This window comes from Megascapheus bottae, chromosome 2 (genome assembly GCF_031878675.1).
Source record: "Megascapheus bottae isolate mThoBot1 chromosome 2, mThoBot2.hap1, whole genome shotgun sequence".
Taxonomy (NCBI): Eukaryota; Metazoa; Chordata; class Mammalia; order Rodentia; family Geomyidae; genus Megascapheus; species Megascapheus bottae.
The window spans coordinates 90096071-90374462 of record NC_143510.1 but is presented as its reverse complement, the minus strand read 5'-3'; the positions used below and the strand labels follow the sequence as shown (position 1 = coordinate 90374462).

At 48.9% G+C, this 278392-nt stretch overlaps 12 protein-coding genes across 18 annotated transcripts in view; 8 read left to right on the top strand and 4 right to left on the bottom strand.

Annotated features, from left to right (window-relative positions):
• Nptxr (neuronal pentraxin receptor) overlaps positions 1–11353 on the top strand; it is a 16510-nt gene extending 5157 nt beyond the window's left edge. Inside the window, exons 2-5 of the mRNA XM_090328714.1 lie at positions 6993–7218; positions 8010–8257; positions 9939–10118; positions 10417–11353. Coding sequence (XP_090184840.1) covers positions 6993–7218; positions 8010–8257; positions 9939–10118; positions 10417–10641 — 879 coding nt within the window. The 3' untranslated portion in view covers positions 10642–11353. The remainder of the gene's footprint in view (positions 1–6992; positions 7219–8009; positions 8258–9938; positions 10119–10416) is intronic.
• Positions 11354–24310: 12957 nt separating this feature from the next.
• Dnal4 (dynein axonemal light chain 4) lies at positions 24311–34335 on the top strand. 3 transcript variants are annotated; one of them, XM_090328708.1, is made up of 4 exons: positions 24311–24409; positions 31322–31525; positions 33028–33111; positions 34038–34335. In XM_090328708.1, the coding sequence occupies exons 2-4, from the start codon at positions 31457–31459 to the stop codon at positions 34200–34202; spliced, it is 318 nt and encodes a 105-aa protein (XP_090184834.1). In that variant the 5' UTR covers positions 24311–24409; positions 31322–31456; the 3' UTR covers positions 34203–34335. The 3 variants fall into 3 exon arrangements, with proteins under 3 accessions (XP_090184834.1, XP_090184835.1, XP_090184836.1); XM_090328709.1 differs by lacking the exon at positions 24311–24409 and adding an exon at positions 24570–24658; XM_090328710.1 differs by lacking the exon at positions 24311–24409 and adding an exon at positions 29516–29684.
• A 14855-nt stretch (positions 34336–49190) lies between these two features.
• Positions 49191–70908, top strand: Sun2 (Sad1 and UNC84 domain containing 2). Of its 3 annotated transcripts, none has more exons than XM_090328717.1 (18): positions 49191–49292; positions 57054–57212; positions 57930–58120; positions 58282–58413; positions 58774–58869; positions 59017–59110; positions 60311–60381; positions 62070–62194; positions 64874–65128; positions 65613–65690; positions 65884–65927; positions 66190–66343; positions 66603–66824; positions 67101–67185; positions 67481–67596; positions 67718–67885; positions 68059–68151; positions 69463–70908. In XM_090328717.1, exons 2-18 carry the CDS (start codon positions 57091–57093, stop codon positions 69577–69579), a joined length of 2163 nt encoding a protein of 720 aa, XP_090184843.1. In that variant the 5' UTR covers positions 49191–49292; positions 57054–57090; the 3' UTR covers positions 69580–70908. The 3 variants fall into 3 exon arrangements, with proteins under 3 accessions (XP_090184843.1, XP_090184841.1, XP_090184842.1); XM_090328715.1 differs by lacking the exon at positions 49191–49292 and adding an exon at positions 53541–53765; XM_090328716.1 differs by lacking the exon at positions 49191–49292 and adding an exon at positions 54183–54298.
• Positions 70909–72195: 1287 nt separating this feature from the next.
• Gtpbp1 (GTP binding protein 1) lies at positions 72196–96523 on the bottom strand. Its single transcript, XM_090328706.1, has 12 exons — positions 96291–96523; positions 93272–93383; positions 83310–83490; positions 82510–82858; positions 79736–79859; positions 79077–79191; positions 77989–78133; positions 77722–77904; positions 77105–77240; positions 76438–76616; positions 75312–75512; positions 72196–73504 (listed from the first exon to the last, which is right to left on the bottom strand). Exons 1-12 carry the CDS (start codon positions 96480–96482, stop codon positions 73412–73414), a joined length of 2010 nt encoding a protein of 669 aa, XP_090184832.1. The 5' UTR covers positions 96483–96523; the 3' UTR covers positions 72196–73411.
• Positions 96524–104060: 7537 nt separating this feature from the next.
• On the top strand, positions 104061–115904 carry Josd1 (Josephin domain containing 1). The gene is made up of 4 exons (XM_090328705.1): positions 104061–104572; positions 112881–113009; positions 113144–113338; positions 113904–115904. The coding sequence occupies exons 1-4, from the start codon at positions 104388–104390 to the stop codon at positions 114001–114003; spliced, it is 609 nt and encodes a 202-aa protein (XP_090184831.1). The 5' UTR covers positions 104061–104387; the 3' UTR covers positions 114004–115904.
• A 2270-nt stretch (positions 115905–118174) lies between these two features.
• On the bottom strand, positions 118175–120089 carry Tomm22 (translocase of outer mitochondrial membrane 22). The gene is made up of 4 exons (XM_090328726.1): positions 119956–120089; positions 119612–119730; positions 119137–119254; positions 118175–118889 (listed from the first exon to the last, which is right to left on the bottom strand). Exons 1-4 carry the CDS (start codon positions 120067–120069, stop codon positions 118815–118817), a joined length of 426 nt encoding a protein of 141 aa, XP_090184852.1. The 5' UTR covers positions 120070–120089; the 3' UTR covers positions 118175–118814.
• A 4914-nt stretch (positions 120090–125003) lies between these two features.
• Positions 125004–129166, bottom strand: Cby1 (chibby 1, beta catenin antagonist). 2 transcript variants are annotated; one of them, XM_090328724.1, is made up of 5 exons: positions 129038–129166; positions 126259–126374; positions 126014–126119; positions 125805–125923; positions 125004–125706 (listed from the first exon to the last, which is right to left on the bottom strand). In XM_090328724.1, the coding sequence occupies exons 1-5, from the start codon at positions 129162–129164 to the stop codon at positions 125626–125628; spliced, it is 549 nt and encodes a 182-aa protein (XP_090184850.1). In that variant the 5' UTR covers positions 129165–129166; the 3' UTR covers positions 125004–125625. The 2 variants fall into 2 exon arrangements, with proteins under 2 accessions (XP_090184850.1, XP_090184851.1); XM_090328725.1 differs by lacking the exon at positions 129038–129166 and adding an exon at positions 128951–129011.
• Positions 129167–129847: 681 nt separating this feature from the next.
• Fam227a (family with sequence similarity 227 member A) lies at positions 129848–177174 on the top strand. Its single transcript, XM_090328727.1, has 18 exons — positions 129848–129934; positions 134621–134849; positions 147660–147742; positions 151243–151321; positions 152198–152271; positions 152924–153070; positions 154218–154319; positions 156061–156165; positions 157756–157879; positions 159353–159460; positions 160698–160771; positions 164048–164126; positions 168086–168180; positions 169247–169403; positions 172390–172543; positions 173626–173805; positions 175438–175566; positions 176553–177174. The coding sequence occupies exons 2-18, from the start codon at positions 134708–134710 to the stop codon at positions 176638–176640; spliced, it is 1920 nt and encodes a 639-aa protein (XP_090184853.1). The 5' UTR covers positions 129848–129934; positions 134621–134707; the 3' UTR covers positions 176641–177174.
• A 13284-nt stretch (positions 177175–190458) lies between these two features.
• Positions 190459–224076, top strand: Dmc1 (DNA meiotic recombinase 1). The gene is made up of 14 exons (XM_090328728.1): positions 190459–190652; positions 192724–192807; positions 193649–193693; positions 196685–196831; positions 198772–198854; positions 203441–203493; positions 206374–206415; positions 207955–208027; positions 213994–214085; positions 215259–215332; positions 215443–215557; positions 216173–216233; positions 221596–221712; positions 223206–224076. The coding sequence occupies exons 2-14, from the start codon at positions 192757–192759 to the stop codon at positions 223273–223275; spliced, it is 1023 nt and encodes a 340-aa protein (XP_090184854.1). The 5' UTR covers positions 190459–190652; positions 192724–192756; the 3' UTR covers positions 223276–224076.
• A 6405-nt stretch (positions 224077–230481) lies between these two features.
• On the top strand, positions 230482–250426 carry Ddx17 (DEAD-box helicase 17). The gene is made up of 13 exons (XM_090328704.1): positions 230482–230888; positions 235837–235987; positions 236716–236815; positions 238342–238475; positions 238621–238686; positions 239566–239707; positions 240326–240486; positions 240576–240748; positions 241986–242096; positions 242998–243059; positions 243854–243913; positions 247819–248055; positions 249685–250426. The coding sequence occupies exons 1-13, from the start codon at positions 230839–230841 to the stop codon at positions 250188–250190; spliced, it is 1953 nt and encodes a 650-aa protein (XP_090184830.1). The 5' UTR covers positions 230482–230838; the 3' UTR covers positions 250191–250426.
• Positions 250427–252490: 2064 nt separating this feature from the next.
• Positions 252491–262272, bottom strand: Kdelr3 (KDEL endoplasmic reticulum protein retention receptor 3). Its single transcript, XM_090328703.1, has 5 exons — positions 262016–262272; positions 257583–257683; positions 256205–256363; positions 254882–255134; positions 252491–253030 (listed from the first exon to the last, which is right to left on the bottom strand). Exons 1-5 carry the CDS (start codon positions 262104–262106, stop codon positions 252990–252992), a joined length of 645 nt encoding a protein of 214 aa, XP_090184829.1. The 5' UTR covers positions 262107–262272; the 3' UTR covers positions 252491–252989.
• Positions 262273–268316: 6044 nt separating this feature from the next.
• Positions 268317–278392, top strand: part of Kcnj4 (potassium inwardly rectifying channel subfamily J member 4) — a 24710-nt gene continuing 14634 nt past the window's right edge. The window contains exon 1 of one of the 2 annotated variants that reach the window (XM_090358055.1): positions 268317–268791. The gene's annotated coding sequence lies outside the window, so the exon portion shown is untranslated. Of the gene's footprint in view, positions 268792–273422; positions 273848–278392 lie in introns of those variants that run through there. The other variant, XM_090358046.1, reaches the window with a different exon arrangement.

The window sequence follows — 278392 nt, the reverse complement described above, 5'->3', positions numbered from 1 at the left end:
ATGCTAGGCAAGCTTCAGCTTCACTCCCAGGAGTGGTATTGCTTGGGGCAGATGATATTGACTTTTGAGGGCTGAAGCCAAGAATCACTTTCCAAGAGTGCTGGACCACTTCCAGGGCTGCCAGCCGTGGGTGTGGGACTCCATGCTCTGTTTGTGTGCTAAGTTATGTGTATGGATGAAGCTTCAAGTTAGATTGAAATAGCATTTCTTTGACGTAAACCCACCCTTAACCTAACCTGCTAACCTGGCCACCAGCCCCATCCTAGAGCCCAAGCCACAGCCAGGAACTTCTGGTAGTAAGACCTGGGGACCAAGGAAGCCATGTCCTTGCTCTAACAGCAATCAGTGCATTCTTCCTGAGCACTTAGGCACTAAGCTCTATCTCACTTCGTCTAGACGCACCCTTGACACTCTGTCGACCTTTACAAAGAAACCAAGGTTCAGAGAGGGTAAGAAGCAGAGCCCAATGCCGGGTGTCAGTGGCTATATAATCCTAGCTACGAAGGAGGCTGAGATCTGAAGATCGCAATTTGAAGCTAGCTCAAGGAAGGAAAGTCTGTGAGACTCTTATCTCCAATTAGTTACCAAGAGGGGGAAAAAGTGGGGCTGTGGGGCTTTGACTCAACTGGTAGAGTACTAGCCTGGAGAAAAACAAAATCAGGGACAGTACCCAGATTCTGAGTTCAAGCCCCATGGTAGGAGAGAGAGAAGGAGGGAGGGAGGAAGGAAGGGAGGGAGACAGACAGAGAGAGAAAGAGAAAGAGAGAGACAGAGAGACAGAGAGAGAGAGAGAGAGAGAGAGAGAGAGAGAGAGAGAGAGAGAGAGAGACACCCCGGGTCACATAGTGGAGTCTAGATTTGACCTGCACCACTCACCACTCATTCCAGGGGCATCTGCAGGGACAACTTGATCCACCTGCAAGAAAACACGTAAGACAGGTGAGGATGAGGGTGCACTGCTGGACCCTTCCCTGGACCGCTTTGGTGAGAGCTGGTCCTCAGGGGCTCATCCTGGAGGCTGAGACCCCCAGAGGCTCCTGCAGGACCTGTTAGGAGTTGTGCACACTTAGTAGGCACTTTCCGGGTACCTGTTAGTTTATTCAGTCTTCTGACCCATGAAACAAACCAGACTTTCTGTCTTCCAGGTATGGAACCGGGGCTTGAGTGGATTTGAAAGGAGCAAAACCAGGCCAGTCCCATTCTCCTTTCATGCCCGCCCCCCCACCCCACCGCCGCCCCAAGTAAACCTCACAGCAAGCCCCATGCTCCTGAGCAGTCTTCTTTCTTGGAACTGTGATCATCTTACTCTTTGCCTCCCTTCTCTAGCTGGGATCACAGGTGTGAACTGCTTTGCCCAGCCTTCTGTCCCCAGCAGACCTTCTGGGAGGGGAGGCCCTGTCCTACTGGCCCAGCCGAACAGGAGCTGCTGCATCTTCCTCTTCCTCCTCTTCTTCTTTCTTCTTCTTTTTTTTTTTTTGCCAGTCCTGGGCTTGAGCTCAGGGCCTGAGCACTGTCCTTGGACTTTCTCAAGGCTAGAGCTCTACCACCTGAGCCTCAGCACCACTTCCGGCTTTTTCTAAGTATGTGGTACCAAGGAATTGAACCCGGGTCTTCGTGCATGCTAGGCAAGCACTTTAACCACTAGGCCAAACTCCCGGCCGCGCTGCCTCCCCATCCTCGTCCTCGTCCTCCTTCTTCTTCTTCTTGTCAGTCCTGGGCTTGAGCTCAGGGCCTGAGCACTGTCCTTGGATTTTCTCAAGGTTAGAGCTCTACCACCTGAGCCTCAGCACCACTTCCAGCTTTTTTCTATGTATGTGGTACCGAGGAATTGAACCTGGGTCTTCATACATGCTAGGCAAGTACGCTTACCACTAGGCCAAACTCCCTGCCCAACAGGAGCCAGGGCCTTCTCTGTGGATAATAATAATAGTAGCAATAATAAATTAAGTTTTTTTTTTACTTGTAACATCTGAGCGCTCACATATGTTATAATGGATCCAAATCCAACATGGACAGCTTTGTGCAGACAGGGTTGTATGCATGTGTGTGCACCCCATGTGTGCCTCCCTCCCCAGAAACCTCCCCGTGCCCCACACTCATGCTTCCTGGAAGGGCATCATGGTCTGGCATCTGTCCCCAAGTCTGTATGGCTATCCTGCTTTGTGTTTGCTATTTTCGTTTAACACTGTGTCTGTGGTATGGAGTCACCTGGCCTGAATCCATATCATTTGTTCTCATTGCCATTCATCCATTGTTCTGAGAATAGACATTCACACCCTTTCTTTGGTGCCAGCTCAGTGTTAGGGCTTGAACTCACGCTCTCCCTTAGCTTTTCCACTCAAGGCTGGCTCTCTACCACTTGAACCACATCTCTACTTCTGGCTTTTTGCTGGTTAATTGGAGATTAGAGTGATTTGAACTTGTCTGTTCCAGGCTGGTTTCAAACCACAATCTTCAGATCTCAGCCTCCTGAGTAGCTAGGATTACAGGTATGAGCCATCAGCTCTGGCTGGTTATAAATGGCACTGCTATGATACTCTGGTGGTATGTTGGGGGGCCGCCAGCCCTCATTTCTGCTGGCTCTGTCCCCAGGAGTGGGATGTCTGGGTGGTAGGCAGGGCATATATTTAGCATTGGTAGGTACTGTTACACGCTTTCCCAAAGTGGCTGTAAGCATTTACCCACCTACCTGTGTGCCAGCCTTGCCAGCTCACTCCCGGTCACTCTTCTTGTCCTGGTTGGTGTCATGATCTTGCTGTGGTTTGATTTTGTGTCATCCTGTGTCAGGAGACCAAATGCCTTCCCTTCGTGTGCACTAGCCAGAGTGAATTCTTTGTCCATGGGAGGTGGGGTGAGGTCAGGGCTTCTGGCTGAGGGGAGGACATAGCCCCCCAGTCAGCCTGGGGCACATGACCCCCAGGGAACTGTAGGGGCAGGGTCTGAGGCATCTAAGCCCTCATTTGGCTCCAGGGAAGACAGACGTTCAGAGAGGCTGTAGTTCTTGTCAAAGGCCACACAGCATGGCAGAGGTTGAGCCTGGACTTAGCAGGCCAGGATAGGAGTCCAGTTTTTGTTGTGGTTGGTCATGGGCCTTGAACCCCCTGAGCTTTTTCTCTCAAAGCTGGTACTGTACCACTTTGAGCCATAGAAATACTACTTCTGATTTTCTGGTGATTGAGTTGGCCTTGAACCTTGATCTTCAGATCTCAGCCTCCCAAGATGGGAGGATTACAGCATGAGCCACCGGTACCTGGCGAGGATACTCTTGATTCCACAGCCCCACCAAGCAGGGAAGAACTCCCTAGCACCCTCCTGGGATCCCATCCCCCATGAGTGCTGAGAACCCGAACTTGCAGTAAGTCCCCAAAGCCTCAAGGATCACTTCAGGGCACAGTCCTCAGGTGAGGACACTCGGGGAGGCTCAGAGACATCACAAACTCACCCGAGTTGCTCCACAGGCGTTTGCATCAAGTGGTCCAGCCCCGCACTTCAGCTTTGCAGAACAGCGGAATGCTCGGGGTTGCGGCCATGAATTAGCCAGATGAGGAAGCCAAGGACCAGAGTGGTTGGGCAACTTGCCCAAGGCCACTAGTCTAGGGAGCAACAAGTCCAGGTGGGGCAGGCAGGCTGCTCTGAGGTGAGGGTCCCCAGCCACAACTGTGGATGCTGTGTTGCCATGGCAATGCTGAGGTGTCAGGGAAGCTGCTGTGGAGAGGTGGGGGAAGGCATTGGGCAGGGGAAGAGGAGGAGGAGGGGGAGGAAGAGTGGGGAGTGTTCTTGGTGGAACTATTAATGGAGTCTGGGGGGTGAGAGCTTGGAGTAGTGTGAGAGCTGGTGGTGGCTGCAGTGGTGCTGAATGGTGAGGCTAGATCTCACCTGGGACTCGGTGAACAGAGCTGCTGGAGGACCATACGCTTGGAGTTGGGGGCAGCCTGTGGCCATCAGAGGCAGGGCAGGGCCGAGGGACTGGTGGCTGCATGGGGCAAATGCAGCCGAGGGAGCTGCAGGTTAGATTTGGCTGCGGACATTGTGTCGAGATTTTTCTTTCTGATTTTAAATCACTGTGAAAGAGTCCAGGTGAGCAAAATGGAACAAAGGTGCCTCCAGCTGGGCTCAAGGACCCGCTAGACTTCCCCCCTCCCCCCGGAGCCCCGCCAGCTCCCATGGGCACTGCCGTCCTTCTGCTCCCCAGCCAGCCTTTCTCCCGACGTCACCCTAATCTCACACCCAGGGGCATCATGGAAGCCACGGCTGCTGCCCTTGCTGCGTGTCAGCAGAAAGCGCTGCACTGGAGATGGAGGATGACAGGCCACACGGGGTCCCAGAAGCTGTGTCCCCTTCAGGAGCTCCAGAGCTGCATTGTGCCCATCTTCCTGGCCTTACATCCCTGAGCTCACTGCGCCTCACAGCCACCGGGCTCAAAGATCATTGTGCCAATGGGGAAACGGAGGCACAGTAACCTTCTATTACACGGTCACCCAGCCAGGAGCGTTGTGACCCCGCTGCTGTCCCCAAAGCCTCCTCAGTTCCCCAGGGATCCCAGGCTGAGTAGACAGGGTGACCCTCTCCCCTCCCTGCCCTCCATAGCAAGGACTCCGTCACCCCAGCTGGCTGGCCCTTCTGACTGGGCTCACCTCATGCTCCCTGGTCTCTAAACTGGACCCTGAGGGTGGAGCCCAGGTGAGCCGTGTTCATCCAGTGCCTCCCCAGTGCAGGGAAGCACTCTGGAGAGCCACGGTGGCATTCGTTCTTGATGATTAGTGTAGAAAAGCCCCTCTCCCTAGACCCCAGCCGCTGAGCTGGGCCCAGAGCTCCATCCTGACTCGTGGTGAGGCAGGTGTGGGTTCTGGCTCCTGCTTTCTTGCCCCACCAGGAGCTGAGTAGGGGGATGGTGTGGCGGTCACCTCCACTCTCCCCCCTCCCCCCCGGGGCCCACTTGGCACCAGGCCTAGAGCCCACGCGGTGCAGCCTGCGCCCGTAGCAGATGGGAAGCGGGTGGGGGCGTCGAGTTCTGATTCAGACGCTGGGGGTGCGGCTGAGCCCCTTCCTCCCTGTGTGAGGACAAAGGGACAGCTTGTGTGCCTCCCCCGGCCCTCACGCTCGCGCCCCCCCCCCGGAAGGCAGCAGGGAGCCCACACGCACGCACGCACGCACACAAGCCTCAGTTTCCCAGCCGTGGGGGCAGGGGATTCTGAGAAAATCAACTTCATGGAATGTTCCCAGGACGGGCCTGGCCCCATGTCCTGTACAGGGTGTGTGTGAGTGTGCCCCTCATTCCAGGCGTGGCACAGAGATGGGACTGAAGACAAAGTACTGGAGGGAGGATTGTGGGACCCCACCACAGCCCTTTACAGCCCGCCTGGTGAGCAGCACTCTGCAACACCCAGAAAGTTCTGCCACTCAATGCAGAGGGCTGCAGGGTCACCATCCCATCCACAGCCTGCTTCTCCAGGCCCCAAGGACCTGTCAGTCCCACCCCTTCCTTTCTCCTGTCCTGGCGACCCACAGAGGGAGGCCTGGGGTCCCATTTTATGAGGGGAACAGAGGCTTTGCACCCAGTCTGCCTCAGAGCTGGGCGGGTGGGGCCAGGAGGCCTCAGGACAGTGAGGACTACTGAGCTGAGGTGGGCCAGCCTCCCGTCCTCGCCATGCCCACCCCCTGGCCTGCACCCCACAGAGAGGGCTGTGCCCTTCTGCAGGGGTTGTGGAAGAGGGCGTGGAGGCAGTCCCTGTCTCTTCCCACCCTGCTCTTGGAGGTCTCCCAGGCCAGGCCCAGCCACCCGTGTCCAGTGGACAGCCCACTGGGCAGCCGGGATAAACAGGTTGGCCCTTGGTCCCATTTACTGCTACCAGGTAGAGGCGAGCACAAGGGCAGAGGGCGGAGTGAGCTGTACACTGGTGCCAGGCCAGCAGGACTCAGTCTGCAGCTGAGCATGGCCCCCACCCCTTCCTGTAGCCTGTATGCCTGAAGCCATGCTCTGAACACCAGTCCTGGCCAGGCTAAGGGCCGGGGCCCTGCACACCCAGGGTACAGGGGGGCCTGACTGACCTCTGGGTAGAACAGAGTCATTGGGCCCATCTCTGGGGACTGTGCAGGAGGTAGCAAGGCCTAATTTGGCTCCTTGGAGATCAGTGAATCATTCATCTGTCACCGCAGTTTGTCTTCTCCAGGACTCTGAGCCTTGGCCTTGCTTGTTTCTTTCTACCCAGGAAGGAGCCGGGGATGGTGAGGCCCCTGGCTCGGCCCTCGATTCTCCTGTCATGTGGCTCTTAGGCCAGGACAAGTAGGGTCCCCGAGCACTTTGGATCTCGCCTCCTTGTCAGGAGCTGCATCAGGCAGCCTCTGGTTCACTTGTGTCCTCCCTGTAATCCTTTCAGATAGGTGCATACGTTCAGAGAAGTCAAGGGAACCAGCAGGGCAGTTCCTAAGCCAAGCATGGGCTCTGGGCTCCAAACTCTAGGATCTCATCCACTTGGTGCCCTGGTAAGGCCAGAGCATGATCCTGATCCAGGGGACCTGGCTTGGGGCCTTCAGGTCTGCCAGGGACCAACTGCAGGCAGTGAGAGCATCCTGGGTGGCCACAAATGCATGCCAGCAGGCCCGGGGCCGGCACTGGGGCTCTGGAGAGTTTGAATGGCAAACAGAGCTGACTCTGTTCTCAAGGATGTCTATTATCAGGCCACGTCCCCTCCCTGCCTTGGGACACCAGCCAGCAGGGCATGGCAGGGGCATAGCCTGGTAATGGACAGCTGGAGGAAAAGGCTCCATGGAGCTCTACTAAGCACCACTGCGCTGGGCCTTCCTAGCGGAAGGCTCGGCAGGCAGAACTCTCTTCGCTCCTTCACTGCACTGGCTGGATGTGGATGTGGAGGAAGCTGCCATTGCTTCACCATCCCTGCTTTGCACACAGGCTCACCTGGGGTGGCTTATCAGGGCGTGACTTGTCTGTGGCTTCCACATGGCCTCACTTGTCCCTTCTCTCTTGAGAGCAGCAGGAGCTCCCAGCCCGAGTAAACCTCTCCACTGCACCAGCCTCGGCTCCTGTCATGCCCACAGCCCTGAATTCCAAGATGGATGAGCTTGAAGGCCAGCTGCTGGCCAAGGTGCTGGCCCTAGAGAAGGAGCGTGCGGCACTCAGTCACGGCAGCCAGCGGCAGCGGCAGGAGGTGGAGAAGGAGCTGGATGTCCTTCAGGGCCGTGTGGCCGAGCTGGAGCACGGTGAGTCTCCCTCGGAGGCTGACACTGGGCAGGGTACTGTGGGGCAGGGCAGTGAAACACAGGCGCAGGCTAGTTGGGGGAATTCGTGTGTGTGTCAGTCCTAGACCTTGAACTCAGGGCCTGGGTGCTGTCCCTGAGCTTTCTCACTAAGACTAGTGCTGTACTCCTTGAGGCACAGCTCCACTTCGGGCTTTTTGGTGGTTAATGGGTGCCCCTGCCTATCATGGCCCCTCTTGGAGCTCAGCTTCTTCATCTGTGCTCAGAGCTACAGAGCAGACCCAGCCTGGTCACCTGACCCTTATCCAACGCCCAGGCAGATGGCAAGATGTGTGTGGCAGGGCTTCCTCACCTATTGGAGGCAGCGACTCCTCACTTTACTTCCTACACAAAGTCACCTGCTGCTTGCAAACAGAGAACCCCAGAAATTCTGGGATGAAAGATTCTCCAAAGATGGGACCAGGGGTTTGGCCTGGTGGTCGAGTGCTTGCCTCACATGCATGAAGCCCTGGGTTCGATTCCTCAGTGCCACATACACAGAAAAAGCTGGAAATGGTGCTGTGGCCCAAGTGGTAGAGTGCTAAACTTGAGAACACTCAAGGTCAGTGGCCAGGTCCTGAGTTCAAGCCCTTGGACTGGCAAACCAACAAACAAAGATTCTCCAGAGATCATGGCGTTTTAAGAACATTTTGTTGACGTCTCACCTCTGCTTTGTGGCCTTAAGGAAATAGTTTCACTTCCCTGGGCCAAAAGCTGGGCCTTCATTCCAGTGTCCACTGACCGTCTGTCTGCAGGCTCCTCGGCCTACAGCCCCCCAGACGCCTTCAAGGTGAGCATCCCGATCCGCAACAACTACATGTATGCGCGCGTGCGCAAGGCGCTGCCCGAGCTCTACGCCTTCACCGTGTGCATGTGGCTGCGGTCCAGGTCGGGCGGAACCGGCCAGGGCACTCCCTTCTCCTACTCCGTGCCTGGGCAGGCTAACGAGATCGTCCTGCTGGAGGCTGGCCATGAGCCCTTGGAGCTGCTGATCAATGACAAGGTGAGTCTGGGTGGGCAGGGCACAGTCAGCACACATGAAGTACCTACTATGTGCCAGGCTAGGTTGCAGGAATTTGAAGTCAGGTGCCAGGCTGGCTGAAGGGGGCACCCATAGAGGCTCCAGGTAGGGGCTTAGGGACCTGGATGTGAGCAGATGGAGTCTGTCCCCTGAACCCACCCACTCTCCTGAACCCAGGAGAGGGGACAGGGACTCCAGGCCTGGCTGTCCCCTTTCCACTGGGAAAGCCAGCCTCTGCTGCTGCCCATCCCTGCCCAGGTCAAGCTCAGAGACCCAGTATGAGTTCCGGCTGGTGCACCATGTTCTCTGTGACCTCATTAATTATCCCCCTTGTGCCTCAGTGTCCTCATCCTGTACAGCCTGAATGGCAATAGCTCCTACCTGTGAAACTGCTTTCCTCCTTTTACTTCTACACACTTCCCACAGTCCTCATTTCAACCATGGAGAGGTGAAGCTCTGAGAGGGAAAGCTATGCCCCCAGCCACACAGCTGGCCAAGGGATGAGGGTGGGATTTGGGGCTTTGGCCTCCAGAAACTACTTCTCGCCCTTCCTCTAGTGGGCGGGTACCTCTAGGTGCCTATCGTTCTCCCCGACTTGGCAGGGGGTGGGCAGAATGTGGACATACCTGTGTGTAGGAATGCTGGTGGGGTGGGGGAGGTAGGAGAAGGGGCCATGTGATCACGACATTCCCCTCCCCCTGTCCACCACATTGCTTTGGCCTGGGACCCGTTGATCTTTTCACCCCGTAAGTTATAAATCCTCCAGGCACATAGGGCAGCACTTCATGTTCTGGAAGAGGAGGAGAGGGAGGTGGGGGCAGGGGTGGAAATTTCCTAATGGTCTCCAAGCTCCAAGACCATGGTTCTCTCCATGCCTCCCGCCACCATTCCCATCCCCGCAGAGAACAGGACTCGCTCTTCCCATTGGAGAGTTCAGCACCTCGGACAGCGCCTCGAGGCGCTGAGCTCATCTCCTTCCAGCCCCAAGCCTGAGCTCAAGCTGTATCTAGCAAGAGGCCAGCCTGGCACCACGCAGCCTTAGGGAGGACTGCATAAATCGCACTCTCAGAGAACCTCCAGGATGAGGAGCTCCAAGGAGCATCCAATCCAGGCAACAAGACCTGTCATGGCACAGGCTCCCCCCATCCCCCTACCAGAGCACAGCAGAGGCTTCTAGAGTTGCATGAAGGCTCAGGATTGATTAGTCCTGTCTGCCTAAGATGGAGGAAAAGGTAGATTGACTGCAAATCTACCCTCCTTTGTTGGACTAATGCGGCCCAGTGAGAAAAGAATGGTACCTCAAGGTCACACAGGGGCATAGGGGGTTGGTGGTAGAACCCAGGCCAGACACCAGCTCCTAGCTGAATCCCAGGCTCATTCTGCCATTTCTGGGGCTTCAGGCTGGAGAGACACTGCTCTCCCTCCACATGACCTTTTAGGCCCAGAAACAATTGAAAACCAAGGCTGGATGGCTCCTGTGACCCATGGGAAACCTCCTGCTGCATTGTGAGGGATGAGGAGAGGGGCTGGGAATGGGTTCTGGAGAAGGGGAGGATCAGGCCCTGGGAGAGCAGGCTCAGGCCTTCATCCCTCCCCTCTGCCCCACTGTGGGCCTCCAGCCACCTCTGAACTGGGGCTCTTGGGGGGGGATGTCTGTGTCCAGGTGGCCCAGCTGCCCCTGAGCCTGAAGGAGAGCAACTGGCACCACATCTGCATCTCCTGGACCACAAGGGACGGCCTGTGGTCTGCATACCAGGATGGGGAGCTGCGGGGTTCCGGCGAGAACCTGGCGGCCTGGCACCCCATCAAACCTCATGGGGTCCTCATTCTGGGCCAGGAGCAGGTATGGCTCAGGCTGGAAGCTCACCCTGGGGCGCAAGGAGGGGCACTGGGCAGAGGGCAGTGGAATGTGCAGTTGAGAATGACCATGCTAGCTTGTCATCTTGAGAGGTAGCCAGGGGGGGTGAGGGAAGCTAAGATTTGCCTAAGGCCCTGCCATGGGAAACTGGAGTCTTGGGTGGGGGTGGGGCCTTGAGGGAACTAGAGCCTTAGGGGACTGAACTTTGTGGGCAAGGTGGCTGGCCTGTTCTATTCCACTGCTCACTCATATCTCCTCTTTCTGCTGCTCTCTCTCGGCCTAGGATACCCTGGGGGGCCGGTTTGATGCCACCCAAGCCTTCGTTGGTGACATTGCCCAGTTTAACCTGTGGGACCACGCTCTAACACCTGCCCAGGTCCTAGGCATTGCCAACTGCACCGGGCCTTTACTGGGCAATGTGCTCCCCTGGGAAGACAAGCTGGTGGAGGCCTTCGGCGGTGCCACCAAAGACCCCTTTGACGTGTGCAAGGCGAGGGCCAAGGCATGAGGGTGCCCCGGCCCTGCCCCACCCCACCTGGCTGCCATTTCAGGAACCTGGTGGGGGGGTCTTCCCTCCTCAGCCTGTCCACGTGCCGGCCTTCCTTCCCACCCCACTCCTGGCCACCCCTGGATGGGGACACGCGCCTCAGCAGGTTGAACCCGAGGGAGCCAGGTCTGCCCAGCTCCTGGCATTTCCTTGGAGCCCCTCACCCCTCCTACTCTGTCCCCTAGTCACATGACCCCATCCCAACAGTGCCCCCATAGCTCCCCTCCCCGGGCCCGGCCCTTCCCCTCGCGTCCCATAACGGCTGAACGGGAGATGGTGGAGATGCTAGGAGGGGGCGGTGTCCGCCTGCCTCCTCCGTCTTCCTGCCAGGGGCAGCAGGGTCCCTGCCCACGCCCTGCCTCTTCCTTTCCTTGTTGGTGTGCAATGGTTTGATCGTCTGTTCCATGCTTGGTCTAGTCTGCCTGTTTTCAGAACATTCCCTTCCCCATTCCAGCCTGGAGGTTCTAGGGACCAAGACCCTCAGAGGCCAAAGGGCTGGAGTCTCCCCCTTGTTCCCCCGGGTAGTTGTGCTCAGTGGCATGGTCACCCTTCCCCCTCTGCCCAGGGAAGGCCTGGGCCACTTCAGCCTTGCCTGGGAGCAGGTAATGTGTGGTTCAAAAGATCCGGCTGCCGGCAGAGCCGTGTTACCATCTCTTCTGCATGGCCCTGGGGAGGGAGGGAGGGAGAGGTGAGAGGGCTGTGAGCAGGGAACCCTTGGCTCCGAGCCAGGCCCCTGCTGTGTGGCCTCATGTAAGTGCTTGCCCTCTCTGGGCCTGGCTTTCCTCCTGGTGACATTGGGTTGGTCCTGAGAGCTCTCTATGTGGAAGGTAAGATGATTGATGATCTGAGGCATGGAGCAGGGACACCTAAGGACCAAGAGCAGTGCAGGAGCAGGTCTGAGAGCTGCACGATGAGATCAGCCTGGGCAAGGGCAGGGTTCAAGGCAGGCCAGACTCACAAACGCAGTATGCACGTCCGTTCCCAATGGCTCCCTCTAACCTGACAACTTGCCTAGCTGAGAGTGTCCAAAAGGACTCAGGTGGCTTCCTGAGTCTTGACCATGTCTCCCACGAGAGTGGAAGAGTGTCAGAGCTGAAATTGCCAGCCTGTGTGAGAGATGTGCAAGAGTTCAGAGAGGGCAGGTAGCACACACCTGATCACACAGCACAGCCGGGTAGGCTGGGACTCTAACCCAGGGCTTGACTCCTTTTTCAGCATCCTTTCCTCCATGCTATACTATTACTGCCCTCACTGCCTGCCCTTATGGGTCTTGGAGTCCAGCCTTCACCTGCCAGGTTAAACACTGAAGAGAACAGGATGGTTTCCGAACCACACAAAGCTGCTCTCCTTCCTGAATCACCTAGGCATTGTGAGGTGGGATGCTGACAGGAGACGCAGATGAGAGCACAGTGTCTCTCCCCAGCCAGACGACAGGGCAGCAGCAGGCGGCCTGACTCAGGTGGACACTGCTGCTTCTTTTTGTTCTGTGTCCATTCCCCACTGCTGCTCAGCCTGGGACTTGACGCAAGAGTTGCAGGCCTCAGGCCAGGGAGCATATCCAGAACTTGCTGCCTCGGCCCCCAGATCTCAGTTTCCATTTCAAGCACCTCAGCTTCAACACCCCTAGAACACAGGGCCATGGCGGCCTCAGCTGGTCCTGACGAGAGATCTGGGTTGCCTGGTAACAGCCAATCACGTCAGCCCAGTGCTGGGTCAAGCATCTCCTCATGATGACAGGCGCTGTTGCTGGGTGACAGCAGAATCTGGAACTGGCACTTCAGGGACCCTGGCTTCTTCAGGTCTCTGCTATTGTGTTGGAAGAGGCAGCTAGGGTCTGAGGAGGGAGGTCACCTGAGTACACCCAGACGTGGTATCCCAAGTGCTTTTTGCATTCATTTTAGTGATCTGATGTCTGAACCTTGCAAATGGAGACACTGAGGTGTGGCTCTGAGTGGGGCTTTCTATGAAGGGCTTCTGCCCTCATCTCCAGAGTCCTCAGCCCTCCCTCCTCTCTTTACTGTTCTGTACTGAGCACCTGCTGTTTGGACACCAGTTTTAGTTTGCTTTTGTGTATGTGTCTGCCAGTACTGGGGCTTGAACTCAGGGCCCCAGCATTCTCCCTGAGCTTTTTTTTTTTTTTTAGCTCAAGGCTGGCCACTTGAGCCACAGCTCTACTTCCAGTTTTTTTGATGATTAATTGGAGATGAGAGTTTCATGGACTTTCTTGCCTGAGCTGGCTTAGAATCATGATCCTCAAATCTCAGCCTCCTGAGTAGTTGGGTTTACAGGCGTGAGGCACGTGGCTGCACTCCAGTTTGGATAGCTTTGGCTGCTCTGGGGTATGGCCAAGAGCACAGGGAAAGGGGAGACAGGCATGGTCCTTAGCTGCCCCCTGGGCTTCCCCCAGCAACCGAGGAGGACGGAGCCCCGCTTGTTAGAGCCCTTTCGGGCCTCACTGCCTGTGTGATCTGTGGGTACCATCTGGCTCATTCTCATGTGATGATGCATTCGGACTCTTCTTGGTCCTGTGATATGTGGGAGGAAGCTGGGGCTCCAAGGCAAAGCGACCTGCCCAGTGATGGGGTTCAGTGCAAAGCAGGTTATGTCCATGGCCTATGGCAGCAAGGAAAGAATACTCCAGCTCTACAGAGCAAGATTGGGGTGCATTGCTTCCCAGTGTGCTTTGCTCTGAAGGGATGGAGACACCTGCTGTCACTCAGAATGGTAGAAGAACCAGAGGTGCAGCCAGCTGAGCCCTTTGGTGAGGCTCTCAGAGGGGACTCAAAGCTGGGCCCCAGATAGTTTGTGGGTAAGCAGGAAAAGGAGGGTGGAAGTTCCCAGGAGTCCTAGCAGGCCAGGGGGAGAGCTGCTATCCCTCATCCCTGCCCAGCCCTGTCACAGGTGCTTCCCAGCTGTTCTCTGCCAGATTCCCCCCACACAGGGCATGTGGTGCCCCTCCCCTATGTCTGGGGACCCCCCCTCCTCATGGCTGTGCATGACCTGGGGCCTCAGACTCAGGCAGCATAAGCTCTTAGAGGAAGCCAAAGCCCTCACTTTATGGATAGGGAAGTTGAAGCCCAGATGGGACCCTCCAGGTTACCCTGCAGAGACACGGGGGCCACCTGTGACCCCATTTGGTTTTCTCCATGACACAGCCACCCCTCTCCCAGAACTGGGTCCCAGTACCCTCACCCTGAGCAAACGGGAAGGGGCCCATCCTACAGATGGGCTGACTTTCCTTATCCTTTTAGTCCAGTTGCCTGCAACCCCCCAAACCCTTATGTACCCCTTGCCCCTGCTGAGTGAGGCCTGTGAGCATGTCCTGTCACCCAACTCTGTGAAATTAGTGCTCCCCACCCTCAACCCCATCTCAGCCCCTCTCCCTCTTTTGTACAGAAAGTGACATGAGATGCAGTGTGTGTGTGTGTGTGTGTGTGTGTGTGTGTGTGTGTGTGTGTGTGTGTGTGTGTGGTGTCTGTGTCATGATTTTTGTTATCTTTTGGTTTTTGTAAATTTGAATGTTTAAAATAAACATGTGGTTTACTTGGATGCTTTTCTTCCTTGCAGGGGGTGGCTAAGGGGGGTTCCTGGGGCATCAAGCAGACCTGCATCTGCCAGAGGACTGCTCCGAGGCTTCACCCACCTAAATGTGCCCCCAGCTCACTGACTCTGCCAGGACCAGATACTCCAGTCCCAGGATTTGCAAGGCAGCCATGAGGCGACACATACAATGTGCCCCAGTTCCCTGACTCGGCTTTGGCCTCATTCTGAGCACCCCTTCCCCACCTGTGCCCCAGTTCTGCAGCCCCAGAGACCTAGAGAGATGGGGTAGGGAGGAGGAAGGACCCTGTCGTGTGGCCCTTTCCCTCTCCATGGTCTGCGAGGCTCCTCTCCCTCATCTCGGTTCTAGGCTGGACCCTCAGACCTGCATAGTGGTCTGTGGCTGCACACCCCACCTCATAGGCCATCCATCTGGTCCTCAGGCCCCCCTGACCATGCAACCTTAGGGTTATTTGATCCTTATTGTCACTGTTCCTGGATGAATTTTGTCCTTGAGTGGCGTGTGGGAAAAGCCTATGTGTATCAAAGCTCCAGTGACTCACGCCTGTCATCCTAGCGATTCAGGAGGCTGAGATCTGAAGATCACAGTTCAAAGCCAATCCAGGCAGGAAAGTTACCCACCAAAATGCTGGAAGTGGAGCTGTGCAACAGTGCTAGCACTTGAGCAAAAAAGTTAAGGGAGAAGCCAGGTACTGGTAGCTTATACCTATACCCAGGAGGCTGAGATCTGAGGATCGTGGTATGGGGCTAGCCCAGGCACGAAAGTCCCCATGAGCGTTTATTTCCAATTAACCACTCAAAAACCAAACATGGAGCTGTGGCTCAAATTACTAGAGCACTAGCCTGGAGCAAAAGAGCTCAGGGGGGCTGGGATCATGGCCTAGTGGTAGAGTGCTTGTCTAGCATACATGAAGCCTTGGGTTCAATTCCTCAGTACCACATACACAGAAAAAGCCAGAAGTGGTGCTGTGGCTCAAGTGATAAAGTGCTAGCCTTGATCACAGAGAGGCTCAGAGACAGAGCCCAGGCCCTGAGTTCAAGCCCCATAAGTGGCAGGGGGGAAGCTAAGGAAGAATACCAACACTCTGAATTCAAGCCCCAAGACTTGTGTGCACATGCACATACAAAATGTGTCTGTATTTTAAAAAAAATGTGTATCCATGGGGGGGTTGCCAGGCTGGGGTTGGGACACAGCTCTAATACTTTCCCAGTTTCCCCAGTTCCCAAGGCAAATCAAGCAGGAAAGGCACACTGAGGTCTGCTAAGGTGTCTGAGGAATTCTCGTGCTTTCCATACCCTATGCCAGAACAGACCCAGATTTGTTTTAAAATAAAAATGCCTTTATTGACTCCCCCGCTGAGCTGCAAGCAGATACACCTTGAAAGCTGTGCTGTAGGCCAGGTGCCTGGTGCCTCTTTGCTGGCACTTCTGTTCGCAAACACACTCCCTCCCTCTGCCCCACCTACCCTGGCACACCCTACTTCTACCCGCTGTGAGCCTGCACCTCTGCCACCCAGTGCCAAAGCACAGGATGGCCACATACTCACTCACTCTGGCCATCAGAGCTGGAGACTCTAAGACACCGTTCAGCTCCCCTGCCCTGCTGTCTTAGCACACTTTCTCTGCAGTCTTGTTTCCCCAAATGGCTACATCACAGCCTCACTGTCCAACAAACGCACAGCTCCCCAGCGTTGCACACTGTAGGGGGACCTCACTTCCCAGTTCATGGAAGGAACAGGCCAGTCAGGACACAGCACCCCATCACCATGAACCTGCCCATGTGGTTGGCTTCCTCCTGTCACTCTGAGCCATCCCTACTTCTCTCAGAGACCCTGTGTCCTGTGTCCTCCAATATTCCCACTTGACCCTGACTCCCCAGTTAGCAATGGGGGCGGCTGGCCATTCTCCCGGGTCTGACCATGTCTCCCTCCTTAAACAAAATTCTTTTTGTGTTATTCCACCTTTCATTGCTGTGACAAAGTCCTGAGAGAAACAACTTCAAAGGACTTACTCAAAGATTTATTTTGGCTCACCACTTAGGAGGCGTCAGGCCACTCTATGGTTTCTGGGCATTACCAGGGAGGAGAGCTGCTCACCTCATGGCAGCCAGGAAGCAGAGCATAGAAGAGGCCAGGCTAAGACACAACGCTGCTGCAGACCCACTTCCTAATAGTGTGGCACGAACTCCTCAACAATTAATCCACTGAGGAAGTCAGTACCCTCAGGATCCAATCAGTCACCTCCCAACCTCTCCACTGTCTGGGGACCAAGCCTCCAACATGTAGGGGTGACACTCCATATAAAACTGCAACCATGGCAGGGAGTTTGGCCCAGTGGTAGAGGGCTTGCCTAGCATGCACGAAGACCTGGGTTCGATTCCTCCGTACCACATACCTAGAAAAAAGCCGGAAGTGGTGCTAAGGCTCAAGTGGTAGAGCTCTAGCCTTGAGAAAGTCCAAAGACAGTGCTCAGGCCCTGAGCCCAAGTCCAGGACTGGCAAAACAAACAAACAAACAACAAAAAAACCCTGCAACCTTACCTTGTGCTAGTATTGTCTTCCGGAGATCAGCCATGCCTCTGCTCCTTCATCACAAAACTCCAAGGATAGTGTCACCTTCTTGTAGAAGGCCTGGGGCATGTCTGCAGAAAGCTGCCAACCTGGGTGGCTCCCCTGCAACTTGGAATGCAGGATTTGTACTGGGGAAGAATGCCAGTCATACGACCAAAGGCAGGACAAACCAAGGGTTAGGCGTCTCCCAGGAGCTGACCACAGCCCTGTCCTCTCTGATCCTATGAAGTCTGAGCAGCATGAACTTGTTGCCACCTTGTCTTCCTCACTCACCCCAGCAGGTTCCCTTCAAGCCTCTGGCCCCAGTACTACACGCAAACGCAACCTCTCTTGAAATGGCCAGCAAAGACACCCGTGTTACAAATTCCATGGCTCAGCCCCTGTTGTCACCTGTGAGGAACTCTCAGGGGCATCTGTATTAGCCAGCTCTCTTGAAGGATTTCTTACTTCTCTCTTGGCTCTCAAACTGTGTCCCTTGTCCCCATTCTGCAGAAGGCTTGTCAAACCACTGACCTCTAGGTAGGAAAGATGATGTATACCTGAGACTCCCCCATACACACCCAGAAGGCAGAGAGAGGAAGATCGCAGGTTCTAGGCCAGCCTTGGCTACATAAAAAGACCTTGTGTTACAAAATCAAAAAAATTAGGCATCAGTGGCTCATGCCTGCAATCCTAGCTAGTCAGGAGGCTGGGATCTGAGAATCATTGTTCAAATCCAGCCTGGCAAAAGTGTCTGTGAGACTCTTATCTCCAATTAACCAGCAAAAAGTGGAACAGGAGCTGTGTTCAAGTAGTAGAATGCCAGCTTAGGTGAGAAAGCTAAACGAGAACACAAGGCCCTGATTTCAAGTGAGGGAACAAGAGAGGGAAAGGGAGACAGAGACAGAAAAAAGGGAAGGGAAGGGCCAGAAGTTTAGCCTAGTGGTAGAGTGCCTGCCTAGCATGCACAAAGACCCAGTTCAATTCCTTGGTACCACATACACAGAAAAATCTGGAAGTGGTGCTGTGGCTCAAGTGGCAGAGTGGTAGCCTTGAGAAAGCCCAAGGACAGTGTCCAGGCGCTGAACTCAAGCCTCAGAACTGGAAAGGAAGCTAGGAAGGAAGGAAGGAAGGAAGGAGAAGGGAAATGAAGGGAAGGGAAGGGAAGGGAAGGGAAAGGAAGGGAAAGGAGCTAGAGTTTAAGCCCCAGGATTGGCATAAAAAAATCCAATAAATAATTTCCCAAGCAGCTGGGTACCAGTGTCTCTCATCTGTTATTTTAGTTACTCAGGTGGCTGAAATCTAAGGATCAAAGTTTGAAGCCAGCCCAGGTAGGAAAAGTCTGTGATATTCTTATCTCCAACTAACCAGCAAAAGGCTAGAAGGAGAGGTGTAGCTCAAGTAGCAGAAAGATAGCCTTGAACTAAGCTAAGGGACAGTATCCAGACCCTGAATTCAAGCCTCATATAAACATACAAACCACCTCTCCCAAACTAGCCAAGCATGACAGCATATACCTATAAACCCAGCACTTGGTACATTGAGATAGAAAGATTCTGAGTTCCAGAAAAAGACCCTAGCTCAAAACGGAACAAATGAAATAACCCTCTAAAGCTCCTCCGTGCACTTAGAATGAACTCTAACAGCTTGCTAGAAACAGAAGTAAGTTCTTTCTGGAGGACAAGATTTTATCAAACCCTCACAAAAAGGGTATTTCGTATGCCTAGGCATTCAATTCAAATTGATCAACTGTATCACAGCCAGGCACCGGTTGGGAGGCCGAGATTGAAAAAGACCAAGGTTCCAATTACACAGGACAAACTTACTGATTATGGTAGATCAAAAAAAATCCCAAAATACCTTCCCTCGGTGATGTCTGTATCCTGCTCACCAGAAGCTGTCAGCACACTGTCCTGTCGTGAGGGGCAAATGGAACCAAACTGCTAATCATCAGATGACTCATGAAATGAAAGGAATCTTCCAGAATGACCCAAAGGAATTATAGGTGCTTCGATGTGGAAGAAGGAGACCCAGCTGGACGTGGTGGCTCACATCTGTGATCCTAGCTACTCAGGAGGCTGAGATCTGAGGCCGATGGTTCAAAGCCAGCTGTGAGACTGGCACAAAAGTCTGTGAGATTCTTATCTCCAATTAACTATCTGGAAACCAGAAGTGGCACCATGACTCAATGTGGTAGAGTGATAGCCTTGAGCTGAAGAGCTCAGGGACAGCACCCAGGCCCAGAGTTCAAGCCCTGGACTGACAAAAAAAAAAAAAAAAAAAAGGAAAGAAAGAAAAGAAGGAGACTGAGTAAAGCTCAGCCGCTATTGGCTGTGAAGATGGAAGGGAACATGAAAGCTGAGAAAGAAAAAGAAACGGACTCTCATGGAGGAAGGAACCTGAGCATGTGATGCTTTGATGCTTAGCTCAGTGAGTATCACTGCGAACATCTAACCTCCAGGACTATAACACATGATACCAGATAGTATATACTTGAATAAAAGGAAATCTCAACCAATTCTAGAAAATAAAAGCATACTACTCACAATATAAGAAGAAAATAGATTACATCCAGATGTTTAGATATTAAACAATACATTTCTAAGTAATTTGTTTATTTGTAACAGAATCTTATTTTCACCTCAGGCAGGCCCAGAATTTGCTATGTATGTCGTGCAAGCAGCCTCTAACTCAGATTTTCTTGCCTCTGCTTCCTCAAATTGCAGGTTCGGAACACCACATCCAGTTAAGGATGACACCCTTGACTGGACAGCAATTTGAATCAAATGATAATGAAAATAGTGATCACCAAAATGTGCGAAATGCAATAGAAACTTTGCTGAGAGATGCTAGAAAACAAAAACAACAAATCAAGCCAGGGGTGGTGGCTCACACCTGTAATCTTAGCTACTCAGGAGGCTGAGATCTGAGGATCAAGGTTCAAAGCCAGCCTGGGCACAAAAGGACCCGAGACTCTTATCTCCAATGAACCTCTAGAAAACAGGAAGTGGAGCTTGGCTCAAGAGTAGGGTGGTAGCCTTGAGCTGAAGAGCTCTGGGACAGCGCTCAGGCCGAGTTAAAGCCCCTTGACCCACCCAAAAAAAAAAAAAATCAAAGATGGGGATTGGGGGGGAACAATCCCTTTTGTCAAGCCAAAATGTCTCCACCTTGTAAGTAGTCACTATTGGGTAGGGATTATTTCCTAGAATGATTTGCTTCTTGACTTCACCTGGACCTAAGATCTCTGTGGTTTGTAGCCCAGGCATGTCAAGGATATGAATCCTTACAATGGGAGATAAAGAGTAGATGCCCTTGTGTGGATATGGACAGGAGTGTTGTGGGGAATTTGCACGCTGCCCCTCACCATTGTGGCGGAGTCTGCACTGTGAAGAGCGGCCCCACAGCCAGCAGATGGGAGGGGCTCCCTAATTAAAGACTGAGGGAGGTCACCGGTAACCAGGAAAGAGGGAGTTTTGGTGGGGGTGTGGGAGTGGAAGCCAGATTGCAGTGGGTGGTGAGAAAGAGAAGATAGAGAATACGGACGCTGTTTGGGGAGGAGTCTGGATGAGGCAGGAGCGCCAGCATCCTCCTCCTTCCACCTCCCGGAGAAAGCTGGCACAGAGAACTAAGGAAATCTGGAGGCCGAGTGAGACATTCCATGGACCCTCAGAACAGGCCAGGGAGGCAAGCTGGCAATTGCGAAGGGCCATGCGTACAATAGCACGCTGCCAAGTCTCAAAGCATACCCATTGTGCCCACCTTCTGTCTATCCACTCCAAATCCAGCCCACTGTCTCCACCACGGGGGTGAGATTTTCCTAACCAAGCATGACGGTGTTTCAGCTTTACTGGAAAGAAACCCTTCAGCTGCTACTCTCCTCCATTCTCACCTCACCTGACATTCAAAATCCCTCTGGTTCCCCCATACTGTGTGTGTGTGTGTGTGTGTGTGTGTGTGTGTGTGTGCGCGCGCGCGCGCACGCTCACTGCTCCAGAGACTTGAACTCAGGGCCTGGGCACCTTCCTTACCTTTTTTTGCCTCTACCCCTTAGGCCACAGCTCCAATTCTGGGTTTTTGGTTTTGCTGGTTAAATGGAGATAAGAGTCTCATAAACTTTCCTGTCTGGACTGGCTTTGAACCATAATCCTCATATCTCAGCTATTTGAGTAGGTAGGTTTATAGACATAAGCCACCAATACCCAGCCCCATACTTTCTTTCGGTGTCTTTACCCCCATCACCACCCAGCTTTCACTGCATTCACCCTACAGTAAAATGGAGGGTGCATGGAGACACCAGCCACTCCCAGGCCATGAGCAGTCTCCACCCAGCCTGCTGGAGATCTATGGCCTTACTCGCTCAGGGCCACACTGAGTTCACTTCTTGGGGAGAAGCAGTACCTGGCCAGCCTTGGTAGGAAGTATTATTCTGATTGTTCATCTGTCTCTCCCTGCACTGAGCTGACCTCCATGTAATCAGCTCCTCTATTCCTCTTAGAACCACTAGCACCTGGGAAGGGCTGCCTGTATGCTCTTTGGATGCCAGTAAATGGGCAGTGGGTTTCACCTCTGGGGGAAAGAAAGGGGGCTGATAGGCAGACGGAGTTAAAAAGAGGCAGCTATAACATATGACAGGTAACATGTGGCCCATTATAGGGTTTCTCGTTCCCATAGCACCTTGTGTTCCTGCTCAAATGCTTCTTCCCATAATGCTGTGAGCTCCAGTCAAACACTTCATCTCAAGTGCCTTAGGTTCCTGCTCACCCAGTGAAAAGAGCCAGGGTGGCATACGCATAGGTCATCAAACAATCAGTGTCAAGCTCAAGAAGACATGGAAGGAGCCCCATACTAAACAACTCTCTTAGAGAACCCCAGTGGTCTCCTCTGCGGGCCCGTGTACAAAAAGAGAGTCTTAGCTAGGAGTTTGGCCTAGTGGTAGAGTGCTTGCCTAGCATGCACAAAGACCCGGGTTTGATTCCTCGGTGCCACATACATAGAAAAAGCCAGAAGTGGTGCTGTGGCTCAAGGACTGGCACAAAAGAGAGAGAGAGAGAGAGAGAGAGCGCTTTATTTTCCTCTCTCAACTTTCAAAAATCTGTACTCCTACATGACATCATGTCAGAGTAATTGTTAAACACACAGTAATTACAGAAGTACCTCAATGATCTCTGACCCACCCATCAGTATTGAGCCTCATGGTTCTTTCGCTCTCAGAAAATTAACACAGCCATCCACCTCCATTCTTAACATCTGGAGAGAAGTCGGGTAAGACAAATGTACTAAAAGTGACAGGAAAGTCAATTGCAGCTCACACACCTGTCATCCTAGCTAATCAGAAGACTAAGACCTGAGAATCATGGTTTGAAACCACCCTGGGCAGACAAATCCAAGAGAGTCTTATCTCCAAATAATTAGCAAGAATTTAGAGATATAGGTGTGGCTCAAGTGGGAGACATCAGTCCTGGGCCAAAAAAAAAAAAAGCCTAGGCCCCAAATTCAAGCCTTATTTCCACAGGGTGGCAATATTAGGAAAGAGACCTGGCAGATATTTTTTCTGTTGTTGAGCTTGAACTCAGAGCTAGGCATTTGTCCTTCCTTTGCTCTAGGCTAGAGCTCTACACTTTGAGCCACAGTGTCACTGGACGTAAGAGTCCTGTGGATTTTCCTTCGCAGGCTGACTTTGAACTGTGATGCACAGATCTCAGCTTCCTGAGTAGCTAGGATTACAGGCATGAGCCACCCAGCCGCCAGTAAGGAGATTTTTTTACATGGCAAGATGCCCCAGGAAGACAGCACTTCATTTCATCTTTAGGATGCAGACAGTAGAGGAAACATTAGAGGCAGGGAGGCAAAGGCATGCATAGTTTCAAGTGTCTTGCCTACAGGTGTGGCCTGGCTGGTCACCATATGGTTCTGGTTCTCTGGGGGTACTGGAGACGTTGCTATAGCTATTATTACCTGAAGGGAGCAGTCTGGTTCCCAAGAGACGATTCCTCGGGCTGCAGGAGACAGCCTGATCATTATAGGTAATTATCTTCATTTGGGGGTGTCTATCCTGCAAAGCTCTGCTGTTTCTTAGAGTGGTAGGTGAAGATGTTACCAAGCTGTCTGGTCCTACCTGGAAACCCAGGTAATTACAAAGTGACCATGGACAGACCAAATGAGAGTGAGAATGCTAGGTCCTTCTCCTGCTTTTAATTCCTTTGTGGCAGTGAAAACACTTGAAGTACCAGCTACAGATGCATCTTCAGGAGACAGAAAGTGAGTCGTCTCTAGGGTGAGAACAAGAGGATTGGCCTTTGGGTTGGAGTATTTATTGAGGTGAGGTCATCTGAGAGAAATAACTATCCGGCCCTCAGGGCTGAGGTTAACCGTGAAGCAGGAAGTTTAATTACATTTTGTTCTCAGAGATCTTGTGATCCCATCTCTCACAGGCGGCTACCACCTATCACCCAGCTTCACTAATATGTTTAGCTTATTGTCATCCCAAGAGGAAACAGAGGCAGGTTCTAGACAACCAGGTCTTAAGTTGCTTGGTGCACGTGTCTCCTAGCAACTCCAGCAAGGTGACCTTGGAAGGAGTGGCAAAGCACCAGGGTCCCTTCTCCAGGGCATTGTCTTGACTTTTCCTTTACTTACCCTCTCTGTACTTTGGTTCAAACAGGATCACAGATATTACTACTCAAAAGTATTGTGAGATGGGGTTAGGATTTTGGCCTAGCGGTAGAGTGCTTGCCTAGCATGCATGAAGACGTGGGTTCGATTCCTCAGCACCACACATACACAGAAAAAGCCCGAAGTGGTGCTGTGGCTCAAGTGGTAGAGGGCTAGAGTGCTAGCCTTGAGAAAACCCTTGTGGCTCAGAACTTGAGCGCAACCCTCAGGCCTGGCAAAAAAAGTATTGTGAGAATCTGGGAGATACTAAAATAAAGCTCTATATTAATGCTAGGCTTTTGAGGTACTGTTACAAGAGCAACTCAATATCATAACAAGTGCACCTGCTATTTTAAAGATCAAAAACTCCCCAAATAATACTTTTTTTTTTTTTAACTTTGTGTCTCTCAAAAGCCAACTTTAGCCAGGGACAGGTGCCTCAAGCCTGGAACGCTAACTACACAGAAGGCTGGGATCTGAGGATGGCTCCAAGGCAGGGCAGGCAGGAAAGTCTGTGAGACTCTGTTCTACAATTAATCACACACACACACACACACACACACACACACCAAAAAACCCACCATCACAACAACAACAGAAAACGTAAGTGTCGCTAAGGCTCAAGTGGTAGAACGCTGCTCTTGAGCAAAACATGGTTAGTTCAAAAGCCTAAGTTCAAGTCCAGCCAACTTTAGGCTGTCTGCTTCTCAGGCACACTGAAGACAACTATAAGAAAAGCCCCGCCTTCCCCGCTCCTAGGCCACGCCCCTCTCCCGCTGAACCTGTGTGTCGTAGGACCCTTCAGTATGACTGACACTTTCGCTCACCAATAACAAATGAAACGTGGATCAACGTCCGGCGAGGGGGCGGGACTTCCAGGCTGGTTGCTAAGACACTCTTGTGTGCTCCTTGACAACCCTGGCGGGGTGCGCTGGCTGCAGCCCGGGCTCTGGGCCCCCGCGGGAGCAGGTGAGGCCCCGGGGCGCCGCGGGCCGTCGGTCGGGCGGGGAGGGCTGGCCAGGAGGGAGGGCGGGCAGCGACAAGGGCGGGCGAGGCCTCGCCCACCGCCGAGGCCCCACCCCGGTCTCCAGCCCGCGGGGCCCCAGGACCCCCCCGCCCCACCCCGCCTGGGGCCCCGCGGGCTCCGCGCTCGCAGATTCTCGTTGCGACTCGGCCGGCCGCCCTCCGTCCCGCCTGGGCCCCGTCCGGCGCCGCGCGGTAATTCGCACCTCGACCCCCTCCCCACGGTGGCGGAGTCACCCCCGTCCCCCGACTCCTGCGGTGGAGAGCTGGGGGCCTTTTGGAGTGGGGGCCCCATTCTCCGGCCCTGTCGGTGCAGCTGGGGTGGTCTCATCAGGCCCGCGGGGGTTTAGGCTGGGAGCCGACGCTGGCGGTGTGGGTGGAGGCCGTCCGTGAGGGAGGAGGCGACTCGGCAAACCTAGTCCGATTCCCAGTGGACCTCCCGGCCCGGGCACCGCCCCGCGCCCACACCAGGCTCCTCCGGGAACTTGGGGGAGAATGTGAGGGAAGAGGGCGCCTTCCCTTTGTCCCTTCCTTTCCCGCCTCATCAGCGGCTTTAGCCTGTCACGTTGACGCTCAGAGCTGCTCTCTGGCTTTTGTCTTCTCGTGGTTTTGTCCTTAGGGAGACCTGGGGTGAGGTCAGGAGACGGGAAGAGGTTCGGATGGTGGTGTCAGTGCCTTTGCTTCTAGAGCCCCCATCACCCATGGTTTTCTGTTTTTGTTTTTGTTTTTTTACTTCCTACTCCCAACAAGACATTGCCATTTGTCCTTTCACCCCCCCATGCCTGCTCAGTAGTTCTAAAACCTAACTTGCCCTGCTGCGGGGTGTCCCGTCATGCTCTGCTCAGCCCATTCCTCTGCAGTTCTCAAGTTTTCCAGTTGTCCAGAATCATCTCCAGGAGGATCTCACACCCCTTCCATTCCTGAAGCCACCACCCTGGTTCCCATCTTTTTTTGTGTGTATGTGCCTGTACGTATTGAGGCTTGACCTCACAGCCTGAGCACTGCCCCCTTTTCTCTCAAGGTTGAGGCTCTACCAGTTGAGCCACAGCTCTACGTCTGACTTTCTGGTGGTTAATTGGAGAGAGAGTCTTGGGGACTTTGCTGCCTGGACTGGCTTTGAGCCTCAATCCTCAGATCCCAGTCTTGTAGGTAGCTAGACCCAGCCTGATTCTAGTCTTTAAGGCTGCCACCTAGGCTATTATCCAACACAGGACAACAATGCCTCCAGCCACCAAGAAAGCTGCAAAGTGCTTCCCATTCCCCACATTCATTACACCTGGATTTTAGAGCCCTTTACATTTCCATTCCTCACACCAGCACTGCCCCAGCCTGCAGGGTAGTCAACTAGAGCTCGAGGAGGAGTAGACCTGAATGGGAGACAAACCAGACATGAGAAAGGAGACCAAGACAGTATTTTGATCAAGGTCTCAATCTTTATTTTTGCACAGCAGAATATATATGTTTTGCAGAAAGGTGACTGACGCAAGCAGGTTGCCTAGAGATATTGCTTAGTAACTATCTCTATACAACATGTACCTGAAACAAACCTGGGGAGGGGATCAGGAGGTGGTCAAACTGTTCTGCCAAACAGAATACATAAATCAAGTTCTTTTTGCTTAACAGAATATTGCAGTTGGGTCGTCATGGAAGGGGGAGTAGAAACAATAAGCGATTCTTTCAATTTACAGAGAGTCTTACAATTACTAGGTTCTTTCAGCTTACAGAAACTTGTAGTTTCAGGATGTCATAGTAACAGCTGTTTGGTTCCCAGTACAGCACTCCCTCCCTTTTCTCTCTCTTGGCCATATTTTGTCCTCTAGCCAAATTGGGCTGCTAGACTTTCCCAAAAGATGCCTTGATCCTTCTATCTTAAATCACTGGGTTGCTTTTCTCTGCTCGAAGCTCTCATCATGTCACCTTTCCAAGCCTGACTCCAGTGCTGCCCCTGCCGCCAAGCTTTCCTTGCTGTCTTCCTCTACCTTCCTCCCTTCAAGAGTTTTCCTCTTGCATCTGTCTTTGCATCTGTGTGCTTTCTGCCTTCTGTATGAACTGTAGCTCCTTGTATATGTGTTTAGTCCTTATACTACATCATATGAAAACTTTTTTTTTTTTTTTTTTTTTGGCCAGTCCTGGGCTTGAGCTCAGGGCCTGAGCACTGTCCTTGGATTTTCTCAAGGCTAGAGCTCTACCACTTGAGCCTCAGCACCACTTCCAGCTTTTTTCTATGTATGTGGTACCAAGGAATCAAACCCGGGCCTTCATGCATGCTAGGCAAGCACTTTAACCACTAGGCCAAAGTCCTGGCCCTGGAAACTCCTCTTTTGAAGGTGGAAACTTTCGTGTGTGTGTGTGTTTGTGTGTGTGTGTTTGTGTTTTCATTCATGTTCGTTTATGTGTTCTGATTGCAGGGGCTTGAACTTAGGCTTGCTCTGTTCCTTAGCATTTTCCCTTAAAGCTAGTGCTTTACCACTTGAGGTTTTTGCTGGTTAATTGGAGATATGTGGGATTTGTCTGGGCTAGCTTTGAATTGTGCGTGGTCAATACACTACTCTCTTTGTCCCTACCTTTCTCATCGGCCCTTTCTTCTCTTCCTCCTCCTTCCCCATGGTTTAAAGCACAAATTCACAGGGAAATTCATAGGGGAAAGTAAGGCTCTATTAACAAAACAAAAGAACCTTGGTGTGTTTGTATAAAATGTGGGTTTTCTTTTTGTTGTTATTTGTGCCAGTTACAAAGGCTTCAACTCAGAGCCTCATGCTATCTTGGACTTTTTCCTCAAGGTTAGCACTCTGCCACTTAAGCACCATTTCTGGCATTTTCTATGTATGTGTTACCAAGGAATTGAACCCAGGTCTTTGTGCATGCTAGGCAAGCACTCTACCACTAGGCCAAACTCCCAACCCCGTGTCACTTATTTTTTTTCCATGCTCAAGGCTAGTGCTCTGCTTCTTGAGCTACAACTCTATGTCCAGTTTTTTGCTGATTAATTGTAGATGAGAGTCTCGGGCACTTTACTTCCTAGACTGCCTTCCAGCTATGATCCTCAGATCTCAGTTTCCTTTGTAGCTAGGGTTACAGGCATGAGCCACCCAGCTGCAGGTGTGTTTTCTTGAAAAGACCCTTTATTCTGAGCTGTACCCTTACTGTGTAATGTCCCTCATTTGCAGTAGATAGTGGGTTTCTAATGCTCTTATTTGAAGAAAGTGGAGATGCTGAAGTTTCCTTCCACACACAATTGGTCTGGGGACCTGATACCTCTAGAAACTGGGATTTCTACCTTACTTCCTAACCTTATTAACAGTGTCCTGCTCCGTCATCCTTTGCACCCACTCCCTTGCTAGCTTATTTGTTTGCTAGTAGGGTGTGTGTGTGTGTGTGTAAGTAAGGCAGCGAGGACCAGGTGCATACTGTCTCTGACATGCTGGGATGCAGGGCTGGACTGGTGGGTGCTGATGCCAAAGGCCTTATTTCTCCTTTATTCCAAGGGAGAAAGTACAGAAAGTATTCTTCTCCTTTATTCCAAGGGAGAAAGCACAGAAGTATTCTTCTATTTAGGAGAATGGATCTGGATTCAGATCCTGGGTCTGCAGGTCCTGGCTGTGTACCCTGTAGGCCAGCCATTAAACCTCTCTGATCCCCAGATAAGAGTCTGAGAACTGTAGGTTGATACTTCTGCCACACATCCTCATGAGGCTGACAGTAAATATGGATTGTAGCCCCACCCAAGCCCAGATGATCCCCCAGTGTCTGGCAACCCCCTCTCCAGCTTGTCACCTGAGTTTCCACGCAGGAAGTGAGTGTTTGGCTTAGGCGTGGCTGGGAAGAGGGGCTGGGCAAAGCATGCGGAAGTCCTCCTTCCTGGTCCCTGTGTGGTAGAACGTATTCATTCTTAATTTCCATGTAGAAAATCAAGGCTTAGAGAAGTGGAAAACAGTGAGAGGCATGAACTGGGAAGCAGACCTGCAGTGGTGCACACTGAAGGGATCCTGCAGTTTCTGAAACATCGTAGGTGGTAGGGGACAGAGGGTGGGTCAGTACTGGGTGGGCCTTCCCTCCTCTGGTGGCTGCCAGATACTTTGGGCCTTATTTTCCAGAATTCATGCATGTTCCCATTCCTCCTATTTTCTATCCCTAGAGAATACGAGCAGTGGGAGGGGCAGGGATGCCCTGGCTTTGTGCCCCACTGTGGGCCTAATGGCCTGGCGTGACCTTCAGTAGTGACAGATTCAGACACCCTGGCCGTGGCACACTTACATTATTCAAAGCTCTCCAGCCCAGCACAGCCTCTCAGGCCTGTGCATGTTCATGTGGGAGACGGATGTTATTAAGACCCGAGGTCTGCCTATTTGGGGCAACATCCCTTCAGTGGAGTTTGCTAATTGTGGACAAATGACTGTCACTGTACTGTAATGACACAGCATCATACAAACATTCTCCTTTCTGTTTTGGGAAGCACACAGCTGTGACTGCCTTCTCGTCTGTAAGCCTCGTCTGTTTTGGATCGGCAGAAGTTAGTCACGTGCTTGTGGCTCACACTTGTAATCCTAGTTACTTGGGAGACAGATCTGAGGTTCGAGGCCAGCCTGAACAAAGGAAGTCCATGAGACTCATCTCCAGCTAACTATCAAGAAGCTGGAAGTAGGAGGGGTGTGGCTATGGTAAAGTTTCATCCTTGAATGAAAACGCTAAGGGACAGTGCCCCTTCCCTGAGCAAAGAAGCCAAGCAAGAGTAGCAAGGCCCTGAGTTCAAGTCCCAGAACTGGTAGGTGTGCACACGTGAACATACACAGAGAATCTCTGTGGTAGTTTAGGAAGGCTATTTGTGGTCATGAATCCTGGTCCTTGGTGAACATTCCTGAGTACAGCCCACCAGGTGCTGGCAGTCGGATGAGGATCGCGTGTGGTGGGTCTCGGCATTTGCTCTCCTTCTGCGTGTGTGGACAGGCATGCGTGGTGCAGACATCGGCCTGCCAGATGACAGCAGCAGGAGTCCAGATCCTCTTTTTTGGAGGCATCGTAGGTCTGGGTTAAGTGATTGACCATGAGGCCCTGCCGTTCTCAGGGCAGCTGCACCCTGCCGTACTTCATAAGACTGGAGGGGGAGGCAGTAGAGGAGCCATTACTAAACCTAGGAGCACAGGATGGAAATGAAGATGGGCCTTCACATCGATGAACAGAGAAATAAGAAACCTGGGCAGAAAGTACAGTGCAGTTGTGCTTGGTAAGCTGCCAGCTCATATAGGCAGAGACTAACAAAAACTGCTAATGATCCGAGGAGTATTAGGAGATAAGAGGAGCCATCTGTCCCCTGGGAAATCAACATGCCAGTGTCGTAAAGCAGCAGAGTCTGTGCCAAGCTTCCAGCCTTACTCAAGGAAGCTGGCCAGATGGGCAGAACTGAGGACTTCGAAAGCCTCAGAGAGGGGCTGAAATCAAGAGCATAGCACAACCTGCTGAGCACAGAAAGCTTGGGTCCTGGGTCACCCCCAAGCAGCAGGTGCAGGAAGGGAGAGCAAAGGTTCACATTCTCACGGTCTGCTCCAGCTACCCTGGCAGTCAGATCTGTAGCCGTGAGCTGAGGAGACACCAAGGGCAGAGCTTAGATGTGCCCACACTATGGCAGGGCTCAAATCTAAACCTTGGCTCCATCACACCCACGATGAGTGACCTCAGGTCACTGATCTTGCCCCCCCTGTCTCCAGCCATACTGGTGATCATTTCCAGAGTAGGTACAGTGACACCCTGCACACATGAAGATACCACCCATCACTGTCTATCTTGTTAGCCTAGTACAGTAGACTGCGCCTGTTGTCTCAGCTTCTCGGGGAGTCCTTGAGCCCAGAAGTTCAAGGGCAACCTGGGCAGCATTAACAAGACCCCATCTGAGAGACAGTGTATGTGTGTACTTTATCGCACACACACGTATCAGCTGCTCTGAGAGGTATCTTGGGGTTCCATGGGTGTGCATGGCATTAAGTTTATTTGGAGGTGACATAACATTGAGCTTGCTTGTCAAGCATAGATTGTCTAAAAAGCTCATCAGTGCAGTGATTTGCATTCTTCCATGTCATGCTTCTGAGATAAAAAGCCCTTGGAACTATGGGCCACGTTACATTGTGGGAGTGAAGGATAAACACCTGACCATCCCCATCACCTAGAATCCAGGCCCATCTCTTGGTGCTACAGATAACTAGATTGAGGGATGCTTGTGTGTGTCTGAGGTGCTGTGAATTCCTTTCATACCTGTGTGCAGTCTCTCATTGCTTCTCCCAGGAACCACTTAGTGTCCTCATGTCCCCATCCTGTGTACAGCATGTCACTGAGTTCTCAGGAATGTGACTGGCCCGTTGTCAATGAGGACTCAAAGACCCCGCAGGCCACACAGCCTATCAGTGGCTCACCCAGCACCCAGCACCTGTGTCAAGCTGCCCACACTCCTGGCCCAGCAAGCCAGGGTCTGGTGGCCTGACAGGGAGTAAGCTGGCACCTCTAGGGAGCCTGGCATGTCAGGGTGGGTGCCAAATGCCATTCCTGGTCCCCTAGAGGGACCCAGACTGCCTGGTCACTTGAATGTCTAACTTGGAGTCCACGTCCCTGGAAAGTGGGGCTGATTTTCTAATTGCCGGCTCCAGCTCCATCCCGGGCCTGGCCCACAGTCAGCATCCGCCTTGACAATGACAGTGTGTTCTCACAGCATCTCGCGTTGACTCACCCTCAGTCTGCAGATTTGCTGGCCATTTGGAAAGGATGCGGAGGAGTTAAGATGGGGAGGTGTCAACTTGTTACTGAGACATTTCTAATTTGCGATGTGTGGTTTTAAAGCCAGCTCCTCTCTCCTGGTTTTCCTGTTTTCTCCAGCACCCATCAGGGAAAGGCATCTTTGCTCCCACCAAGTTGGCAGGCCGCTTCCTGAGACTCCAGGGTGCCTAAACCACCAGCGCCAGCATCTCCTGAAAGCCCACTCTCTCCTGCAAAGGCCACAGTGGAAGGAACATGGGAGAGACAGAGGGAAAGAAAGATGAAGCCGATTACAAGCGCCTGCAGACCTTCCCTCTGGTCAGGGTAAGCCAGGAGGAGACAGGTGGCCTCCACCGCCTGCAGGATGGCAGTGTGAAGAAGAGAAGGCCTCTGCTGGATCAGATGACACACTTAGGAGTCGATAGTGATTCATTTTTTCATTCATTCATTCACTCACCAAGTCTATATTTAGGCCACCTGCTCTGTGCCAGGCACGGTTCTGTCACGGTGAGGGTGGCAGCATGAGACAGTAGCCTGACCCACACATGAGGAATGCCTAAGTGTTACCATTGCAGGCAGTAAATTGAAGGAGCAGGGGAGCGGAGGATGGCCCCTGGGCAAGATCAGAGATCTTGGTCCAGTTCAGCTGCAGGCCTTGCAGCAACCCAGGGAAGATGATGCCCAGCAGGAATGTGGGATGCTGGGGCAGGGTGATCTTGGCACTTTAGAGGAGCAGAGTGAAGCAGTGTGGCTGGCGTGAGCTGCCAAGAAGGTGGCAGGATATGAGGTCCAGAATGATAGGAGCAGCCTGTGCAGACCCAGTTGGGATGTGGGATGTGGAGTCTGCTGAGGCCGGAGGAGTAACAGGGTCTGCCCTGAGCTTTTAGACCTGAGGAGGCTGAGATCTGAGGATCGTGGTTTAAAGCCAGCCCAGGCAGGGAAGTCCATGAGACTGATCTCCTATGAACTTCCACGAAGTTGAAGTGGACCTCAACAGAAAGCTTAGGGACAGTGCGTAGTCCTGAGTTCAAGCCTTAGAACTGGTGTGGACATGCGCGCGCACGCGCGCACGCGCACACACACACACACACAGATGATGCTAGCTGTTGTGAGAACAGATGGCGGGACACACAGGCGAGAGAGATGAGGTGATTGGGACCTGGTGTGCAGTTGTGACTCTGGGCAGAGGCAGTGGAACTCTGTGAAGGCAGGATCTGAGGGGAAGAAGGTCAAAGATGGTCCCCAGAGTATGTCTTCCCTGAATACTGGGGAGGAAAGAAAGGGAAGGTGTAGGTAGATCAAAATTGTGGGGAAAGTTTTTCCACATAGAAGTAGTGTTTTCAGATGGACATGGGAACAGGAGAGTCCGGAGTCTCGGGAAGAAGTTGAGCTGGGGATGATATAAGAAGCGCAGAAGCATGGGAGATGCAGCTGGTGGAGGGAGGAAGGAGACACAGGTGCAGAAAGAGAGGGTGGAGCCAGGGCCACCGGTCAGGAGGAGGATGGACATGGCAGCTGACAGAGCAGCCACGGCTAGGAGAAAGCCAGAACCCCGAGGGAGGCCAGGCCAGGGGGATCTGTGCTATGCCTCTGGTCCTTGAGCAGGTCCTGCTGTAAACCAGGTGCTCCTCCACCCTGTCCTTGGCTTGCAGAGGGGCTCAGACCCTTAGACCAACCCTTAGACCTAGTCAGATGAGTCATCTGCCCAGGGCTGTGCCAGGGAAGGCACCTAGTACCCATGCTTTAAGCATGGGACTAAGAGGCTGGCCAGGAAAGCCAGTCACGGGCTAAGCCTCTCTCTGTTTGTCACTCTGCCCTGTCTCTAGCACTCGGACATGCCAGAGGAAATGCGAGTGGAAACCATGGAGCTATGTGTCACAGCCTGTGAGAAATACTCCAACAACAATGAGGTACTGCCATCAGAGCAGGTGGGCCTTGTGCCCTTGCTGATTCTGTGTGTGACCCTGGCCTCGGGGCCACAGTCCCCAGCCAGTGAGGACAGAGGCTGGTGCTGATCTGGGCACCACAGGTCATGCGCAGCCCTAGAGGGCGGGAAGATAGAGGGGCTCCAAGCCGCTCCACTCTGGGCCTAACCGGTGGGCTGCTAGCAGGGCTTCCCTATCCCCCGCTCCCCAGGCTCTGTCCCAGTGGTGGGCAAGGCTGCCAGGCATTCATCCATGTCTTCATCCATCCATCTCACAGTTAAAAGCCTGTCTCTAGCCTGGGCACCACTCTAGGGCTGGGGAAGGGGCTCGAGGTGTGAGCCCAGCAGTGCCCCTCAGCAAGCTGGTGATAGAGCTCTGGCTCTGGGTCTCTCCAGTTCACATTCAGACAGTCTCCAGCCCTTCCTGGCTCTGGGCTCACAGGAGCCATTCTCAGCTTGGGGCCAGCATCATTCGCTGAGACAGTGGGAACACAGCTTTCATGTGGCGCCTGGCAAGGTGGGAGGCACGCCAGGTATCTGGATGTGGCCATCCACTGCTCAGCCTGTACCCAGTCCCTCCCTGGATCTCATCCTCCCCCTGGGACAGCTCCTGGAGGTGTGGGCTTTCACACACTGGGTCTCCAAGCCTCAGGTTTCACATGGGCCCTCACAGGTGCCACCCCTTGCCAGTGCCACCTGTTGTCTCTTTTGGTCCCTGTCCTCTGGTGGCCAGGGCTCAAGCCTATCTGTGGCTCACTCCCCCGCGTTGACCGGTGAAGGACTGTCTAGTTCCTGTCCCTGTGTACCAGTCCTGGCAGGACGTGGCCTGGTGGAACTCTACCCAGAAGCGTCCACGAGCAGGACAGCAGGCTCCTTCCAGCCACCCCTGACCCCGCACCCTCTCCCTTCCAGAGTGCCGCCAAGATGATCAAAGAGTCCATGGACAAGAAGTTTGGCTCCTCCTGGCACGTAGTGATTGGCGAGGGCTTCGGGTTTGAGATCACCCACGAGGTGAAGAACCTGCTCTACCTGTACTTCGGAGGCACCCTGGCCGTGTGCGTGTGGAAGTGCTCCTGACACCGCCCCCACGGCCTTCGCCTGCCCCTCTTCTGGGACCGGACCCAGCTCCAGCACGTCCCGGCTCTTTCCAATCCAAGAGTGCGTGGGCTCTTTTCTTTTGTCCTGTGTCGTATCAGTGTCCTGAGCCATGCCCCATGTGTGCGTTGTCCACATCTCTCCGCTTCGTCCCAGTCTGGCTGTGGACAGGCAGAGGCATGCATCTCTCGGTAGGGGCGGGTGGGGAGATAGGACAAGCTGAAGGATTTTTCTCATTAGGACATGGTAGTCCCCCCTTTCTCTGGGCCAGGAGCCCCCTACCCTGCTGTCCCCAGCCCTTCTGGGAAGTGTCCACTGTCCTTGTCTTTAGTGGCCACGTGGAAGTGGCCCCCTGAAGGAGTCTCTCCTTGTCCTCTGGGGAAGTGGTGACCCCCCAGGCCTGCCCTCAGCGTGACCCCAGGCTGAACAACCAATGGCATCCACCAAAACCAATGGCTCCCCAGTCCCGACTTGTCCTCCCTGCCCAGTCCTTTCTCACTGCAGCCCAGCCCAGCTGTCCGAGAGCCTTGCTGGGGTTCAAACCTTCCTGCCCTCCAGGAGGGGGCTCTGAGGTATCACTGAGCTCCAGGGAGACAGAGATGCGGCCCCTTCAGCAGGAACCCGGCCTGCAGTGGCCTATCAGGGACCGCATGCTAATTTGTACTTCTATCTCTGCTGGCTTTTCTATATTCTTTTTGAGTATAGGGAGAAGGGTTTTAGTAGAAGGGTGAATCGTATTTTACACAGTGGTCTTATTTATATACATGTCTTGGTTTTTACAATTAAAATGATGAAAACTGACCTTGGTCTTCAGCCTCTTTAAATTTAGGGAATGGCAGAAGGATGTCTGGGGCTTGGGCGGGGCCTGGGAGCTCCAGGCCCACAGGGCCCCCTCCCCAAGGCCGGCCTGACTGCTTCCACCTATGATTCTGTGTGGCGTGCCTCCATTGACAGACATTTATTCAGCTGCCACCGAGGCTAGGCCCCAAGAGCTGGGGAGGTAATGGCAGAAATGCTGCAGATGAGGCACAGATGTGAGCAGTGGATGTTCTGGGAGGAGGAGCAAGGCGGGGAGCCTGCTGGGGCCTGGAGGGCCGCACTTGAAGGGAAAATTGGGTCTGGTCAGGCATGGGATAGAAGTACCATGTTTGGGGACTGTGAGGCCCCTTCAGCCCAGGACATGGTCCTAAAGTTCAAGACCCAGCAGGGGGTGCTGGGCTTACACCACAGTGACCACCTGCCATTCCCTTGCCCACTGTGCTAGGGCAGGACAGGCCAAGGCCTGATCCCCCCACCCCACCCTGTGAGGCTGTCTCCATGATAGAGAGATTCGTCAACAGCCACGACAGAGGAGAGTGTGACGACACATGTGTGCGATTACGTGTGGGGATGTGCACCTGGGGACTTGCTGCCAGAAGCCAGGGCGTGTGGTCACTGTCACCACCCCAGGCCAGCCATTTGAGCAGGGGGCTTGAAGATCTGGCCTCAGCTTGGGACTCGGTGGAAGACAACGCCTTACTGAAACCTCCTGCCACCTTGGGTGCTGCCAGGGAGACTGGGGCAGATGGGACAGGAAGGGGCCAGGCGGGGGCAAGTGGGAGGTGGCATGGGGGTGCCACAGTCTGGAATAACCGCGTGGATTAGCTGCCTGCCTGGCATCTGTTCCTCTGCTCTGCCACCTGTGGGTGCCAGCGAGTACAGCCCGCTCTGCCCACAGCGGGGTGGTGGGGTGGGGGCTCTTAATGCCTGCCTCTCGGATTGCTGGAGTCTGCTCGCCCTGTGTCCGTACCCGAACTCCAAGGACCCCCGAAAGAACCACCAGAGACCAAAGTCAAAGCAGAGGCAAGGGTTGTTTGTTGCGAGTTCGAACTCCGTCCTCTGCGCACTCGTTGCCGGTGATGCTGAGGCCCCGAGCAGAGATTACACTTTTTTTTTTTTTTTTTTTTTTTTGCCAGTCCTGGGCTTGAGCTCAGGGCCTGAGCACTGTCCTTGGACTTTCTCAAGGCTAGAAGCTCTACCACTTGAGCCTCAGCACCATTTTTGGCTTTTTTCTATGTATGTGGTACCGAGGAATCGAACCCGGGTCTTCATGCATGCTAGGCAAGCACTCTACCACTAGGCCAAACTCCCGGCCCTACACATAGCTTTTATAATCATGTACAAACAAGTTTAGGGACTTTCCATAGTTATAGGCTCATGATTGGATGACATTTAGTTTGATCTATTAGTCCATTTCTGATTGGTCAGGGCACAGGTGACCAACTGCTGAACCCTGTAGTTCCTGGGATAGGTGTCTACCGTTAATCTGTAACTTTTTGTGGTTTTCAGTTCCCAGAACAAGGGCCCTGGTCAAGAGAGGCCGTTACCCCGACATGGGCCAGTATTTTTCCATCTCTCATTCCCCCCTTTTCTTAAGAAACTGTTAGAGCCAATCTTGGATCTCTATAGGCCAGAACAGTCCTGTAACTCTTGGCCATTGAGGGATTGATACTGCGCCTGCAGTACCATAAGCTGGACGGTATTTATTCTGTCCTTAACAAAAGCAATTATCGATTTTACAGGGACCTACAATCAGGGCTAATATCAGCAAAAGCAGGGGGCCAGCCAAGGCAGATAGTAGGGTTGTCAACCAGGGGAAACAATTAAACCATGATTCAAGTCATCTCTCGCTTTGCTCCCTTTTCCGTTTTCTCTTTGCCAGGCCTTCTCGGATTTTGACTAAGGATTCTCTGACTACCCCGGAGTGATTTGCATAGAAACAGCACTCTTCTCCTAGGGCCGCACCTGGCCCTCGTTGAAGGAAGACTAAGTCTAACCCCCTTCAGTTCTGTAACACCATCTCAGCTAATGACTCATGGGATTTCTGGAGGAAAGAGATTGATTTTTCCAGACCTCGTCAATTGCTGCTCGTAGGGACTCATAGGAGGTGCGCTGAGTTACCAGAGACACAACTCCTGTCCCTAATCCGGCCAGTCCTATGAGGCTTCCGATGGTAATAGCAGTGATTACCTCCCTTTTATTTGTTGCTTTTTGGGGCATTCCATTACCCACTGAGTCATCATTTCTTCTTCAGTGTGATAAATTACCCGAGGTGGGAGTTGTACTAACACACGAAAGGATTCCTTTCCCTCACCTCCACGTGTCGTATCTGGAGGGACAAGCAAGGGGTGAGTCCGGTTGAACAGGCCCACCAGGGGTCCGAGGGTGGGGAAGTGGAATTAGACAAGGAATTACACAATTGTGAATATTTGGCAGGAATTTTTCCCACACAGAGCCCTTGTCCGGACACCGCTTGTAAGGTCAAATGGATGACAGCCTGTTGTTCCCACCTGCACTGAGTACTATTGTTGGAGAGGGAAATATTTCCCTGGGTGGCCAGGCCCTCGTCAAAAGGAAACTGCATGTCATAGCATAACCCACAGGAGGTTGTAATATTGGGCCGGGTCTGATTTAGGACCTTGAAAGTTAGTAATAGTAATTCCCATAAGGATTCTCCTGATGTCTCCAGCGTGATTGGGGGTATCTATGGTTTTAGAGGTTTGAGGGCTTTGTGGGTCCTAGGGCTCTTGAGTTTTTTTTTTCTTTTTTTTTTTTTTTGCCAGTCCTGGGCTTGAGCTCAGGGCCTGAGCACTGTCCTTGGACTTTCTCAAGGCTAGAGCTCTACCTCTTGAGCTTCAGCACCACTTCCAGCTTTTTTCTATGTATGTGGTACCGTGGAATCGAACCCGGGTCTTCGTGCATGCTAGGCAAGCACTTTAACCACTAGGCCAAACTCCAGGCCTGGCTCTTGAGTTTTTTGTTGTTGCCCTTAACCACTAGGCCAAACTCCAGGCCTGGCTCTTGAGTTTTTTGTTGTTGCCCTTAGATTTCCTGGGTTTGCTTGGCTTTCGGACACAGGCAGGCTTTAGTACAATGTTAGGTTCTATGACTACTGGGGGATGATCAGGTACCTTAACGACCTCGAGGTTAACAGTACCCCGGAATGCACACCCCCCAGTCTGATATAATCTCAAGCCTCATGATTTGCCTAGTTCCCAACCCTCCGCCCTCTTTCCGGCGTCCGTGAATTGTATTTTAATTTGGGAATCCTGGTTGCTAGGTTTGAAAAAGATTGCTAAATCCCTCCCAGTGCCTCTCCACCAGGTGGAGGTGCTGGTCTCACAACCCCACACCTTACAGTAATATTCTTCGGGACCCCCGCACTCGTCTGTCCGCTTTCCTCCTGGACACATGTACCATCTGCATTCTGGGTAAGAGTCTTGCTTAGTCCAGCTTGTTCGGGCCCAGGATCCCTCGGCCAGCTGGCACAGGTCAACGTGGAGTTCAGGGAACAGGGTTCCTTGTGTCGTGGTCAGAATTATTCTCTTTCCTGTCTCGGGGTTGCGTGGATCATCCACGTCCAGTTGGATGGTCTGTGAGGGTAAACAGATTAAAAAACAAAAACGCAGAGCAACTATGGTTACAGTTTTTGGCAGCGCAAACTAAGTTTTAAAGGGTTAGTCTTAGTCTGATCAGTCCTCCAGGTTGTCTTCTCTGCTGGGAGTTCAATGAGGTCCAGAAACAGGTCCACTGGCTTGGCGTGAGTGTAGTGGATCCAGGAGGCCACTCCGTCCACCTTGAGAGCGGTGGGCGTTGTCAGGATGATCTGGAAGAGTCCTTTCCATCACGGCTCCAAGGTGTCCTGTTGGTGGCACTTTAACGAGCACCCAGTCGCCTGGTTGGAAGCCGTGGGGTGTTAGAGGCGGCCCCGTCTCATACAGGTCCTTCAGCTTGGGCCAGACTTCCTGGTGAGCCCGTTGTAGGGCTTGGAGTGAAAATAAAAGTTCAAGATCATCACTGTTCTCTTTTTTAATTGGGTTTTCTTTAAGGGTAGGTATTATGGGAGGTGGCCTGCCAAACATTATTTCATAGGGGGTAAGTCCTAGCTTAAAGGGGGAATTTCAGGCTCTATACAGAGCGTAGGGGAGAAGAGCTACCCAGTTTGTGCCAGTCTCCATGGTCAATTTAGTCAAGATCTCTGTTCATTCTTTCTACCTGTCCTGAACTTTGGGGTCTATAAGCACAATGCAATTTCCAATCTGCCCCAAGTATGGAAGCCAACCCCTGACTTACCTTTGAGACAAATGCAGGTCCGTTATCTGAGCCTGTCATCACTGGAAAACCATACCTGGGTATGATGTCTTCCAATATTTTCTTGGCCACCATTTGAGCTGCCTCGCTCTTGGTGGGGAAGGCCTCCACCCAGCCTGAAAAGGTATCTACAAAAACTAGCAAGTACTTATAGCCATACTTTCCTGGCTTTATCTCAGTAAAGTCAACTTCCCAATAGGCTCCTGGCTTGTCACCTTGTCCCTGGGTTTTGTGGGTTTCTTCCTGCATTGGTGAGCTGGCAAACCCTGCAACTTGCAACAATTTGGTCAATCTTGTCAGGCGCCCCCTTAATTCGCAGTCCGGTTTGTCTTACTAAGTCCTGCATCCTTCTGGTGTCCAAGTGAGTGCTGTGGTGGATTCTCTGCAACACCTTGTCTCCTAACCTCTCGGGAGTACCGTACACTTGGAGTCTCTCCACCATCCCTCAAGAAGCTGTGCCATAGGTGGTTTCCTGATCCATTGGAAGTCCTCCTCGGTATACTTGGGGTTCGGTGGCAAGTCCCTGGACCCCGGATCGGGGAGGTGAAAGGCCAAAGACTGGGCTGGAGACAGAGCTATCTCCCGAGCAGTTTGGTCAGCCTGTTGGTTGCCTCTTGACATGGAGTCCCCAGGCTTTTGATGACCTGGACAGTGGACTATTGCCAATCTCTTTGGCTCCCAGAGGGTGGCCGGGAGGGTTAGAATCTCTTCCTTATTTTTGATAGTCTTTCCTTCAGCTGTGAGGAGGCCTCTTTCTCTGTATATTGCCCCGTGTATGTGGGTGGTGGCAAAGGCATACCAACTATCCGTATAAACTGTCAATCTTTTTCTAGCTTTAGGGCTTGTGTTAAAGCCACCAATTCAGCCTTTTGTGCCCATGTGCCCATTGGTAGGGGTTCAGCCCATATTATTTCAGTCTCTGAGACCACCGCCGCCCCTGCATACCTCTGTCCTTGGTATACGAAGCTCTCCCATTGGTAAACCAGATGACCTCCGCGTCCGGCAGTGGCTGGTCTCGCAAGTCCTCCCTTACTCCGTGTACTTGGGCTAGAACCTCAGCACAGTCACGGATCGGGTAGCAGAGAGGCAGGGTTAAGGGCGGTTGGAGGCTGGAAGAGAATCCTGAGAGGATTCAGCAACAGTCGTTGATAATGAGTGTCGGGCATTACTGAGCACCTGTCTGGGGGCTGCTTTAAGATGCCCTCAATAGCATGGGGCGTTGAAACCTGTAGCTCCTGGCCCATAGTCAACTTGCCTGCATCCTTCACCATCAACGCCGTGGCTGCTATCATTCAAAGGCCAGGGGGCCACCCAGCGGCCACAGAATCAAGATTTTTAGACAAATAAGCTTCGGGCTTTCTCCATGGGCCTATATGCTGGGTCAGGATTTCTTTTGCTACTCCTTTCCTCTCGTCCACAAACAGGAGAAAGGCATCCGGGAGCCCTAGCGCTGGGGCTGATAGTAATGCTGTCTTTATCTGTTGGAAAGCCTGCTCGGCCTCCTCTGTCCAGTGGAAGGGTTTGCTGATCCCAAGCGGCCAAATATAGGGGCTTGGCCAGTTCTGCAAACCCAGGGATCCACAGCCGACAGAACCCGGCCGACCCCCAAAATTCCTGTACCTGTCGCTGTGACTGTGGTCGGAGGATGTGAACCACTGTTTCTTTGCGGGCGGCGGTCAACCATTGTTGCCCCCCTCTCAACAGGTACCCCAAATAGGTTACCTCGGTCTTGCAGAGTTGGGCCTTCTTAGCCGATGCTTGGTAGCCCAGCTTCCCCAGAGTTTCTAGGAGGTCTTCTGTTCCTTGGACGCACTCATCGGGGGTTCCTGCTGCTATTAAAAGGTCACTAACATACTGCAGGAGGGTTAAGTTTGGGTGTTTTTGTCTGTACTCACTTAGGTCCCCGTGGAGGGCTTCAGCAAACAGGGTGGGAGAGTTCTTAAATCCTTGTGGCAGTCTAGTCCAGGTCAGTTGTCTGTTAATGCCCCTCTTTTGGTCTGTCCGTTCAAAGGCAAAGAGTTCTTGGCTCTTAGGCACCAGTGGTAAGCTGAAAAAGGCATCTTTTAAATCTAGAACAGTATACCACCATTTCTCAGGGCTGAGGGCACTTAGGGATTTGGTACAGTTGGGTGTACGTCCATAACCCGTTTGTTGACTTCCCTCAAGTCTTGCACTGGTTAGTATTCTCCAGTGTGAGGTACGTACTGGCAACAATGGGGTGTTCCAAGCTGACCGACAGGGTCGCAGTACTCCCTGGTCTAGGAGACGCCGGATGTGGGGTGTTATCCCCACCCGTGCCTCCAGGGGCATGGGGTACTCGGACTGGGTCGTCCCCCGGTTTTGTTTCTAGATAGAGGGCCAGCCGATGTACAGCTAATTCCATTCCTCCGGTCTCTGCCCAAGCTTCTGGGAATCCTCGAGCCAGCGATCAGTTTTCTGATCAGGGGGTCTTGTTGCTGGTGGAGCCAGTACTCGTCTTCCAAGGCTAGGGTTAGCATCGACAATGGCCCGCCTTGAGAATCTGTTAATTTCGGCCCATCTGGCAGAAAATAGATCTGAGCCCCCATTTTAGTCAATAGGTCTCTCCCTAACAGTGGGCAGGAGCTCTCAGAAATGACCAGGAAGGAGTGTGTCACCTTGCTGGTTCCCGAGTCCACAGTTCTTTGAGTTGTCCAGGGGTACTTTTTAATCCCTGTAGCCCCTGCACCCATGATGTGATTGTGGACAATTTTCCTTGGGGCTTTGTGAGGACTGAATGTGGAGCTCCTGTATCCACTAGAAACTGGACAGGAATCCCCTCCACCTGTATAGTTACCCTAGGCTCCAGGAGGGGATCCGAACCCCGTCTCCTCCAGGTCTTGAATGACCAGCACGGCAGGCTTCTGCTGCCATTGGCCCGCCCTTGTCTTTTTCTTCTTTGGGCATTCCCTGGTCCAATGACCGAACTCCGTACAGTAGGCGCATTGGTCATTGCCTAGTCTCCCACCCGAGGGTCTTGAGGGCTGGGAGCCTCCTTGCTGGACTATGGCTGCCAGTACCTTTGTCATCCTTTCCGTGGCTCTTATTTGTCTCTCTTGTGGAGCATCTCTGTTGTTAAAACTCTCCTGGCAATTCGTTCCCTCTCCTCCATGGTAAGCAGCATTCGGAGGAGCTGCTGGCAATCATCTCAAGTGGGCTGAGGGGGGAACATAGCACTGTCTAGGAGAGAGATCGAATCTTTGGGGTTATCAGAAAAACGGGCATTTGAGTTTTCCAGTTGTAAAGGTCACTGGTAGAGAAGGGCCAACACTGGTATCTAGGATCTCCAGCATTGGCGAGAGGGGTGATGGCAGGGCCACCGTGGAGTCGGGGAGGCCCGGACCCCCAGCGTCGGCCCTGAGGAGCCACATTTGTCTCTCCGTCGTCGGGGAAGGCGCTTCCACCCCATCTTCTGGCCTCGCGGGCCAGGGATCAAGAGGGGAGGGAAGGTCTGGAGGGGATCAAGGGATAGGTTTGGCCGTTACCTGACATGGGCTAGTATTTTTCCATCTCTCACTGTGTGGGCTGTGCTGTCCCTGGGCCCCCGCACTGTCCTTGGGGATGGGGTCCTAGGATTAGATAGAAGCTCCGTCACTTCTGTCACTACTGCTCCCCGGTGTGTGGGTAGGAGGGGAACTTGGGCCAGGGCAGGTGTGTTTCCCAGGGGATCTTTTCCTGGCACAATGGCTCTATTTCCCTCAGCCCATGCCCACTGTGGTCACCAAGCCCACCCTAGGGCTACTGATGGGCCAAGGAGAGGGAGGGATGATGGCTCTGGAGGGAGAGGTGGGGGCCAGGGAAACAGGGGGTAAGGGCACTGGGGAAGTCTATATGAGGAGGTGACATGGAGCCAGGCCTTGGCATTTTTGTGGGGGAAGGAGGAGCAGGGGTGGGGAAGAACTCTGGTGCTGGGCGTGGATCCCAACAGGGTTTCCCCCTTGGTGGAGCAGCAGAATCAAGAGCCAGGTGCAGGTGGCTCACGCCTATAGTCCTAGCTACTTAGAAGGCTGAGATCTGAGGATCAGGGTTCAAAGCCAGTCCAGGCAGGGCAGTCTGTGGGACTCAACCACCTGAAAACTGGAAGTGGTGCTGTGACTCAAAGTAGGAAAGTGTTAGACTTGAGGTGAAGAGCTCAGGGACAATGCCCGGGGCCCAGAGTTCAAGCCCCATCACACACACACACACACACACACACACACACACACACACACGCACAGATCCTGCCCTCTGGGGAACAACTATGTGGATGATACTGGGTCTTCTCTGTGACTACCACATCATAGGAATGTTAGGACCAGGTATGTCAAACAAGAGCCCTAATGGTGAAGGTCAGAGAAAGGAAGAGGAAAGCTAGCCTTTCAATCCAACTTCTCAGACAGATATTTGCTTTAGCTTTGAAGAGCTGACCTGGGAGGGGTTGGGGGGAGGGAAATGGGGACAAAAACATGAGAAGGGTGACTTAAGCTGCAGAGCACTAGCCTTGAGGAAAGCCCAAGGACAGTGTTCAGACCCTGAGTTCAAGCCTCAGGACAGGTAAAAAAAAAAAAGTATTTGTTATGGGCTGGGAGTGTGGCCTAGTGCTAGAGTGCTTGCCTAGCATGCACGAAGACCCGGGTTCAATTCCTTGGTACCCCACATACACAGCAAAAAGCTGGAAGTGGTGCTGAGGCTCAAGTGGTAGAGCTCTAGCCTTGAGAAAGTCCAAGGACAGTGCTCAGGCCCTGAGCTCAAGCCCAGGACTGGCAAAAAAAAAAAAAAAAAGAGTCCACCTGGGGAAAGGGGGAGAGATGTGCATAATTAGCCATGGGTCCTCATCTTGGGTTTACAAGTTTTCAGAGGTATCTAAGGATGGGGTGGGGGCTGTCCTGACAGGAAGTGTGTCCCCCAGTGAGTGGTGGGGGTGGAAGTGAGTGGTCAGGGCCTGTTAGAGGATCTGTCCCTCTGGAGGCTCTCCTGCTCCTTTCCTGGAGGGCAGTTCTGTCCTTCCTGGAAGCCAAGGTTGCTGGGGCCAGCCAGCAGTGAACCCGGATTCCTGAAATAGGGGGTAGGGACTTGGAAAAGAAATAGAAAAGAGACAAACATATGGGGTTCGGGAGAACTACAGCCCAAATCAAGACATATACTTTCTTGAAACTAGGGAAGTGCCAGGGGTTACATTCTTACAAAGCGGTAAATTTCAGATCAGTTAAGCAGGACAAGGCCATAAAACAATAAAGCAATACATCGATAAGGTCAGGGAGCTCACAACACAGACAATGTAGCTCAAAAGTTCCTAGGCATGGCGCCATACATGACAGCTCATATCTCTGTGTGGTTATCTTACTTACTGAGTTATGCAGATTCATGGGTCAGCCTGACTCCACACTCCAGCTCCCAACACAAGGGTGATGTAGAGGGAGCTTCAGAGTGGATACAGGTATGAAATAGAGGCAAGAAGGCCAAGAGTTTCTCCAGATTGTAGTTCATTCACAGACTCAAGTAATGACTCACGGGCTCTAAGGAGGCCTTGTCCCCAGTCACAAATGGAGACTGCGGTTTGGAGAACAGAGCCCAAGGTCTGGCCAGGATTTGAACCTAGGCTGTAACCTCCTAGTCCCTCCTCAGGGCCATCCACCCCCCCCCCCCAGCCATCTCCCCCACTACCATGTGTGTATAAGGGCCTTGGCTGGCCTCCCCATCTGGACACCCCACCCACAGGCTGTGTCTGGAAGAGTAGGGCGTGGCAGCCAGTTCAGAGAATAAAACCCTGGCCCCTACACACTGGGGCCCCCAGAGCTACAGGCCCCAGCCAAAGGAGGGGCTTCTAGAAGGCAGTGCTTTGAGTTGAAGGTGAAAGGCCAGGACTGGGGACTAGAATCTGTGCCAGCCAAGGAGGGAGGGCAGCTTGGGGTGGGGGGAGTCTTTGAAGCTCTCTGTGGGGCCTGTGGAGAACCTTCTGGTGAATAATGGGGACTTGGAAGGCACAGAGAAACTCCAGGACCTGCTTAACCTACTTCCTTTGTCTCTGAAGACTGAGCACTGAGGTTACAGGGTGGGGGTGTTGCCTCCTGGCCCAAACCACAGTCTCCATCCCAGCAAGGGGTGCTGAGCTGCTTCAGGAGAGGCTCAGTCAGTTCCTCAAGAGCAGGAAATAACCGGGCTGGGGTCCCCACAGAGCCACAGGCTTGGGAGTGGTGGGTGGAATCCCAGCAGCCCTACCCTGTTCCAGGTCCCTCTTGTTCTCTCCTCTCGTATTTAAAGCAACCACCTCCCACCGCCAGCTGCCCGCTTCAATCCTTAGAAAGGCAGTGGGGTGGGGAGACCGACAGTCCAAGAGGCAGAAGATCTGAATTCTTCTTAATATTCCCAGACTCTTTGGTGCCCTACACGTGCCAGGCACTGCACTCCACTGTCCTGCACTCCAGATCCAGTGTAGATGGACTATTCCTTCCTGTCCCTTTGGGACAGGATTCCCAAAGGCCAGTGACCCCAGACCTCAGCAGGACACCTGTGGTGGCTGCCAGCTGTGACCAGCCAAGGTGGGCTCTGGGGCCTGGGGAGCCTGGCTGTGAACACGCAGGTGCTTTATCAATGCCATGGCCAATGGAGGAATCAGTGAAGGCAGCATGGGGTACCAGTGCCACTTTGAGCTCCCCTCCTGGTGTCTGGTGTGGAAATATGGAAGCTGGGCTGAATGAAACAGAGGGTCATTGTTTCCTACAAAGCCAAAGCAGGAGAGGGTGACCACACACACACACACACACACACACACACACACACACACACACTCACTCCACACAGCTGGAACTGGACTCTAGCCTTTCATCCTGAGCATCCAGACAGAAAGTGCATGTGGAGATTTTTCTGTGTTCTTCCAGCCTGGAAACTGCCCAGTGAAGTGGGCCAGGGAAGTCTCCAGGGACCCCCTGACCCCTCTTCAGGGAGATGGCTTCACAGTGGAGATGGCCGAGACGTGGATGCTCCACCATACACCCGGCACCTCCAGACACCTTCCCTTCTGCACCCCTGGACACCCATGGACAGTCCCTCTGTGTCCCCAGGGCGCCCTGTGTCATGGTATCTGTAAAGGCTGCCCTTTCAGTTAAGCAATGGCTGAGACGATTTGCTTCAGTGTTGTGAAATGGTAAGTGGATGGCTAGGTAGAGGAAGACTAGATGGAGGGAGGAAGAGGAGAGGTGAGAAGAGGCTCCAGGTGGCTCAGAACAGCAGGACACATGAGGTCAGGGACATTAACAATAACTGGGTCAGGGCCTGAACTTGTCCTTTGATTTCTGATGCCTTCTGCCAAGTTTCTAGGCAAACGATCTCAGGCTTGTTTGGGTGGCACAGAGTCACTCCCCTTTGACCTGGTCCCTGAGAGAACGTGGAAACCCTGAAAGGGAGAACATTGCTAACTGGGCTGGCGGCAGAGGAGAGCACGTGAGTTATATAGTTAGACCTGGACTTTTAACAGGGCCTTGACTCAGACCTTGACTCAGACCATGTCTCCTCATTATTATTATTATTATTATTATTATTATTATTAAATAATTTTTTGGTCAATTGTGGGGCTTGAATTTAGGGCCTGGCGCTATCCTTGAGCTCTTTTGCTCAAGGCTCTACCACACTGAGTCATGGCACCACTTCTATTTTTCTGGTGGTTAATTGGAGATATGAGATGCACAGACTTTCCTGCCTGGGCAAGCTTAGAACCATGCTTCTCAGATCTCAGTAGCAGGGATTATAGGTTGGAGCCACAGTAGGGGTGGGGGAGGGAGGCAGGCCTGGTTGGGCTACTGACTCAGCAGGGAGACAGGGAGAGCTCTGTGAGAAAGCAGGGCCACAGGAGCACAGCCCCAGGGCCTGATGGGAAATGGCCACCTGCTCTGCTGGCTAAAGATGGAGCTGGGTCACAAGCTGCAGTGTGGGCGCAGGAAGGCCAGCTCCCCAGTTCGATCTGACCCAGCACTAGTCAGAGCTAGACTTAATCTCCAGTCCCCAAGCACCCTCACTGCCTTGGCTAACACCCAGAAGGTGAGGATCTAGAGGGACCCTCTCAGTCCTGCACGGGCTAACGGTGTCCTGGGGATCAGATATACCCTCTTCTCCTTTGCACTGCGAAGCCCCTTTGTAGTGTGTGCTATGCAGCCAATTTCCCAGGCTTCCTGCACTCCTGACCACTGAATGGTAAAATTTCCAGATTGGCCCAGGCTCATCCTCTTCCTCCAAGGGGAACTTGGGAGGCTCCCCTTGCTGCTGCTGCTGGTGGTGTGGGGCGACCTCTTGTGGCCACACATGGGCATAACATAGCTGAGGCCTGCCCTACCTTCCCGAGAGGCCTGCTCAGCAAAGTTGATTCCCACAGCAGAATCCCTATTTTTTGGTTTTTGTTTTGCCAGTCCTGGGCTTGAGCTCAGGGCCTGAGCACTGTCCTTGGACTTCCTCAAGGTTATAGCTCTACCACTTGAGCCTCAGCACCACTTCCGGTTTTTGATATGTATGTGGTAAAGAGGAATCAAACCTAGGTCTTCGTGCATGCTAGGCAAGCACTCAACCACTAGGCCAAACTCCTGGGCACAGAATCCCTGTTTTTAAATAGATTTGTCCAGACAAGGCCATTGTACGAAACAACAGAGCAGAGCAAATCTAGCGGTTGTTCACAGGGCCCTGCTCGGATCTCAGGGAATGTCTAGGCAAAGTAATGTCTGGGTAGCTCCTTATTCTGTGCATGGATCAGCTGGGCTCAGAAAGCTCTACTACCTGGATGTCTAGGCCTGCCTGCCTCCAGCCTCCCCGGCCCACTGCTTGAGGCAGGCTGGCATCTTGGCTCCTGGTGCAGTGGGAGAGCAGGCTGCCATCTCCCTGACTCTGAGCACCCCAAGTCCTTGCCATAGTGCCCTATGACCCATCACCCAGGTTTACAGGGCCTGCCTTGCCCTGTGCATGCCACCAAGGCCAGCCACTCAGCTTTCACACACAAAGACGACTTGGGCTGCTAGGAAGTGTAGTCTCTGGTGTGGGGGAAGGGTTGTAGAGAAGGGATGATAGACACACAGAAGGAATAAATGTCCTGACGTCCCAGCCTGAGATGCCCTCGGCCATAGTGAAGAGCCCACAGTCCTGCACCCTGTCTGGGGACCCTCCTGAAAGACTCTCAGTGAGGCCTCCCCCACGTTGTATCAAATAGTCACAAATTACTATTGTTATACAGGAAGGGTATTTGAATGGTTTTTAAGCCATGAAAGTCATACTGAGGCCTTTCTCCCCCAACCCCAGCCACTGCTACCCTCAGTCATAGGGGCTCCTTACGGGCCTGAGTTCCCTCCTGGGGTCGGATCACAGCTGCAGGGAGCATCTACCAGATGACCAGGCGATTATAAAACCGGCTCAGCTGGAGCTCACCAAGATCTAGGAAGCTGACACCCTAATAACACCCCCAATGCACAGATGAGACTATCAAGGCTGCACAAAGTTAATTGGCCCTAGTGAGCCAAGAATAGCCCAGGAATGTCCCCATAGGAGGTGGAGCCAGTGGGTGTGTCGAGAGGCTAAGATATTCCCAAGAGCTATGGGCTCCCAGAGACAGAGAGCAGGTCCTGCAGCGTTAGCTCCCCAGGTTCTGAGCATGGATGCTTAATCCCTACCTTTCCTCTGAGCACGCCAGGTGATGTCTCATGAGTAGCCCACGTGAGGCCTGCCTCTGTGCTGGCACTGTGCCGGCAGTGACAATCATAGCTCACACTTCCTGTACCAGCAGCAGCCTGTGGAGGCCTTGCGTTGTCCCATGGGGCTGTGGGTGAGTTCCCCACCCCCCCACTCCAGAGTGTGGCATGAAGGCGCTGAGTCTGAGCTGTGCAGAAAAGGAGAACAAGGGATGAGCTCCTGCTCCATCTAGAGACCTGGGCTGGGAAGAAGAGACACAAAGCCAGTCCAGGAAGCCAGCTGGTAGGAAATGGGGAGAGGGCCTGGCCCTGGGGGAGGTGACAAAGTTGAGGACATAGGGGGAGAGGGCCTGCCTCTCAGAGCTACCAGGGAGCCAGGCCAACGAGGTGGGATTTAAAGATGAGGAACTGCACATTTATTGAGCATTTATTGGGAGTAGGACACGGTCATGGCATGAGGGCACAGAAATGAGGAAGATACAGTCACCCGAAAGCTTGGATCAATCTCTGCGAATCTGGGAGTGGCCACCGTGATCGGAGGTGAACTCTTTGAGCTGCCTGCATGAAAGTGTCCATAAATGCTGTGTGTCCCATCACAGGCCTGGGTGGGGTGCTACAGCCAGCCCACATCAGATCACTGAGGAGACACACAAACAACCCCCCAGGGGTCAGGGCACCAAGCTCCTTGAAGGTTGCTACCCCCTAGAGCTGCCAAACGTGTTCCTGCTGCCAGGAAGTCTGACATGAAAGTTCCCACTTCTGCCAGATCTGCCTCTGCCTATGATGGTTAAATGACAGACGCCAACACCCTAGCTGCTGACTGATGAGGCCAGTGGTGGGAGAGTGGGAGGGGGAGGTTGGCCTCAGTTGCAGGGAGGTGACTGGTGACTCTCATGGAAAAAAAAGAGAGAGAGATGAAAGGCCTTACTGACTTGTGGAAGGTCATTGAAGCACCTGGTATGGCACATGACAGCTGTCATTACTTGTGCTTTATGCTAAGGGGAAATGGCTCTGATTAAGAGACTCATCCAGCATGTAGAGTGAATACATAGTCTTATCTAGTCTGGATGGGGTCTGCAGTATCCCTCTCCTTGTGTGCCTGTGCTACAGCTGGACTTTCCCTCTACTGTGGACAAGGCCTGACCAGGGACCAGAGACTCACACCTATAATCCTAGCTATTCAGGAAGCTGAGATCTAAAGATCAAGGTTCGAAGCCAGCCCAAGCAGAAAAGTTCATGAGACTCTAATCTCCAATGGACCAGCAAAATGCCAAAAGTGAAGCTGTGGCTCAAGTGATAGAATACTTTAAGTGGACAAAGCTAAGAGACAAACACCTAGGCCCCGAGTTCAATCCCCCATAGTGGCACACACATAAAAAAAGGGAGAGATAAGGGGCATTGGGGCTTTCAAGTGGGTCCTGGTGACACCTGAGCAGCAGGGCTGGATGCGAGTTACATCTTTGGTTTACCCCACCAAGTGCAGGTCACTTTCTCTGTCAGGTGCCTTTTGATTTCTTATAAACCAGGAGAAACACTGAATATAGTAATAAATGAATGTGTAGTAATTAAAGTCCAAATCTAGATTATAGTCAACTTTGTGCCAACAAAGTTGTAAAACATAATTAACTTACAAGGATATACAAATCCTCGACCAGGAGTTTGGCTTAGCATGCATGAAGACCTGGGTTCAATTCCTCAGTACCATAAACAAAGAAAAAGTGTTGTTGTGGCTCAAGTGGTAGAGTGCTAGCCTTGAGAAAGCCCAAGACAGTGCCCAGGCCCTGAGTTCAAGCCCCAGGACTGGCAAAAAAAAAAAGTTAAAAGAACATAAATCCTCGTGTATATTAAGCAAACACTCTATCACTGAGCCCCTGAATGTTTTTCTTTTTCTATGTTTGCCTCCAAGGTGAGGAAGAAAGCCAAACCTGGTGAGAGTTGCCAGCCTCACCATCCTAACAGGGCAAAGCCCTCCTCAACCCCACCCAGTGACGACCTAAGAAAAGGCAAGAGCAAGAACAAAGCAGTGGGGAGAAGGCAGCCCATAGGCAATCTGGCCTCTGGTTGCTCATGTGTGCAATCAGGTGAAGAAAAGAACACAGAAAACCTTTGGTACTGCCCATCCACCATCTTTTGGGGATGGGGGAGGAGGCAGGATCCCTAGTTTGTTCTGAACCCCTAAATCAGAAAGATGCTGGGTGAGCAGATAAAAAAGTGTAAAAGATAGGCACCATAGGGAGACGTGCAGGGTGGCGTCTCAGACAGATGTCAAGGAGAGAGGGGTGTCATGAAGATGGTCAGGACAGAGAGGGTCCTGGCACATCACAAGAGCCTGCAATGCCAGCGCCAAGAATTTTCTAAGGGTCTTTGTTAGTTTTCTGTGGCGAATGTAACAAAGTACTACAAATCTGGTAAAACAATGGAAACCAGAAATCTGTTATTAGTTTCCCTGGGTCATAATCGCGTGTCAGCACTCGAGGCTTTACGAGAGGGTCCGTTCCTGGCCTCCCGTTCTCCGGCTTCCGGTGGCTGTGGCCTTCCTTGGCTTCCAGCCACGTCACTTGACCTCTACCTTGATGGTTCTGGGCCTTCCCACTTCCTCTGTTTCTCCTCGGGAAGGATTTTAGGATCACCTTGAGGGCCTCGCCTGATAATCCAGGATAATAACACTTGAAAATCTTTAGTCCCATCTGCAAAGCCTTTTCATTTAGGTAATACTCACAGATGCCAGGATTAGCACCTAATATCTTTGGGGACCATGGCTCATTCAGACAGCACAGTTTAGGAGGAGATATCTACTGGGCCCTAAGAGAAGAGGGAGCAGGCTCTGCATGAAGGGGTGGGATGCAGAGACCCTCCTCTACTTGTGGGCTGCCTCTCTGATTTGTGTTCTCTGGTCAACAGACACAGACAGGCTCCTCAGCAAGCTCTAGGGTTGAGCGAGTGATTGTGCTAAGGAAACCCCTTTTCCAGGTGGTGCAGTGGAGGTCAGAAAGGGGTTCTGTTTGTATCTAGAAGACTTCCTGTTTTCTTAGTCTAGATTCCCCAACATTTCCTGTGCCTGCATCTGTGACTTTGTCATGTCTTGTTCTATATCCTCTTCGCACCTTGAAAGTGGTGATATGGCCCTGGGTCTCATCTTCCCTTAGAAGAGCTCACAGGAAGTTGCTCATGCTCAACTGTACTGGCCGTACCTGCACAGCAGGCCAGTGGGGCCAAGGGACAGGACCCCTGAAGTCAGGGACACACTACTCAGCTTTCCTGGCTTCTTTTGACACTAACTATGGGACCCTCTTTTATTGTGTGTCAGTATTGAAGCCTGCACTCATGGCCTTGTGCTCTCACTTTTTTTTTTTTTTTTTTTTTTTTGCCAGTCCTGGGCTTGAGCTCAGGGCCTGAGCACTGACCTTGGACTTCTCTCAAGGCTAGAGCTCTACCACTTGAGCCTCAGCACCACTTCTCGCTTTTTCTATGTATGTGGTACCAACGAATCGAAACTGGATCTTCATGCATGCTAGGCAAGCACTCTACCACTAGGCCAAACTCCTGGCACCTCACTTGGCTTTTACACTGAATGCTGGCACTCTACCATTTGAGCCATACCTTTACCTATGGCTTTTTGTTGGCTAACTGAAGATTAAAAAGTCTCACAGATTCATCTGCCCAGGCTGGTTTTGAACTGAGATCCTCAGATCTAGGCCTATTGAGTAGCAAGGATTAAAGGTGTGAGTGTGTGTGTGTGTGGGGGGGGGGTTCTGTAGGCACCCCTTCTTAAAAAAAAAAAACAGGGAGTCTGCAAGATGGGGGAGCCTCCTGTCATGTCTGGAACCCTAAACTTAGGCCCAAAATGGAATCTTCTCATTTCAGTTTGGCTTCCTGCAAGAAACGGAAAACCTCAATGACACCCCCCATCCCCAGCCACACCCCCTCACCCCCCACACCCACCCCTCCTCACCCCCCCAACTACCCCCTCACCCCCCCACCCCCACCACCGGTTCCTCATCTTAAAGAAAGGACTGGCTGGGACATCACACGAGCGCTGGGCGTACGACAAGCCTTCCCGGTCCTTGTCGAGCTTATTGAGGCCTGGCCACCGCACCAGGCCTCAGCCACCTTGGGCGCCATCGGGGTCCGCGAGGCGCGGACCGAGCCCGCCGCCGTCGCCTCTGGGGCCCCGGGGACGGCGCCCGGCCGCGTCGGCTCGGTGGGCAGCGCCCAGCAGCCTCAGACGCTTGGCCACAACACAGCAAGTCCCGGGCACGGGTCCCCGTCTCGCCCGGGGCCTCGCTGCGACCTCCCGGAGCCCGGGGAGGGGCGCGTCGGCCCCGGCTCCCACGCGCGGACTGGGGGGGGCGGCGCACGCAGGGCCGCGGGGCCCACGCGGGGGCGGGGCGAGCCGCAGCCTTTGTGTTCAAATCAGCCTATGGGCGGAGGCGGGGGGCGGGGCCTTCCCGCGGGGCTCAGCCAATGGGCCGCGGCCTGTCAGCGTTGACTGACAGGCGCACACATACACACTGGGCCACGCGCGCGCCGCCCAGCCCCACTCGCGCAGCGCGGGTTTCCGCCGGCAGCTTTGTCCACCTGCCCGGCCCGCTTCGTCCCTCGCCGCCTGTCGCTGGGCGCCGGAGCCCCGAGGCCCGTCCTCCACTTGGCCGCACGGGACACCGCCCGCGGATCGGCCCGCGGGAAGGGGGCGCGTCCGGCCGTCGCGACAGGCCTCGCACGCCCGGGGCCACGCACGGAGCAGCCGCGCCAGCAGGTAAAGTCGCTGGCGGAGTCGTGCGTCCGCGCTCCCGGGTCGCCGCCGGCCCCCGGGTCGCCGCCGGCCCGCTCGGGCCAGGCCCGAGTTGCCGGGCCTGCTTCTTCCTCCCCGGGCCAGGCTGGGCTGGGCTCCAGCCCCGCGCCGGGCAGGCGCACACCCCTCCCGGGCCGGCCGGGCCCTGACGCCCCGCCCCGGCGCCCGGGGTCAGCGCGGGGCGGGGCGCCCAGCCGCCCAGGCCGGCCCGGGCAGTGCCACTCTGGCCGGGCCGGGGCCGGCAGCTCCCTGCCTGAGCGCCGCCCGCCGGACTCCGGGCACTGGAGGGAGGCCCGGTCCGCTCCGCTCAGAAACAAAACAAACCAAGCCGGCAGCGGAGGGGGGGAGGGCGGGGGAGGGCGGCCCAGGGCGGCCCAACCTTCACACCGACCCCACGCCGTCCTGCCGTCCCGCGTGTGATGGGGCAGAATCCAGCTCACCAGGGCGGAGGCTGAGGGTTTATGATTGAGATGCTGTGTTGGGGTGTGCGCGTGCAGGTACCAGGACTCGAACTCAAGACCTGGGAACGGAGGGGTTTGGACTCGTGCTCTCCCACCTCCCCTTCTGGCTTTTCGCTGGTTAATGAGAGTTGAGTTCCGCTAGGGCCGGCTTAGAACCTGGATCCTCAGATCTCAGCCTCCTGAGTTGCTGGGGACCTGAATAGAATTACGTGTTTGTTTTGTTTGTTTTTGAGGGTTTCTTGTTTTCCAGCTTGGGGGAGTGTCTGTACTGATGGGCAAAAGAGTTGAGTTTCTAGAGGTTCACTTCTTCTTTGGGAGATGGACGTGTCACCTTTTCCATCTTGCGAAACTCTACGGCAAGACTAAGTGAGACACACAGCCTCCCAGACTCCGGGAGGTGGAGGCAGACTGGCAGTTTTCAGCGATAGAGCTGCCCCTCCACCCCACCCACTTCCGGGGAGTGTTTGGGCTCTTGCCAACAGCAGCCTGGGTACTGTACAAACATGTTGCATTATTTCTGTCCCTGAGTGAAGGCTTCATTGGCCTGCTTAAGCAGGTCAAGGGTTAAGAGTTCTGTGGGCATCTGTAGCTGTCAGGTGAGGGAGGCTGACCCCCCAGGGGAGTGGACTGCCTTATATGGACTGGAATACAGCCCAGGACCCAGGCCAACTTTCTGCTGTGGCTACTACCAATTCATCTCCTTACCAACACCAGCTAAAGCCAGGAAAGGATACCAGATGGGCAATCCTACCTGGGCAAATGCCAAGTAGCCCAGACAGGAGGTTACTTGTTATCCAAATGAAGGCGCCCTAGGCCGGATGAACCTGACCTTCTGGTTCTCATAATCAGGGAATCAGGTTGAGCAGTGTTAGGGTATACCCACACAGCCCTGGTGACTGCTGGTTTCAGGAATATTCAAAGTAATGAAATCAAAAGTTCTAGGACGTCCTGAGGGGGTTTAGGATGGAGTTGCTATTTTATTATACCTGTGCTACTTTGAGACTCCAGGACGAGGGTAATCTGAGATTTGGAATTTGGGTTTCCAGAAGTTAAATGTTAATCTTCCTCATGTGGACCCCTGCCCTTGGCCATGTCCTTTCACTCCGGCCTCTTTGTCCCAGTGATCAGTCAATGCCTTTGGTGCCACTTGGCCTGTGGGCTTGCACTGACTGCAGGGCTGTGCTGCTTTGCCTCCCTGGACTGGGACTGTTAGTTTGTTAGGAAATATTTGTTGTGTCATCACAGTTGGCAGCCTTGTTCTGGGTATATATGGAGCTATAAACAGACTGCTTTTGAGACGCACAGATATTCCCGAAAACAACTTGCAAACCCTTTGAGTAGAGTAGAAAGCCCTGGATGTTGCCACCTGTCAGGTCTAAGTGCAGATCCTGGCCGTCACCTCTCAGCTGGGTGACAGTGGACCCATCTGCTCAGTGTCCCAGGTTCCACCCTCATAGATGGGAGTGGTGATGCCACTTGGATTGTCTCTCGTGGGCACCACTGATGGGGTTGTACAGAGGAATGCTTAGGCATTTAACCGCATATCTTATCATCACATCAAGCCTGTAGCAGCACAGTCTGCACTGAGGGGCCACAGAGTACAAGAGAGGCCACGGCTGAGGGAGGATACAGAGTGGGGAAAGGGTTTCCGGCATGCACACGTGACTGGGCCCCAGGTCAGCGAGTGTGGCTAAGAGGAAGGAAAGAAAGGCGCGTTCCATGGATGCAGTGGCAGCTCCAGCAGGAAGGCAAGATAGAGGAGGGCTGGGCTAGAGGGCAGCTGGGCAGGGGGGATTGAAAGTCTTGTCTAGCACCTCTGAGGCACCTGCCTGTGAGATCCTTTGTCCCACACCCAGCACTTGACACAGACTTCACTGTCAAGGAGGATAAAGATAAGTAAATTGGCCATTAGAAAACCGTATGAAGTGCCGGGAGTTTGGCCTAGTGGTTAAAGTGCTTGCCTGGCATGCACGAAGACCGGGTTCGATTCCCTGGTACCATATATATAGAAAAAGGCTGGAAGTGGTGCTGAGGTTCAAGTGGTGGAGCTCTAGCCGTGAGAAAGTCCGAGGACAGTGCTCAGGCCCTGAGCTCAAGCCCAGGACTGGCAAAAAAAAAAAAAAAAAAGAAAACCTTATGAAGCCAGGTGCCTGTGACTCACGCCTGTAATTTTTTTTGTGTGTGGGTCATGGGGCTTGAACTGGTCCCTGAGCTCTTCAGCTCCAGGCTACTGCCCTACCCTTGAGCGAAGCCCCACTTCCGCATTTTCTAGAGGTTAATTGGAGATAAGAGTCTCAGGTCCTTTTGTGCCTGGGCTGGCTTTGAACCTAGATCCTCAGATCTCAGCCTCCTGAGTAGCTAGGATTACGCCCAGCTTTATGCCTGTAGCTCTTGCTACTCAAGAGGTGGGATCTGAGAACTGAGGTTCGAAGCCAGTGTTGGCAGGCAGATCAGTGAGAGTCTTTTCTCTAGTTAACCAACAAAAAGCCAGCAGTTATAGTTTTAGCTCAAGTGCTAGAATGCCAACCTTGAGCAAAGAAGCCAAGTAAGAGTGCAAGTTTAAGCTGCAAGGCAAACAAAAATAATAAATATGAAATAAAAATGTTAAAAGAAATTAAAGGGAAAGCACCATGACAGAGGCTCTGTGATTATGGAGTAAGCCATGGGGTGGGGAGTGGGCACTGGGGGTGAGGGCTAGGGAGGGACTTCACAGGGGCCCCGTAGTGCCCACATCTCCTGGCACATCTCCAGCGCACAGCCTCAAGTCTCATGTGTTGTCCTTTCTCCTTAGTCTCTCTTCAGGGGAAGAGTTCCCATCCCGTCCCATCATGTCAAGACGCAGCCAGCGCCTCTCGCGCTACTCCCAAGGGGACGACGATGGTAGCAGTAGCAGTGGAGGGAGCTCGGTGACAGGAAACCAGAGCACCTTGTTTAAAGACAGTCCTCTCAGGTAGGGACACGGGAGCACCGTCATCTCTTTCCCCTGCGCAGGCCTACAGAACACACAGTGGCTTTCTGCTGCCACCCTGGGCAGATCCAGACGCTGGCACTTGCTCGCGAGATTCTGCCTTTCTGTGAGGATGGCGGTACCCGGAGCCCCATCTTCTCCAGTCAGTGTAGCTGGGATAGCTGCCCTCACTTAGAGGACAGGAAGTGGGGAGCAGTGGCCTGATACCCAAGCCAGGCCGGAAACCCTGTAGCTGTGCTCATAGCTCCCAGCAACCCCTCCTGCTGTGGCTGAGTGTAGCAATCTGCCCTTCTCTTGTCTCACCTCCTTAGACTGCCTCAGTGGGCTGCCACCCAGGTTGGAGACATGATGCCCTGAGGCTCTGGCTAGCTCTAGGAGGCCAAGTCTGTTTGTCTGGGTTTCAGAGAGGTGTAGAAATTACTATCCCATTAAGAAGCATGGCAAATCCTGTGGCTTTGAAGTTCAAGATTGTGTTTGAACACTGGCTCCATCCCTAACTGATGATCTTGCCTATCTCTGGTGAGATTCAGCGATAGCAGGAACAGAGAAAGTACCTGTACTGGAAAGTGGGCAGGAGCAGAAGGGGTTGTTGGTTACCTAGCAACAGAACCAACCAGGAGTGCAGAACGGCCATAGCTGTGGCTTCCTGTCCCCGGCTGGGCTTACTTCCTTGTCTCTTCCCTCATGACTGTCCCACAGGACCTTGAAGAGGAAATCCAGCAACATGAAGCGTCTGTCCCCAGTGCCCCAGCTGGGCCCCTCCTCGGACTCCCACACCTCCTACTACAGCGAGTCTGTGGTCCGGGAATCCTACATAGGCAGCCCCCGGGCTGCCTCCCTGGCCAGGACTGCCCTCCTCGAGGACCGCCTGCGCAGTGAGCCCTATTGGAGTGAGTGTCCACAGCCTTCCCCCGGTGGGGTGGGGGGCTGCCTCCTCCTCAGTGTCCCCCAAAAGCCCCTGGAGCATGCTCCTCCCAGCACCCCCTGCCACAGGCCTCCCATGGCTGAGGCCCTGGGAAGCCCAGTAGAGCCCCGTGTTCTTCCCTGCCAGGTGAGGACCTGCAGGTGAGGAGGAGGAGGGGCACTGGCGGCACTGACAGCGGCAAGGCCAATGGGCTGGCGGAGAGCAGGGAGGACTTCCTGGGCTCCTCCTCAGGCTACTCTTCTGAGGATGACTTTGCAGGTGGGTGCTCCTTCCTGCCCCCCTGGGCAGATTCCAAGCCTGCTGGCGGCCAGGGCAGCCTGGCTGGGCCAGCTGGACAGTGAGAGGATAAGGTGCTGGCAGGTGCTGTCACTCACAGTAGCTACGTGAGCGAGCCCCGCCTCTGGCTCTCACCAGTGGTTCCAAGGATCGTTGGCAGGGAGAGAGACGCAAACAAAAAGTTCTGGTGGGAGCCGGAACATCAGAAGCCTCCTTTCCGTCCTTCTGCAAACATTTGCTGTCCCACTATGTGCCTGGCCTCACTGGGAGCAGTCAGGCTCCAGATCCCAAGGCACTGCAGCAAGTCCCCAGCTGAGCTGCTCTCGGCTCTGCTCCCCACAGGCTACCCGGACGTGGACCAGCACAGTTCAGGGTCTCGGTTAGGCAGTGCTGTGTCTCGAGCAGGCTCCTTTGTCTGGATGGTGTTTACTTTCCCAGGTGGGTGCTGGCAGGACCAGGGGTGGGGGCACACTGGCTCATGGGAGTGTGACTATAGGATGGGATGGGGCACCCTGGCAAGTGGGTATAGGCCAGGGAGGAGAGGAGAGGGCAATGTGCTAAATGTGACCAAGTCTTACACTCCAGGCCGGCTCTTTGGACTCCTGTACTGGTGGGTTGGCACCACTTGGTACCGCCTGACCACAGCCGCCTCCCTCTTGGATGTCTTTGTGTTAACCAGGTGAGCGAGACCCCAGCCCTGAGACTGGATGGAGAAGGATGACAGGGGTGGGAAGGATGGCGACGTGTGTGCATGCCATCTCTCCCAGAGGCTAGGGCTACACCCAGCTTTTCTCCGCAAGCAGAGTGTGCACCCCAAACCTATCACCGTCCAACACGGTGGGAGGGGGGACACAGGCGGGTTTATTCCTTTATCAGTTGCCCTTCCAGCAGGATTCTGGAACACAGGCTGTTTCTGTGGAGACCCTTTCTCCTAAACCCACCCCACACGTGGCTTTGTTCCCTCTGTTAGGCTCTGGGGTTCTGCCCCAGGAGGGGGGCTCCAAGAAAGCCCGCCTTCCATCCATTTCAGCCTGTGGTGGTCCAGGCCTCACAGGTTTCCTGGTGGTGTTGAGAAATCACAGGAGGGCTGACTCAGGATGCGAGAAGCTCACCACAGTCCAGGGCCCAGGGAGGGGCAGACAACTGGCAATGGCTGAGGAGAAGGAAAAGGACAGATTCATGCCACCCAAGAAAGGTCCTTATCCTAGAAGAAAATCATTCATTTGAAGAGGGCTTCTTTTTTTTTGCCAGTCCTGGGCTTGAGCTCAAGGCCTGAGCACTGTCCTTGGACTTTCTCAAGGCTAGCGCTCTACCACTTGAGCCTCAGCACCACTTCCGGCTTTTTCTGTGTATGTGGTCCTGAGAAATTGAACCCAGGGTTTCATGCATGCTAGACAAACACCCTACCACTAGGCCATGCGCCCAGACCTAGTTCCCCCCGCTTAAATTTTCTTTTTCTTTTTTTTTTTTTTTTTGCCAGTCCTGGGCTTGAGCTCAGGGCCTGAGCACTGTCCTTGGACTTTCTCAAGGCTAGAGCCCTACCACTTGAGCCTCAGCACCACTTCTGGCTTTCTTCTATGTATGTGGTACCGAGGAATTGAACCCCGGTCTTCATGCATGCTAGGCAAGCACTTTAACCACTAGGCCAAACTCCCAGTCCCTTAAATTTTCTTGTTTAGAGGAAGTTTTGCCAGGACTGCCTTATTTGCAGGTGATAACTTTACTTTCCATCACTCAAAGACCTGTGGGTAGTTCTCTGGTGTCCATGTCAGTCCTGGTGCCATGAGCAGCTTAGGAGTGCCACTCTAGTTCAGAACCCTGGGAGGGGTATGCGGACGCAGGGGGGCCCCCCTTTCATGTTTGCTTCCTCCTGGTCTAGGCGCTTCTCCTCTCTGAAACCATTTCTCTGGTTCCTTCTGCTGCTGTTTCTGATGACCGGCCTGACCTATGGTGAGCCTGGGGCAGGCGGGGTAGGAAATGCCAGGGGCACCGTATGTAGCAGGTGCTGGGCTAGTGACCCAGTGTGGCAGACAGAGCCCTGGGCCCAGCACTTCCCACTCTCAGGCTGTCCGGGGCAAAGGAGAAACACCCCATCTGCTGATGTCTTGAGTTGCTGTAGTTAGTAAGAGCACTCCAGAAACACCCCTGTGCCCCATGGGCGGGGACCCAGCCTGGGACACCAGCCATAAGCAGGAACTCGGGTGCTATTATTAGTAGCAGTCGTTTTCCCTCCGTTCCACATGAGGACATAGTTTGTGTATGAGTGGGTTGTTTTTACAAGATCACGTTAAATCTTGAGTTGTTTTTACGGCAAAGGCAATGAGATAGGAGAAATAAGTACCGTCTTAGACCCCAAGAGCAGTCGCTTAGTAGGAGGCCTGCAGGCTGCCCTGGTGCCATCCTGACACGTTTATGGCCTGTGCTATCCTTTCCAGCTGTATGGTCCCCCCATCTCTTCATGATTAACCAACTTACAGTTAAAGGCTGTTATTTTTTAGAGAGAGTTGGTTTTATTGGCTTAGCATCTATTCCACTTGTGTTGCTTTTCAAAATAACAGAGTAGCACATTTTTCCAAAAGTTGGTTTCCTTTTTGTTTCCTGTTACAAGAACAACCTGTTCTTATCCAGTGGAAACTGGGCACTGGCCTTGCAGTAATAATGGTCTCTTCTAATCTCGTAGCATTCTGTCCTGTAGCCCTTTCCCATGACTTAGCTCCATCTAACCGGAGCCTCACCAGCGCTGCATGGGGTTGGGAGGACCATATCCTGGCCCTGTCATGTGGAGTGCCACGGAGGACCTGCTCAGGTCCCTGTCATGTGGAGTGCCACGGAGGACCTGCTCAGGTCCCTGTGTCATCTTTAGCCATGGCACAGGCTTCCTTTCCCTTGCTCACAGCCAAGAGCCAGAAAGCAGGCCTGGCCTTTTCAGGTTCTGTTGTCTCCTCCCCCATTGTCTGTCTACGTCTGGTTTGTGTGGAGGAGGATGGCAGTGCCCAGGGCCTGACCTCAGGCCTGAGGGCTGTCCTTTAGCTTTTTTTTGTAGTTGCTCAAGGCTGTTGCTTTATCACTTGAGTCACAGCTCCACCTCTAGCTTTTTGGTGAATAGGAGATGAGTCCCACAGACTTTCTTGCCCAGGCTAGCTTTGAACCTCAATCCTCTGAGCTTAGCCTGCTGTATAGTGACGATGACAGGTGAGCCACTAGTGCCTGACTTGTGTCTGTATTTTAATGTGTCACACACACACACACACACACACATACACACACTTTTCAAGAGTGTACATGCCAGTCGTGTACTCACAGGAAGGTTCATGTGTCTGTGTGAGTGTAGCTAGGACTCCAGTTGGAGCTTCATGTTGGATCCAGTGCTGGGAAGTTTCCAGATCCCCCTCACCGAGCTCCAGCCCAAGCCTATTAATTCAGAGCATTGTGCTTTCAGGCCAGCCCAGAGCCTGGGCCCCTGGGGTCTACATTCGCACCTGCCTAACTGGTTACTGCTAGTTCCTGAATGTCACTGTCTGTGGAGTAGCTGTAAGGTAGATAAGGGGGTGTGAGAGTGTCTGAGTCCAGGAAGAGCAGAGCCCACACTGGTGACACAGGCCATGGGGCAGATTGAAGTAGCTGCTTCCTGTGTCCAGGTGCCTGGTATTGGTACCCGCATGTGCTGCAGACTTTCCCCCCTGCCGTGGCCTCTTGGTGGGCATCGGATAGCAGAAGGCGTCCTGAGGTGTGGGAATCCAGGGACATGTCCTCACACTTCCAGGTGAGTATGGAAGCCCTGGGTGGGTCTCCCCTCTGCCTGCTTCACCCCTGGCCCCAAGGCTGAGGAGGTGTCATCCTAGCTGCAGCACCCCTTTCCCTGCTGCTTGGGGTGCAAGCATCCAGGTCAAACTGCCTTTAAGTATGACTTAAAACTGTGTCCAAGCGCTCTGTGAGTGTGTAGTCTGGGCCCCCTTCTGGTCTGAGCAAGGGTCAGCCCATCTTACTGGGCTATGTGTGCGAAATGCACACAGTTGGTTGAGAGCCCTTGAGGGCAACTCTTGCACATGCGCCAGCCTGGACTTGCTCCCAGGGCAGCGGGGCATGGTTCCAGGAGAGGGAATGGGCTGGACAGACTGAAATCAGGATGTGGAAGTTGTAGACTGCCCTTCGTGGTGAGGCCACTCTTAGAGCAGGTTAAGAGGAGGCCTGCAGGACTCACTGCAGAGCAGGCAGACACAGACAGGGAGGGATGGGCTAGTTTATAACCTGACACCTGGTATCTCGAGATGGGTCAGGACCAGACTGTGCCCTCAAGGAGCCTGTGGTCTGTCAAGGGTGACGAGTAGACCTAATGAAAATATGGTAGGATCACAGGTTACTGTGGACTCTAGTTAGTTTCTTTGAACTTGGGGTTTACCCCCTGCCAGATTAAATTCAGTGCCATATTTTTAATCTTATGTTTGTGGACAGTACTTTGCTAGGAATAACCTTCGTATTTTGCAAAGAATGACATTCTGTCACAACTTCCTTTTTTATCATTGAAGGTGATAAAAGCAACTTGGTTTCAGACACCTTTTGAGTAAAAAGGGGAAGTGAAGCTGAGTTGACTCTGCTTCTGCTCGCACAGACCCCATGGAAGCTGTGGCAGCCTGGAGCGGCTGCTGGGTAGGCAGTGGAGAGGAACAAGACTATTCTACTTTTTTTTTTTTTCGGTGTGCATGTACACATATAGACATGTGCTGATACTAGGGCTTGAACTCAGGGCCTGGGCACTGTCCCTTAGCTTTTCATGCTCAAGGCCAGTGCTCTGTCACAGGAGTCACAGCTCCACTTCCAGGTTTTTGTTGGCTAATTGGGGATTTGTCTTTCCTGTCTAGATTTTTTTTTTCTGGCAGTCCTGGGGCTTGAACTCAGGGCCTGGGCACAATCCTTGGACACATTTTGTTCAAGGCTAGCTCTCTGCCACTTGAGCCACACAGCCACTTCTGACTTTTTCTGGACCCCTCCCCCCACCCTTATTTTTTTTTGTCAGTCATGGGGCTTGAACTCTGGGCCTGGGCGTTGTCCCCAAGCTCTTCAGCAGAAGGCTATCGATTGCCCTACCACTTGGACCAGTGGCCACTTCCAGTTTTCTGGCAGTTAATTGGAGTTAAGAATCTCACCGACAACTTTCCAGGGACTCAATGCCTCACGCGTGTAATCCTAGCTACTCAGGAGGCTAAGATCTGAGGATCAAGGTTCAAAGCCAGCCTGGGCACAAAAGGAGACTCTTATCTCCAATTAACCTCCAGAAAATGGAAAGTAGGGACAGCATCCAAGTGAGTTCAAGCCCCATGACCCACCAAAAAAACAAAAAAACTCACAGACTTTTGTGCCAGGGCTGGCTTTGAACCTCAATTCTCAGATCTTGGCCTCCTATGTAAGCTAGAATTATAGGCATGAGCCACCATGTCCGGCTCCTGTCTAGATTTTTATTTTGCTTTATTTTGTCAGTTATAGGCCTTCAACTCAGAGCCTGAGCACTGTCCTAGGGGTTTTCTCAAGGTTAATGCTCTACCACTTGAGCCACAGCACCATTTTTAACTTTTTCTATGTATGTGGTACCAAGGGATCAAACCTAGTCTTCCTGCATGCTAGGCAAGCACTCTACCACTAGGCCAAACTCCTGGCCCCTCCTGTCTAGATTTTTGTCATGATCCTTAGATCTCAGCCTTCTGAGTAGTTAGGGTTACAGGTGTAAGCCATCAGCACCCGCTTTTTCTTGTGATTCAGCTCATGAAAATGCGCTGCCTATTAAAATTCCTAGAATCTAAGACCACTGGCTTTCAATCCTTTATGTTTCATAAATGTTTATAATCTTGTTGTTCAGCCAACAAAGGTCCTCAAAATTCATGACCCACTATCAGGTGCCAACCTCAGGGACGCTCCTCAAAGATGAAAAAGGAAGCACTTTCAGAGTATTTGTTCCTTTAGTCCTGGTCGTCTGTGGAAGGAGTGAAAGCTGAGAGCTATAACCCCTCCTCTTTCTCCCCTCCCACCTCCCCTGTGCCTGTGCCTGTGCCTGTCCGTGCGAGCCTCAGGGCCTCCTGTTTTCTTGCTTAGTTTTTTCACTTTCCTACTTGAACCACAGCTCCACTTTCCGCTTTTTGGTAGTTATTTGGAGATGAGAGTCTCAAGGACTTTCCTAGCTTCTCAGCCATCTGAGTCGCTAGGATTACAGCCACCAGCCCCCAGCCCCAGCTGCCTGGCTTTTTCTTGGCCTGCTCCTCTGCTTAGATCTCCCCCCACCACAACCTTTACCCTCTTGACATTTGAGTCCCACAGCATGTCCTGGGCCCCGCCTCCCTCTCTCGCAGTGTGCACCCAGCTCCCTGTGGGCCCCATCCTGGGATTCCCTTCCCTCTCTCAGCCAGCTGTCTCAGTGATGCTCACTTCTGCTGCCTTCCTCCTGCCCCGCCAGGGCGAGCAGCGCCTTCTGTCCCAGGTCCATGCCCTGGAGCGCCGCCTGGATGCTCTCGCTGCCGAGTTTTCCTCCAACTGGCAGAAGGAGGCCATTCGGCTGGAACGCCTGGAGCTTCGGCAGGGGACCACCGGCCATGAAGGTGGTGGTGGCCTGAGCCACGAGGACACCCTGAACCTCCTGGAGGGGCTCGTGAGCCGCCGGGAGGCTGCCCTGAAGGAGGACTTCCGCAGAGACACCGCAGCCCGCATCCAGGTGGGGAGTGGGGCAGGGTCCCCTGCGAGGGACCCATGCGTCCTTTAGAGGTGGACAGCTCAGCCCTCTCCTGTCTTCCTTTGGTAGCCCAGAGCCTCACTCCTGCTTGGCAGGCACTCAAGGCTCTTGTGCTTTTTATGCTCGGGACTGGCCTGGACCACGATCCGCCTCTGCCTCCCTAGATGCTGGGGTTCTAGGCATGAGCCACTGCTCAGCTGGCTCCCTCTCTTTAAGCTGGAGAGTGTCAAAACCTCTGTCCCCGGCCCCAGGTTGTGAGCTGTATGTTATAATTCGCACAGTACCTGGCATGGCATAACTGTGCCAAGAGAGCCGGTGGGATGTGTGTGCCTCTGAGAAGCACTGAGGCCTGAGGCTGAGAGCTGGGGTTCAGCGCCCTGTTTTGAGTACTAGATAGACCTTCTCGTAGTAGAAGCGCTTTTCCAAGACCCAAGTTCAAATCTTCCATCCCCCTGCTGTCTGACAGGAAGAACTGAGCTCCCTGCGGGCAGAGCATCACCAGGACTCTGAAGACCTCTTCAAGAAGATCGTCCAGGCCTCCCAGGTCAGAGCTGGGGTCTGATGACTATCCTGGGTGAATGGGTTAACACCCATGAGAGAGCAAGTGAGACAGGGGGTAGGACTGCCAGAAGGACTGGTCAGTTCAATCTTTGGGCAACCCTGGGGCAAGGATAGTTAAAGAAGCTGATGGGTCTCTGAACTTCAGTATTTCTCAGCCTTGGCTCTCTTGCTCCCAGGAGTCCGAGGCTCGTGTGCAGCAGCTGAAGTCAGAATGGCTAAGGTAAGCCCATCACCTGGCCCACCCTACTGCAGGGGGGAGTGGGAGGTGGGCTTGGCTCAGGATCCTGTGCAGCCTTCCCTGGCCTATGTGAACTGGGGCTTCCATCCCATCGAGCTGTGAGATAGGTTATCCAGATGCCAAGCTGCTTGCTGTGCCCTGTAACCACCTGGCCCCTTGCATGCACAGTAGAGGGCACAGCCTACAGCAGGAGAGCCAGCTAGACATCCTCCTTCTTCCTGCCCTGCCTTTCCTCTGGAACTAGGCTGACCCAGGAGAACTCTGTGAAGGAGCTGGGGCGGCTGGAGGCCCAGCTGGCTAGCCTACAGCAGGAGCTAGCGGCCCTGACACAGAAGCAGAGCTCCATGGCGAGGGAAGTGGGGCTGCTGCCGCAGAAGATCCAGGCTGTGCGGGACGATGTGAGTGCGGAGGCCCTTTCTTCAGGGACCACCCACGGGGGCTCCTGGGACAACTGCAGAACCCGCACAGGGCAGGCCCCCTGTTTCTAGTTGATGGCCTTCAGTGTTGTTCATGTCTTTCCTTGGCCAGCTCCTCTGTGGACCCCCCTCCTCTCTCCTAGGCCTGTGCCCTAGCTGAGCGCTTCCCTGCTCTGCGCTGCTCTGCTTAGCTGTGACGCGATCTGTAAGCCTCTCTGAGTGACACGGTCTCTGTCCCCAGGTAGAGTCCCAGCTCCCCACCTGGATCAGTCAGTACCTTGCTCGAGGAGGGGGTGCCCACCCCAGCCTCTTCCAGAGGGAGGAGATGCACACTCGGCTGCAGGAGCTGGAGAGTAAGATTCTTGCCCACGTGGCAGAAATGCAGGGGAAGTCCGTGAGCGAGGCTGCCGCTTTCCTGGGCCAGACGCTGCAGAAGGAAGGCGTGGTCGGGGTAACAGAGGAGGTAAGGAGCAAGTGCTCCCCCCACCATGCTTCAACATGCTGCCTTTCTCCTTGGGCACCACAGGCCTGGCAGCCCCACACTGCCAGCGTCTCCTGTGTTCCAAAACGCAAGTGACACACAGCGGGCTCTGGTGTGGGCTCTGGCCTTGATGGGGTGGTATGGACATGCCATCCACACCTGGGCACCTGCGCCGTGCGGGTCCTGGGGTCTGCTGTTCCCACGGTGGCTGTCTTCCTGGGGGCCGAGTTCTCATGGTGTCTGTGTCCGCGTTGACAGCAGGTGCACCAGATTGTCAAGCAGGCCCTGCAGCGCTACAGCGAGGACCGCATCGGGCTGGTGGACTACGCGCTGGAGTCGGGAGGTAGGCGCAGCCTGCCTTGCCTGCCCAGGCCGGGTCCCCACAGTGCCTGGGGGGACTCTGCTGGGGGTTTCAGCAGGCAGGGCTTGAGATCAGCACCTACCACCTCACCTGGACTGCACACCAAGGCAGGGAAGCTCAGGGAGCCCTGAGGTAGCAGCCAGCGCCCAGTGGGATGGGGATGGGGCTGAGTCTTGCCCACCATGAGAAGCAAGATGAGTAGCAGCAGTCCCGCCTCTGCGGTGGGCAGCCTGAGCCCTTGCCCTTGGTTGCCACCTGCCTTCCTTTCCTACATCAGGGGCCAGTGTCATCAGCACACGGTGTTCGGAGACCTATGAGACCAAGACAGCTCTCCTCAGCCTCTTTGGCATCCCCCTGTGGTACCACTCCCAGTCCCCGCGTGTCATCCTCCAGGTGGGTACTGGTGGGCGAGCGCCTCCACGGGGTCCTGAGTGATGGACGAGCTCCCGCGCTCCATCAGCTCAGCGGGGCTGGACTCGAGGCCCTGCCTTGACTCGCCCTCCCTCCCCTCCAGCCAGACGTGCACCCCGGCAACTGCTGGGCTTTCCAGGGGCCCCAGGGCTTCGCGGTGGTGCGCCTCTCTGCTCGAATTCGCCCCACAGCCGTCACCTTAGAGCATGTGCCCAAGGCCTTGTCACCCAACAGCACCATCTCCAGTGCCCCCAAGGACTTCGCCATCTTTGTGAGCATCGGGCCGGTGTGGGAGTGGAAGGGCTGGGGGGAGCCTGTGGGCATCAGGCTGGGAGGAAGGGAGAGGAACAGACTTGGGAGATGTGAAGCTAGGGTGAGACGGGGGTTCTGCTGAGAGTTTAGGGCTCCTCCAGCCCCTCCCCACCCATGCACGCTCTTCTCCAGGGGTTTGACGAAGACCTGCAGCAGGAGGGGACTCTTCTTGGCACGTTCACCTATGACCAGGATGGGGAGCCCATCCAGACCTTCTACTTCCAGGTACGGGCAGCCCCTGTGCTCCCAGCCCACAGGAGGTGTCTCCCTGGCTCTGCCAGGTCTGGGGCTCAGACATGAAGCCCTGGTCCATGAACCTCAGTCAGAGGTGGAGGTGACACACCAGTGGATGGCTCAGCAGGGCCACTTCCCGAAGGGCACTGCTGGAGAAGGTTGGGTGAAGGGGGGGGTGGGTTGGCCCGGACACCACTGTGAAGGTGTCTGGAGGTGCAGGAGGTGCCAGGGCACAGCCCCTGGGGCCTCAGGCAGGGACTGGGCTTTAACCCGAGTGGACTCTGATCTAGGCTCACAGAAATGTGGATTTCTCAGGGCTGAGGGGACCCAGGGCCCTAAACCTGAACAAACCATGTGGATGAATGTGAGGAGAGCGAGGGTGAGGTCATGAAGAGGTGCAAAGGGATGGAGCAGGACAAGGCACCGGAGGCCTGGGGGTGAAGGGTGGGGTGCGAGCTGGAGGAGGGGAGTGAGTGAGTCAGTGAGGAGTTGGGAGGACCCTAGATGTCAGGTGAAGGGGAGCAGTGGGAAAAGGTGGAACAAAGGAAGCTGCCATCTGCCAGTGTCAAGGATGGAAGTACTAAGTGGGCCCACCAGAGAGGTAGAAGCAGGTTTGCCCACCTGTTGCAGCGGCCTGTGGGATAGCCTGGCAGTGTTGTGGGAGGCCTAGACCAAATTCCAGGAGAATTCAGGAGGGCCTGCAAAAAGGGGGCAGCAAAGACCAGGAATGGATGGCAGAGCAGTGCCATGCCAGTGGCCTCAACCAGGACGACATGCTGCAAGCCATGCCCCTAACGTTGGAGAAGCTCAGGGCGTGTGTGTGTGTGTGTGTGTGTGTGTGTGTGTGTGTGTGTGTGTGTGTGTGTGTGTGTGTGTGTGTGTGTGTGTGTGTGTGTGTGTGTGTGTGTGTGTGTGTGTGTGTGTGTGTGTGTGTGTGTGTGTGAAGCACTGTGCAGCTGAGACATACCCATAGCCCCAAACACTGTGGCTCTTAAACAACCCCCAGTGCTCCAGCCTCCATACTGGGGCAGTGTCCTTTGGCAAAAAGGATGAAGCCACCATGAAGGCATGAATGCCCCTCAGCCTCAGAGGGACCCAGCTGCCTTCAGCATGGGCTGGACCCCATGCTGGCTTGTGGGACAGTGACTCCTATAGGGACTAAGAAGTGTCTGAGAACTAAAGACAGGAGCTTCTTCAGCCCCTGGGAGGAGTTGGGCCACCACAAGGGCTGGCCCCCCCTCCGCCTTGTCTGTTGATGACATCTCAAGAGACCATGTGACACTCTTAATCTTCTCCACCCAGAACTCTAAATCGGCGGCCTCGTACCAGGTGGTGGAGCTGCGGATCCTGACCAATTGGGGCCACCCTGAGTACACCTGCATCTACCGCTTCAGGGTGCACGGGGAGCCTGCCCACTAGCGCTCCCCCCCCCCCCCGCCTGCTGCCAGCCACACGGGAGGTTTGCCCCTCCCAGCACCTGCCTCTGCCCCCCCACCCCGGGAAGGAGTGCCCAGCATCCTACCGCTGCCCCTTCAGGCTTCCTGGGCACCCTGACTTCTAAGAAGCAAGAAGACCCCTGGCCCAGGGAGATGAGAGTGATGTGAGGTTCCCCAAGCAGCAGGACAGCCGGAGGTGGCCGGCAGGCTCCAGCAAACCCCTTCACCTCCTCCTGGCGCGCACGCTGCGTGCCATATATGTAATCACCACGGGGACTGGAAGCAAAGCCCACAGCCCTCCCTGTGGGTAGAAGGCAGGCGGGTGGAGGAGGTGTCAAGGCTGAGCCACACAGGGAGGCTAGGTGGGTGCATCAGGCAGTAGCATCTGGGCTGCTTTGCTCTCCCCATAAGGCAGGTGCATGACCATGGGGAACCTCTGGCCCTGGGCCCCAAAAAAGCTCTTCTAGAAACCTGCCTTTGTCCTGGCTAGAAAAGGCCATGGGGCTTCTTGTATTTTGTAGGGAGGGAGCTGGCTTCTGTGAGCCTGAGCCACTGCCTGTGCCAGTGTGGACTCTCCAGTGCTGGGATGGGCAGTGTTTGCCCCTGATGCCAGGGTGAGGGCCCACCAGTCCCCCAGTGTAAGCTGTCCACATTCCCCCCGTTAGGGGAGGACCCAGGTCTATGTCTGAGGACATTGGCCTCTGGGGTTAGAAGGAGCAAGCAGGGGACCTCAGGGCTCTCTGGCCCAGTGGGAGAAGGGTTGTCTAACCAGGCCCCAGGGGCAACCTCAGCACTGTGTTGGCTCTTGCTTTTTGTTTCTTGCTGGGCTCCTTCTCTGTGGGATGTGGGGAGGGGTACTGGTGAAATTGCCCTGCCCAGTGGGGAGAAAGACCCACAGGCCCTGCTGTATTGTGTATATATATATTTTTCAAAGCTTTTTCTTTTTTAAAAACTGAAAAGCTAAGGGCTTGATTCCTAGCCCCGTTCTCTGGGGCACTGGGTAGCAGTCAGTTCCTAGTTCTTGGCTGCATTGGGGCCTGGGCCTGGGCCTGGCTTATGGGGTACGGCAGGTGGAGCTGCAGGCAGGCAGACACATAGGCATCCTGTTACAGGGGCTGTGTTACAGGGTTGAGCCTGACTCAGCTTCCACGCTCCACCTGGGCAGAAGCATGGCCCACAGAGCCCTGACCCCCCAAGAACACTGGGGCTTGTCTGTGCTCTCCTGTCACAAATGCTGCACTGCTGGTTCTTCATTTTTTAACTTCAGATTCTAATTTATGGCTATGCAAAAAATAAAGGCTGCCCAGGCTCAGTGGGGTGTGGTTCTTACCTGGAAGTCACAGCACAGATGCTCCTGTGAAAATTATCTTAGCAGAGTGTAGAAACCCAGGACTTCCGACTAAGCCCCGCCATGATACAGCTGGAGCAGACGTGAGGCCAACACCAGTGCCTCCAGGCTCCAGGACTGGCAGGAGGAAATGGCTTCCAAACCTTCGCCGATGGAGGAGGGGCCCTTTGTCCACTCAGTGCTGCCCAGCCAGAGGCCAAGTCAAGTGTTTAGGAAACTGCCAGGATCTGCCAGCTGAGGGTGCTTTTCCAGCCAAACTCTGAGTCCTCCCCAACTATGGACTATGGACCCTGGCAGAGAACACGAAGGCAGAATGGCCAGTGTGGAGGGGCGGGGTCAGAGGGGCTCTGTCCCTGGATGGGGCCGGGCCCACACTCATCCATACCCTCCCCGGCCCCCTCTGCACCTGCTCTGCATCTAGTGCCAGTTTCAAACGAAGGAACACCCTAATTAGGAATGACATCACTGAGCATTTCAGTCTGCCACACACCATGACGGCTCAGGGTCTCCATGCTCACACACAACACCTGACAGCCCTGGCACTTCGCCAACCCAACCCATGGTGTCCCTGAACTAAGCTCTCAGCAGGATCGCGTAGCAGGAGTCCCACTGTGCTGAGTTCGAGTCCACCCAAATTAGCCTAGAGGCTGCTACCCACCTGGAAGGGCCAGGCCTTGCCATTTGAGATAGGGAGACTGGCAGGCTCACATTTCATCCCAATGGTTACTGAGGAAGACTGCGCCCTGTAAGGACTTTTGCAGTCTTCCTGACAGTAAAAATGCAGTCATGTCCCTGTTGGCAGTGGCACCTTCTGAGTGGCTTCAAGCAGGGCCAGAACTTGGGCACACTGGAGTGGTTACAGAGTACAATGCAAACCCAATGGGGCCTAGCATGGGGTGGGCCTTGTGGGAGCAGCCCACAGCCCACGGTTGCCCTGTCATGCAGGCAGCACACTAAAAGCCAGAGCCAAAAGAGCAGGGGAAACAGTGGCTGCGGGCAGGCACATGGGGGAATTAGTATGTGCATGGGCCTGCAGCCCCCACAGCTTCAACCTCAACGAGAAGAGCCGTGCCAGCAGGGCCCACCTTGACGAGACCGGGAATGTGGACCAGACAGGGCACTGAAAGCCTTTCACTCTAGACGAAGTGAGTGACGTGCAAGGGCCAGTCTGTCCTGTGTCCCCACAGGTAAAGCCACAATGCCCTGTGGCCACCCCTCCGCCTGGAGAGCTGGGCAGGGAACACGACGCTGTCAACTTGGAAGAAACTTTTATTGTGAATGCTGGTCTGATCAGTCCATAGCCACGGGGCAGTAGAACTAGAAACAGCTGGAGGGAGGAGAGAGGACCAGCAGCTGGGAAAGGAGGACAGCGAGGGCCAGAAGGTGAGGCTGAAGGAGTACCCAGCCAGCTGGGTGTCTGCCCTGGTTAAACAACACCCCATCCTGTCGGGCACCCTAGAAAAGCCATGGGGCACAGCTCAGTCCTGGACAGCCTCATTTCCCACCCTGGGCAGCAAAGCTCCCCATAGGCTAAAGGTTGTGCTGGGGACGAAGAATCTTTTCCATGGCTCCACCTTCCCTCCCTGCACCCAGCTGGGCTCCAGACCCTCACTTCTGTGCTCCTGGAGCGGCTGGAGTCAGGAAACAGCCAGCACACCCAGGCTTGTTAACAGTGCCAAAGTTCAGAGGAGCCTCCGGTGGGCAGATGGCAGAGCCAGGGGCGCGGGGCCAGCCCACACAAGCATAGGATTGTCTCCACGGGGAAGCCCACCAGGAGTCTTTGGATCCGAGGCAAGGGTGAGCTGGGGGTCAGAACCTATAGTGCTGTGGCCTTCCCCTCAGACATCACTGGAGAGTTGGAGATTACTCGCCTGAGGACTTGCAGGAGAAAGCAGGGAGAGGAGAAAGCCACTGCTTTCTCTCTGGTAAAAAGCCCCGAGTCCTAGACTCTGAGAGCCAAAGATACTGAATCCTGGCCGCCCTTCAGCCCATGGCTGCCCTATGGAGGGGCTTCTGGCCGAGAAGAGCAGGGTAGGAAGCAGGCTCCTTTAGCCTTCTCACCCAGACAGACACATGGACGGACAGAAGGACAGGCCGGCAGCTAGTTCTTGGAGGCTGGTGGCTGGCCAGGAAAAAAGAAGAGACTGACAGGACCCTGGCGGGCCGCACTCCTGCGCCTCACACACACACACACACCACACTAAATCGAGAGACAGATATATAATAAAAAGAATAAAAACTAAGGGCCCAGATGTACAAAAGATGTGTGAGTGACGAAGGAGGCAGGAAGAGTGGGAGTCGGTCAGTTCTTGGGAAGTCTGGCCACCTTCCTCAGCTTATAAATTACAATCCCCCTGGAAAACGGGGCTGGGACAACAAGGAGGCTCCGGCTGTGGCCTGGGTGAGCGGATGGCGGTCAGCGCTGCTCTGCAGTGGCCAGAGCGGGGGCCCCTCACGTGACGAGGATTCAGCAGCCGCTGGCAGGAGTCACACAGGCGCCCTGGGACTTCACTTTGTGGCGCTGGCCCCCTCGCCGACGGCCACCACTGCTAGGCTTGGGCTGAAAGTGAGAAAGAAGGCACCTGTGAAGCATTGGCCCTGGGGAGCAGGGCAGAGGGCAGGGAGCATGGCCATGGCCCCACTGGGGGCTGCCGGTGGGGACACACCATCCACAGAAGCACAGAACACATGTGCCGCTGCTGGGGCAGAGGGCAGGGGTGTGCAGAAGGAACACAGATCTGGAAACATCTCCTTTCCCAAAGAGGGAGTCAAAGGGAAAAACGCTACTCAGGAGCAGCTGCTCAGCCCGTCAGGCCAGGAGAGAAGCTGGGGAGAGCCTGCGGGAGTGACACAGCCACACTGCCACCGCCTCTCTGCATGAGAGGGGACACAGGACCCACGGAGGCAGCATGTCCACCTCTCCCAGTGCTGGACTGCAGTGCACATGTGACTCACTTCACGATCTGACAATCCTTCCTGTGACTATGAAAGAAAAGCCATGAAAGTGCTCAATTCTGGTTTGGTTTTTCTTCCAGTTTTGCCAGTCCTGGGTCTTGAACTCAGGGCTTGAGCACTGTCCTTGGGCTTTCTCAAGCCTAGAGCTCTAACACTTGAGCCACAGCACCATTTCTGGCTTTTTCTATGTGTATGTGGTCCTGAGGAATCGAACCTGGATCTTTGTGCCTGCTGGGCAAGTACTCTACTTCTAGGCCAAACTCCCAGCCCTCGATTCTATTTTTAATTCACTAAAACTAAATGCTTTGGCTTGGGCACTGGTACTTTCCACCTGTAGTCCCAGCTACTCAGGAGGCTGAGATCTGGATGATGGCCCTATGGGGCCAGCCCATGTAAGAAGGTTCCCTAGACTCTGTCCAAAATGAGTACACAAAGGACTAAAGGCATGGCGTTAGTAGTAGAACAAGTGTAAGAGCTGAGTTTAAGTCCCAGTACTAAAAAAAAAAAAAGGCCAGGAGTTTAGCCTAGTGGTAGAGCGCTTGCCTAACATGCTAAAGACCTGGGTTCGATTCCTCAGTACCATGCACATAAAAAAACCCAGAAGTGGTGCTAAGGCTCAAGTGGTAGAGCTCTAGCCTTGTGAAAGCCCAAGGACAAGGCCCAGGTCCTGAGCTCAAGGCCCAGCATTGGCAACAAAACAAAACAAAAGTGGGAGGGATTGCTGGGCACAGTGGCTCACACCTGTAAGCCTAACTACTAAGGAGGCTGAGATCTGAGGATCACAGTTTTCAAAGCCAGCCCAGGCACTAGACACCATGAGATTCTTATCTCCAATTAACCACTAGAAAACTAGGCGCTGTGGCTTAAGGGGTAGGGAAGTAGCCTTGACCTGAAGAGCTTAGGGACAGCGCCCAGGCCCAGAGTTCAAGCCCCTTGACTGACAAAAACAACACAAACAAACAAAAACCTCCACCAAAAACCAAAAAACTCAGTTCTATGGCCAGATACAATGGTTCATGCCCGTAATCCTAGCAACTTGAGAATCAGAGGTAGGGAGGATTATGCCTGGAAGCTAGACTAAGCAAAAAGTGCGATTTCATCTCAATAAATAAGCTGGGTACATACCATCATACAGGATGCCATAGGGCCAGAGGCCAGGCTGGCAAAAAAAAAAAAAAAAAAGCAAGAGGAATAGGTTCTGAGCTGAAACCCTAGCTACACCAAATGAATACAACGCTAGGTAAATGCTCGTCAAGATCAACTGAACAGGTGTTCTGAGAAGCACATTCCTCTTTCCGCCTTAGATGGCATCCGTGCATCAGGAGGGACTGTCTTTCTGACTGGGGCCCCCTCACCCTCACAGGATCAGCCTCAGCCCTCCCCGCCCAAGGCCAGGAATGGCCCACGCTCACCTGCGACTGGAGGCTGCTGGACGCAGCTGCCTGCCCAGGCCCTAGAGAGGCACTGTCGTCTCCGGGTGGAGCTGCCCCTACTGCTGGCCCTCCAGATGGGCCCCCCTCTTCTCGCTTGGTCAGGGGACCCTTTTTCGTGGACTGCATTTTGATCTGCTGGGGTTTGGAGTTCATCGGGGAGTTGTTGGTGGTCTGGAGGAGCTGCAGAAGCCAGAGTGGGGAAAGAATAAGGACAGAGCTGCCCACACCTCCCACCCTACCCCACCCCAAGGCTCTGCTGTGCCCCAGCTACCCTTCCTACCCTGCACAAAACTCCCTCCTGCCCTTCCACCATCTTAGACTTGGCCCAGGCTGCCACAGCCAGCTCTGGACCAAGTGGTAGGGTCAGGTTTCAAGAAGTCACCAGGTAAATACTTTGTTAGGTGGAAACATTTGTTGGAGTTTGTAAGAAGTTGTAAAAGAGCTCAGCACAGTGGCTCACACCTGTTATCCTAGCTACTCAGGAGGCTGAGATCTGAGGGTCACAGTTCAAGGCCAGCCAAGGGCACGAAAGTCCATGAGACGCTCATCTCCAAATAGCCACCAGAAAACTGGAAGTGGCACTATGATTCAAGGGATAGGGTGGTAGCCTTGAGCTGAAGAGCTCAGGGACAATGCCCAGGCCCAGAGTTCAAGTCCCATGACTGACAAAAAAAAAAAAAAAAAAAAAAAAAAAGAAGAAGAAATCATAAAAACTACCGCCCAGGAGTGATGGGCTCAGAATCTCCCTTTGTGACCTAGGTTCAAACCCGCAGGGCACTGGGGACTAGAGCCGCTGCCAGCCCCAAGGGAAGCAGACTTTGAGACCACAAAGTCCCTGGGTCCCCAGGGATGAGCCTGAGGAAACCCGTCAGGAGGAAGGTCCAATGTGAAGCTGATTCCAAAACTGGACAAGTGGAGTCCACTTCCTCCTCTGTGGAAGAGGAGGGGAGGGGAGGGAAGGCAGCACCAAAGTCACACCTCGGCACTGGCCCAGTTTCCCTAGTGCAGGGAGAAGGGCTCTCAGGAAGCCTGTGGTGCTCACAGCTATGGGTGGGGGCAGCTCTGGTGCTTCCTGGAACAGATGGTCTGCCCCCTCCCTTGGTACCTTGGTAATGGTGCCAACAGCTTTGGTGCGGCCTTCCCGGAACACCAGCCGCTGGTCTATGTGAAGGTACTCAGGGGTCTTGATGAAGCGGAAATGGACAGTAGCCTTGTCCCCAGTGCGCAGACAGTCCTTGTCCATGCTTAGAATGGTGGCTGTCTGCCTGATGCTCCCACAATGCACTGCAGAGAGAATAGGGAGATTGGGATGAACCTACTGTGTCCTGGGGCCTCAGAGCTGGGAGAGGCAGCGAGTAAAAGCAAGAAGCACTGTGGAGCTACAGTGGGGCTAGGTGACTACAGACCAGCTCCTGGCCTCACTCCCCACCTACCCAGCCCCCCAAGTCCTATACTCAAGTCACCCTCACTGGGCTGGGAGCTCCTACAAGACCCTGGCCCACTTCTCCTTATTCCCTGCTATGTGGCACCACCTCTTGGGACAGAGCAGTGCACCACGCACAGAAGGTTCTTGAGGGCAGGTGTTGGGTCAGCACCCTGGGTGGGTGTCTGCAGGACAGAATACACTGAGATGCATGGGCAGAACTGAGGGAACAGCTTGGTTGAGTGCAATGCCTCTGGGCTAGGGCTAGAACTAGAGACTGGGTCGCTGAGCACTTTTTGGGATGGGTTGAAGCCGGGTCTGCTGGTACAATAGTACCCTAGACACCTACCCATGGCCTGGTAGCGTGGGCTAATCGTGGTCGGATGGTGGAGGACAAGAATCTCGGCCTCAAATTCCCAGGAGGCTTGGGGGTTCAAGCGCGGAGAAACCATCACCATACCCTTTCGGATGGATGAGCGCTTGATCTGAAAGCGAGAGGAACCAGAGCATAGGCACCACGAGGCTTCTGGCTTCACACACTGGCCAGACAATTAGGAGACACCCTAACCCAGGTGGCCCCCACCATCTGATCGCTGCAGTGAACACACCAAGTCTCCCTGGTTCTGGCAGGAAGTCAAGTGACCCAGAAGACAATGCTGAGGGGAGGGGGAGTTGGCACAGCCCACCCTAACACCATAAACGGTAGGGCCCTATGCAGAGTGGACTTCTTGTCGTCCAGGGAGCTCGTGGCACCTGCTCAGCCATCCAAGGAAGGAACGGAGCCCAGGAGGCAGCGGTCCTAATACTCGGTGGCTGAGAGTCTTGGACAAGTCACTGGGCTCTGAGGCTATGTTCTCATCTATGGAAGTGAGGTCAGTGCCTCCACCCTATGGACGAGCCGCAAGAACTGGGGAGCAAGTGCCTGTGCACCCACAAGGCCCACTGGGAACCAACTGCCCTGCTCACCTTCTTCAGTGCAAAGGAAGCCGTCTGGCCCCCGCGCACTTCCTTGACCGGCATGCGCTTGCGATGGATGGACTTGACAGCGATGGACAGGAAGTTCCCCAGGGGGTCTGGGCCTAGCAGCAGAGTGTCATTCAGCTTGATCAGGCCCCTCAGCGTCGTGCCCGATACCACTGTCCCCACACCCTGCAAGGAGAAGATGCCAGTCTAGTAAGCCCATCCCCCCACCAGCCTACCCTGGGGTCCACCAGCCCCACTCTGGCCACTCACAGGGACAGAGTAGGTATCATCAATCTGGAACTCGGCAGGCTCCTCCTCCCGGTAGCTGGTGCGGGGGGACAGGAGGTTGAGGAACATCTTCAGCAGATCTAGGTTCTCGCCTGTAACATTGGAGATCTGGAATATTGGGCACATCCTAAAGGGAGGGGAGGGAAGAAAGGAAGTGGCTCGGGGGCCAGTTCCTGCCCTGCTGACCCCTCCCACTTCCCCTGTCTGGACATTTTCTCAGACTCAGTTTTGTCCTGCACCTGTGCTCTCTTCTTCCTCAAGCACTTATATACGTACTACCTTTCTTTAAAAGAGCCCTTCAGGTCCTCTTCCTCAATGCTTAGCACTCCTGGTGTGGGGCCGATTCTTCTCTCCAACCTCCCCTTTCTCCAGAGAGTGCCAGACATTGTTTCTGTCCTGAAGCCCTTCTAGAGCTCTGGGACAGACACCCAGGACTACCATCAGGAAATTCCATCAGTTATTTATGGCCTAAGTGAATCAAACCAGGCAGGATAAATTAAACTCCTTGAGACTAGGACACACACCTTCCCAGACCTTCTATACTGGAGCCTGAAAATCAACCCACTGGAGCAGGGCAGGAGAGCACTGGGTCACCAAAATAACCCAAAAATCCAGGCTGGCCAGGCATGGTGGCTCACGCCTGAAATCCTAGCTACTCAAAATGCTGAGAACTGAGGATCACGGTTCAAAGCCAGCCCAGGCACCAAAGACCATGAGACTCATCACCAATGAACTACTAGAAAACTGGAAGTGGGGCTGCAGCTCCCAGGGTAGGGTGGTAGCCTTGAGCTGAAGAGCTCAGGGACAGCACCTGAGCCCAGAGTCCAAGCCCCATGACCTACAGGGGAGGGGGAGGCAAGAATTGGCATTTATTTGTTCTATACCCGTCAGGTACAGTGCTAAATACCATACATATATACACACACATAAGTATATGTATTTGTTTCCTCCAATCTCTGGACAGTAAAAAGTATCCAGGAGAACCCATGCCCAAAGCAGCTATTTCAGGCCTACTGTGGCCTGCTGACAAAGAGTACCTGCCTGGAAGCAACTCCACCCCCACCCATTACCTCTCAGAGCTGAAGTTGGAAGCTGTAACAATCACATCATCTTTGCTCTGCACCAGCACAGGGATCTTCCGACAGCCTGGTGACTTCAGCAGGCGCTGCAACAGTTTCAGGGTTTCTTAAAGGGTGAAATAGAACAGAATTAGGGGACACAGCCTTCTCTTTAGCCAGGCTTCCAGGGTAAGACCGGTCCGCTCATTACTGATGCAAGTAGGATATAGACAGACAGATGGAGTGTTAAATGCCACAATGCCTGGAGAAGCAAAATGGAGGATCAAAACTTTGGGTGGGTTTGAATTGCCAGTGTGGAAAGAGCACAGATGGGGCTTCTTTTCTAAGGCTGTGAATCTGAAACTTGGCAGGTTTCTCAAAAACAACAACAACAACAACAACAACAACAACAAAAAACCCTCATCTGTCAAAGAGATCTCTTGGTGTCTCTTAGAAGTGTGCAGAAGCCCTTATACTGAGGCTTTTTCACAGGTCCGTACCACATTCTCCCCTATAATCCACATCAGAGAAAAACAAGTAGGCCATGCTTGTGCCAAGAGTTAAATAGGGATGATGTGAAAGTGAAAAATCTGGGCTGGAGCCCTGGCAGCAGATCACCTGCAAGATGGTGCTGACAGATACACAGGCCACCACCTGGGGGCTTCATTTACCTTGCAGGATGTTGGCAGGACACATGTCGATCTTGGTGACTACCACGAAGACAGGGACATTAAGTGCCAATGCCAACCCCAGGTGCTCCTTGGTCATCCCCACGATGCCAGCATTGCTACCCACCTGTCCCAACACAGAAAAAGAACTGTCAGGGCTGTGAGTGTGGCCTAGTGGTAGAGTGCTTGCCTAGCATGCATGATGCCCTGTGTTTGATTCCTCAGTACCATATAAACAGAAAAGGCTGGAAGGGCTGGGTGCAGTGGCTCACACCTGTAATCCTAGCTATTCAGGAGGCTGAGATCTGAGGATCAAAGTTCAAAGCCAAAGCCAGCCTGGGCCCAAAAGAACCTTATCTGGGTGCTTATCTCCAATTAACCTCTAGAAAACAGGAAGTGGGGCTTAGCTCAAGGGGAGGGCAGTAGCCTTGAGCTGAAGAGCTCAGGGACAGTGCCCAGGCCCTGAGTTCAAACCCCAGGACTGACCAAAAAAAAAAAAAAGCCAGGTGTAGGTGGCTCACGCCTGTAATCCTAGCTACTCAGAGGCTGAGATCTGAGGATTGTGGTTCAAAGCCAGCCTGAGCATGAAAGTCTGTGAGATTTTTATTTCCAGTTAACCACCAGAGAAACCAGAAGTGGGGCCAAGAGTTTGGCCTAGTGGTAGAGTGCTTGCCTAGCATGCATGAAGACTGGGGTTTGATTCCTTGGTACCACATACATAGAAAAAGCCGGAAGTGGTGCTGTGGCTCAAGAGGTAGAGCTCTAGCCTTGAGGAAAGATCAAGGACAGTGCTTAGGCCCTGAGCTCAAGCCTGGGACTGGCAAAACAAAAACAAAAAACATGGAAGAGCTCAGGGTCAATGCCCAGGCCCATAGTTCAAGCTCCATGACTGACAAAAAAAAAAAAAAGCTACCAGATTGGATGGATGCTCATTCCATGCATGTATTGAAATATCACATTGCACTCTACAAATATGTACAATTATTACATGTTACTTAAATAAAAGAAAAGAAGCGGGGTTTACTAGCTCAAGCCTGTCATCTTAGTTACTTTAAGAAGACTGCAGTCCAGGTCTATGGGAGCATAAAGGGAGAAACTACCTCAAAAATGCCCAAGGTGAAAAGGAACTGGCAGAGGAGCTTAAGTGGTAAAGTATCTGCCTATGTGTGAGGCCTAGTGCAAACTCTAATACCACAAAGATAATAATAAACTAAAAAGAACAAAAAGTACTTACTTTCCCAAATCAACCCTATGCACCTTCCACTGAAACTACTTCCTGACAGCAGCTGTCCTCTCCTCATGACAGCTCGTGACAGACCTTGCAATGCTTTAATAAATGGGAGATGAAACCAGGGTTTAATTCCAAGAACTTCAGATCTCAAGTGCAATGCCAGGAAGCTCAAACAGAGAGCTGCCAGGAGTTACTGTACAAGAAAGCTGGCCTCTCACTCCCCTCCATTTGGGGAGTTGGCCTGAGAACCTGTTTGTGGGGCAACTTGAGCAGGTTTGCTAAGAACAGATATCTATGTTTACCATACTTATTAACACAGGCAGCTGAGGAACTGGGAAGGGAAAGGAAGGACAGGCCAGAAGAAAACATGCTCACTTGTGCATTTGTGCTCTCTTCCTCCCTGCCTCCTGGCGTGAGGGACAGGAGAATGTGCAGGTGTGGGTCTCACCACTCCCTCTATGGTGAAGAAACTCAGCGGGACACATGCAAGCATAGCAGCATGAAGAGCCAATGCAAGTCCTCTGCTTTCTCTCCTTTCCAGTGACTCTGCGTGGCAAGCTGCTCAAAACCTAATTACACTATAGGCTAGAGGCATGGCACAGGTGGTACAGAGCCTGCCTAGAAAAATGAGACTCTGAGCTCAAACCCCAGTACTCCCTCCCTCAGCAAAACAATAAAAAAAAAACCTAATCACACTAGACAGCTCTTTGGGATGCCCCAGGATTCAAGTGGCCTAGTTCTGGTTGCCTCACCAGGTGAATCTCCTCACAATGGCTGCACCCAGCTAACATTCCTTCCTGCCCTCTGCCTGCTGCCTGGCCTTCTGATAAGGGTGCTCTTTCCATGCCTTCCCCAGGTGTCTGTCTCTCTCTTTCTCCAGTCCTAGGCTTTGAACTTAGGGCCTGGGCACTGTCCTTGGGCTTTCTCAAGGCTAGCACTCTACCACTTGAACCACAGCACCACTTCTGGCTTTTTCTGTGTTATGTGGTAATAAGGAATTGACCCTGGGCTTCATGCATGCCAGGTAAGCACTCTACCACGAGGCCACTCTCCCACTCCCTTCTCCCACCCCACCACGCCTCTCTGAGTGGGCCACCTGACACTGACTCCTCTATATACCAGGAGGAAACATTTCTGGAGAAACCCTCATCAACACCTCTTGAAAAACTAAGGAAAGCAGGGCATAGTGGCTCATATGCCAGTAATCCTAACTACTCAGGAGACTGAGATCTGAGGATCAAGGTTCAAAGTCAGCTTAGGCACAAAAGGACCTGAGACTCTTATCTCCAATTAACCTCTAGAAAATGGGAAGTGGGTCTTGGCTAAAGGGTAAAGTGGTAGCCTTGAGCTGGAGAGCTCAGGGACAGTGCCCAGGCTCAGTTTAAGCCCCATGACCCCCACAAAAAAAAAAAAACAAAAAAACCCCAAAAAACTAAGGTAAGTCTGCAAACAAGGTCTTATTTGTAGCAAGAGAATCCCTTGCATGTGACGAGCCCAGCAGCAGCAGGGGGGCCATGTCCTCGGGGAGTGCCTCCCCCCCACTTACCATGAGCATGCAGAAGTCAGGCAAATGGCCCGTCATGCCGAAGACCGTGGTCTTCAGGTACTTCTCATGGCCAGCCAGGTCAATGAAGGTAATGACCTTAGAGGACTTCTCACAGATCTTTGTCCACTCAAGGCTGCCACCATGGCTGTCAGGCTTGTTCACCACGTTGCCTTCACTGTCAAAGCCCAGAATGTCATTGCCCACACTGCTCGTGCGTCCAGATTCAATTTCGTGTTTGTGGCGGAAGAGTTTCTGGCGGGCAAAGCCACGGCCATTGTCCAGCTCCCCGTGTGTCAGGACCCCCAGAAGTGTGCTTTTGCCGGCATCCACATTGCCTACCACTGCTACCCTGCATGGACACAAACCCACACATCCGCGTGAGAGTCAGTGGGTGATGAACAACTCAGGAGCCTGGATCTGGATCCCTGAGTCCAGGCTTGGCCCTGCAGCCCTTGGCTCAGTGTCCTGGCGATGTTCCTGGAGCCATGTCCAGGGAATACAACGCACTCTGGAGCCCTGGGTAGAGCCCCAAAGGGCTTTCCCCAGACCTGAACTTTCACCCACATAGCCCCAATGTACAAAATGTACGCTGTACCTTCTCCCACACTTCCCAGATGGAAAAATCTAGAATGATGTGTAGAAACGGTGATGCTATCCTGACCACCCAAGCACTTTTCACCCACTAGGGAAGGGTTTTAGAGCTGACATGGCGAGTGTCACAGGACCCAGCACCATTCTCAGCTGGGCCGTCACCCCACGGTTCCACAGGGAGCACCCTGGAAGTTTGGAGGCCTCCTCACCTGACCTCCAGGAAGTCGTTGTCTCCTACTCGTTTCCGCACCAGGTAATCCCGTACCCGGCCACCAGCTTCTTGACGCTCCCGCAAGAGGATGACATCGGCTTCTATCTGCTCCGCCATGCTCTTCACTGTGGCGTAAGAGGCCTCCATGTCAGCCTCACTCAGCCCGTACTCAGTCCCATCTGGTGACAAGAGAGCAGGCAGGCATCAGGTCAACAGGCAACCAATCAACTCCAGCTAACCACGGCCCCGCCTGGACACAGTCTCTACCTGAGTAAAAACAGGAAACAGAGTTAAGTTGTAGCAGTGCCAGGAACTTCCCCACCAAGCAGGGCACTGGGCAATTCATTCAACTACAGTCACCACCATTCTCCTAGGTATTAGGCCCTGTACTGGGAATACAGCTGTCCTTAGTGAGTTCACTGCCACAAAGGAGAGAGACAGGAAATTAATTAACTACAACTGAGCTCTAGCACTGTGCTGTAGAAAACAAAGTATGGTCTGGAGAAGTTAGAGCAGCTTTGGGGGAGCTGACTCCAAGCCTGGTATTCCGGGGTGAGAAAAGGAGTCCAGAGAGAAAAGAGAAAGGTCAGTCTTCTAGGGAGATAAAGAGTGGGGGCATGGCAGAGGGTTGTGCGCTCAGGAAAGATGCTCAGTGCTGTGGGTGCAGGCTAGGGGGACACAAGCGTGGCAGGAGAGAGCTGCGGGGGCAGGGCAACAGACAGCAACAACGCCTTACACTCCAGGTACAGCAGCACAATCAGAGCTCATGGCTAAGCAAGGCAAGAGGCCTGATGTGGGGAGCTGAAAGAAATTCCAATAATCTAGGCAAGCCAGGAGGACTGGAAGATGGAGGAAACAGATTTCTGGAATAGCTACGAGGTACACTTTTAACTGAGGTGTGACTCAGGTAAAGTGTCCAGCAAACAGCTGAAAAAGGAGTTTAAGGAGCCGGGAGTTTGGCCTAGTGGTAGAGTGTTTGCCTAGCATCCACGAAGACACAGGTTCAGTTCCTCAGAAAAAAAGCTGAAATTGGTGCTGTGGCTCAAGTGGCAGACCCCTAACTGTAAGAAAGCCCAAGGACAGTGCTCCAGCCCTGTGTTCAAGCCCCAGGACTGGCCAAAAAAAAAAAAAAAAGAAAGAGTTTAAATCTAAGAAGAGGGGAGGCAGAGAGGGGGGATTGTTCTTGTTCCCCGGTGCCTACATACAGTAAGCCACACGCCAGCTGCTTCTGGGTGCTATGGGATTTAACTCCCACCCCAGTTCCTTTCAGCTCTTCCTTAGGCTCCTTGCGGAGAGAACTCCTTTAGCAAAGTAACCTCTTCTCTTCTGCCACCTAAAAACCTTGTACCAGGAGTGTTCCATGCCTCCTTCTCCAAGCCTGTCACAAACTAAAAAAAAGGGCTGGAGGCATGACTTAAGTAGTAGAGCAACTGACTAGAAAGGGAAAGCCACCTTCCTCCCCTTTTTCCTAATCACCTCCTGGGCTACCAACATCGCAGACTATACAACCCTACTCGCTCTAAATTGACCATTTTTCCTGAAGAAAGTTTACAGACATCAGCAGTGGCTTTCCAGCATGCTATACCATTGCCATCCTGTCTCTTCTTCTGAGGCACAACCCTCCCATCTGCCATCATCAAAGACCCTCTTCTCCACAGGTGCCTACTAGCAGTCCTAGCTACTCAGGAGGCTGAGATCTGAAGATCACACTTCAAAGCCAGTCCAGGCAGGGAAGTCTATGAGACTCTCCTCTGCAATTAACCACCGGAAAACTGGAATGGGTGCTGTGGCTCAAAGTGTTAGAGCACCAGCCTTGAGCTGAAGAGCTCAGGGACAGTGCCTAGGCCCAGAGTTCAAGCCCCACAACCAACAAAATATAAAAATTAAAATTAAAAAATAAGCTAAAAATCTGAGGATCATGGTTCCAAGCCAGCCCAGGCAGGAAAGTCTGTGAGACTCTTATCTTCAATAAACTACCAAAAAAGCCAGAAGTGGAGCTGAGGCTCAAGTGGCAAAGCACTAGCACAGGCCCTGAGTTCAAGTCCCAGGGTGCACGTGCACAGACACAAACCACACACTCACATCATATTCTTTCCTCTAAACTTGACCTGCAGCCATCTTGAGGCTTCACTATGGCTCCAATGCTTTTGAGAACTTCAAAAACATTTCTATGTAGTAGTATCTTCCTCTCTGAGCTCCACAGCGAGTTTCCAATGACCTGGATGGTAACTCTAGAAGTCTGATCCAATTTCACCAGCAGGGCCTTGGAACAGCAGCATGCAAATGATTCCCATCCTCTAAAGCATTGGGTAGGCATTGCTACTTCTTCTTAACAGTGTAGCAAATAGCCAGGCATGGTAGCATATGCTTGTAATCCTAGCACTAGGAGGGAGACACAGAGGATTAGAGGATAGTAAATTTAATATTAGTCGGAATCAGAAAAGATTCTATTTAAATAATAAAAAATATCCAGGTACTGGTGGCTCACACCTGTAATCCTAGCTACTCAAGAGGCTGAGATCTGAGGATTGCGGTTCAAAGCCAGCCCGGGATCAAAAAGTCAATGAGGCTCTTACCTTCAATAAAACCAGAAAACCGGAAGTAGAACTGTGGCTTAAATGGTAGAGTGCTAGCTAGCCTTGAGCTGAAGAACTCAGGGACAATGCCCAAGCCCAGAGTTCAAGCCCCACACAGACAAAAGATAAAATAAAATGGGCCAGGAGGATGGCCTACTGGTAGCATGCTTGCCTAGCATGTAGAAAGCCCTGGGTTCGATTCTCCGAAATCACATACACAGAAAAAGCCAGAAGTGGCACTGTGGCTCAAGTGACCAAGTGCTAGCCTTGAGCAAAATGTGTCTAAGGACAGTGCGCCCAGGCCCTGAGTTCAAGTCCCAGGACTGGCAAAAAATAAACAAACAAATAAATATAGATAAAAATAAAATAAAAACAAAAAATAAAAAAGTGAAATAAAGCTGAGTGTGATGGCTCACACCTGTAATCCTAGCTACTCAGGAGGCTGAGATCAAGATTCAGAGCCAGCCGGGGCACTGAAGTCTATGAGACTCTTATCTCCAATTAGCCTTCAGAAAACCAGAAGTGGCGCTGTAGTTCAAGAGGTAGGGTGGTAGCCTTGAGCTGAAGAGTTCAGGGACAGCACCTAGGCCCAGAATTCAAGTCCCACAACTGACATAAAAAAAAGAAAGGAAAAGATAAGAAAAGGAGTAAATAGAAGCTAGTAGCCTCAGAACGAGGCCATGTGAACTGCAGTCTTTTGAGTCTAAATGTACAGCCTGGTCTTTGCTGGTGTTCCTCTCATTGAAGGATCTCCCCTCCCCTTCCAAGCTTACCATTCTCATCATCTAGTCCTTCATCATCATGTCCTTCCTTCTCACTGTCCACCCCCTTTGCCAATCCACTGCCACCAATCGGACTCCTGCTTAGGTCCCCAAAGGAAACTCAGCTCTAACTCTATCACTTCCACATCAAACCTCCAAATGATTGTAGAGAACCAGAACCAGTAACCTTTCAGTCACAATTTCCTAAGGCCTCTCCAGCTTATCCCACACTCCCTTCTCAACAGCCTCACCAGCTCTGTCCTAGTCCATGTGCCCTAAGCTCTCCTCTGCTAGGTCCTACAAGTCCCAGCTTTATAGTTTGGCTCATAGATTCCCTGTTCCACAAAGTCAGTCAGGAGTCATCCTGGGAGGGGCCTGATTCGCCATCCTGCTCACAGCCTTGTGCAATAGTGCTTTGGACACAGGCTATTCCCAACTATACAGCATCTTGAGGATGGGACCATATCTCAACCATTTCTTGACCCTTGATGCCTCACAGGGATAGCTCTCCTGCCTCAGGTCCCAAACACTGAGAAAAATACAAGGCAAATGAGCTAAAATAGACCAGCTTGGGGGAGTGGGGAGGAGGAAGCTTAAGATATCCATTCCTAAAGGAAGGCTGTGTGTGTGTGTGTGTGTGTGTGTGTGTGTGTGTGTGTGTGCGTGTATGTGTGTACCTGCCTATCCTAGGACTTGAACTCAAGGCCTAGGTGCTGTCCCTGAGCTTTTGTGCTCAGGCTGATGCTCTACTTCTTGAGCCACAGCACTAATTCTGGCCTTTCAGTGGTTAATCAAAGCTAATAGTGTCAGGGACTTTGCTGCTTGGCTAGCTTCAAACTGCAATCCGGAAATCTCAGCCTCCTAGTAGTTAGGACTGCAGGCATGAGCTGCCTGCACTCAGCCAGGTGTGCTTGCTGGCTTTTGTTGTTGTTGTTTGTGAGTTACATTTTGCCGAACTGGGGTTTAAACATAGGGTCCCATGCTTGTGAGGCAGGCAGTCTATCACTTGAGTCAGCCCTTTTCACTCTGGTTATTTTTCAGGAGCTTCTACCTATGCCTCCCTTGTGCCATGCCATCATGCTTAGTTATTGACTATGTAACTTTTTGCTTGGACTGGTCTCAAATCCTGATATTCTTGAGTAGCTGGAGTTATAGACAGAAGCTATTGTGCCCACCCTGGATTCCTCAATTCTTTTTTTTTTCTTTTTTTTTTTTTGCCAGTCCTGGGCTTGAGCTCAGGGCCTGAGCACTGTCCTTGGACTTTCTCAAGGCTAGAGCTCTACCACTTGAGCCTCAGCACCACTTCCGGCTTTTTTCTATGTATATGGTGCCGAGGAATCGAACCCGGGTCTTCATGCATGCTAGGCAAGCACTTCAACCACTAGGCCAAACTCTCGGCCATGGATTCCTCAATTCTATCTAATATGCTCAGACAGAAAGCCAGTGCTTTCAGATCCTGCTGCACACCAAGGTCCAGTGACAATGTCACCTTGGCCATTAGGGATCTTGGTCGTGTTACCCTTCTCTAGCACTCAATGAATTCTTCACAGAGGTCCAATTACTAAAGGCCACAGACTCAGCCATGAACAACCCTAGTCAGACTTCTACCTCATCTTACCTTTCCTGTGAGGCTAGTGTGCTGAAATGGCTTCCCAGACTTTTGGGGTAGGTGCCTAACCTCTTTGATGTGGCATTCAAGGACCCTCACATCTGAACTCAGTTTACCTATCCAGTCTCCCCTCCTGATCTCACTCTCTACTCCCATTTTACTGGATTACATCTGGCCCACTAAATACTACAGTTCCAATGCGTCAGGCCTTGGTGCACATTCCCGCTTCCCCTCATCACCACCTCCATTTACCTGGAAATTCTTGTTCATGGCTTAGGACCAACCAAAGTAGCCTGTATAACTTTTCCTGACAGCCCCCGACCCCGGCCCCCTCCTTCCCCTGCCCATGAAGATATAGCACCCTTCTTATATCCCCTGCACTTTCAATATGGCACTTGGCTACAACCATGACTGAAAAGGTCATGATTTAGTATTAAGAAAATGAACAAGGTTCTTGTGGAAAGAAACCTCATGGTAAATCAACCACAGCCTGGGATCCTGAAAATATTACTACTGTAACTGCTAATACTCATTAATATTTACATGTCAGGTGATTTCTTTGAATTCCCATGAGTTCACCATAGAATAGGTTCTATTGTTATTCATATGTTAAGACAAGGAAAAAAGTCACAGATCTGTAAACTCAGATTTGCCAAGCTCCAGACCCTAAACTATGAGGCTCCACGGACTTGCCTCTTTGTAAAATACCAACCTTATATTAAGAACACACAGAAGGGGCTAGGCGCAGTGGCTCACACCTGTAACCCTAGCTCCTCAGGAGGCTGAGAGCTGAGGATCAAGGTTCAAAGCCAGCCCAGGCTCTAAAAACTATGCGACTCTTATCTCCACTTAATCACTAGAAAATGGGAAGTGAGGCTATGGCTCAGGGGTAGGGCGATAGCCTTGAACTGAAGAGCTCAGTGACAGCGCCCATGCCCAGAGTTCAATCCACAAAAAAATTAAAGAAAGAAAGAAAAAGAAAGAACATGGGGCCAGGAGTTTGGCCTAGTGGTAGAATGCATGCCTAGCATACACAAAGACCTGGGTTTGCTTCCTCAGTACCAGATATATAGAAAAAAGCTGGAAGTGGTGCTGTGGCTCAAGTGGTAGAGTTCTAGCCTTGAGAAAGCCCAAGGACAGTGCTCAGGCCTTGAGTTCAAGCCCCAGGACTGGCAAAAACAAAAACAAAAACAAAACAAAAAACACAGAAGCATATTCCTCTGACCTGTTAAGAATTTCTTACATCCAGCTAGGCACTGATGGCTCAAGCCTATAATCCTAGCTACTCAGGAGACTGAGATCTGAGGATCACAATTCAAAGCTAGGTCCTGCAGGAAAGTCTGAGAGATTCTTAACTTCAATTAACCACCAGAAAACCAGAAGTAGTGCTGTGGCTCAAAGTGGTAGAGCACTAGCCTTGAACAAATGAGCTCAGGAACAGTGTCCAGGCCACAAGTTCAAGTCCCATGACTCTCCTCCCACACACACAAAATTACATCTAGTTGTTCATACACAATTTCTCTGAGGCAGGGTGGGCAGGGTGGAGAAAATGTCATTGACCCCTCTCTAGAGAAAGGCCATGACAGAGAGGTAAGGAAACTACGGGAAGTGGAATGAAACCCACCCCTGGGCCCCTGCATCTGGTTCAGTCTGTTTGATGTTCAACTTGTTTAACTAGTTCTGACCTCTTTCTGCCTTTGAAGAATCCAGAGGCAGGAGTCACTATGCATGTCATAGCATCCAGCTAGTGGATGCCAGGATAATACTGGGGTGTGTGGGAGATGGGCTAATGAGTGTTTGACATCTTATGCTTTGCTGCAGGAGGGTTAATTAGCTGTGAGTTGCCAAGGCAATAAATTCAGAGTACAGAGTAAAGGACAAAAAGGAGGAAGGAGACTTAAGAATCTAGGTCTTTTGGGGAGCCTAAAGGAGGAGGCTAGAATTTGATAGCAGCCTGGGCTACATAATGAATACTTTTCTCCACAATTAAAAAAAAAGAAAAGAAAAGAAAAGAAAATCTGGGTCTTTAAAAACTAGTCATACCACTTGTCAAAACTGACCTTTATGTGGTTTCTGAAATTCTACAGCATGAAGTGATCTTTGAGTGGCTCATCTTATTAAATAAAGCCTGTCAGACATGTACTGGATAAGCTTTCCAAAGGCTATCAATGATTTCTTAGTCACCAGGTTGAGTGGCCTTTTCTGAACCTAATATTACTTTCTGCCTGGGTAGTACTCAACAATGTCAACCAATTTATCCCTTCTTAACATGCATACCTTGTTCTGCCTATCTCGCTCACCAAGTCTTCTTTTAGGCGATAAGACCCAAAAGAAGGAGGTGGCAGCAAGAATGAGAAGGAGAGATAGAAGCGACCTTTCAAAGGGAAGTATATCAGTATTTGAAGATCAAACCTTTCTTTTGTCATCTTGTGGCATTTTCAAATACATTTTCCTACTTAAGTTCTTTGAGTATACGACTGGAAGCATGGCCTAGTGGTAGAGTGCTTGCCTAGCACGACCCGGGTTTGATTACTCAGTACTATACACATAGAAAAAGCTGGAAGTGGTTCTGTGGCTCAAGTGGTAGGGTGCTAGCCTTGAGAAAGCCCAAGGACAGTTCTCAGGTCCTGAGTTCAAGCAAAAAAAAAAAAAAAAAGTTCTTCGTGTATATATACCATCTTTTCCCCTTGAAGAAGGCACAAGATCCTAGCTACCCAGAAGGCTGAGATCTGAGGATCATGGTTCCAAGCCAGCCCAGGCATGAAAATCTATGAGACTCTTATCTCCAATTAACCACCAGAAAACTGGGAGGGACAGCACCAGGCCCAGAGTTTAAACCCCACAACCAAAAAAAAAAAAAAAAAAGAAAGAAAGTAAGTAAGTTCCTGTGAGACTCTTGTCAAAAAGGCTAGAAGTGATGCTATGGCTCAAGTGGTAGAGCCTTAACATACCAAGAGGCTCAGAGACAGCACCCAGCACCCTAGCCATGAGTTACAATCTCTGGACTAGGAAAAAAAAAGAAGGCACCAGAAATCACCCCCACTAAGGCTTAGGGCCTGCCTAGAACATCCCAGGTAAGCAGGCTACACTCTAGCCCCAAAGGCCAGATTTTTAGTATCCAGTGGAGGATTGGGTGGATGGCTCAGGTAATAGAAGAGTGCTTACTTCGCAAGTGCAAGGTCCTGAGTATAAACACAGCACAGCAAAAACAAACAAATAAGCATCCAAAAGAGCTAGGCAACAGTATCAAACCTTAGATGATATTTTTTATTTTTATTTATTTATTTTTAAGCGTTTCCCTAAGCTGGGCAAGGAGTTTGGCCTAGAGGTAAAGTGATTGCCTAGCACACACAAAGACCGGGGGTTTGATTCCTCAATACCACATACATAGAAAATTCTAGAAGTGGTGCTGTGGCTTAGTGATAGAGCTCTAGTTTTGAGAACACTCAAGGATGGTGCTCAGGCCCTGAGCTCAAGCCCAGGACTGGCAAAAAAAGGAAAAAAAAAAAAAAGAAAAGAAAAAGTTTTCCTAAGCTGCCCAGGCTGGCCTCCTGCCTCCACCTCCCAAGTAGCTGGGGTGATAGGCTTAAATGATCTGGCCCAGCAATTCCATCTACAAAAGAATCATTATGTGCCTTTTCAAAGCCTACACTGAGCAAAGAAAATGATGTATCTATCCTTAAGCATGTACCCAAGCCCACCTGAGTCTGTTTGCAAAGATGACAAGAGAAAAGTGCGGTATGGGCTAAATTCATTAATTTTAATCCTCTTAGGAAGTGAAGTGAAGCAGTGGCTCAAGTGGTAGAGCACTACCTTTGAGTGAAAATATTCAAGGACAGTGCCCAGGCTCTGACTTCAAGTCCCAGGACTGACACTAAAAGGGAAAAAAAAAAAAACAATCTTGGAAGTGATGTTGTGGCTCAAGTGGTAGAGAGAGCCTTGAGCTGAAGAGCTCAGAGACAGGGCCCAGCTCCTGAGTTCAATCCCACAACCACCACCAACAAAACACTCACTTGAATCATTTCTTTGGGTTGGAGATATGGCGCAGGTGGTAGAGCACCAGCCAATGAGCAAAAGCGAGTAAACATCAGATAGTCAGTGAGTCCCAGTTTGGAACAAAAATAAAGGAAATAATTTAAACAATGTCAGCTGTTGTTTCAAAAAAGATAATGCTATAAGAAAGATGACAGTAAGTTGATTTTGTACTGAGGGATAAACTGGCGGGGGGGGGAGGATGGGACACCACCATTCCTCGACATCAACTGGAATCCTCTCACAAGGCTCCCCTTCTCTAACACAGGAGGTCCCACAGTGATGAATAAGCAGGTTGGAGGACAATAACTAGAGTGGTCACAAGTCTACATACCTGTCAGGATCTAGCTGTTATCACAGCTTTCCAGACTCAATGGTCACTGTGTTCTGGGCCATGACAGCCTGACTGAGAGGAACTCTGGGCATCTGTTTCTTGCTGACACCAAGATGAATGGCAGATTCTCCACTAGCATATGTGAAGCCCTGGGTTTGATTCCTCAATACCACACAGAAAAAGCTGGAAGTGGCACTGTGGCTCAAGTGGTAGAGTGATAGCCTTGAGTAAAAGAAGCGCAGGGACAATACCCAAGTTCAAGACCCAGGACTAGCAAAAAATAAAAGAATGATGAGACCTATATACAGGGCTCGTAGGAGAAGACCTAGATGTCCCCAGGATAGGCCAACTCTAGATCTAAGATGTGTTCTGTTACCTTGGACTAGAAGTTTCTTTGTTTGATGCTTTCATTTCCCTTTATGCAAATGGGGAACAACATCTGAACAACTGCTTGGATCCTTAACAGCCAAGCACATGGTGACCACTACAGTGGAAGCTGACATTTGCTCTGCCTGTTTATGTCCTCCCAACAGTTCTACAGACACTAAACATCACTGCAACTGAGACACACGAGCAGGAAAGTTGACAAAGGAGGAAAATGTGCTCTAAATAAGTGTTTAAAATAAATGAAAGGAAAACTATGCTCACCTGATCCCTGCCCAATGACATATATGGTCTCTCCGCATCCCTCGTCCATCCTCTCCCACATCTGCCGAAGTAGGCTGTCATACTGCTCTGATGTAGGGCTCACTAGAACCAGCTAGAAGAGAAACCAACAGCCTTAGGACCACACTTACTAGACAGCACCAGTCACAGCTGAGCAACAGCCTGACCAAAGACCCTATCAAACCCCACAGCACCCTAATCAGAAACAGCTGTACAGCCCAGCCCCGTCATGCCCTCTCTTCCTCTCCTGGAACAGCCTTATAGGATCCAGATGATGTACTAATCTGAGTATGTTTGAGGCACCACCCATGAAGAGGTGTAAGCAGCCTGCCTCTGAGTTCCCTAAGAGAGGCAGGACCCAAACAACTGAGGGGCTGGCATTACAGGAAGAAGCTGAGGAGCAAGGCTTTACACCTACATGCCAGGCTACCTGTAGTGTGCATTCCAGGACAGAAAGCTCATATACAGCCAGTAGCTCCCACAATAATAGAAAAATTCGGTTCCATCTCGAATTAGCTACCTTGATTATTTGGAAAACAGTGGGGAAAACTGCCTAGAAGAGTCATCATCAACAAAACACCACTACAACTAAGGTTAAGTATTAGCATCATTGCAGTGCAAATTTCAATAACATCCAAGGATTGACCACTTATTTGGGGAGGTCTTTCACTAACAGGCACCTTGGACAATTCCTATGTGACCTTGGACAAAGAACTTAACCTCTCTGAATCTCAGTTTTTCAGTCTATAAAATAGAAATGCCACCTAGTATCCTAAAGCTATCGTAGAGAGCAACTATAACAACATATACAGCATGGAACCTACAGCTCAGTAAATGGTCATTGTGTTTTCTTTATCCAATTGTTTCTAGGAAAAACTTCTTCTATGAAACTCACCACAAATGTTCTTAGAATGTGGCTTAGTGGTAGAGTGCTTGCCTAGCATGCATGAAGCAATGGGTTTGATTCCTCAGTACCACATAAACAGAAAAAGCCAGAAGTGGTGCTGTGGCTCAAGTGGTAGAGTGCTAGGCTTGAGCAAAAGAAGTTCAGGGACAGAGCTTAGGCCCTGAGTTCAAGACCCAGGACTGGCAAAAAAGAAAGAAAGAAAAGGAAAGGAAAGGAAAGGAAAGGAAAAGAAAGGAAGGAAGGAAGGAAGGAAGGAAGAAAGAAAGAGAAATGAAAGGGAGGAAGGAAGGAAGGAAAAGAAAAAAAAAAAGCTTCTTGGAGCCTTAGATCCCCATATGAGACTGTGGTAAACATTTCTTATGTGCTAGGTTCTACATTTTTCAGGACTTAAATCTTCAATCCATTCCTTCTCTCTTCCACATGGTTTTCCTTTTCAATACCATCAATATTTACATTACATTTGGCTCCTGAATTTCAAAATCACGAGGCTTTCCCAGCTCCTTATCACTTCCTTACCCATGATCATTAAATAAGTTCAGAAACTGCAATTTCGCCCTGCTATTTCCCACTGTCCTCAAGTTTCTTCAGCACCTTGGCTAGGTATTGACATCTACCTGGTCCACTTTTGAGTCAGATGCCTATCTTGTAACTTCCTGAGTTGACTCATGAAAGCTTGCAATAATAAACTGGATGCTGCCTGGGTCATGCCGCCTCGCCCTTTTCCCCACCTTCTGTCTCTCTGAGCTTGCCACCCCTCATGATAGCATTAGAGGAACCAGACAAGACCACTGTGACAAACAGAAGCCACCTGGTTTCCAAGTGCTAATACTATAAGGACAAAGAACAGTTAAACAATTGCTTACTTAGGTTGCAGTGAAGGATCAAGTTTCTGGCAGTTTTGCCACCATAAGCTATGAAAATTCACAAACATTTTCAAAGCTCCACTTAAAAAAAAAAATCTCTATTGCAAATATCCTACAAAAGGTAGGAGGTGTTACTGATGTTCTGTCCTCTCATCAGATGTTACTTAATCCACACAGAGAATTACCAGCTATCCAGTTCAAATGCACGGTGTTTATGCACGGATCCCCTTCACAGCCACTTCTAATTTTTAGAGCAGATTTTTATTTTCTGAAGCTGAGGCAGGTGGAGAAATGAGAGGTTAAGAAACTTTCCCAAGGCCACAAGCCTTTTTAATGGCAGATCAGGAAGGGAACCCAGCCTGTGAGACTCCCAAATGGACATTCGTTCCTTTGGCTGTTGTTAAGCACCTTCCAAAGCACCAGTTCCATCTCACACTTTCGTGTGCAGTTCTCCACAAAGCCAGGCAGGTGGTGAACCCTGGGTCGCTGCCTCCCGTCCTCAACAGCTCAGTTGTATTTGAAACAGTCCTGAAAGGACCTTCGTTGTGCTATACCATACAGGAGCCGGTTCCACTCCCGGCCAGGGAGATTCTGGTCATGCCCACCTTCCAAGTGGCAAACACAATGTGCTTTCGGTGGACTCGCAGGTGGACATGCCTCCTCGGATGCCCTTCTCCCGGACCGAGCGGCTACTTTCTGTTTCCTTTCCCCAGATCCCGACGAGATGCCGAGGCCACTCGGGCGCCTCCTCTCCCTCCACTCCCCGTCCCCGCGCGTCCTGCCCGCCGCCCCCCACCCCCCCGCGCCCCAGCCGCCCGACCCCACGGTCCCCCCGGACGCTCCAGGGAGCCGAACACTCCGGGTCTCCGAACCGACCCGAGGAAGGGAGGAGGCCGCCCGGCGCGGGGACACGGACGTCCACGGAGCGCTGCGGGCGTCGAGCGCCCCGGTTCCACGTGGCGGGGCGGGGAAGGGGGGGCTGCGATCTCGGCGGGAGCCCCAGAGCGCGGGAGGACGGGTCGGCGCCGCCAGGAACCGAGGTGGCCGTGGGGGGGCCCCGGGGATCGCCCGGCCCTCGCGCGTCTCCCTGGGCGGCCGGTGGGGGAGCTCCGTCCCTTCCCGCGTCCCTGCCCACCCCGAGACTGGACGGCCGGGTGCCCTCCGTCGCCGGGGAGACGGCTCGGCCCGCCGCGGGTCCCCCGCAGAGCCTGCCGCCACCGCCCGGGCCTACCTTGCTGGTGAGGTCCAGCTCCGGCTCGCCATTGAGCGCCTCGCCGTCCTCGCTGCAATCCGAGTCGAAGCCGCCGTGGAGCCGGGCTGCCGCCGCTGCGGCCCTGGCCGCTCCCGGAGAGCTGGGCTCCGGGGCGAACATCGAGGCCGGCACCGGCGAGTCCATCGGGGAGCGACTCCGCTCCGCCGCCATCTTTAATAACTTAGGCTAATTCGCAGTCTGCCGCCCTCCTCCAGGCTCATTTGCCTAATCTATGCGCGAGCCCGCCCCCCTCTCGTTGGAATAATTTATGCGAAACCTCTCCCACCGCCCAGATCTCTGGCTCAGACGCGAGCTACCGGGATTCCCGGCCGCCAATCGCTGCGGTCCTTGCAAATACGCTCCTGAATAATTAATGAGGCGCAAACCTCAACAACAAATGTCTGAGACGTCACGCTGCCCCTGTCCCAGCTCCGGAGGGGGGCCGCTGGAGGTCCACGCTACCTGCCCGGAGCCTTCCCGCCAACAGGAGCAAAGCGAGTATAACTGACGTGGCCGCGGTCCAATGAACAGAGAAAGGCCTACAACGCTTTTCCCCGCCCCGCCCCCTCACTCTCCTGCTTTCCAGGGGCGGGACACAGCTCCCAAATCTGGCGTCCGATGACGGACAGGGGCGAGAGCCAATCTAGGCGTTCATAGGTCCCGCGCCTGCTGCACGCCAAGATAGTAAACCGCAAAATGAGCCGCCCACTCCTGGGACAGAGGCAGTCCCTGGAACACTATGTCCAGTTGGCACGTTCTAGGCAAATTGAATAGTAGAATCGATGCTGTATATTCCAAGAGTTGTAATACTATAGCAGCCAGAGCGAGGCAATTAATTAAATGCTGACCTTAGGGAGAATTCTCCATTCAGTGTTTGGGGGAAAAATAAAATGAAATAATGCGAATAACAACAACAACAGGCAGCAAAAAACACAAGCCAAAAACTGCCACATTTGTGGTGAAGAGCTAAGCCAAGACGCACGGCTCGTGAAGGTAGTTTCCTATGGATTATTTCCCCAAAGTGTCATCATTGTGGAAAGCCCCAAACAAATGCCAACGGTGCCTAAAAGTCCTATATCAAATGTCTGAAATACCTATGCGTTCTGCTAGGTGATAAAAGGGGTCGACCGGGGTATATTACTACTGCCCTTTGCCTCCCATCCAGCAGTAGGTTAGAAAAAGCAGCCTGGACACAAGACTTATGGTTGGGTAAGAATAATATAGTGAGCATGGCACAGGAATTCAAGATGACCTTGACTTAGTTTCATGGGTATAACTCTGAAGGAAGACAGTTTTATTTTTGTTCATTTTCAGTTAGGTGTGATCAAGTCTTATTGTACAAACACTGTTGGTAATCTAAAATAAAATGTCACTAAATTGGGCCTGGAGTTTGAGTGATAAGAGTGTTTGCCTAGCATGCAGGGGAAGACCAGGGTTTGATTCCTTGGTACCACATACATAGGAAACACCAGAAGTGACCTGGGCGCAGTGGCTCACGCCTATAATCCTAGCTACTCAGAAGGCTGAGATCTGAAGATCAAAGTTCAAAGCCAGCCTGGGCATTAAATGTGAGACTCTTTTCTTTTTTTGTGCCAGTCCTGGGCTTGAGCTCAGGGCCTGAGCACTGTCCTTGGACTTTCTCAAGGTTAGAGCTCTACCACTTGAGCCTCAGCACCATTTCCGGCTTCTTTCTATGTATGTGGTACCAAGGAATCGAACCAGGGTCTTCATGCATGCTAGCAAGCACCCTACCACTAGGCCAAACTCCCAGCCCTAAATGTGAGACTCTTATCTCCAATTAATCTCTAGAAAAGGGGAACTGGGGCTGTGGCTCCAGGGGTAAGGTGGGAGCTTTGAGCTGAAGAGCTCAGGGACAGAACCCAGTCCTAGAGTTCAAGCCCCCTGACCCCCCCCCCCCGAAAAAAAAAAAAGGCCAGAAATGATGCTGTGGCTCAAGTGGTAGAGCTCTAACCTTGAGAAAGCCCAAGCACAGGGCTCAGGCCCAGAGTTCAAGCCTCAGGATTGGCAAAAAAATAAAATAAATAAAAGGGGCCGGGAGTTTGGCCTAGTGGTAGAGTGCTTGCCTAACATGCACGAAGACTCAGGTTCAATTCCTTGGTACCACATGCATAGAAAAAGCCAGAAGTGGTGCTGTGGCTCAAGTGGCAGAGTGTTAGCCTTGAGGAAAAAGCCCAAGGACAGTGCTCAGGCCCTGGTTCAAGCCCCAGGACTGGCAAAAAAAAAAAAAAGTGGTGTGGGGGGAAAGCGGGGAGTTTGGCCTAGTGGTAGAGTGCTTGCCTAGCATACATGAAGACCAGGGTTCGATTCCTCAGTATCACATACATAGAAAAAAGCCAGAAGTGGTGCTGTGACTCAAGTGGTAGAGCTCTAGCTTTGAGTAAACCCAAGGACAGTGCTCAGGCCCTGAGCCCAAGCCCACGACTAGCAATAATAATAATAATAATAATAATAATAATAATAATAATAATAAGTTCAAGGATAGTACCCAGAACTGGGGGAAAAAAAAGACTGAGCCAGCCAGCAGCTTATACCTATAATCTTAGCTACTCACGAGACTATGTAAAGATCTGAAGCAATCCAGGAAGGAAAGTTTGTGAAACTCTATGTACTATAACCTACCCCTCCCCCACAAAAAAAAACTGGAACTGGAGCTGCAGCTCAAGTGGTAGAGCACTAGCCTTGAACAAAAGAAAGTCAGAGGGGCTGGGAATTGGACCTAAAGGGTAGAATGTTTGCCTAGCATGCATGAAGCCTTGAGAAAGTCCAAGGACCAGATGTGTAGCTTAAGTGGTAAAGTGCCAGCTGTAAGCAAGCACATCAAGTAAGAGTGTGTGAGGTTGATTTCAAGCCCTAGTACCACACACACAAAAAAGCGAATTTGAATATCAAGGCACTATTTTCTATAACTAATAGATCATTTTTTTCTTTTTTGCCAGTCCTGGGGCTTGAACACAGGGCCTGGGCACTGTCCTTGGACATTTTTTGCTCAAAGCTAGCCCTCTGCCACTTGAGCCACAGCGCCACTTCTGGCTTTTTCTGTATATGTGGAACGGAGGAATTGAACCCAGGGCTTCATGCATGCTAGGCGAGCACTCTACCACTAGGCTACACTCCTGGCCCAATAGATCATCATAATGTGAAATACCTATTTGGTCTTAATCTGCTTCCTGTGGTACAGTTCTGAATCTTTGGAATCTCCTGAGGGACTTTTTGGCACGGTAGTCACTGGGAGATCCAACCTTTGTGGACATTGAAGTTTAAGTTGATCCCCAATGCCAATCATGCTCAAGCAATGAAACTTCCAAAACACCCTCTAAAATGACTCTGTGTGTGTGTGTTGTATTATCTTCTAGATAGCCAAACAACGAGAGAGTGGCATTCAGAGAGAGCATGATGCTTCTGTGCCCACAAGTACCTGTGTATCTCTATTATCTGAACATTCATCTGGCACCTTTGTAATATCCTTTACAATCAACTGCCAAGCCTAAGTGTAGTTTTCAAATTAATAGTATGGAGAGGGTCATGGGACCCCTTATTTATATAGGGTGCTGGTGCACCATAAATTTCAGAAGCACAGACTTGCAAACTGGCACCTGAAGTGAGAGGCAGTTTTGTGGGCCCGAGCCCTTAACCTGTGGCAGGAGAATTTAAATTAAGGGGTACCTACCTGCTCTCTGCTGCAGAAACTATTTGGTTGCTAGAGGTAGGGGAGGAAATACACATATTTTGGTGACTAGTATTGCTTAGACTGGTATTCAACATCTTACTAACTCTTCTAGAAAGAGTTTAAATGTGCTGACAGCTGATACCGAACCAAAAACTAATGTTCTTTCCAATTCAGGGCTTTACAGAAAAAATATCCTGAATAGATGCTTCTGAAATTGGATGTGGGATGGCTCAAGTAACTTTTTTTTTTTTTTTGCTGGTTCTGGGGCTTAACTCAGGGCCTGGGCTCTATCACTGAGCCTCTCTCTGCTCAGGGCTAGCCCTCTACCACTTAGTTGATCCATAGCACCACTCCTGGCTTTTTCTGTTTATGTAGTACTAAGGAATCAAACCCAGGGCTTCGTGCATGCCAGGCAAGCACTCTACCACTAAGCCATATTCACAGCCACTCAAGTAACGTTTTAGAAGAAATTTCTGTTCCATCCTTTTTTGGTTGGTTGTGGGGCTTGAACTCAGGGTCTAGGGTTTGCCCCTGTGCTCTTTTGCTCAGGCCAAGTGCAAGTACTCTACCACTTCTGGTTTTTGAGTGGTTAATTGGAGTTAGAGTCTAATGGGGACCTTTCTGCCTGAACTGGCTTTGAACTGTGATCTTCAGATCTTAGCCTCCTAAGTAGCTAAAATTACAGGTATGAACTACCAGCGCCTAGGCTTTCCTTTTTTTTTTTTTTTTGTCATTGCTGGGGCTTGAACTCAGTGTCTGGGCAGTTCTTGAGCTTTCTCAAGGCTAGTGCATTACCACTTGAGCCACAGTACTACTTCTGGCTTTTTCTGTGTATGTGATACCAAGGACTCAAACTCAGGGCACTGTATCACTAGGACATACTCCCAGCTCCCCTTTTCATTTTTTTTTTGTCAGTTGTGGGGCTTGAACTCAGGGCCTGAGCACTGCCCTTGGACTTTTTCTCAAGGCTAGAGCTCTATCCTTGAACCACAGCACCACTTCCAGCTTTTTTCTATGTATGTGGTACCGAGGAATCAAACCCAAGTCTTTGTGCATGCTAGGCAAGCACTCTACCACTAGGCCAAACTCCTGGCCCCCCTTTCCATATTTTTAAAACAAACAAAAACCATGGGCTCACTATGTAGCTCAGGCTGGTTTTGAATTGTGGATCATCCTGCCTTAGCGTCCTGACTGCTGAGATTACAATTGTGCATCAACATGTCCAGCTTCCCTACCCATCTTCCCATCTACTTTAAAAGTATCAAATCCTTCATGTACTACAAAGTGACCCCGAGCCATTCAATCAACGTTTTGTGTGTGTGTGGGGGGGGAGTGTTGAATTTGGAGCCTTGATCTCTAGTTTTGTTTTTCCTTATGGCTGGTGTTCTATCACTTGACTTGAGCCACACCTCGACTTCTTTTTTGCTAGTTAATTGGAGATTAAAAAAAAAAAAAGTCTCTTGGATGTGTCTTTGTAGGCTGGTTTAAAACCTTGGATTTCAACTTCCTAACAAACTTTACAAGTGTGAGTCACTAGTGCATGATTTCAATTAACTTTTCTTCAGTTTTGTCCTCTAAAAAAAAGAGAAGTACCGGCCGGGAGTTTGGCCTAGTGGTAGAGTGCTTGCCTAGCATGCACAAAGACCCCAGTTTGATTCCTTGGTACCACATACGTAGCAAAAAGCCAGAAGTGGTGCTGTGGCCTAGTGGTAGAGCCCTAGCGTTGAGAAAATCCAGGGACAGTGCTCAGGCCTTAAGCCCAAGCCCAGGACTGGCAAAAAAAAGAGAGAGAGAAGTACCTAAGGATAATTAGCAATGCACACACACACACACACACACACACACACACGTGGCAATCAACAGTAGTAGCTGCATAGCAAGCCCTTGATAACTAATGTGTATTACAACCATAACCTTGAAGGTGCTAGTGGCTCAAGCCTGTAATCCTAGTTATTCTGGAGGTTGAAATGTGAGGATTGAGGTTCCTGCCTACTGGGACAGGAAAGTCCTTGAAACTCTTATCTGTAATTAATCACCAAAAGCTTGAAGATGTGGCTCAAGTGGTAATACAGTGTTAACCCTGAGCAGAAAAGGCCAGACATGGCCGGGAGTTTGGCCTACCGGTAGAGTGCTTGCCTGGTATGCACAAAGCCCTGGGTTGCATTTCTTGGTTACCACTTACACAGAAAAAGTCACAAGTGGTGCTGTGGCTCAAGCAGTAGAGTGCAATAGAAGCTCAGGGACAGTGTCCAGGCCCTGGAGTTCAGTCTTCAGAACTGGCAAAAACAAAACAAGATGAAACCACACAAAAAAGCCACCCCCTCCCCCTCCAAGAAAAGGAGTTTGAGGAAGTCTCTTAGATAAGCAACACTGTTGATGGCAATAGTTCTTAGAGCTTCTTTGGAGGTTTTGGCTTCATTTGCATGGTTTTGAGCTACGGCAGGTCTCCGTCCTCCTTTCCAGGAAGGTCAGTAAGGTTATGTTTTCCTAGAAGGCGCAGCTTCATAAGAGAGGCTTGTGGCGTGGTGAAAGAGAGGGGTCACCCCTGGCCTAGGCGGCCAGAACAGCCTAAGCAACCTTGGCCATCAATAGGTCAACAGACGCCAGGGCCAGATGGCCCTGTGATCCTAGACTGGTCCTCAGAGCTGTGGGGGGGCAGGATCAAAACGCAAAACAAACCACTGAACTGGAGGTGCAGGTTTTGTTGTTTTTATTCTTCTCATCCAAAAGCCACAGCGCTCAACACTAAAGCGGGTGGGGAGACCCCACGTGAGACGGCAAGCTAATGTGCCTCCGCGTCCCAGGGCGGTGCTGGGGAAGCCCGGCGACGGCCACGCCGGCAGCGAGGTGCAGGGCGACAGGGCAGCGGCCTGCGAGCGGCGAGTCGGTCGTGGACACGGAGGAAACGAGCCGCCCGGGAGAGCACTTACCCTCGGCATCCCGGAAAAGGCCCCGCGCTCGGGCTCCGCGCGACGGGAACCGGACACGTCCGGGCCCGAGCCGCAGTCCGAGTTCACAAGGCCCAGGGCGGAGTGGGGAGGGCTGGGGAGGGCTGGGGAGGGCGGCGGCGCTGGGCAGCCCGGGGGCCCCCTGTCAGGGAGGAAACAGTCCGGGAGCTACACCGCGGTCCGTCGGGTCGCCGGCGCCAGCGGGCTCCGCAGCCCGCCGATCGCCGCAGCCCTCGGGATGCTCCACACGCCCGGCGCCGACCCCCCGGCACACGGCGGCCGCGGCTCTAGAGCCGGCGCGGGTGACGTCACGCGTGACGCGGGAGGGCGAGGCCGGAGCTGGAGGACGCTCGGGAGCGCGCCGCGCCTGGGCGGCCGACGTCGGGTTCAGGTGCGCGCGCGCGCCCGCCCGCCCGCCCGCGGCCCAGGTGGCGGCCCACAGCTCCTGGTGGTGGCGGCGGCGGCCCGTGGCGGTGAGAGGGCGGCTGGCGGCCCGCGGCGAGCCTGTCTCGTCGAGGCAGAGAGCCGGGCGGGGAGGGAGAGCGGGAGGACGCCTGGGCTCTGGCTCACGTGACGGCGAGGGGGTTGGGGTGGGGGCGGCGAGCCCGGTGAGTCCCCGCCGCCGGGAGGGTGAGACGAACGTCCGGCCCCACCCTCGAGGGCTTCGGGCGGGCGCTGGACCTTCCCCCGGGCGGGGACCGGGTGCGCCCGCGGAGCCGACCGGAGTCGTCGTGTCCGCCGGGCAGCGACGAGGGAGGAGGACGAGTCCCGGCTTCCCGGGGAGCCCTGCCCGCCCGCCCGCCCGCCGGCCCGCCCGCCGGCCCGCCCGCCCGCCACCGCGCCCGCCCCAGGGCATGGAGGGCTGCGCCCAGGGTCCGGGCGGTTCCACGAATTGAACCGGGCGTTTATCCACTCCCTAGGCTCTGCCCTCTGAGTCGGCGGTGGCCTGGTGATCATCCGAGCGACATGGAAGAAAAGGAGCGATGTGACCGAATCCGTTTGCTCCTCCCGCATTGAGGCCTAGTTGGCATTTGCAGAGAGGAAAAAGACATCAAGAAAATTGAGTTGTTGGTTTTTTGTTTTTTTTTTTTTGAAAGGGGGGTGGGAGGGGGGTTGTGCAAAAAAAAAAAGGGCAAACATCGTACATTTTATATGATTTTTTTTTAAAAAAAATTCTGCACTTTGACAGGGTTGGCAATATAAACAAGTTATTTTTCTATTGAGAAGAGGTGGAGTTTTTTTTTCCTCCCCCTTTTGATTGCAAGCCACCGTTTCTCCCAGTGACAAAGCATAAATTATGGACACCAGAAAATAAGGTGGACCTCAGGAATCCTGAAAAAACATCAGCGTACATCTTCCTCTGGAGGAAGAGTGGGGTGTTTTGAGCCCTCTTTGGACCCCAATACGGGAAACAACAACAACAACAACAAAAAAAAAAACATGAGTTGCATGCCATGGAAAGGAGACAAGGCCAAATCTGAATCCTTGGAGCTGCCCCAGGCGACACCACCCCAAATCTACCATGAGAAACAGCGCCGGGAGCTCTGTGCCCTCCACGCCCTCAACAACGTCTTCCAGGACCGCACCGCCTTCACAAGGGAAACGCTGCAGGAGATTTTCCAGAGGTAGGGTTCCCATTCTTGGCAGCAGGATGCCCTCCCTTCTGTTTTGTTGTTTGTTTTTTTAATTTGGGTGGGTGAGGCAGTGGCTCAGGGACATCAACTTTCTTCCCTACAGATATTTGCTAGATGCCATCAGCAGCCATATGGGGCACAGTTATGGGAGAGTTGTTACCTCTTGCTATAGAATAATAGTCTGCCATCCAGCCATTACTGTTATCTCCAGTAAGCAGCCCTGAGGAATCCCTGTTATAGAAATTCTTTCCTTTTGGTATGCTGGCCCTGGAGCTTGACCTCCAGGCATAGGTGCTGTCCCTTAGCTTTTTTGGTTAAGGCTGGTGCTCCTCCACTTGTGCCATACTTCTGCTTCTAGTTTTTTTTACTAGTTAATTGAAGGTAAGAGTCTCACAGACTTTCCTTCCCTGGACAGGCTCTAAACCTGAATTGTCAGATCTCAGCCTCCTGAGAAGCTAAAATTACAAGTGTGAGCTACCAGCAGCTGGCTTATCAGTATTATTTGTAATTAGTGAAGACAGGGCTCAGTGAAGTGCAGGAATTTGTCCAGGGTAATGTAAGTGTTGGAGCCAGGGTTGAATTCAGATTTGTATCTCTGCTATTGGCAACTGAGCTTGAATAATACTTCCTCTCTCAAGTCCTACCACAAAGAAGTTTACTGTCTGGAAGCAGATAAGAAATGTCACTTGTCACTGAAGGTGTAATGTGATGGGTAGCACAAGAAAGGTGTTTAGGTTTTTGCTGACACCATGTGCTGGCCTGGTTTTTTTTTTTTCATATACTGCTTCGCCTTCTGTTGTTTGACTGATAGAGAAATGGGTAGAAAGGTCAGGTCATTTGTCCAAGTAACTTCTGACTAGCTTAGTTGTGATTTGGAGCTGACTCCAGATCCCTCTTTTCTACTTTTATTATTATTTTTGGTGTCTTAGGGCTTGAACTCAGGACCTGGGTGCGATTCCTGAGTATTTTTTGCGCAAGTCTAAGGCTCAGCCACTTGAGCCACAGCTCCACTTGTGACTTTTTGCTGGTTAATTGGTAATGAGAGTCTCATGAACTTTCTTCCCTGGGTTTGCTTTGAACTGCAAACCTCAGATCTCAATCTCCTGAGTAGTAGGATTACAGTCATGAGCTCCTGATTTTTTTTTTTTTTTTACTTCTGAATAGCCTTTCTGTCTGATCTGCTTAAAATAAATGTCATCCTACATCCTACAGTGGCAAGAAGTCCTTCTCCTTCTCCCTCTCCCTCTTTCTGTCCCTCTCCCTCTCTCTCTCTCTCTCTCTCTTTCTCTTTCTATGGTACTGAGGTTTGAACTCAGGATCTCATACCTCCTAAGCAAGTGCTTTTACTACTGCCTGAGCCACAGTTATTTGAGATAAGTTCTTTTTTTTTTTTTTTTTTTTTGTTTTTTGCTCCAGTGGGCCTGGACCTTAATCTTCCTATTTATGCTGCAGCTGAGATGACAGCCACCTGCTATCAATCCCAGCTTTTTTTTTTTTTTTTTTGGTAATTCATGGGGCTTGAGCTCAGGGCCTGAGCATTGTCCTTGGGCTTTCTCAAGGCTAGAGCTCTACCACTTGAGCCACGGTGCCACTTCTGGCATTTTTCTATGTATGTGGTACTGAGGAATTGAACTGGGCTGTCTGCATGCTAGGCGAGCAACTCTTACTACTATGCCAAACTCCTGGCCTCCTAGCTTTTCTTAATAAGATGCTTTTTTTTTTTTCCTCAGCCCTCTTCCCACTGGTCTGGAACCAATATTCTGATTTCAGCCTCCTGAGTAGCTGGGATTATAGGATGGAGCCACTGATAGCCAATAAATCTGTTCTTTGCTCTGATTTTCTAGACTTCTTTCACCAAGTGGGAGTGGTGGTAATGGTGGTATACACTTGTAATTCCAGAAATTGGGAGGAACAAGATCATGAGTTTGAAGTCAGTCTGTGCTAAATAGAATGACCCTGTCCCAGTAAAACATTAAAATTCTGTTACCAGACAAAGCCCTTGAGATCTAGTTTGGGTGGATACTATAGCATGTCTGCAGATAAGAACCTCAGCAGTGAGTCTGTCTGATTATTTCAGTTAGAACGAGGCTTAGTCTTAAACTAGAGAAAACTTGAGAATTTTTTTTTTTTTTTGCTGGTCCTAGGGCTTGAACTTGGGAAGTATGCTCTGTACCTGAGCCTCTCTGTGCTCAAGGCTAGCACTCTACCACTTGAGCCACTTCTGAGTTTTTTCTATTTATGTGGTACTGAGGAATTGAACCCAGAGCTTCATGCATGCTAGGCAAGCATGCTACCACTAAACCATATTCCCAGCTCCCTCAAGAATTCTTTATATTGACAGCTCCAAATGACCTTCACTTAGAGATGATATTTTCTGCACACAGCAATGTGAATTACAGCTAGAAAATGCTATGTAGAAAACATAGGTACGGGACATTTAACCTGAAAGAATCCTAGGCCTTTTCCTTAGAGAATGGTAATTTAAATGTATGTACAGAACTATAGTGAAAGCACTTGTTGTCCAGTGCCAGGAAAAACCAGAGTGATGCCTTCACTGCAGCAGGGTAAGAGTGTCCTTTGCATCAGGGTCATTATCTGGCAGCAAGTTGAGTTCATGCTTCCAGAGATGGGGCCAAGGAGGTAGGATAACATGTTTCAAATCACCCAAGTTATGTGACAAAAAGGAGAAAGGACAAACTCTTTCCTAGTAGACAGCCATTCATATTTCTTGCATTCCTACATGTAAGCTATTTTCCCAATCTAGGGAGGATTCATAGGAAGCAGCTGAGTGTGCTTGGTACTTTGTGAGAGGTGTAATGCTGAAGAGATCACTGACATATATAACTTCGTGCAAAACACCATTTTTTGGTGTTTGGTGGTTTTTGTTTTTTGTTTTTTGGCCTGGGGCTTGAACTCAAGGCCTGGGCACTGTCCTTGGACACTTTTTACTCAAAGCTAGCAATCTGTCACTTGATCTACAGTACCACTTTTGGCTTTTTTCTATGTATGTGGTACTGAGGAATCAAACTCAGGGCTTTGTGCATGCCAGGTAAGCACTCTACCACTAGGCTACTCTCCCAGCCTAAAGCACCTGCCTTGTGCTAATAATTTAGTTGTAGGACTGAGGTTGGGGGATGGGGGATCCTGGGGCTTGAACTCAGGGCCTGATTATTGTCCCTGAGTTTTTACCACTTGAACTATAGGACCATTTTTTGTTGGTTAATTGGAGATAAGAGTCTCATGGACTTTCCTGCTGGTCTGGCTTTGAAATGTAATCAGATCTAAGCCTTTGGGGTAGCTAGGATTACAGGCATGAGCTACCAGCACCCAGCTGTTTTTCATTTTTCCAGATGAGGAAATCGTGGCACTCAAAGTTCTCAAGTTTATTGATCAAATTGACTGTGACAGTCCTGAGATTTGAACTAGAAGTTTGGGTGCTGTCCCTGAGATTCTTTTTTCTCTCTCAAGGCTAGCTGTACCATTGTAGCCACAGCTCTACTTTTAGGTTAATTGGACATGAGTTTCACAGACTTGCCTGCTTTGGCTGGTTTTGAACGATGATCCTTAGATCTCACCCTCCTGAGTACTAAGATTACAGGCGTGAGCCACCACTTGGCTTGATTCACAGTTCCTAGTTACTAATGGCAGGATTTGGTTCTATGCTTTGTAGGGCTGCTTGCTTGCTACTGATGGGAAAGGTGTGGTAGAGTTGTATATTAGTAATTGTATGTCCAGCTAGGTAATCATGGAGTTAGGCCAGGACTAGAGGTCTGGACTCTGGTTATCCAGTTAGTAGATAATAACAGGGTTTTATAGTAGTGTTTTCCCTGAATGAAAGATGGGGAGTGTCTGCTAAGCACCCTCATGGAAGCAGGTCCTCTTCCTTTCAAAGTTTCACATGTTCCACTGCACTGCTTTGCTTCCTGTCAACACAGTATAAAGAGCAGCCTCAGACTACAAGCCAGCCAGTATATGAGAATTCCAGAAGTGGGACTCTATAACAAGCATTTTTATTCGCGCACATTCTGTGTGGATTGGTGGGAACAACAACCACCAAGAGTGGAAGGAATCCTGAGGAGAAGCAAAGTGGGAAGAGGTAAAGGAGAGAGGAAAGAATGTTTTAGACAAACATGGAGAGCTGCCTTCAGTGTGCCAGGCACTGGGAGGCACTGGGGAACAAAAACAAGCCAGCGGCTGGGCAGGCCTGAAGCTCAAGAGCAAAGAGCAAAGAATGGAGAGCAGTTTTCACAGTGAGAAGATAGTTCCTTTCCATCAGTGGAAAAAGAGGTAAAATTAGTAAGGTTAAATAGCTTTACTTAGTTTATAGACTAAAGTTCTGTGGTGCTTTTGAAGAGAGAGTTAGAAAGGGGAAGATGTTGATAAGTGCTATTTTACTGAGAGGAAATTCATTCTAGCAGTTGAATCATAGCCAGATAAAGAGAGAAATAGGAAAGAAGGGTGGAGTTCCATGAGTCCTGGATATGAGATGACTCACACTTGAAGTAGAAATAAGTAGACACTTAGAACTGAATTGAACTGATCAACAACCAGGGGCCCTAGGATGGAAGAGTCAGGAGTGAGGAAGCTTGACCCCAGAGTGGGGGAAAGATCAGAGACATTGCTCAAGTGTCATAGTGTGCTTGGGTGTGGGCAAGGACTTGCCTGAAGATGTCAGTAGAGACCTGGACTAGAGACCACCTGAGAGCTTGTCAGTTCTGACTTCCACAAGCATGAAACAAACATGGGCTTGCTGCACAGCCCTAAATTTCTGTGCAAGTCAGTAAAACACTCCTGAACTGGAGTTTGCCAGGGAGTCCCAAGGAAACTTTCCCTCCAGATCCTGTGGCATGCAGTCATGGAGTGGGTCCTGAAAGGTTCAGTATTGTCTCAGATGTGATTGAACCTGGCTGTGCCTCTCCCCAACTGCGCATGACTGTGCGAGTCACTGTAACCTTTGCACTTCTGCTTCCTTATTTACAGTATCTCCACAAATTGTTGGCTTAAGTTATCAGCCCATGGAAGCAGCCAAGCCAATAGGTTACTGTTAAAGCAAGTAAGTTGACATGATGGATGGGTTGGGAGGTCCCTGCTTCTGGGTAATCAGCCCTGTAGAATGGGGTAGAAACTGCACAGCATTTCCTATATTGCTCTATTTGGGCAACATATTTATTCAGTTGTTATGGCTCTGTGAGGGATAAAAGAATCAAAAGTAAAAAAAAATTCCAGGAATTTATTATCTGGTTGGACATATATGAAGTGAATTCTTCATTCCTATAAAGTAGGAAACGTTCCCATTTTCTAGATGAGGTGGCAGTCTTAGAGACTCAATCTCACAATTAGCATGGATGGTGCTGGATGTGAATGCAGATGTACATGTGTCCTTTTTCAGAGAGGAGTCAGGAGGGCTTCCTCCTTGGGGCTGAGAAGTGGCCAGGAAAGATAAGGTCAGCAGTTAGTTCTACCATCATTCCATAGAGGCCAGTAAAATGGCACCGTGGTGAGCAGGCCAGAAGTTGGGAAAGTTTGGAAGCAAAATCAGTTTCAGAAGTCTGGGTCTATAGCCCCAGGGAGGCGAGATGTAGAGTAGACAAGAAAGGAAGGCCATGAATGCCACTTATAGAACAAATCTCTGTCTAGTCACTTTGTCTTTGGGAACAAAATATAGGAGGGGCAGGAGCTTGAACTCAGAACCTTAGGCTCTTGCATGGCTTTTTCTCTCTTGGTCACTTGAGCCGTGCCTCCACTTTGCTAGTTAATTGGAGATAAGACTCTTGAGTTTGTCCTTTGAGCCTTGATCTAAATTCTCATATTCAGCCTCCTGAGTATCTAGGATTACAGGAATGAGCCACAGGTGTCTGGCCCTGAAGCATCTTATGTAAATAAATAACACTGTTTCTGGAGGTTCAAGATGAAGGACATGTTATGTACTCTTGGAATTCTTGTAGGTTTCTTTGCTCTCCCAGTGAGGAGCTAATCACGGGAGCCATACTTAAACTTGTGGGGAGATAGATGATAGGAAAGTGGCCACAGCCTTGGGAAGACTCTGCCTGGCCAGGAATGAATGGCTAGTTAAGAGTGGGTGGAGGGAAAGGATCCGTTAGAGCTTCAGCCCAGCCCTCTTTCCTATGTTTTCTCACTGGAGCAGGAGTAGGAAGAGTGAGGGAGGGGTGGGAGTGCTTTGTCCTTTTAAACTGTTTCAGTCCCAAGCCTCAAGGACTCAGATGGCTTTTTCCTCTTAGCAGCAAACTGCCACCACCATTGTCTTCTAATTCTTGAGTCTTGGCTGTACTGTATAGATTCTCATAAACTCAAGTTTGAATTCTTTTTTTTAAATTTTTTTATTGTGGTTAATAGAAGGGTTACATTATATTCACCAAATAGAAGGTGCAGAACTTCACACACATTGATACCCTTTCTTATGCCATGGTCCCCATTTCCCTCCCACCCTCCCCTCTCAAGTTTGAATTCTAATTCTGATACTTGTTGATTACAGATGGATAAGTTCCTCAGAACCACCGAACATCAGGGTTACAAAGTAGAAATAATTTATATCCACATAGGTTTATTGTGAAGATTGAATGAGACACATGTGAAAGCATAGTGCTTGGCCCAGGTTTTTAGCGCGTGGTGTTTATTTCAGGTTAAACAACATTTGTTTTCAGAGAGTGGAATCAGAATGTCCTTGTCACATTCTTCCATCTTGGCTCTGAAGACAAGCAGGGGGTTATTTTACATTTAAGAGAACTGCTAATTCTAGAAAGAGATGCAGAATAACAAAAATAAACACAAGAGCATTGGTCATGTGCCAGGTGGGCTCTTTTTAGACCCCAGGAATACAGTGAGAAGTAGACAGGCCTCTGATGTCCTGCTAGTGTGGAAAAAGACGTGAGAAATTGTATCTATATTAACAAATGGCTGCAATTAAACCAAAGGTGAGTAGACAGGCAATGGCTGGTGAGAAAATGCCTCTCTATGGTAGAAGCAGTTGAGATCCACATAAGGAGCAAAAGCAAATGATGGTCTGGGTGAAGAACATTCCAGATGATAGGGACATCAACGAGAGCGAAGTAAGAGCTTTGAATAAAGGACAGAAAGAAGGTGGGAGACCCCACAAGAGGTAGGAGGTGGGCAGGATCTCAGGGAGTGGTGTTTATGTTGCACTTAAGTTCTGTGAGGACTAGGTGGTTTGAAGCAGTGGTGGAAGTATGGTTTAAAACTATCAATATGGGTAAAACTCAGCAGTAGAGCACTGGCTTGGCAGGTGTGGAGCCCTAGATTCCATCCCTAACACTTTCATTAAAAAAAAAAAAAGGGGCCGGGAGTTTGGCCTAGTGGTTAAAGTGCTTGCCTAGCATGCATGAAGACCCGGGTTCGATTCCTCGGTACCACATACATAGAAAAAAGCCGGAAGTGGTGCTGAGGTTCAAGTGGTAGAGCTCTAGCCTTGAGAAAGTCCAAGGACAGTGCTCAGGCCCTGAGCCCAAAACCCAGGACTGGCAAAAAAAAAAAAAAAAAATCAGGGGCCAGGAATTTGGCCTAGTGGTAGAGTGCTTGCCTAGCATGCACAAAGACCCGGGTTCAATTCCTCAGTACCACATACATAGAAAACAGCCGGAAGTGGTGCTGAGGCTCAAGTGGTAGAGCTCTAGCCTTGAGAAAATCCAAAGACAGTGCTCAGGCCCTGCGCTCAAGCCCAGGACTGGCAAAAAAACAAACAAACAACAACAAAAAAAAATCAGTGTTGTTATATATGGAGAAAGTTTTTAATTGGTTTAATCTTGGAGCCTAAACACTGCCCCTGAGCTCTTGCTCAAGGCTAGTGCTCTACCCCTTGAGCCATAGCTCCCCTTCTAGCTTTTTGTTTGTGTGTTTAATTGGAATTAAGTCTCACAGACTTGCTTGCCCAACCTGGCTTCAAACAGGTGTGAGCCACTGGTGCCTGGCAGTTGTGATCCTTTTTTTGAGATAGGGTTTCAGGAGGTTGTCTGGGCTGGTCTGTAACTCCCTTTCCAAGTGCTAGGATTGCAGGCATACATCAAAGGCAGGAAGGCCGAAGTAGACCAGGGATTTCACAAATGAGGCACTTCCACAGAACATTGTTTGTATCCATTGAATTCATTTCCTGAAAGGAGGCAGGTAGATCCGCCCTCTCTGGAATTGTTTCTATAAGAAGAGGAGTAGTAGTTCCTAGGATAGGAGAAATACTTAGGAATAAACCACAGGGGCAGTGATGTGCACTGCCCTTCTAAGGAGGTCAGGCAGTCCAGCAAGTCTCAGCCCTGTTTTTGCCATATTTTAGATTGTCTCCAAACACCATGGTGACACCCCACAAGAAGAGCATGCTGGGAAATGGAAACTACGATGTGAATGTTATTATGGCTGCACTTCAAACCAAAGGCTATGAAGCTGTTTGGTGGGACAAGCGCAGGTAATGGGAACTGGCTTGACTTGATGGATCCCAGCAGGGTGTGGTATAAGCCCCCCGTGTTGGTACTTCCGGCTTGACTTTGGGGGGACCTTAGAGGTTGACTGCCTCAGCCTGACACCATTGCTATTCTGCAGGGATGTTGGTGTTATTGCCCTCACTAATGTCATGGGCTTCATCATGAACCTGCCCTCCAGCCTGTGCTGGGGTCCCCTCAAGTTGCCTCTCAAAAGGCAGCACTGGATCTGTGTTCGAGAGGTGGGAGGAGCATACTACAACCTCGACTCCAAACTCAAGATGCCAGAATGGATTGGAGGCGAGAGCGAGCTCAGGTAATCCCCCTGGGTGGCTAAGCTGCCAGCTCCTTTGCTACATTGGATGAGTTGGGTGGTTAGTTGACAAAAAAAAATGAAGTTCCTGCATCCTTTAAGCGTCTCCCTGCCTTGATTGGATTCACAGGCCCTCAGACTAGAAAGACCTGTAGGACCTCCATCCCTTTGGTATGCAGACTCCACAGCCTTGGACACTGGCCCCCAGTCTGGTGGGGCTACTACCATGTTCCCTCGAGTCGGTTCAGAGAAAGGCCAGAGAGGATTAAATTTCTCTGGGACTAAAGTGCATTTTCTTTTTAAACAGTCCATTAGAATACTATTGTGTCCAGTTTCTCACAGAACTGGCTACCATGGACAGTAATATATGATAATGAGCAGAAGTACAGGTTAGCTGAATGTTTGGAAACCAAATGTATAACCCTCCAGGAAGCAGTCCTTACTCGTGTGCTTTAGGGTGGATATGGAACATCAGTGTTGAGGATTCTGGGAAGGTGTGGCCCCTAGACTGGGATTTGGCCATGATTCATCAGCAGTTGACTTTCTCTTGCTCTTCCTTCTTCTATAGGAAATTTCTAAAACATCATTTGCGAGGGAAGAACTGTGAACTCCTGCTGGTGGTACCAGAAGAGGTAGAAGCCCAGCAGAGTTGGAGGGCTGATATGTAGCCCAGTTCTACCCAGCCTGCCTCTTGCCTCAACCCTCAGCCCTCTGTAATGTGGGGTGGCCTGTAAGTGGGTCTGCTCTGGTCAGTTCCCCAAACATCTCATCGAGTTTCCCCTTCAGATCTGCCAGTGCAGTAGGACAGATATGTGAACTGTCTAAGACCCACTCACTTTTGTCTGTGCCTGGGAAGGAAGGTAGGAGCTCAGAGCACTTAAGGAAAGCCATTGAAAGAGAGCCTTTGTTCTGTTTCAGAGAAGGAGGCAAGGTAAGCCTTGCCGATTTTTTCCTGTTTGAGAGCTTGATCTAGGTTCTGCTCCAGTTGTCACTGCTGCTTCAGGCTCACAGAGAAGCCTCTTGCTTCCCCTGTGGCAAGTGGGTCTGAAGACACTGAGAACTCAGTGACTGGCTCAAATGACCCAGAGCATAATGTGTCTCAGGAAACCCAGCAGTGGCATTACATGCCACCTGCAACCTGTAATGCCACCCCTTATCCCATTTTCTCTCACAGCTGGCGCTCTACATTTGCGCCATACCTCCAGTCCATCCCTCATCCCGTTGGAGAGAGTGGTTTATAGGCAGCCTGGGAGTTTTATAATGAGAAGTTCTCCAGTATTTCAAGCAAGCATTATAGCAAGGCAGAGGTGGGAGATACCGGAGGGAGCGTGGCTACAGCCACACAGGACGTCACGGATGGTTTCATTCACTCCAGTTTTGTTCCTACTATTTCACTACATTGGGTAGAATGCTCTGGGCCAAAAGACAAGGAGACTGTTTTCCAGTTGGCCCATTCCAGCAAAATCCAAATAAACTCCACCAATTGGGCCAGAATGAGAGGAAAAGTGATGATAAGTTGTTTAGGAGCAGCTAGATAAAAGCCTTGGACTTTGATAGTCACAGAGATTAGGTACACCATGCGGTGTCCTTTTTGGTCAACTGAGGACTAGCCCACCCCTACCTCTTGAGACAGTTGTAAGCCACTCTTCTCTTGTATCTTTGGAAAACATGACAGCCGAAATAAGTACCTTACCACTTGTCATCACACTGGCTAGGTGCAAGGCAGGTGGGCATGCAGGGGTGGGCAGGCTAACCTTTACAGATGTATGGTTTTGGCAGGTCAAGAGCTGCCCCACTGGCCAGACTTTTCTTCAGCAGCAGAGCCAGCCTGGGCCTGCATGTTGTTTCTGAGCAAGCTTAGTGGGGGGAAGCTGGGGCTCCCCCCACCGCCCCTGCCCCGTGACTGGAGTGCATGTTTACACCAGCACTTTTTCTGCACATGTATCTTCAATCCAAGGCTGTTTTTTTATGGCGAACTGTTTAACAAGAGGCCCAAACGGCTACTGTTACGCTCTCTCAGCAGCTGGCCAGCTGGCCGGTCTCTTGTGCTCCCTTTTCCACCCCAGACCTGCTTGGCACCACAGGGAGCTCTACCCCTGCACAATGACATTCCAACACCACCAGCCACACGTTACAGCCAACACTGCTGATTGTCATAAGCAGGACCTGGGGTCCATTGGCACTGTCCGTGATAGCCATTTCCTGGGAAGAGGAGGAAGCTCCTCTCCAAACTGTTTGGGCCTGTGCAAACGGAACTTCAGAGGACTCCTGTGCACGCAGAGTCCAGGAGCCAATGGGATATGCAAAGATGCCTCAATATTTCAGGGCTGGTTTCTCTGTTCATATCCTATTCTGGTGCTTAGGAACAGGGACCCATGCTGATGCCCAAGGGCAAAAAGCCCCACTTCCTTTAAAGAAGTGGGTAGGTCTGACCCCGATGCCCAGTAAGGGCAACCCTAGGCTTTGTTTTTCTTGCTTTTATTTCCCCTTTTTGTTGGCCTTGTGCTGGGTTTGTTTACAAAGATGTATTTTGTTTAACCAAATATTAAAAATGAAAACTGTATCTCTATCTCCTTGTCTGAGTTCTTTTGTAAGGACAAAAGCTTTTTGAGGGCCAGGAGTTTGGCCTAGTGGTTAAAGTGCTTGCCTAGCATGCATGAAGACCTGGGTTCGATTCCTTGGTACCACATATATAGAAAAGCCGGAAGTGGTGCTGAGGCTGAAGTGGTAGAGCTCTAGCCTTGAGAAAGTCCAAGGACAGTGCTCAGGCCCTGAGCTCAAGCCCAGGACTGGCAAAAAAAAAAAAAAAAAAAAAGCTTTTTGAGCCTGTTCTGAGGCTTCAACTTAGAACTAGGCTCTGTTTGTGAGCTTTTGTGCTCAAGCCTAGCACTCTACCATTTGAATCACAACTCTACTTCTGGCTTTTTGGGCAGACTTTTCTGCCGAAACCTGGCTTCAAACTGCAATCCTCAGATCTCAGTCTCTTAGTAGCTAGGATTACAGGTGTGAGCCACTGGTGCCCAGCTAAGACAAAAACTTTTTATACTATTTTAAAAGTAGGACTACTTTATATAATCCTAGCTATTCGGGAGCCTAAAAACTGAGGATTGGACAGCTCAACACCAGTTCTGGGAGGAATCCTGAGACCCTCATCTCCAATTAACCACCAAAATGTTGCAAGTGGAGCTGTGGCTCAAGTAGTAGAGAGCACTTGCTTGAGCAAAAAGTTGAGGGACAGCACTTAGGCCTGGAATTCAAGCCTCAGTACCTGCACACAGAGTAATTCATTAGTGGCTAATGCCTGTGATCCTACCTACTCAGGAATGGAGATCTGAAGATGGTCATTTGAAAGGTGCCTTGCCAGATAATCAGACTCTTATCTAGTTAACTAGCAAAAAAAGAACTATTAAAGAGCAAAAGCTGCATGAGCACAAGAGACCCTATGTTCAAGCCTAGTACTAAAATATACACACAGTGTTACTATCATAGTCACCTTTCAGAGATTTATCATACTTTTCATAAGACCTCTCACCTGAAAAAAATCCAAAGAAAAACTGTTTTAAGTGGCATATGGTTCAAAAGATGCCTCTGAGCTGGGCCCTGGGGGCACATGACTATTAATTCCCAGGAGTGAGGTGGTACAGACCACAAGGTAAAGAACCAGCCTGGGCTACATCTGTTCTCAAAATCGAGGTGCTGAAGTTTTTTAAGGGGGGGGGGGTCCTGGGGCTAGAACTTGGGGCCCGGACACTGCCACTGAGCATTTTGGCTCAAGCTTAGTATTCTACCACTTAAACCACAGTGCACTTCAGACTTTTTGGTGGTTAAGAGATCAAGTCTTACTTCCTGCCTGGGCTGGCTTTGAACCCTGTTCCTCAGATCTCAGCCTCCTGAGTAGCTAGGATTACCAGTGTGAGCCTTTAGCACCCAGCAGCATTGTATCAGTACTGCTTGTATTCGTTTTCTCTACACTTCAACCCAGGGCCTTGGCTGACTAGAGTGCCCAGCAGGGAGTCTAGTTGGGAGGTTGCATTAGAATCCAGGTTCAGAGCTTACTTTGAGGCCTTGTGTAAATTACTTAACCCTGTTGCTGTGTAAGGCTATGTCACAAAAAGTCCTATCTGCAGACTTATCCCTTGTCCCAGAAAGCAGAAACTAGTACTTTCTGTAAATCATTTATATAAACTGTACAATGTCATTAAGAGTACAAATTACACAGACAAGTTATCCCCTGCTGTTGAGTCTCAAAGTGACTAATCATTTAAAGTTGAGGCAAAGATGCTACTGGGAGGCTCTTGGCCATTTTTTTTTTTTTTTTTGCCAGTCCTGGGCCTTGAACTCAGGGCCTGAGCACTGTTCTTGGGCTTTCTCAAGGCTAGAGCTCTACTACTTGAGCCACAGCACCATTTCTGGCTTTTTCTATGTATGTGGTACCAAGGAATCAAATTCGGGTCTTTGTGCATGCTAGGCAAGCACTCTACCACTAGGCTAAACTCCAAGCCCCCCTCTCCCCCACCTTTTTTTTTTTTTTTTTGCCAATCCTAAGGCTTGAACTCAGGGTCTGGACACGGTCCTTGAGCTTTCTCAAAGCTAGTGTTTTACCCCTTGAGCCACATACCACTTCAGAAGGCTTTTTCTATGTATGTGGCATTGAGGAATTGAACCCAGGGTTTTGCACATGCTAGGCAAGCTCTACCACTAGGCCACGCTCCTGGCCCCAAAATAAATTTTTATCATTAGGTGCTAGCTTAGGCAAGAGGAAATGCAACAGGCAGTATATAGTATGTCTTTGGTCATCTAAAGTGGTCTCTTAATTTTGGAGTACTTACTGGATGAAACTTTGAGGTGGAATCTTTTTTTTAATATTTAAATACAAAAGTGAGCATCGACTTTTTTTTTTTTTTTTAAAACATACAGACACCACACACATACACATAGGTCTAATAGCCAAAACGTACAGAGGAAATGAGCTCCTGCTCTGTCCTCCAACGTCCCCATCATCCCCATCTACAGCTAAGGCTTCAGCAAGCCTTGTTCCTTTAAGAGATCCCCGGTGACTGCTATATACTACTGCTCCAATGCATTTTGTCCGTTTTGTATTGTGTGCATGTTTATCCCCAACACGTCCATCTTAAAAAAAAAAAAAAAAAGCCAGGGGTGCTGCTTTCCCACTGGCATTAGTTTCTACCCTAGAATGGGTAGTGAGGAGAGCAATTTACTGAAAGGGATGAGAGCCAGCACTGGAAAAACCATCCACATGGCTGCACTGTGGTATCAGAATGAGGACAGCATGGAGGGCAAAGTTACAAGGTGGGTCTTTCCTTGAGACAATGAGGTCTGGAGAATTTCCCCCCTCGGGCTTGGATAGATCATCGTGCCAAAATTTAAGAAGGAAAAAGAAATCCAAATAATCAGCAGTTCAAACATAACTGAATCTCAAAGTTCTCCCACCTAGACTTCTCAAACATAGCATAACAATCTAGATCTTTCCAGGAAGGGAAGGCAGGGCTCCTGGCACTCCTCCTGATAGCCCTGTGTTAGGCCCTAGAAGTATCTGGAAAAGAAAGAGAGAGAGAGGTGTTAAAACACTGTACTGGCTATGGGTTTCATTTTCATACCTGATGGGGTACACAAAGTTTTCAACAAAGCAGAGCCCCTGGCATCTAGGAGCACGGGCCAGATTGCACTCCCCACCCACACGTGAACTGCCTCACCTATGCCCCACCTATATATACAGGCACTGGAGAAGTTAACTTTTGTCTCCACTGCTGGGAAAAAGCCCAGCAGAGCCTGGGGCTCACCTGCCGCTGCTGCAGCTGCTGCTGTTGCTCCATTTGCAACTTTTCAGTCTCAAAGACAACAGGAAGAACCAGGATCATAAAGGAAGTGGTCCCAATCCACAAGGCTGCCCTGGAAAACCTGTAGGGTGGGGGGGAAGGGGAGCAGGGAGGGATGGAAGAAAAAAAAAATCAGACCAAAACCTAGGCAATGTGGCCAAGAGGGAACCAGGAACGACATCTCCCCCGTGCGCCAATGTCTGATCCGAATGTTCTCTGCCCTCCTTGGGCCACTCCTAACCAGAAACCGTGGGGACAGTTCTGGGAGCCCTACTCTCCCGAGGTCTTATAAAGCAGCTCGGACACCCTGAAACGACCTCGAACCCCCACGTTCGGAAGAGGAGTTAGAAAGGTGACTCCTGTCATCCCAAGGTCACCCAAGCCCAGGTCTGCAGCTTCCAGCGCCCGTGCACGCGGCCGGCTCGCCCTCGCCCCTCACCTGTACATTTTCTGAGCCACGAAGACGGAGAGATCAAAGGTGGCTCCAGCCGCGGACCGGATCCTCTCCGGGAACATCTCCGTCAGCCCCCAGAGTCGCTCCGACAGGGTCTCGTCTAGCTGCGATGGAGGAGGCACGCGTCGCGATCGCGGCGGCGGGATGCTCCACGGCCGTCCGCCGGGAGCCGCCGGGCCCCCCCCGCCCCAGGAGCCGCACCGCACCCGCCCGGCGCGGCCCCGACCCCACCGCCCAGCGCCCCGCCACCTTCGCGCGGGGACCGCGGCACGCGGAGCCCGCACTTCCGGCAGCCCGCGCCCGCCGCGCTCCTCGCCGGGCGCGCGTACCTCGTCGTCGTCGTCCTCCTCCAGTTCCTCCTCGGTCTTCTCCGCGTCGCCTTTCGGGAGCAGCTCGTCGGCGGACACGGGCTCCCCGGCGCCGGCGGCGGCGGCGGCGGCCATGGCTGGAAGGGACACCGGAAGCGGAAGGGAGCAGGTGAGCCCCGCTCAGCGGCGGGCAGAGCGTCTTTCCGGGAACGAGACGCGGACGGGGACAGAACGGCGCCCCCGGCCGCGGGTCCTCCAACCGCCGGTCCTCGGGCCGGCCGGCGCGGCCCCACGCGCTGCCTTCCCCGGTGCCGGGGCCCCGCGCGCCCGCAGCTCCGCGCTCCGTGGCCTCCGTGGACGCGTCGCGCCAGCCCGCCCGGGGTCTGGGGCTTGGTGGCACCAAGAACTCCCATCCAAAGGTTTGCTGGTTGTTTCTTCCGGAATCCCGAGGAGGAGACTCGTGCCCACCGCGCACCCACCCACCGCTGCGGTGGAACTGCCGGGCCGGGACTGCCTAGCGTGCAGGAAGCCCGGGGCTCCATTCCGCGGTACCGCCCGAGGTACCGCTCGGGCGCTGGCCTGGAGCAAAAGAAGTCCAGGGACAGCGCCCCAGGCCGAGTTCACACCCCAGGACGGGGAGGAAAAACGTGCTGCCGACTCAGGAGGCCAAGACCTGAGGATCGCGGCTCGAGGCCAGCCTGGGCACCAACGTTCAGGAGAGTCCAATTAACCACCAGAAAACCCCAAGTGGAGCGATGGCTCAAGGGGTCGGGCGGCAGCCTGGAGCTGAAGAGCTCCGGGACAGCGCCCAGGCCTAGAGTTCAAGCCCCATGACTGATCCCCCACGCCCCCCAAAGAATGCTAGCCTTGAGCAAAACCAAAAACAACTGGAGACAGTGTCCACTCTCTTAATTCATGCTCCAGGGCCAACACACACACACACACACACATCATGAAATGCAATGTTCAGAACTCAGGCAGAAGAGCTTGAAGGATTGATTGACCCCCCCACCCTGTTTTCTCAGGTGCATACAGATACTGAAATAACTAACCTTGGAGTCTAGAAATCCACAGAGGCATGGTTAAAGGTGAAGAGTTTTTTTTTTTTTTTTTGCCAGTCCTGGGCTTGAGCTCAGGGCCTGAGCACTGTCCTTGGACTTTCTCAAGGTTAGAGCTCTACCACTTGAGCCTCAGCACCACTTCCGGCTTTCTTCTATGTATGTGGTACCGAGGAATCGAACCCCGGTCTTCATGCATGCTAGGCAAGCACTTTAACCACTAGGCCAAACTCCCGGTCAGGTGAAGAGTTTTTATTAGCTGATCCCTTTGCCCTTGGCTGAAGTGTCTCAGAACTAAGACCAGCAAGGTTTATAAAGGCAGTAACCACATGCAGGTGGCAGTTTCACAAGCAAGCAAGCTGATTTTATTAGGGGTGGGGATAAGGATAGTGGAGATGGTTAGCGTTCGGCCAATGCAGCTCTGGACTAGAGATTCAAGAGTTGGAGGGCCGAAAAGAAAATGGAAAACTGGGTTTTCCACAATACCAGACAAGCCACCAAAGGTAAGTGCAGACTACATGACTCTGGGAGGAAAATCTAAGCCTGTCCATTGTAGGCCCAGCTGAAAAGTCCCCACCTCCCTTCACTTAATGGCTTTTTATTAATGTCTTGCTCCGACCTCATAAAAACCCAGCTCTTGTCCCAGCTATGACATAGTCTCCAAGCCCGTGGGAAGGCTGTTTTATCTCAATAAGCAGCATGTGGAAAATTGAATCCAGCCTGTTTTCTTCCTTCTCTATTTTCCTTACAGGGATGATCTAGAGAAGGCAGAAGAGAAGGCTGAGGCCAGAATTCTGTGGAATGGGACACTGACAGGCCAGGAATGGAAAGGAGGACCAGAGAAGCAGGATCTTGCCAAAGGCTTCAAGGAGAATGCTCAGAAGCGAGGGTGACATGTGCTAGAGGTCGTGTCATTGGACAAAGAGATAAAGTACCCGCAAGTGAGTGATGCCCCTGCTGCTGGAACCTTGGGCCCCTACATTCTCTGCTCTCCTTCCCTCAGACCCATAAGTTCTGTCTTTCCTCTTTATGCCAGTCAGTATTTGAAACTGGTCATACAGGGCCTCTTAGTGACAGGATGGGTACCTCTGTGAAAGTAATGGAAGCTGTGACCCCTGCCATAAAACAGGCTATACAAGCACAACCAAGCACCTAGAGCTCCGTATTAGGACTCAGACTACACCATATCCTGAAGATTACAGTAACACTGCACTTGTTCCCTCCCGCCCACAGAAATTTCTATTTCCATTCCTCGTGACAGCCCTTCCCTACGCCAGCTCAGCCCTAAACTTCACAAAACTGTTGTCATGATTGAGAGAGAATGTGCCATGGAAGCATACTATTTATGACTTTTTTTTTTTTTTTTTGGTAGTTCATGGGGCTTGAACTCTGGGCCTGGGTGCTGCTGTCTCTGACCTCTTCAGCTACCCCTAGAGCCACAGCTCCACTTCCTATTTTCTAGTTATTGAGATAAGTCTCACATTTTTGGTGCCAGGAGTTTGGCTTAGTGGTTAAAGTGCTTGCCTAGCATGCACGAAGACCCGGGTTCAATTCCTTGGTACCACATACATAGAAAAAGGCCGGAAGTGGTGCTGAGGCTCAAGTGGTAGAGCTCTAGCCTTGAGAAAGTCCAAGGACAGTGCTCAGGCCCTGAGCTCAATCCCAGGACTGGCAAAAAAAAAAAAAAAAAAAGGCTCAAGGGTGAGCCACCACGCCTGGCCCAACAGCTCACTGTTGACTTGCCTCATACCTAACTCCACCCACAGACTGGTAGGCTGTGTGCTGAGTGTGGGGTTCATATTCACACGGGCACATACACACTACTTGCCTAGGGATTATCACATTCACTCAGTGCAAGTCCTTCACTGCAGAACTGTCCTGTATCTCCCAGCATGCGCAGGGTACCTGGCCCTGGCCCCTCAAGGTGCCAGTCATAGACAGAAGGGATGCCCATCAGTGTGACAAACAAGTGCTCCCCATCTGAGGTCCAACCTCTCAGGCCTGGATGTCTTTTTCCTTCCCCCCACCTCCCCACCCTGTCGCTGGTCCTGGGGCTTGAACTCTTGGCCTGCATTCTCCCTCAGCTTTCTTTGCTCACAGATGGCACTCTTTCCCTTAAGCTATTTTTGGCTTTTTCCTGAGATCAATGTTTTCTGCCCAGGCTGGCTTCCTCAGACTTCAGCCTCCTTAACAGAATTATAGAAGACAGCTGCTAGTTTTTGGCCTTGGCTGCTTTCTTCAACTAAAAACGATGAGCCAGGCACTAGTGGCTTGCACCTACAATCCACTACTTAGGTTGTTGAGATCTAAGGACTGCAATTCAAAGACAGCCTGGGTAGAGTCTATTGGACTCTCTCTCTCTTTTCCTTTTTTTTCCAGTCCTGGGGCTTGAACTCAGGGCCTGAGCACTATCCCTGGGCTAGTGCTCTAGCACTTGATCCACAGCACCACTTCCAGCTTTTTCTGTGTATGTGGTACCAAGGAATTGAACCCAGGACTTTTTGTATGCTAGTTAAGCAGTCTACCACTAGGCCACACTCCTGGAACCCTCTTGTTGGACCTTTTTTCTTTTTTTGCTTGCCAGTACTGGGGCTTTAATTCAGGGCCTGCGCACTGTCCTTGGACACATTTTGCTCAAGGCTAGTGCTTTGCCACTTGAGCCACATTGCCACTTCTGGCTTTTTCTGTGTATGTGGTACTGAGCAATCAAACCCAGAGCTTCAAGAATGCTAGACGAGCACTCTACCATTAGGCTACACTCTTGGCCCTCTGCTGGACTCTTACCTCAATTAACCACCCAGAAAAGCCAGAAGTGGTGCTGTGGTTCAAGTTGTAGAGTGCTAGCTTTGAATAAAATTGTTCAGGGATAGCACCCAGACCCTGAGTTCAAAGCCCTAGGACTGATACACAAAAAAGTGTACATTTGGGGGCCAGGAGTTTAGCCTCGTAGTAGAGTGCTTGCATAGCATGGGTTCAATTCCTCAGTACCACATACATAGAAAAAGCCAGAAGTGGTGCTGTGGCTCATGTGGTAGGGTTCTAGTCTTGAGAAAGCCCAAGGACAGTGCTCAGGCCCTGAGTTCAATCCCCAATACTAGAAAAAAGACAAGTGCACACATACCCCTGGATGGTTCTTTTTCTTCTGCATTTAACAGTGTCCTGGACCAGGAAGTGTGGTTACAGACAGAAGCTACCAATCTGATCTTCTGTCCCTGCCCAGCAATTCTCTGTTGACAGACCCCCACCCCCTTCCTGTGGACAAGCCTGGCCTCGGTCATGGTGGGCATACGGTCAGTGTGGGCTTCCACACTGGTCATAACCTTTGCATCCTCAGTGCAAACTGGCAGGTGGACAGAGATGACAGGAAAGGACTGTGCGAAGGACCGAGCCCAGAACCAGACACAGTGGTTCAGAAACTGCAACCACACAAGCAGCTCCCATTTTAAAGCCCTCGGGGCTTCACAGCACCAGGTAGGAAGGATATGGTTGTCACAAAGATGCATATCCACCACCTGTGGCACTTTAGAGGGCTGAAGCCAGGGACCCACGGCAGCATGTGCTGTGGTTTAGGGGCAGCTATGCAGTGAAAGGCTTGCCAAGTAAGCAGAAACTGGTGATTTCTGTGCTGCCCACCCCCAGCAGAACTGGATTCTGATCCACTCAGAGGCTACCCACTCCAACGCAGGCTCTGGCTTCTGCTGGCACGCCAGCACTTCCTGTCTGCTCTGCTCAGGGGTCAGTGCTACTGCCCTAAACCAGGAGGGTGGGCGTGGGAGCACAGGAGACGTCCCTTTCTCAGTCAGCCTTCGCCAGTGCTCTCCTTCAAGCTGCTCTAAGCATTCTTTCAGTAGGCAACAGGAAGTGGAGACGCCAGGCTCCTGTTACCCCTGCTTCCTCCATCCCCCAAGTGGGGGCTCAGCATTTGGCCACCGAGTCCCTACTCCTGTCTAGTTGCGCCTACAGGAACCCATGCTATTGTCTTCAGCCATTCTGTCTACACAGAGAGTTTTTTTTTTCTTTTTTAAGACCATTTAATAATAATAAAAAAAAGTATAAACAAGAAGGTAACAGAAATACAGTGTGCCTCAGAAGGCTAGCCCTGCTGTGAAGCTGAAGCCAAGGGGAGGATGTGGATTTGGGGGTGAGTAATCTTGAAGGGTGGGGAGTGGCCAGGAGAAGGGGGGGGGGCACAGTACCAAGAGAGTCACTCATTCCAGATCCCAGACTCAGGGCTCTCTGGTACTGGTGCCACACCCCCAACACCAGCAGGTGGGGTGAGAAGATGAGGTGCAGCTGTTTCTCCCACCGCATCCATCCATTGGGGTGTCTCTAAGACATGTGCAAGTTGTGTGCTCATGTGAATAGAGTCCCTTTCAAAGGCTTACCACCTCCTACACCTCCCTGAAGCCTGCATGTGGCCTGGCAGCCCCGGGCCTTGCATCTGGAAGCCTTCTAGTGACTGCCCTGGTCTGGCATCTCAGTTTCCCCCACCCAATGTCCCCTCCCTCTTGCCAGCCCAAGGGTGCCAGGGCCTGCTAATGCTGTCCCAGGACCAAATCCACCAGTCTGCTAAACAAAACAACGGGCTCAGCCACGTCCTACTCCCCTGGGTGACGATGCTCCCACTGGGCCTTCACTTCCTCCTCCGGCCCACGCTCTTCAGTTCATCCAGTTCCTTCTCCATTAAGTGGGACTCAGCCGTGGTCTCTGACAGCTGTAAGCAACGCAGACTGTTAGGAAGGCGACAGGCTTTCACTCAGGCCTCTGGGCCTCTCTAGCACTGCTGGCCGGGGGGAGCAGGGGGAGCCTCACCATGTCCAGCAGGATGTCCACCTTCAACCGCAAGAGATTGTTCTCTTCCTCCAACTGCTGGTTCCTCCTGCGCAGGCGCTGGGCCTCCCTCCGATCCACGCCCCCGCTAATCCCCGTGTCTACGGAAGGACAGGCCAGGAGTTAAAGGGGAGAGGTGGGGGAGTCCATTTGTCATCTTGTTGACCAAAATGGCAGGAAACGCAGCCTACCTGCTATCCATTGGCCATTTTCAAACTTCAGGTTTTGTCCCGCCAGGTTCATAGTGGGGGTTCCATATTCAAGTCCCAGCTCCACCTCGCGAGTGGAACGGTCCAACTGTGGGCGAAACAGTTGATGGCATGAGAGGGCATGGAACACGAGCCCTGGTCCCAGCTCCTCCTGCTAACTCCAGATGCCTGCAAGGATGCCTCTCACTCCCCAGTAGGACCAGGCCGGGCCCCAGACCCATGCTCACAGCATGCAAGTTGGAGAGAGAAGCAGACTTCCGAGGAGGTGTCTTCTTCGGACTAAATATGTTCCCAAAGAGAGGCATCTCTGCCTTGATGAAGGAAGGACCACCACTCCCTTCTCCTAGGGGCAGGAAAAAGCCACAGAGATGGTCAGTGATGCCAGGCCATTGTCCTTGAATCATGCTGACAGATGTTTTATTCCACAGCTATTACCGACCCTGCTGTAACTCCTGAGAGTGGGGCCATCATTGCGTGGGCCCGAGAAGGCCTGCCTGAGGACTTCCCCTGCTCAACAGCAGCTCCATGGGTAGGCAGTGGGCTTAGACCTCGCACAAAGTATCTCATTTAACTCCCATGCCCACCCTTCCACAAGCTCCCCCTCCTCACGATATCTCACAGATGAGTTCAGAATGCTATGGTTTGGGTGGGAGTTTCTGCAGCCAGGGCAGAGTGGCTCCATGTGAGGGAACCTCAGGTGAGTCTCACACCTGCAGGGTGAGGTTCCTGTCCAGGGCAAGAACCACCTCTCCTGCACACAGCTGAAAGCTACACCCCCAGACCCACAACAGTACCCTTCACTTTGTTGTTGTTGTGGTGGTGGGTCATGAGGCTTGAACTCAGGGCTTTGGCATTGCCTCTGAGCTTTTGTGCTCTAGGCCAGCACTCGACTACTTTGAGCCACACGGCTCTAATCCCCGTTTTGGGGTGGTTAATTAGAGAGAAGAGTCATGGTGGGGCTGGGAGTTTGGCCTAGTGGTAGAGTGTTTGCCTAGCATACATGGGCATGGGTTTGATTCCTCAGTACCACATACAGAAAAAAGCTAGAAGTGGTGCTGTGGCTCAAATGGCAGAGCACTAGCCTTGAGACAGTCCAAGGACAGTGCTCAGGCCCTGAGTTCAAGCCCCAGGTCTAGCCAAAAAAAAAAAAGAAAAAAAGAAAAAAAAGGCCTCATGGACTTTTCTGCCCAGGCTGGCTTCAAACTGCTACCCTCAGATCTCAGCCTCCTGAGTAGTTAGGATTACAAGTAAGAGCTTCCAGCGACTAGCCTCTCACTTGCTCTTATGTCACAAGGTCACCTGTCCTCTGTGAGAGATGAGATGTTCCAAAGAGGAGCAGCACAACACAGCAGAGTTAACTCAGTTCCCAGAAGAGTGCTACCATGCTGTGCACACAGGACCAGGGAAGATGATTGTCCAACATCACTCAGACATTCATAAAATCAGACATTAAAAAATCTATAAATCCCAAGTCCAAGGCTTTGTCAGTTTTATACATACACACACACACACACACACACACACCCTCCAGATCAAGGCACAGACCATTTCAGCCCCCACGATCCTTGCCCATCAACTCAATAACTATGGACTCATATATGAGGTCTTCTTTTACATCTGGCCTCTTATACTCAACATCAAGTTTATGAGATTTACCTGTGTTGTGGTAGTCATTTGTTCATTTGCATTGCTGTGCAATATTCTATTACACAATCACACCAAGTGTTATTTGTCCATTCTATAGAAGATAGATGTGTGGACTGTTTCTAGTTTTTTACTATTACCAATAGTACTGCTATTTGGACCTGCATTTTTGAACATCTTTGGGTCTTCTACTTAGAGGAATGGTTGTTTGTCATACAGCATTTGTATCTTTAGTTTTAGTAGAAACTGCCAAGTGGTTTTCCAGCTGTGGAATCCATTAAACCCTATCTGTGAATGAGACCTTTATCAACATTTAGTGTCACTTGCTTTTTATACATATTAGTAGATATGCACGATTGCCTTAATTTGCTTTTCCCTAATAACAACTCCAACTGAACACTGTTTCATATATTCTTTGGATACACAGATTCTTTTTGTCGCATGCTTGTTAAAACTTGCCACTTTTCTATTGAGTTAACCATCACTTTATTGATTTGTAAGGGTTCTTTATATAAGCCAGATGCCAGTTGTTATCTATAGTACTGAAAATGACTTCTCCTACTGGACATCTGTGCCTCACTCATGTAATCCGAGCCAGTCAGGAAGCTAAGATCTGAGGATCAGAGTTTGAAGCCAGCGTGGACAGGGAAGTCCATGAAACTCTTATCTCCAATTAATAACCAAAATGACACTGCAGCTTAAAGTGCTAGAGCACAAAAGCTCTGAGCCAATACCCAGGCCCTGAAGTCAAACGGTAGGATCAGCACCAAAAGAAAAGCAAAAACCAAACCAAAACAGGACCTTCCCCTAGCTTGTATCTCGCCTTTTTCCATTCTTTTCTTTCCAAGGCTGGTCCTCTACCACTTGAGCCACACAGCTCCACTTCCAGCAGGCCCGCGGTGGCTCACGCCTGTAATCCTGGCCACTCTGGAGGCTGAGATCGGAGGATCCAGGCTCCCAGCCAGCCGCCGCACTACAGTCTGTGAGACTCTTATGGCCAATTAACCACCAGAAAACCGGAAGTGGGGCTGTGGCTCAAGGGGTAGGGCGGTAGCCTTGAGCTGAAGAGCTCAGGGACAAAGCCCAGGCCCAGAGTTCAAATCTCACGACCGACAAAAAAAAAAGGGTCGTGACCACGGGTTTGTCGGCTCCGGCCGGCTTCCACCCTGGATCCTCAGATCTCAGCCTCCAGAGCAGCCAGGATTACAGGCCTCGCCATCTGCATCCAAGTTCCCTAGAGTTAAGGGTCGGGGAACACGCTCCCACTCGCCCCACCTTTTGTCATCCCTAGGGCGGAGGCCCGAGCGGTCTCCTGGCCTCGTAAACACCGGGCTTCGCCGCCTGCCGGCCTCACAGACGTACCTGATGTGTCCAGAAGCTGGGGACAAGTCACCCTTGAGACCTCCTTCGAAGACCAGACCCCAGCCCGGGTCACCCGCCGCGACCGCGGCCGGTGGAACCCTGGCCCCCGGGCCGCGCTTGCACGCATGCGCAGCCGCGTCCCGGACTCTACCACCGAGGAAGGAGGGGGGGGTTGGTGTCCAAGGCGAACCAAACCAGCGTTCTAGCCTGCTTCGGAAGCCCCGTGGACTCCTGTGGACCTACGAAGGATAGCTGACTCAGACGGTGTCCTCTGCAGTCATTGATAGGCCCCCCGTGGGAGAGGGTAGAGCGAAGAGACGTCTTCATCCCCCTACGAACGTGGGTCTGCCGGCCACGCCCCGGCGGCCGTCGCCGTGGTAACGGCGTCAGGCGGGCCGACGCGGCGGGGGGGGGGGGGTCACCCGCTTCCATTGTGGTGGAAAAGGTGAAGGAGGGGATGGGGGTCCGGCGTTGCCGAGACGACGCGAGGACTCCCGGTAACAAAATGGGCTCCGCTCGCCTCCTTTCCCGCCCAGACCTCAGGGCAGAGGGCGCCCCTGTGCGGGGGAAGAGGGGCGTCGGCGGCCGGGGCTCTCCCGGAACCCAGCGAAAGCGCCCGGTAGGACCGCGTCCGCTGATGCTTCCAGGTAAGGCTGCCGGATGGCGGGTGGAGGACGGCCTCCCGCCTGCCACCCTCGGCCTCGGGGTCCTCTACCGGCAAAACGGAGCTCCCGGGAGCGGACACCAGCGCCGGATCCCCTAACGAGCTGCTACCCCGCACCAGAGCTCCGCGTGGTTCCTGGCTGCCGTGCAATGAGGAGCGACGGGGCCGGGGTCCCCAGCTACACCCCAGCACTGCCAGCCCAGCCACAGCCAATCGCAGCATAAACCTCATAGGTAATGTGTGGAAACGTCTAGTGCCCATACCTTTTAGGGTCAAAACAAAGATCAATATAGTTAATTTGAATAATGCTTTACATAACTCCATATGTCCACAAGATTCTCGTTTCAAATATAATTAATATTTAAATTTTTCCTGTGTTCGATTTTTAAATGTAAATGAATTAAAAATGTACTTGAGGGCCTGAAATCAATGTCTTACATCTGTAATCCTAGCTACTTGGTAAACTGAGATCTGTAATTCAGGGTTTGAAGCCAGGCCAATGGTTAATCTTTAACCACCAGAAAACTAGTAGTGGGTCAAATGGTAAAGCGATAGCATAGCATTGAGCAAAAAACTAAGCAAGAGACAAGTCCTGGTGGCTCACGCCTGTAATCCTAGCTACTCAGAAGGCTGAGATCTGAGGATCTTGGTTCAAAGCCAGCCTGAGGAGGAGACTCTGAGACTCCCCAATTAACCACCAGAAAACTGGAAATGGCACTGTGGCTCTAGTGGTAGAGCACTAGCCTTAAACTGAAGACTCAGAGACAGTTCAAGCCCCATAACAAAAACAAAAACAAAATCAACTAAGCAAGAATGACCAGGTCCGGGGCCGGGAGTTTGGCCTAGTGGTAGAGTGCTTGCCTAGCATGCATGAAGACCCGGGTTCGATTCCTCAGTACCACATACATAGAAAAAAAGCCAGAAGTGGTGCTGAGGCTCAAGTGGTAGAGCTCTAGCCTTGAGAAAGTCCAAGGACAGTGCTCAGGCCCTGAGCTCAAGCCCAGGACTGACAAAAAAAAAAAAAAAGAATGACCAGGACCTTAGTTCAAGCTCCAGTAGACAGACAGACAGACAGACAGACAGACACACACACACACACACACACACACACACACGCCAGGCACCAGTGGCAAAAAAAAAAAAAAAGAATGACCAGGTCCTTAGTTCAAGCTCCAGTAGACAGACAGACACACACACACACACACACACACACACACACACACACACACACACACACACGCCAGGCACCAGTGGCAAAAAAAAAAAAAAGAATGACCAGGTCCTTAGTTCAAGCTCCAGTAGACAGACAGACACACACACACACACACACACACACACACGCCAGGCACCAGTGGCAAAAAAAAAAAAAAAGAATGACCAGGTCCTTAGTTCAAGCTCCAGTAGACACACACACACACACACACACACACACACACACACACACACACACACACACACACACACACACGCCAGGCACCAGTGGCTTATGCCTGTAACCCTAGCTACTCAGGAAGCTGAGCTATAAGGACTGAGATTCAATGCTAGCTTGGGAAGGAAATTCCATGAGACTCATTTCCAGTTAGCCAACAGAAAGTTAGAAGTAGTCCTATGGCTCAAGTAGAAGAGAGCTAACTAGAGCAAAGAAACCTTAAGGACAACTTCCAGGCTCCTGAGTTCAAGCCTCAGGACCAACATAAATAAATACAATTTACTCTTTTTTTTTTTTCCATTTGGTCATGGGGCTTGAACTCTGGGCCTGGGCACCATCCCTGAGCTCCTCAGCTCAAGGCTACCACCCTACCCCTGGAGCCACAGCACCACTTCCCGTTTTCTAGTGGTTAATTGGAGATAAGAATCTCATAGTCTTTAGTGTGCAGGCTGGCTTTGAACCTCCATTCTCTGATCAGCCTCCAAAGCAGCTAGGATTACAGGCATGAGCTACCACACCTGGCTAATTTACTCTTTTTTTATGCTAATAAGATTCAAGTGGCTAGTGACCACTGAGATGAGTCACATAGATTTAGTTTAACTGCTTTAGTGAATTATAATTTATAATTATTTAACTATTTGAATTATACAAGTCTCCCATAGAAGATGTAAGCCAGAAGGGTCAAGATTGGTTTACCTCACTGTCCTGTCCCCAGCAGAAACACATTTGTTGGCTAGTGGGAGGTGTCGATTGAGTCCTGTGTCATCCTATCTGACTCCAAAGTCAGCATGACTTTTATGGAGGAGAACAGGGTAGCTTTAAACTGAGGACATTCAAATCTCAGGGGCCAGAATGTATGCTCCCTGATGGCAGAAAATTCCTTATTCTCCCACTCATGTGTCCTCCAGCCCATAGCACATGCTTGCCAGCCTGTATTCAGTGCATCCACTCTTTTCCCACTTCCTTCTCCCCATGTAATGACAGTAAAAATCTGAGTGTGTTTCAGAATACCCTTAAATGGTAAGATGAAAAATTCAGCAGGGAACTAAGTGTATTTTAAACATTTCTCATAGAAGCGTGCTATTGAATTCTTCCACAGGCATGAGTAATAAAGTCAGGCTAAAGCATGAGCTTATTGACAGCCAGCTAAACCTGGCTTCTCAGAAAACATGTTGTTTTCCAGTCATGCTAGTGAATGGATAGGAAGAAACTGAGAATCCCCTTCCTCCACTACCTCTTCCTTCTTTCCCTGTATGGCTAAAGATTAGGAGTAAAGGGAAGAAAACATATATTAACTTGGCTCTGAGGTAGACTTTCTTATGATCCAGATAATTTGGGCCAGTCCAAGACGAATAGCCTCTTTGGATTAGAAAGTATGGCGATGGAATCCAAAAGAAATGAATTATTGAGTGATTATTTAACTATTAGTGATGAATTGCTCACTAAGGAGTGATATCTAGACACAACTTATTCCAGTTTGGTATTTTAAATGCTGTAATTGATAGAGCTAGAACTCTGGGCTTTCATAGAGCAGGTGTGGTACTAATGGCCCAGAATAATTCTAGGTTTTCCAAAGATGGATCACCTGTGCCAAGTCCCATAGATGGAAGGGCATGTATTAATAGTGCAGTGTATGACTTGCATGGACAAGGACCAGGAAGGGCAGTGGCTGCATGACTGGGGAGAACAGAAGGTGGAACAGAAGACTGAATTGCTGGAGATGTTAAAGGGAGTGTCGTTAAAAGAGACCCTGGATTCATTTTTCCAGTAAGCTTGATAAGGATATAAGTCTGTGATTTCCCACAAGCAGGACTGCACTGGAGGGTCAGTATATGGTAGAGCTGGACTCTTGGCTGAAGCCAGGCACTGGTGGCTCATGTTTATACTCCTAGCTACACAGGAGGCTGAGTACCACAGTTCAAAGCCAGCCTAGGAAAGAAAATCTATGAGACTTATAGCTCCAGTTAGTCACTAGAAAACTGGAAGTGGCTCTGTTGCTCAAAGTGGCAGAGCAAAGGCCTTGAGTGAATTAGCTCAGGGGCCTCCCTCAGGCCTGTACTGCACAACCAAAAGGAAAAGGAATGGTGGACCTGTGGCTCAGTTGGTAGAGTACTAGCCAGTGAGTAAAAGTGGCTGCAGGTACTGAGTTGGAGTCCTGGTCTCAGACCTAGTAAAAAGAAAAGAAAAAAAAATAGGCTTTATACCCAGGCCATGACCCATATGTATAATCCTAGCTGATCTGAGGATTATGTTTCAAAACCAGATCTAAAAGAAATGTCCCTAGGACTCTTATTTCCAATAAACTAGCAAAAAGCCAAAGCTAGTCAGGAGTGTGGCCTAGTGGTAGAGTGCCTACCTAGCATGCATAAAGCTGGGTTTGATTCCTCCGTACCACATACACAGAAAAAGCCAGAGGTGGTGCTGTGGTTCAAATGGTAGAATGCTAGCCTTGAGAAAGCCCAAGGGCGGTGCCCAAGCCCTGAGTTCAAGCCCCAGGTCTGGCAAAAAAAAAAAAAGCCGAAATTAGAGGTGTGGCTCAAGTGGTAGAATGCCAGCCTGGAGCATAAAAGACCAAGCAAGATTGCATGGCCCTGAATTCAAGCCCTAGGCTCAACACACACACTCACAAACACACAGTGGACTTTATGTCAGGCATGGATGGTTAGTGCCTGTAATTCTAACTACACGGGAGGTTGAGATGGAGTGGACTGTAGGCTCTAGGCTGGCCCTGGCATATACATGAAACCTCTTCTTCACTAATAGCTGAGCCTGGTAATGTGTACCTGCCATCCTAGCTACAACAGACTAAGATTTCTGTTCCAGGTCAGTCTGGTTAGAAAATATTCATGAGACTCCAGCTCAGTAAAAGAAGCTGGATGTAGTGGCACATAGAGGTCATTCTAGCTATGGCTAGAGGATGGTGGGGCAGATGCATATCTGGGCAGGAAGGATAAAGCCTGTCTGAAAAATAATCACTAGCATAGGGACTGGAGATGACATTCTGTGGCTAAAATTAAACCACCCTTGAGTCAAGCCCACTTCCCATTTTCTAGAAATTAATTGGAGATAAGAGTCGTCTCAGGTTCAGCCAAGGAGGGGTGGCTCACGCCTATAATCCTAGCTACTCAGGAGGCTGAGATCTGAGGATCAAGATTCAAAGCCAGCTTAGGCACAAAAGGACCTTAGACTCTTACCTCCAGTTAACCTCTAGAAAATGGGAAATGGGGCTTGGCTTCTGGGTATGGCATAGCCTTGAGCTGAAGAGCTCAAGGATACTGCCAGGCCCAGGAGTAGGGTAGTAACCTTGAGCTGAAGAGCCCAGGGACAGCACCCAGGGGAGTACAAGCCCTATAACCCTATGTCTCAGCTGGCTTTCAACCTTGATTCTCAGATCTCAGGCTCCTGAGTAGCTAGGTTTACAGTCATAAGCCACTGTACCTAGCTTCTCTTGGGTTTTCTAAGATGGTTCCATGCTGTTTGTGATTTCTAGGCAGCTGATTGAAGGAAGAACAAGATTGGAGTGGGAAAAGAGAAGCTTTTAGACGTGGAAACTTTGGCAATTTGTTAGATTTGGACAATGGAGTCTTCCAAGCATCTGGAAGTCATCAACTTGACCAACTTTCCAATGATACCCATAGATGAGCACCTGACACTCTCGCTTCGTGCACGGCAGGCAATGGTGGACACTTTGAGACAGGATTTAAAGGACCATCCACCCTGTATCCTGGCTATATGCCCTAACCAGTCAGACCTCAGAGCAAAAATTAGTGCTACTGTCTATAACTGTTCTTACTTACTAGCCTGTGCTACACATTATGCTTCTCCCCCCTAAGTTTAAATTCTAGTTGTCATCTAAAATAACATGAAACTATGAGGGATGATTTTTTTGCGGGGGGTGGGGGAGGGGTCAGTTGTGGCATTTTGCCCCCGCCCGAGGGGTTCTGTCAACTGGGACCCGAGAGGGAACCGTACCTAAATGAGTGAGACAGACAAACACAAGGGGATGAGACCAAGACAGTGTTCTGACCAAGGTCTGTTTATTGAAAACCAGAAGGGGTTTATATAGGGCCCTAAAGCAGGAACTAAGCTCAGTGGAATTTTTTAGTCTGCACTAGTCTCAGCAATGAAACATACAAAACAGGAGATGGAGCCTGGGAAAACAGGGCAAGTCTGTGGTTAAGATAACAGTCCAGATGTTTGTGGTCTTTCCTGAAACAGAATAGAGCAGCCTAAAACTATTTGCTAAGCCTATCATGTAAAAAGTCTTAGCCAACAAGTTAAGAGACCCTGAGGCAGTTTCCAACAAGTCCCCCTTTTTGTTTTTATAAGTGAGCGCATATGGCAACATCGGCAACATCGGCAACATCGGTAATGATAGGCATTAATCTGAGAGGGGAGACAGAGGCACTGATCTTTCATGCATTTTGGAGGCGGAAGGAGGGAATCGATCTATTGTTTGGCAATCGTGTCCCTTACTCAAAGCCTCGGATGTCGTTTTGAGAAGGAGAGGATTATCAAGGGAAACGGTCCTGTACTCACAAGATTGTGTCCCATGATGATGCGACACCAACCCCTGTGCTATCGTGTGTGTCTCTCAAGGGGTCCCACATGCTAGCTTTACTAGCCCCTTTGCACTAGCAGTGCACCTCTTAGGCAGATGCCTTCACCCAGAGGGTGTGTGCCATGTGGGACTAAGGCGCAGTTCCCACAGGAGAGCCATATGGTATATCCTCAAGAGCCAATTGAGGATAATGAACTTGTATGGGTTTTGCCATCAGGGTATCTACCTGCTGCTTTACGAATGAAACAAGCCTGTTGACAATACATGGTCCAATCATGGCAATAAAAAGAAGGGCAAAAAGGGGGCCAAGGAAGGGGAGGAGATAGGGTAAAATCCCATCGAGCCCGCTCAAAAGCAGATTTTCAAATAATTCCCTGCGTCTTTTTTCTAAATCTTCCTGTAATTGTTTAATTTTTGTGCGAACAATACCCGATTTGTTGGCATAAAAACAGCAATGTTCTTCCAAGGCCAAACAAATGCCTCCTTGAGCAGCAGTCAGAAGATCTAAACCTCTTCTGTCCTGAAAGACTACTTCTGCAAGAGAGCCTATCTGGTCTTGTAGATCATTAATGGTGCCTGATAGGGTTGGTACATCATCTATAAGTTGTTGGGATAGGAGGCGGTAAGAATGTATGGCTGTGCCTAAGCCGGCCGTTCCCGTGCCCACAGCAGTCACTATGCCCAAGCTTGCAAGAAGTGGCAGGGCCTGAACAGCTCGCTTGTGTCTTCTTACTAGGGGATCTAGGCTAGAAATAGGTAAGGGCTCGTCCCCTGACACAGTACTTATATCAGGGAGTAATAAGGCAAGAATGCAATCACCTGTCCAATTGAGCGGTAGTCTGGGATAGGCCAGGTTTCCTCCACAGACGAATACTGTGCCGTTAGGGGGCAAAGAGACGGGGTAGGTGAAGAATAATTATTTAACATCCAGCAATAATCAGAGGGGTAAGTACCAACATCAACATCCATGGTATTGTTTTGCATTGCTCCTGAAAAGCAAGTTGTAAAATTACCCATAGGCTGTATCCTAAAAGGGAGGCCAGGGGAGCACATATCCTTAGCACTTAGACTATAATTGGCAGAAATAGCCAAAGGCATAACACCCCCCCCCCCCCTGCCAGGCAAAGCCAACAATCACTAGCAAGCGTGGAGTTAGAACCATTGAGTAAGAAAAAGGTGGTGTTTAGGATATCCATTGTATTTGTATCTAATTCTGAAACCTGAGATTTGGGCAAGGTTAGGGGATGATATACAAGCTTAGGCAGTTGGGGTTTTAGTGAATTTAGTACTTGAATATGTTTAACAGCATCTGTGGGCCCTCCTCCATTGGATACGCCTCTAGGGGCCTTAACGGGCTAGCAAGAGGGTTTACCAGCAGTACCTTCACAACTGGCAAGCTGTAACTGGGTATGGTAACTTGTATGTCCAAAAAGGCCGCTGGTCACGTGTGTGGCTTCCAAGAGAAGCGGTTTTTGTCAAGGAGGCTTGGAAATACTGAAGGCCTTGTTTGCCCAAACAAATAGAGGCAGATGTATAGCAAGAACTGTGCATTGCTGTGGTATGTGTGCAAGATGCGGAGCAACTTTGCCTAGCTTGGCCTGGGATAGGGGGAACTATTTTTGGCTTATTTTTACAAATCCGTTCAGGTCTGTGGAATCCTACAGATTCGGTATTTCTCTCTGCGCGGAGGTAGGTCACCTTAGTTGTGCAGTCAACTGTTTGGGTATAACTACTGGGGGCCTCAGAATCTTGTGGAGATTGGACGGTAGGGGACCGAAGCCTCAATATACAAATTTCTGTAATAAGAATACTTCAAATAGAAGGGTTCACATCAGGACTTTTAACTGCATCTCTAGCTTGTCAAAACACAGGATGGCCGCTAAAATTTGTTCTGTTTCCCAAGAGGTCCCACTTGGCCAATTCACAAATTACTGGGATGGCTATAATAGCACAAAGACAAACAATAAGGAGAAGTCCCAGAATGATGAACGGGATTTTCCAGCTAAGTTTTTCCATGTGGCACCTGTAAAAAGAAGAAAAAATTCTCAGGGCCCACTATAGGCTCTGGAGAGGCATTATTAAGCTTTAGGGATCTCACTGGTTGGTGGCTGGTCATCATCTTGTACCGTACTGTCAGTTGGTTTTAGAAGCCTTTCAGGCAGCCATCAACATGGTCGAACACACATGCTGATCCTCGTCCCCATTATCAGGACAGGATCTGGTCCTTTCCACTGAAATGTTAATGGATCCTTCCACATAGTTGGAGCAAAATTTTTATTTGTTTGAGGGTGCCACAGCCGATCAGCTGCAGATTTTCCATTGATGTCTAAGGTAAGGAAATTAATGACGAATAGGGCATGATGAAGAATATTTTTGGGGGATCCTTTGGTAGAATATAAGTGCCCATTTTTTATTTTATGAAGGGTATTTTTAATTGTCTAATGAGCCCGTTCAACAATTCCCTGGCCTTGAGGGTTATAGGGGATGTCAGTAATGTGTTTTATTTGTAATTGATGACAAAATTGTTGAAAACCTTTTCCAATGTATCCAGGGCCGTTATCAGTTTTAATAATGTTGGGCTTTCCCATAACAGCTAAACAATTAAGAACATGAGCAGTAACATTTTTCGAGGCTTCGCCAGTATGTAGTGTGGCAAAAATGAACCCACTAAAGGTATCAATAGTAACATGAAGGTATTTAAGGGTACCAAAGGAAGGGATATGTAACATCCATTTGCCATAATTCATTAAGAACCAATCGTTGAGGGTTAACACCTAAGTGGGGTACTGGCAATAGGGTAACACAATTTTGACATTGTTTAACAATGTCTTGCTTGTTCCCTGGTAATTTTAAACATAAGGCGGAGGGTTTGGGCGTTTAAATGATGTAAAGCATGAGCTTGTTGGGCTTGGGTTAGAGGATTAGGTTGTACATAAAAAACCTGTTTAGTGGCTAAATCAGTTAATTTATTGCCTGCAACAAGGGGTCCGGGAAGCTCAGTATGGGCCCGAATATGTCCAACATAAAATGGGTACTGTCTCTGATGTATATAGGATTGAATAAGAGAGAAAAGGGGGGAAGCATTGGTGTTAGGTTTAATATAGGGAAGTCTCAAGTAAAGGAATAGAATGAGCAATATAGGCACTATCTGTATACAAATTAAAAGATTGGTTGGGGAGTTGCGCAAAGACTTGGAGAACTGCAAAGAGCTCCGCCAATTGGGCTGAAGTATAAGGTGTGTTTATGGAGGTGACCTTGCCCTGAATGGAAAAGGCTGCTTGCCCACTGGAAGAGCCATCGGTAAACACCAGGTCTGCACCAGCTAATGGCACTCTTTTTGTCAGGGAAGGAAAGGTAAAGGATTGATGCTGCAAAAACTGTAAAAGCTTGTCGGCGGGATAGTGATTGTCAATTTTACCGGCAAAGGAAATACAAGAAATGGCACAATTAATATCGTTTTGTACTAGCCATTGTACTTGTGAAGGGGTATAAGGCGTAATAATTTCATCAGGGTCTTTGCCAAAGAGCTTGCAGCTTTGTTCTTGTCCCATAGTTACTAGGTCTCCTACCCACATAGGATAAGATGTTAGAACTTTAGAAGGAGAGGCTGGCAAATGAAGCCAATAAAGGGGACCTCCTTGCCATAATACTCCAGTAGGGATGACTCTGGTAGCACAAATAATAAGCTGGAAGCGTTCGTTATAATCCAAGTAAACAATGTGCTGGGCTGAAATAGCTTGTTCTACCTTAATAAGAGCCTCTGTAGCAAGGGGGGTTAAGGATTGCGGGGAGAGGGGATCAGAACTTCCTTTGAGTATGTCAAATAATGGTTTTACCTCACCTGTGGTCAGTTTTAAATAAGGCATGAGCCAATTAATATCTCCTAGAAGCTTTTGGAAATCATTAAGGTTTTTTTAAATGAGAAGTGCATATCTGAATCTTTTGGGATATTATTTTATGAGGGAATAACTCAAAGCCTAAAAACAAATAGGATGGTTTTAACTGTATCTTATCAGGGGCAATTTGTAACCCTGCCTTTACAAGCAGTTGGGACATTTCTTGAGACACTTTTAGTAGGGGCATAACCTCCGGTCCTGACAACAAAATATCATTTATATAATGAATAACGTATATGGAGGGGTAAAGTTTTCTAAAGGTGTCAATAATTTGTGCTATGAATTTTTCGCATAGGGTAGGGCTATTAGCCATTCCTTGTGATAATACCTTCCATTGATATCGGGCCATAGGGCCTTTAAAGTTACTTACAGCTAGGCTGAAAGCAAAATGCTGCCTATCATCGGGATGAAGGGTATTGTAAAGAAGCAATCCTTTAAATCTATTACTATCTTTTGAAAATTTTTTAGGGATGGCGGCGGCTGGTGAGGGGAGGCCAGGCTGCAAGGCTCCCATAGAGACCATGGCTTTATTGACTTGTCTCAAATCCTGCAGAAGTCGCCATTTTCCTGTTTTCTTTTTAATAACAAAAATGGGTGTATTCCAAGGAGAAGTGGTAGGTTCAATCCTGCCAGCAGCTAACTACTCCTGCACTAGCTCTGTGGCTGCCGCCAGCTTTTCAGTAGTAAGGGGCCATTGATCAACCCACACAGGTTCCGTCTGTTTCCAAGTGATCTTGTCTGCGTGGAGTACAGGAATGTCAATGGCCATTATTGAAAAATTTTAAATCCTAGGCCAGTGCGATCTAATTTGGGTGGCATCTCAAGAGGGAAGGGGAGGCCCTGCTTTTCTTTTCCGAGCCCTTGGCCAGGAAGAAATCCTTGACTAAGCATTTGCTGTTACAATCTCATTTGGCCCACACATAAAAAGCTTCATTTGAGAGAGAATATCCCTCCCCCATAAGTTAACTGGGATATTTGGAACTGCATAGGGTTGGACTGTGCCTCTATTTCCTTCTTGATCCTCCCATGTTAAAATTTTTGAACTCTGGAGGGGGTTGGAGGACTGGCCGATTCCTTTTAAATGCGTTAGAGAAGGGGTAAGTAGCCAAGTGACCAGCCACTGATTTTGAGCAATAATGGTGGCATCAGCTCCTGTATCCAAAAGTCCCTCAAATGACTTTCCTTCTAATTTTAAATGTAATAGGGGGTATAGAAGGGGTAATGGCCTGGACCCAGTAGGCATCGGAGGAGCTGAAATTAGAGGATTCTCTAGATTTAGAAAAGCTAGGGTTATTGGTATTTAGGGGTAATAAAGCCAGTTGGGCGATTCTCTGTCCCAGATAAATGGAGACAGGGCTGTCCTGTGTAGAGGCCACAATTTTTATTTCCCCTGTGTAGTCATTATCAATTATGCCAGGTGAAATATTAAGTCCCTGAATTACTGAGCTGCCTCTTCCTAAAATAAGGCCGAATACATTTGGCAGCAGGGGCCCAAATACTGTGGTGGATAAGAGCTGGGTTCCCGCCTTGGGAGTTAATATTGTATGGGTGAAGGAACAGAGGTCAAGTCCTGCGCTCCCTGGGCTCCCTGGGGTGGCCCATATGAGGGATGAGACACTACAGGGCCGCCTGCTGTGGGGGAACAAATCTGACTGCCCCAGAAGTTTGTTGATTGGGGCCCTGAGGCTGGCCCCTCCTGTAGTTTCCTGCCAACCCAGGAGTTAAAGGGTTTCCTTGAATATCTGTCTTGGAGTGGCATTCAGAGATCCAATGTCTGCCCTTTTTACACCGTGGACAAAAGGGTGGGATTTGTCCTTGCCGTGGGGAATTTCCCGGGGCTGGGGGCGTTCCCGAGCAAAATGTCCAGCTTGACGACAGTTAAAGCACAGATGCGTCTTTTCTGGATGTAACTCTTTGAGTGCAGCTGCGACGGCCAAGCCAATATTGTGGGAAGTGGGGTCTACATCTGAGCAGATTTTTATATAATCAGAGAGAGCCTTATGGTGCCGATGAGGCCGTAACGCTGCTTGGCAGGCGGCATTGGCGTTTTCAAAAGCCAGGTGTTTAATAAAATCACTCTGTTTCGTCCCTACCAGAAATTCGTTCAGAGGCTTCAGTAAGCCTCCCCACAAACTCCTTATAGGGCTCTTGTGGTCCCTGACGAATTTTAGCAATGGAGGAAAAAATAGAACCGGGGGAAGGTATTGCTTTCCAGGCCTGTAATGCAGCGAGCTGGATCTGTGCCAACAACCCAGGGGAAAACCTGGTTTGCTGCTCATTAGTATTATAGGGGGCCTGTCCTAATAATTTTTTGAGCGTCCATTTGTCCGTTTCTGGCTTAAGGACAGTGCTCTTTTCTTGTTCCCGACATTTTTCTGTATAATCAGCTTTCCAGGAAAGATATTGACCTTGGCTGAGAACTACTTTCGCTAGGGTTTCCCAGTCATTAATGGTGAGATATTGTGAGCATAAGGTTTCCAACAGAGACATAGTAAAAGGGGCAGTCGGCCTGTAAGAGGAAACAGCGCTCTTCAGTTCTTTAATTTGTTTAAATTTAAAAGGCTGGTAATTCTGAGTTGTTTTTTTTTTTTTTTGCCAGTCTTGGGGCTTGAGCTCAGGGCCTGAGCACTGTCCTTGGACTTTCTCAAGGCTAGAGCTCTACCACTTGAGCTTCAGCACCACTTCCAGCTTTTTTCTATGTATGTGGTACCGAGGAATCGAACCCGGGTCTTCATGCATGCTAGGCAAGCACTTTTAACCACTAGGCCAAACTCCGGTCCCTAATTCTGAGTTTTGATGATTACTCGGGGGGCCTCTCTTTCCCTCTTCTTCTGACTCTCCCTCACTCTGGCTATCAGAACGTCCTATTTGATCTCCTTGAGGGGAGTCGTCCCCTGACTCCTCTCCATCCTGCTCCGGGGCCCCTAGTTCCTCATTTTGGCTGTTGCCGCCCTGGGGTAGTTTAACTTGAGATCGAGTGACAGGAGAGGCAAGTAAGGGAGGGGCCTGCTGTTTTACACGAGATTTGTGTGGATTTTTTTTTTTTAATTTAAAGTCTCCTTTATTTATTTATTTATTTATTTAGCCAGTCCTGGGCTTGGGCTCAGGGCTTGAGTACTGTCCTTGGACTTTCTCAAGGCTAGAGCTCTACCACTTGAGCCTCAACACCACTTCCCGGCTTTTTTCTATGTATGTGGTACCGAGGAATCGAACTCGGGTCTTCATGCATGCACTAGGCCAAACTCCCAGCCTTGTGTGGATTTTTTAAGGGCCTAACTTTTAGCTGGGAGGAGATGTCTAAATCAAGCTAATGCAAAGCCTGCAATAAATTAGCCTGCTCCTTTTTTGCCTTGAAAAGGGTAGAGAGGGTTTTTGTTTCCGCTGTCAACTGTTTTATGGCTCGCTGAGTGGTGTCAAGGAGATTCTGAGAGGGCAGAGTCAAATCAGCGCTGACGGGCACAGAGGCATAAGGAGGGGGGTGGTGACCGCCGTATTGGTCTCCCTCACAGGCAGCAGCAGCTTCCTCTAGGGAAGTTTGGTCCTCAGGGGGAGTTGTTAAAACCGGGTAAAGGGATTTATTATGAGGAGTAGGGCTTTCCACCACGGGCATGGAGATAGCAACTGAAGGACAGGGGGATGGGGAACGGAGAGTGGCAGCTATTGGTTAATATCAGGAGTAGTTTTAATATCAGGGGTATGTGACCGCGACGACGCAATGCTTTTGCAAAAATCTTCTCCATCTTTTATGGCCTGTGAAGCCTCAGGCTGAATATGCTTTATCTCAAAAACCTCTCTAATTAAATTCCAATAAGTGAAAGCAGTTACAGGGACTTTCTCTGGTCCAAAAGTTTTATAATAGTCCTGTAAACAGTCCCCTACACGCTTCCACCGAACCTCATTGAGAGTGCCCTTTTGAGGGAGCCACGGGCATATATCCCCGAGGAGGACAAAGAAATGGGTGAGATCCTTCCTTTTAACCCTAATTCCTTGTGTTTTGAGTGAAGCCTTTAAGCCTTGAACAAATAACTCTTGTTTACTAAGTTTCTGTCCCATTTCTTTGAATTTCTCCTACCTTGGCAGCGGAGGCTGGCGGGTATTCCTCATCCTCTGAATATGGGGTGGCTTTGACTGCACAGTCCTTCTCAGTGGCGACGCTTTAGGTCGGAGTTCCCGTGCCAAACACAAGGGAATGAGACCAAGACAGTGTTCTGATCAAGGTCTGTTTATTGAAAACCAGCAGGGGTTTATATAGGGCCCTAAAGCAGGAACTAAGCTCAGTGGAATTTTTAGTCTGCACTAGTCTCAGCAATGAAACATACAAAACAGGAGATGGAGCCTGGGAAAACAGGGCAAGTCTGTGGTTAAGATAACAGTCCAGATGTTTGTGGTCTTTCCTGAAACAGAATAGAGCAGCCTAAAACTATTTGCTAAGCCTATCATGTTAAAAGTCTTAGCCAACAAGTTAAGAGACCCTGAGGCAGTTTCCAACAGCACTTGAACTGTCTATGCTATGGCCCATTTCTAGTTTTCTGGTGGTTAACTGGGGATAAGAGCCTCACAGACTTTAGTGCCCCAGCTGGCTTAGAACCATGATCCTCAGATCTCAGCCTCCTGAGTAGCTAGGATTATGGGCATGAGCCACCTTGCCAGGCTTGAAGGATTGTTTTGAATTGAGGTATTTTTGTTTTTCAGTCTGCCTGTCCTGAGGCTTGAACTCAGAGCTTGGGTCCTCTCCCTTAGCTTTTTGCTCAAGACTGACACTCTACCCCTTGTATCATTCTTCGACTTCCAATCTTGTGTGTGTGTGTGCTTAAAGATAAGAGTCTCATGGATTTTTCTGCCTGAATAGTCTTCAAACCATTCTTAAGTAGTTAGGATTATAGGTCGTGAGCCACTGGAACCCAGTTGAGGTTTTTGTTTGTTTGTGCTAGTCCCAGGCCTTAAACTCAGGGCCTGGGCACTGTCCTTGGGCTTTCTCAAGGCTAGCACTCTACCAGTTGAGCCACAGTGCCACTTTTGGCCTTTTCTGTGTGTATGGCACCAAGGATTGGAACCCAGGACTTTGTGCTTGCTAGGCAAGGACTCTACCACTAGGCCACAATCCCGGCCTCAAGTTGTTGTTTCTTTGTTTGTTTCTGGGTCATGGGGCTTGAACTCGCCTGTCCCTGAGCTCTTCAGCTCAAGGCTACCGCTGTACCCCTGGGCCTGGGCATTGTCCCTGAGTTCTTTAGCTCAAGGGCAGCTACTACCCTACCCTTGAGCCAAGCCCCACTTCTGGTTTTTTGGTGGTTTGGAGATGAGAATATCATGGACTTTTTGTGCCTGGCCTGGCTTTGAACTGCAGTCCTCAGATCTCAGCCTCCTGAGATGCTAGGATTATACGTGTGAGCCACCACACCTGCCTTCAGTTTATTTTTTAGGTAATAACGTCTCTCGCTTTTTCCCTAGACCAAGTCATAGACCTTTAATCCTTTGACTCCTGACTCCTGAATATAGGTGTATGCCATCCCTTGTGGCTTCTTTTTCTTTTTCTTTTTTCTGGATGCTGATCCTTTTGTCTCAGGTCCTTTTATGCCTGGGCTGGCTTTGAACATTGCTCTTCAGATCTCAGCCTCCTGAATAACTAGGATAACACTCGTGAGCCGACACCTTAGGCTGTGGCTTATTTTTGAGATATTCTTACTCACTTTTGCCAGGGGTGGGCCATGATCCTGTTTTCGCTTCCAGAGTAGTTGGTATTACAGGTGTGTACTATCATACCAGACTCCATCTTTGTCAATGATTTACTCTGGTTGACCTCACCTCTCCTCCCCGTGTCAGGCGTTCTGCCTGGGTCCGTTGTTTGCCCCTCTGATATAATCCAGGCTCTAGCAAGAGCATCTGCTTTCCCCAGTCCTGTCTTCATGGAGCCTCATCTTACCTCTGTATTATATCCTAGCATCAGAGAAGCCCATTTCCAGAGAACCCTGGATCCCACCTCACAGGTAGCACTCTCCACTCTCAGGTTATAAATAACTTGTGTCATTCTTTCAAGCCAGGCTGCCACCAGGCAAGACCACCAGGAACTGTGTCCTTGTGTCCCACTCTCCTTCTGTACCTCTTCGAAACTCAGCAAAGGGTCTCACTTTCTTGGGCCTCTTTCTAATGTACCCTCTCTCTTTCTGATCCCTCATTTATCTCACCTTTATTTCACTTCTTGTGATTTATCGGGTCCTTATTGGTATCTCCACTTTTCAAGCATTTTCTGATTGATAAGAACATTTGAGAGTAATGGAGGTGGGTGAAAGAGTGAGCTATGCTGGACTTGGAGTGATAGAGTTATGGCTCTTTACAAAGGCTCTGTCTTAGATAGCCTATCCTAGCCAATGGGAGTTAAGACAGGGAAAAAAAAAAGTACAGGTTAAGAGGGGAACAAGAGATCCCATAGAACTGAGTGGGTTTCAAAAGAGGTAAAAAGGTCAGGGTAACCTTTGACCTAATCATCCCTCCCCTGCTAAACTCAAACAGCTCTGTGCATGTGGTCATGCATCACAGCATGTTGTATTGCTTCAAAAAGTTGTAAAGAGCTGGGTGCCAGTGCCTCAAACCTATAATCCTAGCTACTCAGGAGGCTGAGATCTGAGGATCAAGGTGCAAAGCCAGCTTGGGCAGGAAAGTTCATGAGACCCTTCTCCCCAACTAACCACCAAAAAAGCTGGAGATAGAGATGTAGAGGTGTGGCCCAAGTGGTAGAGCGCCAGCCTCGAATGAAAAAAGCTAAGGGACAATGCCCAGGCTCTGAGTTTAGGCCCCATTACCAGCACACTCCCTTACACACAAAAATTATAAACAGCTTCAATATCAATAGCCAAGGACCAGTTAAGATATGAGGATGTATATTCAAAATGTTCTGGGCCTGGGAGTGTGGCCTAGTGGGAGATTGCTTGCATAGCATGTACCAGGCCCTGGATTTGATTCGCAGTACTACATACACAGAAAATCTGGATCCAGTGGTAGAGCACTAGCCCTGAGAAAGCCCAAGGACAGTGCCTACGCCCTGAGTTCAGCCCCAAGACTGGCAAAAAAAAAAAAAAAAGAAAAAGAAAAGTGGCCAGGAGTTTGTACTTGTCTAGCATGTACAAAGACCCGGGTTTGATTCCTCAGTACCACATACACAGAAAATGCCAGAAGTGGTGCTGTAGTTCATTGGTAAGATTCTAGCCCAGGCCCTGAGTTCAAGCCCCAGGACTGGCAAAATAATGTTCAAAATAGGTTAGTATAATATTTCTTTTCTTTTTTTTTTTTTTTTGTGGCTCATGGGGCTTGAACTCGGCCTGGGCGCTGTCCCTGAGCTCTTCAGCTCTGGGCATTGTCCCTGAGCTCTTCAGCTCAAGGCTACCGCTCTACCCTTGAGCCAAGCCTCACTACCCTTGAGTCAAGCCTCACTTCCATTTTTCTAGGGGTTAATTGGAGATAAAAGTCTTAGGTTCTTTTGTGCCCGGGCTGGCTTTGAACCTTGATCCTCAGATCTTAGCCTCTTGAGTAGCTAGGATTACAGGCATGAGCCCCTGTGCCTGGCATGGAGATTCTTTTTAAATTTAATTTAATTTTAACGTACAGAGGGGTTGCAGTTATATTCGCCAGATAGAAGGTGCATTACTTGTCACACATTGATACCCCTTCTCATGTTTTTGTCCCCATTTCCCTGCCCCACCCCCAAAGATTCTTTAACTATATGGAAAATGATAGTGGAAGAGAAGTCAGAGTGTAAAACAGGCTTTCGCTGAGATGTAATTGCACAAAGTATGTATGTGAAAAACACTGGAAACAATGTAGGCATTGTGTCACATGCCTATAATTCTAGCTTTTCAGAAGGTTGAGGCGAAAGGATTACAAGTTTGAGTGCAGCCTGACTTACTTAGTGAGTTCCTGTCCATCCCCCTCCAAAATATCCCTAGATTCCAAGAGTTGCTAGGGAAGTGGCATTGTGGGTAAGATGCCTACAGTATGATAGATTTTCATTCATACATTAAGCTAGATAAAGTGTGCATAGGAAATGAGTGGAGAGATTCCTTAACAAACTTGCCTCCCAGCATGCCTTATTGGCTCCATGCCTCAGGTGAACCAAAATATTGGTAAAGTAGACCCGAATCCTGATGCGATGACCAAGAGTCAGGTGAGTTTGCAGGTGCTGGGGCTAAGGCCACACCTCTGAGAAAGAAGGGTCTGGGATCCTCTAGGGTTGCATTGACCTGGAGACCCTTTGTTTATTTTAAAACATGTTTGCCTAGGTGAAGTCTCACAGTTATTTTAAATAGAATGGTTTGGTTTGTTTGCTTTTCTTAGGCTTTACATTCACAGCAAAATGGAAGAAAAAGTTCTGTTTTTCTGTATACCTATTACCATTCCTCAATACCCCAACCAACCTTTCACAGCTTGAGTGTTAACAATCAACCTGTGTGGATACACCATCACCACCCACATCCCTGGGTTACGCTAGAGTGCATTACTCTGGTGAGTTTGGATAATGGTACACACCTACCATCTTGGCGTCATACTGAATGGTATCCCTGTTCTCTGGGTTCTGTCTGTTTATCCCTCTTCGTGCCCTATTCCTTCGGCTGTCACTGATTATCTTGTCTTGGTTTTAGCTCTTCCAGTATATCATAGCATTGGGACCACACACTATGTAGCTGGTTTTTTGGACTGGCTTCTTTCACTGAGTAATATGCCTTTAAAGTTTCTCTGGGGCCTTTCATGGCTTAATGACTCCTTCCCTCCCTCCCTCTTTCCCTCTTTCCATCTCTCCCTCTCCTTCCTCCCTCCCTCTCTCCCCCTCTTTTTTCCTCCTTCCCTTTCTCCCCCTTCTTGCTTTCTTTCTCTTTCTCTCTTTCTTCTCTCCCTTCCTTCTTCTCCTCCTGTTATGCCCAAGTCTCTGGATGACCACCAAGAGACCACCGAGAGTCAGACATTCCGAAATGCAAAAGCAAGGCTTTATTCAGGCGGGCTAGCTCGGGGCCTCTGTCCTACACTCCCATACAGCGGGAGGAAGCCAGAACAGCTTTTCTACAAGGCTTTTAAAGGCAAAGACTACAAATTTACATTAACACAGCAATCAGCTATTGGAATGAGATAAGGTAGGGGTTAGGGACAGTTCAGGGCAGTGGGAGCTAAGGGGGATTCCTATACCAGTAGAATCCTAATTAGCTGTCTAAGGGTAGTTTTATGGTTTTAGAAAACAAATGCCATCCTTGAATTTACATGAGTTCTGGTTAATTTTAACACAGACAGGTGAGTTCCTGGGACTTAATGGCACCACAGTTCTGTTTCTTTAGTTTAGGTGCACTTTTGGGTCACTCACAGTTTACATAAACAACAAGACAGTTGCTGCTTCAGAATGGGGGCGCTTTTTTAGCTCTTCACTCCCTCCTATCTTTCTTTCTTTTCTTCTCTTTTGTCCTTCATGAGGTTGGAACTCAGGGCCTGAGTGCTGTCCCTAGACTTTTTCCGCTCAAAGTTAGCTCTCTTCTACTTTGAGCCACAGTGCCACTTCTGGCTTTCTGGTGGTTAGTTGGAAATAGGGTCTCATGGACTGTACTATTGAGAAGCTAGGTTTTAAATTAATAACTTAAAGCCTCCAGAAAGAACGAAGGGTCTCCTCCCTGACAGGACCTGGCAGGAGGCTACCCAGCATCTGCAGCCCTCTTTGGGGGTTTTCTTTTTTGGGGGAGGGGGTTGGTAATGGAACTTGAACTCTGGATCTGAGCCTTGTCCCTGAGCTCTTCAGCTCAAGGCTACCGCCCTACCCATTGCCACAGCGCCACTTCTGATTTTCTGGTGATTAGTCTCATGGACTTTTTAGTGCTCAGGCTGGCTTTGAACCGAGATCCTCAGATCTCAGTATTCTGAGTAGCTAGGATTACAGACATGAGCCACCACACCCGGCTTGCAGTTCTGGCTTTTTCTATATATGTGGTACTGAGGAATCCAACCCAGGTCTCTGTACATGCTAGGCAAGCATCCTACCACTAGGCCAAATTCCCTGCCCCGTTGGTTTTTTTAATTTTCTTTTTTCTTTTTGTCTGTGGTGCCGCTTGAACTCCAAGCCTACATTCTGTCCATGAGCTTGTTTTGCTCAAGACTAGTACTTTCCCATTTGAGCTACAGAGCCATTTCTGGTTTTCTCATGGTAATTAGAGACGAGTGTGTCAAATAGACTTTCCTGCCTAGGCTGGCTTGGAACCTTGATCCTCAGATCTTAGCCTCCTGAGTAGCTAGGATTACAGGCATGAGCCACCAGTGCCCACCGGTATTAGTGTTGTGGGTCCCGGGTTCCCGGCTTCTTCTCCTCTCTGGGCACCGCTCCCCCTTCCCCCTCGCCCCCCAGAGCTGAGGACCTGTCCTGAGTAGAAGTAATTCACCAGTAGGCAGATAATACGATGCAACATAGTTTATTGATTTAACATAGCTTAGCAGAGTTGACACTACATTCTAGTTCCTATCTTCTAGTCCTAACTTGCCTAATCCTCATCTGCCTATCCAGCACACCCTCTGGATTCACCTCTCTGACATCTCTTAGTCCTGATGTTGCACAGGGCCTGCCCGTCAGATGTTAGACCCAGCTCCCAGTCCTGTTGTGGTGTGAGCTTCATGGCTGCACGATGAGTCTGGGTCCTCGTCGGTCTTCTCGGGCAAGGAGCAGCTTCTGCATGGCCAAAGATCCTCGTTCTGGTTCCCTGGTTTATATTGATCCTTGGCCTGCTCTTCTCCAGCCCAAACTCCTTCGTGTTTGATTTGGATTGGTTGTGCCTTGGTCCTTGCTTGGTCTGGGTTGGTTACACCTTTTGGTCGGTGGTGCCCAGGGATGTGCTGGTTACTTGCTCTATCTATCTTGCCCAGGTGTCTGGGCTCCTTCATCTTATAAGCCAGGCTCCTGACTGTTCCTATGGTTATAGTCATATGTGTCCTTACATTATGGTTTATCTCCATGTCCATAAGCCTTTAGGTACAAGTTTGTATTGGCAATATAGTTTCATTTCATTACTGTATTTCATTTAATTACTCATATTATTATATCACTATTTTATATCATATTCATTTAGCATTCCACAATATGTTCATCATATACCATTTTCATATTATATTTATTATATCCATCATGCTAATATTTTCCCCTATTAAATGCTCACAACAGGACAGAACTCAGGACCTTGTACTTGCCAGGCAAGTGCTCTTCCACTGAACTAAATCCAAATCCCCAACCACTGCTAGTGTTTTTAAAATGTACTATAAACACTTTCTCTGATTGTTCTAGGAACTCTACAAGGTAGCTATTGTTACCTGCTTCTACAGAGAGATTAAACTATGGCTTATAACTTACTGGGCTGTTGTAACCCCTCAGAGGTGGAGGGTGCTGGTTTGGGAGATGTGTTGGTGACGCTGAGGAGGGATGTGGGGAAAGTGAAAGAAGCCGTCAGTGACATCAAGACATCATAGGTCCTAGGGGAGAGGAAGCTGATCTGTCTGTCTGTCTGTCTGTCTGTCTGTCTGTCTGTTTCTCTCACACTCAGTATAGGGGCTCCAGGCCTTTTTGACACTTAACAGGTCAAAAGACCTGGGCCCTTTCCCTTCCCTAGGATTTACACTAACCCCTAATGCCACTTTTTTTTCTTCTAGTTTTTGAAGGTGATTGAGAAAGATACATCAGAGAAGACTGTTTTAAAAGATAAAAGTCACAGCAGCCCAGCAGACAGAGGCAAAAATCCTTCTCAAAGCCTTAATGATGTTTGTCTGGAGTTCACTTTTTCAGTATTGAGTTTTTTAGGCCTTGGTTCTGATTTGAGATTCTGTGATGCTGAGGGTTCAGGGCCCTGAACACACTGAGCAAGGGCTCCACCACTGATCTATATGCCCTTAACCCTGATTGTTTAGTTTTTGAAATGGAACAGAGAAAAATGCCAAAGTTGTGTGAGGATATTTTTGTCCTTCCTCTGAAGTAGCCTTCAATCTGACTTCCTGAAGCAAGGCGCTAATGGTTCATGCTTGTAATCTTAGCCACTCAGGAGGCTGAAAGCTGAGGATCATGGTTCGAAGCCAAGCCTGAGCAGGAAAGTCCTTGAGACTATTATGGCTTACGTGGTAGAGATCAACCGTTAGCAGAAAAGCTAAGGGACAGAGGCCAGGCTCTTGAGTCCAAGCCCCAATACCAGCATGAGCACACACATGCACACACCATCTTTTATTTTCTGTTGAAGTCAAGAAATAAGTAGGAGAAAAAGAAAAGAAACAGGGAAGATGATGCAGGGACCCACCTACTATGTGACACACGATCCAGGCTCTGCAGGCCTTGTGAAGTCTTCATACTGCTCTACCTGGGAGGTAGGTGCCATTAAATAGGTTTCGCAGCTGAGGAATCAAGGGCCTAAAGGCAAGTCTTGCTCTCTCTCACTGCTTGTGATCAGATAGGGAAGGGGACCTTAGTAAGTCAAGGACACAGTTGGGATCTGACAAGGCCAGCAGTCTGGGTGGCATGGGGCTCCTCTGTTGAATGGCAAGTTCTGGTCATGTAGCACCCAGTCTTGGGCACAGCCCATGGCTTCTCATCTCTGGTTTCTCTTCCTCCATTCTTTAGCCAAGAGACTAAAAAGAGAACTTTCCTGCAAAAGCTCAGAGCTCCGGAATGCCAGGTCTGCCATTGTGAAAAGGGTAAGGGCTGAGTGAGGGCTACAGCAATTTTCTTTTTCTACAGTTTTTCCTGGGCCTAAATTAAATTTTATTCCTGGGGAGGGAAGACATGGTGATTCCAATCAACAAGAGCATTGTTCCCTTTTCCTTTTTTTTTCTTTTTTCTTTCAGTTAGGGGGCTTAAACTCTGGTCCTAAGTACTGTCCCTGAGCTTTTTTTTGCTCAAAACTAGTGCTCTACCACTTTTTTGGGGGGGGGGGAGCCTTAAACTCAGGGCTTGGGCCTGGGCACTCTCCTCGAGCTTTCTCAAGGCTAGTGCTCTACCAGTTGAGTCACAGCATTACTTCCAGCTTTTTCTGTCAATGTGGTACTGAGGAATGGAACCCAGGGTTTTGTGCATGCTAGGCAAGCACTCTATCACTAGGCCATAGTCCTGGCCTTGGGCCCTATTTTTTTTTGCCAGTCCTGGGGCTTGGACTCAGGGCCTCAGCACTATCCTTGGGCTTTCTCAAGGATAGCACTCTACCACTTAAGCCACAGCCCCACTTCCAGCCTTTTCTGTGTATGTTCAAGGAATGAAACGCAGGGCTTTGTGCATGCTAGTCACTCTGTCACTAGGCCACACTCCCTGCCCAGGACCCTATTTTTATAACCTACTTTATTTTTGCTTCAGAAGACAGCAGATAAAAATATGCTGGCAGAGCTGTATCAACACCCTCCATTTAATGCAGCTAAACCCAATAAGCTTCCCAATGGAGTGAACTTCTGTGACATGGTGGGTAATGTGGTCCGGTCCGAGAAAAACCCTTTAAGTGGCAAGGTAAGTAAGAGAATAGGTGGTTGTCCTCCCATCTACCCCATAGCCAGCTTGGCCCATCACAAGGCAGCACCATGGGTGGGGGGCATCACTTGGCCTCCTTTTATGCTCCAGGAGCAACTAGAAACTTGACTAGGGCCTCCTGCCTCAAGGGACTGAGCTGAGCACTAAACCTCAGCCCAAGTTCACTCCGAGTTCTCATTGTCTTCTTCCAGAGCAGTGGGGTTCCCCCCACATCCTGAGGCTTGAACTCAGGGCCTGGGCACTGTCCCCGAGCTTTATTGCTCAATCCTACTGCTCTACCACTTGTGCCACACCTCCACTTTCAGATTGGTTTTGGTGGTTAATTAGGGATAAGTATTCATAGCTATCTGCTTTAGTTTTAAAATTCCATTGCTCATTACTAACTCAGCAGAATCTTCCATTTCAGTGCTTTGAGTTTGTTTGATCCCCACGTGGGCTGAGGTTGGTCATTTCTGACTGAAGAGCTGGGATGCAGTCTTGACTACTTGACAAGCGCGTCCATGTCTTTGGTCTTCTTTCCTAATCTATAATAAAAGGTTCATATGGTTGTTGTCAGGTAAAGTGAGAACACCTGAAAACACCTCACCCTGTAAATCTTGAGTACTCACTGATTGGTTAAGGGGCTTTTGTGATAGCCCCAAAATATGAAGATTCCACAGGTGTCTGGCAGGTGGCAGAGCCTTTTATAACAATTTAACAAGCTACTAGAGTGGGAAACCACATGTTAAGTGAAGGAATAAAGAAAAAAAACATACACTGGGGCATGCCTATGATCCCACCTATACAGGAGGTAGAAAATAGGTCTGTGATTCAGATCAGATCAGCTGAAAAATGTCAGACACTGAAAAATAACCAAAGCAAAAGGATTGGGGGCATGGCTCAAATGGTAGAGTACTTGCCTTAGGAGATCCTGAGTTCAAGTCCTAGTATAGTCTAAAATAAAACTTAAATCCAGTATCGTTGCTCATGCCTATAATCCTAGCCCTTAAGTGGCAGAGGTAGGAGGAATGTGAGTGCGTTCAAATCAAGGCCAGCCTGGGTTACATAGCATGACCCTGTCTCAATAACCAAAATAATATTAGCAATAGTAAGCCCAATAATAATGTGAATTTTGTTTCTTTTCAAGAGTTACTGTTTAGATAGAGAATTAGAGAAGTTTCTCTCTTCTCCTTTTCCCAAAGCCATATGGCTGGATAGCTTCTGGTGGATATTTCATGAAAGGTACCAGGTAATGCAAATTTAATTGTTTCTACTGCTTAAGGTATTTTTGTTTGTTTTATTTTTTTGCGCTGGTCCTGGGGCTTGAACTCATAGCCAGGGCACTGAGCTTTTGTGTTCAATGCTAATATTCTACCACTTGAACTACATCTCAACTTCCTGCTTTTTGATGGTTAGAGAAGAGTCTCAAGGACATTTTTTTTTTGTCAATTGTGGGGCTTGGACTCTGGGCCTGGGCGCTGGCCATGAGCTTTTCAGTTCAAGACTACCATCCTACCCCTGTAGCCACAGCACCACTACTGGTTTTCTAGTGGCTATTTGGAGGTAAGAGTCTCACAGAATTTAGTGCCCGGGCTGGCTTTGACCCACAGTCCTCAGATCTCAGCCTCCTGAGTAGCTAGGATTATAGGATTACAGGTGTGAGCCACTGGCACCCTGCTATTGTTACTTTTTTTTTTTTTTTAGCAGAACAAATTCCAACCTCTTAACATGAACTACAAGCCCTGGCTTCCAGTAATCACCTCTTCAGGCTAATTGTTACCTTATCCTTCCTTCTTAGTCATCAGCCATTACCCAATGTCCTGTGCATTCCCTGAGCTTTAGGAGCTGGTCCAGAGCAGGGTGGGGAATAAAACAATCAGGACTTCCTGGTTCAAGCAATAGGACTTCCTCTGACAATACCCTGCCTTTTGGCATGTACTTTATAAGTTGATATAATAAAATGAGTGGATTGTTTTATAGGGCTACAAGGCTAAATCACATGAGGACAATATTTCTAAAAATAAGAGCAATGCTTGAAGAATCCCAGCCCTCAAGCCAGGTAGGATGGCTATGCGTAGAAGTCTCAGGCAGTAGAATCAGAAATTCGAGGCCAGCCAGAACAAAAAAACAAATCCTAGTATCAGTGGCTCATACCTATAATCCTAGCCACTCAAGAGGCTGAGATTTGAGGATTGAGGTTCAAAGCTAACCCGGGTATGAAAGTCTGTAAGACTCGTGTATCTAACCACCAAAAGAGCTGGAAGTAGAGCTGTGGCTCAGATGGTAGAGCAGCAGCCTAAAGGACAAAAGTTCAGGGACAGTACCCAAACCATGAGATCAAGCCCTAAGACCAGTACCAAAAGAAAACAAAAACAAAAAATAAGAAACAGACAAATAGAAACACTGGTAGCTCAAATGCATAATCGCTACTATCTAGGCAACTGAGGTTAGTGGATTTATTGCTTGAAATTCACCCAGGAAGAAAACTCTACAAGACTCCATCTCAAAAGAAGACATTGGGCATGTTGGCTCATACCTGTCATGCCAGCCAAGGTAGGAAATGAAAAATAGGCTGACTAGGTCAAGGAACATGCCTGGCAGGGAGACCCCCATCTCAAAAATAACTAAAGAAGGCTGGGAGTTTGGCCTAGTGGTAAGAGTGCTTGCCTAGCATACACGAAGACCCGGGTTTGATTCCTCAGCACCCCACATACATAGAAAAGGCCAGAAGTGGTGCTGTGGCTCAAGTGGTAGAGTGCTAGCCTTGAGAAAGCCCAAGGACAATGCTCAGGCCCTGAGCTCAAGCCACAGGACTGGCAAAACAAACAAAAAACAAAGAAAGGACTGGAGGTATGACTCAGCTGTACAGTGCCTATCTAGGAAGTATGAGGACCAGAGTTCAGATCCAGTACTGTAAAAGAGGAAACACAGCCCCTTAGATGTTGAAACAGGCACTCTAGTAATTCATCCCCCATCTCTATTCTTGGCAGCCGGACAACGAAATCCAGGTTAAACTGTTTGACCGGATAGCCCGACATTATGCCACCATTTTGTTCCATTTACCCAGGTCCCACTATGAAGAGGCTCTCTTAAAAGTAAGCATCAGGGCCAGGAATGTGGTATAGTGGTAGACTGCTGATCTAGCATGCATGAAACCGTGGGTTTGATTCCTCAGTACCACATACACAGAAAATGCTGCAAGTGGTGCTGTGGCTCAGGTGGTAGCGTGCTAGCCTTGAGAAAGCTCAAGGACAGTGCCCAAGCCCCGAGTTCAAGCCCCAGTACTGGCAAAAAAAAAAGTTGGGGCCGGGAGTTTGGCCTAGTGGTAGAGTGCTTGCCTAGCATGCACGAAGACCCAGGTTCGATTCCTCAGTACCACTTACATAGAAGAAAGCCATAAGTGGTGCTGAGGTTCAAATGGTAGAGCTCTAGCCTTGAGAAAGTCTAAGGACAGGGCTCAGGCCCTGAGCTCAAGCCCAGGACAAGCAAAAAAAAAAAAAAAAAAGTAAGCATTAAGCACTGCTTAGAAAAGTTCAATGTTAGACTGGATACTGCTAGTTCATGCATGTCATCCTGCTACATGGCAGGATCATTGTGCCAGACTAGCCCTGGCAAAAGAAATTGTGGCATTCCATCAGAACAGAAAGAGCTGGCTGTGGTAACAGCTGCCTGCTATCTCAGATATGGTGGGAGGTAGAAATAGAAGGATCATGATCCAGTCCCTAGCTCATAAACAACCAGAACAAAAAGGAGTGGAGGCAGGGCTCAAAGTGGGACACCTGCCTAGCAAGCATGGAGCTCTGAGTTTAAACTCGGAGGGAGGAAGAATGGAAAGAAGGAAGGAAGGATAAAGAAAGAAAGAACTTAGATTCTGTTCACTTTTTTTTGTGCCAAAAGGGCTTGAACTCACGGCCTGGGTACTACCCCTGAGCTCACTTCTTTTTTTCTTTTACCAGTCCTGGGGCTTGACCTCAGGACCTGGCCACTATTCCCTGAGCTTCTTTTGCTCAAAGCTAGTCCTCTACTTGAGCTACAGCACCATTTCTGGTCTTTTTCAGCCATTCAACAGAGTTTTGAGTATCTATCTACATTATGTCTAGTACTAATACTAGTGCCTAGTATTAATTGTGTTAGGTAGTATAATAAACAAAAATATTCAGCATAATATATACCAAATCTTGAGAAAAGACAATATCCAGTGATGGGTCTAAGAATTTTGGACACGCCTATTCAAGATAATATGAAAGCCACTGGTGAAAAAAAATTCCAAAGAGTTTATAATAGCTTGTAGAAGTGTTGGTATTATAATACTAAATAGGTATAGTCAGATATAAAGGTATTGTTTGAACTCAGCCACAGTTAAGAACGCATAAGATCACTTGTGCATTAGGAAAACTCCAGTGCTGGTAGGATCTTGGGGACATAGTGTTCTGGGGAGAGCTTCCCTATCATCATGGTGGGTGACTAGGTATAGAGGTTTTAGGGGAGGGCAGGGGTCGCTGCATAATCATGATGCTTGAGAACTTGACCCTCAGAGGGATGGGGGCATCCCAAGGCCCAGAGCACTCCCCTGAGGAACAAAACAGCTTGATAGGGAGCAGGAATTGGATCACAGATGTTTCTGAAGTCAAGGCAGAAATGTGGGAACATTGACTGAGTTCTGTGCCCTCCCCACTCCATTGCAGAAGTTTCCAACAATTCTGAGCAAAGCTCTGTACACCAGCTTCTGTTGCTGCTTTCCACAGTCCTGGTTCAACACACACGAATTTAAGTCGGAGATCTGTAACACCATGAACTTGTGGATAGCAGGTGAGCAGTGTGGCTGCTTTCTCCTTGGGAAGGTAATTTGGACCAAATAATCACCAGAACCTAAGAACCTTAATGAGCTTTTTCATTTGATTGGTTGGTTGGTTGTTGTTGTTGGTGGTGGTGGTGGTGGTGTGTGTGTGTGTATTCCAGTATTAGAGTGCCTGGGTGCTGTTCTTGAGCTTTTTCTACTCAAGGCTGGTACTGTAGCACTTAAGCCAGAGTTCCATTTCTGTCTTTTTGGTGGATAATTGGAGATAAGAACTTGGAAGATGTTTCCTGCTAAGGCTGGCTTTGAGCCACAGTCCTTGGTTCTCAGCCTGACCACTATGATACCTTGCTTCCCATCCTCAGATCCTCTTCTTGCTGTTGCTTCTTCCTATTTCCCTTCTCATCCAAGGCTACATTCCTTCCCCAGCTCATCTCTGGAAAGAAAGCTCCTGCCATTGGCTTTCCATCAGAGCTGGCAGATTTGCACAGTAGCTTCAGCTTCTCAGGTAATCCTGGGAAGGTCAGGAAGAGGCCATAGTAATGGTTGACTCAGTGAGATACTATATTAAGCATTGTTTGCCAAGTGTCAGATCCAGTGGGAAGCCTTGGAGGCTCAAAGATGAATAGGCCCCTAGCCAGGCGCTGATGGCTCAGGCCTGTAATCCTAGCTACTCAAGAGGCTGAGATCTGAGGATCTCGGCTTAAAGTCAGTCCAGACACAAAAAGTCAACGAGACTCTTATCTCCAATTAACCATCAGAAAACAGAAAGTGGCGCTGTGGCTCCAGTGATAGAGTGCTAGCCTTGAGCTGAAGAACTCAAAGACAGTGTTCAGGTGCAGAGTTTAAGGCCCACAACCAAAGACAAAAGAAAAAAAAAAGAAAGAAAAGAAAGGCGGGGTGGGGGGTGGGGGTGGGCAGGGGGGACAGGTGGGGCAGTGTGGGGGGGGTGAATAGGCCCAGCCCTGCCCTTGGGGTGTGTGCATGGTCCAGCAAGAGCCAGGACTCCACTAGGCAACAGATAACAGCAATGACTCCTGTGTTTGTATCACATTTCATAGTCCCTTCCCCTCAGGAAGGGCAGGTGGGACAGTCCCCATTTTCCCAATTGAAGAAGCCACAGGCCTTCTAGAATTGGGAGGTGGTAGCTCACGCTTGTAATACTAGCTATCAGGAGGCTAGGATCTGTTGATTGCAGTTCAAAACAAGCCTGGGAAGTAAAGTCAGTGAGACTCTTATCTCCAAGTAACCAGCAAAAAGCTAGAAGTGAAGGTATGATTCAAGTAATATAGTGCCAGCCTTGAGCAAAAAAAGCTAAAGGATGACCCCTAGGCCCTGAGTTCAAGCTTCAGTACTGTCACAAAACAATGGAATATACTGTTTAAAAGCCCTCTAGAGAGGAAGTGAGGCCACTATGGGGCAGCTAGAGCTTTGAGGCCTAGGTCTGATTGGCAGATATGGCAATTATCACTTTCAACTTTTCTTAGGAACATATCCTTGTCCACAGAGCTATAAAATGTGGGACTATTCAGAACTGGATCCAGAAGGATTCCGGAGAGAGGAATTACTAGCTCAGAGAAAACGGCAGTTAAAAGGTAATGTACCTCCAGGCACTGGTGGCTCACACCTGTAATCCTAGCTACTCCGGAGGCTGAGATCTGAGGATTGCAGTTCAAAGCCAGCCTGAACATGAAAGCCTGTGAGATTCTTCAGTTAAGCACCAGAAAACCAGAAGTGGTGCTGTGGCTCAAGTGATAGAGTGCTAGCCTTGAGCTGAAGAGCTTAGGGACAGCACGCAGGCCTACAGTTCAAGCCCCATGACCTACCAAGAAAAATAAAAAAGGTAAGGTACCTTTCAGGATTCCTACCACACCCAGCCACCATCTAACCACAGGTAATAGAAAGTCATAATATCTGTGTCCCCAAACCAGGTTTTCATGGACTCTGTGAGTACAGTTTGTGAACTGCAGTTAGAGTCCCTATGATGCAATGGTAGAGATGCGGGGCGTGAGAGTCCATATTCAAATAGTACATTTTGAGTTGAATGCTGGTGGCTTAGGGCTGTAATTTTAGTGACTTACGAGGTTGATATCTGAAAACTGAGGAGTGAAGCAAGTCTGGGCAGAAAAGTCCAGGAGACTCTTACCTCTGATTAACTACCAAAAAGCTGGAAGTACAGCTGTGGCTCAAATGATAGAGTTCCAGTCTTGAGCAAAAAAAAGCTAAAGGAGCAGAGTACCTTTGACTTATGTCTGTAATCCTAGCTACTCAGGAGGCTGAGATATAAGGCTCTTGGTTCAAAGCCAGCCCCAGGTAGGAAAGTCCTTGAGACTTTTATCTGCAGTTTACCCCCAGAAAACTGGAAGTGGCAACTGTGGCTCACATAAGTAGAGCATAAGCCCTGAGCAAAAATTCTCAGGGAGTACTCAAGCCATGAGTTAAAGTCCCAGTACTGGAATGCATGCATGCACGCATGTGCATGTGCATGTGTGGGTATGTGTGCGTGCGTGCATGCGTGTGTACACACACACACACACACACACACTTCTAGTGAGAGGTGTCTATAATGCGTCATTGCTATGGTAGACTGATTGTCTGTCCTGGATAGGGAGCACTGTGAGCCAGGGGGGCGATTTAGCCAAATATTTATACCACAGAGGTTTGTACGCTGAGCTGGAGGTCAGGGCGGGAGAAATATAGCACTTGGGTGAGTGGAAAACCAGAAAAGCACAACCAGGGGGAGAAGAGGAATCAGAAAGAGGGGGGAAGGGAAAAGAGGCAGGGAAGGGAGTGGCTAGAAGGAAACAAATAACAGTCCGTTACTTTTGTTAGGAAGAGACATTTCTTTCTCCTCTTGGAAGAGACCCTCTCTCAAGTCAGGCCAGAAAAAACTCCCCCACTCTCAGGTAAGTGGGGAGATACAGACCTGAACCCTTAGGAGCCCCTACACTGAGGAGACCCGGATTCCCAAGCATTGGCGGCGCCCGGTCGGTGGTGAATCTCTATATTCAGAAATGCGGTAGCTGAATCATCTGAGTCATATGGCAGATCGTTAGGTTTTGTTTTGCTTTTGTGCCAGTCCTGGACTTTAACTCAAGACCTGAGTGCTGCCAGGACGGTGGCTCATGCCTGTAATCCTAGCTACTTAGGAGGCTGAGATGTGAGGATCTCGGTTCAAAGCCAGCCCAGGCACTAAAGTCCGGGAGACTCTTATCACTGGAAGTGGCACTATGGCTCCGGGGGTAGGGTAGCAGCCTGGAGCTAAGGAGCTTAGGGACAGCACCCAGGCCCAGAGTTCAAGCCCCAGGACATTAAAAAAAAAAAAGGCCTAGATGCTGTCCCTAAACTTTTGTGCTCAAGGCTAGTAGCGCTCTACCACTTGAGCCACAGCTCTACTTCTGACTTTTTGGTAGTTAATAAGAAATAAGAGTCTTATGGACTTTATGGGACCGGGAGTTTGGCCTAGTGGTAGAGTGCTTGCTTAGCATGCACGAAGTCCCGGGTTCGATTCCTTGGTACCACATACATAGAAAAAGCTGGAAGTGGTGCTATGGCTCAAGTGGTAGAGCGCTAGCCTTGAGAACACTCAAGGACAGTGCTCAGGCCCTGAGTTTAAGCCCAGGACTGGCAAAAAAAAAAATTGTCAATCCTTAGGTCTCAGACTTCTAGGTAGTTAGTACTACAAGCATGAGCCACCAGTGCCTCGATGCTTTTAATTTCTTGAGGAGACGTCACATTGTTCTTTGGGTTTTTGTTGCCTGAACCTTTCTTCTTCCCTGATTACCTATTCTGTGTGTGTGTGTGTGCATGTGTGCGTGTGTGTGTGCATGTGTGTGTACTGAGATTTGAACATAGGACCTCACACTCTTGCTTTGTTGTGGCTGACACTTTACTACTTAAGCTATACCTCTACTTCTGACTTTTTGCTGGTGAATTAGAGCCTTCTGACCCAAATGGCTTTGAGCTGTGATCTTTAGATCTCAGCCTCCTGTGTAGCCAGGATTACAGGTGCAAGCCACTGGCACCCAGCCAGCTCTTCTTCTTTTTTTTTTTTTTTGTTTTTGGTCAGTTGTGGGGCTTGAACTCTGGGACTAGGTGCTGTACCTGAGCTCTTCAGCTCAAGGCTACCACTCTACCTCTGGAGCCACAGTCCCACTTTCTGCTTTTTAGCTTTTTAGTGATTAGTAAGACATAAGGGTCTCTTGTTCTCTAGTGTTCTTTAGTGTCCTGGTAGCTTTGAACTAGAATCCTCAAATCTCAGCCTCCTGAGTAGCTAGGATTACAGGTGTGAGACGTGTGAGCCACTGCACCCGGCTCCAGCTCCCCATTCTTAAGCATCTCTGTTGGCTCTTTTTTTTTTTTTTTTTTTTGCCAGTCCTGGGCTTGAGCTCAGGGCTTGAGCACTGTCCTTGGACTTTCTCAAGGCTAGAGCTCTACCACTTGAGCCTCAGCACCACTTCCAGCTTTTTCCTATGTACGTGGTACCAAGGAATCAAACCCAGGTCTTTGTGCATGCTAGGCAAGCACTCTACCACTAGGCCAAACTACCGGCCCTCCCTTTGCTCTTGTCATGCGCAGTCTGCATCTTCTCCTGTGGCCTCAAGGTGGCCTTGTCTGGCCTGGTGGCTTCAAACACCATCCGTATTGCAGCAATACCAGGCCTTCATCTTCCCTGGCCTCTCTCAGAGTTGGCCTCACTAGGAAGTCTGAGGCTCAGGTTGGTGAAGAGAGCCATTGACTCTTAGACTTATGTCTCACCTGGCTGACGGCAGCAGCTGCTATCTGGGCACCTTCTTTTTCTTCACCCCAGTCCCTACCCAGTAACAGCCTTCCCTGGGCATCCATCAGTGGGATCATATCCTGTGATGACCCTCCATGGAGATCCATCAATGGTGCCACTTCCTGCCTTACCCCCTACCTCCAGCAGCTCCTCCAGCTTAGTCTCTCATTTCAAATGTCTCACGTTTGGGATCATCTTCTCTCACGTTAAGGTACCTCGGTTCTGCTCTTGGTTCCCCCATGACTGTTGTCTCTCTGTCATCTCAAGGGACAGGCCTGGTAAAGAGAAGGCACTTACCAAAGGTTTCTGGACTTGATGACAATCATTTCCCCCTGGGCCTGCACTTGGCATGTGAATGGTGCTGTAGAAATGCCATCCCCCAAAGCACTGGTGGAACAGGTGCTTCTAAAGGACAGCTGTCACTCAGAGAGCCAGATGAATACATTACTCAGTGTTTGGACACTGCCTGTCATAACGCCTGCAACAAATTGACTGAGTTTTTACTGAAACACATAAAGCTTTCCAACTGTTATTTCAAGAACCAAGCTAAACGATTCTGTCTTCTACCCTGAGATAGAAATGATCCAAAACTCTGGAATCCTGAAAGTCACTGATGTTTTTTTTGTTGTTCTGGGACTTGAACTCTGGGCCTGGGCCCTGTCCCTGTGCTCTTCAGCTCAAGTCTAGTGCTCTACCACTTGAGCCACAGCTCCACTTCCAGTCTTCTGCTGGTTAATTGGAGATGAGTCTCATGGACCTTCATGCCCGGGCTGGATTTGAACTGCAATCCTCATATCTCAGGTTCCTGAGTAGCTAGGATTACAGGCTTGAGCCATCAACACCTGACTTAATGATTCTTTTTTTTTTTAAATGTATGTGCCATCACTAGGACTTGAATTCAGGGCCTTGCACTGCACTCTTGCTTATCTTTTTATTTCAAGGCTAGCACTCTACCATTTGAGCCACATCTCTACCTCTTGCTTTTTGGTTATTGTTTGGATCTAAAAGTCTCCTGGACTTTTCTGCCTGGGTTAGCTTTGACCTGTGATCCTTAGATCTCCTGTGTAGCTATGATTACAGGTATGAGTCACCAGTGCTTGGCTCCTGCTGAAGTTGTGTGTGTGTGTGTGTGTGTGTGTGTGTGTGTGTTGTTGTTGTTGTTGTTGTTGTGGTTGTTGTTGTTGTGCCAGTCCTAGGACTTGAATTTGGGGCCAAGGCACTGTCTCTGAGCTTTTTGCTCAAGGCCAGCACTCCATTGAGCTCCACTTCTGACCTTTTTGCTTGTTAACTGGAGATGTGTGCTTTCTGTCGTGGTGTTCATTTGCTAAAAACAAGAAACCCTTGAGCAGCATGTTCCTCTTGCCACCAATCTTGCTAACTTTGTTCTTTTTTTTCCTTGAAGTTTTATCTGACCACTGATAAAACCCTTTCTGTCAAGTTGAATGTAGAAGAAAACTGCAAATTACCGGGTGCTGCCAAAGGTGCGTTGAGTTCTGCAATGGGAATGGGTGGCTTCCAACTCAGTATTGAAACTTCCAAATTCTAGTTCCTTGGCTGTTTGCTTTTCTCTGGGATTTCTACCTAGTATTTTAAGAGAGTATGAAATTGTCTCTTTGGTTCCATCATCACTGGGTAAGCTCTATGATTGTGAAGAAGAGTACCAGCCTTAAGTGAAAAAGCTCAGAAACAGGGCTCAGGCCCTCAGTTCAAGCCTCACAACTGACTCAAAAAAAATAGCACAAAAGTCCGTGAGACTCTTTTTTTTTCTTTTCTTTTCTTTTTTTTTGCCAGTCCTGGGCTTGAGCTCAGGGCCTGAGCACTGTCCTTGGGTTTTCTCAAGGCTAGAGCTCTACCACTTGAGCCTCAGCACCACTTCTGGCTTTTTTCTATGTATGTGGTACCGAGGAATCGAACCCGGGTCTTCAAGCATGCTAGGCAAGCACTTTAACCACTAGGCCAAACTCCCTGCCCCTCCGTGAGACTCTTATATCCAATTAACCACCAGAAAACCAGAAATGGTGCTCTGCCTCAAAGTGGTAGAGTACTAGTCTTGAGCTGAAGAGCCCAGGGACAATGCCCAGGCCCAGAGTTCAAGCCCCATGACCGACAAAGATAAATAAATAAATGAAAGTTTCACAGACTTTTCTGCCCAGGCTGGCGTTGAACCATGATCCTCAGATTTCAGCCTCTTGAATGGTTAAGAATTATAGGCATGAGCCACCGGTGCCATGGAGTTCTTTCTTGCTTTCTTTCTTGTCTGTCATGAGGCTTGAACTCTGGCTCCAGGCACTGTCTTTGAACTCCTCACCTCACAGCTAGGGCTCTACAACTTTGAGCCACAGTGCTACTTCTGGTTTTCTAGTAGTTAGTTGGAGATAAGAGTCTCCAGGATTTCCTGCCCAGGCTGGCTTTCATAAATATTTTTTGTTGTGGTGGTTCTCAAACAGGGGTGGCTTTCTTCTACAAAGAGTTCTATCAGGGGGCCAGGAGTGTGGCCTAGTGGTAGAGTGTTTGTCTAGCATACATGAAGCCCTGGGTTCGATTCCTTAGTACCACATACATGGAGAAAGCAGGAAGTGGTGCTGTGGCTCAAGTGGTAGAATACTGCCTTGAGGAAAGCCCAAGGATAGTGCTGAGGCCCTGAGTCCAAGCCCCAGGGTGGGGGAGAGTTCTAATAGGGGCTGAGATTGTGGCCTGGTGGTAGATTGCCCACCTAGCATGCATAAAGCCCTAGGTTCAATTCCTCTGTACCATATACGTAGAAAAAAGCTGGAAGTGGTGCTGTGGCTCAAGTGGTAGAGCACTAGCCTTGAGAAAGCCCAAGACAGTGCTCAGGTCCTGAATTTAAGACCCAGGACTGAAAAAAGGACTGACAAAAAAAAGTCCTATCACTGGGCAACTGTGGTTTATATGGCTTATTCCTATAAACCTAGCTACTCTGAGATGAGGATTAGGGTTGGAAGCCAGGCAGGCTGTAGTAGTTATGTTGCTTCAACCATGTAGCAGGAAAAAAAAAATTTAGCAGGAAAAGGTAAGGGTGGCTGTTAGGCTACGCAGGTCAATCTCCCATGACAAAGAGCCACTTGTCCTCCTGGGGCCAGGACTAAACTTTGCTTTATTATACGATTTTGAAATTCTATCATGCATATATAACTTCATCTAAAAGTAAATACCTTAACCTGTGTCCTTTCCTGAATAAAGCAAAAGATTTGTGAGCATTTCAATCCCAACCTCTTCCATCTAGACTCTAATGGTACTTTGTTCTGTCATTTTTGGCCTGTCTGTCCTACTTAAAAATCCCACAATTAAATGACATTATTACTGTTTTTTATTACCATAAAATTTTATGATTGGTGTTAAATTACATTTTTAGGTTTCTGTTTATTGAAGAGTCACCTTTTTGAAATCATTTTTCTTCTTTCTGGAAAAGAATATACATGATGCATGAATTTATTTCTCTGTCTCTCCCCCTTCCACTTCTTCATTAGTTTTTTTTAATATATTTTTATTGTAATTAATAGAAGGGTTACATGATATTTGCCAGATAAATGGTGCATTAATTCCCATACATTGATACCCTTTCACATGTCTTGGTCCCCATTTCCCTTCCCCCCCCACCCCTCATCTTGCTTTCCCCCATTCCCTATCCACTTCTTCATTAGTTTTATCTTTTAATAACAGGTTTCTTAATAAACTCTTAGTAATTTTTGTTTTTCTCTTCAACTCAAGGCTAGTGCTCTACCACTTTGAGCCACAGCACCACTTCCAGTTTTCTAATGGCTAATTAGAGATTAATTAGAAACTCTCATAGACTTTCTGGCCTGGACTGGCTTCAAACCCTGATCGATCCTCAGATATCAGCCTCTTGATTACAGGTGTGAGCCACTGCACCTGGCTTTTGTCTTTGTTCTTGAAGGATAGTTTTGCTGGGTATAAAAGTCTAGATTGGGTTGGGCCGGGTGGCTCACACCTGTAATCCTAGCTACTCAGTAGGCAGAGATCTGAGGATCAAGGTTTAAAGCCAGCCCAGCACTAAAGAACAGGCACTAGGACCGGGAGTTTGGCCTAGTGATTAAAGTGCTTGTCTAGCATGCACAAAGGCCCAGGTTTGATTCCTTGGTACCACATACATAGAAAAAAGCCAGAAGTGGTGCTGAGGCTCAAGTGGTAGAGCTCTAGCCTTGAGAAAGTCCAAGGACAGTGCTCAGGCCCTGAGCTCAAGCCCAGGACTGGCAAAAAAAAAAAAGAACAGGCACTAAAGAACCTGAGACTCTTATCTCCAATTAACCCCTAGAAAACAGGAAGTGGGGCTATGGCCCAATGACATCCCCCCCCACACACACATACAAAGTCTGGATTGGGCCAGGAGTTTGGCCTAGTGGTAGAGTGCTTGATGGCATGCATGAAGACTGGGATTTGATTCTTTGATACCACATACATAGAAAAAGCCAGAGGTGGTGCTGTGGCTCAAGTGGTAGAGCTCTAGCCTTGAGAAAGCCCAAGGACTGTGCTCAGGCCCTGAGTTCAAGCCCTGGGACTGGGGGAGGGGGGAAAGGTCTAGATTAACATGTTTGTAGTACTGGAACTGAACCTGGGTCCTTATACCTACAAGGCAAGTGTTGCTCTGAATTCCACCTCCAGCTTTTGTTAACAGACATTTGCTTACTGTGCTTTGATGATTTTGTTCCATTGCTTTCTACCTTCCTTTGTTACCACTGAGAACTGCAGTTATTCTAATAAACTCTTTATAAATTATTTGTTGTTTCTCTGCTAGTCTTTAAACTATTGTCTTTTTTATTGTAATTAATAGAAGAGTTACATGATATTTGCCAGATAAATGGTGCCTTAATTCCCACACATTGATACCCTTTCACATGTCATGGTCCTCATTTCCCTTCCCCCCTCCCCCACCCTAAACTATTGTCTTTTGATCTCCTTCTCCAAAAACAAAAACAAAAAAAAAATGCTTCTATGCAAGAGCTTGATTGCTTTGCTCTCCTAATTGCAATCTCCCTTCTGTTGCTGCCTCAAATTTTGAGGCTCCTTCCTTATTCTGTGGTTACACTTTATCCTGTCAAGTTCTATAGTGTTAAAATTATGCTTACATTTCCTTTTCTTCATCAGTAAATGGGCAAGTTCTTGGAGACAGTTAATTTCTAGCATCCAAGCAAGGACATGATACATAGTAGGTGTTCATTAAATATTTGTTAGATCAACAGATAGACTGGTATATAAACAAACATGTGACCTCCATGTGTTTATCTAGCTGAAAAGCAAGTGAAATAATAGGATTTATGGTAGCTGTATCCTGTAGCATCTTGCAGTGATCCAACTGCATCCAGGTTTCTTCACTCACTAATGGCTGAGAATGACTTTTTCTTTTCCTTGTCATCACTGGCAAACTCTAATAATGACCTTTTTTGCTGTATCACATGGACAGGACTCCCTCGTAGTCCGACCCTACTCTTGAGGAAACCCACTCGAACAGTCAGGAGAATATCGGAAGCCAGACAATTTGCAAATATGTTTAAAGAGGCAAGTATTCATGACTGGAAATTTCATAGCAGAGGTGATTTAAAAGGAGAGCCAAGTGCTGGTGGCTTACTCCTGTAATCCTAGCTACTCAGGAGTCTGAGATCTGAGGATTATAGCTCAAAGCCAGCCTGGTTAGAAAAGTCTGAGTCTCTGTCTCTGTCTCTGTCTCTGTCTCTGTCTCTCTCTCTCTCTCTCTTAACCAGTCCTGGGGTTTGAACTCAGGGCCTGGGCACTGTCCCTGAGATTCTTTTGTTTAAGGCTAACACTCCATCACTTGTGCTATAGCTCCACTTCCAGCTTTTTCTGTGTATGTGGTATTGAGGAATCCAACCCAGGGCTTCATGCATTCTAGGCAAGCACTCTACCACTAGGCCAAACTCCCGTCCGCCCCCCCCCCCTTTTTTTTTTGTCAAGGCTGGTACCATTTAAGTCACCTCTCCACTTCCTAATACGGGGTCTCACTAACTTTTTGTGCAGAGTGGCCTCAAACCTTGATCCTCCCAGTTTCTATCTTCTATGTAGCTGGAATTAGAGGTATGAGTCACTGTGTCTGCCTTTTTTTTTTTTTTCCCTCCCGTTAATCATAGGGTTTGAACCCAGGACCTTGGGTGCTGTCCCTGAGCTTTTCTCTCTCAAAGCTAGTGCTATACTATTTTGAGCCACAGTTCTACTTCCAATTTTCTGGTAGTTAATTGAAGGTAAGAGACTCATGGGCCAGGAGTTTGGCCTAGTGGTAGAGTGCTTGCCTAGCATGCACAAAGACAGGGTTAGATTCCTCAGACAAAGCTGGAAGTGGTGCTGTGGCTCAAATGGTAGAGCTCTAGCCTTGAGAAAGCCCAAGGACAGTGCTCAGGCCCTGAGCTCAAGCCAGGACTGGAAAAATAAATACAATAATTTTTAAAAATACACTCATGGACTTTCCTGCCCTGGGTGAATTGAACTTCATTCCTCCAATCTCAGCTTACTCAGTAGCTAGGATTATAGCTGTGAACCACCCAGCCAGGCCTCTGTTTCTTAATATATGCTATTAACTTGGCAATATCTTTTCAAAATTCCTTCCCCTCAGTCCTGTCCTGCTCGCAGAAGTCCTGAGATGACCCATAGCCTCTACAACCTCTGTGGGAAGAGCCCACTGATCATGTACTTTCTTCTTAACTACTCTACCCTGGACCAACGTGGTCAGGACGTGCTGATAACCCGGAGGGAAAGGACTAAATTTCTCCTATATCCTTGGCCCCTTTCTCTCTCCCCAGGATCAGGAGTTGGGGGAGCATGCAGGCTTTTGTGCAAAGCCTGGCACAGTGACTGCTCATCTATTTGACCCTTAGGCAGAAGCTTGCTTATCTTAGCTTTACATATAGGCCCAGATATGGCTGAGAGATGATGAGGTAGCCAAATTTCCCCAGGTGAACCAGGTACCTATGGGATTTAAGGATCGAGAGGGAAAGTTCATGAGACTTGTGTGTGTGTGTGTGTGTGTGTGTGTGTGTGTCGGTCTTGGGGCTTGAACTGTGGGCCTGGGTGCTGTCCCTGAGCTCTTCAGCTCAAGGCTACCACCCTACCCCTGGAACCACAGCCCCACTTCCGATTTTCTAGTGATTAATTGGGTATAAGAGTCTCTTGGTCTTTAGTGCCTATCTCTTGGTCTTTAGTGCCCAGGCTGGCTTTGAACTTTGAGCCTCAGATCTCAGCCTCCAGACTAGCTAAGATTACAGGTGTGAACCACTGCCATGAGCTTTTCTCCAGCAAAATGCTGAAAGTGGAGCTATGGCTCAAATGGTAGAGTGCCAGTCTCAAGTAGAAAAAGTTAAGCAGGGCCTGGAGTGTGGCCCAGTGGTAGAGTGCTTGCCTAGCATGCACTGAGAACCGGGTTCTCATTTCCTCAGTACCACATATATAAAAGGCCAGAAGTGGTACTGTGGCTCAAGTGGTAAAGTGCTAGTCTTGAGAAAGCCCAAAGTCAATGCTCAGGCTCTGAGCTCAAGCCCAGGACTGGCAAAAAAAAAGAAAAAAGAAAAAAAGAAAGAAAAACTTAAGCAAGATCAGGAATTCAAGCCTCAAGCCTCAGTACACACACACACACACACAAACTCACACAGTTTCCTTAAGTATACAAGCTCTTTTTTCTCTCCACCAGAATGAATGGCTATGTAGGCACTTTCTTTTTTTCTGGTTCTGAAGCTTGAACTCAGGACCTAGCCTTTATCCTTGAGCCTCTGTGTGCTCAAGGCTAGCACTCTACTACTTGAACCACTCCTTCCAGCATTTTATGTTTATGTGATCCTAAGGAATCAAACCCAGGGTCTCATTCATGCTAGGCAAGCACTCTACAATTAAGCCAGCCCTCCATAGTTGCTCTTTCTTTCCCAGATGCAAACTGACCCTGTAGTGTGTACTGGCCGGTGATCAACTGTCCATGTTTCTCTCTCCCTCCCTCCCTCCTTCCTTCTCCCCTTCCTCCCTCTCTCTAATGTCATCCTCACATGGCCTCCAAGATTTGACACACAACATGCGTTTTGTACCCAAACTGGTGTTCATGTCCTCTGTCTTAGCAGTTTTCCATCACAGTCAATCAGAACATGGACTCTATTTGGAATCAAATAGATCTCATGTTTTAGTACCAGCACCACCACCCACCAGCCAAGTGATTTGAGATATGTTCCAGCTCCTCTCTGGGCCTCATTTTTTCCCCCAGTCTGTAAAACTGGGATTAAAATGAAATAGCACTTCGTGGAGTTGTTAGGCAGTTGAGAGGTGCAGTAGTAGGAAGGGCTCCACACACAGCTGGCATGTGACAGGTCTGGTGTGGGACATAGTGCTTTTGGCTCCTTATCCCAGGAGCCTTTGCAAGGATTTAAGACTTTCCCTAGAAAGCTTCATGTCCATCAACTAAGTTATATGTCCATAGAAAGGATGAGAACACCAATGTGTGCTGCGACCCTGTGACGGTTTCCCACATATCACTCCTTGTTCTACATGTTAGTGTGATAAAGTGGATCACATCTCTCTGGGGGCGCATTGCCCCACAGCTGAGTTCTGGCGTAGCAGCTCATGGCCTGAGGATCTCATGAGTGCAGCCTAATCTCCAACTCGACAGCTTTTGTTTTTGTTGGTCCTAGGATTTGAACACAGTACTTCATGCTTGCTCAACGTAATTGCTCATGGTTGGTGTTCTACAATGTTTCAGACCTACTTTTTGCTGATTTTTTTGTCCCTCAGCTTACTTGCTTATGGCTGGTGCTCTACCAATTGGACCATGCCTTCAGACCTGCCTTTGCTGGGTTTTGGGGTTTTTTTTTTGCCAGTCCTGGGGCTAGACATTGTCCTCGAGCTTTCTCAAGGTTAGTGCTCTACCAATTGAGTCATAGAACCACTTCTGGCTTTTTTTGTGTGTATGTAGTACTGAGGAATCAAACCAGGGCTTCATGCATGCTAGGCTATCACCCTACCACTAGGCCACACTCCCAGCCCCCCCCTTTTTTGAGATGGAGACTTGTGGACTTTTCTGCCTGGGTTGACTTTGAACTGTGATCTTTGGGCTGTCCACTTCCTGAGTGGCTAGGCACTGGTGACTACATTTTCAGCTCCATATGTCTTAGTTTATTCCCTACTAAAATAAGGATTGTTATAAAAATTGATGGTATTGTAATTATGACACACCTGATGCTAAACAACTGTTACCATCATCACCATTAGCATCACCTGAAGTCAGTACATTACACCTCTAATGATAAGACAAGGAAATGGGTCTAAAGAGGATAACATAGCTTGTTGGATGTTCCTCAAATGTAGCTGAGATCTGCCAATAGAGAAGGGGGGAAGGGAGGCTGGAGGGAGGACGAAGCTGACATACAAACTTGAGATGGAGAATGAGGCCTTACACCTGAAAGGAGAGGAACTGGGTCCCTTCCTGGTCGCCCTGGTGGTAATGAAACTCTAAGACATTCTCCAGAAGTATCTCATAGCTCCCTGCTATTCACAGGAGTAGGGGAAGATTTTATGGCAGATGTGTACCTGTCTAGCTACAGACTGGACATCCCTTCTGTGGCTAACTAGCAGAGGGCCATTGCTTGCTTGGATTGCAGGTATATTCTGCAGAATCTTCAGAAAGAAACACTGGGCCTTTCCCTGTGAAGTAGGAAAAGGCCAGTAAAAGCAAGGGGCCAGCACTGCCCGGTGTTCTGGGACTTTCCTTGACAATAGAATTCACTGACTCTACTCCAACTTACGCCAACATCATCAACCAGACCTTGAACAACATGAAGAAGAGAAAGGAGAAACTCTACAAGCTCAACAAGCTGCACTTGGAGGAATGGAATTATTTTGATAGTTACTTACAGGAACAGCAAGACAACTTCCAGAGGTACAAAGACTGCGGGGGGCTGGGATGTAGCTCAGTGGCAAAGCGCTTGCCTAGCAAGTGCAATGTCCTGGATTCGATCCCTAGTACCAAAAAAGAAAAAAAAAAATACAGTTAAAACAACAACAAAAGGCTCTGGGGGAAGAGTGATTGTTTCTCATTTGTCTATTGCCACTGTCATTTTAAGGGTTTTGGCTTTTGTGGTGCCATTCCTGGGGCTTGAACTCAGGGCCTGGACAAGGTCCCTGAGCTCCTTTTGCTCAAGGTTAGCTCCAACTTGTTGGTGATTGACTGGAGACAAGAGTCTTAAAGACTTTCCTGCCTGGGCTGGCTTCGAAGTGTGATCCTCAGATCTCAGCCTCCCTCCTGAGTAGCTAAGATTACAGGCATGAGCTACTGGTACCTGGCAAATGCCAGCTCTTTTACATCTCCCTATAATGCCAGAGAAGCATATGACAGCATCTTTTTTTATTTTTCTTTTTGAGATAAGGTCCCTCTGTATTGTCCAGGGTGGTCTCCAAACTCATAGATTCAAGCAACCCTCTTGCCTCAGCCTCCTTAAGTAGCTGGAATTATAGGCACACTACATCTACCTGATGACAGCATCTTAATTCACATTATATATATTTATATATAATGAGAATTATATACTAGTTTATGTATATATGTAATATATACATTAATTGCTATTTTTGCCTACCTTACATACTTGTAATTGCCATCTCCCTAAAATAAATGTCTACATTTGGCCATATTTCCAAAGTCAGCTGAATTCATATCCAGTTCAACCTTCCCATTGTGTGCCCCTAAGTCACATGAGCACAGACCACCAAGCATTCTTCTATAGCAGCAGTAGCCAATGTTCATTAATCCTTTCTCTGGAATTTGTTTATGGTCCTGAGTACAGGCACACTTCCTATCCTTTCTCCATTCCCCAGGGGTCTGAGATGAGTGACCAAGTCACTGCAGGGTCACAGCTCTGTTCCTTGGGTGGCTCTTAACTAACTGATGAATGGACTTGTAAAAATGTGCTGAGAAGACTAAACTGACTCTTTTCCATCTTCATCTTCCCTTGTCCCATCCAGGCAGGTGAAGGAAATTGATAAAATAGAAACAGATAAAAAGAAGGCTAACCTCATGCTCATCCCGCCCTCCCCCAGTCAAGAGGTACTCGACAAGAAAGTCAAAGGAAAACAGCAAGAAATGGATGTTTTTTCAAGATTGGCTCAAACCAGAACCACAGAGAAAGTTCATGGGGGAAGAGTGTAAGAATTCACAACAGTGGCTGGGAGTGTAGCCTAGCAGTAGAGTGCTTGTCTAGCATGTACGAAGCCCTAGTTGGGATCCTCAAGACCATATACATAGAAAAAGCCAGAAGTGGTGCTATGACTCAAATGGTAGAGCACTAGCCATGAGAAAGCTTAAGAACACTGTTCTGGCCCTGAATTCAAGCCACAGGATTGGCAAAAAAAAAAAAAAAAGATTTCATATAAAGGCCCCCCGGGAAGCCTGTCTTGGGATTCCTTCCCGGTTGTGTTTCCATTCCTCCACTGTGGTCAGGAGGCTTTCATGGACCTGGTCTTTCTTCAGCTCCACACTGGGCTCTGTGCCCTATGAATATGCTAACTGGAGTTTCTTGGTTGCAAGCAACAACATAGTGAGCACAAAGTGAATCTTGTGCTTCAGGGACTTCTAAAGGATCTGTGGGGTGTATGTGTGTGTGTGCGCGCACACATGCGTGCGTGCGTGCCATGGGCTTGAACTAGGCCTGGGCGTTGTCCCTGAACTCTTCGGCTCAATCAAGGCTACCACCCTACCCTTGATCCCATTTTCTAGAGGTTAATTGGAGATAAGAATTTCAGGTCCTTTTGTGCCTGGGCCGGCTTTGAACTTTGATTCTCAGATCTCAGCCTTCTTAGTAGCTAGGATTACAGGCATGAGCCACCGTGTCCTCCCCCCCCCTCCCGCAGGATCTGTGATGTTTTTGTCCTCTTTCTCCTTCGGTTGTCATTCCCTCTGGGTGCTAGCTCCTTTTTTCCAGATGCCTTTGCCCTCAGAGCCCCACACAACCCCAATTCTGTGTCTTTACAGCGCTTGACCAAAAAGGAAGAGACTTTCTGTCTTTAGCACCTGCCAGCTTCATAATCTGATGGCTCTGCTTGGTCCCTCCCCTACCCATTCTGTCTGGACCAACAAGTTCTGGCAAAAGCAAGGCTATGATTAGCCAGGCCTTTGTGTGTCTGCAGCCAGAAGGTGGCCAGGAGAGCCAGTGACACGAGGTGGAATAGGTGAAGAGCCATCAGCTGTCTCTTTCATCTAACCCTTAAATACAGCTCAGTCACTCCTTCCTCCAGTAAGGTCTCCCTGACTGCCCTACTCAAGAAGACCCACTGTGCCTTGTCTCTGATCTCATCCTCCAGAATAGAGTCTAGATTTGTTTGTTCATTTGCTGAGATTGTAGGTTTGTCTTGAAGATCAGGACCTCATTCTGAATGACTATGATTCCAAGGCTTAGTCCAGTGCCTGGATGCCCCACTTTCAAAGTTCCAGCAAAATTATTACTACTGTTGTTTTTTTTTTTTAATTTTTATTTTTTGCTGGTCCTAGAACTCAAACTCTGGGCTTGGGTACTGTCCCTGAGCTCCTTTTTGTTCAAGGTTAGTCCTATACCACTTGAGCCACAGGGTTACTACCAGCTTTTTCTGTGATTATTTAGAGATAAGAGTCTCACTGACTTTCCTGCCTGGGTTTGGCTTCTGAGATCCTTAGATCTCAGCTTCCTGAGTAGCTAGAATTACAGGCATGAGCCAGAAGTGCCTGGCTTCAGGGACATTTCGTAAAGAAATAGCACAGAAGTGTTGAACTGATTGTGTTGCTGTCCTGTTCCCCCTCCACAGGAAGGAAAAGGGAGAGTCGAAAAGAGAAGAGAAGTTGGAATCTCAGTCTCCATTGTCATTTCACAGCCATGAAGAGCTCAATTCCTTGGGCCCAGAAAGCCCCTCAGAAATCTACAATGCTGCTACCAGGTTTGAGAAAACACCGTTTTATTTAGAATATTACTCATAGCTGAATGTGGTGGCTCAAGCCTGAAATCTTGGCTACTGGGGAGATGGAGATTCAGGGGTCCTGGTTTGAGACCAGGATTACATGTGACTCTGTCTCAACCACTGGCTGGGAATAGTGGTATGGCTTGTCATTCTCAGAGACGGGAAGAACAAGTAGAAAGACTGAAGCTGAGGCCAGCTGAGGCATAAAGTAAGGTGTTACCTCAAAAATAACCAATCTAGCTAGGTGCAGTGGCTTACACCTGTAATCCTAGCTACTCAGGAATCTGATATCTGAGGATCAAGGTTCAAAACCAGCCTGGGCACAAAAGGACCTGAGACTCTTATCTCCAATTAACCTCTAGAAAATGGGAAGTAGGGTTTGGCTCCAGGATAGGGTTGTAGCTGAATCTCAGGGACAGCACCCAGAACCAGACTTCAAGCCCCATGACTGACAAAACCCCCCAAAAATCAATGTAGACCTTAGCCAGAACTTTCAAAGTCACACATCCTCAGAAGCTGGCCTGTTAGTGGTGCTGTGGATCTGAAATAGTGACTTGTATTACTTATTTAATATTTATTTATTTGCCAGTCCTGGGTTTTGAACTCAGGGCCTGGGCACTGTCACTCAGCTTCTTTTGCTCAAGGCTAGCACTCTACCACTTGAGCCACAGCACCACTTCTGGCTTTTTCTGTTTATGTGGTACTGCAGAATCAAACCCAGGGTTTCATGCATGCTAGACAAGCACCCTACCACTAAGCTACATTCCTAGCCTTTGTTTTTTTTATATATGCATCACAACTCACCTCCAAACTCTCGGCTAGTTGTATAAATGTCTATCTCATCCAGTATGGAGCTGGTCAGTTCTCAGCATTCTGGCTTGCTGTACTGTACTCTGGTTGCTTACATAATCTCAATCATCCTGGGTGTCTGATCTGTTTCTGTTTGTGTCCTTTTACCTCTACAGAGGAGCAGAGAAAGCCAAGAAGCTGAAAGCCCTGAACAAGAAGGACCCTTCCATCCTCAGCCTCTCCTCCTGCACCTCACATGAATGAATCTCCTCCAAGAACCAAGAAGGGCTTTCTTTGTAAGAGGAGCCTGCTGTGTTGTCTGATGTCATCTCAAAACAGAAACAACAAAACAAAAAAGTAATACTGCTTTAGGGACAAGTGCAGTCACTCCCAGTCCCTAAGACTGGGGCATATTAAAGTTCACTCCTAGTGTGAGCCAAAGGTAGGATTTTATATTTTTCAGCACTTGAGTTTTGAACCTAGAACCTTGTACTTGCAAGGCAGATACTCAGCCACGTAAGCCACAACCCATCACTTTGCCTTTTAAATTTGTTTTAAAAGAGAAAGTCTTAGCGGGTACGGTGGCTCATGCCTGTAATCCTAGCTACTCAGGAGACTGAGAGCTGAGGATCAAGGTTCAAAGCCAGCCTGGGCACAAAAGGACCTGAGACTCTCATTTCTAGTTCACCTCTAGAAAATGGGAAGTGGGGCTTGGCTCAAGGGTAGGGTGGTAGCTTTGAGCTGAAGAGCTCAGGGACAGTGTCCAGGTAGAGATCAAGCCCCATGACCCACAAAAAGAGAGAGAGAGAGAGACAGAAAGACAGACAGACAGACAGAGACAGAGAGAGAGAAAGAGAAAGTCTTACAAAGCATGGTGGCTCAAGCCTCTAATACTAGCTATTCAGGAGGCTGAGATCTGAGGATCAGGGTTCAAGGCCAGACCAAGCACTACCATGAGACTCTTATTGCCAATTAATCACTAGAAAATCAGAAGTGGGCTGTAGATCATGGGGTAGGGTAGTAACCTTGAGCTGAAGAGGTCAGGGACAATGCCCAGGCCCAGGGGTGGAGCAGAAGAGCTCAGGGACAGTGCCCAGGTGTGGGGAGCCAGAGTGGCCGACAAGACGGCGCCTGTCCCCTGCCTCGCTCATTGTATACAAATTTCTTAGTTCCCCTTAGTTGGTGTGTGAGTGCAGAGCCTTTGCTCGCTCCGCTGAGTCTGCGCGTATGACGTCAGAGGCCTGACCAATCCCGAGTTTTAAAATGATCCTAGCAACACAGCAGCCAATGGAAAAAGTCCCGCGTTCTTTGATTGTTTATAAGCAGCTGCATTTCCCTGCCCCTCGCCCCTCCGCTTCAGCTTTCCCTTTAAACGAGTTGCTCTTCATTAAAAGCGTGATCCGAGAAGGATCCTCGGGTGGTGTCCGTTCTTCCCTGCTGGTCAGGGGTGCCGGGCGCCGCAACTGGTGCCGAAAACCCGGGACCTGCGGAGGGGCCAAAGAGGATCCAGAACTTGACACGTGAAGAGGACTCCTTCTAGGTATGTTGTTCTGAGAAGTTCCTGTCTGGGTGCTTGTTATCCTTCTTCCTCTGTGGTTTGTGTTAACTCGGTCTTTAAACATCAGTATGGGTAACTCTTCAGGAAGTGTGTGCCGTATAAGGGACTTCTGTGCCCCCTTACAGGCCCTTCTTAAACAGCGTGGGCTGAGAATTTCCCGCGGCACAATACATAGAGTGTTAACAGATATTGAGATACACGCCCCATGGTTTGCGGAGTCTGGAGATCTCTCACTGGCCTGTTGGGATATATTAGGCCAGGACCTGGATAGAGCTCTAGAAAAGGGAGGGGTCTCCCGCGCCACGTTGCCCATATGGAGAATGGTGCGCGCTTGTTTGGAGGAGGGCAGAAATACTGATATTATTAAAGAAGGGAGGAAGGTATTAATTAAGCACCAGGATAGTCTCTCGGAGTCATCATACAAGGAAGGAGGGACCACCAAGAGTGGGGTAAAATGTAAGAGAAAACAAAAGAATGGAATTGAGGGACTGCAGCCCTCACAAAGTACAGTGCAGGAGGAGGAGAGAAGAGAAAAGAAAAAACAGGAGGGACCAAGGAGCTCCCTCTATCAGGATGCAGGAGAGTCAGATCAAAGCACAGAAAATGAGGGGGAAGGGCCCCCGGAGGTGCTAAGTTCAAATGAAGAGGAGGAGTTAGAGGAACAGACTGCCGAGTATGAGGCTGACAGATACAGCCCCAGGGGAGGATTTGGTGCAGACAATGGCCAGGCCCGACCTGCCCCCTCTGCCCCACCCCCCTACGTCCCAAAGGGAAGTTCCTTTATCAAAGCCCGCACCTGGTCTCGATTGGCCTCTGCTTTTCCTGTTTTTGAAGATTCCACTACTGGACAGAGAGTTTATGAGCCAGTTTCCTACAAAGCTTTAAAGGATCTCATGGCCGCTGTACAAAATTATGGCCATTCTGCAAATTACACCATTGCACTGGTTCGTCGATTGCAGACCACCAGCATGACTCCAACGGACTGGTATGAGGTTGGACGTTCTTGCCTGACGCATGGCCAGTACCTTGATTATTGTGCTTCCGCAGCAGATTTGGCCGCTGCCAGACATAGGGAGAATGCACTGGCGGGCCGTCCTCACTGGTCAGCTGAAATGTTATTAGGAAAAGGCCCTTATGCAGCGGACCAGACTGGGTATCCTAACGAAGTCTATCAACAAATTAATAATATTTTTTACAGGGCTTGGAAGTCCCTTGCCAGTCGGGGGGAGCGCCGTGGTAACCTTACTAAAGTTGTTCAAAAACCTACCGAGCCTTTTACAGACTTTGTTGGGCGAGTCCTAGAGACCGCAGATAAATTATTTGGGGACCTAGAGGATCACATGCTTTTTATCCAACAAATTATTTTTGAACAAAGCCTCCCTGAATGCCAAAAGGCTATTATTCCTATAAAAGATAAGCCCTTACAGGATTGGATTAGGGCCTGCCGGGAGGTGGGAGCCCCTGTGAGCTTGGATAAAATTGTTGCTGCAGTAGCTGAGACCACTAGAATTAATTCAGGACTATGCTTCAACTGTCAAAAGCCAGGACATTTTAAGAAGCAATGTCCCAATTTAAAATATTCAAAGCAGAGGCCCCCTCGCGAACCGGGACTTTGTCCACAATGTAAAAAAGGAAAACATTGGGCAAATGAGTGCAGATCAGTTAAAGATGTGAATGGACAGCTTATCCCACAACCTCAGGCCTTGGAGCCAAAAAACGGGTGGAGGGGCCCGCTGCCCCAGGGCCCGCAAAATCAGGGGATTCGGTGCCAGGAAACTTATCAGAGGCTCTCACCTCATCTCCAACAGCCATTTGTTCCCGCAGAGCAACCGCAGGATCTACAGGGCTGGACCTCCGTGCCACCGCAGGAGTGGTCATAACGGAGGACATGGGGGCTCAACTCATAACTACTGACCTAATGGGCCCCCTCCCTGAAAATATGGTGGGAATAGTGTTGGGACGTGCTTCCAATACTATGAAAGGCCTTGTAGTGTTCCCTGGAGTTGTTGACCCTAATTACAGGGGAGCCATCCAAGTCCTCTGTTCAGTCTCTCGAGGGGTCATTTCAGTGGCTCCTGGAGATCGAGTTGCTCAATTAATTTTAGTGCCTTCCCATCATCAAGTTTCCCCGGTGCAAGAAAAGGAAAGAAGTTTAAGTACCTCAGGAACAGACCTTGTCTGCTTGTCCATGGCCTTAAATAACCGTCCCATGTTAACATTAACAATTGAAGGAAGGACCTTTAATGGTCTGGTGGACACGGGAGCGGACCGGAGTATCGTCCAAATAACTCAGTGGCCAAAGACATGGCCCCTACAATTCTCTTCACAAACCCTGCAAGGTTTAGGTTATGCAGATACTCCTCGGGTCAGCGCAAAACAGTTGACCTGGTCCACAAAGGAGGGTCAAAAAGGAAAATTTCAGCCGTTTGTCCTCCAGGTCCCAGTTAATTTGTGGGGCCGGGATATCCAACAGCAAATGGGTTTAATTCTAACTACTGATTATTCTTCAACGGCACAGACTATATTGAAAAATCAGGGCTTTGTCCCTACTGGTGGGTTAGGAAAATATTTACAGGGCCGGCATGCCCCTGTGGAGCCAGTAGCCAATAGAGATAAGCAAGGTTTGGGTTTTTCTTGGGGGTCACTGAAAATTTAGCCTCTGCCAGTCCAACACCCATACCCTGGTTAACAAATAAAGCGGTGTGGGTGCCTCAGTGGCCCCTGTCCCAAGAAAAACTGGAGGCTATAACTCAATTGGTACAGGAACAACTAAGGTTTGGACATGTGGAGCCTTCTGTTTCTCCATGGAATACCCCTATTTTTGTTATTAAAAAGGCCTCAGGCAAGTGGAGATTATTACATGATCTCAGAGCCATTAATGCTCAAATGCAAATATTAGGGTCAGTCCAACGCGGCCTCCCACTGCTTTCTGCCTTGCCTCAAAAGTGGCCCATTATATCTATTGATATTAAGGACTGTTTCTTTTCTATTCCTTTGCATCCCAGGGATAGAGAACGTTTTGCCTTTACCCTGCCTTCTGTTAATCATGAACAACCTGATGCGCGATTTCAGTGGAGGGTTCTTCCACAAGGAATGGCTAATAGCCCTACAATATGCCAACTATATGTTGACACAGTTCTTTTCCCTGTGAGACAGCAATTTCCCATTGTTAGAATTCTTCATTATATGGATGATATTCTAATAGCTGCCCCTGAGCAGAATATCCTTTTTCAAGTATTTAGTAAATTGTCTAAACTTCTTGCAAAGGCAGGCTTAAACTTGGCACCAGAAAAGGTGCAATTTTCAGAAAAGGTTCAGTTTTTAGGTTCCATAATTTCTCCCATAGCTGTGACACCCCAAAAGGTCGTCTTGAAAACAAATCATTTGCATACCCTTCATGATTTTCAAAAATTAATGGGGGACGTAAATTGGGTCCGAAATTTTCTTAATGTCCCTCGCTCTGAATTGTTGCCCCTCTTTTCCTTATTGGGGGGAGACCCAGATGTTACTTCACCTAGAAAATTGACTGTTCAGGCTAAGAGTTCCATTCAGCGTCTTGAACAGGCCATAGAAAATGCACAACTCTTGCGTGTAAATCCATCAGCGCCAATCTTATTGTGCATATTTAAAACAAAAAATTATCCTACAGGAGTATTATGGCAAGAAGGCCCATTGTTATGGTTGCATGGAAATTCTTATGGCTTAAAAACTATTCAGTATTTTCCAGAATTAGTTGCTTTGCTAGCTCTTACAGGTTGCAAGGCGTGTTTGACTCACTTTGCAAAATTTCCTGACAAATTAATTATTCCTTATACCCGGCAACAAGTACAAATATTGGCTGCCTCTGTTGACTGGTGGGCAGTTTTGGTGTGCTCCTTTCCAAATATAATTGACAATCATTATCCCAAACATCCACTGCTGAATTTTGTGCGTGAAGATTGGGTGTATTTCCCCAAAGTTACGAAAAAACTGCCTCTGAGTAATGCCCTATGTAGTTCAAGGAAAAGAGCCAGTAACTTTAAATTTTCAACCAGAAACTCCACAAGTAGTTGAATGTCTAACAGTTTTAGAAGTATTCAGGAAATTTCCTGAGCCTTTTAACCTATATTCTGATTCACAATATGTAGTTAATGCAGTGGCATCCCTGGAAGTCGCAGCCTCCATAAAAGGTAGCAGTACAGTTTCAAATATATTATCCCAACTTCAGAGTTTAATTTTACAAAGGAAAAATCCTTTTTTCATTGGTCATATTCGGGCACATACTGGCTTGCCTGGTCCCATGTCAGAGGCCAATGCCCTAGTGGATTTGACTGCCAGAGCCCTGGTGGGCCTTTCCCATAATTCTGTTCAATTAGCACGAGATTTTCATCAACTTTATCATGTTTCTGCAAAAACCCTTCGTTATAAGTTTTCCATTTCACGCCAACAGGCTAGAGAAATTGTTAAAGCTTGTCAATCTTGTGTAGTATATCACCCCTCTTTCATAATTGGAGTTAATCCTAGAGGCCTTTGCTCTAATGCCTTATGGCAAATGGATGTTACTCACGTGCCTGAATTTGGCAGGACAAAATATGTTCATGTCTCAGTGGACACTTTCTCTGGCATAATGCATGCCACGGCCCTTACAGGGGAAAGGGTGTCCCATGTTAAAGTTCATTGCTTGGAAGCCTGGGCAGCATGGGGAAAACCATTAAAATTGAAAACAGATAATGGCCCTGCTTATGCCTCTGCCGGATTTCGCTCCTTTTGCACTCAAATGCAGGTAGTTCATTCTACTGGCCTTCCCTATAATCCCCAGGGTCAGGGAATTGTGGAACGCGCCAATAGAACACTTAAACAACTTTTATTTAAACAAAAGGAGGGAATAGGCCGAGATGCCTCCCCCAGAGAAAGGCTGGCCATTGCACTGTTTACCTTAAATTATGTAACAGTGGATGACAATGGACAATCAGCTGCTGATCGGCATGCTGGAAAAATGGCAATACCACCCACACAAAAAGTAATGTGGAAAAATGTTATCGATAACAAATGGTATGGACCGGATCCTGTAATTCAGAGATCCAGGGGAGCTGTTTGTGTTTTTCCACAGGGACAGGAATCCCCCCATTGGGTGCCGCAGCGCCTCGTAAGGATATTGGAGGAAAATCAAATGCCTAAAGAGGATGATGCGAAACAAAATCCTGGGAACAACCCTGTTAATAATTCTTCTGCTGCCACGACTTTGGATGAAGAGACAGAAGGGAAAAAGCAACAAGGAAAAGACGATGTGGGCAGTGATGAAGACCTTTTCATTACCAATGCCTGTGACTAATGCTTCTTCCATTTTCCCCTTTGTGCCACCAATTCTTCCTTGCAACTTCCCTAGGACTGCAAGGTTCCCTATGCCTTACCCTGTCAAAAAAATCTGTCCTTCTGTGTTAGGCTGGTTTCTCAAAAATTGGGTCGCTCTGATTATTTTAAATTGTTCTGCCATAGAGTGTAAATTGAGTCAATGCTGGAGCCGTTGCCTACATTTGTTCCAGTTCCTGTGAATGTTTGTTGCAGTTTGTTTTGGGTTTTGTGTCTTTAGCCTTTGGTTGCTCTGTCAAATGAGGTCTCGCAATAAGAGAGAGAGAGCAATGCTTGTTCATGCACTCACTGCCTTGGAGCAGGGACACTCCCCCAAAATTTGGCTTGCAGCTTTAAAGGCCAACTAAAAGTGCCCTGTACTGCCTTTGCACCCTCGAGACCTTAGTCTATTGCACGAGGAATAGGAGTATAGGCAGCCAAGAGTTGTGAAATGATGGACAAAGTACCACTCCTGACCCTAACAGGTCAGGGAGAGCATGTGCGTCAGCATATGGGTCTGCGCCCCTAGCCCATCTCCACAAAGGGAAAAGAGGACCTGGAGGGGAGGGATCCAGGGTTGGCCGCCTGGGTCACTCCTCTAGAGTAGGACCTCAAGTTTTACTTTGGAGGACAGCACCTCTACTCTCTTCACAACAGGTATGTTGGCCTGCTGCGTTAAAACAGAAAGGGGGAGATGTGGGGAGCCAGAGTGGCCGACAAGACGGCGCCTGTCCCCTGCCTCGCTCATTGTATACAAATTTCTTAGTTCCCCTTAGTTGGTGTGTGAGTGCAGAGCCTTTGCTCGCTCCGCTGAGTCTGCGCGTATGACGTCAGAGGCCTGACCAATCCTGAGTTTTAAAATGATCCTAGCAACACAGCAGCCAATGGAAAAAGTCCCGCGTTCTTTGATTGTTTATAAGCAGCTGCATTTCCCTACCCCTCGCCCCTCCGCTTCAGCTTTCCCTTTAAACGAGTTGCTCTTCATTAAAAGCGTGATCCGAGAAGGATCCTCGGGTGGTGTCCATTCTTCCCTGCTGGTCAGGGGTGCCGGGCGCCGCACCCAGGCCCAAAGTACAACCCCATGACTGACAAAACAAACACAAAAAGATAGTCTTTGAGCTGCCTTTGCTTTAACCCTCTCTGTCTATGATTCTGCTGACCCTACCTTCTGAATAGCTGGGACTATAGCCAAAGGCTAGATTTCAAAGGAAGTTCAGGGAAGCTTTCCCTACATACCCAATGTGTGGCCGCCACTCAGGGGAGGAGGGTCTTGGGTCCTGCTATATAACTGAGGCCCTCCTATAAGCCACTAGCCTGTGGCTACCAATCAGAAGAGGGTCTTGTATGTTTCAGTAAAACCAGTCCCATCTGACAAACTGAAGTGGGGGACATAATACAAAACAGCAGGTCTCAGGGACAACTGGTTTCTAGATCCCATTGCTCACTCTCCTGAGTGGCCTTTGCTTTGTGAAATGTCTTTACAGTTGCTCACCGTTCTGTTCCTTGTTCTATTTCTATACTGCCAGAAAACAAGAACCCACCATGCTCATGCAGCATAACTACACATTTTAATTGTTAACTCCAATTTGGAATTAGAAGGATTTTTGTGTTTTGTTTTCTTCTTGTTGGTCTTGACCTCTTTTGCTGAAGGCTAGCATCTACCATTTAAGCCATAGCTCCACTTCCAGTTTTCAGGTAGTTAACTGGAGAGACGAGTCTCTTGGATTTTCCTACCTGGGCTAGATTTGAACTGCAATCCTCAGATCTCAGCCTCCTGAATAGCTAGGATTACAGGCAGGAGCCACCAGTGCCTGATAGGAAACTGAATTTTAAGAGGTTACTAGTTTAGTAAGTTGAACATTAATTTAAAAAAAAAACTGTTTGGCTCACAGTTTTCCTGTAGATACTGCTATGTGAATAGAATCTGTTGTCCCTTTCAGCTTTGAGTGACAGATGGCAAGTAAAGGGATGGTAGAAGGTAGGGGCGGGACCACAGTATGTTCTTGCCAATATCTATGGAAATGAGCTGCATGCTTATTGACGGGACTATTCATGAGTGCCAAGGAAGCAGCAGAATGACACATGACTCATGTCATTATGATTATGAAGAAGCTTCTTCCTGGGACTTTAAAAATGCTTATTATACCAAGACATGAGAAAGGGTATCAATGTATGTGAATTAATGTACCTTCTATCTGGTGAATATAATGTAACCCTTCTACTAATTACAATAAAAATATATGGAAAAATGCTTATTATATTTAAGTAGTTATACAAAAGAGTTGCCATTCAACAAAGCAGTTTATGAATACCAGGGACATTTTAGGAAGAATGGAAAATATAGTTTTCACTATCTGAAATCTACTAGTAGTTTTTTTGTATATTTTATTTTGCTTTCTTTCTTTGTGTGTGTGTGTGTGTGTGTGTGTGTGTGTGTATGCGTCCATGCGTGTGTGTGTGCATGTGCACATGTGCTCATTCTGGGACTTGCTCTTCAGACCTGAGCCCTCTTCCTAACCTTTTTCTCTCAAGGCTGACACTCTACTACTTAAGCCCTGGCTCCACTTCTAGCTTTTTGCTGGTTAATTGGAAATGAATCTTACAGACTTTCCTGCTAGGCTGGCTTTGAGCTGTGATCCTCAGATTTCATCCTCCTGAGTAGCTGGGATTACAGGCATGAGCTACCAGTGCCCTGCTGCTACTAATTGCTGATTAGAGGGATATATAAAACTTACCTTCTGTAACAGTGTAATTACTAACAGAGCTTCTTGCCAATGGCTTCCCACACCCCATTTCCTCACAAGCTGACAGCCAACTGGTCACCTGTGTACATACAGCCTACCACAGGAAAATAACCCTCAAAACATGAGACTCTGGTTTAGATAGGATAGTAAATCTATTTGCCCTCCTCTGCATAGCAGGGTGTGGTGGGGTAGCACACGAGAGAGAAAGACAGATACAGACACACACACATACAGAACTTTACTCTCTAAAGTAAATGAATTTCCTATATGGAGGGCAGTGAAGAGAGTACCCAGGTCTTCATAACCCCTCAAATATAAGCAAGAGTCTCCCAGAGAAAGTGTTTTATTAATTTTAGAATGTGAATAACTCTGGGGAAAATATAAAATCTCTTTCCAGAGCAGCTCACACAGTCTCCTATCCAAAATTTGGTGTTCATTCATAAAGCCCACACTATGTACAAAGGCAAGATTATTCATGGACAATTATCATTCAGGGGAGAGGAGCAGGAACACTTATAATTGCCCATGTAGAGACCAGAAGTTTGGCCTAGTGATAGAGTGCTTGCCTAGCATGCACTAAGACCTGGGTTCAGTTCCTGGGTACCATATACATAGAAAAAGCCCACTGAATTTTTTTTTTCTTTTTTTTTTTTTTTTTGGTACTGGAGATTGAATGCAGGGTCTTGCATGGTAGCTTAGCTGCACCCTCCCCCTCTCAAGTCTAGCACATTACCACTTAAGTCGAGGCTCCACTTATGTTTGTTTTTTTTTTGGGGGGGGGGTCAGTTGTGGGACTTGATCTCTGGGACTGGGCGTTGTCCCTGAGCTTTTCAGCTGAAGGCCACTGCCCTACCCCTTGAGCCACAGTACCACTTCTGGTTTTCTGGTGGACCGGTGTGAACCACTGGGTTCCAATGAAATTATAAGTTTTAGTTTATCTAGCTAAATATTTCTCAAGTGTAAGGTCCAGATACCCCATGAATGTATATATCCTCAGAAGTTTGAGGAAGCCCACTACCCTCTGTCCATGTGCCTCTATTTGGCTATAAGCTTGTTGTCCACAGAGTGGCAGTAAAGTGTAATGTTTTAAAATTCTGCAAAGTCTTAATGGCAATTCTACAAGCCTGGTTTATTTCTTAGAGTGTTAAAATTTCCATTTCCCATTTTTATGGGGAAATAATTGACTTTCCGAAGGATTTTCTTAAATGGGCAGGTTATATTATCTAGTTACTATGTGTCATGCTCTGTATCTTGGATAGGAAATATCATTTTACTATGTGGGAGTTTCTAGTCAGTAGTGGGGCTTGAACTCTGGGCCTGGGCATTGTCCCTGAACTCTTCAGTTCAAGGCTAGTGCTCTAATACTTGATCCACAGCATCTCTTCTGGTTTTCTGGTGGTTAATTGAAGATAAGAGTCTCATGGACTTTTATGCCCAGGCTGGCTTTGCACCACGATCCTCAGATCATAGCCTCCTGAGTAGCTAGTATTATAAGCATGAGCTACTGGCACCCGGCTTGGGATTTTTTAAATTATAGTCTCATATGGGTTCCAAGTTTTAAGTAGTACTGAACATTTTTGGGGGGGGGGCTAGAGGTCTGGTTCAGTGTTCCAGTGCCTAACAGGTATGAGACCCTGAGTTCAAAACTTACCTCCCCCACAAATACACACAAGAATTTTCTTACAAAATAATAAATTGTAAATTGTTTCATATTTTCTACTAGGACTATTCTTCTTTGGGTTTAATTTTTTGATCCCTATTTTGGTATAAAATGTGAAGTAGTGGATCAATTTACTTTTCTTCCATATGGCTCCCATGTCACTCCAGCACTGTTCAATGCACTCATCATTTTCTACCTTCTCCATATTCAGACTTCTTTGTAGGATAATGAAAAACAGTAATTTTTTGTCCTGATTTGGTCTTCAAGTGCACAGTGTTAAATTCTCCAGGGTTGGTTGGTGCTTAAAGTATGTTTTTTGCCAGTACGAGGGGCTTGAACTCAGGGCTTGAGTACTGTCCTTGGGCTTTCTCGAGGCCAGATCTCTACCACTAGAGCCACACCACCACTCCCAGCTTTTCTTTTCTTTCTTTTTCAGTCCTGGGGCTTGAATTTAGGGCCTGGACACAGTCCTTGGAGTTTATTTTGCTCAAGGCTAGCGTTCTGCCACTTAAACCACAGCACCACTTCTGGCTTTTTCTATGCATGTGGTACCAAGAATCAAACCCAGGGCTTCATGCATGCTTGGCAAGCACTCTACGACTAGGCCAAACTTCTGGCCCACTCCCAGCTTTTCTATGTATATGGTACTGAGGAATCAAACCCGGATTTTAGTACATGCTAGGCAAGCACTCTACCACTAGGCCAGACTCCTTGTCCTTAAAATATTTGTAATTCAGGTGCTGGTGGCTTACACTTGTAATCCTCGTTACTCAGGAGGCTGAGATCTGATCAAGGTTTAGAGCCATGCAGGAATAGGAAAGTCAGTGAGATTCATCTCCAATTAACTGCCAGAAAACTGGAAGTGGTGCTGTAGTTCAAAATAGTAGAGTGCCAGCTTTGAGCAAAAGAGCTCAGGGATAGCACCCTAGTGCCAAGTTCAAACTCCACTACTGACCAAAATAATAAAAACTAAAAAAAAGTTTTAGGATTTAGCTGGGCATAATCCTAGCTACATGGGAGACCAAGATCCTGAGTCAAAGCCAGCCTGAACAAAAAGTCCATGAGATTCTTATCTCCAATTAACAAACAAAAAGGTGAAAGTGGATCTGTGGCTCCTGTAGTGTGCCAAGCCTTGAGCTAAAAAGGGATAGCACCCAGGCCCTGAGTACAAGAGCCAGTACCAGCATACAACCCCCCCCCACACACACATTGTATATAACCATCAATATGATATCCCAGCAAAATTTTTATCCTCACTTCATGAATTTGTCATTAACAACCTCATTTCAGTTTCTTTTTCTACGTGTATTGCACACAACTCTCAAATATTATGAACATTTTTCTTTCCCAGCTGTCACTACAGCAAACTACATATGTTACATTTCCCTAAATGGGTTTGTTGTACTCTTTGCAGTTCTTCATCTAACAAGTCGTTCAAAAGTTACTATAATTATTTTAGATGAGGGCTCCGGCCCCAAATGGACATTAATTTCCATTTAACAAGGAGGCCAGGCTATGTTTCTGGAAAATAATTTTGAAGAACTATGACAATTATTTGTGGTCTCTTTAAACAATCCCCTTGGGAGAAGAGAGATGCCTCCAAAACACCAGCTGCTCAATTGTGGGAATTTTTTTTTTCAATTCCAGCAAAATGATCCAGAAAGGAAAAAATAAAGTTGCTTTGTACTTTGAACCAAGAGAACTGTTTGCACAAATATTCATCCAAGATATATGGCAGCCTCCAACCCTCACAGATGCTCCTCCAAAGGTTTCCCAACTGTCTTAAACAAATGTGTCTCCATTTCAGGGGACAAGGGTGAAGCTGAAAGAGATGGCCTTGCTAGCACAACCAGCCCACAAATTTCTATTTAAAACGGCACCAAAATATGTTTAGCTTTTGTAGTCTATTTAAAACTACTCACTAAAAGGAGGAAAAACTGAGTCTCCATCATGAATGGCCCTTGGGTAATACAATCATAGAAAACAGTCTGGCAAATAGGGAGAGTCTGAAGAAAACGGGGAACTTTGAGGTATAAAATCTGTTATAGATAGCTCAAAGCGAGAAATGTCTTGGGCAAAGGAAAAAGCCCTCGCATTTGACCTCCTCACTGGGGTCTTCTATTCATCTTGCTGGCCAAGGCCAGGAAACACTGAGGTTCAGCATTCCTTTCTGGGTCCCTGTGACCACCTCCGAACCCGGCCTTTGGGGCCTCTCTTGGGTTTCAGCACCTGTGCCTCTCTCCTGTAGCACCAAGACTGGGCCCATCCTCTACAGCGACTTTCCCTCATTCCAGGGTCCCTCCCAGCCTCCTTGTTACACAGCTCCACTGCACACCAGGCTCCTCCTCTAGCTTCCTAGAGTTCAGCTACGAGCCCCGCCCCCTCCGCGCTCGCCCCGCCCCTCCGCGCTCGCCCCGCCCCTCCGCGCTCGCCCCGCCCCCTCTGCGCACGCACGGCGCCCGCCACGCCCCCACGGTGCCCCAGCGCTCCTAGCTCACGGGGTTGGCGCCAAACCGTCCTTCGTCGACGCGCTGGTCGCCACGCGCCGCGTTCGGGGTTGGAATTCTGGGCCAACGGTGGAATCTCGAGTGGGGTTGTAAGAGATTGGCCTTCAAGACCCCGAGGGGAGGCCGGGCGCGAGGGTCCGGAGAGGCGGAAGGGAAGTCGAGTTGTGTGAGGAAGCCGAGGGGAGCTCCGGGGCGCGCCCCCCACCCCCCGCGATTGGGGGTCGGGCGCGGCAGTCAGTCCTCCCCCACCCCACGAGCCGTGGCCCGCGGGGTCCTAGCCTCGTTCAAATGGAGTGCGACCCGAGGGCGGCCGGGGCGCGTCAGACCGAGGCGTTGACCGCCGCCGTGGCTTCCCGAGCCCCAGGCGTCTGCGTGGTCCCCTGGGTAGAACACTCGGGGGAAAATGGGGACCTGGATGTTTTATTACCACGGGGCGAAGAAGTGGGCGCCGTTTCCGGAAGCAGCCTGTGGAGCTTGGGGTAGACAGTGGAGGGACGGGGTTCTAGAAGGTTCCATTCAAAGGCGTTTCTGTTGCTCCCTTCTCCTCCCCCGCCCCAGCTGTAGCGATTTCCTCCCCTCGAGCGCGATTCATGCCTTCGTGCTTGATTTGAAACAAAGGAAAATTTCACAGAAGTGAAACAAAGGCCCTGTTAAGGCCTGTTCATCGCAGCTTGTTGTTGTTTTTTTTTTTTTGTGTGTGTGTGTGTGTGTGTGTGTGTGTGTGTGTTTTCAGTCCTGGGCCTTGAGCTCAGGGCCTGAGCACTGTCCTTGGACTTTCTCAAGGCTAGAGCTCTACCACTTGAGCCTCAGCACACTACTTCCGGCTTTTTTCTATGTATGTGGTGCCGAGAAATCGTGCATGCTAGGCGAGCACTCTACCACTAGGCCAATCTCCTGGCCATCCTTTAAATCTGGAGTCTTCTCCATATTTTTACAATGTGCCAGTCCTGGGGCTTTAACTCAGCCTGTGTAGGTATCCCTGAGCTTTTGTGCACAAGGCTGGTGCTATTCTATTGAACTTCGGCTATTTGGTGTGTAATTGCTTGTAGAAGCCTCACTACATTCCTGCCTGAAATTGTGATCAGCAGAGCTCATCTTTTGGGTTTTTTTTTTGATCAGTCGTGGGGCTTTAATTGTAAGGCCTGGGTGCTGTCCTTGAGCTGAAGAGCTCAAGCTACCACTCATCAGGTTGAGCCACAGCGGCCACTTCGGTTTCCTGGTGGCTAATTGGAGATAAGAGTCTCATGGAGAGGCCAGGAGCCATGGGGCCAGGAGTGTGGCCTTGTCGTGGAGTGCTTGCCTAGCATGCATGAAACCCTGGGTTCAATTCCTCAGTATCCCATGCACAGAGAAAGCTGGAATCGATGCTGTGGCTCAAGTGGTAGAGCTCTAGCCTTGAGAAAGCCCAATGACAGTGCTCAGGGGCTGAGTTCAAGCGCTAGTGCCACTTCCCTGAGTTCTTCTCTTTTTTTCTTTTTTGGTATTGGGGATTGAACCCAGGAACATGCCCTGAATTCCAGACCCAAAAGATGAGCAAAAGAAGAGCCTTACAGGCTTTTGTGCTCAGGCTGGCTTTGAACTGCAATCCTCAGATCTCAGCCTCCTAAGTAGCTAGGATTATAGATGTGAGCCACTGGTGCCCAATAACCAATATTTTTAAAGAAACGGGTTACTACAGTTCCCATTTACAGCAAGAGGAAATGCATTGTATATAAGAAAGATCTTTTTGTGGTTATACTGTTTGAGGTACCAGGAAAGGATACAGGGAAAAATGACACAATGTCAGTGTTTTAGGATATTGTTAAATATGACCTTGATTGTTTCCCAGGAAACTATAAAATTATTTCCATAGTTGTGATTAAGTGTGCAAAAGGAAATCATAGTATATAGATCATCAGCGTTGAGGAAAGAGAAAAGAAAGTTGTCCATCCTGATCCCTGTAACACCACAGGTCTAGCCAAAAAGGTAGACCAGATCAATGCTTCCAAAAGATGTTTTCTGGTTTTTTGTTTTGCCTAGGCTTGAACTCAGGGCATGGGCACTGTCCCTGAGCTACATTTACTCAAGGATAGCACTCTACCACTTGAACCATAGCACCACTTCCAGCTTTTTCTATTTATGTGGTACTGAAGAACCTAACCCAGGGCTTCGAAGTATGTATTCTATGCAAGCACTCTATCACTAAGACATGTTATCAAACCCCTTCCAAATACTTAATATTCTTCATTCCTGATTGTTGGTGACTGAAATGAAATCAGAGGCATCTTAGCAACAATATTTTTCTTATATGAACTATTGACTAATTCTTTTTTTTTTTTCCCAGTCCTGGGCCTTGAGCTCAGGGTCTGAGCACTGTCCTTGGGCTTTCTCAAGGCTAGAACTCTACCACTTGAGCCACAGCACCACTTCTGGCTTTTTTTTTTTCTATTTATGTGGTACTGAGGAATTGAGCCCGGGCCTTCATGCATGTTAGGCAAGCACTCTACCACTAGGCCAAACTCCTGGCCCCACTATTAACTAATTCTTAAATAATGTTTCTTATTTTCCTAGAATTGGTTATTTTTCTGCTGCTCCCCTTTCAACATGAAGGAGGATCAAGTTGTACAGGAAGAATCAGGATTCCAGGATGAAGAGGTATGACTACAAAGTCTGTGTGATATGGAGACAGTCATTTCATAAAAATCAAATTCCTTTATCTGTTATTTTAGAAACTTAAGGTAGACATAGTTATATATTATAAATATGTAGCAAATTGGCAAAGAGTTTTAAGATTAGCTACTTAGCAAGTAATTTAAAGTGATTATTGTTCCTGTTTTGTTTTTGTGAGGCAGGGGTAGAACTGGTAGTATGACCATACTGGTACCTCTGTACCCTGATACATTGCAGCCTTAGAAAAAGAAGATAAAAAGATAGAGAGGAATAAGCTTGAGAAAACATTTCAAATAGATCAAATGTTGTTCCACTGCTTTGGGTAAAGTTTTAAACATGTTAGGAAGTGATGGCACAAAGAATTGGCTAACCAGCTGGGCGGTGGTTCACACCTGCAATCCTAGCTACTCAGGAGGCTGGGATCTGAGGATCAAGATTCAAAGCCACCCCAGGCACAAAAGGACCTGAGACTCTTACCACCAGTTAACCTCTATAAAACACCTCTAGAAAACGGGAAGTGGGGCTTGCCTTAAGGGTAGAGCAGTAGCTTTGAGCTGAAGAGCTCAAGGACAGTGCCCAGGCCCAGTTCAAGTCCCATGACCCACCAAAAATAATAAAAAAAGAATTGGCTAACCAAACTTATAATGTTCATGTTTCTTAAATATGTACCAATGCATTTTAAAAAAATGAGTGCTCCCACCGTAGACTGCCTACACAAGTAGAATTAGAAGTATTTTGAAGTGACTCAGTATTGAATTAACTCTTAAAAATGTGAAATATTTGGATATGAATAAAAACTTATTGTATTCTATCACATTTCATTTAGGACTCTTTGTTTCAAGACATTGACCTATTACAGAAACATGGAATTGTAAGTATTTCAACTTAAATTATTCAACTCCTAAGTTTCTCAGCATTAGTCTTACTGGCATTTGGAACTGGGTAAATCTTTGGTGTGGCAGGTTTAGCCTCTGTATTGCAGTTGGTTCCAATATGTGAGAGAATATGTGCATTGAGAAAGAAAAAAGGCAGCAAGAACCAGTCTTTTGTTGTTGTTTTTTCAATACTAGGGTCTAAACTCAGGACCTTGTGCTTGTCAGGCAGGTGCTTTATCACTTCAGTCACACTTGAGCCCTTTTAGCTTTTAATTAGTTTTAAAATAGTGTTCTCACGCGCGCGCACGCGTGTGTGTGTGTGTATATACTTCAGTCCTCCTATTTATATTTCATACATAGTGGGAGAGACAAGCACATGCCGCCAGCATAACTTTGTATTTCAAATGGTATCATGCAAATATTTTGCCTCGGCTGGCCTCAAATCTTGATCTTCTCAATCTCTGCCTCCTGAGTAGCTAGTATTAGGCATGAGACACTGCTTGGCTTAGGTCTAGTCAGCACAGAATATAATCTAGTAGGGAGACTTAATGACAGAGGGTGGCTCTGTACAGCAGCATTACCAAGATTTTTGAGTCATAGTATTGATTAAGACAGATGTTTTCATTCAACTCAGAATGTATTAGTTTACTTTAAGCTGATACCAAAGAGTCAGGCCTATTCCAAGGTCTACTCATGAAGTTCCATATACCATTCTAACATTTTGATCTTTATACTGTACTGGGAAACTATAATAGAAAAACAACTAGTGTCACTCTGAGGCAGTCATGGCAGTTACAGCTTAAGATGGCTAGAATCATGTCAAACTGAGTCCATATACCTGCCTCTCCTCACTTACTACATAACAGTAGCACCCTTTCAGCGTAACAAACAAATGTTTCTTTTTTTGCCAGTCATGGGGCTTGAACTCAGGACCTGAGCATAGTCCTTGAGCTTTCTCAAGGCTAGAGCTCTACCAGCTGAGTCATAGTACCACTTTTTTCTATGTGTGTAGTACCAAGGAATTGAACCTGGGTCTTTGTGCATGTTAGGCAAGCACTCTATCACTAGGCCAAACTCCTGGTCCCCAAAACTGTTTCTGAAAACTGTCAAGGGCCTCAGGTTCAAAATAGTCCTGATAGAGAAAAACTGATTAAATTGGAAGTTCAGAACTCTTGCTAGAGCTATCAGCTATAACATTAATGGACAGATAATGGTTCCTTTTAACAGAAAACTAGTTTTGGTCTGGCATGGTGGCTCATGCCTATAATCCTAGCTATTCAGGAGGCTGAGATCTGAGGATCACAGTTCAAAGCCAGCACGGCACTAAAGACCATGAAACTCTTTTTTTTTTTTTTTTTTTTTTTTTTAAGACCATGAAACTCTTATTTCCAATTAACCACTAGAAAACCACTAGTGGCACTATGGCTCAAAGGGTAGGGTGGTAGCCTTGAGCTGAAGAGCTCAGGGACAGTGCCCAGGCCCAAAGTCCAAGCCCCATGACCAACAAATAAAAAAGAAAACTTAATTTTGTTTGTAATGGAAACAAATGATGGCAGAAACACTAATTTTAAAAAATAGACTAGATGGGCCGGGAGTGTGGCCTAGTGGTTAAAGTGCTTGCCTAGCATGCATGAAGACCCGGGTTCGATTCCTTGGTACCACATACTTAGAAAAAGCCAGAAGTGGTGCTGAGGCTCAAGTGGTAGAGCTCTAGCCTTGAGAAAAGTCCAAGGACAGTGCTCAGGCCCTGAGCTTAAGCCCAGGACTGGCAAAAAAAAACAAAAAACAAAAACAGACTAGATGGATTTCAATACCTATCATGTATATTAAAACTCTACCTATGCTATCTTTTTTTTTTTTTTTTGGCTAGTTCTGGGACTTGAACTCTGGGCTTAGGCACCATCCCTGAGCTCCTCAGCTCAAGGCCAGCACTCTACCACTTTGAGCCACAGCACTAAGAGTCTCATGAACTTTTGTGACTGGAGGGCTGGCTTTGAACTGTGATCCTTAGATCTCAGCCTTCTGAATAGCTAGGATTATAGGAATGAGTCATCTGAACTTGGCCTGTGTTATCTTTTTTTTTTTTTTGCCAGTCCTGGGCTTGAGCTCAGGGCCTGAGCACTATCCTTGGACTTTCTCAAGGCTAGAGCTCTACCACTTGAGCCTCAGCACCATTTCTGGCTTTTTTCTATGTATGTGGTACCAAGGAATCGAACCCGGGTCTTCATGCATGCTAGGCAAGCACTTTAACCACTAGGCCAAACTCCTGGCCCCCTGTGTTATCTTTTGAAGTTCATATTTAATCTCTTTGCACTGACTTTAGAAAACAGAAGCAGGAGCTGGGAGTTTGGCCTGGTGGTAGAGTGCTTGCCTCACATGCACGAAGACCTGGATTTGATTCCGTGGTACCACATACATAGAAAAAAGCTGGAAGTGGTGCTGAGGCTCAAGTGGTAGAGCTCTAGCCTTGAGAAAGTCCAAGGACAGTGCTCAGGTCCTGAGCTCAAGCCCAGGACTGGCAAAAAAAAAAAAAAGAAGAAGCAGGAGAAACTCCCAGTCTTTTGGTGATGTAGTTATTTTTATTTTGCATTCTCCAGAGGCAGAAGGGAGTGAAAAAAAAACTTCAAAAAATGTAGAGGAACATATTGGTAATGAAGCTCTATAGAAGGAAGGAGCTGAACTGAGGGGGTGAATGTGTGCTAAACTTGTTAGTTTTTCCACCAACAGACTTTTCTTTTGAGTCCCTTGTTACATTGCTATGGTCTCACTAACATTCTTAGGAAATCAGGGCACAGCCAGAACATTTGGCAGCCTGCTGAGTATGTTCTCAGATATTTTCAGAACATTTGTCTATGTGGTGGGTGGGTTCCACCTGGTTGCCTGTATAAAACTAGCATTATGATGGAAGGATGGACAGGAAAGCACATGACAAAGTATGAGAGTTCTTAGACTGGCTTTTAATCAATCTCTGCGTCCTTATTTTACAGAATGTAGCTGACATTAAGAAATTAAAGTCAGTAGGAATCTGCACCGTCAAAGGGATACAAATGACAACAAGAAGAGCCCTTTGCAACATCAAAGGGCTCTCAGAAGCCAAAGTTGACAAGATTAAAGAGGCTGCCAACAAACTTATTGTGAGCAAGACATATTCTTGACTATTCTAGCTCAGAAAGAAGTTCCTAGTGAGTCTTTGTGATCCATCTCATTATGAACATTATGAATGTTATCCCACTATTGTAGGAACTCAGAATTTCTGTAGATCACATTGTTACGTCTGTGCTAACGTTTTATCACTTCATTTCCAAATCAACAACTCTTTATGAAACTTTAAGGGGTTTATAAAAGAATGCTAATTAAGGTAATTATTTTTCTAAAACTTTGTCTTCTTTGTACTTTGGCTTTCTGGAAAGTGGCACTGTGGCTCAAGTGGTAGAGCACTAGCCTTGAGCTGAAGAGCTCAGGGACAATGTCTAGGCCCAGAGTTCAAACCTCATGACTGACCAAAAAAATAAATACGTAAAAAGTATTATGCAGTACATATACTTTGGCTTTCTATTTCTCCTTCTGCTCTTCTTCCTGTTCCTCCTCTTCTTCCTTTATTGCTTCTTCCTCCTTGTTGATCCTGGGGTCTGTTCCTAAGCTTTTTTTACCCAAGGCTGGTGCTTTAGCACTTGAGCCACTAATGGCTTTTTGATGGTTAACTGAGGATAAGAATCCCACAGAAGCCCAGCATAGTGGCCTGTAATTCTAGCTACTCAGGAGGCTGAGATCTGAGGATCAAGGTTCAAAGCCAGCTTTGGCACAAAAGTCCAAGTCTATGAGACTCTTATCTCCAATTAATCCCCAGAAAACTGGAAATGGTATTGTGGCTCAAAGTAGTTGAGTGCTAGTCTTGAGCTGAAGAGCTTAAGGACAGTTCCCCGGCCCAGCGTTCAAGCCCTACATATGACCAAAAAAATAAGGTATACTCTTCCCGTATAAGCCAGTTGGTAGGAGAGTATTGAATTAGCAAAAATCTCGCACGGATCTACATTGGTATAGTTTGAATAAATAAAACCATGATTATGTTCACTGAGGCAGATAAGCCTCAGTGTGACCAGTTGGGTCACAGTGAGTGGCCTATGTAGCTGGTAGGCAAAAGTAGGCTTCTTTGGGGGTATCCAGAGATATCAGCTCTATAAATAGTAACATGCAAACAATAGTTACCAAGGCTCCCTCTTTGTAGACCAACCTCCTTTGTATTTCTCCATTTCTGTGTTCATACCTTTTAGTCTGGTCTACCCCTCTTTATGAACAACCTTTTGACTTCCTTCTTCAGAAGCAGTCAAACAGAAGAGTATTGCACGTGGCATTGTGGGTCTGAATTTGGAGAGGACCCTGTTGAGCTTCTGAGAACTCAGTCTGGTTGTTCTAATTTCTGGACCCACTGAGGCACTGCACCCCAGTGGCCAGTTCCTCAACTGCTAAAATGTTGTTCCCAGGATTTGGAAAAATACTTTATGGGTCTTAGACATTAGTCTTCATCTCTTTGGAAATAATCTCACTATCAAAGAAAAACCTTTCATTCAAACATCCTTTTCTGCCACCCAGGGTCTAATCTCTTTAGCTAAAGGTGGTCCTGGGCTTGTTCCTTCTCTCCCAAGTTAAGAGCACTGTAATATCATGAAACAAAAAAGCAGGCAAATCAACTGACTCCTTCAATAAAATACTGTATTTGTGCCGTAAAAATGTCTCATTTATTTTTCACAGGTATCCCATCAATAGACATATTACTATACTCATTAAGCCTAAAATAGAAAGCTCAAGTATAGTAAGATTAAGTAGCTTACCCTTATCTTACAACTGAGTATACAAGTATATGTTATCCATTATAATGTGTAGTATTAGAGCTATAGTTTAAATCTACATGGGAGAGAGCTGTTATGTATGTTCTTAACTATGATCTGGTATTGCATTTGAAGACAGGGCACCAAGAGATGACCTTGATTATTGACCACATAGTTTTTGGCAACATTTGAAATTGCAACCATCACTTTATGTTCTTTTTAAACCTGTCCTTATTATCTCTCCATAGGAACCAGGATTCTTAACTGCATTTGAGTATAGTGAAAAGAGGAAGATGGTTTTCCATATCACCACTGGAAGCCAGGAATTCGAGTGTGTATTTCACATTTTTTGCCAGTCCTGGGGCTTGAACTCAGGACTTGAGCACTGTCCTTGGGCTTTATCAAGACTAGTGGTTTACTACTTGAGCCACAGCACCATTTCCAGCTTTTTCTGCATATAAGAGAAAAATGTACTGTTTGTTTCTCTGAGCTTGGCTTACTTCATCTTAACATGATTTGTTCTAGGTCCATACATTTTACCTACAAATGACATAATTTTATCCTTTTTTATTTATTTTTACTTTTACTTTATTTTTATTTTATTTTTACTCAGCCTCCTGAGTAGTTAAGATTATAGGAGTGAGCCACCAAATGCAACTGACATTATCTAATTCTTCCTAATGGATTGGTAAAATCCCATTGTATACATGTAACATATTTTATTAATCTACTCATCTATAGTAGGGCATGTGAGCGGTTTACATAACTTGGTAGTTGTGGATAGTGAAGCAATGAACATGGATATGTGTCTTTACCACATCCTAGCTTGTAATGTTTTGGTTTGATACCCTAGAGTGGTGGGGCTGGGTTACAGGGAAGTTCTATGATTAGTTTTTTGAGGAACCTCCAAGCCAACTTCCAAAGTGGTTTACATTCCCACCAGACGTGCAAATAGGATTTCTTTTCCCCCACATCCCAGCCAGCATCTAGCATTTGCTTTTCATATGCTTCTTAGCATATTAAAAAATTGAATAGTCAATTGACTTTATTTTTTTTTGCCAATTGTGGGGCTTGAACTCAGGGCCTGAGCACTGTCTTTGGACTTTTTGTTTCTTTGTTTTTGTTTTATTAAAGAATTTATTAATATTGATTTTTCCATCATATTTCAAATGATGTGTTTAACAAACAAGTATTCAAGAAGGGAATCTCTGTATACAATCACTGGGACTTAGATTTTAGAACATAATTAAAATTAGGCTGAAGGTTTTTATGTTATAGATACATATTAATCTATGTAATAAAACATTATATCTATAGAGTCATAGATTTTTATGTCTATGTAGTTGTGTTTATATTTCCAGTACCATGTCCATAGCATTGGGTATGCAAATATTGAGTCCTCGCTCTTGTACTGTTTGGATATAATAGCCACATGCGCCTTTTGTTCCTTTGGTCTTGTCTCGCTCAACATGATTCACTCTAGATTCATCCACTTCCCTGCAAATGCCATTATTTTATCTTGCCTTTTGGCTATGTAAAATTCCATTGTGTGTGTATATGTGTGTGTGTGTGTGTATACACACACACTACATTTTCTGTATCCATTCATCTGCATTAGGGCATCTGGATTGTTTCCATCGCCTGGCTATTGTGAATAGTGCAGAGATGAACTTGGCTGAGCAGTTATCCTTATCATATCTTGGGTTATGAGGTTCAGGATAGATGCTTAGGAATGGTATGGCGGGATCATAGAGAAGGTCAATTTTTAGTTCTTTAAGAAACCTCCATACTGCTTTCCAGAGTGGCTGAACTAGCAATCCCACAAGCAGTGCAGTAGGGTTCTTTTTTTCTCTACAACCCCGCCAGATCTGTCATTGTCTGAGTTCAAAATCTTGGCCATTCTTGTTGGGGTAAGGTGGTATCTTAGGGTTGTTTTTATTTGCATTTCCTTTATGACCATTGATGATAAGCATTTTTTCATATGCTTTTCTGTCATTTTAACCTCTTCTTTTGATAAGTCTCTCTTTAGTTCTCTTGCCCATTTAGTGAATGGTTTGTTGGACTTGGGGGGGATTAGTTTCTTGAGTTCCCTGTAGATACTGAATATTAAGCATTTGTCTGATATATTATTGGTAAATATCTTTTCCCAATTTGTTAGCTGTCTCTCTACTTTAGTGGCTATGCTTTTATCTGTGCAGAAACTTTTTATTTTTAGGTAGTCCCATTTATTGAGTCTCTGTCCAATCTGTTGTGACCCTGGGATTCTGTTCACAAATTTTTTGCCTGTGCCTATAGTTCCAGTGTCTCTTCAACTCTTATCATGTAGCAGTTTCAAGGTTTCCGGTCTGACATTGAAGTCTTTGATCCATTTTGAGTTAATGCTTGTGCATGGTGAAAGGCTAGGGTCAATTTTTAGTTTTCTGCATGTGGCTGCCCAGTTTTTCCAGCACCGATAATTGAATAGGCTGTGTTTGGTCCACTGTATATCTTTGGCTCTTTTGTCAAATACAAGTTGACTATAGGAATGTGGTTCTATTTCTGGATCTTCTATTCTGTTCCTTTGATCTTCTGGTCCATTTTTGTGCCAATACCAGGCTGTTTTTTTTTTTTTTTTTTTGGCCAGTCCTGGGCTTGAGCTCAGGGCCTGAGCACTATCCTTGGACTTTCTCAAGGCTAGAGCTCTACCAATTGAGCCTCAGCAACATTTCTGGCTTTTTTCTATGTATGTGGTACCGAGGAATCGAACCCAGGTCTTCGTGCATGCTAGGCAAGCACTCTACCCTTAGGCTGTTTTTATTATTATGGCTCTATAGTAGAGTTTGAAGTCTGGTATTGTAATACCACCTGCATTGCTCTTTTTGCCTAGAATTGTTGTGGCTATTCTAAGTCTTTTCTTGTTCTATATGAACCTTTGGATTATATCTTTTATTTCAGTAAAGAATGTCTTTGGGATTTTGATGGGGGTTGCATTGAATTTGTATATCAGTTTGGGCAGTATGGCCATTTTCACTATATTGGTTCTCCCTACCCATGAGCATGGGATGTCTTTCCATTTCCTGGAGTCCTCTTTAATTTCTTTTGTTAGGTTTTTATAGTTTTCATTAAATAATTCCTTTACATCTTTGGTTAAGTTAATTCCTAAGTATTTATTCTTTTGAGAGCTATTGCAAATGGGATCATTTTCTTGATTTGGCCTTCTGTTTGTGTATTATTGGCGTACAAGAAGGCTACTGACTTTTGCAGGTTAATTTTGTATCCTGTCACTTTGCTAAAGTGGTTTATTAATTCTAGGAGTTTGGGAGTGGAGCTTATTGGGTCACTCAGGTAGACGATCATGCCTCTTATTCCTATTTTTTCATAGTGCTTTCAACATGAATGGATGTTGTATTTTGTCAAATGCCTTCTCCGCATCCAGAAAAATTATCATATGATTCTTATCCTTAGCTCTATTGATATGATGTATTACATTGATTGATTTGTGAATGTTAAACCAGCCTTGCAACTGTGGGATGAAGCCTACTTGATTGTAGTGTATAATTTTCTAAATTTGTTTCTGGATTCTGTTGGCTAGTATTTTACTGTGGAGTTTTGCGTCTGTGTTTATTAGAGAGAGAGGTCTGTAGTTTTCTTTTTTTGTTGTGTCTTTCCTTGTTTGAGGATGAATGTAATATTAGCTTCATAAAATGAGTTTGGTATTGCTCCTTTTGCTTCTATTTCTCAGTGAGTTTCAAGAGTATAGGTGTTACTTCATCTTTAAAATTCTTGTAGAATTTCGCAGTGAAATTGTCTGGATCCGGGCTCTTTTTGGTTTGCATTTCCCTGATTGCTTCCGCTATTTCATTGTTTACCTCATCGTTATTCAATGTGGGTAGCCTATATTTATTTATTTATTTATTTGGTCTTTTTTTCAAGGCTAGAGCTCTACCACTTGAGCCACAGCACTACTTCCAGCTTTTTTTCTATATATGTGGTACTGAGGAATCAAACCCCGGTCTTCAAACTCCCAGCCCCAGTCAGTTGACTTTTAGAAACATTGTACCAGGTGCTGGTGGCTCACCCCTGTAATCCTAGCTACTCACGAGTCTATCTGAGGATTGATGTTCAAGGCAAGGAAAGTTCCTGAGACTCTTAGCTACAATTAATCACCAAAAAACCAAAAATGGCACTGTGGCTATAAGTGGTAGAGCACTAACCTTGAGCAAAAGTGCTCAGAGACAGTGCCCAGTCCCCCCTGATCGACCAAAAAAAAAAAAAAAAAGAAGAGAGGAGGAAAGAAAGATGGTCTCTACACAATTTGAAAAGCATAATAACTAAGACAACTGAAATGGGGCTATAGCTCAGTGGTAGAGTGAGTGCTTTCCTACCATGCACATGGCCCTAGTTTTAATCCACAATACTATAAGAACAACAAAAATCCCAAGAGCATACATTCTGACTCAAAAGAATAGTGGACACAAGACCTTATTTAACTGATTAACAGAAGAACAGACCTTGTAAGTTGCTTTGTTGAGCTAGCTTCCCAAACAGAGTAGAACCTGTGATTTGAACAAGATTTATTTGCCCAGAATTCCTGTTCATATTGTATAGATAGATTGATGAGAGGATACAAATCATAGAAATTCTAGCTGGGTGTGATAGCCCACGCTTAATCCTAGCTACTCAAGGCTGGGATCTGAGGATGCCAGTTCAAAGCCAGGCTGGGCACTAAAGTCCTTGAGATCCCAATTAACTACCAGAAAATCAGAAGCGATGCTGTGGCTCCAGGGGTAGGACAGTAGCTTTGAGCTGAAGAGCTCAGAGACAACACCCAGGCCCAGAGTTCAAGTCCCACAACTAACCGACCAAAAAAAAAAAAGGAAATTCTTTCTTCTATCTGGTATGTCTATCCTGCTGCTAATGCTTTATACTTATTTCTAGCAAGTTGCTTGGAGGTGGAATTGAAAGCATGGCAATTACAGAAGCCTTTGGAGGTAGGTAGAACCTTGATTCTTTTCTAGGAAGTTGTATACTTACAATTAAACAAGAAATAATAAACAAGTTCCTACATTGGAACTTAGGATAAAAACTTATTAGATCCCTTCTTGAATACTTGTCTTGAATACTTGTTTGTTAAACACATTATTTGAAATATGATATAAAAATCAATGTTAGTAAATTATTTAAATAAAAAACAAACTTATTAGAATACAGGGTTATTCTGAACTTCAATGAGAATGTATAGTAACATTTACCAGTAGTACTTGTTGATACTTTTCACCCTCTAATCCCTGATTAGTATAGAAGTGAATAAAGATAGTACTCTAATTCCTTCAGAAGGTAATAAAATGAGGAGGTTCTTATGTCTAGTTTATTAGCATAGAGTAGATTTTTTCCTTATTATATCATATATATAATTATTTTCTACATGGTTGAATTAGACATCACATTTGATACTTCAATATTTGCTTTTTTTTTTTCTGGCCCTGGGACTGTTAGGCATTGTTCCTGAACATATGGTTGTTTTTGGTTTTTTTTTTGGCCAGTCGTGGGCTTGAGCTCAGGGCCTGAGCACTGTCCTTGGACTTTCTCAAGGTTAGAACTCTACCACTTGAGCCTCAGCACCATTTTTGCCTTTTTTCTATGTATGTGGTACCGAGGAATTGAACCCGGGTCCTCGTGCATGCTAGGCAAGCACTCTGCCACTAGGCCAAACTCCAAGCCCCGAACATATGGTTTTGGGGTTTGTTTGTTTGTTTGTTTTTTCTGTTTTCTCAGACTTGAACTCTGGGCTTGGGCGCTGTCCCTGAGCACTTCAGGTCAAGGCTACTGCCCTACCTCTGGAGCCACTTCCAGTTTTCTAGTGTTTAATTGGAGGTGAAAGTCTCAAGGACTTTAGTGCCCAGGCTGGCTTTGAACCAAGATCCTCAAATCTCAGCCTCCTGAGTAGCTAGGATTACAGGCATGAGCCACCACACCTGGCAATGTTCCTGAACTTCCTTGTGCTCAAGGCTAGAGCTTTATTACATGAGCCAAAGCACCACTTTGGCTTTTTCTTAGTAGTTTATTGGAGATAAGAGCCTCACACACTTTTCTGCCTAGGCTGGTTTTGAATCACTATCCTTACATCTCAGCCTCCTGAGTAGCTAGAATTATAAGCTTGGACCACCACCAGCACCCTGCTTAGTATTTGCAGTCTTTAGGGAATTAAATTTCTTTTTATTGATTCTGTTGACTTGGGGAAATTAATTTTTTTGTGTGTGTGTGGTCATGGGGGGCTTGAACTCTGGGCCTGGGCACTTAGCTCAAGGCTACTGCCCTACCCTTTGAGCCACAGCGCGCACTTCCCCTTTTCTAGTGATTAATTGGAGATAAGAGTCTCACTGTCTTTAGGGCCTAGGCTGGCTTTGAACCAAGATCCTCAGATCTCAGCCTCCAGAGTGGTTAGAATAGCAGGCGTGAGCCTCCGTGTAAGCATGCTTTTTATCATTTCTGTTGACTTACTCTAATGGCTTATCTTCTTGTTTATTTGCTGTTTGGAGGTTTTAGGCTTTAATGGACCTAATTTTATGGGTAGGACAGTTTTACTATGAAGAAAATTTGCCTCTGTTGATAACCAATTTGAGATTACTCCTTGAAAATTCCAGGCCATGGGCCAGGAGTTTAGCCTAGTGGTAGAGTGCTTGCCTAGCATGCACAAAGACATGAGTTCGATTTCTTGGTACCACATACATAGAAAAAAGTTATAAGTGGTGCTGTGGCTCAAGTGGTAGGGAGCTCTAGCCTTGAGAAAGCCTAAGGACAGTGCTCAGGCCCTGAGTTTAAGCTCCAGGACCTGCAAAAAAAAAAAAAAAATCCTGGCCAGGGCTGGGACTGTGGCTTAGTATAAAGTACTTGCCTAGCATGAAGCTCTGGGTTTGATTCCTCAGTACCACAAAAACAGAAAAAACCAGAAGTGACCCTCTGTGGGTCAAGTGGTACAGTGCTAGCCTTGAGCAGAAGAAGCTCAAGGGGGCGGTGGGAGTTTAGTCTAGTAGTAGAGTGCTTGCCTAGCATGCACAAAGACCCGGGTTCTATTCCTCGGTACCACATACATAGAAAAAAGCCGGAAGTGGTGCTGAGGCTCAAGTGGTAGAGCTCTAGCCTTGAGAAAGTCCAAGGACAGTGCTCAGGCCCTGAGCTCAAGCCCAGGACTGGCAAAAAAAAAATAAAAATAAAAAAGACTATGGCCAAGTAAACACTGAAAAAAACAGAATTAGAGCTGAGGATTAAAGTGAGTGGTAAAACACTGGCCCTGAGCTCCCAGGCCATGAGCTTAATTAATAAGCCCCACAACTGAAGAAAAAAAAAGAATTCCTGATCACTAGGGGAGCTCCAGGAAGCTCTTCATGTGATCAGTATCCTAAACTTTAATTTATGTCAGCTTTTCTATGGAAAAAGTGTTTTTAATTTTCATTTAAAAGGCAGGATTTTTTTGGTTTGTTTTATTTTGGTTTTGTTTTTGGTCATAAGGCTTGAACTCGGGGCCTGGGCGCTGTCCCTAAGCTCTTCAGCTCAAGGCTAGCACTCTACCACTTGAGGCTACTTGTACTTTCCTGGTGGTTAATTGGCTCAGGGATTTAGTTCCCCAGGCTGGCTTTGATCCTCAGATCTCAGCCTCCTGAGTAGCTAGGATTACAGGAAGGAGCCACTGGTGCCCAGCTAAAAGACAGTTTTGTGAAAAAAATTTTTTTCCATGCAGAATCCATGTGTAATATAAGAGTTTCTTTAGGAGTAGGAGTTGACTATTGGAATAGCAAGCAGTGATTTTGAGGCCATTTTTTTAAATAAAAAAAAACTATACATATTTTGATTACCTTTTTTATATTTTACAGAATTTCGCACTGGAAAAACTCAACTGTCTCATACCCTCTGTGGTAAGGACACATGACAACTATGTAATAGTCATGGCCAGGCTTTCACTTTCTCAGCATTAGGCTATATGCCTAACACTGAACAAATGTTCTAGTAAACTATATGTCAGAGAAATTATGTAAATTGCCTGGGGTTGTACAGATGTCATAGTTGAATATATGATATTTGAGGTACTGTTTTATGTGTTGCATGTTATGAACACCTGACTGAAAGTATGAAAATGTAAAGTCAATTATGAGTACTTTGGTGAAAGGCATCTAGTCTCAATTTATCCCATTCTTTTTTTTTTTTTTGTCAGTCCTGGGGCTTGAACTTAGGGCCTGAGCACTGTCCTTGGGCTTTCTCAAGGCTAGTGCTCTGCAACTTGAGCCACAGCACCACTTCCAGCTTTTTCTGTGTATGTGGTACCGAGGAATCAAACCTAAACCCAGAGCTTCATGCATGTTAGGCAAGCACTGTACCACTCTGCCACTCTTCCATCACCATTCCATCTTTTTTTTTTTTTTGTAGGTCATGGGGCTTGAACTCTGGGCCTGGATGCTATCCTTGGACTCTTAAGCTCAAGGCTACCACCCTACCCCTTGAGCCACAGCACCACTTCTGGTTTTCTCTTGGTAAATTGTAGATAAGAAATCCCTGGACTTTAGTGCCAGGGCTTGCTTTGAACCACGATCCTCAGATCTCAGCTTCCTGAGTAGCCAGGATTACAGACATATGCCACCAGGCCGACGTCCCAGTTCCATCTTTTTTGTATCTTTTCTTTTTTTGTCAGTCCTGGGGAGGTCTTGGACTGACCTTCTTTTGCTCAAGGCTAGCACTCTACCACTTGAGCCACACCACTACTTCTGGCTTTTTCTTTTTATGTGGTACTGAGGGCTTCATGCATGCTAGGCAAGCACTCTACCACTAACCCATGTTCCTAGCCCAAATATATGAGTTAAAATCTGTTAAGGCTTAAAGACTGGCCCTACTAGAAGATGAAAATAAAATTCTTTCCAAGGCAAAATGGGCAAAGATCTCCTTTTTCACAAAGGTACTACTTTGCATTTCTTTTACCTAAGTAGAAGGAAGACAGGCATTGGTGGCTCACATCTTTAAATGTAGCTAGGTGGCTACTTTAGGAGGCTGAGATCTGAAGATGGCAGATTGAAGCCAGCCTGGTTAGGAGAGTCCATGACCCTCATTTCCATTTAACCACCAAAAAAGCCCAAAGTAGAGCTGTGGCTCAAGCGATAGAGCATTAGCTTTGAGCAAAAATGCTCTGGGCCAGCTTCCAGGCCCTAGATTGAAGCCCCCAGGATCAACACACACACAAACACACACACACACACACACAGACTATTGGGGCAGATTACTATTTCACAGCTGATTGATCAGATGATTAATCAAATGAAAATGTGGCATGCTATTTAGAAACTAACTGATCATAATTCTTTGCTATGTTTACTAAAGAATTTTAACAAGCATAATAACTTCCATGTTTATGTAATCATTTGTGTGAAGTTTATTCACTAATATTAAGTTTTCAAATTGTTCCCTAGTGACAGCTCAACTTCCAGGAGCAGGTGGCTACTCTGGAGGAAAGATTATCTTCATTGATACAGAAAATACTTTGTAACCTTTTTATTTAAATGAAATGCTAACATAGTGTGATATACTAATGTTACTACAATTTTTTTTTTTTGCCAGTCCTGAGCTCAGGGCCTGAGCACTGTCATGGGACTTTCTCTACCACTTGAGCCTCAGCACCACTTCTGGCTTTTTTCTATGTATATGGTACTGAGGACTTGAACCCAGGTCTTTGTGTATGCTAGGCAAGCACTCTGCCACTAGGCCAAACTCCCAGCCCCTACAAAAAATTTTGACGGGAAGAATAACTCAGGTGGTATAGCACCTGCATAGCAAGTATGAGGCCCTGTGCGGCCAATCCTCAGTACTGCCAAAAATAATTCATTTGAGACTCATCAGATTTGTAATAACCCCATAAAGCAGCAATGAAGAGTGAGGACAGCTAAGAGAAACACAATTACTGATCAGTTTCTCAAATCACTTATTTTTTTTAATGTGTTGTTTTGTGGGTCATGGGGCTTGAACGCTGGGCCTGGGCGCTGTCCCTGAGCTCTTCAGCTTAAGGCTACTGCCCTACCCCTGGAGCCACAGCCCCACTTTTCATTTTCTAGTAATTAATTGGAGATAAGAGTCTCATGTTCTTTAGTGCCCAGGCTGGCTTTGAACCACAATCTTCAGATCTCAGACTCCTCAGTAGCTAGGATTACAGGCGTAAGCCACTGTGCCTGGCTTCAAGTCACTTTTTATATAATAAGGTTTTACTTTCAATGGGTCTAATACAGAACCAACAGAACAAATACATGAGAGGAAATTTTATCATCTTCACTTTTAGTCTTCTCCAATGATTTTGCTTATCGATACAAGTTCATTGGCTCACTCTGACTTAGAAAAAGGGCAGAAGCTGTTTGGGTTTCACAAAGAATTATAGTTTCAAGGTATTTCAGAATAAAAGGCTACAAGTTGATTTGGGTATTAGAATGAAGGGTTTTGAAACTAGAGGATATGTCATTTGTATACTTTTTTTTGGTCGTGGGCCTTGAACTTGGCCTGGGCATTGTGCTCAAGGCTACTGCCCTACCCTTGAGCCAAGCCACATTTCCCATTTTCTAGAGGTTACTTGGAGATGAGTCCCATGCCAGGACTGGCTTTAAACCTTGATCCTCAGCTCTCTGCCTCCTGAGTAGCTAGGATTACAGGCGTGAGCCACTGGGCCTGGCTCACTTGGATACTTTTACAAAAAATTGGAACAAGCTATAGGAACTTTTTTTTCTATTGATACTAGAGTTTGAACTCAGGTCCTATTGTTTCACTTGCACTCAGCCACACTTGCGGTCCAGATTTTTGCTGGATATTTTGAATATGGAGTCTTATGTACTTCTTTGCCCAGGCAGGCCTTGAACTATAATTCTGGGTTTTTTTTGGTCAGTCCTGGGGCTTGAACTCAGGGCCTGGGCACTGTCTTTAGACACTTTTTACTCCTGACACTTTTTGCTTAGACGCTTTCCCACTTGAGCCACAGTGCCACTTCCAGCTTTTTTGTGTGTGTATGTGGTACTGAGGAATTGAACCCAGTGCTCTGTTCATGTTAGGGGAGCACTCTACCATTAGGCTAAGCTCGAGGTCTGTCCTCTGCCTTTTGAATAGCTAGAATTTACAGGTGTGAGCCACTGACACTGGCTAAGCAATGGAAATTTTATCTAGTTGTAAGCACTAGGAATAAAAAGAAAAGGAGAAGGAATATTAGAGGAGAATTGATAAGACTTAATTACCATATTGGTGGAGAAAGGAAAGAGAAGTTTGAGAAATCATTTTTAGTGTGTCCTCATTTAAGGAGCATAATGAAGATAGTTCTAGAATTGGGGAAAAAAGAACAGAGCCAGATATACCAATGAATTGACCAAAGGGGAGATACAACTTAAAACAGAACTGAAAACAAAATTTCAGTGTATGTATGCCTTTATTTAGAAAGAGAACTAAATGAGGAACCTGAAGACACAGAAAAGTAGGGAAGACATCTAGAGTGGAACCCAAAGGGAAAGTTTAAATAAGAAAAGAATAATAATATTACACAGAGAGACCATTGAAGTTGGTGTCTGAGAAAACTCACTGAAATTAGAAAGTAGAAATTTGAGCTGGGCACTGGTGCTTCATACCTCTAATTTTAGCTACTCAGGAGTTGAGATCTGGGCTCACAATTCAAAAAGCAGCCTGGGCAAGAAATTCCATGAAACTCTTATCTCCAGTAAACTAAGAAAAAACTGGCAGTGGAGCTGTGGCTCAAAATAGTAGAGTGATAGCCTTGAGTAGAAAAACTCAGTGATAGTGATCAGGCCCTGAGTTCAAGTCCTATGACTGGGACCAAAAAAAAAATTAGATTGTGAAAAAGCCCTTGAAGTTGAGGAATGATACATACAACAAGAAGGACTTGACTAGAGTTCAGCTAGTTTAAGGATTATCCTCAGGAAAGAATTTTTCTTGTAGATTAGTAGCCATTGTCTGGGTTACTTGGATTTTATCCAGACAGAAAGAAGTCACGATGGAATGCTACCATTCTATATCTCTCAATGTGTTACTTTTTCTTGATTTTGTTTTACCCACTGTGCTAGGGATTGAACCCAGGGCTTTGCATATGCACATAGTCTTATCACTGTGCTACAGCCTCAGTTTTGTTTCGTTTTTTGCTTTCTGAGATAGTCTCTCTAGCAGCCAGAGTTGGCCTTGAACTTGTGATTCTCTTGCCTCCCCTTTCCTAAGTGCTAGTAGTATAGGCTTGTACTGCTACATCCAGTTTTTTCTTCTTATATGTTTATATTTTGTCTATTAAAGCATTTTTTTTCTTTTTGCCAGTTGTGGGGCTTGAACTCAGAGCCTGAGCACTGTCCTTAGACATTTCTCAAGTCTAGAGCTCTACCACTTGAGCCATAGCATCATTTCCAGCTTTTTTTTCTATGTATGTGGTACCAAAGAATCAAACCTGGGTCTTTGTGCATGCTAGACATGCACTCTACCCCTAGGCCAAACTCCTGGCTCAATCTAGACTATTTGTGTGTGGGGGTGTGGGGGAGTCTTTAAGCTTTTTTTAAGCTTACCTCAACCAGGAGTCTTATGATTCCTTACACCCTTCATGATGCTTTGCATTATAAGTAGATAATATGGTATCAGTAAATATGTATAGATTAATTTGAACTTTCAGTGTAGTTACAGCTTTTCCACACAGTATCCAAGTTTTATAGAACTGATATGAAAAAATAGGCTGTGTGTGTGTGTGTGTGTGTGTGTGTATCTGTCTGTGTGTCTGTGTGTCTATGTGTCTGTATGTGTGCTGGTCCTGGGGAGGGGTTGAACTCAGGCCTGGGTATTGTCCCTAAGCTGCTTTTACTCAAGGCTTGTGCTTTACCACTTGAGCCACAGCTCCACTACTGAATTTTTGGTGATTAATTGGAGATAGGAACTTCAGGGACTTAGGGCCTGGAGTTTGGTCTAGTGGTAGAGTGCATGCCTAGCATGCACGAAGACCCGGGTTCCTTGGTACCACATACTTAGAAAAAGCCAGAAGTGGTACTGAGGCTCAAGTGGTAGAGTTCTAGCATTGAGAAAAATCCAAGGACAGTCCTCTGGTCCTGAGCTTAAGCCCAGGACTGGCACACAAAAAAAGAAAAAAAAAGAACTTCAGGGACTTTCCCCAAACAGTTTTTTGTCTCCTTCAGTTTCTATTTTCTTTGAGCTGTCCCTCAATAATACCTATACTAAATATCAATGGAAGAATTTCATGGCTATAATGGCCACTGAACACCTGGTCCCCAGCTTGTGGCTGTTTTCAGGGAATGCCTTTGACAATTAATACCTAGTTTTTATCCCTTCCCCTCTCTCCTGTCTCTTTTGGTGAGGCAACACCAATTTTGGTACAAGCAGACTAAACTCTCTGAAAACGGGAGCCAAACTAAGCTCTTCCAACTTGAAGTTGTTCTCTCAGATATTTTGCTTAGAACTACACAATTTAGTGGCACTCACTGAAACTCTAAAGACAAGAACATGTATAATACATTAGGATATACATGGTTGTTAATCCTAAAGACAATTCAACATTGAGCTAGTTATATCACAGATAATAGAATGGCTGGGTATATAGCTCAATGTAATCACTTGCCTGTCATGTATAAAACCCTGGGTTTTGAGCCCTAGCTCAAATGACAGAGAATCTGCTTAGCAAGCTTGAGATTCTGAGTTCAAATTTCATTTTAATAGGTAGATATTATAAATATCCATCCCTTGCTTTTTAGTAACTTGTAATTAGTATTATATAAACAGTATAATCAAAAGTATAATGAGATTATAGGCATGTAGTTTACCTCTTTATACTTCATAAATATCCTCAAAAGCCTGAGAATAATTCCATTATCTCTTCATAGTTTATAATTTTGATGATTAGTAGCTTCTTCCAGATCACTTTTGCATGTATACTGAATTTGACTTCATATGAATTTACTAATTTTTAGAAAACTAACAATACGGGGCGAGGAGTTTGGCCTAGTGGTAGAGTGCTTGCCTAGCATGCACGAAGACCCAGGTTTGATTCCTCGGTACCACATACAAAGAAAAAAGCCGGAAGTGGTACTGAGGCTGTAGTCTTATGGTGGTAGAGCTCTAGTCTTGAGAAATCCAAGGACAGGGCTCAGGCCCTGAGTTCAAGCCCAGGGCTGGCAAAAAAAATTTTATCATTTGTTTGCAACACATGATTGATGATTTATTACTCATTTTAAACAGATGATTATGAAGAATAGCTTATTTTGAAGTGATTCAAATTATAATTCCATGATATTATTGTTCTAGAATAGATCTATTTTCATAAGAATAAGAACAAAAGAGACAAACCTTAGTTTCTAGTTTCTCTATTTCAACTCTTTTGCTGAATAATCCTGAGTCATTTGTCTAACCTGTCAGTGTATTCATTTGTAAAAATAAAATACCAAAGCGTCTAGTCTTCAGTTTCTTTCTATAGATTTTATAATTCAATATTTTAATCATTCACTCTTTTTAAAATTATATTTTTATTATGTATAAGTAATTATACAAGTAATTACCATTTTCTCATCGTTTTTAGTGTGATGGTACAAGAACTTGACTCAGAGCCTCATATTCTTGCTTAGCTTTTTCACAGAAGGCTCTACTTCTAAATCACAGCTCTACTTCTAGCATTTTACTGGTTAATTGGAGGTAAGAGTCTCTGATTTTGTCCAGGCTGCCTTCTAGCTTCAGTCCTTAGATTTCTGCCTCCTGAATAGTTATGATTACAGGCATGATTATGTAGTTGTACAGTAGGTATGATTGCAGATTTTCTTCACCATTTCTATAAACAGTATAAATAAATAGCATTTATAAAAATTAAAGGCTGGCCAAGTGCCAGTGCTTCACACCTGTAATTCTAGATACTCAGGAAGTTAAGATCTGAGGATTGTGGTTCAAAGCCAGCCTGGACGGGAAAGTCCATCAGTCTATGAACTACCAGAAATAGTTCTACAATGAACTATTAGAAAGCTGTGGCTTATGTGGTAGAGTGCTTGCCTTGAGTGAAAAAGCTAAGAGGCAGTGCCCAGTCCCTGAGTTCAAGCCTCAGGATTGGCATACATACACACAAACACAATCAATAAATTAAAAATTAATTAAAATATGGTACGGGGCTGGGAGTGTGGCTTAGTGGTAAAGTGCTTCCTAGCATGCACATACACAGAGAAAGCCACAAGTAGTGCTGCAGCTCCAGTGGTAGAGCACTGGCCTTGACAAAGCTCAGGAGAGTGCCCAGGCCCTGAGTTCAAGCCCCAGAACTGGCAAAAAAATTATACCTATATATGTATACATACATACATACATACATACATACATACATACATCTTCCAGACTTCCTGTTTCACCTGTTTGCCTCTTTGTTACTTTACTTAAGATTTACTTTGCAGTTGTTGTTGAAACTTATTTTAGAATTGATTTATTTGATCCTTAATCTTGGCACACTGCAGCCGCCCAGATCGCCTGCGGGACATTGCTGATCGATTCAATGTAGACCATGATGCAGTACTGGACAACGTACTTTATGCACGAGCCTACACTAGTAAGAGCCCTGTGAAATTGGATGCTGGGCAAATATAAGGTTGACAGTATAATTACTATTTGATAGACTAGGGGAGGGGTTTGTTTTAACTTTTTTTGAAGTGTTTTTCCTTATTTTACTTTCCTCCATTCCACATATTTTGTCATCTGTTAAGTCCTCTGGCACATTTCAGCTATCAAATTATTTTTTAACCTTTGTCTTAGAAATGCAGAGTAAAGCTTGGCAGTGGCTCATGCCTGTAATCCTAGCTACTCAGGAGGCTGAGATTTGATGATTAAGGTTCAAAGCAAGCTAGAACACAAAAGAACTTGAGACTCTTATCTACAATTAACCCCTAGAAAACAGGAAGTGGGCCTTGGCTCAAGGGTAGGGTGGTAGCCTTGAGCTGAAGAGCTCAGGGACAGCGAGCAGGCCCAGAGTTCAAGCCCTATGATCCACAAAAAAAGAAAGAAAGAAAGAAAAAAGAAATGCAGAGTAATACTATTTTTCTTTCTTGTAGTATGGAAAATTCTAGGTCCCCACACACACTTGATATGTGCTCTACCACTGTCTTTTTATTGGGGGGGACCATATGGCTTGAATCAGCCTGGGCGCTGTCCCTGAGCACTTCAGCTCAAGGCTACTACTCTACCCTTGGCCCTGGGTGTTGTCCCTGAGCTCTTGAGGTCTAGGCTACTGCCTTGCCCTTGAGCCAAGCTCCACTTCTGTTTTCTAGAGGTTAACTGGAGATAAGAGTCTCTGGTCCTTTTGTGCAGGGCCACCCAGGCCACCGCACCACCCAAGCTATCTTTTTGAATAGAATTGTATTTACCTTATATGCTAAGCCAGAATGTGTTTCTTATTTATTTGTTTGTTTGTTTGTTTTTTTGTTTGTTTGTGGGTCATGGTGCTTGAACTCAGCCTGGGCACAGTCCCTGAGCTCTTTAGCTCAAGGCTACCACCCTACCCTTGAGCCAAACCCCACCTTCTGTTTTTTAGAGGTTAATTGGAGAAAAGAGTCTCTTTTGTGCCCGGCTGGCTTTAAACCTTGATCCTCAGATCTCAGCCTCCTGAGTAGCTAAGATTACAGGTGTGAGCTACTTCCAGATAGAATGTCTGGTTTTATATCAATCAAAACCTAGTTTTCAGATTCTACTTCTAGCTTTTATAACATCTCACTGCATTTCCCACTAGGCGAACATCAGATGGAGCTACTTGATTATGTAGCAGCAAAGTTCCACGAAGAAGCTGGCATCTTCAAGCTACTGGTATGAGCTTTTGATACTATTCACTCACAGAGCTTCTTAGCATAGAGGTTTTTAAACCTCTATTTTCCGTTTCCAAGTACATATTTCTTTTTTATATTCGTCTTGTGCAGATTATTGATTCAATAATGGCACTTTTTCGAGTGGATTTCAGTGGTCGTGGAGAGTTGGCTGAACGGCAGCAAAAATTAGCCCAGATGTTGTCACGTCTCCAAAAAATCTCAGAAGGTATACCTTTCAAATAAATGGTACCATCAGAATAGTATCTGTGACTGTTAAGTCTGCTTTGCACATTTGCCCACAATGATGGGAGAAGACAACTAAAATTATTGATTTTTTTTGTATGTGTGGGTCATGGGGTTTGAACTCTGGGCCTGAGCACTGTCCCTGAGCTCCTCAGCTCAAGGCTACTCTCCTAGCCCTGAGCCACAGCCACACTTCCCATTTTCTAGAGATTAAATGGAGATAACAGTCTCCCGTCTTTAGTGTTCTAGCTGGCTTTGAGCTGGCTTTGAGTGCATTCCTCAGATCTCAGCCTCCTAAATAGCTAGGATTACAGGTGTGAGCTACCACGCCCAGCAGATTATTTTTAAATTTTAATGTAAAGATTCACATCATGATAAAGGATAAAGTTTATGAAATTTTCTTCTGAGTATATTTAGCCTATGTATTTTTCTATTTTAAATAATTTATCTTGCCACCTTTCCCTTTGTTCTATTACTTTTTCCATCTCTAGTTACATGAAAAAGATTCCACTCTCACATTTATATAACACTAAACTCTGAAATCTAAATAATGAACTTTTATATTTTATTGTCTCCTTAATTTTATTTATTGGTACAGAATATAATGTGGCTGTTTTTGTGACCAATCAAATGACTGCTGATCCCGGAGCAACTATGACGTAAGTCTCAGTGTTCTGCTTCTGTATTTTACAGAAGCTAATAACAAGAGGATTAGACTGTAGAATAAAATAATTTCAAAATAATTAGCCTTACCCAAGCATGGTGGTACTCATCAGTAATCCTTAGTGGTTGGAAGATAGAGGAAGGAGAATTAAGAGTTTGACGCTAGCCGGCTATATAGTGAAACCTTATATTGAATAATAATAATAATAATAATATTTTGAAAATTCACTAATGAACAAATGAGACAAAAATACTTGTTTCAAAAGGAAGAAATTGAAATAGCATTCATTTAACCATCCAATTTAATATTCAAAGTCTTACTATGTTACACATGATGTCAAGTGTAGTCCTTGACTACTTACAGCAGTCTTCTATCTTATGGGCTGTCTTTCATAGACAGGACATGAAGTACTTCACAAAGAATCATTTTTAAACCGAAGAGAAGTGGAAGATTTTTAAGTCTTTCTTTAAAAAGAGAAAATGACTCATTGGCTCAGAGGGAGGAAGTGGGTTGCATTCAAATAAAACAGAACAAGCTAAAGAACAATGTTCTTTCTTCAGGTATGGGGAGGGAACATTGAAGAGGCCAAAACTGTCATTCCAGAGTTATAAGGTGGAAGAAATCAGTGAAAATTAGGTCATCCAGGGGTTCTTTTTCTTATATTTGTAGAAAGTTTCAAAGAGTTAAACCACTTTGACTTTTCTCTCACAAGACAATAAAACTAGAAATTGAGATGTGACAAAAAGGAAATGATTGCAGAGGGAAAGGGAAAGAGGAGATGTCTAATGAAGAGAATTAAGTAGAGAGCCAGAGAAGGTAACAAAGGCTTGTATTTTTGCTGGGTAAGTCTGCCATGAAACGTATCTTCCACCTCGCCAACTTGTAAGGAAATGAGGTTCACTATAATTAGTATGTTCTGAAGTATATTAAATTATAGCAGTAAAAATTGAATACATGTCTTCATGTAAAACACAAAATTTATCACATCTAAATGTAAAAAAGAAAAGCATGTTTTTTTGTTTTGTTTTGTTGTTTTGTGGGTCATGGGGCTTGAACTGGGCCTGGGTGCTGTCCCTGAGCTCTTCAGCTCAACGCTACCACCCTACTCTTGAGTCTCAGCCCCACTTCCTGTTTTCCAGAGGTTAATTGAAGATAAGAGTCTCAGGTCCTTTTGTGCCTGGGCTGGCTTTGAACCTTGATCCTCAGATCTCAGCCTCTTGAGTAGCCAGGATTACAGGCATGAGCCACCAGCTGGCCAAAAGGATAATTTTTTAACTAAAGAATTCCAAATGCAATTAGAAAACCTCCCATAAGGCAAATACCTTTGTTTCTCAGTGTTGAGGAACTCTAAGCTGCAACTTGCCTGGGGCCTGTAAGAGAAACATCACTGTTAATTGGTATGAGTCCCCCAAGAACACTGACAATAATTGAGGCTTTTATCCCATGCATTACATTTGGCAGCACATCGTATTAAAAGGGAACAAAATTATAGAGGCGAGGAGCTGCCATGTGATACAGCAGAGTAGCAGCTCCCAGATACAGCTACAGATACAGATTTTAAAACTGGAAAGATCCAGCTGATGAAACCTTGAGAAAGCAAGTCAAAGGACCAGCCTGACTAGCTGCACACCAGAGCAAACAGTACCACTAGCAGTGAAGAAGGCCACCATGGCCACTTACCTCTGTTGGACATGTTTTCCTAAAACAAAAGGCAGAATATTTGCAGTCTTATGAGTGTACAGTCAGTTTATTCTTTACGGTTTTCACCTATTAACTTAGATAACTTAGGAAACAATATGCTTAGAGAAAAAAAAAACTCAACCAGTGACCTTGTGCAAGGCATTTAGACTAAATGAACCATCTGAAATTAATAGCACTTAAGTTTATTAATTACTTTCCAGGTACCACATACTTTTATGTATCATCTTATCTGAGCCTCGTATTACCTCCTTGTGCTTATTATGAAGCCAGTCTTGTAAAATTAAAGTTTCATCTTCAAATGTTGAAAAAGGAATAGAGGTTGCTGGGCACCAGTGGTCCATGCCTCTAATCCTCAGAAGGCTGAGATATGAGGATCTAAGTTCAAAGTCAACCCAGGAAGTAAAGTCCATGAGACTCTTTACCTCTAATTAACCACCAAAAAAGCCAGAAGTGGAGCTGTGGTTCAAGTGTAGAGCACAAACCTTGAGTGAAGGACCTCATGGACAGCATTCTGACTGTGAGTTCAAGCCCCCTGAGCCCCAACCCCAGCACAAAAAGTAATAGAGGTATGGAAATTGTGTGTGTGCATGCGCATGTGTGGTTTATTGGGGTTTTTTTTGTTTGTTTTGCTTTTCTTGGAGCAGACAAATGGTAGTATTAACAAAACTTCTTAAAAAATACTCTCTAAAATGAACATCTTTTTTTCCCCCAGGAATTCTTTCCTGGCAATATTCTTCTCGTGATTTCCTAATTTCAGAGCCTCCCCCATACTTTAGCCCACTTTTCTCTCTTCAATAGACCCCTTTCACAAGAAGTCTTACCCCTTACAATGGAAAAGCACCAGGAGGTCCTGTTGTCCCTCAAACTTGCCCACATCCACACTCTGGTCCTTACACACTGCACTACACCAGAACTTGAGGAAGTATTGAGTATTCCTAATTAATGAGTATGGAAAGGGAGGTTTAGAGTATTTCATACAATTAAAAAATAGAGGAGCTGAGCTCAGTGGCTTACACCTATAATCCTAGCTACTCAGGAGGCTGAGATCTGAGGATCAAGGTTTGAAGCCAGCCCGGGCACAAAAGGACCTGAGACTCTTATCTCCAATTAACCTCTAGAAAATGGGAAGTGGGGATTGGCTCAAGAGTAGGGCTGTAGCCTTGAGCTGAAGGGCTCAGGGACAGCACCCAGGCTGAGTTCAAGCCCCATGACCCACAAAAAAAAAAAAAATACAGGAGTCAGGATTTGAACTTGGGTATCTTTGACTACAATGTTCTCTCATAACTCATCTATCCTATCCCATCCCATAGCTCTGTATTTAGTGACTCTAGCATCCTAATTCAAAGTTGAAAGGCCTGGCTATTCTGGGTCCTACCCTCAACAATCCCATTTTATTTGTTCAACCACAGTGGAAGAAATGAATAATTCTTCATTCCTAATATCTACCTCTATCACTTCTCTCCTCCTCTCCTTAGACTCTTGAGAAAGGAAGCAAAGGAAAAGAAAAGGAACATTAAAAAAAAGGGAAAGTGAGGGGCTGGGAGTTTGCCTAGTGGTAGAGTGGTAGCCTAACATGCACAAAGACCTGGGTTTGAGTCCTTGGTACCATACACATAGAAAAAGTGGAAGTGGTGCTATGTCCCAAGTAGCCTTGAGGAAAAGCCCACCTTCTGAGGACAAGCTGGCCTGGTGGCTTATGCCTATAATCATAGCTACTCAGGGGACTGAGATCTGAGGACCAAAGTTCAAAGCCAACCCAGGCACAAGAGGACCTTTTTTTTTTTTTTTTTTTTTTTTTGCCAGTCCTGGGCTTGAGCTCAGGGCCTGAGCACTGTCCTTGGACTTTCTCAAGGCTAGAGCTCTACCACTTGAGAAGAGGACCTCTTATCTCCAATTAACTTTTGGAAAATGGGAAGTGGGCCTTGGTTCAAGGGTAGGGTGGTAGCTTTGAGCTGAAGAGCTCAGGGACAGTACTCAGGCTGAGTTTAAGTCCCACGACCCACCAAAAAAAAAAAAAGTGGAAGAATAGGATACTGGAAGGATGTGGGTGGCTCTCTGGTGCTGTTTTAATTTGGTCAGAAATAGAAGTAAATTAAAGCCCTCTAAAAGATTTCAGAGTGCTATTATACCTTCATGTACATCACCTCAACACTTAGTTATAACTGCTTGAAGTTATAAAGTTCAAAGACACTTTAAAAAAAGTTTCTTGGTCTACATCTCATTGAAAAAGTAATGGTTGAATATGAATCATTTACTTAAATAATGACAGAATTATTGAAGGGGCTGAGAGTGTGGCCTAGTGGTAGAGTGCTTGCCTAGCATGCATGAAGTCCTGGGTTCAATTCCTTGGTACCATATACACAAAGCTGGAAATGGTGCTGTGTCTCAAGTGGTAGAGAGCACTACCCTTGAGCAAAAAGTATCCAAGGACAGTGCTCAGGCCCTGAATTCAAGTGCCAGTACTGGCAAAAAATAATTATTGAGGATCTCATAAGTACAAAATCTCTCTTATAGAGAAAAGTTCCATATTTCTGTTATTAGATTAGAGTAGCATGTCACAATGGACAATAAGTATTTCTGATAATATAAATCTAATCTTTGTAAATTTGGTGTGTGTCTGTGTATGTGTATGCATGTGTGTGCAGGTATATGCACCAGTCTTGGGGCTGAATGATGTCCCTGAGGTTTTTTGTTTGTTTGTTTGTTTGTTTGCTAGTCCTGGGGCTTGTACTCAGGGCCTGAGTGCTGTCCTTTAGCTTTCTCAAAGCTAGAACTCTACCCCTTGAACCATAGCACCATTTCTTGCTTTTTCTACGTATTGGTATTGAGGTCTTCATGCATGGTAGGTAAGCACTAGTTGCTGTCCCTGAGCTCTTCAGCTCAAGGCTAACTCTACCTCATTAAGCTATAGCACCACTTTCAGTTTTCTGATGGTTAATTGGAGATAAGAATCTCTAGCACTTTCCTGCCCACCGGCTTTGAAACATTTGATCCTCAGATCTCAGCCTCCTGAGTAGCTAGGATTACAAGGGAGCCACAGGCATAGAGGCTGTTCCTGAGTTTTTATGCTTAAGGCTAGTGTGAGTCACAGGGCCATTTCCTACTTTTAGTAGTTAATTGGAGATAAGAGTCTCATGACTTTCCTGCCTGGGCTGGCTTTGAGCCTCAATCCTCAGATCTCAGCCTCCTGACTAGCTAAGATTAGGGGCATGAGCCTGGCTCAATCTTTGTATGTTATAAGGAAGAAAATATCTTAACCCTAAGAGTAATCCAAGCCAGGCTGTTTGCCTGTAATCTATGAGACTCTTATCTCCAATTAACTACGAGAAAGTCAGAAGGGGCCCTGTGGCTCCAGGGGTAGGGTGGTAGCCTTGAGCTGAAGAGTTCAGGATCCAGAGTTAAAGCTCCACGACAAAAAAAAAAAGTCAAACAAAATTATTTCTTCCAGGAAGCTCTAAGATAAATGGTATAAATGGTAATGATGTGGTTATACAGTAGCTCCAACCCCATGAACTCACAGTTTATGAGGAAACCTATCTACTTATAAATACCTACTCCAGCCCTCATCGTTCTCTGTAGAAAGGTTGTCTTGCCATTGCAACATTATTATATATACTCCTTATGATGAAACCTGAAAAGATATTTTATTGACCCAGCTTCCAGGCAGACCCCAAAAAACCCATTGGAGGCCACATTTTGGCTCATGCTTCAACAACAAGAATAAGCTTGCGGAAGGGAAGAGGAGAACTGAGAATTGCTAAGATTTATGACAGGTAAGTCTTTTTCTTTTTCTTCATCAGATTCATATATATATATATATGGGTTTTTTTTTGTTTTTTTTTTTTGGTGGGTCATGGGGCTTGAACTCAGCCTAGGCACTGTCCCCGAGCCCTTCAGCTCAAGTCTACCGCCCTACTCCTGGGCCTGAGTGTTGTCCCCGAGCTCTTCAGCTCAAGGCTACTACCCTACCCTTGAGCTAAGCCCCACTTCCCTTTTCTAGAGGTTAATTGGAGATAAGAATCTCAGGCTCTTTTGTGCCCAGGCTGGCTTTGAACCTTGATCCTCAGATCTCAGCCTCCTGAACAGCAAAGATTACAGGCATGAGCCACCGTGCCTGGCTCACAGAGACCCTTTAAACAAACAAACAAATAAATATATGCATGTATAAGCATGCACAGACACATATGCACATAAATAAATGGATGAAAGAATAAATAATACATAAAACCTCCTTTTTTGGAAACCTTTGCATGTCCCTTACAATTTAGTCTAAATCGAATATAATTTTTACAGCATATATATGCATATATATGCATATATACATATGTATATTATATTACTTGTTAAGAATTATTAGGGAGCTAAGCCAGATGCCAGTGGCCCACACTTGTAATCTTAGCTACTCAGGAGGCTGAGATCTGAGAATTGCAGTTCAAAGCCAGCTGCAACAAGAAAGTCCATGAGACTTATTTCCAGTTAACCATCAGAAAACCAGAAGTAGCACTGTGGCTCAAGTGGTAGAGTGTTAGCCTTCAGCTGAAGAGCTCAGGGACAGCACTCAAGCCCAGAGTTCAAGATCCATGGCAGATTAAAAAATTACTAGGGATGGCTCATGTCTGTAATCCTAGCTACTCAGTAGGCTGAGATCTAAGGATCACAATTCAAAGCCAGCCCTGCAGGAAAGTCTGTAAGACTCTATCTCCAATTGGCTACCATAAAACTGGAAGTGGACAGGAGACTTATCTCCAGATAACCAAAGTTGTGCTGTGGTTCAAAGTGTTAAGAGTGCTGGCCTTGAGCTGAAGAGCTCTGGAACAGTGCCCAGGCCCAGAGTTCAGGCCTCATCACACACACACACACACACACACACACACACACACACACACACACACGAGAAAGAAAGAAAGAAAGAGAGAGAGAGGGAGGGAGGAAGGAAGGAAGGAAGGAAGGAAGGAAGGAAGGAAGGAAGAAAAAAGGTTCATGCACTTGGACTTCCAGAACTTGCCTACCAAGTTATTTCTCTTACCTAGTTCCAAGTTTGGGCTAATTTTTCTTGATATTCAGAACCTTATGCATAGAATTTGTTGAACAAATCTTTGTGAGGGTTAATAAAACTTGCAGGCAAATTCTGTAGTCCACATTTAGCTGCACTAAGTCTGCGATGTCCTTGGAGACTCAGACTGATAGAGCATGTTGCCTGTGACATGAATATAGTATTTATAGAAAAGAGCTTTTTATAAACTTCTGTTCCCTTGTATTCTGTTAGCCCTGAGATGCCTGAAAATGAAGCCACCTTCGCAATAACTGCTGGAGGAATTGGGGATGCCAAGGAGTAGGTGGCGAATTGATGCAAATTGCTTCTCAGTGCTTATTAGGAGCTGAAGAAAAGGAAAAGCAATCTTGACTTTTAGATATTGAAAGAGGGTTTTTTTTTCATGTTATTAATGGAAACCAGTAAAAGAGAGCTAAGTTTTATATTTATCTTAAAAGTTCCTGATATATAACTACACATTGAATGTCAATTCAAAAATGTATATTCTTGAATTACAATAGATACTTACACATTTAGCTATCAGAAACTATCTGGGGAAGGGGTATGTGATTCCCTTCCTTTTGCTTCTCAAAGTAAGCCATTAAGAGAACAAAAAGTCCAAAAGTTTACAAAGGTCCCAGGGCCTCCTGATTTCCTTTCTAATACTTGTCTGGGACACAGCACCACTGCATTGCACAGCTGGAGATGTTTGAATACAGAATGCTTAGGACACCAAAAACTTTTATGTACACAACCCAACTGTGTACCCTTAGAGCAACAGACAAGAAATGCTAGATAAAGCCAAATTTTAAATCATTTGACTTTTTCAAAAGTTTGAAAGTACATTAGAAAAATGTATTTTTGAGCCAAACATGGTGGCATAAGCTTGTAATTCCAGCACTAGGGAGGCTAAAGAAAGAGAATCTTCGGGACCAGCCCAGGCTATCTAGGGAGACCCTTCCTCAAAAAACTAAACAGAAAAAGAAAAATGCTTCTGATACATATATAGTCTCTTGGGAAATGTGATTTTTATATTTTAAGTTTTATGTAGAGAATTAAAATATTTTTTACTAAATGCAAATGTTAACATAAAATTTATGAATAGTAATTTTAGAAATGTGTACTATAATTTTGTTAAAATAAAATGTAATTTTTAAAATAAAATTATGAAAATGTTAAAAAAATACTAATATATATAATGGCAATTTTTACAGACTTCAAAAAGTTTTAATATTTATGTTGCCTTAGCTTATATGAAAATTTCAATTATGGGCCAGGAGTTTGGCCTAGTGGTGCCCAAAGTGCTTGCCTAGCATGCACGAAGACCCAGGTTCGATTCCTTGGTACCACATACATAGAAAAAAGCCGGAAGTGGTTCTGAGGCTCAAGTGGTAGAGCTTTAACCTTGAGAAAGTCCAAGGACAGTGCTCAGGCCCTGAGCTCAAGCCCAGGACTGGCAAAAAAAAAAAAATTTCAAGTATGGAAAGTTCCATTTCCTATAAAAGGCATTTTCTTTTCCAAGTAAGTCATTTGCTCTCTGTTAGCCAATGAAGTGCTGAAGAACAAAGAAAATATGGTCCCTGTCTCAAAGAAGGTATACTTAATGAAGAGAAAACTTGTAAAAACGAGAGCAAAAAAACCATACAATTAATTTATAAACTGTGTGTCTTCAGATGACCCTTAAATGGAAGGGGAGGAGAATTAAGCAGAGAGAGCACAGAGGCCCTGGGTCTTGGAAGCCAAGAGGAACCCAGTGTGACCATAGGAGTTATTCACAGTGCAGGCGTAGGAAAGCACAGATTTTTACCCCCCACCCCCAGCCCTCTTTCTCTTTCTCTTCTTTCTTTTTGCCATTCTAGGGGCTTGAACTCAGGGCCTGAGCCTCAAGGCTAGTGCTTTAGCACTTGAGCCACAGCACCACTTCTGGGTTTTCTATGTATGTGGTACCGAGAAATCAAACCTGGGTTTTTGTGCATGGTAGGCAATCACTTCTACCACTAGGCCAAACTCCAAGCCAGCCTTTTCTTTCTTTTAAACCCCTGGAGATAAAATCATCTACGTGTGGATTTTCTGTATTCTGCAAAGTTACTAAATAAATATTTTAGTATGCAAATGTTAAGGTATACTTTTGTTTCAGGGAAAAGAAGATTTTGCTACTTATGTTTTTTTCTATATATTAGTATATTTGACACCTCAAAAAATCTTTCTAGTTGGAGCAGATGTCCCTCTGGCTCTTCCTGGGCTAGGAAAGCAAAGATAGATTCCCATCATTTGAGACCTTGAAAGGGTATAAAAGGTTGATGGGCATTCTGCAAGGTCTGCAGGGCTGTTTTTTAAGATATCTAAGGCTTGACTTTGATATGCAAACCACTCTACAGACTAAACTCTAAAAATCCCTGTATCTTAGATGGTATTACTCTCTTTCTTCATCATCTCAGGGCACTGGTGTCAGTCCCTGAACCAGTCCTCTAATTTAAAGCCCCTGGAAATTATTCCAGCTGGCTAGTTCTCACTGGTTACTCTATCCTATGCTACCTGCCTTGTCTTTCCCTCAGCAATGCTGGTAAAGGCCATAGCCCAAGCTGCCTTTTCATTCCACCTTGGTGTTAGTCACTCTGTGGTCTTGCATGGCACGCAGTATGGAATGTAGTGGCCCTCTAAGAGATATCGGAATCTCTCTTCTGGCTTTTTTGGTAGTTTAAGAGTTGATGGGGACTGGGAGTATAGCCTAGTAGTAGCGTATTCCCCTAGCATGCACAAAACCCTGAGTTTGATTCCTCTGTACCACATGCACAGAAAAAGCTGGAGTGGCGCCGTGGCTCAAGTGGCAGAGCATTAGCCTTAAGGACAGTGCCCAGGCCCTGAATTCAAGCCCTAAACTAAAAACCCTCATCTTTCCCTCTGACAGCCATATTATAGAACTGTAGATCTTGCTGAATCATCTCCTCTTCTCTTCCACACTTCCCAAACATACCCTGAAGATGTAAAAAAATAGTATGTGAACTGAGGACCATACCCTTTATCTTCTCCTTTGCTAAAGACAGGTGCTGCCTGGCACCGGTAACTCACACCTGTAATCCTAGCTATTCAGGAGGCTGAGATCTGAGGATTGGTTCAAAGCCAGTCCAGGCAGGAAAGTGTGAGACACATATCTCCAATAAACTACTCAGAAAAAGCCAGAAGTGGTTCTGTGGCTCCAGAGGTAGAGCACAAGAGCTCTTGAACACAAAGAGGCTCAAGGACAGTGCCCAGACCCTGAGTTCAAGCCCCAGAATTGGCAAAACAAAAACAAAAAAAAAATCTTCCCTGTAAGTCAAGATTCCATCTCTGCATAAAGAACCCTTCCCTGTTCCTGTCCTGTTCTTCCCTGAGATCCTGCCACATAATACAAAAACACCTCAGTTATAAGAGAGCATGCCATTGTTTCTGCAGTCTTAGCTACAAAACTGGAATCCCTTGCAAGTTTTTACTCCTGAAATAAAAGTCAGTTGAGCTTGCATTTTGCCCTCTTTATTCTGATATTCTCATGACTCAGTTTACTTCCAAGATTCTCACAGACTACTTCAGGGGCTGGCTTCAAACCTCCATCATTAGATGTCTGAGGTATTGAACCCAGGGCTTCATGCATGCTAAGTAAGCACTCTACCATTAAGCCACATTCCCAGCCTGTGTCAATTTTTATTGAAAATCAAACCAATGCCTCACTGCCTCTTTCCCAGTCTGTCCCTTGTGCAGCCATTTCTCTTCTGGCTTAAAATTTGCATCCTCATGCCCATCATTTAACACTATCTAGACCTTTATTTGTATTTAACAAACTAGAGAGCTTTCATCTACTAAGATCCCCATGCCTTAGAAGGTAATTGGACTATTATTTATATGTATATTTATATATATTTAATATATAAACATAATATAATATATTACATATATATATATATTTTTTGGCCAGTCCTGGGGCTTGAACTCAGGGCCTGAGTTCAAGAGCTTTCTCAAGGCTAGAGCTCTACCACTTGAGCCATAGCAGCACTTCCAGCTTTTTCCATGTATATGGTACTGAGGAATTGAACCCGGGTCGTTGTGCATGCTAGGCAAACACTCTACCACTAGGCAAAACTCCCAGACTATTAAAGTCCATTTGTTAAGGCAAAGGGCACAGTGGGTGTATTATCCTGTGTGTTTGGAAAGATAAATGCCAAGCATTTGTGTGTGTGTGTGTGTGTGTGTGTGTGTGTGTGTGCGCGCGTGTGTGCATACGAGCATGCTTTGTGTGTGGGATTTGTCACACCTTGTTAATTATAATCCCTTCTTCTGTCTTTTAAGACGTATTAATACTGTTCTCTAGGCTTATGAGTCACACTGTCTTTTTACCCCAATAAACTGTGTAGTCTGCACCTATTTTCTCTGGGGTTTGTGTGCTGTGTGTTGAGGGGAGGAATCTGCTTTTCAGATGGGAAATGATTAGTGCTTGTCAGTACCAAAGCACAGATCTCTTTACTAAGGCTCCAAGACGCCAGATGTGGGACTTGAGCGTGTGTGATGCTGGTGGGTGTTGTTGGAGATTGAACCCAGGGCCTTCCTTGCACATGTACTGAGCTCCACCTCCAGCCCCAAGTCAAATCTATTTTTATGCACAGAGAGGGGGTTAACCAAAATCACTGAAGTTGGCAAAATTTAAAAGTGTGGGTGAGAAGAGAGGCAAACTATTGAAATAGGGTAAAGATAAGTTGGGTACAATGTTAGAAGTTCTCAGATGTCAGACTGTGGAGTTAAAAGCTAAGTCTCCAGGTCTTTGGGAGTCACTGAAGTTCGTTGTTGTCATGGCCTGAGAGAGGAGGGAGATGGGCTGGCAACCAATAGTTAAGAATAACATCTTTCAGCTGGGTGCGGTAGCTCATGCCTGTAATCCTAGCTGCTCATGCCTGTAATCCTAGCTACTCAGGAGGCTGAGATTTAAGGATTGTGGTTCAAAGCCAGCCTGGGCACTAAAGTCCATTGGAGATTCTTATCTCCAATTAACTATTAAAAAATCAAATGTGGCACTGTGGCTTCAGGGGTAGGGTGATAGCTTTGAGCTAAAGAGCTCAGGGACATGGCCCAGGCCCAGAGTTCAAGCCCCATGACCCTGGAACTGGACAAAAAAAATAAAAGTGGTGCTGAGGCTCAGGTGGTAGAGCTCTGGCCTTGAGAGAGCCCAAGGACAGTGCTCAGGTCCTGAGCTCAAGACCAGGACTGGCAATAGATAGATAGATAGATAGATAGATAGATAGATAGATAGATAGATAGAGGGGCTGGGAGTTTGACCTAGTGGTAGAGTGCCTGCCTAGCATGCACGAAGATCCTGGTTTGATTTCCTGATACCACATACATAGAAAAAGCCAGAAGTGGCATTCTTGCTCAAGTAGTAGAGCGCCAGCCTTGAGAAAGCCCAAGGACAGTGTTCAGGCCCTGAGTTCTAGCTCTAGGACTGACCAAAAAAAAAATTTCAGGGATATAAATAAGATTGTAGTCCAGGCCAGCTCAGGTGAACAGTAAAAGTCTAAAAGTCTATTCAACAAATACAACTAAAAAAAAGGTCCAGGGATATGTTCAAGCGGTAGAGGATAATATTTGACGCCTAGTGTCGTTATATTTTGGATGGCTCCCTTTTTTTTTTCCTGCTGTCTTTGTCAATCTCAGGGCTTGAACTCAAGGCCTGGGCACTGTCCTTGGGTTTTCTCAAGGGTAGGGCTCTCCATTTGAGTCACACCTTTTTTTCTGCATATGTGGTACCAAGAATAGAACCAGGGCTTTGTGCATGCTAGGCAAGCACTCTACCACTCGGCCACACTCCCCGTCCATGTCTGGCTACAGTTGTGTAACTGGGATGGCAGGCTCATACCACTTGGCTTTCCTTATTTCCCCAAGAAAAAACTGGCCTTGAACTGTCATCTGTGTCTCCTGAATAGCTAGGATTACTATGAAGTTACCTATGTTACTACGTGAAGTAACTATGCTTGTGTGAAGTTACTCTGTTTTACAGGGAGAAAACAGAGAAGCCACATTTGAAAGGTTGAATTCAGTCTGTACTGGAAAGCTGGAGAATGCAGGTGGGCTGTTGTCTAAAGACCTGTAGACCCCTGAATACACTTAATACTGTCGGAACACTGAGCCATGAAAGCTGGGAAGGAAAGAAAAAGCAGAAAAACAATACCAACAAACTGGAGCAGCTCCAGTGGAGGGAGAGCTGGAGGGATGGGGGTGGGCAGGGAACACCATAGTGACTGGAACAGAGCCAGGAAGGGAGGCATGGCTTAACAGCATCTGAGCTGGTCTGGACTTAAAACAGGGTCAGGTCAGGGGCAGGGTCACAGGAAGCTTCAGAGCTCACGACCCAAGACTGCAGGTCCACTAACCTACCGTCGTTTTGGCTGGCAATACCTTCTAATCATCTAAGTCAACAGCTGACCTATCTACTAGGCCTCCAGAGACTGAGCCAATGGTCCAGTGGGTGTTTTAAATGTGCATACCTTTCTCACCTTCTGTCCCAGTTCTAGTCAATCTAAGGCCAATTGTCCGTGCACCTAAAGCCTGTCGAGTTGTGCCTTAGTGCTGTTATCTAATAAATCTCCTTTTGCTGCCCTTCACCAGGTTACTTGGCATGTGGGGGGCGGTGATCAGATCTCACACGGGACTGCGGGGCTTTTGCCTGCGGCCCAACCGTCTGAGAAGCACAGGGAAGTGTTTGTCCACCATCGTGCCATTCAATATCACCACCTCCAGGTCTTAACTTTCTGCCTGGCAAACAACTGGACAGCAAGGCCCACGGGTGGCGTGCAGGAGAGGATGCCCGCACCGGCCGAACTCTCCGGGCATCTGCAACGACCAAGCCCGGGGACACGCAGGCTTCAAGGGGCCCGGGGAAGCACGACTCCCGGGTGCCGTGCAGGCAGGCAGGCAGGCCGGCCGGCCAGGGGCTTTCAAGTGCACCTGGAAGAGAAAGGCCCCGCACAGCCCCGCCCGGGCGACCGCGGCCCGAGACGATACCGCTTCATGGCGGCGGGGGCAAGGCGGCGCAGCCATGATGGCTGCCAGCGTCGGCGTGGCGGGAGGACCACCGACAGAAATGGCTTCCAGACGCGAGGCTCGTGGGTCGACAGCCAGGGACGGCGCCTGGCTGAGGCCCGAAGACACTCCAATCGAACAACAGCGACGGCAGCGCGGCCATTGTTCCCGCATAACAGTCCCCGGAGGCCGGGCTCCGGGATGCGCGGCTACGCAACCGGCGCAGCTCCGCCGCCGCGGGCCGACCGCCGCCTGCGAGCGTGTGACGTCGCGGCGGCGCCCGGCCTCGCCCCGCCCCACGCTCCCCTTGGGCGGCGCGGGAATGATACGCCCGTGACGTATCTTGTTTTCCTTAGCCCCGTCGCCACACGTACGCGTCTCCGACGTCGACCGTAACTCGCTTCCGAGAATCCCCGCAGCGCCCCGCCGACCCCGCAGGCCCTTCCGAGACGCTGTTTACGTACGGTCCTCGGCGTGCGTAGCGTTCCTGGGGAGCGGGCTCCGCGGCGGCCGCCATTTTGTGCAGTCGCGGGGAAGGAAGGAGACGCCTAGACCGAGGCCCGGCCCGGTTCGAGCGTGTCCAGACCTACCCACTGTCTTTATAACCCCGATTCTCTGTGTTTTGCTCCCGTCTCCGACGAGAGAGGCGGCGACGGTGGCGTCTGCGACGGGAGACAGCGCGTCGGAGCGAGAGAGCGCCGCGCCTGCCGCCGCCCCGACAGCGGAGGCGCCGCCGCCGCCATCGGTCGTCACCCGGCCGGAACCGCAGGCCCTCCCGAGCTCGGCCATCCGTGCCCCGCTCCCCGACCTCTACCCATTTGGGACCATGCGCGGAGGCGGCTTCGGGGACCGAGACCGAGACCGGGATCGTGGCGGGTAAGAGGGCGGGGGAGGCCGCGCTGGGCCGCGGGGCTCCCGAGGCACAATGGCGGCCGGCGGGGCGGGCGAGGAGCGCGGTGGGGCCGGCGGGGTCGGCGGCGGGCGGGTCGCCCGGCCCCGCCGTGGGTGCAGGCGGGGGGCCTGCGGGGTGAAGGGTGGGGGAGGGCGGCGGCGGACGGGCCGGCGCGGGGTTAGCGTGTAGGCCTGGCTCCCCGCCCCGTGTACCGCAGCATCAACCCCTCGCCTTGGCCAGGAGGGTGTTGTTTTGTGTGTGTGTCACGTTTCTGTTTTTTAGTGGAATGCCGGTTTACCGGGGCAGGATCGGAAGATAGGAGGAGGGAGGCGCTGTTACACACGCAGGCCTCTCAAACCGAAATTCCGGCTGCAGCTGTTTGTTTGTTTGTTTTTTTAATTTTAATTTATTTGTTTGCTAGCTGGAACTCGAGGCCTGGGCGCTGTCTCAGCTTTTTTCCCGCTCAAGGCGCTCTGTCTGTCACTTGAGCACTGGACTGGCTTTGAACCGAAGCCCCGAAAGTGTTTTAGTCTCTTGAGTAGGTAGGATTACAGGCGTGAGCCACCCATTTCCAGCTCAAGATTAAGATCTTAACATGTGTAACACCTTAGACAAGATCCTTTAATTTTCATAGAAGTGCTCATCTGAAGGAGCGAGCAGTGCCAGGCTGCCCTGGGTTCTCAGGAATTAAAGAGGCAACTGTTAACGTGGTCCTCTAAGGAGGTATTCTCCCCCCCCTCCCCGCCCCCACTAAGTGTTACGTTTATTGGAGAAATACTACATTTATAGTAGAAATATTAGGCACACATTCTAAAATGGTTGAATTAGGGGCCAGGAGTTTGGCCTAGGGGTAGAGTGCTTGCCTAGCATGCATGAAGAAGCGGGTTTGATTGGTTGGTACCACAAACATAGAAAAAAGCTGGAAGTGGTGCTGTGGCTCAAGTGGTAAAATTCTAGCCTTGAGAAAAAAGCCCAAGGACATTGGTTAGGCCCCGAGTTCAAGCCCCAGGACTGGCAAAAAAAAAAAAAAAAGACACAGAAAGGTAGGGACACACTCCAACAGTGTGAGTGGCCTGAAGAGAGACAGACCCAGAGAGATATATACGAGGAGACACCCAGAGACATACCAAGGATGACTTTTACCTGATTTTAAGGAGGTATTCTTAAATGATTTCTCCAAACTTTGTTGTTGTTGGAATACAAGTGCGTCTGACTTTGCAAAATTGGATTTTTTTTTTTTTTTTTTTTGCCAGTCCTGGGGCTTGAATTCAGGGCCTGAGCACTGTTCTTGGGCTTTCTCAAGGCTTGTGCTCTACCACTTGAGCCATAACACCACTTTCAGCCTTTTTTGTGTATGTGGTACTAAGGAATGCACCCAGTGCTTTGTGCATACTAAGCAAGCACTCTTATCACCAGGCTACACTCCCTGCCCCTGGAATTATTTTGGAAGGAAATAATTGTTTTATGAAGGAAATTTTGAGTCCTTTAGTCTCAGTGTTTCACAGTTTAACCAAGTCATGAAGTAAATAGTAATATAACTACTTACAAAACATAAAATTGAAAATAACCCTGTAATACCATAAACCATCAACCTAGATTCTGAAGACCTTGAGAAATCCCACATTTGTCCCAAATCAGGTTCAGAAAAATACACCAACTCTGCTCCTGAAAACAGTGTTAGAAACAGCCTGGATGGCTAAATTGTTGAAAGGATTTGGATCCACTTGGGTGATTCTAAGACATTTTTTTTAAAAAGAAAGCTGTCTAGAGTGAAATAGTTAAGGGTACTTCCTAGTTGTCAGGCATGGTGTGGCACTTCTGTAATCCCAGCACTGGAGAGGCAGAAGCAGGAAGATTGTAAGATTAATATTTCTGTCTCGGAAAAGAAACTGAGCTGGGTGCTGGTGTTTCATGCCTGTAATCCCAGCTAACTCTGGAGGCTGAGACCTAAGAGGATCCTCATTTGAAGCCAAGCCAGAAAGAAAAACCAATGAGATGCCAGAAATGGAGCTATGGCCCAAGGGATAGAGTGTCAGCCTTCCGTGAAAGCCTAAGGAACTGCACCCAGGCTCTGAGTTAAAGCGTCAGGACAGGTGTGCGCGGGCGCGCATGCACACACACAAAGTAATATTCTACTATGATTCTACCTGCTAGGATTGTAAGTATGTGTCAGTAGGCAAAAGAAGCATTTTTAGAAAAAGCTTCAAAGGGCACATTCTTACCCCTATCTCTACCTTTACCTTATTTTTCCTCTGGATTTGAATTACTGTTGTTTCAGTCTTGATGGTGATACAGTGCTGAATTGAAATACTACTGTAAAAATAGAAAATGTTGTGTCCTGCTCTTATAAACTATTAACAGGTTTTTTTTTTGACTGGTCCTGGGGCATGAACATGGGGCCTAAGCATTGCCCTTGGTCTTTCCTCAAAGCTAGCGCTCTACCACTTGAGCCACAGTACCACTTCTGACTTTTCTATATATGTGGTACCGAGGAATCAAACCCAGGTCATGCATGTTAGGCAAGCACTCTACCACGAGGCCAAACTCCCGGTTCCTAGTTTAGATTCTTCTAGGAAAAAATAGCTAACTTCTTAACTTTCAGATCAGCCAATGACCACATTAATATTGCCTGTCCATATTGAAAGGTGTGATTTTAAACAATGTTGATAAGGTGGGTTGATGGATTCTATAAATCAATGCTGTTTGCCTCAGTACAAACCTTTGGAGACTATCCATATCTCAACAGATAAGCTCACATTGAATCCCCACCTGCTTATGAATACCCTTACCTAGAGGCACAGGTCGGGATAGTGGTCCTGGGCAAGAATGAGACCCTATTTGAAAGTGAAGAAACTGCTAGACTGTGTAAAAATACGAGGCCCTATTTGGAAAATAGTCAAAACAGATAAATATGTCTCTTAAGTACAAAAGTTTTTTTTTCCTCCTACTGTAACATAATTTCTTTATACCTTCAAGTCTGTGTAAAATGGCTCTTAGGGAGTGGGGCCTAGTACTAGGACTCCATCATTTTCATGTTATTGTGGCACACAGGGCACATCATTTTGAAAATACGGATGAGCTTAGACAATTTTTCTTTTTTTTTTTTTTTTTTTTTTTTTTTTTTTTTTGCCAGTCCTGGGCTTGAGCTCAGGGCCTGAGCACTGTCCTTGGACTTTCTCAAGGCTAGAGCCCTACCACTTGAGCCTCAGCACCACTTCTGGCTTTTTTCTATGTATGTGGTACCAAGGAATTGAACCCGGGTCTTCATGCATGCTAGGCAAGCACTTTAACCACTAGGCCAAACTCCCAGCCCAGAGACAATTTTTTCCTGGTCAGTCATGGGGCTTGAACTCTGGGCCTGAGTGCTGTCCCTGAACTCTTCAGCTCAAGCCTAGTGCTGTACTGCTTTGATCCATAACCCCCTTCCACTTTTCTAGTGGTTAATTGGAGATAATCTCATCTTTTGTGCCAGGGCTTTGAACCATGATCCTCAGATATCAGCCTCCTGAGTAGCTAGGATTACAGATGGGAGCCACTGGGCCCTGGCTAGGGGAAAGGTATTTTTACCGTTGTGATCCTACCTACCCGAGAGGCAGAGATGGGGAAGCCAGGTTGAGACCACCCAGGGCATAAAAGTTCTTGAGACTCTTGTCACAGCAATGACAGTGGCACTCACCTGTCATGCTAGCAACAGAAGGAAGTACAAATAGGATTATGGTCCAGGCTGGCCAGGCATGAGATGAGATGATGTTTCAAAAATGTAAGCTAGCCAGTGATTCACGCCTATAATTTTAGCTCCTCAGGAGGCTGCAGTCTCAGGATTGCAGTTCCAAGCCAGCCTGGGCAGGGAAGTCTGAGATTCTGATCTCCAGTTAACCACCAGAAAACTGAAGTGTTGCTGTTGCTCAAAGTGGTACCTTAGCATGAGAGCTCAGAGACAGCACCCAGGCCCCGATTTCAAGCCCCCTGACTGACAAAAAAGTAAAATAACCAGTGTAGCCTTGTGCCAGTAGCCCGTACCCGTAATTTTAGCTATTCGGGAAGCTGAGATCTAAGGTCTGAAGCTAACTTGGGTGGGAAAGTACGTGAGACTTGGTGGGATATCCAGGCTTGAACTCCAGCCCTGGGTGTTGTCCCTGAGCTCTTCAGCTCAGGGCTACCACCCTTGGGCTTCAGTGCCACTTCTAGTGGTTAATTGGAGGTAAGAGTCTCACAGACTTTAGTGCTTTGAAACCCAATCATTCAGATCTCAGCCTCCTGAGAGTAGCTAGGATTATAGGCATGAACTACCGTGCCCAGTGCCACAAGACTCTTATTGCCAGTTAATCAAGAAAAAGCTGAAAGTGAAGGTGAGGCTCGAGTGGTAGAGCATTCTCTTAGAGCAAAAAACCAAGGAAGGGCCGACTCCGTCTGGTGGCTCACACCTGCAATCCTAGCTACTCAGGAGGCTGATATCTGAGGATCAAAGTTCACAACCAGCCTGGGCACAAAAGGACCTGTGACTCTTATCTCCAATTCACCTCTAGAAAACAGGGAAGTGGGGCTTGGCTCAAGGGTAGGGCCGTAGCCTTGAGCTGAAGAGCTCAGGCCAATTAAGCCCCATGATCTCCCCCCCCCCAAAAAAAAAAAAAAAAAAAAAAACAAGGAAGGGTCAACATCTAGACCTTCAGTTCAAGCCCCAGTACTGGTGAACAAACATAAAATAATGTAGCTAAGAGCTGATGGATCATACCTGTAATCCTGACTATTTAGGAGCTAACATCAAGTCAATCTGTGAGACCGTTTTCAAAAAAGCCAGTAGAGCCAGGTACTAATGCAGAATGGGACTAGTAAAATGACTTAAGTGGTAGAGTGTCTTCTTTGTCCTGTGTTCAGCCCTACTACCTCAAAAACCCCATAAAGCTAATGAGCGGAAACATTTTTCATATCTAGATTTGGAGCGAGAGGTGGTGGTGGTCTTCCCCCGAAGAAATTTGGTAACCCTGGGGAGCGCTTACGGAAAAAGAAGTGGGACCTGAGTGAACTTCCCAAGTTTGAGAAGAACTTCTATGTAGAACATCCTGAAGTGGCAAGGCTCACTCCAGTAAGTGTGTGTGTGGGGGGGGGGAATACAGATTTATAGCCAGAAATGATGGAAGGCTAACTGGAGAGACCAGTGTGAACCTGTACACAACACAGTCTTACTTGCTTTTCTTGCCTAATGGTGCTTCTCACCCTGTTTATCACACAGGAATTGAAATGATTTATATTCTATAGGACAGGTCAGGCCTTTCCATCTCTGAATATAATTAGTTATGAAATAAGAGTAAATTGGTGTATTTATTTATTTATTTTGTGGGTCATGGAGCTTGAACTCAGTCTGGGCGCTATCCCTGAGCTCTTCTGCTCAAGGCTACTACCCTATCCTTGAGCCATAGCCCCAATTCCCATTTTCTAGAGGTTAATTGGAGATAGGGAGTCTATGTGCTTGTTTAGAAAAATAATGGTGATAGTAACTTGGACCTAAGCTCTACATTTTCTCCCTCTTCTAGTTCTGATTTTACATACAGATGATTTACTTATTTTTTTCCTCTTATACAAGATTACATCATTAATTCACAAGTTAATAGGACATTCACAAATTTATCATTGTTGTGGGTGTTGTGATAGATACTGGACTGACTTGAAACAGAAGTGTGTGATGTTAGGGTATTAGGGTTTGAAATCAGTGCCTCATGTTGGTAGGCAGATGCTCTGTTGTTTCAGAAGCACAGTTTTGAGTATTGACCAAGATCCTTGTACTAACATATTTTACTTACTCTTTTTCTGTAGTATGAGGTTGATGAGCTACGCAGAAAGAAAGAGATTACAGTGAGAGGGGGAGATGTTTGTCCTAAACCTGTCTTTGCCTTCCATCATGCTAATTTCCCACGTAAGTACCTTTCTGCTCAGGATAGTTTAATTTGGTTGTTAATAGTTGTTAAATTTAATTGAATGGTAAATGTGTTAGTTTGTATCCAGATTTTGACAGGCCCAGGATTTTATTGAAAAGGTAAATAGCAGTGGCTCTTGGGGTAGGGCAGTAACTTTGAGCTGAAGAGCTCAGGGACAGTGCCCAAGCCCAGAGTTCAAGCCCCATGACTCCCCAAAAAAGGAAAAGGAAAAGGTAAATAGAGAAAGTTTTCACAGACTTGTCTGCCCAGACTGGCTTCAAACTGTGTTCTTCCACATCTCAGTTTCTTGAAATAGTTAGATCTCCCCGGCTCACAGGAGACTTCGTTACTTTTCGTCGTCATTTGTTTTCCAGTTTAAACATTTTTCAGCTTCCTAGTAGGGGCTCTCCCCCCCCCCTTTTTTTTTTTACCCAGTCCTAAGGCTTGAACTCAGGGCCTGAGCACTGTCCTTCTGATTTTTCAAAGCTGGGACTCTACTATTTCAGCCACAGCACCACTTCTGATTTTTCTATGTGTGTGGTACCGAGGAATCAAACCTGGGTCTTCATGTGAGCTGCACAAGCACTCTACAACTAAGCCAAACTCCTGGCTCCTCCCTCTGTGTTTTTGTTTGTTTGTTTTGCCAGCCCTGGACTTGAGCTCAGCTTCTGAGCACTGTCCTTGGACTTTCTCAAGGCTAGACCTCTACCACTTGAGCCTCAGCACCACTTCCAGCTTTTTTCTATGTACGTGGTGCCAAGGAAACAAAACGGGGTCTTCGTGCATGCTAGGCAAGCACTCTATCACTAGGCCAAGCTCCTGGGCCCCTCTCTGTTTTCTCTAATGAAATGCTGTCTGCCTGAATATAGTAAGAATTTCACAGCTGGACATCATTGGTGATTGGTGCCTATAGTCCTGCCTACTTAGGGAGACTGAGATCTGATGGTCGAAGTTCGAAGCAAGTCTGGGCAGGAAAGTCCATGAGATTTACCTCCAATGAACTACCAGAAAGCTGGAAGTGGATCCTAGGCCCAGGCCCTAGGATCAGCACCAAAAGAAATGGCATGCACTAAGTGATTGTCCTGTGCCCATGTTTTAGATATTGTTGACTCATGGTTAATGGAACTCTAATGTGTATGAATGAGTCCTCAAATGAAGCTAATTGAAGCCAGGCTAGTGTCACACCCCTAAAATCCCAGCTTCTTGAGGGACAGCGACAGGATAATCCAAAAGTTTGAGACAAGCCCACACAAGACCCTGTCTTAAAAAAAAAACAAAGGGGGGCAGGGAGGTTTGGCCAAGAGGTAGAATGCTTGCCTAGTATACACACAGACCTGGGTTTGATTCTTCATACCACATACTCAGGCCCTGAGTTCGTGCCCCAGGACTGGGGGAAAAAAAAACCAGCAACAACCAAAACAAAAGGAATGGAGGCCTTGTCACAATCAGTAGGACACTTGCTGAGCCCTAGGTTCAATCCCGGGAATGCAGGGGGTGGGGAAGTAACGTGTTCCTTCTCTTGCAGAATACGTCATGGATGTGTTGATGGACCAGCACTTCACGGAACCCACTCCAATCCAGTGCCAGGGGTTTCCATTGGCTCTCAGTGGCCGGGATATGGTGGGCATTGCTCAGACTGGCTCTGGCAAGACATTGGCGGTAGGTCACTCGGCAACTGAAAACTGTTGACAGTGTGGTAGCTAAGTTTCATATCAGCAGTTGTCTGTGTAGGTATTACTGGTCTAATTTATAATTTATCACACAGTGGTATGGTTGATGTAAGATTATTGTTCTTCCTTTCTAGTATTTGCTGCCTGCAATTGTTCATATTAACCACCAGCCGTATTTGGAAAGAGGAGATGGCCCAATTGTAAGTGTTCTTGTGGTGCTTTTTATGTAGTCTGACTTCATTATTACGCCCATCGTCCATACGTGGAAGTGGTATTGCCCCATTATAACTGTGTTAGAAATGTTGTATGCTAGAGAAGCATTTACTACCAAGCTAAATGCAGCTGTGTCTGTGTACTCTCAGTTGCTTAGTGGTGCTGTGAGGGAATGTAGACTTAAGCTGGGGTTCCTGCCCTGTGAATCTTAAAAGTCAGGCAGGTAATAGTAGCTTATGAGCTGGGTGCTAGTGGTGTACACTGTAATCCTAGCTACTCAAAAGCCTGACATCTGCTGGGCCACCGTGGCTCAAGCCTGCAATCCTAACTACTCAGGAGGCTGAGATCTGAGGATTGAGGTTCAAAGCCAGCGTGGGCACACAGGCTGTGTGACTTATCTCCTTATCTCCAGTTAACCTCTAGAAAACCAGAAGTGCTGTGGCTCAAGGAGAATAATGTCCTTGAGCTGAAAAGCTTAGGGACAGAGCCCAGGCCCAGCATTCAAGCCCCACAACCAGCCAAGGAAGGAAAGTGCATAAGATTCTCGCTTCCAATTAACCACCAAAAAAAAACAAAAGTAGAGCTGTGGCTCAAGTGGTAAAGCACTAGCTTGTTTGTTTTGTTGCCAGTCCCAGGGAGGGCCTGAGCAGTAGTCTTGGGCTTTCTCAAGGCTAGAACTCTTCAGCTCAGGGACAACGCCCAGTCCCAGAGGTAAGGGTGCCCAAGCTGAGTTCAAGCCCCATGATACCCCCCCCCCCAGAAAAAAAAAAACTAAACTAAACAACAGGTGAAGAATTAGAATGTTTTTGTAGTTTATGTTTGTTGGGGTCTGAAGTGATTGTTGTTGTCTTTTTTGCCTTCTTCAGTGTCTGGTGCTGGCTCCCACCAGAGAGCTTGCCCAGCAAGTGCAGCAGGTTGCTGATGACTATGGCAAGTGTTCCAGGCTGAAGAGTACATGTATTTATGGAGGTGCTCCGAAAGGTCCCCAGATTCGAGATCTGGAAAGAGGTAATAAACAATTAATGGGGTTCGGCCTAGTGGTAGAATGCTTGCCTAGCATGCATGAAGACCCAGGTTCCATTTCTTGGTACTACATACATAGAATAGCCAGAAGTGGTGCTGTGGCTCAAGTGGTAGAGCTCTGGTCTTGAGAAGTCCCTAGGGCTAGCCAAAAAAAAAAAAACTAAAATTTTAAATGTCTTGAGTAGTAAGTTTATTACTTTACCAATTCCAGTGAATGAAGTTGAACGAAGTAGTGGGTTCTTATGTGGATATTGGGGGTTTTCAGGAGCTTAGAAATCTTTAAGAGGTTACTGGGGATGTGGCTTAGTGGTAGAGTGCAGAAAAGGCCAGAAGTGGTGCTGTGGCTCAGGTGGTAGAACACTAGTGTTGAGCAAAAGAAGCTCAGTTCCTAGGCCCTGAGTTCAAACCCCGGTACTAGCAAGAAAAAAAAAGAAATGCTTAGGAGGACATTTGTCTAGTCTCTTTTAAGAGAGGAATCTCTTAGTTAAAAGGTTTAGTGGGACCCGATGGTTGTACATAAACAGTTACTATTAAATTTAGCTGCTGCTCTGTAGCATTTACTGACCATCAGAGCTAGATGTTTGATTTGATTTTACTTCTTAGGTGTGGAGATCTGCATAGCTACTCCTGGAAGATTGATAGATTTTCTGGAGTCTGGAAAGACAAATCTTCGCCGATGTACTTACCTTGTGCTGGATGAGGCTGACAGGATGCTTGATATGGGCTTTGAACCCCAGATCCGTAAAATTGTTGATCAAATCAGGGTACGGAAGGCTAATACTTAACTGCCTTTATGTACTTTGACTGTCATGCAGACCCTTAACCTAAAAGCAATCCTTTGTTTTTATGATAGCCTGATCGGCAAACACTGATGTGGAGTGCCACATGGCCAAAGGAGGTGCGACAGCTTGCAGAGGACTTCCTCCGTGATTATACCCAGATCAATGTGGGCAATCTAGAGCTGAGTGCCAACCACAACATCCTTCAGATTGTGGATGTCTGTATGGAGAGTGAAAAAGACCACAAGTATGAAGAGATCACTTCTTTGCTAGTCTCTTAACACTGAAATTTAGCTTTTTTTTTCCTTCAGAAAGGCTGACCTTGAATTTGTGATCTTCCTGCCTTAGCCTCTTGAGTACTCTACCTAGCTTGGGTGACCAATACCTTTTTTGAGGCCTAAAAACTTTAAAACATGGCTGGAGCTGGGCACCAGTGGCTCAAGCCTGTCACCCTAGCTACTTAGGAAGTGGAGATCAGGAATTGCCATCCACCTTAAGCGCAGTTAGTGTATGAGATTCTCTCTTACTCAAATCTTGGAGTTCAAGCAGAAGGGATCACGGCCCAAGGTGGCCTAGGCATAAAAATAAAAAGCAGCTGAAACCAGATGCTGGTGGCTCATACCTGTAATTCCTAGCTACTCAGGAGGCTGAGATCTGACTATCACAGTTCAAAGCCATCCTCCGCAGGAAAGTCCCAGACTCCTATCTCCAATTAATCACCAGAAACCTGAAGCAGAGCTATGGGTCAAAGTGGTAGAACAGCCCTGGATGTGGTGACTCACACCTGTAATTCTAGCTACTCAGGAGGCTAAGATCTGAGGGTCATGGTACAAAGCTAGCCCCAGCAATATAGTTTGTGAGATTCATCTCCAATTAATCACTAGCAAATGGAAAGTGGGGCTGTGGCTAAAGGGTAGGGTGGTAACCTTAAGGTGAAGGGCTCAAGGACAACACCCAAGCCTAGAGTTCAAGCCCCAAGACCCACAAAAAAAAAAAGTGGAAGAGCATTATAGCCTTGAACAAGAAGAGTGCAGAGTTCAGGCCCTATAACCATCAACCACAACAAAACCCAAAAGTTGTGGGTTAAGAGAACCAGCCTTCAGTAAAACTAATGAGAACGCCCAGGCCTTGAATTCAAGCCCCAAGATTGACACATAGTATGAGTGGGGTGAGGGAGAGGCCTAGAGAGAAGCATTAAAATTGTAGAGCATCTGTAGCAAGTGCAAAGCCTTGTGTTTTTTTTCTCAGTGCCTCCATTTCTTGTATAAATGAAGGTAATACAATACCAGGTACATATTTTAAGAGTCTATGTTTCTTATTGCTATTTTTCCCCCCCAAAGTTTTAGAAGTAATGAGGTTTTATGCTGGGATTATAGGCATGTGCTACCATATGAAGCAAGTATGTTTGGGAGTTACTACAGTGTTATCTCTGTATAATCTGTAGAGAGATCTTTTCTCTCTGACTTCATTGTTGATCTTATCAGGCTGATTCAACTGATGGAGGAAATAATGGCTGAAAAGGAAAACAAGACAATAATTTTCGTGGAGACAAAGAGACGATGTGATGACCTCACCCGCAGGATGCGCAGGGATGGGTGAGTACCAAAGCTAGACAGGTGTTTATCCTTGGATTCTCTGCTAAGTTATTTATTCATTTGTTTTTGTGATGTGGGGCTTTGTACTTTGTAGAGAGGTGTTATATCTTCTATGCCTCCAATTACAAAGCTGCTTCTTTTTTCCTTTCTTTTGGGGGGGGAAGGGTCGTGGTAGGACTTCAACTCTGGGCCTTAGCCTTGTCCCTGAGCTCTTCAGCTCAAGGCTTCCGCCCTTACCCCTTGAGCCACAGCACCGCTTCAGTTTCCTGGTGATTAATTGGAGATAAGAGTCTCTTGGATTTTAGTGCCCAGGCTGGCTTTGAACTACTATTCTCGAATCTCAGCTTCCTGAGTAGCTAGGATTACAGGCTTGAGCCACCTTGCCCAGCTCAAAGCTTCTTTTTTTTTTTTTTTACAGTCCTGGGGCTTGAGCTCAGCCCTGTCCTTGGATTTTCTCAAGGCTAGAGCTCTACCACTTGAGCCTCAGCACCACTTCCGGCTTTTTTCTATGTATGTGGTACCGAGGAATCGAACCCGGGTCTTCATGCATGCTAGGCAAGCACTTTAACCACGAGGCCAAACTCCTGGCCCCTCAGAGCTTCTTTTTATAGATCGGTTGTCCTTTTTGTTATATCGGTCATGGGGCTTGAGCTCTGGGCCTGTGTGCTGTCCCTGAGCTTTTCAGCTCAAGGTTACTGCTTTACCCTACCACATTGAGCCAAAGCGCCACTACACCACACCACTTTCAGTTTTCTGATGGTTAATTAGACATAAGAGTCTCATAGATTTCCGTGCCTGGGCTGGCTTTGAACCAAGATTCTCAAATCTCAGCCTCCTGAGTAGCTAGGATTACAGTCATGAACCACTGGCACCTGGCTCAATTTTCCTTTTCTTTTGACAGTTGGCCTGCTATGTGTATCCATGGAGACAAGAGTCAACCAGAAAGAGACTGGGTCCTTAATGGTAAGCTTTAAGAAGTGTTTTCAATAAATTTTCCTCAAATTGTTGGTTAAGGGCCACGAGGTAAATATTTTGGCTTTGTAGACCAAATAGTGACTTAAAGTTCCACCAGGGCTGGCCAGAGATAGAACATGAATATATAGCCATGCTGTATTATTAGAAAGCCTTTATTTGCAGTGGAGCAGGGGATGGGGGGGAGGGTGCTGTACTAGATTTGATCTCAAGGCCAGAGTTTACCTATGCTGCCTTCTTTTGTGTTCAGTGTAATTCTTTTTCTTGGCTAGTTCTGGGGCTTGAACTTGGGTCCTAGGCACTGTCCTAAGCTTCTTTTGCTCAAGGCTAGCACTTTACCACTTGAGCCTCAGTGTCACTTCCATCCAGCTCTGTGTGTGTGGTATCGAGGAATCAAACCCAAGGCCTCATGAACGGTAGGCAGGCACTACACTAAGCCACATTCCTAGCCCCTGTTCAGTGTAATTGAATTACAGTGCACTTGGGTCATATCACCAGTTTCTTTCATGTCTTAAGTTTTTCTCATTAAGAATTTTCTCCCTTGGGGAAGGTTTGACAGTTACTGAAACATTTTTAAAAATACATCTTTGAGGCCCTTAGTTGAGTTTTCCCTTTTGATTAAGGAAAGGCCATTGTATGAAATGGGAAAATACATACTTCTAGAGAGAAAGCATTGTCCTCAAGGAGGGGAAATAAACTTTTTTTCCCCCTCTGTTCTGTGTGTCTTCTCTTACCCTTGCTGTACAGCTTGGTTTTCATAATTCGTTTTTGTTTGTTTGTTGCAGAGTTTCGTTCTGGAAAGGCTCCCATTCTCATTGCCACAGATGTAGCCTCCCGTGGGCTAGGTTTGTATAAGACAGGCACCTCTGTCAGTGCTTATGTATCTTTTTGGTTTAAAGGTTTGTTTGCCATTTCAGATTTAGAGTTGTACATACATGTGGTTAGGAAAAGGAATGTAATTATAATCAATTCCCCCCCCCCCTTTTTTTTTTTTTTTTAATTCTCGGGTGAGTTTTTGGGTTTGGATTTTTGTTTGCATTTTCTTTTTATTTTCAGTCTTCCTGCTCCTAACAAACAGGCTTTAGTTTGCAGCAAGGCCTAGGCATGACTGCTGAGTTCCAGGGAAAGGAGACATTGGATTGAGCAGTGTAATGTCTGGCTGGCTTTGCTCTTACTTCCTGGCTAGGTGGAAGGAGCCTAAGAGAATCTTAACTATTGTAAGCCAGCTTCTTCAGTTATTCTTTGCCTGTTCTATTACAATAGATATGTAGAGGGTCAGTTCTATGAATGCTTATTAACTGGGCTTTAATAAATCTATAATATACTATATTTAAATATGCACTGCCCAGTATTACTGAAAATAAAATAACAGTGAGCAGTTATCTCCTCCTCTCACCCATACATCTTACCATAGATGGAATATCCCATTATTTTAAACTAAAGTATGGCTCACAAATTTTAATATATTTCAAGAGATTTTATCTGGGTATGGTGGTACATTCCTGTAATCCCAGTAACTGACTCAGGAGGCTGAGGCAGGAGGATTGTGAGTTTGAGGCCAGTTTGGACTGTATCTTGCAAGACCCTGTGTTGGACAGGAGGGTGTCTTTCTATCACAAGGAAATATAGAGGAGTATTGATGTGTTTAATTTCCTGCCAAGTTCCCTTACACTGTTTACTAGGAAGAGACTAGAATTCAGCCTGGAGTAGAGAAATGATGGGAACTGTTATCTGTTAGACTTCTCATTCCCTCCTTCAGCAGTGGTGACCTGCAGCCATGATGGGAAGTTGTCTCTGCCCTCTGAGGTCATGTCTTAGTCTGCTTAGATCTTGGGCCTGTTGGGAGAGGAGTCAGAATTCTGAAAGCACTTTCTATCATAGCTTTCAGTAATGGTGTTTTTTGTTTTTTGTTTTTTTTAAAAAACAAAACAGGCTTGCTATGTGCTGGTAGCTTCTTTGTGCATCTTGCCTAGACAATTAAAAACAAAACATTTGTTCACTGTCCCCCACATTTTAAACGACATCAATTGGCTACCATTAGAATAATTTAGACTCTTCATCCCACCTCCTCTCATCAGCAGAGGGGACAGGAAAGGAACCTGAGTCTGTTTCTTGTTACGCAACCTCAGCTTGTGTTGGGCCCCTTTGTTTGCTGCCTTGTAAAAATCAAAAGGAGGGAGAAAACCCACCAAAATGGCAGAATTCTGACCAAGGTCCTACAAGATCCTGGAAAGTGAAGGCTTCTACCTCACAGACAAGGGTGCGCTTTTCAGCTGAGTCCCCAGGCCTTTTTTCCCTTCCTGCCGAGTGACGGTCTCTTAGATGTTCCCTCAGGTAAGTTCCCCGAGCCCCGTGATTTTCTCATAGTCATTCTTAGCCAGCCACTGCTCCCTGTCCACTGGGATTTTTTTTTTTTAATTTCTCCCCCCCCCTTTTTTTTTGTTGAAACTGCACACTGTTGAACTAAAAGCATTGAATTGATTTTGTTTTGTTTTTTAACAGAAGCTTTGCTATCAGCTGCAGATCACTCAATACATGGCCGAAGCTGCTCTAGATGAGCCTGTTGGCTAGTCATAGACCTTCTAGTTAGCCATCGAGATACAGGCTTGCCGTAGGGCTTCTTAGACCTAAGGTCTTCGTCCTAGGCAGCTGGCCAAAGCATGAACGTACGTTTCAATCTCTTGCCCTACTACAGCATCTTCTCTAAAGACAGCAAGATAAAATATTGAGGCAGTGCACAAGTAACAACAGCAGGGCGGGCTTGCCTGGAGAAGCCAGATTCTGCGCCTGCTCTTTTGTGCCCTCGGCCAGTCATGTGCACACACAGGACATCTTTCTAATCTGAAGAACTTGCACCTTGTCTGCCCCTTTTGAGCCCCGCCGCAAGCTGCAGCCACACTGCCTGCTGCTGCTGTGTGTCCAGGGCAGTCCTTCTGGCTCTGCCTGCCACGCTTGTACTCCCTGACTCATTGTGAGCGCTCAGGAGGGAAGCGCAGGCTCTGAAGGTGTGGTCATGGAGTGTGCCTCGTTCCCGCCCCTCGCCCCCATGCACTCCTGCCCCTGTTAAGTTTTTTTTCTTTGTGAAATCAACGACTCTAGCCGGAGACTCACGCTGCCCCCCCTGTGATAAGTGCCTTCTCGTCTTTCTGGTGTGATTCAGGACTTTAGGGTCAGTAACGACCGAGGAGCCTTTATTGTAATAAGAAACAGACCTAACGCCCCTTCTTCACTAGCCTTTTACAACAGCCGATTTTTTTTCTTCTAATCTTCCCCATTCCCCTGAAATTAATCCAGTCTGGGCAATAGATGCAGTCTGACCCTTTGGATGTAACTTACAATTTTTTAATAATTATTTTTTTCTACAATCGCCCCAATTTATCCTTGGGGGAGGCGTTGGAGGACCTGAAATTTTTACCCGAACCCAGGTTCTCCGGCGCTTGGCAACCAAATGGGGCTACAGAGAAGCATCTAAGCCAGTTCACAGAGCGAGCGTGTGTGGGGACTTCTCACTGCCACGGACCCTTGATGCATGCTCCCCGCGCTCCAGTGGTCCCGTGTCAGAAGGCGGAGTTTTCGAAAGGAGGCCGCCAAAAATAAAAGACAAAGAGACGGGATCGGCTGCAGCGGTTTCCCAAAGGAGGAGGGAGTGTGCATCGGTCTGGTAACAAACAGAGAATGTTTTTTAATTATTTATATCACAAAAAATCTGTGTTTTATCTAGGATATTTGCTGAATATTCTTTGTAAAATGCAGATTTTTTTTCCACCAAACATTAGGATTCTGTTATATTCTTAAATTTGTTGGTTGAAGTAGGATAAGAAATCCACTTAGTGAATGCATTACACTAACATTTACATGCTTTCCAGTAGGTTGCTCAGCCCTATCCCCAGCAGCAAACAGCCTTAAGTGTGTCTCAAGGTTTCACGGGTTTTCCCATTGTCTTTGGCAATCCATTTAATTTCCTAGTTCATATGGACAATGTTTGATTGCAGAAACAATATTGCGTTTGATATAACCTTGAGTTGAAGGGGGGGAGAAAAGGAAAAAAAAACCTTGAAGCTGGGCTTGGTAGTATAGTGAAATTTTAGTGTAATGTGCTCTTGTGGCAACTAAAGGGGGACAAGTACTTCTGGGTGTTCTGCAGAGGAAAAGAGGTGTGTGCTTTGGTGCTGATCAGTTTTGTGAAATTTAGAGTAAAAAAGAACCTGAATGTTGTAAGTTTTCTGGGGAATGTAGTAGTAAGGTACTGAAGCTTCTTTTTTCGCATTGCTCTATGACTGGTGCAAGGTAAGTTTATAGTGTTTGTTGTTGGTGGATTTTTGCCAGGCTTCTCCCAGCAGAGTAGAAGTGATTTGGCCCTGCATCTTCTCGGAGTTCTCTGTTCTCTTGTACGTTCCAGCTCTGAAGAGGCTGGCATGGGAGTGCGCAGGTCTGAAGACCACGGCGCAGCTCCTGCAGTAGACGGCTTACTGCAGAAGTGCCGGGAGTTGGGCTGGTCTGATGGGATTGCCTTAGGAATTATAGCAAATACGGCAAGTCCCACACATGTCCCAAGAATCACGAAGCCTCTTCTGCTCTGCTGGGATGAGTCTTTTAATTTTTGTTCCTTCTCAGCGTGGTTACTAATTTGATCTTCTCTCCTCTTGCTGTCATTTGCATTCGTGCTTCCCTCCTGTTGTTGGCATGCCCTTTGCCTTCTCTCTCTCTCTGCCACATCAACCTACACATTGGCCCATCATGGATGCTGAAGATGTGGAAGATGTCAAATTTGTGATCAACTATGACTATCCTAACAGCTCCGAGGATTACGTGCACCGGATTGGCCGAACAGCCCGGAGCACCAACAAGGGCACTGCCTATACTTTCTTCACCCCAGGAAACTTAAAGCAGGCCAGAGAGCTGATCAAAGTGCTAGAGGAGGCCAATCAGGCCATCAATCCAAAGCTGATGCAGCTGGTGGACCACAGAGGTGGTGGTGGCGGAGGGGGTAAGGATAAATCCTGGAGCTTTCCAGGTAGTGCCACCTCCTCGTTTCTATGGGCTTGTGCCTTTTTTTTTTTTTTTTAAGGTTGGTCATAAGACCTGAACTCTGGGCCTAGGTGCTGTGCCTGAGCACTTCAGCTCAAGGCTAATGCTCTACTCCTTGAGCTTGAGCCACAGCACCACTTCCAGTTTTTGGTGGTTAATTGGAGTTTCATGGACTTTCGTGCCCTTTTTATTTTGACCAGCCCTGGGGGCTTGAACTCGGCTGGAGCACTGCCCTTGTGCTTTCGTCAAGGCTAGTGCTCTACCATTTGAGCCACAGCACCACTTCTGGCTTTTTTTCTATGTATGTGGTACCGAGGAATTGAGCTGGGTCTTGGTGCATGCTAGGCAAGCACTCTTACCACTAGGCGAAACTTTCGGCCCTGCTGTGGCTAGCTTCGAACCTCTGTTCTCAGATTTCACTCTCCTAAGTAACGTTGGGATTACAGGCATGAGCCACCAGTGTCTTGCTTTCTGCCCTGATTTTTTAATCCTGTGAACTGTGTTACTAGGTAACTTGGAAATGCTTAGGATTATTCATAACCTTTCCTGAAAGTCTTAACACATGATGTGCTACTTGTGCAACCCAGCATTATTGTAGGTTATAGGCTGTGGGTGTTTGTTTGTTTTGGGGCCAGTCCTGGGCTTTAACTCAGGGCCTAGACACTGTCCCTGAGCCTCTTGTCCTCAAGGCTAGTGTTCTACCACCTGAGCCAGTGCCACTTGTGGCTTTTTGTATTTATGTGGTACTGAGGAATTGGACTTGGGGCTTTATGCATGCTTGGCAAGCACTCTGCCACTAAGTCACATTCCCATCCCTAGGTTATAGTCTTAAACTGACATTTTGATTAAGTGCTTGTCCTACTTAAAATTAAGCTAAACTAGCCAAGGTACCTGTAATGCAACTCCAGTATTCTAGAGGCTGGAGTGTTTGAACACAGTGGGGGTTTTTTGTTGTTGTTGTTGTTGTTGTTGTTTTTGGCTAGTCATGGGGCTTGAACTTGACTGGGCGCTGAGCTTCTTTGCTCAAGTCTGGTGTTCTACCACTTTGAGCCACAGCACTACTTCTAGTTTTCTGGTGGTTAATTGGAAATAAGAGTCTCACGGGGACTTTGAACTGCAGTCCTCAGCTCTCAATCTCTGGAGTAACTAGGCACTATTGCCTCTGCCAGCAGCTCCCAGTTTAATAGAGTGAGATTGCTTACACTGCAGCTTTTGATGGTCCTCAAGAAAAGAGCCTAGGGGCCGGGAGTTTGGCCTAGTGGTAGAGTCCCTGCCTAGCATGCACGATGATGCAGGTTCAATTCCTCGGTCGGTACCACATGCATAGAAAGAAAAGCCGGAAGTGGTGCTGAGGCTCAAGAGGTAGAGCTCTAGCCTTGAGAAAGTCCAAGGACAGTGCTCAGGCCCTGAGCTCAAGCCCAGGATTGGCAAAAAAAAGAAAAGAGTCTAAAAGGGAGAAAGTTGAGTAAAATACTGGCCTAGCTACAAGAGGAAGGAAGTGAGTTATATACTTAGTTCCCATTTAACTTTTTATATTATGCTTTGATCACATACATGCCATTAAAAAATACTTGTACCCTTCCACTAGGAGGCCGTTCTCGGTACCGGACTACTTCTTCGGCTAACAACCCCAACCTGATGTATCAGGATGAATGTGACCGGAGGCTTCGAGGAGTCAAAGATGGTGGACGGAGAGACTCTGCAAGCTATCGGGATCGCAGTGAAACCGATAGAGCCAGTTATGCTAATGGAAGTGGCTATGGAAGTCCAAATTCTGCCTTTGGAGCCCAAGCAGGCCAATATACCTACAGTCAAGGCACCTATGGGGCCACTGCTTATGGTACCAGTGGCTACACAGCCCAGGAGTATGGTGCCAGCACATACGGAGCGAGTAGCACCACCTCAGCTGGGAGAAGTTCTCAGAGCTCTAGCCAGCAGTTTAGTGCGATAGGTCGGTCTGGGCAGCAGCCACAGCCTCTGATGTCACAGCAGTTTGCACAGCCTCCAGGAGCTACCAACATGATAGGTTACATGGGGCAGACGGCCTACCAGTACCCACCCCCGCCCCCTCCCCCTCCCCCTTCCCGGAAATGAGCCTTCCAGGCAGATGCTCCCAGGAGCTAATATCTAAAGGAATGCTGTCTTTTTTTTTTTTTCCCCTACTCTTCTACATTTTCATTTTTAAAAAAGTTTTCCCCCTCCCAGCCATTGTGATTTGTGTTTTCGTGCAGATTAGTTAGAACTCACTGCCAGGTTTCTTCTGCCCACCAACAGTGATCCAGTCTTCAGTAGCAGATTTTGTAAAATATGTATACACACACACACACGCACGCGCGCGCGTGTGTGTGTGTGTGTGTGTATATGTATGTCTGACTGGAAGAAGTTAATTTCTCCCAACTTGCATGTTGAGGATATTTGAACTATTTTTCATCGTAAAATGTAAGCTTGATGGCCCTTTTGTAGGATCCCTGAGTTGGGAAGGGCGGCTCACTTGGGCAGAAAGAAGGGAAGGCATCTGTGATTTAAATTGCTCTCTGAACTGGACTAGAAAGCCAAGAGGGATTTCTCATAATGGATTTAACATTACTCAAGTTTGATCAGATTCCTCAGGCCCAGATGACTTAAGACACTGCTTTGTCATTGTCATTTTAGCTGATATCAGCTGTCAAATGTACTTAAGCCAATTTTTGGTTTGTCTCTGCTTTTACTGTCTTCTCCCTTCTCGGTTACTGAGAAATAACCAATTTAATGTCAAGTTAGAAATTGAATTTGCATTTTAAGTATGTGTTTTTAAGTTTTAAACCACCAGTTTACAGTATTGGTTTGGCATCTGGGCGGAAGCTGCCTGTTTTTATTCCCCATGCAACCAGGGACCATCTATGAAATTCACTTTCTAGCTGTGAGTAAATGAACATACCCAAATGCTGGCAGGGACGCACTCACCTGCAGTATATAAAAAGCACCTTTCATTATCAGTGATGTACTCAAAGTGGGCAGATTTTCCTTTTAAACTCAGTATTTGTAGAAGTAGAATGAGAGCAACTATTTGCCAGCCGCTCTGCCCATTTGACCAAGTTATCTTGAGCAAGATGCACCGCGCACTGGTCTCCGCCGGTCCTGCACTGCTTTCTAACCTAACGACTGGTGCGCGCACCCTCCTCAGGTAGGTAGTGCCTAGGACGCGTTCTGGGGGCCTTTACGTTTTGCCTCCATCAAAGGTAGGTGAGTTCACCCCCTGCTAGAAGTACTGACTTACCAGCTGCCAGCAGCAGCGGATGGACCTGAAAAGTATTCTCTACTCCTGTGTTCATCCTGCCGGGGTAGGCAGTGAGCCTCTCCTCTCTGGAGCCTCTGCCTTCTGCCCCTGCCCTGCGCTTCTGGCAGCAGTTAGAGGAGGAAGGCCCATCAGCTGCCTTCTTGAGCTGTGTGTAGCTTTCGAGTGCTTGCTGGTTTGAAACATCTGACTATTAAGATGATCTCTGAAGGTTTTTGTTTTCCCTTTAAAATCTTGAGGGAGAGAGAAAAGGGATGGTTCTGAGGGGTTCTCAAAGTATGATTCAGTGTGCAACAGATACAGGTAGGTTGTCAGCATAAGCTGAAATTGTGCATGTAAAAGCTCAGCCTTTTTTTTCCCCCCCAACTTTTATTTTCTCCTATCTTATAGATGTTGAGGCTGAGTGGGGAAGACAGTAGGCACAGAAGAAACATAAAACTGCTCTGTGCTTGCAACCAAAGTGCCGTGTTTCTTTGTTCCCAAAACAAACATGTCTACGCATTGGCCACAGTTTTGTGGACATTTCTGCAACCACATTCAGGTTGATTTCTCTCCCCTCCCCACTTTTTTAAAATAGATTAGGTCCTATGATATGGCCTTTAAATGCGTCCGTTTCCAGGACAAGTGTCTGGGTACTTGAGCAGTGTAGTATCTAGATTGCTTGCCTGCCCTCTTCACTGGGGATGGCAAGACCTCATGGTGGCCTGAGTATAGCTGAGGTGTAGCTGAGTTTTCGCTGCTCCAAGGTGGCTTCATCCATTTCCATGCCTGTCTGTCATTGGCGCTGTGCTCTTGGTTTGAGAGCAGGAGCGGTGAATCCTGGTTGGCCGCGGTATTGTGGAAAAGGCTTCAGTATTAAGCCAGGCCCTTCCCCATCCCTCCCCAATAATATATCCTGCAGACCTCTCAACTAGAGGGTTGGTGGCTTTTGCTTGGGATCAGCGAGCTCTCTTCATGTCCTAGCTGGTCTCTGAACACATTCCTGTCACAGTAAGACTTGAAAGATCTGTAGGCGTGTGATGCTGAGGCACCGGAGGCTAAGAGCAATGTTATATTCTTAGTTTGTAAATTGTCCTTTTGATACCATCTTGTTTCCTTTTGTAGGTATAAATAAAACACTTGACAATAAGGTGTGAACTTTTTTATTCTTAAAAAGGCTTCTGAATAGTTGCTTGTCATCCACTTAACAGTACTTTTGCTTTAAGACAAAAGTTGATTGGGCAGTTCAGTTAGCACCTGATGTGGACCAGATGGCCTTAGTGTAGATTGTTCCTAATGTAGTGAGAGAATTGGAGGCACAAAACAAAGGGACCTGACAGCCGAGTGCCTGTGTCCAATTCAGCAGTAATTGATAGATTAAAGGGTAGACACGAAATTAACACTAGCCACAGATGGTAAATCTGGCTTATGGTTTGCAGGTGATAAGTGAATTGTGGGCTATCACCTATTGTTGAGTCTGGCTATTCCTTGGCACTGAGGCATTGGCAGGGTGGCACTTAAGGGAGGGACTGACTGGATAAACAGTGCTGCACTCAGATCCACGCTTTCACACACATGGTCCCAAATCCTGGATCTGCCCGCGTCCGTCCTCACTACAGTGCTCAACATCTCTAGGATCCTCAAATTGGCATCGGAAGACTTAACTTCTTTCCCTTAAGGACTGGGGAAAAAAAAATGGAAATGAAATCAGAATTTTGGCTGGTTAAGACTGCTTTATGCCTGGTCTTAGTTTTCACATCAAGCTCACAGCAGGGGTGAAGGGCTTTTTTGGTGGTTGTGTTGGTCTCGGGACTTGAACTTTGGGCTTGGGCATTGTGCTGTGCTCTTCAGATCAAGGCTACCATCTTACCCCTTGAGCCACAGGGCCACTCTGGCTTTCTGGCGGTTAATTGGAGGTAAGAGTCTGTATTTTAGTGCTCCAGGCTGGCTTTGAAGTGTGATCCTTGGCGCTCAGCCTCCCGAGTAGCTAGGATTTTAGGCGTGAGCCACCTGGCCTAGCTAGGTGAATTATGAGGCCCCTGCTCCCATCTTGGGTGCTGATACCCTCCCTTAACTGAGCTGAGCTGAGCTGAGAGGTCCTACATCTCAGCCTCACCTCCACTCAGCCTCTGTTCGGAACCCAGTTCCACTGGGTTCCGGCAGCTGCTGCCTGAATTGAACTCAGCCTCATATACCTGAGCCACACCTCCTGCCAGCGTCATTGGGATTTTGTTTTGAAAAGGACTTTTCTTGCAAGACTGGCTTTGAATTCTCCAACCCTCAGCCTCCAGTATCATGATTACAGGTGTAATTAATGGGTTTTTGTTTTTGGTCAACTGTGGGGCTTGAACTCTGGGCCTGGATGCTGTCCCGGAGCTCCTCAGTTCAAGACTACCACCCTACCCCTTAAGCCATAGCACCACTTCCAGTTTTCTAGTGGTTAATCGGGGATAAGTCTCAGGGTCTTCAGCTGGGAGTTTAGCCTAGTGGTAGAATGCTTGCCTAGTATGCATGAAGAACCGGGCTCAATTCCTTGATACTACATAGAAGCTAGAAATGGTGCTATGGCTCAAGTGGTAGAGCTCTATCCTTGAGAAAGTCCAAGGGCAATGTTCAGGCCCTGATCAAGCCCCAGGACTGCTCCCCCCCACTCCCCCCCCCAAAAAAAGTCTCACTGCCTTTAGTGCCCGGCCTGGCTTTGAGCCATGATCCTCTGCTCTTAGCCTTCTGAGTAGCTAGGATTACAGGCATAAGCCACCATGCCCAGCTATGGTTTTTTTTTTTTTTTTTTTTTTTTTTTTGCCAGTCCTGGGCTTGAGCTCAGGGCCTGAGCACTGTCCTTGGACTTTCTCAAGGCTAGAGCTCTACCACTTGAGCCTCAGCACCACTTCCGGCTTTTTCTATATATGTGGTACCAAGGAATCGAACCCGGGTCTTTGTGCATGCTAGGCAAGCACTTTAACCACTAGGCCAAACTCCTGGCCCCAGCTATGGTTTTTTAAGTGACCCTTTAGCCCCTTGGCAGGATAATGCCATCCTTTTTCTCAGACTCATAGGCCTGAGCATCCTTGGGCTTTCTCAAAACTAGGGCTCTTCCACTTGAACCACAGCACCACTTCCAGCCTTTTCTGGGTATGTTGGACTGAGCAACCAAATCCAGGGCTTTGTGCATGCTAGACAAGCACTGTGCCACTAGGCCATGCTCCCAGTCCTATATTATTTAAAAAAAATTGTTTTTTGGTCAGTCACAGGGCTTGAACTCAGCCTGGGTATGAGCTTTTCAGCTCAAGGATAGTATTGTACCACTCTGAGCCACAGTGCCCCAGTTCTCTGCATCCTCCTGTGCCCTCCTAGTGCAGGCACCATCAAATCTGTTCTGGATTGCCTCTTCAGTGTGTCCCGCTAAGTGCATCAAATGCCCATGGTTTTGCCCCAGCCCTTTCCTGGACATTCATTAGGTGAGAAGCTTCGCTGGTATCCTGGGTATGTGGAGCGGCGCATGCCCACAGCTCTGCCTGCCCTCAGCACCTACCTTTGGTCACATACAAGTAGAAGAAGTCACAGTAGAAGATGGTCTGCACTACTCCTGACACCACTGCGATCTGGTCGTAGAAGTTCTCCGTCTGGTACCGCCTGATCCAGTTGGCCAGGTAGAGCAGTCGGTAGAGCCCCAGGAAGAACAGGTAGTGGGTGGTGATGGTCTCGGCCTCTCCCGTCTTGCTGATCATGAAGAGCTGGGGCAGGATGGCCACGGACTCAAGGTAGATTGAAAAAGTCCAGAGGATCTGTGCCCAAGAGAAGCCATGGGGAGGCTGAGGCCTTGAGGTACTTAGAGAGCAAACAGCTTTGGGCTTGAACACAGGGTTTGGGTGCTGTCCCGGAGCTCTGTAGCTCACGGCCAGCACTCAGCACTTGGCGCCACAGCGCCACAGATTTTCCAGCTCAGGCTGGCTTTGAAGGGTGAGCTCAGCCTCTCCCGAGGAGGACCTGCAGGTGTGAGGGACTGGCGCCTGGCAGAGACTTCATGTGCAATGCTAGAAACCAATCTTGGGGCCTGCGGTGTGAAAGCTCTACCCTTGGCCATAAGCAAACAAATACTGCCAATCTACCGCTGGATCTCTACATGACAAGAGATTCATGTGGGTGGATTTATGCGAGTACTGAGGTCTCAGCACAAGCCCTGGGTTTGCTCATAACTGATGTTATACTACTTGAGCCACAGCTCCACGTCTAGCTTTTTGCTAGTTAGTTGGAGATAAAGAGCATCATGGGTTTTGTCTGCCCAGGCTGGCTTCAGACGAATTCTATGTCAGTCTCCTGAATAGTTAGGATTTCCGGTGTGAGCCACCAGCATCTGGTTGGAATTGGGAGGTGGGGAGAAGAGAGGTACTGGGCCTTAAACTCAGGGACAGGGTGCTATACCTGAGCTAGTGCCCTACCACTTGAGCCACATCTCTACTACTAGTTTTTCTCAGGGTATTGTGGAATGCCTCCTAAATTTGGAGTCAAACCAATTCTCAGACCTCAGCCTCCTGAGTAGCTAGGATTACAGGTGTGTAATTACACCAGCGCCCAGCTTCCAAAGTAAGGCTGCAGAATAATAAACCTACACCAGGATCTCCAGAGATACTGTGGCCAGCAACTGAGGCCACCACTCAGGCCTCAGCCTGGACTGTGCTCTGGGCGTGTGCTCGTCTTGGACAGAGCATCGTGACTATTACAGGGCAGCCCCTCCTGTGTGGCGCTCAGGGACCAGTTCTTGGGCAATGGGCATAGCTTTAATGGTCAAGATGTCCCTGCAGGCCAAAGGGGAGGCAGAGGGGCCGCCCTGCATTGGGGCCGAGCACCTCCTCACCTCCAGTGGTGTGAAGCTGTAGTTCTCCAGGAAGGAAAGGCCAATGACTGGCACCAGGAGGAACTCCAAACGGAATGTGTCATTCTCAATGTCAAATGTCTTCCGAAATTTCCCATAGATCATGTACACTGTGACATAGGCACAGAGGAGAAAAACTACCTAAAAAGAGAAATAGGAAGCAAGTCATTGCCCAGCCTAAGGGCAATGTCCAGTGTCACCAACAAACCAAGTGTACCCTGAGCCCACAGACTTCCTCACCCTGCCTTGCCAATTTTACTTGTCAACAGCCACTGCACCTGCCTTAATGACCCATCTGAGAAACAACTGTCTCATGTGAGCATGCTGTCAAAGGACCATTGGCCTTTCAGTGATGTTCTCTGACTAGGAGTGGCTTCGTTCAGATGTGCCCCTGCCCTCCTTGGGGCCACATTGGACAGAGGCCACACTCCCAAGCCCCATTATCTGGGTCTTAGGTCCTCAATGCTAACCTGGACTGCCCATTCTCTCCCATCCTTGCTGGTTTCCCACCCTCCTCAGCCTCTCTTTGTAAGCATCCATTGCACAGGCCTTCTCCTGTTCTCTGAAGACACAGCTCACTCCTGTACCTGAGCGTCTTTGCCCCAGCAATGCCTTTGGCATGGGGTACCCTTCCCCTGGTGGCCATAGGCTGGTTCCTTGTTGCTCAGACGTTAGCCAGTGCTCCACTTCTAGACCATCGATGGATAGGAATTATCTACACAGCCCTGTTCCTCATCCATGGCTGGCTTGAGAATAGATGCCCCTGGTATGTCTCACAAACCTGGCACAGAGGCAGGAAATGGGTGGCCAGGAGTGTTTTCTGAAAGCTCAAGGCACCCATCTGACTGCTTTACTTTAGCATCTGAGTATGTAGTGGCTAATCTTGAATGCTTGTTGTATGGCAGGCTCTTCTGCATTGGCATGGATTACCTTGCTTTATTATTATTTGGGTGCCAGCACTGGAGCCTTGTACTTTCCCTTAAATTTTTGCTCAGCAGTTAGAATTCTACCACTTGAATCGTAACTCTACTTGTGGCTTTTTACTGGCTAAAAAGAATCTCTAGAATCTTTCCTGCCCAGGCTGGCTTTGTTTTGTTTTGCTTTTTGCCAGTCCTGAGGCTTGAACTCAGAGTCTGAGCACTCTTCTAGGGCTTTCTCAACGAGCCACAGCACCCTTCTGGCTTTTTCTGTGTATGTGGTACCAGGGAATCGCACCCAGGGCTTTGTGCATGCTAGGCAAGTACCACCTTCACCCGGTACAGGATTCACAAGCGCAGGGGAGCTGGAGGACTCGGCCATGCAGCAAACCAGGGGCCAGTATGCAGCAACCACCACTAGGGTCCCAGGCCGGCGCCCTCACCTTCATCACCGAGTTGTAGATGGAGATGAAGGTGGTAAAGAGGTCCAGGTACCTGGTGGTGAAGACGAGTGCGAAGAGGATCTGGCTCTTCCCAGAGATGCCTGTGCCAAGAAGGGACAGGAGATGGTGAGACCCAGGACAAGGACAAGCCCCGCCTACTGCTACTGTAGTCCCCGCTCCCTTCAGTAAGCTGGGAGTCACTAGTCTCCTAATGAAGACTCAGACACAAAGTTCCCAGTACTCTGGGTGATGCTGGAGACGATGTGAGTTGGGCTGTGCAGGGGTGTCATGGCATCCCTGCACTCTACCCCCAGAGCTCCATCTTGGGGAACACCTCCGTGACTGTGGGTGCCAATTCAGGGAGACCAGAACAGGAGGAAGAAGAAGGTGCAGATAGGGCAGCATTTAAGTTCATTTTCTAAAATGCAGATTTTGGTGGGTTGTTTTTTTTTTTGATTGGTCGTGGGGCTTGAACTCTGGGCTTGGGTGTTGCTCCTGAGCTCTTCAGCTCAAGGCTAGCACTCTATCACTTGAGCCACAGCACCACTTCCAGTTTTCTGGTGATTAATTGGATATAAGAGTCTCACGGGGGCCGGGAGTTTGGCCTAGTGGTTAAAGTGCTTGCCTAGCATGCATGAAGACCCGGGTTCGATTCTTCGGTACCACATACATAGATAAAAGCCAGAAGTGGTGCTGAGGCTCAAGTGGTAGAGCTCTAGCCTTGAGAAAGTCCAAGGACAGTGCTCAGGCCCTAAGCTCAAGCCCAGGACTGGCAAAAAAAAAAAAAAAAAAAAGAGTCTCACGGACTTTAGTGCCTGGGCTGGCTTTGAACCATGATCCTCGGATCTCAGCCTCTCGAGTAGTTAGGATTACAGGTGTGAGACACTGGTGCCAGCTAAAAATGCAGATTTTAAAAGCTCTTTTCCTGGGCTGGGAATGTGGCTTAGTGGTAGAGTGCTTGCTTAGCATGCATGAAGCCCTGGGTTTGATTTCTCAGTGCCACATAAACAGAAAAAAAGCTGGTGTCGTGGCTCAAGTGACACAGCACTGGCCTTGAGCACAGAGAGGCTGAGTTCAAACCCAAGGACCAGCAACAAAAACAACAAAAAACCTTTTCCTACTTACCAAAATTACATGTATTTTCACTCCTTCCCCACCCCCCTCACCCATCTTGGGGCTTGAATCCTGGTCCTGGGCCCTTGTCCTAGGCTCTTTTTGCTCAAGGCTGGTTCTCTACCACTTGAGCCACAGTGCCACTTCCAACTTGGAAATGAGTCTCGCAGACTTTCCTGTTTCGTCTGGCTTCAAACCATGATTCTCAGATCTGAGGATTACAGGTCTGAACTACCTGCACCTGGCTTCTACTTTGAGTCTATAACACAAAAAATTAGGGTTGGAGTGCATGCAGGTCAGTGTGAGCACTGCCCTGGTAGCAGAGAGGTCCTGAGTTCAGCCCAGCATAAGAAGATGAATCAATAAAATCACAGTATGTAAAAGAAGAAAAAGAAACCTGGTGTCTCGATCCCTGATGGCGGGCTGTGTGCCGGGACTGCCAACAGGCACCACCTAGGCCCTATTTTCTTTTTTTTATTGTGCTGGTAAGGGGGTTTGAACTCGGAGATTTGAGTGCTGTCCTTCAGCTGGCGCTCTACCATTTGAGCCACAGCTCCACACTTACAGGGCTTTTTTTTGGTTTTGTTTTGGTGACTAATGGTTTCACCCACTGTCCTTCCCAAGCTGGCTTAAAGTCACAATCCTCAGAACTCAGACTCCTGAGTAGTCAGGATTATAGTCCAGCATCCAGTTCCTTCAATACCCCTTAGCTCCATTCCCCCATTTCATTTCCCATCATCACTCTGGCAACCTTCTTCTTATGAGCCCTCAGTGATCTCATCCCACCCCCAATTCCATTTCCATCCAGCACCCCAATAGCTACTTTTTAAATTATGCTTCCAGTTTTTTTTTTTTTTGGCAGTATTGAGATGGAAACTCTGGGCTTCACACTGCTAAAAAGACACTCTTACCACTTGAGCCATGCTCCCAGCCCTAATTGGTTAGTTTTGAGATAGGCTCTCAATCTGTGCTCTTTCTGGCCTGGATCTCATTGTTCCAGATCACTGCCTCCCAAGTAGCTAGTGTCACAAATGTGAGCCATCACACCCACGTCTCATTGAGAGGTGGCCTTGAACCCAGATTCTCCAGATCTCTGCCTTCTGACTTGGCTTCAGTAGCAGGCATAAGCTACCGCAATGCCCGGTCACTGCTTCAAGCTCTTAAGTGGCATTCAAATGCCTTTTGAATAAAGATCTGAGCGTTAACACAGCTCAGGAGCTCTGAGCTGTTTCCCCTCCATCCTCCTGCTCTCCTAACAGGATAAGGCACCTGCACTTTATCCACATGGACAGGATGTCTGTGTGTGGGTTGAGAACACTGTGGCCTGACCCGGCCTCTGGGTTCACCATACACCTACGCTGCTTTTCTAACCACCCCTCTGAGGCTGGACACTGTTGGAGCTGCTGGCCAGTGCTTTTCTTTTTTAACTTAATTTTTGTTGGTCATAGGGCTTGAACTCAGGGCCTGGGCACTGTCCCTGAGCTCTTTTGCTCAAGGCTAACACTCTACCACTTAGTGCCACAGCGCCACTTCTGGTTTTCTGAATAGTTTATTGGAGGTAAGAGTTTCTTGGACTTTCCTGCCTGAGCTGGCTTTGAATTGCATCCTCAGATCTCAGCCTCCCGAGTACTTAGGATTACAGGTGTGAGCCACCAGCACCCAGCTTGGAGGCCATTTTTAATGACTGAGGAGAACACTGCTAAAGCTGGTGCCGTCATGGCAGACACTGAGGCTGGAAGCTGGCATCACACAAACCTTGTAAACAGAGCGTCCTCTCATCCATGGCAAATTGGACGTGAGGAATAATGAGAACCCAAATAGAATATGGGGGACGGGGGCTTATACATTTTGGGGCTAGGGATAAAGGAGCCCATGGCAGGGGCCTGTGCAGACCTGGGCTGGACACACGGCACCGCTGTGTCCCCATAGACGTGTATCAGCGAGGACCTGTTTAGGACAATCCAGGAGCAGCCCTGTGAGTGCCATCCTCCACTGGTGGGGCCCTGGCACTGCACCCGTCACCTCGAGCACGCTGCGCCCACACCGCGGCTCTGTGTGTGCGTGTTCTAGCTTTCTGCTGGTTATTTGGATAGAAGGCTCATGGACTTTTCTGCCCAGGCTGGTTTTGAGTCACAGCCCTCAGATCAGTCCCCTGTGCAGCAAGGGTCGGGGTGAGAACCAGGGCACTGGCTGTGCTTTCATACAGAATTTCAAGTCATCAGTGGTTTGCACCAAGGCAGGATACGCTCGGAGAGCAGCCCAGAGTGGAAAATGGGAGCCCAAGCCTGGCCAGTCCCCTCGGGAGGACAGAGCTGCCAGGGGTGGCCTGGCCCCCCTCATTGGGCAGGGGGGGACACCCCCAGGGGGATACACAGCCAGTCAGTGGCAGGGTGGAGCCGGGCTGTCCATGCATCTCCAGCCCGGCTCCTCGGTGTGGATGGACTGTCACCCTTCCGCGTCCACACAGGCCTGCCAGGCCACCACTCCGCCCTGCCCCAGCACCAGCACCGAGGCCCCCTTAGGAGCCAAGCTGTCTGCTCAGTGCGGGCTGGTTGCCACCAGGGCAGAGCACCAAGCCTGGCTGCCGCTGGTCACAGGTCCCCCTCCTGGAGCCTCAGGTCCCCGCCGCCCCCCAGCCGCCCCTGAAAGGGCTCTGCCTGCCCATCTCTCCACACCCCGACGGCCTCCCCAAGCCCTGCTCTCCACACCTCCTCGTCCAGACACCGGAAAACTGGCTTCCCCCTCCCCCTCCCGCTCCCCTCCCCCTCCCCCTCCCGCTCCCACACCTTCCCTGGCTGCCTCCCGAGGAGCGGGCTCCCACACCCGGACCACCCTCCCTTCCGGCCTCCTGGCCCCTGGGACCCTTCCGCGGCGCGGCCTGGGCTTGGAGGCCACGAGGTCTGCAGCTCCGGGCGGCTGGGAGCTGCGCCTGCCACGCGGCAGCCGAGCCACCCGGCCACGGAGCTCACCCCGCCGCGCCGGGGACCAAGATGGCCTCGGAGTCTGGACGGCTCGGACGGCTCTGCGCCCCAGCCTCGCCGGCCCGGACCTGGGCTGGGGGAGGGGGCTGGTTCTGCCGGGAGAGAAGTGGGGGCCGCCTGCTGAGCGACACCTCCGTCCCGTCCCCCGGGGGCGGAGGCGGGGCGGGCGGCCGCCCCCTCGGTGGTCCCCGCTCCCCACGTTCTTTCTCGGTGAGTTCGGCTGGAGTTTGAAGGGGCTCCCGGGCGAGGCCGCCGCCCGCGGCAGTCGAGGGGGACCGGGTCTGGAGGGCTCCCCAAGCTCGATCCCCATTCGGGGAGCCCCCCGCCCCGCGCGCTCACCCGCGCAGCTCTTGGACCTCCAGATCTTGCCCAGGAGCAGAATCATGGCCAGGAGGTGGCTCAGGTCGCCGAGGAGTCGGAACACGTTCATGGTCCCGCCCGCCGCTCCCGCGCCGCGGGCCGCCAACTTCCAGGCAACTTCCTCGGGCGCGCGGGGCGCTGCCACGTCCCGGGCCGCGGACTCGCGGAGCCCCAGGCCCCGCCGCGCGCGCCCCGCCCGCCCGCGCCCCTGCCGCGCAGCCCGGGCCGGGTGGTGACGTGGACGGGCCTCGGAGCCAGGAAGCGGCCGGGCCGGGAGAGCCCGCCCCCGCCGTCCGGGAGGAGCGCCGGGCGGGGCGGGCGGGGAGGAGGGGCGGGGCCGCCGGCGGGGCAGGGAGGAGAAGGGGCGGGGGCGGGGCCGCCGGCGGGGCGAGGATGAAAGGGGAGGGGCCACCGGGGCGGGGAGGAGAAGGGGCGGGGCCGGGCCGCGGGGGCGGGGCCGCCGGCGGGCGAGGATAGAAGGGGCGGGGCCACCGGCTGGGCAGGGAGGAGAAGGGGCAGGGACGGGAGCGGGGCGAGGATGAAAGGGGCGGGGCCACCGGGGCGAGGTAGGGAGGAGAAGGGGCGGGGCCGCCCCGCCGGCGGGCGAGGATAAAAGGGGCGGGGCCTCTGGGCGGGGAGGAGAAGGGGCGGGGCCGCCCCGCCGGGGGACGGGGAGGAGGGGTCTTCCGGCCGCGCCCCTCCCCAGAAGCTGGGACCGGCGAGGTCCGGGGCGGGGCCTTCGGGGCGCGAGGCAGCCGCCCCCCACCCCTCCCTCGGAGTTGGGGTGCGCCTCGCCACGACCCCTCTGAGGTGTGCGGGCGTGGCGCGGGCTGACCTCGCCCCGACTCCCCGAGCGGGGCCTGAGTCTCTGAGCTGTGCAGCAGCACAGATGACCCAAATGTTTATCACCTCGCCTTGACCTCCATCGCTTCTCCCACTCTGGAGCCTCTTGCCTTTTTCTAAACAATTGGCCTCCTCCCACCTCCTGCCACAGATGCCAGAGAGGATTGCCCGTGATGCACCCTTGCCTAAACTCGAGAACCCTTTCCTGGTCCCACCATGAATCCCAGTGCAAGGCGTCCAGCTGGGCAGCACTGGGCCAGAGGACCAACATTACTGTCACCTAGGAGGGGTAGAACTGAGCCGGGCTACTAAACACCCCCTGGTAAGCCGGGTCTCGTGGCTCATGCTAGAACCCTAGCTACTAAGGAGAATCACAGAAGCTAGCCTAGGTAGCTGAGATTTTTAGCCTCAGTTAACCAGCCAGAAGTGGAGTTGTGGCTGAGGTGATAAGAGCACTAACTTTGAGTAAGAAAAGCTAAGGGATAGTAGTGAGGCCCTAGGTTCAAGCCCCAATATCAGTGTACACTTGAGAAAACAAAACAAAAAACTGTACTATGGGGAAAATGTCCTACGTGACTTGTGGGAAGGAATGGAAGGAGAAAACTAGGGGACAGTAAAGGGGTGATATTGTCAAAAAAGAAACATAATCCTTACTTGACTTATGAAATGGAATGGTAACCCCTTTGTATCACCTTATTAATAATAAAAATATAATTAAAAAGACCCCCTGTAATCCTAACTATTCAGGAAACTGAGAGTAAAAGGATCCCAGTTTGAAAGCTGGGTGCCGGTGGTTGGTTCACACCTGTAATCCTAGCTACTCAGGAGGCTGAGACCTGAGGATCACAGTTCAAAGCCAGCCTAGGCACTAAATTCCCTGAGACTCTTATCTCCAATTAACCACCAGAAATCTGGAAGTGGCACTGTGGTTCAAGTGGTAGAGTGCTAGCTTTGAGCCGAAGAGCTCAAGGACAGCACCCAGACCCAGAGTTCAAGCCCCACGACTGATCCCCCCCCCCCAAAAAAAAAGGGTCCCAGTTTGGGCAGAAAACTTCTTGAGACCTTATCCCAAAATAGCCAGCAAAAAACAGTGCTGGAGATGTGGCTTGAAGGGTAGAACATCAGTCTAGCAAATGTAAGGCCTGAATTCAAACCTCAGTACCAAAAAAAATAAAAACAAAAATGCTGGTGGCTCACACCTATCATCTTTGCTACTCAGAAGGCTGAGATCTGAGGATCAGGGCTCAAAGCCAGCCCACCAGGAATGTCTGTGAGATTCTTCTTCCAGTTAGTTAATCACCAGAAAACTGGAGATGATGTTGTGGCCTAAAGTCAGAGTGCTAGCCTTGAGCAAGAGAGCTCAGGGACAATGCCCAGGCTCTAAGTTCCAGCCCCACGACCACCACCAACAAAATAAAGACACCAAGGTTCATGGGCACTTGAAAGTCTGAGCAGCATGAGCTAAGCAACACACAAGCAAGGCCTGCTACCCTCAACCTGCACACAGAGCTACTCTAAGTGCCCTTGTGAGAAAGCTAACCAACAAGTTCCAAGCGTCTCCCAGGTGCAGGTGTTCAGCGAGCTCAACACGCTCTCCACCTCCCAGGTGCCCACACACAGGTGATGGAACCTGAGGCCAGGAAAGAGTAGATGCCCTCTGGGGAAAGGGGGCTGCGCTAATCCCTGGGCTCTTTGTGTCCCCCCACGCCCTTCCCAGATGCCTACCCTCTAGCTGGCTACAAAGAGAAGGCGGTGGCTATTTAAATCCCTCAGGTGTGGCTGCGGGTTCTCTGCCCAGCCAGCTGGCATCTCCTTCTCAGCGCCCACCTTCTCCCCAAGCTGGGGAGGCACGTGCCTTTGCCATTTGGCAAAACATCTGTCCTTCTGGGAAGCAGCCTGACTATGAGTGGGGGGCTGGCACAGGAGTCCTCCCCTTCCCTTCATTTCTCCCAGACAGCCTCAGGGGGCCTGGCCAAGGCCAGAGGTTGGAGGAGAAAAGAGCTCAGGTTGGATGGTCCCAGGAACTGAACCTGGTCCCTGACCTGACATTGTGGCCTTGAACCTGCTGGGCTCTTCTCTCAGCCTCCCATGTGTCATGTAAGGACAATGTCCTCAGCATTTAGTCTTCCAGTGGGCCCACAAAATGGATATTGCGTCCACCTCTTACAGATGAGGAAACAGGCCTGAGGCTCAAAGCTGTTTTTCCTTTTTCCTCCTCTTCCTTTGTCTTCATCTTCATCTTCTTCATTGGTGTGATACTCAGTCTTGAACTCAGAGCCTGGGCAATATCCCTTAGCTTTTTTCACTCAAGATTGATGTTCTATCACTTGAGCCATACCTCCACTTTTGGCTTTTTGCTGGGTAATTTCAGATAAGAGTCTCACAGGCGATTGAGATCCGAGGATCCTGTGAGGATCATGGTTCAAAACCAGTTTGGGCAGGAAAGTCTATGAGATTGTTTTTTTTTTTTTTTTGGTAAGTCATGGGGCTTGAACTCTGGGCCTGAGCACTGTCCCTGAGCTCTTTAACTCAAGGATAGTGCTCTACTACTTCAAGCCACAGCTCTACTTCCACCTTTTTAGTGGTTAATTGGAGATGAGAGTTTTCTTGGGGACTTTTCTGCATGGGCTGGCTTTGAACCTTGATCCTCAGATCTTGGCCTCCTGAGTAGCTAGGATTATAGGTGTGAACTACCAATGCTCTGTCCCTGAGACTCATCTCCAAGTAACTAACAGGAGGCTGGAAGTGGAGCTGTGGCTCAAAATGGCAAAACTCTAAAGAGGGGTGGAAAGCTCAGGGACAGTGGCCAGGCCCTGAGTTCAAGCCCCACAACTGCAAAGGAGGAGAAGGAAAAGAAGGGGGAGGAGGAGGAGGAGGAGGAGGAGGAGGAGAAATTGTGTCTACTGGGGCAAAAATGTACAAAGGAAATTTCCTTTACCTCAAAAGGCAAGGGCTTTCTTATTAACAAAGCAGCTCACATTTTAAGGTCAACATTATGGGAGAAAGGAGAGTTGGTCAGTGCCGGGGCCAGCTGGCAGCAAACCAGGGTTTGCAGATTGGGGTTCCTGAAATAGGGGGCAAGGACTAGGAAGAAATAGAAGAGAGACAGACACACCGGGTCCGGTCCGGGATGTCTGCAGTCCAGGTAAAGACTGCCCCGTTTATTTTCCACTCCAGCTTCTTCCCTTCTTGAGACCCAGGGAACTTCCAGGTGTTACATTCATATGGTAAATCTCAGGTCATTTAAACAGAATAAGGCCAGAAAACAATAAGACAATAAAGCCATTGTCTGATGCAAATCAAGGTACAGTTTGATTCCACTCTGGCTCCCAACTGGTCAGTATAGAAAAAAATACCATCTGGTTTTTCTTTTTCTTCTTTTTTTTGCCAGTCCTGGGCTTGAACTCAGGGCCTGAGCACTGTCCTTGGACTTTCTGAAGGCTAGAGCTCTACCACTTGAGCCTCAGCACCACTTCCGGCTTTTTTTTTTTCCTATGTATGTGGTACCGAGGAATCGAACCCGGGTCTTCACACATGCTAGGCAAGTACTTTAACCACTAGGCCAAACTCCCGGCCCCCATCTGGTTTTTCTTGATGGTCCTGGACCTTTGTTATTGTTCACTGTTGTATTGAATCCTGCAAATTGCTTCAAATGCTCAGTGAAAGGAAATGGAGAAAGTGAAATGAGTCAAGTGTCAGCCACCCCACCAGCCATCAACCAGAAGTGGGAATCTATGGCTCACTCCTCTCTGACTTCCCAAATCCAAGGTTTCATGCTTGCTAGGCCAGCACTCTATCACTCAGCCACCTTCCCAGCCCCTGGCTCAATACCTTAAGTGATCTGTGACTGGTCCAAGCAAGGAAGCCTTGCTTACAAAGTTGGAAACCTAGGTTGTAGAATCTCCCTTCCCATCCCCTTCAATTCTGAACTTGAGAAAACCAGCTGTGGGCCAGACACCTGGAGGACTGAATCTAGAGGCCTCCAGGAATGCCTTTGGTGGGGTGAGAGGTGAGGCCTGGGCACAGCTGGAGAGAACATAGAGTTGCTGGAGGAGCTGGGCTGTGTGTGTGTATTATGTCCATGTTGGTCATCGGGCTTGATCTCAAGGGTCTGGGTGCTGAGCTGGAGCTTTTCCTGTTCGAGACTGGTATGCCACCACTTGAGCCGTACCTTCACTTCTGGCTCTCTTGGGTGGTTAATTGGTGATAAGAGTCTCAGGGAAGCTGGGTGTGGTGGCTCACGCCTGTAATCCTAACTATTCTGGAGGCTGAGATCTGAAGATCAAGGTTCAAAGCCAGCCCGGGCAGAAAAGGAGCTTGAGACTCTTATCTCCAGTTAACCTCTAGAAAACGCGAAGTGGGGCTTGGCTCAAGGGGTAGGGTGGTAGCCTTGGCTGAAGAGCTCAGGGAGAGCGCCCAGGCTGAGTTCAAGCCCCTTGACCCACCAAAACAAAACAAAACAGGAGTCTCAGGGATTTTTCTGCCTGGGCTGGCTTGGACCGGAGCTCCTAAGATCCCAGCCACCTGGGTAGCTAGGATTACAGGTGTGAGCCACGGGGGCCCGATCCCAATGGACTTTGAGGGGTTGGTTAGAGCTTTATCCCAAGAGCAATCCTGGAGGAAGAGTTCTAAGTAGAAGTAAGAAGTGCGTCGAGACACAGGGCTATCGCCCCATCTCCATCTCCCTTCCTCGCGTCAAAGCTCAGTAGATGCAGCCACAACATGGATCCCCAACATGGATGGGCACTGCGTTCACCTCGGTGTCAAGCAAACACCGCCCTCGTCGGTTCGTTCACGGCAGCCACACACCCCAAGGGTCTTGCAAGGGACCCTTGGTGTCAGTCCCCCGCTGCCTTTATGGGAAGCCGAGGCCGACGCGGCGGGGCGGCCCCGGGTCGGAGCGCACGCGCCCTCGGGAAGCGGGCTCCGGCCCCGCGGCCTCTCCGGGGACGCGTGAGGCTGGGGCGGGGCGGCGTTCCGGGCCGGGACGGCGCCGGCGCGGCCCGAGCGCTCCGCGGGCGCACAGCCACGCGTCTCCTCCCTCCGCCAAGGCGCCGCGGCCGTACATACACCGCGACTCAAGGGGAGAGGAGACGGTGCTCGGGCCCACGACACCCTCGCCCTCGCCGCGGGGGACCCAGAGCTGGGCGGTGCGCGGCTGGAGCCCCGCGCTCGGCGCCGCCGGTCGCAGCCCCGCGTCCCGACCCGGCGCGGTTCCCATGGCAACCGCGAGCCGCTCTCGGCGTCTCCCGAGTGATGGGGCGCGAGCGAAGACCCGGATCCCGCAGCCCTGGACTGGAGCCCCCGCGCGAGGCAGCGGGGAGACCGCGGGCGGCCCAGGGGCGCGGGAGCGGCGCGTCCACCCGTCGTCCTTGCGCTGCGTTCCGAGGGCATCTGGGAGACGCCACTCCCGGCCCGCCCGTGGCCACCGCGCTTCTGCTTCCTGCACCCCGGCTTTCCAGGTGGGGAGAGGGACGGCTGGGCTCATCCCCAGCCAACGCCGCCCGCCCGCCCGGAGAAGCAGGGGCAGGGGCAGGGCCAGGCCCTGCCCTCGGTGGCCGCTGCCCTCGGTGGCCGCCCGCGCGCCCCAGCGGAGCCGCGGAGCGGAGGGCGCGCAGGATTGGGCGCCGGCGCTCAGCTGGTAACTTGCTGTGACTTGAAGTCCTCCTCCTGTTCGGGTCTCCGAGATGGGCCACCACTGCCCATACCTTGCCAAGTGTGTAAAACCATCCGTGACCGCAAACGCGGCGCGTAAACTGTGAAGCACACCCCGCAAGGACCTCCACCGCTGCCCGTCCACTGCCAGTCCTGTCCTGGCTCACCGCCTCAACCCCCCGGGCAGCCTGGGGACACCCGCCGCCCGGCCACGCCGCCCGCCGCACCCTGCATGCCCACAAGTCTCGAGTCTGCAGGTGAGTCCACTCCGCTTGACCCTCCCCCGTGAGAGGGAGCCAGGGCAGCGCGTCTGAGACCCCAGACTTAGCGGACTTGAGGAGGCACTGGCACCCCCTCCTTGTCCCTCCTTGTCACTTGTCCATCCCCCCTACCCCCCCATCCCCGCCTGTGGCTAGATTGTAGAAGTTCCTTCTCTAACTGAGGACATCGGGAAGCTCCAAGAGCTGGTCCCTGAACAGAGACCTTGGGTAACCAAATGCCCCTTGAGTGGCATGGTGTTGGATAGCTGTGTGTATCTGCATGTGCTGTGAAGGCATACACACAGACAGACACACACACACACACACACACACACACACACACACACACACACACACACACTACACTGGTGCATGTGTCCAAGCGCCTGGCACGCACGCACTGGTGTCTGTGTGTACTCGGGACGTGTGTTTGAGTTTGTGTATGTAAATGTGTGTATTTAGGGCCGCGTGGAATGTGCGTGCAGGTGTATATGTTGTGCATTTGTGGCATATGTGTTTACCCAGGCATCTATTTGTGTCTCTGCTGCTGGAGTATGTGCATATTGACGTGGGCCTGGACTTGTGGGGGTCCATGGGTGGCTGTATGTGACTGGGGGTGTGTGGAGTGTACTGGGGTCCTGGGTGCAGGGGCTTCTTCTTTCCCTCCTCTGCTCACCTGGTGACCTTCTCTCAGCTGGGAACTGTGCTGAGGTCACAGGCATGCGCAGGTCAGCTCCTGTCCCCTCCACAGACTTGTGGCTACCCAGGTCTTTGGCTTGGGGTGACTACTAGGGGCCAAGGTGAGTGGGTGAGCCTGGGGCCAGGACTCTTGTGACACCCTCACTGCCTGGCCTCCTCCCCTCCCCACAGCAGGAGCAGCAGCAGGAAAGGTTGGCGGAGGGGGGCTATTTTGGGAGCGTCTCCTTAGCAACAGCTGCCACGGCCGTCTGTGGCGGTTTTTCTATAGGTGCTAAATTATTCCACCCTGGTGACTACTGAGAGCTGGGGAGTGGGTGAGGGTGGGGGTGGATGGCAGGAGAGACCCCAACAGTCTCTCTTCCCAGGGCATAGCCTGCTGGAATGAGTCCTGCCTGGCACTGTGGACCCCAAATATCCCTTTCTGCACCTCTGGAACTCACTCATCTGGAGCTGCCAAGACTTCAGCCCTCTGAGGCAGGCCAGCTGTGTCCCAATTGCTTTCTTTCTTATCCAAGCAGCTGGGTAGCTCAGTTTACCTCTTCTGCAGAATGGGCTGGCTGGGTTTTATGGAACTGCCTAGGCCAAAAACACTTTGGAGCCTGTGATGCTGGCAGCTCCAGGTGTCCTTATCCCTGCCCTCCCCAGCTGTTCCACCTGCTCAAGCCCCTCCACTCACTCCTTCAGTTTTCCTCAAAGGTCTCAGGGCCTCTGTGGTACCCAGGAAGTCTGAGCAAGCTCTCAATGTGGACTGCTAGTGAGGGCCATGCTGGCCTGGAGTGACTTTTTTTTCCTCATTTCCGAGTTAAACCTGGTTCAAGTCCTGGCTCAGACAGCTGTTTCCTCCCTGGCTAGCTGCGGGCAGCTCTGGTCCTTTCTGTGTATCAGCTCAGCCCCTGTCTCACAGAGACTGAGGACTGGGCAGGGAGGGAGCTATAGAGAGAAGGACAGGTGGATGAGGACTTACCATCATCGCTCATCAAACTTCAGCATGGATCTCACAGTCAGTGGTCTGTGGCTGCCCAGGTCAGACACTCACACCCGTCCTTCCATCTTTCCATAGGCAATGGCGCCTGCAAATGTGAACTCTGATGGGGACTGAGAGCATCTGACGGGGTCCAGAATAATGATGGGCTAGGGGTGTGGGCTCCAGGGGACCTTGTTCTCCTGGCCCCATCCATGCCAGGCTTCTCCATCGGATGATGATAAAAGCAACTCACTTGCCCAACACAGGCTGTGACCGTATGGATGAGACCTCTGAGAGGTCATCCAGAGAGGATGAGGACTTTCCCAAAGTCACTTGACACTCAAGCCCTCTTTCCCCTCAAGGTTTGCTCTCCATTCCCCTTCCTCCCCTACTCTGTCAGATCTCTGCACACCTGTCCTATATCAGCGCTTCCCCCCTCCCAGCTCAAACAGGGCGAGACACCGCTTGAACAAAGGATGGATGGTGGCAAAGCCGTCCTTTGGTCTTTAATCAGGGTATCTGCCCCAGGTGGTGCTCATCCTTCCCAGTAAGGAAAGGGAGGCCCGAGTGAGGGGTGCACTGTGCAGGGTTTGGGGGGGTAGAGGAAGGATTCTTTCCTGGCAGTATTGAACTACTTCCTGCCTGTCACTTCCCTTCCTGATGTTCTCACCTCTTCCCAGGCAAGGCTTCTTGTGGGGAACAGAAGCTGCCCTGGGGATGAAGCCCAGACCCAGGTGACCTCATGCTGTGGTCCTGGGGTGCTGGTCCTGTGAGAAGAGGTGCTCTGAGTAGACACATAGGCATACCTGTGCCTATGCACCCTCCTTCCTCTACACCCCACATTCTCAGAGCAGCTACCAGGCTCAGCCTCTGGTCAGAGAAGAGATGGTGGGTCCTTCACTTACCTGCGCCCTGCCAGTTGCTGCCCATTATGAAGTAAAATAAAAAGCCTATCATCTCAGATACTCACAAGGCTGAGATCTGAGGTTCTCAGTTTGAAGCCAGCTAGGGCAGGAAAGTCTGTGAGACTCTTATCTCCAGTTAACCAGCAAAGCTGGGAATTGTGGCTCAGTGGTAGAGTGCTTGCATAGCATGCATGAAGCCCTGGGTTCCATTCCTCAGTACTACATAAACAGAAAAATCCAGAAGTGGTGCTGTGGCTCATGTGGTACAGTGCTAGCCTTCCTTGAGCAAAAGAAGCTCAGGGACAGTGCCCAGGGCCTGAGTTCAAACACCAGGACTGGCAAAAAAAAAAAAAGTAACCAATTAACCAACAGAAAGCAAGGAGTGATTTGAGTGGTAGAGTGTCAGCCTTCATTGAAAAAGTGGAGCGAGAGCAAACCAGGTTGCTAAGTGGTCACTCAGGTCCCCCAATTTCCCCCCATCTGTCCACACATGCAGGACTGGTGCCTGGGACCATCAGTCTGGGCTGTGCACTGAGGACACAGTAGGGCAGCTGGTGGGGGGGGGTAGGCATGGGAGACCCTCACCACTGAGCCACAAGGAGCCACCGTGATACCAAGACCACTCTCAATCTGCTTCCCCCATCTACAAGGGGGACAGATAGGGCCTGCATTTTTTTTCCAGTCCTGGGGCTAGAACTCAGGACCTGGAATGTGCTTCTGGGCCTCTTTGTGCCACTTGAGCTTTTTCTGCTTAGGTGGTACTGAGGAATCAAACCCAAAGCTTCATGCATGCCCCATGACCCAATGGCCTGCATGTACACGAAAGAAAAAAAAAAAAAAAAAACTCAAGGTCCTGTATTTCTGGGGTGTTTTTTTCAGCCCAAGTGGATCTGACCCCCAGATTTACTAAGCAGGAACCATACTTGTGCCCGGCCTAACGGTTGGCACCTGGGCACCCAGTGCTGTCTGAATGAATGGGTGGGCAGCAAATGGCTTTTGCCAGGGCATCAGAGAGCCTTCTTGGAGGAGAGGCACTGAGGCTGCAGAAAGGCTCTGGGCAAGGAAGGCATTTGGGGTATTTTAGGCAGGGGGAACAGAGCATGAGAGCAGAGGGGCGGGGGCATCTGGAGGAGAGTTCAGAGTCAGCCCCGTCCTAGGGCGCTGATCTGGAGCCAACCCACAGTGGCCAGACTTCCAGGAAGTTCTTCTGGCTGTCTCCCTGCGGTGCTCTCAGTCTCTCAGTCAGGAGGGAGAGGCATCTCCTGAGAAGGCCATCGACACAGCTGCCTCCCCAGGGACCGCAGGGCCGGCTCAGCCCTGGACACGGTGGCCGTGGGTAGAGAAGAGCCCTGGCCCTGCGCTCCCGTGACAGCGAGCGAGGCCGCTGGAGCGGGGCCGCCGGCCACCTCTGCGTGACCTTGGGCGGACTTCCACGCTCGGCAACTCAGTCTGGCGGTCTGTGAAATGGGGAGGTGCGGACTGGGACCGGCCAGGGCCGCTGCGCGCCCGGGGCTCCCGCAGTCGGGAGCGGAGGACGCGCCAGGCGGGCCGGGGCGGGGGCTCCAGGGCGCAGGCTGGGAGCCTCAGGACCCCAGGCCGACCCGCTCCCACCCACTTCCCCTCCATTCCCACGAACGCCCCCACCTGCCCGGCACCGCGCAAACCCGGGAGCGGACTCCCGGAACGGGCTCGGGGAGGAGCGCGCGGGGCGAGGGGGAAATCCCGGGCCGGATCGCGGCGGGAGCGGGGCCGCCGCCCCCCCACCCCGGCCCCGGCCCCCGCCCCACGCCGCCGGCCCCGCGGGCGCGGGCTGGATGCGGGCGCGGGTGGAGCGCGGAGACCCGGCCGGGCCAGGCCCCGGTGCCGTCCGGGCTCCCGCGCCGGCTCGCCGCCCCCCCCTCCCCAGCCTCCGCTGTGGGGCGCGCGGGTCACGTGTGAGGAGGGGCGAAAGTCTCGCAAAGCGGGCGGCGGGCGGCGAGTTGGGAGTTCTCGGAGCGCCGCGGGCGGCGGGAGCTCGGGCTCCCGGGCGGGGCGGGCCGGGGTCCCAGACCGAGGGGAGCGGAGCGGGACGGGGCCGCGCGCAGGGCACGCGGGCAGAGGCGGGGCGGCGAGGCTGGGAGCGAGCCGGAGCCCCGGGGAGGAGGACGGGCGGCGGGCTGCGACCCTGGGAGCGCGGGAGCGGAGCGGGGCGCCCCGGGGCCCCGCGCTCGGAGCCCGGCCCCGGCCCGGCGGCGATGCTGACACCCAGGCGGCGCCCAGGACAGGGCGCGGGGCCGCGCTGAAAGTTGGGCGGGCGGCGGCGCGGACCGGCGAGGACCCCCGGACGCTGACACCTGCGCCCCGGACGACTGGCAGCCTCGTGGGCTGCGCTGGGCGGCGGCGCCCGGACCCCCTCGCCTCCCGGACGACGCCTGCCGGGCTGCGCCGGTGATGTAGCGCCGGCTCCCGCCGCGCAGACACCAGCTCTCCGGACCCTCGTCCCGCGGTAAGCCTGGAGCGCGCCCCAGGGCGCTGTCCGTCCGTCCGTCCGTCCGTCCGTCCGTGCGTCCGGGGGCCTGGCCCGCTCCTTCAGTCCAGACCCGGGTCCCGGCCGCCCCGAGCACGTTTGGCGCGGCCCCGTGACTCCGCTCCGTCGGTCCTCGTCCGTCCTCGTCCTCGGTCTAGTCTGGTGCTGGGACGGGAGGGCTTGGATCTGCGTCTCAGCCCTCACGGGGGAGGCTGGAGCAGGAGCGTCTCGACCTCCTGGCCCGGCCTGGACCCTCTCCGCCCCCCGCGCGCCGCCGCCCCGTGCGGGCCGGGACCGGGGAGTCTCTCCCTCCCTCCGGGTCGCCAGTTGCCCTCTGGTCTCACAAAAATCCCACTGATATTTTGGGTTTCTACTTTGCACCCGACCCTAAGGTGGTTGGGCCGCGGGGTCTGGTAAATGACACATGTACAACAGAGGAAACTGAGGCTGGGAAGAGAGGAAGACTTTCTCCCAGAGACAAGCTGAAAGAAAGAGCCATCTGGTGAACCCCAGAGAACTTCCCCTGACACCTGCAGAATGTCCCCACACCTCGGCGGGCCCAGGGCCAGCAGCATGGGGAGAGGACACGGGGACCCGTCAGGCAGGAGTGTGGCAGAGGCAGAAGAGGTAGGGTGGCTGGGCCCCTGACAGACAGGGGCCTGAGAGCCGTCCCCTGGTGCCTGCAGCAGGTTGTAGAAACCAGGGAGCAGAAAAGGGGAGGCTGGGGGTCACACATCCAGCCCCATGGCCTCCAAGGCTTGGGGGGGGGAGGCTGTGGTCCTGCCTTGCCCTCTGGTGAGGGCAACAAATGAAGGAAAAGAACAGTTGGGGTAAGGGTCAGGGCTGCTGGCCACTGAGCTGAGCCCTACACAGTTGGAGCCTGGAGGTTCCAGTCTAGAACATTCCACTCTGTTCTCCATTGGAAGGAGAGACTCTTTCTGGAAGGAGAGACTCATGCTGGGCATCAAGCTTCATAGATGCTCCATCCACACTCTCAGAAATACACTCAGCTTGCTAAGACACTACCACCCCAGACAGGTCGTGCACCCTGCTTGAGCCTCACCATTCACACCTGTGGGATCTGGATATCACCCCCTGTCCCCACTAACCTCAGCACAGGTTCCCCCTGCCCCCCCCCCAGCCCCAGGTGAAGGAAGGTGCTGGCCGGGGGCAGTTGGGTAACTAGTGGCCCTGGAAGTGAGGAGTAAAGGGAAGGAATCTAGCTTGAAATGGAGGACTGACTAAAGATGGGACTGTCCAGGGAGTTGCAAGGGGCACCAGAGCTTGGATGCTTAGCTCAATGATTCTCGGCACCCTTGAAAAGCGATCTCCCTCTGAGGTGACTGGCCAGACAGAACTGGCTGTGGGTTTCTGCTGGGGTGACCTTGGGCAGCTGACTTGACTTCTCTGAACCTCAGCTTGTGGCCCCCATCGGGGGTTTCTGAGGTGCGGACATGGGGGCTCTTAGCAGGCTTGGATGCCTGGGGAAGGTTCCCTCCAGAGCTCAGCCTCAGAGGGATCAGAGAATGGGAGGAGGGATGGTGTAGGCTTACAAGGCGGGCTGGTTCTTAATGTGGATCCGGGGGAGGCGGGGGCGAGTGCTAAGGGGGGTGTGAGGAGGAGGGGCCTCTCTGAGGGGACCACTGAGTCACGAGGACCTGGGAGCGACATGACAACCGGCAGCCTGGTAACCAGGAAACTAGCGACGGTGGGAATGGAGCTGGAGCAGTGTGTTGGGGTTGGGGGGTGGGGGCAAGGCTGGTGGCAGCAAGGCTGGAGGGTCCGGGAGAGCAGCTGGGGTGAGCCTAAAGAGGGAAGGGGTGGACCAGGCAGGTTCAGGAAGAGTAGGGGACCCTGAGTGGAGGGAAGGAGGTACCCTGAGGACTGCTAGGCAGGGGGCTTCTTCTACAACCCCCCCAAGTCTTCTGTCTTCTCCCTATCTCCACTTTTCATGCCTCTCCCCCTAGGATGCCAAATTTGGCTCACGCAATCTGTCGTCTCTCTTCTGAGATTGGCACTAGGACGAAAGCCGAGCGCATTACATCACCCTGCTCCCCTGCACTAGGGAGGGGAGGGGAAGGGACCAAGGCCGGGCTGCGGCCAGGGGCCCCCAACTTTCTTATCTGTCTTCTGCCTGTTCTTCCCACCTGAGTTGTAGTGGGGGGAGGCGTTCTGGGAGCTGACATTCAGGGCTTACAGACAGGACCTGCACCCCAATCCCAGGCAGATTTCGAGTCTAGTACTGGGGTGGAAAGTCAGGCTCTTTCAGTCCCCTGGCTAGATGAGACCCAGAAAGTTCATTACCTTGATTTGTGACTGTGTTGTTGTGTGACCTTGGGCAGCCCCCACCCCCGCCCCAGCAACACCACCATGCAGCATCCACAGCTGTCTAGAGAACAGCTGGTCACTCAAGTTCCTGGTGATTCTCCTGAATCAAGGGACTCTGGAGGGCTTGGATTCTCATGGCCAAGAGGAGGGAGTCTTGCACTTGGAATCTCGCCCGTGGTCTCCATCTTTTTATCTGGTGTGACGGAGCCCTCAAGTCAGCCTCTAAGGGACTAGATGTTGGGAGGGACACTGAAAGGAGGGCCTGGCTCCTAAGATGGGGGTCCTATGGCTCCTAGCATGGTGGCCAGGGTTGGGGCAGCCAGCTCAGCCACTGCTGAAGGGAGCCAGAGGCTTCATTTAGGCAGAAGCTTGGAGCTCACATCACTGGTCTGATGCTGTCCTATTACACAAGTGGAAACTGAGGCTCAGAGAGGGTAGTGGCAATTGGGTCACAGTGGCTTAGAGACCCAGACAGGACAAGCACTCTCACCCTGTGAAATGCCATGGCTCAGCAGCAAGCTTTGCAGGCTCAGCTCTGACTTTGGTCCCTTTCCCTTAGCATCTAAGACATGGATTCATTCCCTATTTGTGGAATTCCTTTCAGGCTCTCTGGAGGACACAGGCTGGACTTGTAGTTAAGCTGGAAGATTCTGGTTCATTCTAGAAGATTCCCAGAGCTGGAGGTGAAGAGAAATGGAGAGTAGGCGTTAAAGGAGGTAGTGAGCTCCTCCTTCTAAAGTCTACTCAAATAGAACTAAGCATGCTGCCTGGTGACTCTTGCTTAATGGGTGAGAGCGAGTGACATCCCTACCTCCAAAACCCCAGGGAGATGGTGGCAGGGGGCCACCACTACCCAGCCAGGAGTTGATCTGCTTCACCAAGTACTGTGCTGAGCACCTCATTTCAGCCCCCAACCACTGTACACTGCAGATTGAATATTCCCTTGTTAGAGATGGGGAAGCCATAGTCCAGAGAGTCCATGTGGTTTGCTCAAGGTCACACAGCAAGGAAGGGTAGAAGAGCCCAGGTTTGAGTTTAGATGGTCTCTGGGGCTTCCCTAGGAAAAGAGTGGGTGATATTCCTCCCCTGAGCTGGGACTTGGCAGGTGATGGTCTCATCACCCCCACAGTGTGATACCTCCCCTCCGGGACCCTCTGAGACTGATCCACTTGAGAACCAAAGGGAAAGCTCATTGTATGGATGAGAAGACTAAGATCAGAGCCAGAGCAACCGGCCCAAAGGTGTCCACAGGCAGTGGCCTGGAATGACAGCTCCAGATAGGAGAGCCAGGCACAGGAGCAGGGAGAGGGCACAGCGGATTCTCACCTCTGTCCTTGGTGCCAGCTCCTGGGACCACCCACAGACTTCAGTGTCACGTGGAGTGTGCATGGAGGGAGAGGAAGCCAAGTATAGGTCCTGCTTGGCAAGAGGAGGTCCTGGAGACAGTGGCTATGGGTGTGGCTTGGGGGTGAGTGTGTGTGTGTGTGTGTGTGTGTGTGAGAGAGAGAGAGAGAGAGAGAGACCTTCATCCATCAACCTCTCTGATTAGTTCACCTATCCATGGGACAAAGAACAGAATGGAATGAGAATGATTGTTTTCCACAAAGTAGCTGCCATTGGACTCTCATGTTAAAGTGCTCCTTCCACCGTTACCAGGGCCCTGGGCCCTGGCAAGGGGCAGGCAGGGGCTCTGGGACTGCACATAACCTTCAAGCCCCCTCAGGAACTCCAGCCCTCTCTCAGGGGTGTGGGGATCCTCCAGGCTCAGCCCTTCTTCTCCTTTTCATTTTTATTTTTCTCTGCTCCCTCTTCTCCAAGCTACGTGGGCTGATCGCTGCTTAAACTTTTAATTCAGATGGTAATTGAAATAATAATATGGGCTGAGGCCCCTGTGTGACGCTGCAGCTGGCGGGGCTCAGCTATGAATAGTGTTTGAGTCACACGCGCGCTCCTGCAGGCGGGCGGGCGCTCTGGAACTGGCTGGCAGGGGGGTGGGTGGGGTGCGGCATGGGGGCCAGGGCTCTGGATCTCTATCGCACTGGCTCTGAGTCCTGACCCCTACTCCACAAGGCCTGGGCGAGTTCTCTCCTTGTGATCTACTATCTGGTCCCTGGGTGAGCTTGGAAGACTTGGGTATGGCCCCATGTACTCTCAGAGGGAGAAACTGAGGCTCAGCAAGAGGGAACAGGTAGAAAA

What these genes read in the sequence shown, in the direction of transcription:
- Tomm22 (XM_090328726.1), bottom strand. Translation starts at nt 120,069, where the DNA reads ATGGCCGCCGCCGCCGCCGCCGGCGCCGGGGAGCCCGTGTCCGCCGAC. An exon ending in GTGGCTCAGAAAATGTACAG is followed by an intron (nt 119,255 to 119,611) that starts GTGAGGGGCGAG and finishes CCCACCCTACAG; the next exon opens with GTTTTCCAGGGCAGCCTTGT. An exon ending in AGCAGCTGCAGCAGCGGCAG is followed by an intron (nt 118,890 to 119,136) that starts GTGAGCCCCAGG and finishes TTTCTTTTCCAG; the next exon opens with ATACTTCTAGGGCCTAACAC.
- Fam227a (XM_090328727.1), top strand. Translation starts at nt 134,708, where the DNA reads ATGGAGTCTTCCAAGCATCTGGAAGTCATCAACTTGACCAACTTTCCA. An exon ending in CAGCAGCCCAGCAGACAGAG is followed by an intron (nt 151,322 to 152,197) that starts GCAAAAATCCTT and finishes TCCATTCTTTAG; the next exon opens with CCAAGAGACTAAAAAGAGAA. An exon ending in GAGAAAACGGCAGTTAAAAG is followed by an intron (nt 159,461 to 160,697) that starts GTAATGTACCTC and finishes TACTTTTGTTAG; the next exon opens with GAAGAGACATTTCTTTCTCC.
- Josd1 (XM_090328705.1), top strand. Translation starts at nt 104,388, where the DNA reads ATGAGTTGCATGCCATGGAAAGGAGACAAGGCCAAATCTGAATCCTTG. An exon ending in CTGCAGGAGATTTTCCAGAG is followed by an intron (nt 104,573 to 112,880) that starts GTAGGGTTCCCA and finishes GCCATATTTTAG; the next exon opens with ATTGTCTCCAAACACCATGG. An exon ending in GTTTGGTGGGACAAGCGCAG is followed by an intron (nt 113,010 to 113,143) that starts GTAATGGGAACT and finishes GCTATTCTGCAG; the next exon opens with GGATGTTGGTGTTATTGCCC.
- Sun2 (XM_090328717.1), top strand. Translation starts at nt 57,091, where the DNA reads ATGTCAAGACGCAGCCAGCGCCTCTCGCGCTACTCCCAAGGGGACGAC. An exon ending in TGGTCGGGGTAACAGAGGAG is followed by an intron (nt 66,825 to 67,100) that starts GTAAGGAGCAAG and finishes CCGCGTTGACAG; the next exon opens with CAGGTGCACCAGATTGTCAA. An exon ending in TCCAGACCTTCTACTTCCAG is followed by an intron (nt 68,152 to 69,462) that starts GTACGGGCAGCC and finishes TTCTCCACCCAG; the next exon opens with AACTCTAAATCGGCGGCCTC.
- Dnal4 (XM_090328708.1), top strand. Translation starts at nt 31,457, where the DNA reads ATGGGAGAGACAGAGGGAAAGAAAGATGAAGCCGATTACAAGCGCCTG. An exon ending in AGACCTTCCCTCTGGTCAGG is followed by an intron (nt 31,526 to 33,027) that starts GTAAGCCAGGAG and finishes CCCTGTCTCTAG; the next exon opens with CACTCGGACATGCCAGAGGA. An exon ending in AATACTCCAACAACAATGAG is followed by an intron (nt 33,112 to 34,037) that starts GTACTGCCATCA and finishes TCTCCCTTCCAG; the next exon opens with AGTGCCGCCAAGATGATCAA.
- Kdelr3 (XM_090328703.1), bottom strand. Translation starts at nt 262,106, where the DNA reads ATGAACGTGTTCCGACTCCTCGGCGACCTGAGCCACCTCCTGGCCATG. An exon ending in TCTACAACTCGGTGATGAAG is followed by an intron (nt 256,364 to 257,582) that starts GTGAGGGCGCCG and finishes TTCTCTTTTTAG; the next exon opens with GTAGTTTTTCTCCTCTGTGC. An exon ending in ACAGCTTCACACCACTGGAG is followed by an intron (nt 255,135 to 256,204) that starts GTGAGGAGGTGC and finishes TCTTGGGCACAG; the next exon opens with ATCCTCTGGACTTTTTCAAT.
- Gtpbp1 (XM_090328706.1), bottom strand. Translation starts at nt 96,482, where the DNA reads ATGGCGGCGGAGCGGAGTCGCTCCCCGATGGACTCGCCGGTGCCGGCC. An exon ending in AACGACTTCCTGGAGGTCAG is followed by an intron (nt 82,859 to 83,309) that starts GTGAGGAGGCCT and finishes GTGTCCATGCAG; the next exon opens with GGTAGCAGTGGTAGGCAATG. An exon ending in CTGTTGGCACCATTACCAAG is followed by an intron (nt 75,513 to 76,437) that starts GTACCAAGGGAG and finishes TGGCTTCTGCAG; the next exon opens with CTCCTCCAGACCACCAACAA.
- Ddx17 (XM_090328704.1), top strand. Translation starts at nt 230,839, where the DNA reads ATGCGCGGAGGCGGCTTCGGGGACCGAGACCGAGACCGGGATCGTGGC. An exon ending in GCTCTGGCAAGACATTGGCG is followed by an intron (nt 238,476 to 238,620) that starts GTAGGTCACTCG and finishes CTTCCTTTCTAG; the next exon opens with TATTTGCTGCCTGCAATTGT. An exon ending in TGTAGCCTCCCGTGGGCTAG is followed by an intron (nt 243,914 to 247,818) that starts GTTTGTATAAGA and finishes TGGATGCTGAAG; the next exon opens with ATGTGGAAGATGTCAAATTT.
- Cby1 (XM_090328724.1), bottom strand. Translation starts at nt 129,164, where the DNA reads ATGCGTGCAAGCGCGGCCCGGGGGCCAGGGTTCCACCGGCCGCGGTCG. An exon ending in CCAGCTTCTGGACACATCAG is followed by an intron (nt 126,375 to 129,037) that starts GTACGTCTGTGA and finishes TCCTGCCCCTAG; the next exon opens with GAGAAGGGAGTGGTGGTCCT. An exon ending in TGGACATCCTGCTGGACATG is followed by an intron (nt 125,707 to 125,804) that starts GTGAGGCTCCCC and finishes CGTTGCTTACAG; the next exon opens with CTGTCAGAGACCACGGCTGA.
- Dmc1 (XM_090328728.1), top strand. Translation starts at nt 192,757, where the DNA reads ATGAAGGAGGATCAAGTTGTACAGGAAGAATCAGGATTCCAGGATGAA. An exon ending in CTGGCATCTTCAAGCTACTG is followed by an intron (nt 215,333 to 215,442) that starts GTATGAGCTTTT and finishes CGTCTTGTGCAG; the next exon opens with ATTATTGATTCAATAATGGC. An exon ending in TCTCCAAAAAATCTCAGAAG is followed by an intron (nt 215,558 to 216,172) that starts GTATACCTTTCA and finishes TTATTGGTACAG; the next exon opens with AATATAATGTGGCTGTTTTT.